The 262,895-nt window shown below is 38.7% G+C and overlaps 7 protein-coding genes, 1 long non-coding RNA gene and 1 pseudogene across 8 annotated transcripts; 5 read left to right on the top strand and 4 right to left on the bottom strand.

The window, feature by feature from the left end:
* Positions 1 to 9,065: 9,065 nt before the first annotated feature.
* Positions 9,066 to 32,509, bottom strand: LOC139736939 (long-chain-fatty-acid--CoA ligase 5-like). The gene is made up of 19 exons (XM_071647613.1): positions 32,438 to 32,509; positions 25,486 to 25,609; positions 24,732 to 24,799; positions 24,064 to 24,165; positions 23,405 to 23,504; positions 22,294 to 22,502; positions 21,718 to 21,769; positions 20,544 to 20,617; positions 18,939 to 19,016; positions 17,511 to 17,645; positions 16,494 to 16,579; positions 15,884 to 15,938; positions 14,874 to 14,969; positions 13,842 to 14,003; positions 13,059 to 13,175; positions 11,471 to 11,614; positions 10,448 to 10,549; positions 9,723 to 9,794; positions 9,066 to 9,200 (listed from the first exon to the last, which is right to left on the bottom strand). Exons 1-19 carry the CDS (start codon positions 32,507 to 32,509, stop codon positions 9,066 to 9,068), a joined length of 1,983 nt encoding a protein of 660 aa, XP_071503714.1.
* A 9,128-nt stretch (positions 32,510 to 41,637) lies between these two features.
* On the top strand, positions 41,638 to 46,698 carry LOC139736940 (protein phosphatase Mn(2+)-dependent 1K-like). Its single transcript, XM_071647614.1, has 4 exons — positions 41,638 to 42,234; positions 42,906 to 43,104; positions 45,167 to 45,284; positions 46,259 to 46,698. The coding sequence occupies exons 1-4, from the start codon at positions 41,658 to 41,660 to the stop codon at positions 46,514 to 46,516; spliced, it is 1,152 nt and encodes a 383-aa protein (XP_071503715.1). The 5' UTR covers positions 41,638 to 41,657; the 3' UTR covers positions 46,517 to 46,698.
* Positions 46,699 to 56,796: 10,098 nt separating this feature from the next.
* Positions 56,797 to 74,231, bottom strand: LOC139736910 (neurotrypsin-like). The gene is made up of 9 exons (XM_071647585.1): positions 74,120 to 74,231; positions 66,180 to 66,277; positions 64,769 to 64,901; positions 63,875 to 63,919; positions 63,152 to 63,280; positions 60,573 to 60,754; positions 60,139 to 60,292; positions 58,305 to 58,664; positions 56,797 to 57,161 (listed from the first exon to the last, which is right to left on the bottom strand). Exons 1-9 carry the CDS (start codon positions 74,229 to 74,231, stop codon positions 56,797 to 56,799), a joined length of 1,578 nt encoding a protein of 525 aa, XP_071503686.1.
* Positions 74,232 to 81,743: 7,512 nt separating this feature from the next.
* On the top strand, positions 81,744 to 82,847 carry LOC139736911 (melatonin receptor type 1B-A-like). Its single transcript, XM_071647586.1, has one exon. The coding sequence runs from the start codon at positions 81,744 to 81,746 to the stop codon at positions 82,845 to 82,847; it is 1,104 nt and encodes a 367-aa protein (XP_071503687.1).
* A 30,850-nt stretch (positions 82,848 to 113,697) lies between these two features.
* On the top strand, positions 113,698 to 161,393 carry LOC139736912 (A disintegrin and metalloproteinase with thrombospondin motifs 3-like). The gene is made up of 20 exons (XM_071647587.1): positions 113,698 to 114,171; positions 132,443 to 132,485; positions 133,035 to 133,310; positions 133,753 to 133,874; positions 135,128 to 135,514; positions 136,266 to 136,349; positions 137,203 to 137,359; positions 138,600 to 138,705; positions 139,623 to 139,766; positions 140,735 to 140,864; positions 141,487 to 141,597; positions 142,785 to 142,918; positions 156,011 to 156,074; positions 156,475 to 156,574; positions 157,128 to 157,261; positions 157,790 to 157,916; positions 158,214 to 158,294; positions 159,126 to 159,289; positions 159,994 to 160,225; positions 161,254 to 161,393. Exons 1-20 carry the CDS (start codon positions 114,100 to 114,102, stop codon positions 161,391 to 161,393), a joined length of 2,808 nt encoding a protein of 935 aa, XP_071503688.1. The 5' UTR covers positions 113,698 to 114,099.
* On the bottom strand, positions 150,072 to 155,312 carry LOC139736941 (uncharacterized). Its single transcript, XM_071647615.1, has 2 exons — positions 155,090 to 155,312; positions 150,072 to 153,027 (listed from the first exon to the last, which is right to left on the bottom strand). Exon 2 carries the CDS (start codon positions 153,012 to 153,014, stop codon positions 151,164 to 151,166), a length of 1,851 nt encoding a protein of 616 aa, XP_071503716.1. The 5' UTR covers positions 153,015 to 153,027; positions 155,090 to 155,312; the 3' UTR covers positions 150,072 to 151,163.
* A 491-nt stretch (positions 161,394 to 161,884) lies between the features above and the next one.
* LOC139736942 (uncharacterized) lies at positions 161,885 to 165,367 on the top strand. Its single transcript, XR_011711355.1, has 4 exons — positions 161,885 to 161,972; positions 162,437 to 162,559; positions 163,277 to 163,415; positions 164,450 to 165,367. It is a non-coding gene; the product is annotated as an uncharacterized lncRNA (long non-coding RNA).
* Positions 165,368 to 173,541: 8,174 nt separating this feature from the next.
* Positions 173,542 to 201,150, top strand: LOC139736913 (A disintegrin and metalloproteinase with thrombospondin motifs 3-like; annotated as a pseudogene).
* Positions 201,151 to 204,068: 2,918 nt separating this feature from the next.
* Positions 204,069 to 234,613, bottom strand: LOC139736914 (protein transport protein Sec31A-like). Its single transcript, XM_071647588.1, has 23 exons — positions 234,457 to 234,613; positions 231,484 to 231,748; positions 230,309 to 230,462; positions 229,133 to 229,270; positions 228,377 to 228,517; positions 226,969 to 227,111; positions 226,032 to 226,311; positions 224,986 to 225,114; positions 224,011 to 224,256; positions 223,345 to 223,471; positions 219,607 to 219,698; positions 218,930 to 219,071; positions 217,894 to 218,072; positions 216,679 to 216,805; positions 215,474 to 215,622; positions 214,589 to 214,759; positions 213,716 to 213,835; positions 211,089 to 211,724; positions 210,649 to 210,828; positions 208,933 to 209,055; positions 208,187 to 208,196; positions 207,591 to 207,661; positions 204,069 to 206,681 (listed from the first exon to the last, which is right to left on the bottom strand). The coding sequence occupies exons 2-23, from the start codon at positions 231,684 to 231,686 to the stop codon at positions 206,502 to 206,504; spliced, it is 3,741 nt and encodes a 1,246-aa protein (XP_071503689.1). The 5' UTR covers positions 231,687 to 231,748; positions 234,457 to 234,613; the 3' UTR covers positions 204,069 to 206,501.
* Between the last annotated feature and the right edge of the window lie 28,282 nt (positions 234,614 to 262,895).

Below are 262,895 nucleotides of genomic sequence, written 5' to 3' on the forward strand. Positions count from 1 at the left end.
GAAATTAAAAAAAAATCCCGAATGATGTGTAATTGTAAAGTTAAATTCATGTTCCCACGAATCACATCTGTCAGGTATAACTGCTGAAGATCACCAAAAAAAAAAAAAAAATGGATGAAGCAGAGATGCTATAGCCTCACGACTTTCTGAATTCAGTGTATCCGGAAAATATTGCGAATGCGTCTTTGTCGATAGTTTGCCATTTTTAGTTAGCACATTTCTACGTAATTTTTATGAAAAAAAACCCCACACAATTAAACCACATAAAATAGAACATGAAAGCGAGATCGGATCCCTTACTTTGCTGGTCAGTGGGAGATTCAAGAGGCCCGACATTATTTCCCCCATTTTACTTCCCACGTGTGCTTGTAACAACTGCCACTGTTTCATGAAACGTAGAACCTACGAAAATTTTAAATTCAGATACTAGCACTTTGATATGTCAAGTGCCACGTCGATGTAGTTTCTACTCTGACATCCATTAGAGTAAACGTGAACAATAGAGCGACACTTGGTTCATCAAAGCCTTATCTCTTGACAAGATTTTTTTTTTTCATCACCCCAGGCCTGGTTTCCAACACCTCTCAATGTCAAGTGTACAGTGCTCCCTCTTGTGTCAGAAACGTGGTAATTCCCCGAGCACCGATGATAAACCAAAATTTGCGTTTAATAGTCGAAGTTGTGTGTGAAAAGCCAACGACCCAGCAGTAATGAGAATATCATCCCTATTGACGGACCAAAAAAGGCATTATTTCTTGAAAATTATTATGAGGACAACTAATGGTCTAATGTCACATTCAGCTGAAGATTAGATATAGTGAGTCAAATTTGGAAGAAAATTAAGACGCATACGCACTCACGCACATTCAAAGTTTAAAGCATAAAATGGCATATAAGTTCAATAGTTACTGTTTGATCTCTTTTCAGGTTATGTGTTTTGGGATAACAACCAAAATACTAAAAAACAGACAGAGATAAATGGTAGTGTCTATTGTGAATTCGTCCTACCCTGTAAACCATCGCCATCTTAGTGTTTACTCTTTCTTGACGTTTTCTTGGCCTTTGTCTTGTGGAGTTAATGTTAGCTTTTATTTTCAAGAGGGGAAGGGAGAATCACAAGTTGTCTTGCACAGGAATAAATAACTAATAACCCTTTAATCACTTGTGATCAGTGATAACAATAATGTCGTAACAAAGGATGTGCCCACAATCACGTTTGTCTGAAATGAAAGCGCCATTATCATGAAGAACGAATGATTTTTTTTTTCTTTTAGTTTGCATTGTGATGTCACAGTACACAATGTGCGCAATAACCATGCGCACTTAGCTCTTCGCAGCAGTCGCTGTGGCAACGTGCGCGCACGCGCTCTCTTCCCAGCGACTGGTGACAACACGAATATAGTGTTGAAACAGCGAACATATAAATTTTCTTATGATTGGGTTTGCTTTATGCATGGTTATACAATCATGTACACTCCTTCAAACTGATAGATATGGAATTTCATGATGCAGACAGAATTTGCTATAAACGGGAATAAATGACGACAATGTCTCCTCAGCACGAAGGTAAGAAATGTTACATTTTTCAATAATGGTTTTCACTGAGGAAGCGCACGAGCACATTCAAAATCAACAATGCGATTCATACAAAATACCAACCCACGTCCATAGTACTTAGAATTTTGTCTTTGATTTTGTCCTTTAAGTTTAATTTCTCTTTGGTTTCCCCTTGAAAGTTTCATTAAAGTTGTCATTTTGTATGCCTTAATTGTATCAGTACTCCATTTGGCAAGCAGTAAACGTGTAATTATGCCAAAACTATTTGACATTACAGGTCGTAGCATACACGCGTAAAATGTTAGTTCTCTGTGCCGACAATTCAAGTAGCAAATGAAGAGAGAATTTCTCGCTTTGATTATTGCTCAAACAAACTAATGAAATAACCTCAGTAAAGTTCACTAAGCCTTCGAGAAACGGTTGAAAAGGCGACTGGTTGATAAACTCCCACTTTCCTTGCTCAGGACACCGTGTTGGGGGTGTTTCATGGCTTTTTACCAGAATGATGATAATTTCATCGTCCTTTGCAAACCACCTACGCTAGATTGTCAACCTATCAATGAATATTCAAAATGATTTAAGTGTTATGTGAGATATTATCGCTTTAAATGTTTTATACAATGATACACACACATACACAACTCACATATTGCTTATCTAAGTATTTGTATATCATACTACTATATCATGCACATTGATGGCATTATGCACTGCAGAACGCTCGTTATCAAAAGTTCAATTTATTTGGTCTCCTTCCAGAAACTCCCATGACCATCGACGAGCAGGTCGCAGACATTTTCATCAGGGCAAAAGCTGGAGAGCCGTTTGGAACCAAGAAAGACATAAATATCCTCATTGACAGGATATGCGACCAGATTTACAGGTATAAAGATATTTCTTGGGCAGCTTGTCATACATACAACCCCCGACGCAAGTTACACACCCCTTATCTACTGGAATAAATTACATCTATTACTAGTTTTTTTTTGTTAACATGTCAATATCAAGCTCTGTAAATTGAAGGTTGGCAGAAGCAAGTCACGAGCTATGTGTTTGATAGAATAGTGTCGAGTTTTCTGACGTGGACACACTATTAAAGTGCAATTCCACACTATTTTCAAGTCTATCTTCATTAGAATTATTATAGAGTAAAATCAGACAAACTTAGATACATACAGTAAAATATGGTCTAATCGAACCCCCCCCCCCCAAAAAAAAAAACACCAAAGTTACGGAATGTTAAAGTTTTACATTTTTCATCTTTGTATACAGATATAATTTGCAACTACACCGCGTAAAGAGTCGTCATTGTCGTTACCTGGTAACTTTTACTTCGGTTTTTACACAAAATATCATAAAAATCATGTTTTCGGCTCATAATATGGCAACTAGGCCTATATCCCTTTTACCATTTACAATCATAGTTGTTAGGATGTTAGAAACAATACAATAATTGACGAATCATAAATGAAGGATACAAATGATAATAATTCTACATGACAAAATGTAGGGCCTACTAATGTCACATCGAAGAAAAAAAATTTAGTGAAGATTTATGTACAGGTTATGGGATATCTGTTAAAGGTGCTCCGCCTCTTCTAACTGACATAATTATTATGCAAATATCACTGTTGATTATCTTCACTATTCAAGGAGAGTGTTTTGGTTTTTAATTTCATTCAAATGTTTTGTATTCATCCAAGAACAAATTTACGTATGCGCACTAAGTGGACACTGTTCTAGAAAAAAACATTATTATGATGACCGTTCTTTTTTTTTTCCATTACTGCAGCAAGCTGATCGAGCTACAATGGTGTCCATGCCCCGAGCACACAAAGAAAAGTGATGACACGAGAGATGTAGCTTACAAGGGCACTCAGGGTATGGTTAAACATGATTCCTCCATGGGGGACTACATGCAACGTGTGCGGGATAAAGTACTGGAGATTCTCTCATGTTACCTGGCGACGTTCAAGGAAAGACTTCTCACAAAATACGAGTCTGCACCGACGGATGGCAAACCTTATGATGATTTGGACACCAGAGCATCTGACGCCAATCAAACGAAAAGAGACCGACCCCAATGTTTGGAGAGCGTTGTTCACGGGGAGACTCATACAAGAGAGAATTGCTCCGCTCGATACGAAGACAGACAGACACTTAAATATAGGCCATCGCCTCCGTCATCGGGCGAAAGTCTAAGCTCCGTCTTTTCCGAGGACGATTGGGTCTTCGTAGGCCGCTGTGTATCCGGCGAAAAGTTCCCGGACTTTGCTTGTTCGCCACCCCTGATCTCGGCGTCGTCAGCCACTTCCGTCTGGAGTTCCGATCCCGAGGCGGAAATCAAAGCTCGAAATTACAGTCCATTTCCAACTTCGCTGAATCAACGTGCCGTCAAGTCCGAAAACTCACTTCAACCACCTCTGGAAGTTGCGAATGATCGGGTTGACTCACACGATGGGGTAAAATGCGGTCAACAGAAGAATTTTAAGAAGACAAACAATCCGAGGCTAATCAAGGGCAGTGCAAAAATACGGCCGAGCACTTCAAGCAAGGACAGTTCGCAACTCTTGCCCGACTCTGAGAACTACAGAGAGCAGCATTTTCGTGCACCATCGCCAATAAGAGAGCCGAAGGCAACAGATTCGGGTCTCACCTCTTCAAAGACCACCTCTTCAAAGGCATCTCCAACACCAGTAGACGATGTTCCAAACACCCACTTGCAAAAGAATCCGCTCTCGCTTTCCACGGGTCAACCTTCTCAAGGTGGTAAATCAAAGGTGAAAGGTCAGACATACATCGGGGAGTTCCGGTTTATAGATTCGTGGACTCCAGCCTACAGAGCGAGAGTGTCAAACAGCAAGAAGGCAACTTCAGCAGGGCCTCAATCAGCGTCCCAAATAGGCAGCGAAGACCATCGCTGAAGTATCGGAGCAATAAGGCGAAGAGGGCTTTCCTGAAGTTATTCAAAACCCCTGCCAAACTAAAGAAAAACTGTACGACTTGTTCGAAGGCGACTCTTGTTGATCTTTTTTTTTCACTTTTTAAAGACACAGATAGATATGAAACGAAAGCAGTATCAACAGTGACATCATTTAGGTGTAAAAGAACTATGAAGGATACAAGCCAAGGCGAAATTTCTCTTCACGTGACAATGACTTGGGTGAAATCAAGAGTGTAGTACTTTGTCGATATATCTATCATCACTTCGACTTATTGATTTGATATTCTGGAACCAGCTCCACTTTATAGTGTGGAAACTGCAAGGTGCCCGGGCAACTTGATCGTTGATTCTTCTCCAAAGAGCGAGAACCTTTTTGAAAGTCGATGTCTTTATTCTTCTGTTGTATACCTAGAGCAGGTAGGTGCGAGAGAGACACACTTCCCTGCCTAGAGTGCGTCCAGTACACCAACAGCTTTAGTTGGGTCACCCATTATATGTCTTGATTGAATCCATGGGAGTACCGAACAGTCTCACTTGTCAAGTTCTGGATCGTGTAACTTTTGAGAGGGAAATATAAAAATGTTGTTTGGTATAAAGTCGAAATAATTGCAGACTAGCACAGATTTGTCATTTCAATAAAAACAGTGAATACTTTATTCTCCACTTTCTCTACATACATGTGTATATACATTACATTACAATGGTTATAAACTGACTATAAAAATATTCATAAAACTTCAAAATAGATCTTGCCAATCTTATTTGCGTATTACATGAAAATTTTCATCTAGAAAAGAAATATACTAACAATTGTTTCCATTCTCACATATACAAAAATAACACACCAAAAAACAAGAAACACCCAAAATTGAGACGGTACACCGTGTTATTGAACAGGAAAAACTCGAACATAGATGAAAACTCCTCTTTGTCGAAAGATTAGATTACTTACATACTATACGTGATGAGTTTTGCCCAACAAAGCCAGATCAATACTGTAAACCAACATCATCCTCTATTTGTAGTAGTTCCGAAAAGTAGCACCTCTATAAATTGCAAAAATCTGCCAAGCATTTAGCGTTACAGATGAAAATTCCTCTTTGTCGAAAGATTACATTACTTAACATACAATGTACTATACCTGGTGAGTTTTGCCCAATAAAAGTCAAATTAATACAGTAACCAACGTTATCCTCTATTTATAGCAGCTCCGAAAAATAGCACCGCTATGAATCGCAAAAATCTACACCAAGTATTTAGTGTTATGGTTTGTATCGTTTTCTAATATGATAATTTCTTGGTACATTGTATTGGACAAATTTGACCGTTGACATGTCTTTCCTAGAGTTTGAAGCCAACGCTACCCTTTAGAAGTTAACCTTAGTAACGCTACATGGACAACATAAACAGCTACAATGACATCCTAATCACCTGGACAAGATATGCCACAGCCAGATATGGGAGATCTCTCCCCCATCCCCCCCCCCCCCCCGCCAGCGACATTGAAAACAAGTATCCCTGCCGTTTGACTTACGTATGAAGTATACGGGATGAGGTATGGGTGTTTTGAGGATCACAAATCCATTTCAATTTCCCCCTTTCTCAGCAGATATAACGTTGATTCTGCCACAGATGGAGACATTTTCTTTGAGATGAATGCCGTTGAGTTCCAACATTTGTTGCGCATGCCTCCCACGTTTAGCAAAATCATGATACAGTATAATATGAGTGGTCAATAACAGTCAATCTGGCAAATTCCACACCGCATTAGAAAAGTTGAATTAATGGTAAACTCCACCCTATAGGTCAAAATATTTACACGCAGATTATAAAGTGTAACCTAATTTTCCCACTTCCAAAATCGGAAAACAACACACCCCATGAATTACATCACGATGACGTGGCTTGAGCTTTATGCATCGCCCGCATACTATTATTCCAAACTCTTACCTCAAAATATGTTTTTGATGTAAGTAAGAGGTCATGTCATATATTCAATAATTCAGCCGAGAAGGGGAAAAAAGGAAATCAATTCGGGTATTTGAATGTTTGTCACAAAAGTTGCCTCAGAGTGCGTATGATCGTGAAAAGCGGAAAGACCGCGAGAGTGAAACGAAGGACAAAATTTCGGCGGACTGTCGTACAGACGTCCGCAAATGGAATTTCCTGCAGGGATTTTGTCCACTGCACGCTGATCGCACTGCTAAGTGATGGTTATCCATGATCTGCAAAAAAAAAAAACAATTAATAAACAAATAAAATGAAATAACCTAGCAACAACTGCAAAACCGGATGAATAAATCACAAAATATTTTATAATTGTTTGTACATATTCTCTTTCAACTCAAGTGAAATCTGTCGCTTTAGAAGGAGAGCAAAAATGGAGAACATTTCTGGACACATTGAATCATGATATAAAATGACTACATGACGAACACTTCATGTCCCAGTACAGGCTTTGAAATTAGTGTACGCTAAAAACCTGTCGAAAATGTCCCTATGACTTTACTCTTTTCAAACTCGACGACTTGCCATTAATCCAGTCCATGGATCATCTTTTTAAGTTCGTAAGTAAAGTGACAGAGACACGCAAATAGATTTGAAAATACACTCACAAAACATCCTAACGGATTTCAGCACATAGTTTTCATAGTGTAACATATCATGACATCAAATTTTTGGTACCAAATATAGTTAAGAATGTATTTCTTGATTATTTTTTTTTTTACGCGCAACTATGAAAGTTCGATTTTCTGAATGTGGGTGTCGATTTGTCCCATTTGTGTGATGTAGGCTGTGTTTTACTCATTGTGGCTATTATCATTATTATTTTTCTTTTGAATGGAGACAAACTTTCTATATCCACGGGCACACAAAGTTCACTTTTGCGAACATGGTTACGACAACAATAAACTGATGTCAATAAAACATGTCTTCAGGCATAATTATGTGCACTGTAAAAATGCGAATAATCACAGCCTTTCGAGACTCAAGTCGGAGAACTCTATTTATAACATACCACCGTGACTTTAATGTGTCATAATTATGAGTACAAAGCCTTTACATGTACTAATTTACGTTGTTATAAAACTGCGAAGGCCTGAAGCTCAGAAAATGTATTGGTACGGTTATTTATAGATTATTCAAGATGAGACTGCCTTAAAATTCACAGAGTTGATTATTCCTGTAGGGTAAATTTCAGTGTCGTATCGACATTAATCGGCAAAGCAGAATTGGAACGAATGTTATGACTTTGCTACATACCGTATGCAAATTAGGATGTGGGACAACACGTCCCGAGTCAGTCCGCATACTGTTAAAAAAATAGTGGCACTATCTGACTTTTATGCAATACATGTACTAATCAAAAACTACATTTTTATTTAGTTATAGTACACAATCTTCCCTGAGACTACCGTGACACGAAAGGAAGACTTTGTGATGGTCGTTATAAATCTATATGACGACTCCCAAAGCGATACATGGGCTTCAAGGTCACATCTTACTGTAATGTATTTTATAAACGGTAACGGTAAAAACAAGCTCTAGGCACACAGTTAGTCATCACACATTTAGACTGAAAGACTTTTTTCCTCCTTCCAGATACAAAATTGGAAGACACAGACACATTAGTAGCGGTGCGGTCGAGATCCTCGTTCTACAGAGATCAGCCATCGTATGTGGAGGCCACGATGTCAATACTGGCTCGTATTAGGTAGCCAAGAGACACCATGGCCCTGTTTTATGAAGAGTTAAAATTGATTATATAGTTGATTTCAACTGTAAGTCTATTGCAGCCTGTGTGGTAGGGAAATTCAAAATCGAATTTATCTTTTGATAAAACGGGGCCTAGATCACCGTAAAAAATCTACAATCATGTTTGATAATAGACCATTACAATAGAGTACCAAAGTGATGAAGTCACAGTCTTTTGTGCTTACAGCTTAGGTTGAAACCAGGTGCGAGCATGGTTGGCAACAATAGTGTTTGCAGATATCCAGGCCAGGTGAGGCTGTTTTGAACCAGTTTCTATGGCGATGAATGGCTATGATACCACACTCTGATACTCTATCAGATCAGGGTAACAAAATGGAGCCCATCTCCAAGTCACTATTTCACACGTGTCAATAAGTTCCCATTGAAATATATTCTCAAAGTGAAAAGAAATCAGAGAATCTACAAAACATTGGGAAGATAGAGTTTTGGAGGTTTTCAGAGGAAGACTATGGTTCAACAGACCACAAAAATACACATGTATGTCGTTTGAAAATACGCCGAAGCACAAGTATTACACTTCCCCTGCAAAATTCAAAGGAATGCATGTGCAATTTCCAAATCCAATGCCTTCTGAAAATGAATTCAATCTAATTAAATACAGCTGATCAGTAGTATACTACATGTGTAATCTGTTGTAGTGTCTTAGTACGACAAAATGATTGGGCTTGGAAAGGTCCATTCTATTCATAAGACCCTGCCTGAATTCTGTTGAGCACAGAGCAAATGAGGGACACGCTGTATACAGGCACCCACAGCCAGCGATCGCCCGGTGATTTCAGTTCGTCTTTTATGACTTGGCGTACATGGCGTCGATGTCAGCCTGGAACATCTCCTTGATGGCGGCGCGCTTGTTCTTGAAGGTGGGCGTCAGGAGGTTGTTTTCGATGGTGAACTGCTCCGGATGAAGGACAAACTCTCGTACCTGAAGGCAAGGAATGACGACTTGTCCACATTATATTCTTTCAATAGCGGTACACGCCATTCGCTCTTTTTTCCTTTTTTTTTAATCCATTAACCATGATACAAATTGCAGCAACAAATATTGAGCGATGAAACAATATAATGTTCATGTTTAAAAAGGGTAAATATTCCTCATTCATTTACTTATTCTACAATAGCTGGAAATTCAAACTATAACCAATATTCATTCAATAACGAACATCGATTTTCTATGCTAGGATCATACTTCAAACGTCAGCGTTCACGAAAAATTGAGGATTCAGCTCACTTTCTTCTGTTTATTTATGCTCATAAAGAGACAGAAGATTCGTATGATGCAAGATGGTCATAAGGAAATGCAATAAATCTGATTTTACTCATCTAGTTTTCTGTTCATTTACTCCATTTAATCCATCTTACGTCATCATGTTTTCATTATCCTCAATGTCTGAATCAAATAAAATCTGAAACTTCGAAAAGTCTTTGATAAGAAGCAATGACTTACCATTTCAAAGCCACAGAGTTTCCCGTCCCGACACATCTTGTCCACCTCAATCCCGATGGCCTTCCGCACAGTCTATGTAATGACAAATATTGAGCGAAAACAATACTACATGCCTCCGGAAGAATTTGACAAGCAAAATGCAGCCAATGCAGTAATCTAAATTGATGAGATTGAAGAGATTAAGGCTTTTTTTACTCGATCACATTGCTCAATTGCTCCAGCTGCAATCCATAGAGTACCACAGTGTGATGTCATAGCTATTCATCACCATAGAAACTGGTTCTAAACAATATCACATTGCCTGGTCTGTGAACACTATTGTTGCTAACCATGATCGCACCTGGTTCCAAGCCATGCTGTAATTAAATACTGTTACATCATCACTTCGGTACTCTATATCCACGTCTAATAAAACATTGATTTATAATCTAATTGGTGATTGAAAACTATTGATTTTGTTAGTTCGGAATTTAGTACCTATGACTGTTTCTCTAACATGGCAACATGTAATGGCGGTGAACAAAACTAATACACAGAGAAAATTGACACAGCCTACGTTTTTCAACTTGATTCTAAACATCGGGGGAAAATTAGTGAGTTAGTAAAAAAAGTAAATACTTTGCTTGCAATGTCTCTTGAGAACGTTTTCTTTAGCATGAAATAAACCGCGTTGAGAAGAAAGAAAAAAGCACATTCCCGGGAAAGTCAGATTTTGGAATACAAACCTCGTTTTTGGAGAGCTCTTCAGTGGTTCCAGACAAGTCATTATTAGCGGCGAATTTCTTCAGCTCGTCCTCGTCCGGCACAATGACTGCCACATTATATGACTATACAGGTTAAAGGGGAACGAAAGAAGGGTGACACCAAGCGCTTGACAACAAATTTTTGGTCATAGATTGTGGTTTTTCAGCATCGATGTCTCTTTATCATTTCTATGCATCTGAACTGAATGACAATGATTTTCCCTTGACAAGGGGAGTCGTTCAAACATGCTCCCAAGGAAGACAATATCAAGTCATTTGTGTTTCTAGAATGATCTGCTAATTGAGGAAATTCACACATACAACCAGTGTCCTGGAAAATGCCTTCACTGTTATTCCATACGATACATATTTTTTGAGATGGTTGGGAGTCAGTTAAAATATCAATAAGTCATATAAACTGTAAATTTCCTATCCATGGTTTCTTCGAAAATATTGCCTATCAGACCTGAATATGGCTATTATCATTCTTGTCACATATCAATTTATCAATCAATACAAATAAGAACGTATTATAGTAACTATGCACATGTACTCAGCAATTCAATTATATCGAAGAGTAAGCATGCCAGTTGCCGGTCAAGAAATATATGAAGTCAGACTACTGCAAAGACGACAAAGTCCTCCAAAAGGAGATATGCACTTGGGCTATGGAAAAACAATATAAGATGGTGCACACGGAGGCATTATCAACAGAGATCTAAAGCATGTCGATGGGCGGCATGGTTACAAAAAGGTGAAAATAATGAACTTTCTCTTCCCATTGTCTCTTGTTGATTGTCCTGTCTACGTCTTTGTTTTTCCCCCTAGCGTCTGTGGGCCTCTGTGTGTGTGTGTGTGTGTGTGTGTGTGTGTGTGTGTGTGTGTGTGTGTGTGTGTGTGTGTGTGTGTGTGTGTGTGTGTGTGTGTTCAGGCTCTTGTAGATAATTAGTATCGACGTCTTCTTCGTCATCGTCCTCGCTATACTTAAAATTACTATCAACTCACCTGTAAGCTTTCACCATAGACAAACGCCTGGGCGATAAGATTGCTCCGGATGATGATGTTTTCGATTTTCTCCGGTGCGACGTATTCGCCCTGTGACAGCTTGTAGATGTGCTTCTTGCGATCAATGATTTTCAGAGTTCCGTTCTGTTAGCAACAATAAGAGTCAAGCAAATTGTAAACAATTCGGCACTTTTAAATTAGTTTGATTGGACTAGCTTGCATGTTCACTACGATTTCAAACACAAAATTATGCTTTTCTTCTCTATTCCAAGCAAGACCAGAACACTATTTACAGAGCAAAAGCGAGCTAAAGGTAAAAATCACGTTTCACTCTAAAGCAATTCTCCACTTTTATCTACAATTTTGAATACTTCTCAACACCCATCGACACATCTCAACACCCCCCGAACCTTTTTTCACCCTTCGACATTTTTTCGTCACCCCTCGACCCTTTTCGTCACCCTCGACCCTTCTGGTCACCCTTCTGTCCTTCTCAACACCTCTCGACAGGTTTCGACACCCCTCGACCCTTCTCGTTACCCTTCGACATTTCTCAATACCTCTCGACCTTTATCAGTGCTCCTCGACCCTTGTTGTTAACCCGTCGACTCTTTTCGACACACCTCGAATCTTCTCGTCACCATCGACTTTTCTCGTCACCCCTCGACCCTTCTCGGTACTCCTCATCCCTTGTCGTCACCCGTCGACAATTATCGACAGACCTCGACATCTCTCGACTTTTCTCGTCACCCGTCTACATTTTTCGCCACCCCTCGACCCTTCTCGTCTCTTCTCGACGTTTATCGTCACCCCTCTACCCTTTTCATTATCCCTCGACTTTTCTCGTCACCCCTCTAACACTTTTCGACACCCCTCGACCCTTCTCATCTCTTCTCGTTGTTTATCGTCGCCCCTTTACCCTTTTCGTCATCCCTCGACTTTTCTCGTCACTCCTCTAACACTTTTCGCAACCCCTCGACCCTTCTCGTCTCTTCTCGACGTTTATCGTCACCCCTCTATCCTTTTCGTCACCCCTCGACTTTTCTCGTCACCCCTCTAACACTTAACACCACCCTCGACCCTTCTCGTCTCTTCCCGACGTTTATCGTCACCCCTCTACCCTTTTCATCATCCCTCGACTTTTCTCGTCACTCCTCTAACACTTTCCGCCACCCCTCGACCCTTCTCGTCTCTTCTCGACGTTAATCATCACCCCTCTACCCTTGTCGTCATCCCTCGACTTTTCTCGTCACCCCTCGACCATTTTCTTCACCCGTCAATACTTTGCGACACACCTCGATCCTTCTCGTCACCCCTCGATCCTTTACAATACCCCTCGACCCTTCTCGTCACCCCTCGACTTTTCTCAACACTCCTTGACCCTTCTCAATACTCCTTGTCCCCTGTCGTCACCCGTCGACTTTTGTCGTCATCTATTGGGCCTTCTTGTCACCCCTCAACCCTTGTCGACACCCCTCGACACTTCTCAAGAGCCCTTGACTCTTCTCGTCGCCCTACTGGCATAAGTCGACACTACTCGCCATTTTGCAATCATGCCCGAGTTTCCTTGCTCCCACCCAAGACTTACCGGAAGCCACTGTCCGACGTCGCCCGAGTGCAGCCAGCCATCAGCGTCCAAGGCCTCGTCAGTCTTCTCCTTGTTTTTGTAGTATCCCGCGAAAATATTAGGACCCTTCATACACACCTGTATTTCACATTCAATCAGACAAAAACATAAGTGATAAGAAGCTGTTAATATTAATAGTTTGTGTGTATTTAGTGTTCTTTTTTATTTTTTAAACAAAGACTTTAGTCCTTTTTTATCTTTTCCCATACGTTGCTGATGCAATGAGGATTACTTTTTGCATTCCCTTTATTTCTCTGTTTCTCTTTCTTTTTCCCTTTTTTGAGGGGGGAGCATTGAGATTTGTATGTGATAAGGCAGGGTCAGAAAAAGAACAAGACAAAAAGACTTTGTGCAGGATTTCTTTTGGAGTCTAAATAGGACAGTATGCTGTGTCCATTTAAGAGAGAGGGTTGATGATAGGAGCGTCAAATATGTAACAATCATATTTAAAAAATTAATTTAAGCAGTAGTGTCATGATCTTTTATCTTTTTACAAAGTCTATTGACATAATAAACATTCAGATACAAATGAATGCCAGACATATCAATAAGTGAATATCTTTTATGTCACCATTTTTGGAATTACATTTACCTGTAATTTTAAACTCACAATGTTCAATTTTTCTTTTCTTTCCTTTTTACCCTTGAATGTAAAGACGATTTTGAGGGATGGTAAATGAGATAAGTACAGTAAATGCTTTGGCTGTTGTTGTTTTCTTTTTTTAATCGATATTGATCACTGACCTCTCCTTTGTCGTCTTTGGCAAAGTATCCCATTTCGGGAATGTCCACTAGCTTCACCATGTTGCACGGGAGCGGGGTTCCAACGTGTCCGCTCTCCGTCTCCCCCGGTGACGTACAGGTACACGCGGCTGCGCTCTCCGTCTGACCGTAGGCCTCTGAAATCTAGAGAATTTGAAATGATAAGCTGTTATACGTATGACCCTCTGCAGAAGACTGTCTGGGCGGTAAGAGCGATCCATCCTCAGCATGATAATACAAAATGACAGGAACAAGCGTCTTCAATTCTTGTTAAAGGGACGTTATAGTTTTGGTTGAGATGGGGGCTTTCAGATATTTTTTTGTGAAATAATGAGAAACTAATTAGGAAGTAGGCCTATGGAAGAGCATTCAATTCTACGAGGAATTCCTAGTTTATTTGATGGGACCCACTTTTTATTAGGACCACTTTATTGTGGGGAGTATCTAAGTAATTCCAAGACCGATTTTCATCAAATAAATTTTGAATTCCTCTTAGATTTTTTCATATCTCATAAATGGTTTCTCATTATCTTGCAAAAACTATATCACGCCTTTATAGATATAAGATGAACGCAATTCCTAGAGCTTTATCGTATTCCTAATGTGCTAAGTAAAGAGCTGCTGTTATGAATGATCAGAAAATAACTTTATACATGAAAGTCGAAATTAAAATAAGAAAAATACGTCAAGATTTGTAATAAACTCTCAATCAATACTTTCTGGTGCGTCCATTACCTCAATTTCTCAGAGCTCTGATTCACAAACAAAGGCATTCTTGTACGATATTGAATCTTATGTAATAGTGACATTATAATTGTCCATGCGGATTTGGTATTGATCTTCACATTCTCACCATCCAACTACATTGTATTACCTAACTCGCTGCCTCCATAGGAAACTATTAAGTTTTTGTCTACTTTATTTCATGACCTAGGTGTTACAATGTCGCAAGTTCAAAGAAACAATGCGCTTTTTCTAGCAGGCGAGGAAACCATTATGGTTTGATTTGCGCACCTTGCATCCAAAAACGACCCGGAAGAACTCGAGAACTTCCGATGAGATGGGTGCACTTCCGGTGATCATCCAGCTGACGTTTCCACCCAGTAAAGCCTTCGATAGGATTCAGAGAAAGACTTGTGGGTAATCGATTATTCAATAACAAAGTAAACATGGTGGAAATGAGGTCGATTTATCTAACGGTCAGAAACTAGAAATCTACAGCAGCATCTTGCGGCATTGTATATCATTCACATTACATAATAGAAGGAAGTAATTTTACAGTGACTTTGATGCACAATAATTCATGATGCTGTTTTGTTTGTGACTACAATTATTCATAGTTTCGTCTCTTTGAGGTAATTTAGTAGTATTACTTGAACATACGTGGTATACATTTACAACTTGTATTTCGAAACAGTAAAGATACAAAGATAAGTTTTCATTCTTTCATTTCATGATTCTTGTAAAAATTGTTTCAGGTCAACCGTGGTAAGCATGAAAGACAGAGACGCAAATCACTTCTCTTAACTTGACGCATATATCATACAAGGCAAACGACACATCTTAATTTTACAATTTCCAGTTTCCTTCGTTATTCGACAACATCTAAAATCACATTACCGAGCGAAAATACTGAGTGAATGCTTTCAAATGTCATGATCTTACTTTCAAATATGATATAATCACTCATAGCGATATAAACTAAGCTGCCACTCTGCACTGATTAATAATTACCATTTCTCGTTTGGATTCTAGTTCAGTGTTTTTGTAACATGATTTTCGAAACCCTTTGTTTGTTTCTCTTTTTCTAAAATAAACATCGAAAATGGTGTAAAATTCATCAGACACCAACAGCAACAAGCAAGAGTTGGTTAAAAGACTACATGCCTCCACCCTCGTCCTCATTCAGGAGAAACACAACGAAAAATGCCGAGAGCAGTGATCATAACTCTACTCAATGATTCCTTCTCATGGCGAGAATGTTTGCGAGAACTTTTACAAGTTCTTTTAGAGGGAATTCCTACCTGGACTTTGGAGAACACTAGGCTATCGAACCAGGAATCTCTCCTTACGATGCCACTGGAGAGGGGATAAGAGAAAGCAAAAATAATTTGCAATAATTTTGCACTTCCGTAAAAACAACATCACGAAGTGACCAGCACTTTCGACCAACGAGAATGAAATGAATGGACAAAAGATGATAAACATGTGCCATCAAAATGTATGATCGCAATAATGGACACGACGTAGACCAACAAGCGACCTTCAAATAATATTAATGAAAATATATTCAAGTAACAAAAAATAATCATGCCTCTACAGATCATTTTACCTCGATATCAATATATCATACTAATAAGAAGGAAGTTTAAATCTTACCTGGACTGAACGACAAATCAATCCTTGCCATTCCCATAACGATTACTACTATGCCACAAAACTCACCGTTTCCACTAAAGTTGCTTCTGTGGCCACTGTAACAATGCCTGTACTGCTAATTCAGTCTATCGACAATGAGTCATTAACCAACAATTGCACGCGTTTCGTGTCATGTTCTATCACAAACTTGAAGTGTTTGACAGTGAGAAACAACGGATGTACATTCTGCATACAAAGACATCAAATACGTCTCACCTGTCGGTCTCGCGACGTTTGAAATAGTAGGCCAAGTTGAAGAGATTTCGCTTGATGAAGGACGCCGAATTGATGCCGTTCATGATCTGAGTCAAAATAAATGGTGGTGAAAATGTGGGTGTTTTTAGATTTCCTTTGGGTAAAACTCTAAACCCCAAACACAGCATCTAGGACTGAAACAGTGAAGAAACATACAAGGAAAATTTCAAATTCGTTCACGTCTGAAATCATGTAAAAATGATATCCAAAATTATCAGAAATATTACAACTGCGTGAAGTGATGTGATATCTGTAGTGAAATATTCCTGCATATGTATTTTCTTTTCACATTATATTTTGTTACAATAGGTGCAACTTTATCTCGTGAAGTGATGTGATGTGCGCCATCTGTAGTCAGTGGCCACGCATGCTTCATGTTATTATTTTCGTCTCCAATGCAATCATTATAATTATGCAGCTTTACGTACATGATTACCTTGTTACTCATTATCAGTTATTGATGTTGTGAAAAGCCAGAAACTGCCAATGACTCCATAGATATGTCAGCATTTCCATTTAATTGTGTGATGTTGTTTTTTTTTTTTTTTCAAAAAAAAAAAAATCTGTTGATATCTGCTCGCCCATCTCTGATATTCGGTATTGGTAGTATACATCGGTTTAACAGCAATTTCCTGTTGCTGAATTCGATACTAAATGAGCTTGCATTGAAAGGGAATTTCTTTTCTCCGATAGAAATTTATTAAACAGAAGAAAAAAAAAACATGCTTATGACGAAAAAATTTTTCCAGGGATCAGAAAGGGGCGAGCAACAATAAACAAACAAAAAGAAATAGAGGACTTTATCTGTCAATATTTCGGTAAGTTTCCATCGATGTGGTATAACTCGAGCACGGCTGTCTTCTATGTTGTATTTGATACGTAATGTCACGACATGAACGAACACAAAAGATGTCCGTTCTCTTGTCGCCCTAAAGTTGACAAGCAATAACTATATGCACATAAGAATCATTGTTATACCTTGTCGTAGAGCTTGTTGGCTAGGCGGGGCACGCCGGGAAAGATGTCCGGCTTGAGGACCTGCATGTCATTTACGAGCGTTTTCACGTCCCCGCGGAAGAATCCCACTTTGCATCCGTGCTGGAATAGCATAGCCTGCAAACAAGTATCAGACGGATCACACTGTTACTCATACATCAACACCTGTTGAGTTGCCATGGCAACAGTCTAACTATAGTACATTCCATATCTCTCATCATGGGGAAATGTCAACCACAGTACAAGCAACAACAAACCAACCAACTGATTATATCGACTCACACTATGAGGAGAAATAGCTATAAATGAAGGATATGGTTTGAATAAATTTTCGAGGCCTCCTTTTCTCTCCTTTGTTTATGTTTATATCGCTTAATCACAGCGACGGTGAACTTACAGAGGGTAAGTACGTGACGTACGTATTCTTGCATTCCTGGCTTGTTTTTCCACATCTTATGATGAAAATAAAACGTTTCAGTCTCTGCTATATACTACCACCGTGTAAACATATAATCAAGTGCTCAAACATTTCCGCCAATTTAAGTCCCAATACATCAGTTGGTTTAGACTGCTTCTGTCTCTCGCACGATTGTTTGTACTATCAGGGTAAACTGATGCGTAGCCGGAATGGCTAATCCAGTTCGGAGTAATGCTTCACTGATAATTACGAAACTTTTCTAATCTCCAATCAAAGAATGGAACTCCAAGAACACGCCACGTTATCTTTACAAGCCAAGTCCAACAGACATCTTACGAGGTCTTCGTAGCATTGACTTAGCTAGCATTTAACTTTGGGAATAAGAACCGGCCTTGCCCTTCTTCTGTCGCTACCTTTAGAATTCAGCGCATTCAATGTGTTTGGTGTTATTTTCTACTCCTTAAACCAAGGTTTTAGTCTTTATTCATTTTCCTAATTCTCATTAAAGCTGATTTGGATGATGGGAGTTTGTTCGTTGTATTGACTGACGTGATATGTGACAAGTATTTGATACTTCCTATCTGGCTAAATATACAGCCCAATGGATTACGGAGTTATAGGGATACTAATACCCTTAGACCAACAAGATAATTCATCAGACCAACAAGATAATTCATCTATTAAGTATAGTTGTCCATTGTCAGCCCGTCACTAACAGTGAATAATATAATTCTCTTCATACTTAGCAAAGTAAATTGTAAATTTGTAACGTGCGAGTGGTACCAAGGAGACTCTAGATTCCATTCCAATTTTCTGGAAAATCAGTGCTAACACTGTCAGAGGGCCATCGTTGACAGATAAGACCACTATCTCTTTCACTGTATACACAGGAAGCACTGGTCTTGTGCAAAACCGGTGCAGTGCAAAAAGCGGACATTAATGCTAGATTATACAGTAAGCAAAACGAACGACACAAAGAAATGGAATCTTACGTCGAGAGTGTGTTCATAGGCGTGGGCCAGAGGCAGATACGAGATGGAAGTCGATCCCGGTGCGCATTCGAAGACGGGCTGCATGATGAAAAGGGATATGATATCACGAAGAGTTTCATCGTAAAACGGATTAGGTGTCATTTCAAAACAATTTGAAGTAAGTCCATCACCAGACATGGCAATATAACACATTTCCACAGATACCCCACTTTATTACATAACGAGGAATATTCTTAAGTTACACTGCAAAAAGTCCGGTGTTAAATAGTGAACACCGAGCTGGTATTAAATTTTCGGTGCTCATTTATGGTGTTAAATTAACACCTCCGGGTGTCATTTCCAAATTTTAAACTGTTTTTTGAAGAGTTTCTTAGTAACTGCACTTCTTGTTGATTTTTAATTTAAACAAGACGATCAAGAATTTTACATTAAAATACTAGATTTTTGAAAAAATGTGAAAATAAATTTACACCAAAGTAACACCAGCTGGTGTGGTCTCTTATTGAAGCTGGACGGGTGTTAAACCATTGATATTAATACCAACAAATATCAAATCAACACCATGTGGTGTCATTTTGAATTAACACCAGTACAGTGTCAAAATAACACCAGGTACAGTGTCAAATTAACTCCACGAAGTGTCAAGTGAACACTTTTCAGCACCATCACAGTGCATTTTTAACACCTGTGGGTGTGGTCCTTTATTGAAGTTTGATCGGTGTTAGATTTAACACCCGTGATGTTAAATCTAACACCGATGTTTTTACAGTGTATGATTATGAATATCCCTTATTGTGTTCTCATTATTTTCTTCGATTTTGAGCAACTTTAATTGCAAATTTTCCAAATTAACGGCAACGGAGTTAACTCACTTTACAATCAAACTCTTGATATAATATGGTTAAATCACCTGTCAGAGAGAGAACTATACGCCATATATTTCGCGAGTCTGTCAATTTTAGCGAATTGGGAATTCCTGACGATTTCGCGAGTGGTTATATTCGCGATCGTGGAGTCCTGTACTGAACGGAGAAGTGTACACGCGTATGTCAAGTTAACATCGGGATCAGAGTCAATATTTTCGCGTGTCTTTAATTTCGCAAATAGCACCTGACTCGCAACATTCGCGAAAATAAGAACCTCACGAAATATTCGGCGTATAGTATAAGTATACCAGTGGAGACGTGTCTTTAAAATACCTCAGGATCAATCATATTGACACTAGACAAAAATGAGCATCGTTTTCATATTGACTGTAAGCACCCACGATTTGCGGCCTAATAGCACAAAACGTATACCGATTATTTGAAGATGCAGGAACAGAGTGTGAAAAAGCAAACAAATCTAATACCAAAAGGCTAACGTTTGTATCCTTTGGTATAATAAAGTGGCAATACTGCGAATAAAAATAGAATCATCAGCGGGCACACACGCACTTGCAAAAGTCTCTGCATATTCAAACACAGACACACTGTCACAAACGATATGGAAAACGTAGATTTAATCTGCGTCTTTGAGAACGAGGGACATCGACGTATATCATGCTGTGTATGAAGCAAATCTAAGCAACCGTTATCATCAAATTACATGTATACCAGTACTCACTTTGATGTGAGGATAAATGCCAGATATATCGGCTACGAGTGTCTTTTGTAGAGTCATGGCACCTTTTGGGACACCTAGAATGGTAAAATATATAAATACAAAATAGTTAAACAAACTGGTAGAACGACAGCATTAGAAATCAATATGTTAGGATTGTATGAACGAGTTCTTCCGATATCTCAGATTTTACTCATCGTTATCATAATAACATGACCAATACATCACCTTTAACAATAGAAACCCATTTTCAGAGCTTAATACAGTTGAAATTTCTTTTCGCAATACGTTAAAATAGCAGAGGGAATCTACAAAAGCTATCACAGCTGTATCCTGTGTGAGATTTGGACGTTGTTTGTGATCAAGAACAAAAAGCGCATGCGCTGCGCACCGGAACCTTTATAGGTCAACACATTGCATTCTTACGAAAATAGAATTTCATCTCCGCCGTTGAAGTATTTACATTAATGTCAGAGACGGATTATTCTACGCTAGACATTGCTCCTCCGTTTGTATGCACGAATGTTCGGCGAAATCTGAGTAGGGGAGGTTGAACTTGTTGATGCGTGAAAGTGCAAGGGTGAGCAGTGAAACGGCCAGCAGCAATGCTAAATAACGTCACTTGTATCCGCTTCAAAATATCCTCATAGTCACTGGTGCAGCGAAATATCATGATGTGTGTGTGTGGGGGGGGGGGGGGGGGGGAGGGAGGGGTTATCTCATGCAGTTTGAAAGATGTTTGATCAATCGCTAAGCATACGTTGGCAATACTGTGTTGAAGGTCGCTCATCTTCTTAGTGAAATAGGCCAACAATTCTACTTTAATGCAGTAATATTTTATCGCAACCATAAAAAATCTGTGATCTTAAGAACAAAATAATAAAGTTTTTGAATGTGTAAAATTCAGTACAGTTCAGGACAAGAAGAATTGTTTTGTTATCATTGTTGCTGATTGATACATTTTGCATAACTCAAAAAGTACAACAATCAAAATTTATTGCAAAATGTATAAAACAACATCGTTTCCGTCGTCATTCAAAGTAGATAAATGTAGTACTTTGGTGAATGTGGAAATAGATATAAGAATGAAAATCATTAACATTGGAGCTGAACTTAGACAGAGAGAGTATTGTAATTGAAGTTTTGATTTTAATTGTCCATAAAATTGACCACCTACCCGTTGTTCCACTCGTGAATCGAATGACAGCCAGATCGTCGGGTTTACAGGGCTGCATGGCGTTAAGAGAAGGTGAAATTAGCAAGAGTATCAGAGCCATGCTTGCTTTACTTTCATTACCAACAGGATAAACTAAAATCTTGAGAATCGCCCTTGTAATATAAATTCGAGATTAATAATTATACGCATATCCATATCTTGCACATTCGATTTTGAATTGATGCATTGGGTATCATGTTTGGCACTCCCTAGATTTCATGGATTTCCAGCCTAATATAACGCTATGTCGAAATGATATATTGGCGTCACGAAATATGATTAGATAAAACATAAAGCGCTATGTTTCCTTGCAAACCGTCTATGAATTCTTTACAGTTATAGCTGACATTGTTTAGGGTGTTTTGATGTGACTTACAGCAGACAGGGAATACATTCGTACCCGAGCATAAAAAAAGGCATCAGTCCTGGAAATATTTTGGGTTGTGCGTACATGCGTGAAATCTATTCAAAATGTCACTGCCGGCAAATGGGCGGCGGAAAAAAAAAATGTCAAGAAAAGAGCAATTATGTTCTCACCGATGGATCCTTTAGGTTCTCTTTACCCTCTTTGAGTAGATCTTCAAAAGCGATCACTTCCACATCGACTGCCTTCGCCTGACCCTTGACCTCGTCTGTGATTGGAGTATCCATGACAACGATTTTTTTAAGGGTAGGCATGCTTTGGCTCTGCTCCAACAAACTGGAGACTTTGTCCATTGAATCGACGACCATGAGGGTGATGTTCGCTGCAGGAGAGAAATGGAATATGATTATCATAAACATCAGCGAAAGGGGGGGGGGGGGGGCTTCGAAAGAGGTGTAACATTGCACACCTTTTTTTAAACATATTTTCCTCTAGCAGAGTTCTGAGCTTTGGAATTCCCAAAGGGGAACTCAACATCACTTAAATATATGTCCATGATTTTAAGATAGCCAATACAATAAATGTTTAGGTAAGAATTCTCCTGGTTTGAATGATCCATAGTAAAAAAAAAAAATGACAAATAAGATACATTACGCATGCCTATTCACTTAGATTTTTATTCATAAAATAAAAACAATTTGCAAGAGAAATGGGCGACATTTTATCCTAGTCTAGAACACACACACACACACACACACACACACACACGCACACATACACACACACACATATATATATATATATATATATATATATATATATACATACATGTATATGATGTATATAAACATGTTCAGAATTCACGTATAGGCTCCATGAAAAGATTTCTGAAGAAGGCCGCTGAAAATTCGAATCGAATAAACTCATTATTTATTGGCCAAAAATGCTTATTTCCTCAAATATATATGTATATACTCATATATATACATGTGTGTGTGTGTGTGTGTGTATTTACTATATATGTTACATCATGCATGCATTTGTGTTTGTGTGTGTGCAAATTAGTATTTTTTTTTTAATGATTCAGGTGTACTCCTTGACAGGAGATATTCTGTTTCCTGTCATTATTCATTTATATCTCAACATTCAAGTGGGATATATAGCAACGAATTAAAACGAAATAAAACAGATTGCTGAGGAAAAAATTGTCTTCATGCATATACAATCAAATAAAAATGAAAGAAGCAAGGTTAATCCCTATAAGAGGATTCCACGGGCACTTACTCAGGTTGACAATGTACTCGTATCCCTCGCGTCCCAAGGTACTGTAAAGTGGGACTGTAACCATGGAGTACGTCATGCATCCCAGGTCGGTGACTATCCACTGGATTATAGAAATGCACGAGTTGGAAGAGAGTAAATTCATGTTATCGATGGTACCTTGCCGCGGGAAATCATTAATCTAGGTCCAAATAAAATCTCCGAAAGACACTGACACATTTCGATAGATGATTAGCGGGAATGCAAATACCCAAATCCAAAATATTCTCAACCTCCTTGCATTGATCATAGTGTAAGGGCATTCACAATGATTATATTATTGAAATGAAAAGAAAAGAATGATTTGTGATATGAGTTCCATCCTCTTCTATTCGATATTCTACTCTCTTTACTCTTATCTCTGATGTAATTTTATCACTATTTGTTTACCTGCACGACTATCACTTTCTACAGGTTGATGTAACAACTCTTATAGACTTTCTTGCATCAATAAAGGAGGGTTCGATTCTGAACCATGTTAATATGTTCAAGGTTGCATATTTACACATATTGGGTGTTGTGCCAAAGGAACGTGTTCTTCTAAATACAGTCAACTATCAATTACTCCCGAAATACATCTCGAATTGACATGGACATAGAAAGCCCTGGTGGAGAAGACAAACCTCTGGTCTGTTCTGACTGAAAATCCCGATTCTGGTGTCGTTGGAAGGCTCAAAGCCTCTTGCCAGCAAACCCGAACCAAAGTACTCAGCTTGTTTCCGAACCTGGAAGGAAAATGAAACACATTATAGTATCTACCGCAATGCGTAAATGTCTATAATATATACGCACGGCAACATCATTTACTCGATATATGATTTGTCATCTCTCAACATTACGTCAGTGTGAATTCCAGTGTCCTGGACACGGTGACTCTTGCCGAACAGAATATTGTCATTGAATCATTGCATTCGGGGAAAACGTGCAATTTCTCTGGCACGGTATGCACCATTTTAAATGACTTATTTTGCAAGCAAATTTGCAATCAATTGACGATTGATGCGACATATAGGATGAATAGAGGATATAACAAAACAAGTTCTGCTTATCATTCCTAAAACAACCTGTTATTATAATCATTATGATCCTTTTTATTAATTATCATCAATAACATCACATTCATTGTCCGTCTTTTTCTGACCGAATGAAACTGTTTGTATCAATATGAATGTCATAATTATAGCAATCACTATATTGTATTCATAATCATTGCTCATTGATCCCTGGATACGTGTGACCATTTTTAAGAGTATAAGGTGATCATAGTAACGTCAATGACTTTTTTTTTTACCTCGCTGTAGGACATCCATGTGTATTCTGACGTAGGACTCGTACGCCATCCAAGACAAGGTCCATCATCTGGTGTGTAAAACGAAATGACGTACTGGCGGTTGAATTTTTCTGATAATCATGTTTCTCATTACTCTCTCAAGAGAAAATGTATACACGTTAGTGACACGTAGAAGGAGTATGACGCAACCAACAAGTTACAACCGCTGTTTAGTATCCTGTCATAGCAGACACGTATATGCTTATCAGAAACTGAACGAAACATGAAAATAACGAAATGTAAGTGAGAACAATGAGCCTACAGAATAGCTAAAGCTCTTCGCGAAGACACTTGGATGAGAACATTCCCTGCATGCAGCAGCTGATAATCATGGTGTGTAATTTGCAATCATGTTTGTGATCAACCATTCTCACATCATGTCCCCTCAATTTAACTACAGGGAATGGAAGACAAAAATGATAAAAGGAATACTAGTTAACAATGGATGGTCACGCTACCAAACCAGAGCTGAACAAGGGACGCATCCCCTTTGTTCAGGTGAATGCTTAATGTTTCTCTCAACGAGTAATGTAGAATTATGCCAACAGCACATGGGTATCGAGAAACCGAATAATCATTATCATACCGTATAATCATGCAAACAGTGATCTTCTATAATTTGAAAGACGTAAACTCTCCGATGAAAGCTCGCATTTTCTTTTGAGTGCTATAAAAGTAAGCTCTTTGGGATTTTATAATCTTTCCTTCCACTTACTTGAAACTCTCTCTCCGCGTAAAAACCCCTCGTAAAGAGTTGTGACGTCATCGTAGAGTTGGGTGATGTAATATTCCCCGTTCTCGTGGTCGCATAATGGCGATATGTGTATGCGCTCGTCACCCTGCGACAAGAAAAGCATAAATAATTATTGTATATTATTTCGTAATTTAAATCTTGAAACATACAGCCATACATATACGCATTCTTACGCACCCAACGACAGTAATCATTTAAACTGAAAATGGAAGAAAAAATAAAAGAATTTCACAGAATCAAACATTCTAATGAAAGAGTATAGCACACGATGATAATGTTATCGCTTCACAAATTTTCTATTGGTTTAGACAGAAACATATTCCAAAAATCATTCAAATATAAAATCATTGTGTCGTCAATGATTTGGCAACCATGGTCCTCCCACTCTTTTATACAAGTCACCATTGTTAAGTTGACACAATTGTCAATCATTTCTCGCAAAGCTATCATGCTTGATGGTCTTTATGTCAAACGAGAAAATGTATATAGGTGCTAATTGTTCAAAAGTTTTCCCAAAATTCAGGGGAAGCTACTCTGAATGTGTAATATAGTGTCCAATATCATCGCGTCCTGAAACCAAGTTTGGAAATATACGATTTCCTTCTTTCTTTCTGCTTTTCATTGAACTGTTGACATTTTATTTGTCCGATTTGACTCCATCGATCAAAGCAAACTTCAACATGGATGAAGTGGCGTTCAAACCGTAAAGGTTGCGGGTACTTAGTGCAGCGCTTTCAAGATGGACAAAGTGAATGCATGGATAAAGATGCATCTCAACGTGTAAATCCTGCTTTACAAGCTTCTATTTTCAACAGACAAAACACACATTAAATGCATTCACAAGGGTAATCTTTTCTCTTTGTTGTGGAGAAGTGTTACTGTAAATCAAGGAAGTGATGTGTAGGTGTGTTTGTGTGCCTGTTCATAGTGAGTGTGTGTGTGTGTGTGTGTGTGTGTGTGTGTGTGTGTGTGTGTGTGTGTGTGTGTGTGTGCGTGTGTGTGTGTGTGTGTGTGTGTGCATGTATGTGTGTCCGTTTGTACGATGTGAAAAGAAACGCAACAGCGACTGTGAGATATCATGTCTGTATGTTGTGGTTTAACATGTTTACACAGCAGAGTACGTGAATAGAACAAGTTCATGCAGTCCCTTTACCGTGTACGCTGTACTGTCGTCTTCACTTCTTTCTTTTTAGAATAATGATAATAGTAACACACATTATTTTCTTATACATAATGTACCAGAATAACCCATACCACTTATGGCAACAGACCATATGCCAATATTGACGTGGAAATGCGGCTGTCACATTGTCATAGTAAAGATGAACACATGATAAAAGATTTTTTTTAATATTTTTAATTCGTCTCCCATCGTATAAGATTCGGGTCATTTGTGAGGGCATCTTGCGTCGTATGAAATGGTAGCATAATAGTGTTGGAGCGATGCTCAGTCGAGGATATGAATATATGCTTCAGCGTTCAGGATTAGGGTTAGAGTTTAATAAGTTTATTACCCTAAGACATCGAGATCAACGTTACCCTAATCCTAAACTGGGCTAATTCTAACCCTGATCCTAAAGCATATTCATATCCTCGACTGAACATCGCTGCAGCATAAGCTACGGTATTATGAAAGCCGATTATAGAGGTTCTACAGCAGCAACTTCGTTAGTGATGTCAGCTGTTCCTGTAGCCACTGTGCTTCCTCTTGCGTCCTTTGGGTAAATTTCGTAATAAACCAAAATTCACATCTTCGTGTAGCCTTTAGCGTGTGTTGCAGATGGGACCTCCTGTACTTGCTTACTCCTGAGATACATGTTATCGTATTCGTATTGTCACCTTGTGTCAACTTGTGTGACGCCACGCTTGCAAATAATCGTGATTACATTATTGTCGTGTTTGTTGATCGTTCTGTAACAAATCTGCTTTTAATCCTTCACATCTTCCATTCCTTAGCACATCTTGTCCTCAAGTATCGCTGTCCGATCATTATTTACAGTTTTGTATATTTCTCTCTTTTACGTCTTTCCTATTGAGTTGATGAACAAACGAACAAAGCATAAATTCGGCTCTCATCGTTGTAAGCTTCCGGTCATTCATGAGCCAATCTTTAGCCATCGTATATGACCGTCGATAGAGTTTCTGAGTCTCCGGTAGCAGCTTCGTGAGTGGCGCCAATTCTGAGCGAATGATTTTTGCAAATTAAATATTCGTAAGGCCACCTTGTATCAATTTCGGGAAAGTGACGACACGCTAATGATTATCAGGGACGGTATACAGCCTGGACTGTCATTCGCATTCCCAATCGTATCATTTACAATCCATTAATGTATTCAATAGCATGCCTACTGTCCACTGATTCAATCTTCTTATCTGCTTGGAAAGCCAAACATTTGATTTGCGATAAACGTGAGAAAGACGTTTGAGACGTTTGACGGATCTCTAGCCAACAAACCTCCCAACACTTCTTCGCCGTAAGAATCCACTGGGTGCAACGAATTTCGATATAAAGGTATGTATCAAAAGAGCGTCAAATCGTGATTAACATTATTACTCTCACCATCAGTGTCTTACTCGGAACTTCGCAAAGATAGGGAATACGTAACAGGAGAAAAAAATACAAAATGGTTAAGAGCGACTATGGACAGCGATATTTGAGGACAAGATGCGCGAAATGGAAAATGAAAACGATTGGAAGCAGATTTGTCACAGAACCACCAACAAACACGACAGACGTAATCACGGTGGTTAGCACATGATGATGATGATCCACAGCATTTGTATAGCCCCATATTTGTCTGTTATAGAAACATTCAAAGGCGTAGACTCCTCCAAGACAGTTAGCAATTTAATTCCCGGTGAAAAATGTGAGTTTTGAGTGAGGCTTTGAAGTGATCCAGTTTGTCAATTTCACGGAGGTATCACATGACGGTATACTTCCACAACTTGTACGAACGTTTCGTCGCCACATTCACATGTGTTCCAGTTCTCAAGATACAATGATGATATAAGGCAGCTCTGGAGATCGACGTTCGTGATTTCTTCTGCACAAAATGAATAATTCTAACCAGAAATGCATGTATAGCATTTCTTTTTAAGTTTCATACACCTTGTATGATTTAGAAATGCAAGAGAAACATAAGGTATCTATCTGGGCCTCAGTGGACTGGTAACGAATATTCTTAATATGATATTATGACCGATTCACAATGATAACGCTGGAATAGACAGAGCACATCTTCGCTGAATTCTACAAGTCACCTTGACCCAAACTATCCCATGAAAAAAGAACAATATCGGTATGAAATTTGAGACTTTGAATTGCTTCATCAGTTTTCTCCGCTCATAATGGCAGACAGAAATTTTGTAGGTTGAGTGACATTGCTTCTCTCCAAGGGTAAACTGAAGTCAATCAAGGGGTGGACGGGACAGTGAGATTGAGAGAGAGAGGGAGAGAGGGGGGGGGGATGTGTATTATTCACCCGTTGATACACAGTGGATTGCAATATTTCGTTATATCCAGCTTGCATGCATTCATTTTGCTATGTCAGCTGAGGCCTTAAGAACGCATTATGTTTGTCATGGAAGAAATCTGAATATAAGATATAAATTACAAGTATAGTATACTGGGCTGTTCATGTGATATACCGCCTTAACGTCATACTAAGCCGCCTTAATTCGGGTAAATAAGCTGATGGTTTAATAAAGCAGATTTTTCCATACATCATTCCAATTTATTTCATATGCAGGTAATAACGATATAAATAATTGTGTGGTCTCCTTTATCCAGGGTAGCCTCTTAAGTGTTGACAGTGCGCTATACCGAGGAGGAACCTGACATGATTACTCGTATTACCCCTCAGTGTTGCCAGAACCCATGTAAATACACCAGGGTTGAAAGGAACATAGTTATGGCGGGCATAGAAGCAATCATCTTTTCCATCAAAGACGTAAGTACTTCACGGGATTTGAACTCATGACCTTCAACTGGAAGTCAAGCTAGGTTACCCACTGTGCCACGGGGCCCCTCACAGTAGGTAGGTCATCTCCTATGAGTATCCTGTTTTGCATTTATTCATTTTTTGTGTATTTTGATGTATATCGCAACAACAAAAGTTGCTCCTGCTGTCAAGAAGGTCCAACTCCTGTGTTTTGATATTCGTTTTAATGCTAGAGTGAGCCACGCGGTGCTCGGGAGGTCTGCGGGCAGTAAAAGATAAGTTTTCATTCCAAACCTCTGATAATTATTATTTCGAAATAAGATTTGACATCCCACTTTAACATGCTCCAAATCGCAACCTTTAGCATTTTTGCTGATTTAGACGATCCCCTGTACACACATGACTGTTATCTGTGCTCGAAGTTTACTTTTACCTCGTGTTAACCTCATTAATTTTACCCCTCCAAGAAAAGAATAAAAAAAGGAGAGGTGCATATTCAAGAACCTTCGGAATTACGAAGCTTATTCGTTTTCATTTTCGGAATGGAATAACGAACCTTCGGAACAACGAATTCTAGCTGTCATGTTAATGGTACTCCCAACCTGAGGGTGTTTCTTTTACATTAGGGAATAATGTTTATACTACTACTATACACAAAATACAGACATACAGGCAGAAACATTTATGGCTTTAAATGCACAAATACTTGCACAGCAGTCCAAGAAGTAATGGCATTATGACTACACTTTTGTTGGTCTGTTTTTTTGTTTTTTTGTTTTTTTTTTGTTTTAAGACCGCATTAAAAAAGTATTCATAGGTACATATAACATCACATCTGTAGATTCTTTAGTGTGTTAAGATAATTATGCCTCTGCAATTTTCCGCTCCACATTCCTGGCTTCACGGTACCTGATAGATTTCTGCATTGATATGCATGCAAGAGAGTGCTAACTATTCCAAACACATACACACACACACACACACACACACACACACACACATACATTCACAGACATAACATGTATACATGCTGAGAGGGGAAAAGGCAACAAAAGATATATAGCGGAAGAGAAAATCAAGATAGGGAACTGAACATAAAAACCACATCGCCGATATCCTATGCAGATAGCAGAGGACCGACACGCTTTGGTTGTTGTTGTTTCTTGGTTTTTTTCTTTTGTGGGGAGGGGGGGCATGTTGTTGTTTCCCGACCAGGTACTCTCTAAAAAAAATCGAGTGGAAATATTCACTCTTAAAGGAGTGAATACAAAAAAAGAGTGAATTTAGAGTGAATTTCGAGTGAATTTTGAGTGAAAATGTTCATTTTCACTCGTTTTAGAGTGACCTCAGGGATCACTCCAAAATCTTCGAGTGATCCCTGAGGTCACTCCAAAATGAGTGAAAATGAACGTTTTCACTCAAATTTCACTCCAATTTCATTCTAAATTCACTCTTTTTTGTATTCACTCCTTTAAGAGTGAATATTTTCACTCGATTTTTTTTAGAGAGTACCGCATAACTTCGCTTTCTCTGTCTTTCAGGGGTATCGATGTGGATAGGATTAGGACATATCTTTCTTCCTGAAGGTACGAACCCTTTTACTTACCCCCCCCCCCCCCCCCGCAGTCCTCATTCAATCCTGTATGGCATACATTACTGAATAACGCATGACGTAATGGAATTTCTATCTCCGTGGTGTATGATCAGATTATCGATATTTCCACAATCGAGACGTTATCAGAAAAGATGTCAACGAGAATTTCTTTCTTGTAATTGATGGATTTTGATCGCATATCATTCCATCGTAATTAACTTCTATGATTAAGTGGACGTACGTATTAGAGTAAAGGAGTATGACTAAGCAGATAGCTAGGGACCAAGGGGGTAAGGGGTAATGAGGTTAGATCTCAGAATTCGGAGAAAGTTTAGGAAATGACTATGAGAGGCTTAGATGGAGTTAAAGCGGAAGTAACTTATTATTGGTCCGGACATCTAGCTTTAGGTGACCCATGCATGTCACTTTCGATGGGACAGTCTGCCGGGTGCATATCATGTCGATAGCACCTCGAGATAAGTGATAATTTTGTTAAACCTACTGATGAGTAATCCTGACTGCTTAGTCAACTGGGAGATGGGCCTTCCTGGTACAGTGGTATCAACATTCATATACAATCATGATGTGATAACATATATTATGAACACAATATAGGGCCCTATTCTATACTATAATGGAGCAAAATGATTACTGAAGTCTCTTGAGTGATATATGATAGTAGGCCTATTATGACGTTTGTGACCATTGTGTGTGCGCGCCACTCGGTAGGAGCTAGTGTTGCTATATATAGTCAGTGTGTATGAGTGATGTATTGTTAAAGTGAGACTGTGTGTATACGTGGTTCCTCAAGACAAGGAGAACGGGAAGGAAACAGAAGACAAAGAAGCAGAATGGTCGACGAATTCCGTTTATAATATTCCACACTATCAGTGCAAGTGCATATTTGTATGTTTGTACGTTGTTTTGTTTTGTCCGTATAAGTGTGCAGAGCATGTTATAGTACACGTGTCAATGGTGGCAGAGATAGATGTAGGCAGCCCATGATAGTTTTATACGCTCGATTTCGTTTCCTTGCAAAAGACTGTCAGAACTTCGTTAATGAATACTATAACGTACAGAGATGATGTACAGAGTTGATGTTGATAGAAGCTATTTACAAATATGTTTCAATTTCAAATTCTCGTAAATATGCAAAATCCTTACTTCCAAATTCAGAGTGTTATTGATAACCGGTGATGGCCACATGACCATTGCTATAAAGGTGGTGATATGCGTTTAAGCGTCATATAGGCTATGACACGCTGATAGAGATTAAAAAAGATAAGAATTAGTCAAGACTATGTTCGTATATTTAGGCAGATGGAAGAGAACACACATAAAAAAAAAGCAAATGAACTGCAAGAAAATTTCCACTTACGTCCAGCACAATGGACTGGTGATCGAGCGGGACGCGCCTGTTGATGCAAGGGTTGACTCCCCGCTCACCCATCGTGACCACACCGCTGCAGTGCGACTCCGAAGCTAGGCAGGTAGGTAATGCTATCCGCTGGATACTAATCAGGCCTTGTGACCCTATGGCACGGATCAGTGGGTGTGTAGAGAGCTGCACCTGTAGCACGAATGCGAGTGTATCAACCCTGGGATGAGCGGAACGAAACCCGAGTTGTAAGGACGATGTGACCACTTCGAACTGACGACGCCAATTCTTTGTCAGTGTGACCTGTAAAATTCGCCGGGGTTCCCACCGAGAGTCTATACAGAGAATAAGGTGTGTGCAATTTTGCTCCGAGTTCTAGAATAGGGTGATGCTGATATCAGCAACTGATGAAAAGAGTCACACATGGTTAACTTCTCTGAATAAACACCGCTTTGGTTGGATATTTATACTTCTCTTTCTGTTAACTGCGCGTAGACTGATGATCCTCCCCGCCCAGTTTTAATGTTGGCTTGTTTACTTGCTTCTTTATACTGCGTGGGACTTGTAGTGCACATAAAAATTATCACAATGTCTAATTTCTGCCTTCGTGTAACCTGCTGTAGTTGTAGAGAAATGTATATTATACTCATCTTTCCCAGGATCAAATAAAATACCTAAGTTGAAAATTATCATTTAGTACAGGTCTTTGTTGCTGACAAACAACAGCACAACGGCGTATGACAGCAGTTTAGAGCTTAGAGTTACAAGGTAACATGGTTTGAGAGGAATGCAATACCATACTCATCATCTTTCCTGGAATAAAAAAAAAAAACAACACAAAAAAAACCCCGCACGTTCATATTGTTCGGTACAGGTCCCTATTTTGTTGTTCTATTTATCGAAACATTGATTAACGTACTTCCTAGCAGCAGATTTACGGCTTAGAGTTACAAGGAAAGCGTGCAGTGCTATAGATCGTATTGATTTGTCAGCATATTTTTGTACAATAGCCGATTACGCGATGTAAAAGTCTATGGAGTCTGATTACGTAACTATAACCAATGAGAACACCTGGACATCATGTAGGCCTACTTTTGTCTGTGTAAATGACTTTGTGCTTGACCTTCAGTTAAAAACCAGCCTCTTTTCAGATGTCAAACGGGTTCGTTTTAGTCTGTTTAAGACAGCTATCTTTCATTAAACAAGCAAAATATTGTTTATAGATCAGTTGATCAATCCATGGGTATACAGTATCGTCAGCTATCAATAACTATGATTTTAACAACAGAAATTGTTGAATGTGTATTTCTATATTATCATATACATTTTTGTGACAAACGTATAGGTCGTTGACATATACAAATAATCGTATTTTGTGTGAGATGTGAGGTGGGGAAGTGGGGTAAAGACGCACGAGTAGAATCAAACAGATAAAAATCCAGCGCTTAAATGCATAATGAGTGGATCTCAACCATAAAAATTCATTACATATTTGAACTTTTTTCAACATATCCAGGTCCAGGGGCGTCGTTGAGTATCGCAAATGGAGGGGGAGGATGAGGAGGATCTTAGGGTGAGCCCTGAGTGAAATCGTGTTGTTGGTAGGTATCTAATTTTTAGCATTAGTGCTTTTAAATCATAGATATCAAATATTTTTGTTGGATGGTTGATTTTTCAATTGGTTGGTTATGTAGCCAAACGTGTTCCATGCATCCATGACAAGGGACTTCATACTCACAGTATATCCATCTTTACCCATCAGCCATACGAAAAATAATGATTTCCTGACAAGGCGATGCTGCCCCAAACAATGTTGACAGGATCCTATACGGAGGACCTGCATGTTCTGACACTGAAGAGACTATATGTGAATAGGACCACTTTCATCTGTCATTCTATCTTAATCCACTGCACGATCCAATAGCTATAGTGAAATGCATAATAAGATACCACTCACTTGCACCAAAACATCTGAACGATCGCTGATCTTGTTTCATCGTCAACATCATTCATCATTAGTGGAGAGATTCCATGTCGTTGGAACTCTGAAACTTATTAAAAAAAAAACTGTCGATGTCTCTTTGAATGCAAAGGGTGTTTTTTTTTTTCTTTTTGAGTAATCGTATCTGACGACAGACACGGAAGAAAAGAGGAAGCGGGCCAATAAAATACACTGTGAACCAACAGTTTACGCTTGAAGAGTCACTCGTATTTACTCAGACACGAGCTGCAAACAAGATTCTGTCTCTCCTTCGCATAGCACTGTCGTTTATGCAGGCACTTTGCTATTCTACTCACACATTCCTACCGAGCATTTACTTGCTCGCAATGGCACATATTATATAGGTAAAGCGGTCCATTGCATTGTGAATATTCTGGTACGGTGAATTGCCTGTAAGCGAGACTGCATTGTGATAAACGGGAATTTGAGGGGAATTTGACGACTGCTAGCTGTTTGCATTGTAAAGTCGTATTTCGTTGCCATTGTTGTAGCTGCCCATAGTCAGTCCAGATTTTGTTGATAAAAACAGCTGACATAAAAAGGCGACAAATATTACACACCCATCGCATGCACCATTCCAAATTCGATCAAAGTTTGTGAAACAGCGAAAAGCCAGTCAAAGCGGGGATGTTACCTATTCCTTTTTTTATATTTATCTCGGTGATCCATCACATCTTTTATTGTGCATCGCGTGTGCTGATATAGACCCTTCAACTCCTCTTCCTTCACGCCTTTTCCTACATTCTTTTCCTGTTCTCATGTCTCTTTCTGTTTCTCCTTCCAAGATAGTTCTTTCTTTTCTTTCACTCTGTTTTTTTTTCTCTCTCTCTTTCTCTTTAACAAGAGGGCGTACTTGTGTTTATCTGTCAGTCTCCTTGTTTGTTTGTTTGTACAAGTATGTATGTGTGTGTACGTTTTCTTTTTTATATAAGCAACATGTTTTTGGTAACTTATCCACGAGCAGACTGCAAAATACAAGCTTGTTTCTTTCAGCACGTCTCCTCCATTTCCTGCAAATTTTGATTTTATTTCATCTGGTGATGTTCACGTGTTTTTCTGCGTTGCTACATTGTATTGATAGTGTGTTATTTTGTGTATGTAAATGTTTTGCATTGTTTAAAATGAAATAAATGAAATGAACAATTGTTATGTGGTTAATTCAGTGTCATAATAAATTCAGTTATATATTCACGTATATAAGCCCGTTTCCGGAAATATTCAGTTATGTCTACGCCCCCCCCCCCCCGACTTATAATTATAGTAACAAACTAATTCCACCCACAGTCATGTACACTGTACATTGTATAGTGCATTTCAATACTTGGAATCCAGTTTGCATTATTCGTTATCTGCTATGTCGGACAAACGGGAACAACTTTTTCATAGGAAAAATGTGCAAAGATTGAGCATTTTAGAAATAGGTCTATTCTAGAGTCCCGCAGTTTCTAGACTATAACCGCTTCAGCTGTCGGTTTTCCTTGTTTTTCTTGAAAACAACGTATGATACATGTAAAGTGACACAACTGCTAAATCATGCATAATGAGGGGAATATATTTCCCATCTCATTGACTCATAGCCAACCGATATCTAATATTTATGTAACACGTGGATGCCGAGGATGAAAAAAAAATAATCTGGCAAAATAATTATTGAACTATGGTTGTTGCGTCCTTCCAGGCATATATTTTTTTTCTAAGAGAGATTAATTTCTTTATTTATTGATTAGTATTGTTTTCACGGTAGCTCGACGCCGTTTCGCAAATTATATGGTTTGATGTCAGCAGCATTTATTGGAATTGTGGGGGCACTGTGGCAGTGGATAAGACTCTCGACTCCTGATCGGAGGACCCGAGTTCGAGTCCCGCCCAGTGCTTGCGTCCTTGGACAAGATGTTTTACCCACCACGTCCCTCTCGACCCAGGTGTATAAATGGGTACCTGGCAACGCTAGGGTAATAATAATGGCAGGGCCCTCTGGTAGAGCAGTGGAACCACTGAAGAGCCTACCCTGGGTAAATAAGACCGTATTATTATTATTATTATTATTATTAATAGTATTGCTGGCTATACTAGTACACGTATCTGATATGACTGACTGACATCGGAATGGCCTTACTTTGACGCTCTCTTTTTTTTGTTTCACTCACATTGCTATTGGTCCTTTGCTTGTGTTTTTGGTCATGGAAAGCGCATTAAAATGGGATTGGCGTTATCTAAAAACTGTGATTACATTATAATTATGAGATAAAGAAGCAGACAGGTAGAACGACGGACTGACTCTGGCTACATGCCAAACTGGAAAAAAAAAACCCGATGAAGACAGACAGATGATAATAACATAACTGTAAAGTTGTAAAAACTCATTCGCATGCTTCTTTCGGAGATTAAAATGAATCAAAGAAATGAATGAATGAGGTGTGCTTCAAAATCGTCTCCCATTAAGACAGATCGAAACCTTTATAACAGATCTTTTGTAAAAACAGACGATGAAAGATAGTAAATACAATTAAGATCATTATGCTAAGAACTGCTAATCTATTATATAAGGCTGAGGAAAAAAGGAGTACAAACACAAACGCATATAACTATATACTGTTGTGTTATATGAAAGAGGCCTATCATCAAAAGGGATGATAGAGTGGGGTATATAGGGTATAGCTTCTAACACACATAAAGGGGGAAAAGAGACGGTGATACTGGTAATTGTCGCGAGCCTCTTCGGAAGCGATCCTCTTCCCATAATTTGGTGTAATTTATCATTCTGGACTTCATCCAATATCTTGTTACGTCACAATTGCGATCTTCATTAGTGTCTGAAGCAGAAAAAAACAAAAACAAAACAAAACAAAAATACAACGAGACGTTAATTCCGGGATCACGTTGCAATTCGAATAACGACATGACGTTAATTCTGGCTAGAGGCAAAGTTCTATGTAACGTCGTGTGGTAATTGGAATTAATTGCTATATACGTCACCCCGGAATCAATGCCATGTTGTGATTTGAATATTACCAAAGGTAGCAAATATTCATGTCATGTGGTGATTCTATCAAAATATAGCAAATAATTACGTCGTGTTGTAATTATATTTGCAACATGTTGCAAGTGGAATTACAATATGTCGGGAAGTGATAATTCAACCGGCGTAGCCAGGATATTTTAGGGGAGGGGGAGGGTGTGTTCGAGGCTGCCCTCCCTCCCAGCGTGAGAACTTATTGCATTTTGATGTTGTAGATGGTGCAATTTGATGCATGGTTTTGCGTGTTTCATCGACTTGAAACTGTCCCACTTGTTTAGGGTAGCAGTATATTTTGATGGAGATTATTATTCAACAATAATTAATTTTGCCTATAAAATAGTATAATTTAGATAAACTTTTTGTATTCATTCTTACAATAGGCAGGGCTCGACACTAACTTTTTTTTTGGTGGCCCGATGGGGCCACCAAAATTATCAATTTCAAAATTTTGGTGGCCCGAGAGAAAAATTTGGTGGCCCGAAAAAAACTCAATAAAAAACATTGAAAGTCCTTTTTTAATGAGTCAAATATTTAAGTTTTATCATAGTAAGAACAGTGGAAGCTGGACATATCTATTCATAAATAAACCTCAACAAACTCGCAACACTCACTCTTAGGCACTCATTCAGTCCTTTTAATCCATCCTTTAAACAAATTTAACTGCTGAATGGTGAAGACTAAGTTATTCATTGACAGGCACATGGGTTGCAACATCTAAACATAAATAAATGACATCAGATTACATGTCAATAATTAAGAAGCTAAAAGAACATATTTCTATTTCTCAAAACACAAAAGACAAAATTAATACTTTTGCACACATTGCATGCATTTATGCATTTCCGGCGCAAAAAGTTACGAACTTATTGACGTACTTTTCAAAAAATTTGGTGGCCCGCCTCGGGCCACCAAATTTGCCCTTTGGGGAAACTTGGTGGCCCGACTTTCATTTTTGGTGGCCCCGGGCCACCGGGCCACCGTTAGTGTCGAGCCCTGCAATAGGTACTGAAATATACCATAAACACTGTCTGTTAAGCAATCAAACAGAAAAAGCATGCACACGAGGGTGTAGATAAGGGTCATTTTTCCTCTCACACGAAGGTGATTTTGGATTTTTAGATCTGAAATTCAGGGATCTGGTACAATACTGGAAATAAATATGTTTTTTTTTTCAGGAAAGTGTTAAAATCACGGAATATAGCTCTTATTCTGAGTGTGCATCATCTATCAAGTGTGTGTACAAAGTCTATAGTGAGGTAGAGCTTAGGGTGAGGGTGTGGGAGGGGGATTCTCCCTCCCGCTCGACGGAGCTTTTGCGGTTTTAGAATGGAAATAAAGCGATCTGAAGCACACTTTTTGTGGAAATTCGGAAATTGTCATTCCCAAAAGTTTACTAAGTCTATAAAAGGGGACCATAATAGCCAGGGAGGGTGGCAAGATACCTCTCCCATATTCAAGGGAGCTTTTTTTTTCAGTTTTAGAACTGAAATTCAACAATCTTGCGCGCACTTTTGTTGGAATATCTGGAAATTTGTCAATCAGTGTAGCAAGTCTGTAGAAGGAGACAAAGCAGGAGGATGTAAGCGGATAAGCCCTATTCCCTACACTCCCTATACTCCTACACTCATGTACACTTTACAAATTTCTTCTCCATTTACAAGGAGACATATACTCCCCATCAAAAGCACTATGGTTATCATTTATAGCAAACATTTTTGATTATGCAGGGCTAGGGAATGTGTGGTTAGCACAAGGGGGTGGATTTAGTGCTGCATGGATTTCACACACTTCAAAAGTTAGACTTTTTGATATGTTTTTAGTCAAGAGTGGAGAGCAGCTACATGGTCAAATAGAATTTGTACAGATTATAGAATTTTTAAGGATAATTTGATGTTTGAGAAGTATATATACAGGTCTTGTGTAAGAAAGATATATTACATTAAGGAAATTCAGATGTCGATCTAATGGATTATCCGTTAATAAGGGCAGATTTGATGCAAGCCTGACAGATGAATTGCATTATACCAAATGTTCATCTGCAGATATATATAGGGGATGAATTTTATTATACTTTTTGTTTGTCCCTTTTCCCACAAAGAGAGACCATTGTATTTACCAAGAAACTTGAAGGCCAGTAGACCAAGTGCATTACATATGGCCAAACTATTCAATTCAGCTAATGCTTGCCATTTAAAAAAAACTAGCCAAATTTGTCAGAATTATAATGTTTCACTTTTCTTCAAATCCAAAGAAGAAAGACAGTAGTTTTGTAGAAAGTAAAATAGACGTGAATGTGTGTACACGTAGTGGCCTTGTTTCGTAAACATGTTTATTTATATCTGTTATTTTCACATGAACATTATCACTTATATTTTTGTATTCATATATTGTAAATATGTTTGTACTCTCATATCCCGAGATGGGGTCGATGGAGTCAGTAAAATCTTATAAATCTTACACGAGCGAGATTCATTATTTTCTGATTGCAGTGAAACGTTTTGATCAGGTGCACACATTTGTGGCATATTTGGAAAACTGTCTATGTTCAAAGTGTAGCAAGCTGTCATGGGAGGCGGGGGGGGGGGGGGGAGGCGAGCAGGGAGAAGGTGTGGGAGAGTGCTATCACCAGCCTTCCCTTACGAGGGAGCTTTTGCCTTTTTAAAGTTGAAATTGATGGAATAGTTGGGAAATTATAAAAAGAAGGCAACTGATCTGGGGGAACTGAGCGAGGAATTAAGGCCGCGAGTGATTAAAGGGGGATATTCCCCTTGTACATGAGGGAACTTCTGAAATATACCAGTAGGTGGTAGGTTCAAGTCTTGTGCACTCATAATTATTCAGATTGGGAGGGGGATACCCCTCCCAAGGACGGGAGATTTTGCATTTTTGAATTGAAATTCAACGATCTCACACACTTTGGTAAAATATTGAAAAATAAGATCTTACTTGATGAAAGGTTAAAGGGAGACCCGCTTCATGTACATGGCAGTATACAGTATACGCGCATCGCCCCCCCCCCCCCCCCCCGCCTTCCAAATCCTCGGTGCTAATTTTGATCTATGAAGGGGGGGGGGGGGGGGGGGGAGGGGAAACCGCCTCCATCGCACCCCCACCCCCCCCCCCCCCCCCCCCCCCCCCCCGCCCTTGTAGCCAAAAACATCACTTCCCCACACGTACCACCCCACCACCGGAAGTGATGTTTTTGATGGGTCCTTCTTCCACAGAAAATCAGCTGTTAGTGGAGAGCTGTGAAGCGCTCTTGGCGGAAATTTCCATAATCTACACGTTCAGATGTTTTTACCATGATGATGAGGTATTTTCACTTGAATAGCTTATCTGAACTTTTATGATTATTGTAGAATGGTCGAATTTGTTACCATTGTCAAACAGAAATTAAGGTAGATAGAAAATACATAAGCTGAATTGTCCGTGTCATGTCGCTAGTCCCAGATATATCATTTTTTGTGGTGCATAAATTTACTGTGTTTGCATTGTATTGCTGCGTAGGCGGGAGGCCTAGACCTATATGTATTGATTGCTATGGCAGCTGCTATTTTTGTGAGCAAGCAAGAGTACCATTGCATTTCGGCAATCCTGGGTTATAGGGGGCTGAAATATAATCATATTATTTTTTTCCTTCAATTTTAGCAGGGGATATGTACATGTGTCATTAACTGCGAGTCTGCGGCCATGCGACCAGCCGGAACGAGATCAGGGCAAAGCGCTTCCACAGCACAGTAAACTGTGTACAAAGGAGCGCCCGGGGCTAGGGATACATATATGGGGATATGGCTGTACTGAAGTTAGAAGCCTAAAATAATTTAGCCCCCTATAACCCTGGATTGCCTTCATTTCTTGCTACACTGCTCCTACTTATTTGTACCCCACAACCACCTGAGCTGTACGAGTGCGTGCATCCCGTGCATAAGCTAACAAGGTCTGGGTACACTTTTGTAGGTCTAGTGCTGTGTAGGTAGAGTGGAATAGCAAAATTATTGGGGGGGGGGGGTTGGAAGGAGGGCACAAATCCTGTTTGCCATCGGAAGTCTTTGACATTTCTACCCCACCCACTACGGATGTGTCTAAGATATCTGGATCTGTTACTCTGAAAAGCTCAATGATGTCAAACTATTCTTGAAATTTCACAGGATTCAATAGCAGTACCCTCCATGTAGCTCCAGTGATGATGAAAGGGGAAGATGTTGCAGAGGAGTCTAGTCTGCTGTAGGAGCCTTCTGCTACAGGGAGCCAGTAAGGAGTCTGTGGTTTCCAGACCTCTACACAGATCAATTCCAGCCCTGTCTGCCTTGTCCTGTTTTGCCACTCCTAAGAGGCCTTCATCATGCAGGGCTCTCCACACCTGCCATGGCCGTTTTGATAAAGACAAACCGGTGAAGCCTGCACATGGTGTGAACTGGGATAACTTTGGCATCTGGAACAATCGAATCGAGGAACCCATACTTCTGCAGCAGAGCATCAAACATGGAATTCCCATACCAAAGATATCCATCGAACGCATCGGTCAGGACTCGCTGACCGGGCGGAGAGCGGTCAATGAGGACCGAATATGCATCAAGGAACTGCGGGCAAACTTGCTGTATGTAGCAGTCTTTGACGGACATGCTGGCTCCATGGCCGTAGACTTTGTACATCAACAACTCGAGCACCACCTAAATTTCTGGCTGGAGCGGGAACACAGTCTACAGGTTGTTCTTCACAATGCCTTCATAGACCTGAACAACAAACTCACAAAATATCTACATCTGCACTATCCAGGTCAGGGAAACTCTTGTGTGTCTTTCTGCCAATACAGTACTACACATTGCTGAAATCAAACTGTGATATGATATCATGATTAATGCTATCTCTCAATTGTCTTTCGGTATAAAGTTTTACAAGTTTATTGTGTATTCATCACTGCCTTCATGGGCTAATACTCATATTTTGACATCTTTTTTTGCTCACATGATAGAAAATTTCACATATATGTTAAGCGAGAAATCGAATAAAGGAACGATACATTGTTATTTCTGCCATTGTATTTACAAACTATTGAAAGAGAAAGAATATCCTGAGCTTTAGATCATGTGCATAACGATGAGTAACCTACACATACACCTACAATACACCAACAATTTGTGGGCTGGTTGATTCCATCTTCACAAAAGAGCATATATGTTTGGTTGTGTTTATGTATATCCATAACAGATAAGGACAGTGAAGTCCATAACTCAATCACTGATGGTCAAAGAATAAGTGTGAATATCATGTCAAAGACTTCATATCTTTCATACCACCACTCAGAATTGACATCCATATATATATTGTATATGTGTGTGACTTAAATTTCTTTGCAATGGTGAAGTCTTATGTGGAATTCTTATTTGGTCAAAGATTCTGAGTGCTGTGACACTGATACAAACATACTTTCTTTATTCCCCAATTAGAGTCAGACTATGAACACACGGGATCCACAGCAACAGTCACGCTTATTCGCAATGGTAATGAACTGGTTGTGGGGAGCGTGGGTGACAGCCGTGCAATTCTGTGTCGCAATGGCAAGGCGATGAGGCTCATCAATGACCATGAGCCGGAGTTCAACTCCAAGGAGAAGGATAGGATCAAAGCGAGTGGAGGACACATCAGGTGAGTTTTTTTCTTCTTTTTGTCCCCGCCGAACGAGTTCGAGCAGGGGACTATGAAACGGGCTCCGTACGTGTGTGTGTCTGTGTGTCCGTCCGTCCGTCCGTGCGTCCGTGTGTGATCAAAATGTTCAATTTGCTACTTCTCTGTCATTTATGAGCCAATTTTGATTCTGTTTGCTTTATATGATAGCACTACATGGGAGCTTTGAAACTTCTGTACAGAATTTCAGTTGTGACCTTTGACCTTGACCTTTGACCTATATTGTACATTTTGCTTCAAAATGCTACTCCTTCGCCATTTCTAACCCGATTTTTATTCTGTTTGCTTTATATGATAGCACTACATGGGAGCTTTGAAACTTCTGCACAGAATTTTAGTTGTGACCTTTGACCTTGACCTTTGACCTATATTGTACATTTTGCTTCAAAATGCTACTCCTTCGCCATTTCTAACCCGATTTTGATTCCGTTTGATTTATGTGATGGCACTAGGTGAGGGCTTCAAAACTTGTACACAGAATTTTGACCATTGACTTCTTTGACCTTTGACCTTGATTTTTGACCTATATTGTACATTGGCTACAAAATGCTACTCCTTCGCCATTTCTAACCCGATTTTGATTCCGTTTGCTTTATGTGATGGCACTAGGTGAGGGCTTCAAAACTTCTACACAGAATTTTGACCTTTGACTTCTTTGACCTTTGATCTTGATTTTTGACCTATATTGTACATTTTGCTACAAAATGTTACTCCTTCGCCATTTGTAACCCAATTTCAATTCCGTTTGCTTTCAGTGATGGCACTAGGTGAGGGCTTCAAAAGTTCTACACAGAATTTTAACTTTTGACTTCTTTGACCTCTGACCTTGATTTTTTACCTGTATTGTACATTTTGCTACCAAATGCTACTCCTTCGCCATTTCTAACCTGATTTCGATTCCGTTTGCTTTATGTGATGGCACTAGGTGAGGGCTTCAAAACTTCTACACCAAATGTTGACCTTTGACTTCTTTGACCTTTGACCTTGATTTTTTACCTATATTGTACATTGGCTACAAAATGCTACTCCTTCGCCATTTCTAACCCGATTTTGATTCCGTTTGCTTTATGTGATGGCACTAGGTGAGGGCTTCAAAACTTTTACACAGAATTTTGACCATTGACTTCTTTGACCTTTGACCTTGATCTTTTTACCTATATTGTACATTTTGCTACTAAATGCTACTTCCGGCGGGGACATATATTACGCACCGCGTAATTTCTACTTTTCCTTGTTAATACTGAAGTGAAAAGGTAATGCAGCACAGGAATCATTCTGCAAAATATATATGGTGAGACCGTCAGGATGATTACATTGAGTGCTGGGAATCATCACGTTAAAGGGGAAAAAACTAAAAAATGTATGGATTGAGGCAAGTCAGATCAGGTCAACCCTTTCCGCCCCCGGGCGTGTAGGGCAGCGACAGAGGCTCTCCACCCATCTCTGTAGCTGCTTATCCTCTGGAGAGAAGCCCAGGACTGTCTGTGGTCTGATATTTTACCCTCTAGGTACTGTTCTTCTCCATGGCTGCTTGGGTCTGCCACGTTTTCTTTTCCCTTCAAATGTCCATCGAAGAGCCACTCTAAGAATAGAATTTGAGTCCATTTGTGAGAATAAAAGTGTGGTTTGACTAGATGCAAAATACATGTATTATAGAATACAATTTTACATCTCTGAACCGGACAACCCATTTCAAAGTTATGAAATTTTAAGTTTGTGGTACCACCATAGTCGGATAAGAAAACTACAACATTTCATGTTCTCACAATGGGAGAGCAATTTGTGATGTCACAGTGGGACAGCAGTGTAAAGAAAGTACAAAGAGAAGTCAACATGTTTTTATTTGTGTAGCATGATAAAAGAGCAGTTGGCATGCATCTTTTGAAGGCAGATGGAATAATATCACCCTCAACATATGTCAGCGTCATGTGCAACAAATGTGTACTTTTCATGAAAATTTTACATTTTTATGGCATTTTCTTTATATACTGTATTTTCTTCACATAATTGTCCTACTCCTCAGCTGGAACAGTCTTGGAAAGCCCCTTGTCAATGGCATCCTGACAATGACCCGCAGCTTTGGGGATGTGACACTGAAGCAGTATGGTGTGATTGCTGTCCCTGAGACAAGATCGCTGGAGGTATGTGCAGGGTCTACTGTATAAGCTGTTATTTTCGCGAGGGTTTAATTTTCGAGAATTTCGCGAATCACTGTTGAACCGCAAATTTAACAACATGCAAAAATGTCGCCATGCGCTAGGGTAATAGTACACATATGATAGCCGCGATTTCACAATTCGCGAATACATCTCGTGAAAATGTCCAAGACCACCTTATTCGCAAAAAATATCTGTACGTGAAAATAAAAGCTGATACAGTATTTGTTCAAGGTCACAAACTCAGTCATCACTAACCTGAACCAGTATGCTGCTACTAGGTAGAATGATTGTAAAATTAGAAACATCTACATCCAGCAAATGATTCGTTTGTGTGTGTGTGTTTTTTTTACCAACATGTTAGATATATGGTTTTCTTTTTCACTATGCTTTGTCCCTGATTGTCAAGCATGCAGTTCTTTCTTTGCTCAGATGCACAGATGTCTGGGAACTTATGGTCAGTGAATAGAGATTACCTAATCCCCCTAATCCTTATTGTGTCACCATGGCCTTCCTGTTGGCCTAAGGTACTTTGCTACACCTGAGCTGGGCTTGCTTAATTTACAACTAGGTCAAATTTGGATGGATTACTGAATGCTATTTGATTGCAAATGAAAAAGCTGGCAAGTTAAGCTACGTGCCTGGGCATACAAAGGGTTTCAGTAAACTTCTTGTCAGAAACAAGGTTTCTTTTTTTGTTGGTCATTTTGCCTCTATTTTAGGGCTAATTCTTTCTAATAACAAGTATCAAACAATCCTCTTATAAATTGTATCTTTGTACATCTTTACAGGAAGGGCAGTGGGAATGGTGGGGGGGGGGGGGGGGACAGTTTACCGTATATCCAAGGTTTCACTTGCACTCTGCATGCTTTGCTACTACACATGGATCCTTGTTTGTTAGTACATCAGTTTGTGTATTTGTTTGGAGTTTGTTTATTTTTTTTCACTTGCTCAAACAGATCAAGCATGGGCGGGATAGCTTCCTGGCGCTCTGCACCGATGGTGTCCACTTTGTCATGAGTGACCAGGAGCTATGCGACTCCATCAACCTCTGCCACAACCCCCAGGAGGCGGCCAGCTTCATCGCCGACCAGGCCCTACAGTTTGGCAGCGATGACAACGCCAGCGTGGTGGTGGTGCCGCTGGCCCAGTGGGGGCGCAATAATGGTCCCAGCCTGGTCCACAGCCTACGCTGGCAGGGTCGGCAAAGGGCATGACATACAAGTATATCCTGCACGACACAGTGTTTGTGAAGTGCCAAGGCAGGACTTTGACTGAGACTATGCATTCTCATGAAAGCTGGCCTCACTGTTACCTTTTCCAGGAAACATCACATCACATGATTCATGCAGACACCGCGGCATGGTAAACTCACTTCACTTGAGAAGGAAGAAATTTTCTAGAAAATAATATATGAAACACACAAATTTTCATTAACTCGTTAGGGATGGTTTGAGTTTGCTACAACATGCATTTCCCATAGACGCTTGCCCGAGTATACTTGGGACTCGTCCTCAATGGGTTAACACGTCTGCTTGCTGAATACAATGCACTCCCATTATAACGAACACAGTTGTAATGAAAATATCATTACAATAAAGTAAAAATTCAGGTCCCAAATCTATGTACTAATACTTTATGATTTGGCCATAATTGAATTTTGATATAATGAAAGAAATTACCAGTTGCAAGGACTATGATACTTATAACCTGAGTTGCCTGAAGCAATGCAATACAATGTATATTCAATCTGAAGTGACTTGGCCTGTGGTGAAACCTTGATGTTTTAATGTGGACTAGTAAACTACAAAAATAGAATGGTGTTGAGAAGCAAATGACGAATTAGAATCTTTTTCTTATGGTGTCGTGGAGATCAACCCCGAACCAGTTGCTTACTACAGCTTCAAATGATAACACTCTGTAAGCTATCCATATGCCATATGCCATCTCCAGATAAGATTTGGCGGAAATAGAGGGAGCATGTAAAATATCGTTTCCACCTTCTAACCCCATGCTTGCCTCAAAGAGACCTTCCCTTTGTGTCCCATGAACATGAAACATGTGGAGCGAACAGGGGAGCTCTTTCATTGTTTCCAATTCTATTTGCGGTAGACCTCACAAGCACTACGAACAGCAGTTCATTGCACATGTTTGAACTTCCTGCTAGCCATTGTTTGACATTAATCATTGTATGCCATCTTGTTTCAAATGAGAACGATGCAAGCATGGCATTCCTCAAATGCATATAGCGTGTAACCCAGGTGCAAACAAAGTAACTGAATGAATACTCTACCCCATGTTCAGGCCAAATGCATTGATAAAGGGTTAACTCACGTAAAAGAACAGTAACAGAAAAATCAGACAAAGAAAATGGAAGTAGTGGAATTGAGAATATTTTGTTTTTTTTAAGTGATGTTGGTCTAAATGAAATAAGCAAATTACATGAGGTGTTTTTCTCTAATCTGTTTGTTTATTTTACTCGTTTTATAGACAGTCTCTTGGAACAGGGTGCAGTGTATTGATCAGTAAAGTAATGCTGCATGAAGTTTTTATTGATACAATTTTTCATAATGTTGTTTTTTGCTTGCCAGCTTTCATAAGAACAATTCAGAATTTAGTCTTGTGGTGTTTTCTGAATGCTTAGAGATTCACAAGGGTAAGTTGCCTTGTAGAATGACACCTTTAGATTATCCTGCCGTGGAGCTCCAGTTTATGTGAATATGCATGATTTTTTTTTGTTTTTTTTTGTGAGTGTGTGCTACACTTCAATTCATATTGAGAGGGATGCACTGAACGATTGATCTTTGTTTCGATTCGGCGAAACGAACTCCACTCTTGCTTCATTTCTCTGTTTTGAGAAATTAAGATTCATTTGTATTTTAGATTTTTCTTAAAGGTGACTACCTCAGACAGTGCAAAATTAGACTGAAATTTGATGTTTACTATATTAGTATAAGTTATGACATCTTGAATATCAGTCAGTAATACGTAATTACCAAATGTGGCATCTCATGAAAACGTCAAAATTGCCCTCCCTCTTGGATTACTCTGGCATGATATAAAATGAACAAGTACTAGGTGTTACAAAAAGCATTTCACACTTTTGAAAACTATACATCAGGTAACACTGTCAGCAATATGAGTACTAGCTGAAAAGTGTACAATTTAGTTGAAGGTGATTTAAATATGAGAGCACCACTTTTTCAGAACTCTGTAGTCTAGGCTTCTGGTCTCTTGCTCCAAGGCACATGAATGCTGTGTTAATAATTCATAACTAATTGCCTTGGGCACTGCTAGTCTGAATTTGTGGGAATGGGTAAAATGCATGCACGTGAAAAAAGTAAGCACTTGTTTTCTGTGCTTGCATACACTTCATTTCAGGATGAATAAAGACTAGCTGTGATAGTGGAAGTTCTCATGAATATGTAATAGAGCATTCAAACCCTGGTCATTGTTCAGGACCATTGTCTGTTGACACCAATTGACCCCTGTGCAAAATTAAAGTTTTGTACAGAGCCTAGAGGGTTGAAGATACATGTATAGCAAAGTCTGAAACCTAACTTAAAAATAAATGTTGAATTTAATGAAACTGATTTATGCTTTCATTTTTAAATTAACTCCATCAAAATTGTGCACTATTCAGCTATTGCTCATATCAATGTCAGTGTTATCTGATACGTGTATGTAGTTTTTGAACTATCAAGGATCAAAAGTGGGAAATGTGTTTTGCAACACCTAGTATGAGCCAGTTCACAGGTCCACTTTGTGCATGATCAGAACAACGGGAGGAAAAAGAAGACAAGGTCATTTGTACAATCAGGCATGTTGGTATTTAAATTCACTGAGATAAGCATCCGTGATTATACCTATTCCTGTAATCCTTATAAATGATGCTTTCTGGCACATCCACCTGGCAGCAATCCTGCTATTTGGCAATATTGATAGAAAGGGGTTTGTAATGCATTCAGTACAAAACAATGAAATGGATGCCTGCTTAAGTGTAAATTGACGGACCATTCTGGTCACCTGGTTTATACACAAGCTTATTCTTTGTTTGAACATGAAATACATGAATTTTTACGTCGGGCAAGCTTATGTAGATATTATGCCACTTTGAAAACGAGCGAAATGCCTAACCAACTGAGAAAAAAAGAAAGGTCATTTGTACCAATGTGCACATGAGCTAATTGTGAACTGGCTTATTGTTGTGTACTAAAGAACAAACTCACACAATGAAAATATGTTTTATGAAAGGGTGTGAGTGATCTGTGCCTCCCTTTTCAGAGGTCATTGGATGATATAGCATCACAGTTTATTTGTAGCAGATTTTGGAATAAGGCAATTACTTTGCGACACTGTTGCATTATGAAATATGTTGTGGGCTCAGTGTTATCATGTCTTTCGAGCTTCATATCAAGTAGGATTTTTCATGTATTGCTGACTATGAAATGACCTTTACTTTTTTATGAGCACCCGATATTGGCCAAATTTTTGCCCACCTGTCTCATTGTCACTGCAGTTCACAAAATTTGAGTCTCTCTGTAGGGTGCACTTTCCTTTGAACGTGAGGAAATTGTGAATGTTGATTCTTTGGAGACACTCTGAACAGAAATATTCATTAGTTTATTTGTTCATTGCATGAATCACAGACGTTTTATCTAACAACTGCCAGTTATGCATATCGAAAGTATCAACGGGTTGGAGACGTGACAAGAAATGTACACAGCGTACTGGTGATTACAACTCACCGAGTACACTGTGTATGCATGTTACTATTATAACGATGTAGCGTTGGCTGTAGCCATCTTTTGTTGCTGTTGTTTCTTTTTTGATATATTGCCTTGCATCAAGGTCTATACAATCTATTCTTTAATGCCACACGGGCTCATGTAGGCTTATCATTGGTTTGTTTGTTTGTTTGTTTTTGGTCTATCTAATATCTGGTGTATATGTATATCATTGATTTGTTTGTTTGTTTGTTTGTTTTTGGTCTATTTAATATCCGGTGCTGGAGAGTGCGTCCATTTGAGCTACGCTCACGAACACAAGTGATTGTGGGTGATAATTAGATATTACCCAGTCACTCACAAATATTTCGATTGTTCCAATGTATAGTTTTAAGGAACCGACATCCTAGATGTTGCAATTTTACCCCTTTACGCGCGAATGATCATTAAGGAGATACCGAGTATATGTGAACCCGAAGTTAGAATCAACAAATGTTATCGTGTGTGCCATGCAAATGCGGTCAGCTTTACCACATTATTGTAATATCTTTTTTTGTGGTATTTTTCTGCAGATTTATGCAGGATGTAAACAAAGTGTGAACTCCCTCTACGTAAAGTTATCCACCTTATTCTGTCTTGACAGATATAATGGAACATGAGATTTGGAAGAACAAAGATGTGTGCGAGGTCTTAATGTCTTTGATGTACTTTACGAAGAATCATAAGACAATTTTTCATTTCAGGAAAAGTCCAGTCCTTGACAAAAGAAGCCCCCAAAAGAACAAAAACTAACATGGATTACTATTGATGACGAGTTTGACTTCGTAATCATGTGACAGCAATAGATTATGACATAATGCTCTCTGACGCTACGTATGACTTTCGAAAAAATTCTTAGTACATACAGTACAACGCAGTGTGCTATGGGTCATAACAGCGCTGCAGCTATCAAGCTGTGTTCTGCTTAAATTCCTAAAGGTCAGATATGTACTGTATGAAGTTCTGATAAAAGTGAAAGCGGAAGTTTGAAAAAACACCACAATACGAGTATATCGTTTGAGTGATTTCGCTCGAGCTGTTCACTTAGCTGTGCGTTTGATATTTTTAATAAAAACTTGAGAATTTGACTTTGGTCTGTAATGGTTTTCCAAAACAGTACTCATCTCACAATGTCACATTATACGCACTTTTTTCTATCTCTCTCTCTTCTTCTCTCTCAATTTCCCCCCTTACCTTCCCTAGTCTTTTGTATCTATCTGCTCTATGTCATTATTTTACAAACACTTGTTAAGTCCATTGTGCTTTTAATAGAGTAAGAGTGTTCGGGACGATTGATTTTTTTTCAATGCCAAGTTTCTTCGATATCAACACAACGTGGTGGAGCCCAAAATAACGATCAAAATGAATGCTAGGTACGTATGTATTTTTGTGCCATTCTTCATGCGAATGTCTCTGAAATAAAATGATCAAAAGTGTTACATTACTTTTACATCAGTTGTAAAGATTGTCAAATCACTTGTGAACAAAACGCATACACTGTACGTTGTACAATGCATACTGTGCGTTCAGAATACATTGTGTGTTCGAATTGTCTAAGCCATTGTAAGCTCAATAATCGTCTTAACGCCTTTGAATTTGGGAAACACAATCAGATCAAATAATCAAATATTCAAAGAAATGAGCCTCATGGGAAAGCCAGAGGTAGGGAATTAAAGAGGAATGGATTGGGGTCTTACACTGACGGAGTCTTCATTACTCCACATCACATACACATACATGACAAAAAGAGAGCAGAGATGTTCTTTGGAGAAAATAGCTTTATTTCAGTTAAATCCATAACTAAATTATTTCATACGACACTCCTCACAAGATAACTTCCGTTTGCTATATTTTCTTGAGTACTTTTATAGTATGAGCTGGAAATTGTTTTACTTGGAAAAGTAAAGCTAAGGAGAAGTTGTTAATACGGGGAAAATACACAAACTACAATGCTGTGCACAACATTAGAGAAAATGATAGAATAGCACATACCAAGCCATAGTTTCGTTCTGCCATCGTGATCATTCTAAGAATATCATTCGAAGTAAAGCTTCATGGACCACACACAAAGAAAAATGCTAAGTAAATAACAGTCATTTACCTGAGAGTTTAGGGTTGTTTTTTTTCTCCTTCTTTTGCGTGGTACTGTTTGCACTCGGCAGCTGTCTTGTTAAAAATAGAATTGTATGCCCACTGTCTTGGACAAAGGAATGGAATGTCTCGATACGGATTGTTTTTTTTTTCCTTCATTAATGCACACACCAGTCCCATAAGGTGTTGTTTTAAATCTGTAGATGTTTGCATCAAAATGCTCGCCATAAGGCCTGGAAAAATGTTTTGTCGCACTTTGATCCTGTGCGGGAGCCGCGAGTTTCTGTCAAATAATAGATATGGCCCTCTCGGCAAGCAACCATTCACGCTGAAATTACAAGGTACTGTATTCCATGTGCACAATAGAGTAACATACAACAGGTGATGTTATAGCATTCATTGCCATGGAAACTGGTTGTAAACAACCTCACCTGACCCGAACATCTGTGACCACTATTGTTGCCAACAATACTCGCACCTGGCTCTAACCCAAGCTATTTGGGTATAACAAAAGACTCATGACATCATCACTTCGATATGCTCTATGTTTGCAACGTATCAACTGGATAGTCAATATATTGATTACTTTTGACTTGCGTCCCAAATTGATGAAAAGCAAAATGAAATGTGATAGTGATGTACATTGTTGATGGGAGTAAAAATCCCAGTGTCCTGATTTGTTATTATCGTTAAAGGGATCATATAATTTTGGTTGAGATGGAGATTCAGGTTTTAACTGTTTGTGAGATAATTAGAAACCACCTATATGAAATATTAAAGAGCATACAATTCTTATTTAAAGAGGACTTCAAAATTTACTTGATGAAAATTGGTTTTGAAATGACTGAAATATCAAAAAACAAAGTAAAGCAAAGTGATCTTAATAAAAGGTGAGTCCCCCCTTTTATAGATCACTTTGTTTTTTGATATCTCTGCTATTTGAAAACCTAATTTTCATAAAATAAAATTGAACTTCCTCTCAGAATGTACGCTCTTCAATATTCCATATAAGTGGTTTCTAATTATCTCACACACAGTTAAAACCTGAATCCCCATCTCAACCAAAACTATACCACCCCTTTAACAATGTCGACAGAACTGGGGGGCATTTCATCAATGAGTTCGTCGGAGTTTTCACCGACAAATTTGCTATCAGCCAATCAGACGCAAGGATTTCATTAGCTTTTAACAGTTGTCAGTGTAAATTACCGACAAAAAGTTTCATGAAACGGTCCCCTGGTCACCACTGATCACATGATCCCAGTGAGGAATGATAATGTATCTTGGTCATTAGACAGTCACCTGCTCTCTTTGCTGTCTTTGCTCCCCCCCCCCCCCCCCCCCCCCCCCCCCCATGATTGTGTCCGTCTTCTCTTTATTTCCCTTTTTTTCTGTAAGAGGGACGGGGTGGAGATGTCCTTCGAAAATGGAGGTTCACAGATACCTTGTGGGTGCGACCACGGAGCTACATGGTGCGACATAAGCGACAGTCATGACAGGCGAGTTGGACAATAAGCGCTACACACCAAAGAGAATAGATGCTACACTAAGAGGGTATACTCTCGCGATTTCGCGTAGTACGCTCATGGGCGAAAAACTGACGCCATTAGCTGAATGACCGATAGAGGGCGTATTTTACGTGATCACAACCCAGATTTTATAGTAGTGATGTTTGTCTGCCTTTCATTTTCCCCCTTTTTAGGGGGTATACAGGGGAAAAGATGTAATTAGGACTTCGTTCTGTCATACGGAAGTATCATTCCTGTCTAACCATAAAATGCAATTGAAGAAATGTCATTCATTTTCCAATATGCAGTCCCACAAAGTTTGAGCTAAAGTAGCCCGAGCGAGAAAGAGATAGGCGGCGTTTGTCAGCTCAAATACAATCTTTGAAGGACTACAGATTGAAAAGCGATGAAATTTCTTCAAATTCTATTTAACGTATCGACAGAAAATATACTTCTGCTGATATTTTGAGGCCTGAAACATATTTCTACCTCTGTGTTTTTCCTTAAAATGAAGAAAATGAAATAAAGGTAGGGTTTTCTCCAAAGGCTCACGTGTTAAGAAACTCGCGGTTTGTTACTAAAATGGCCGCCGTTGGGCTCCATGCGGGGCGCGCGGGGCTCCATGGCGTACTACACCCGTTTGCGTGCGAAATCGCGAGAGTATACCCTCTTAGCGTAGCTTCTATACTCTTTGCTACACACTCCGAAGACCAAACAAGTGTTGTAAGACGACTATATGCACAGACGACATTTCATTCGAACGCGGAAGACTCGGCTTTGGTGAGGATCGGGCGATCACTCCAGACAGAGACCGGTTGGTAAACCACCCTCAGAACTGACTTCCTTCTTATATTCATTCAAGACTACCCACGAAGAACAAAGACTCCTCGCATGACTTCTTTCACATAATCAGATTGTTGGTGAATCGGTGGATTGTCCACAACTTGTTGAAGTATTCACTATACCAGTGGATTTAAAGGAGACCTCCGAATGATTTCAGACTGGGCTGCTGGGTACAGAGTTTCAGTCTTTATAGTGATTTGAATGAGGACTAAGAATGTAAAAAAAAAAATAACAAAGGACAAGGATGATGAAATGGCAGCTTCATCATAAGAATGCATTGGTGGGGGCTCAATGTAGCAGAACAAAAGAAGAAAGCGTAGGCCCTATTTAAATTAACACAGGTGAACTTGTTAAGCAACCGGTACTGTGATAGCTTACAGTGCTACATTTCTGAAAAATAAAGAACTCTTATATGTTATCAATGTTATCATCCTTGTTCAGGGCATTTTTTTTTTTTTTTTTTTGAGGGGGGAGGTTTCAAAGTATTGGTTCCTCTGCTCAAGGACCACATTTAATTTACACAAATCTATAACTGGAGTTGTCGATTTATGTACATGTACTTATGTACTATACTACATGATACGAAACTATGAAAATAGTCTGAACTTCCCCTTTAATGCACGCGCAAAATTGTTGCACAACACAACCCCTTCAACGCAAAATGGTTCAACAAATCAATTTGACGGTTCAACAAATCAATTTGACCTATCAACATAAATACACTTGTACGTGATTAAGATTCTACTGATCATTGCTAAACACAACATGGAAATGATCTTTGGCTATCAGAAATAAATCCATACAAGAAAACGATAGATCAAAAGTGGCTTGAAACTTTTTTCATTATTAATATTTTCTTGCAGATACATCTCCATGCATCGCATGAAGGTGATGAAACCCTACCATGCAAATATTTCACTCAAAACCACCGTAAACTAAATCAGATACTCAGATTGCTATAAATTCCATTCAAGTCTCGTGATACAGGCTACTAATCATGACATTTCTGTATCATGTCAATTATTCCTTCATGAGAAAACAGGCGGTAGCAGCAAGTGAATTACTGTGTATACAGATGCATTCACTAGTATGTAAGAAGAAAACAAAAGTTTGCATTTGGACGATATGCCAATGAAGGACTAGAAAAGTATATACCGGACAATGTTGCAAAGATTTTGTTTTCATTTTCTTTCTTTCTTTCTTTTTTTTTTGTCCCTTCTTTCAGCAATAGCACAGTTAGGAAAAGTACGACGCAGTTCCAGTTTTTAAGTCACTTCGACAACAACAGCAACAATATAAAACAATTGTCGGCAATTGCCTACATAGCAAGCAGGATGCAATTCCACAGTTTTTCAATTAAATTGTCGATAACATCTTGGAAATCTTTCACAGATTGTATCTGATACCTCGCTCCTTTTTTATCATGGCTACCATAATGAGCCACGACGATGAAGATGACGACGATGATGATGATGACAATAATAATAACCATCATCATCATCATCATCATCATAATGATAATTATAATAACAATAACAGTAATAACACAAGAAAAGATAGAAAAGAAAACCCAGAATATTGAAAATGATCAAACATTATAACACCCTAACACCAACACCTGGACAACTATCTGAATACACTGCACATTTGCCTTTTCTGTGATACTTACACCATGGACCCTATCATGTTTACACCGACACCTAAAAACACTTGCATTTACCATGGACCATACTTAGGGTCCATGCATTTACCAAGACATGCGCGCAATAAATTACCTATGCACTTGGAAAACCATTTATATTCGACGACAAAAAGAAAGAAAAACCCCACCAAATTGTCAAACTTTTCATTCCATAGTTACATATAAAACTATATTTCCACAACATTTCACCTCATACTCCCAAAGTTCAGACATAAACATTTGAGGTTAAGCTCCCTCAAAGTTTGCAATAGGTCGCAATCATCAACAAAGACCTTTGTACTATTTAGTACGAAAAAATGACGATGAAATTCAAAAAGACTGATCTGCACGATAAATATTTGACGTTTTGAGAGAATCGACGGCTCCTGCTTCAGCAATAAGACACCGATGAGGATTCACGTACATGGAATGTCGATAAAAGACAGTGAATTTATTTAGTTATTAGTCTATCTAGCTATTTATCTATGTATCATACTCTCTCTTTCCCCTTATTCCGTCTGCATAAAAAAATAATGTATATTTTCTTTCTTTCTTTTTTTTTTGGTCAACGGAGTGGGAAGAAATAGAAATGTGTGCATAGCTGGGTGTTACATCTTCGAGCTGACATCACACGCCTTCTTCATCTCTTTCGTCTCTTCATCCACATTCCTTTCCCTCAAGTCGTCATCGTTCAAGTCAGTCTCAATAATGGTATGGTCTTCGTCCGCCACCGCCACAGCCACAGGATGCTTCCCGTTCTCGAGCTTCGCATCGTCATCGTTATCGTCGTCAGCCTTGGTTTCCGCCACCGCGAGCTCGGGGTCGGGCTCGTCGTCGTCCTCCTTCTCGTTGCGGGCCTGCTGGTACAGGGATTTTGGGATGCAGCACACGTACCAGATGACCACCGCGACCACGATGGTGACCACTACGAAGGCGACGACGCCCGCAATGATAGCCGCGACGTTGGGCTTTCCTGTTATTTAGTGGAAATAAACGCAATAAGAGATAACAGTCGTGTCTTTTGGGATAGAAGGGCAAGTACACGTATACAGTGTATACACACACACACACACACACACAATTAGTCCTTCCCATTTGCTTTTTTCCTTCGAGACAGCGCTACTTTACTTGAATAGAAGACAACCTTTACAATAAAGGGTATTATATTCCACATACTAAGAATCTTGCTATAGGATTGGTCAAGAGCTGATCACGTGATAAAGCGTAGTTTTGCCCATCACATCACCTGAGAAGAACTAGGTCACTTGATAGTACACAGTGCAACGCACTTTCCCTTCAGTGTCGGGCGGTGCGCGCAGCAAATTCATTGTTTTGTCATCTATAAAGACAGCTGTTTGTTTTGCTGATCTCTGGCAGTCCATACAGTCTTAACGCGAGATGAGTACGCGCGAAATAAAAGTGCGTTGCACTGTGGACTATCATTTAACTAGGTCACTTGATAGTACACAGTGCAACGCACTTTCACTTCAGTGCCGAGCGGTGCGCGTAGCAAATTCATTGTTTTGTCATCTACGCGCACACGTAGCCTAAGCCCTAAGGATACCTGAAGACAGCTAAAACAGTTTCAGATGTGGAATAAAATGTTAATTTCTAGGACCCTTTATGTGGAATATAAAGCAAATAATCAACTTTTAGTTTCAGGCAATGAGACAAACTATCACTTCCTCGGCGATCTGAATGTGTACGCTATCTTTCCTCAGCTGCGCTTCGGAAAGATAGCTACATCCAGATCGCCTCGGAAGTGATAGTTTGTCCCATCACCTTCACCAACGTTGATTATTTGCTTATCATTACCAGCTCAAGAGAAATTGAATAATCGTGAAGGTATATCACTGCGTAGTGACGCGTTGAAACAATGCAGCACATATTGATCTAATCAAAACATACACATATATAGATTGACATATCACTGGTTATAAGTGTGTATGTGTGTGTAGAGGGAGAGTTGAAGAAGGGGTACCAAGTTTTTCCATTTTTTAACTGGTCCATTCCTTAAAAAGTAAATGGTCCTGGACCGTCGAACTAGTGCCAGTGTGAAGCGAATTGGTTTAAAGTATATGTACAATAAACGTAAAAGAACTGAAGAACAGCTTACTTGGATGACACCCTTGACAGCGTATTCCCACGTCGTTCGTGTGTCGAATCGTGCTGCATCCCTTGCGCGACCCCGGGGTCGGGTGTGGGCACTCACCGATGCTGAGCTCATCCCCAGTACAGTTGAGCATGCCGAAGAGGTCGGGGACGCCAACCCTCGCACCCGAAAAAGCGTCGCAGCACGGCACGACCTCCGCTCCCTCGGCCTCGAAGCCCAGCTGTCGGCAGATGACCTGCGCGTCCATATCGGTGATGTAGTCCTGGCATACGGTGCCGTACTCGCTGCCGTCGTACACCTCCACTCGGCCCTCGTAGTCGCATTGTCCGCCTTCCAGTTTTACCGACAAGTAAGGCGGCATGCCTGAAAGTACAAGTGTTTTTGACATTTTAATCGCTTGAATCTACAGATATTTTGTCAGATTCGATCAAGTTTCCCATAGACTATAGGCCTAGTCTCATCATTTTTACAATCCATACCGTTCATTCTCACGGATTTTAAACGTTTCTTCATCAGTCGTCAAGTTTCACAAGAATATGTTGTTTCTTCTTACAATTCTGTTCCAACACGAAATCAACAAACCTAGCACAGATTCACAAATACGCATAGAAGAGTAAAAATTATGAAATTCAACACCATGTCTTTTACAAAGGATCATACACAAGTTGGGTAAATTCATTCGACATGCCATTTCTATTGCCATAATCCCTAGAATTTTTATTCTATTTTACATCAAAATAAAATCATACTACAATGGATTGTTCCCGCAGATCTAAAGTGGACAAACGGCAGTACAAGAAGGAGAAAAAGTGTATGAAAAATGACTACAGGAAGCAGAATGAGATCTGACGTTAAACGTGATAATGGACCTCCATCATTGATGTGAAATTGTTTTATGGCAGTAACCAGATGTAATAGTTTCTGTGCCTATTGTCTTCCATCTTCTAATCAAGAAATGCTTCGCCTTATCTCAGCATCTACCCTGAATATTTTTTTTTCTGCACGTCCATCTTCGTCGTTGTTATCATCTTCTCCGTCTTGATCATCGTCCATTACCTGTATGACCTGAATTACCTACGATGTCGCCCAGTGAGTCAAAGACTTGTAGAGGGACATTCAAAGGACCCAATCGTGATCCCGAGTTCAGTGTGATGTATCCATGGGATGATCATTATGCAATCTGGATTACACTTTTTTTATGGTTCTGTTCCCAGTCATCATTGAGCTTAGTTGCCTTGACAGCTTCCGCACAAAGGCCATTCCAATAATTTACTATTCTGTGGCTGAGGGAGTTTAACCTCTTACTAGTTCGACACCTTCCTTAATACAACTTAAACTTATGACCGCGTGTGACTTGAACGGTATAATAACAAAGAGAACAGCTAGATCAAAATATTCTGTATCATGCAAAACACTTACGTCCATACCCTACGGATGGAATATCCAAAGATTTTAATCTCTCAGAATAATTGTGATAATGATTTAACTTCAGGTATACCAACTTAGTCGTTATCTTCTGAACCGATTCACGTTTTTTGCATCACTCTTTGAACGATCATTTCATAAACAAGAGTAATATTCCCAGAGCAATATTCCAAGAGCGTTCTGACTAGGACCTTACACAGCAAGACAAACACCCCCTCTTCCTCCTCTTTCTCACCCTTCTCCTCCCTGTCATCTAATTTCTTGCTATATTGTAACATGGGAACATGATATGCGTGATTCTTGAAATTGATTAATCTCAGTTTAATATTCTTTGAATGGTGGTATATACATAAGCGCAAATATTTTGTTGTGGTTACTCTAACTAGCAGTGTAATACAAAAAGTAGGAGTACCTGGGTCTGACAGTTTATTAGTGCAGATAGCAATGGCGTCAACGAAATCGTCTGGACACGAATCCGACGTCGACATGGTGACATCGCAGTCGACAATCTTCGCCTCTGTTCCCGAGCAGGACACATCTCGGATGGAGTAATTGTCATCAGGATTCTGCAGTGATAAAAATAGATTACCGGTAACACAGACGAGATTTGAATTAACAGCAAGTGATTTTGATTAAACCGTGGAGCTACTCTTGAAGCTCCAGCATGATTAACGCATATAGCATCATACCGTGAATGTAAGAAATCTGTGAATGATTTGTCATTTGTCACTTGATGTATAATTTGTTGTATTTCAACGTGTTTTGAGCAGTTCTGGAGAAGACAATGGGAATAAAAATCAAGAGAGTGATCATATGAACAAGACTAGCTGGATACGTTGGGCTTACTTTAAACTGATTGGCACTGTACGTCCTGTTGCTTCTGTACATATATCCAAGCTCTGCGCAGACGACCCTCTGTTCATTCGCGCCAAAACTCGAGCTGCACACTTTCCCCCACTGCCCATCGGACCACACCTGGACACGCCCGCTGGACTCGTCGCTCCCGCCGTACAACCTCGTGGTCAAACCTGGTCGAAGAAGAGCAGAAATTCTGGGTTTTTTTTACATATCATCACGACGAATTCTCATTGGCGCAGACAGAGATATCTGGTGTTTTTATTATTTCATTTACAAACAGTAAAATATACCCACCCATACAAAAACAAACACACGCATGCATACACACAAACATACACAATTCAATTAAGTTCAGTTCAAACTTGTTTTCCTTTATTTTCAACAGAATATTAGAAAATGAGGAATTTGACATGCATTTAATATATCAAATGATACACAGGCAACAAAAGAACAATAACATGTTCCTTTCCTTGATCAGTCCCGATCAGTAGGCCTACACAAGACATCGACAAGAGCACTGCACACACCGACGAAGATAACGTTAAAAAAACATTAACAAGATCAGTGTTTCGAAAAGAATGTTTTCTTCGTCCTTTTTTTTAAAGTTTCCATGGCAATTAAAGCCGTTTACAGGAATGCACAACTAATTAAGTGTCTTATTTTTTAGGACAAGTCGGGAAACAACTTTGTATTTTACATGTAAGACGCTGACTGCAAGCTTTGGTTCATTTTTTCCATGCATGGATTTCCATCATGTAGCGAAAAGCGCAAAATACTATTATTCCGTCGAAGAGCACACGCTTTATGGAAGGGTCGTGTTCAAACGCCGAAACAGCCCAAGCTCACTTTTTCAGACAGTCGCCAATAAAGGCAAACAGACAAAGAATAGATGTGCCTACCAGAGCATTGCTACGTTTGGGGGCAAATTTACATAAAATTAGCCGCTGAGCTACCGCTCGAATAATTTTCTTATAGATGTTATTCCACAAAGATGAAGTCAATATTTGATCGCGAAAAGTGACAAGGTACAGGAGAATTCTTCTTTCAATTATGAGGATTTCGTTCCTGTATGAGGATACATTGGCAACTTCAAATCAGTCGTTCTTTGCTAATGTAAGTATATTTGACCCTCCCGAAAATAGCCTTTGCTCAGAAGGCCACAACACGGGAGTTTTATATGTGTACTACATGTAAATGAAGAGGATATAGATGCAAAGTCTTAGAAATGCATGATAATGGGTAAAACATCTGCTTAACTCTCTCGATGCTATGAAAAACCTGGTTAGCATACTGTTAATGTCATTTTGGGATGTTGTTTCTGAGAGGGTTAAGGCTGTGTCACCGCCAGTTGATTCCAGTGGAGTTTGTGGACTATAAGGTGCCTCGATCATTTTTGTGCAAATTTCAAGGAATCTGATGAGTAATGATAATTGCTTTGGTAAGACACGTCAATGCATTTTAAACCAAAATTAACACGTGTAAACTTAACCTTGCACATAAGTCTGAATAGGACCTCTTCTTCACGTTTTGATGACTTTCATATACCCAAAAAAATAATAGAAATAAGAAAGTTGCACATATCGAGCGGTGGAAAGTTCAATTCATTTTAGACAGATGAAAAGATCTTTAAATTTCATGTTTCCCGAAACAAGAATATCAGTCGCGATTGAATCCACAAATTGAACGAGGCAAATAATGGTATTGAATAGCAATTCTCCTTTTAGTTTGAACATACAATATTAATGAACCCAAGTCATTTAGCACTGATAAGATTATTGCTCAATTTATCAACAGTGGCGGACCCAGGCGGGGGCGCACTGGGCGCCCCTTTATGTTTTGTTTTGTTTTTTGTTTTTTTAAACAAAAGAAATAAAAAGGAAAAATAGGGGTGCACGTGCCCCCCCCCCCCCCTTGATTTTGTAAAGGCGCCCCTCATTACAGAATTCCTGGATCTGCCCCTGATTAAGACTCTAAGGCCCGAATTCACGAAGGTGGTATAATCTTTGTCAATGGTTTAAACCATGGACAAAGACCGTACAATTGGGCGCCAAGTGTTGCATGGCCTATTTCGTTACGAAATCAGTCATTTCGTCGACGAAATGTTCAATTCGTTACGAAATGTTACTCGACGAAATGACTGATTTCGTAACAAAATATATGTAGGCCATGCGACACTTGGCACCCCATACAAAACTATTATACGGTCTTTGTCCATGGTTTAAATCATGGACAAAGATTGTACCACCTTCGTGAATTCGGGCCTATGAAAATAAGTTAATACCAGGGATACATGATAATTGCATTTTTTTTCACATCATTACAAAAACATAGTGCAGATTACATTAAGGAGGGACTGTTATCATTACCTGTTCTAATTTGAAATGGTTGTTATCATGGTTAATGCGAAGACTATACTGAAACTCAACAATCTCAGATTTTAGGGGGTGAAATTAATGAAACTATCACTGTTCTGTGGTTTGATTTTTACTTCATTGTATCACTGGAGTCAAAGTGAACACGAACTAGAATGTATCTTTAATGGAATGAAAACATAATATTACACGTACATGATATTTTTGGCGCCTTGTTATTGCACTGTGTGCTGTTGACGAGGCCACTCAAGTTGCATTCATCCAATGCTTGGTGGCGCTGCCCGTCGGTTGTGTCGCACCACACGTGTAAAAGAGCATCCCCGCCTGATGAAATGACAGAATAATATGTAGGGACACGACGAAATTTAAACAAATGAGAACGAAATGTGTAACAAAATAATACCCAAATAATACAACAGAGTAAAACGGGCAAAAGAGAATACTCGAAGCAATCAAAACTTTACATAAAGACATACGTGGTGTGTATGTTGGGGGAGTGCTTTAATAGAAGAAAAGCTTGAATAAGGTGGGGGAATTCTTTAATCTCCATATATCATGGAAGCATTAGCCTTCTAACTCATTGTGGTAGCTACCAATTTTGCTGCAGTAACTTTATTCAACTTTCACATCATCAAGGACAGGAGTAGGTACAATTCAAGCATGACAACCCACAATGGTCCATGTACAAACTTTCTATTATTCCCCAAGAGCGGAACATTTCTTGCACTAGGTAGTGACAAAATGCTGTTGTATTACTGCGCAGATAAAATGCGTACCCTTCAATACCTATGCACAGTTCCATCTTACGAGCACATCAACACATTCCCCTCCTCCTCCCCCCCCCCCCCCCCCCCCCCCCAAGTGGTGGGATTGTATGGTTCATCAAGGTCCTGGCACAAATTAACATCCCCACCTCACTCTCGACACTCTTCTTGCTGTAGGTCGATGTCTCGTCTTTAACGCCTGATGTATCAAGTGACAAGGGGATTTCCAATCGATAATACATTCGTGTTGTTATCGTTGCATTCTTTGGTTTGTTTCTTTGTTTGTCTATTTAGTGATGGAGACCGTATATTATACACCCACAAATATTATGAGTGATCGTCGACTCACTGTTTTCAAAGTGGGGACACGATAGAAGGATTAATTTGTGTTTATTCATATCTGGGCATGATCGTGACTCTGAGTAAGGACAAAGGCAGTTGGTGGTAACTTTGTGTTAGTCGGTGATGCTGCGTGGTGTAAAGTCGACAGAGGGTCAATTTTTCTCGCCCCCTCATGAGTGCGTTGACTTGTGGACTGCTGTTGACAAACTCGAGACCTATAATCAGTTTCCATTAAATCCTGGGGGTAACTCGGGGCTTACCCCATTTGTTGTTCTCAAGAAAAAGTCTTTATTAAAACAAAACAAAACAAATATAAAGAAAAACAAAACAAACTGAAGTATCCCTGTAGGTGTGGTGTCAACTGGTGTGACATTAAAGTATCTCAAAAAGTCCACTCCTTGTGGTCCAATTGTCAATCACTTTGACAGACGGATTCATGAAATAATTTCAGTTGGTGTGCAGTGCTATGTAGGCCTATCTTTCTTATACAGGATGGATAGGAGTTCCAAGTGGACTTATTAGTCCTATATGCACATAATTGTGTTTCACTACCATCATGACTTCTTTACCAGAACATGACTGTGATTTCTTTTGTAGATATAGAACATGGCAAAGAGGAAAATTTGAAACTTCACTAGAGGGAATTGGTAAGGATGTAACGTGGCAGGAATTCCTCGAGAATTAGTATTCCTCGGGGCAGACTCACTCATGGACCGGGTCACATTGGTGAGGCTGTCTGCTCCGTGAAAGCCCAGTTCCCAGCAGACAACATCGGCATCTTCCAATTGGATGGCTTCGCCGCATACCGAGACCCAGCCCTGATTCTGCCGGTGGTAAAACTGAGGTAAAACAAACGAACAGAGCCGAAAAGTGTAAGCACTTATTTGAACAGTATGCTAATAATGATGATTTATCAAACAAACTATTAAAGCCCATAAATAACATAGCATGGATTATGTGCTTCATCGTATAGCGTTATGTAATCCTCGACTATTAAAGCCCATGGAACACAACACTACAACCAAGGATTGATTTATTAATATACCATGGGGTGAACATTGGTTTACACCATGTTTCAATAACTTTTCATAAGTAGTACCACCATATGTAATACCTAGTTTCTAGTGACATCAAATTTTGTTTTTACGTGTTAATGTTCGATCTGGCAGCGGAAACTCTGGCAACCTGTATGGGACCATGAAGCTACAACATGGAAATGGATGACAGAAGTTTGCCTCGCTTGATATGACCATCCACTTCTGCTGTGACTAATACCACCATACAAAATATTACAGTATCCAGTCAAACATAATAAAATGACGGCTGAGTAGGGCTTTATGTAAAGGAGGATGTTTAGGGCAATACCAGATTATCACACATGCAGCCATTACGGCATCTTGGCACATGGTTGTGAAATTCCTCACTCGTCTGCCGCTTCGGTTTGTTGGCCATTACAAGCCTTTTCGCCTCCAAAAGTTAAAGTCATTAGATTTCAAATCACTTTGCGCTTCCTCTGTCAAAACAAATCTCGCTGTGATTCACGACAAGCAAACAAGCAACCACATCACAACTATAGACCTACCTACTCACTTTTAAAACACTGTAACTTGTGTCGCATAACTGGGGGCTTCAGAATATATCTAACAATATAGTTTTGTATTTCTGCACAGACACAGCCATGCACTCGACTCATCGCATAACCCATTTGAATCATCTTTTCGTCTTATTTTTGGAAGCCCCAATTATGACCGACATAAGTTACATTTCTCATAGTCGAATATGTCTATAATTTTCTTCGCTTTTATGAAAATGAACATCACGTTACAAAAACGAACATCATGTTATAGACTCGGCGTTATTTGCATCTCGCATTTACGTTTGCACATTTTGTTTGATATTGACTATTGTGTTAATTTTATGGGAAAATGAGCACATAATCAAATCAACTAATCAGATTTTAAAAAAAAACTTATAGACCTAAGTGATGTTCCAGATATAATCATAAGTGACCGAGGTATATTGATCCCATAATAGTAGACCTATTTCAGGTCTTCATGCCAAAGTATTCGCTCATCCTGGAATGATGTAGCATTTAGGTATAATAAAGAGTAACTCACCTCTAAGATTCCCTCATGTGCGTCCATTCCCTCAAGTAAGCGAACCTTGATGTCAGGGATTTGATAGGAGGCATTGCTTGCCGGTGGCTCGGAGACAGCTGTGAGAATGAGATGAGAAGGCAACACAAATGGCCGCTTTACTGATTTGAGGAGACGTTTAAACGCGCTAAACCACTAACCATACAGTAGATGGTGAAGCGGAGGAACCACAGGCCGTTACGTGTTTGAAGCAAGAATTATTCAAAGTGCATGTGCTACACTATCACTTAAAGATTATATTTATAAACAGAGTGAAAACGCTGTAACAAAATACAGGAAGTTTTATAAAAATAAGACTTAACATGATAAAAGTAATTGAATTTCACAGTTGTCTTCTTTCATGTTTTCATCGAATATTAATAAAAGTCGTAAACGCATTATCATGCAAATTACCTTGGTGAAGTGATGGTATCATTAACTCATTTGGTTGCTGCTCAAAGATATCCTACAAGAATTATTTTGGGGTCTATAATGTCTAGCAACAGTAACCTTTCACCCTTAAAAGAGATAAGACAGACAATCAGTGGTGTGAAATCAAAATAGGTTTAAGTCGTCAACATGATTATATTCTCCGCCATCTTAACGCTATACAACGTGCTGATACACTTTGGTTGAACTGGCAACAAATTAACAAAGAGCTGGAAAAAGTTGACCCCTCGTCAACTTGGCTAACCTACGTTTGACTTCTTCCTTTTGTCGTCGACTAACAGTGCGCGTCGCGATGTGACAAATAGTGTCTCTATTTGCGATATATTATTCCCGTCTGAAATAATTTTGAAGGACACGTATTATTCATCGCCCATGAAGACTCCTATACACAAAGGCACTAAACTCTTAACAAATGATCAGCAGTTGAATCTATCTATCTGTCTGTCTATCTATCTACATACATAATATGTATATGTATATGTATATGTATATATATATATATATGCAAATGATCAGTAATTGTACATAATTATATACTGTGTGTATATATGTGAGAGAGAGGGAGTGAGGAAGAGAGTAATACAATATACTCCGGAACGAAGTATATGTCGTTGTGACCTTTTCTCAACGAAACTAAATAAAAATCACCATAGAATGATATGAATATAAACTCGGGTCAAAATTCTAAGCGAATTAAACGAGAATGAGTTTAAAGACTATGGTTCCAATTTCGAAGGGACCATCTCATTATTTAACAACTTCCCGTGTTATGATAATTCACAATCTAGACACAATCATTTTCAAATGCTGCTGTCTCTGGCGCATTTCGGAAAATTTTGGGGTGTCGATATCTGGGAAGATAGCAGGGCAAGACTAAGAAAAGAGTTAGAGAGAAGTACACACGTCGCAAACACTGTTAGGTTTCACAAAATCGATAAAGAACGTCACTATACTTCTACTTTAAAAAAACAACAACTCAGATTCACTTATGTGTTGTTGAAGACTGAACTACGACATATCAGTTGATCTGTTGTAAGATCTTGGAATGTTTTCTGTTAAGGTGTTCCCATTGCTTGTATCACCTTCGAAGCAAGAATGACAGCTACAAAATTAGATACAGATTCTATGGCAACCGACATTACATGTTAAAAGAGAGAGAGAGAGAGAGAGAGAGAAAGCTATTGACTTGTCATGTTCTATCAGGATTATGTATATAATACCTTAAAAATATAACTACTGCACTGCAAAAACATCGGTGTTAGATTTAACATCATGGGTGTCAAATCTAAGACCGATCAAGTGTCAATAGAGGACCACACCCACAGGTGTAGAAAGTACGTTGTGATGGTGTTGAAAAGTGTTCACCTATAGCACTTCGTGGTGTTAATTGGGCACTGTAGCTGGTGACATTTTTGACACTGCGCTGGTGTTAATTCAATGACATCGCATGGTGTTGATTTGATACTGCTGCTGTTAATGTCAATGGTATAATACCCGTCCAGCTTCAATAGGAGACCACACTAACTGGTGTTACTGTGGTGTTATGTTCACACTTTTTTTTTGTAAATCAAGTACTTTATCGGAAAATTCTTGATCGTTTTGTTGAAGTTCAACATCAACAAGAACAGTAAGTAAGAAACTATTCAAAAAAAAAAAAAAACACCACAATTTCATATTTTGAAATGGCACGCGGAGGTGTTAATCTAACACCATAAATGAGCACCGGAAACTTTACACCAGCTCGGTGTTTCATATTTAACACCGGACTTTTTGCAGTGTGGAATGGGCTCTTGGATGGGACAGATTTCTATAGCCAATGTCTCCACCCAAAATGACTCCCAGGCCCAGCTCCTCTATTTCCGTAATGACACGACTTTTTTTTTTTAAAACTTGAACACCCTGTATTGGCGATTGAACGTCGATCATCACTTGCATGATGAAGCACTGAAAGATGCCTACAGATATAGATGTCTTAATACTATTGTAAAATTTCCTCTTTGACATTGGGCAAATATTGTCCTTCAGAGTTTAATGACAGGATATTAATGTTCCATTATTTGCCAATTCCATTCTTCATATTAAACTTACTGCTTTTATTGTACATTTTCACTGATGGCACAACAAAGACGAATCACTAGGTGATGATTTATTACATTTTAATCTAGGTCATCAAACAAAGAAAGAAAACGAAGCAGACGAATGAATGCAATAACTTTAGAATTCTTCATTCATGTCATTGAAGTCATTCCCCCCCCCCTTTTTTTTTTCTTCTCAGTGAAATCGCCTATCTGGCCCGAGGAGAAGTACAGATAAAAGAGAGATCGTGAGTTTCGCACTGCTCGACTGGAATGTATACTCCAGAAGTCATGTACCAGTCTTGTCGAATGGCCATATCATATGAATAGGCCAAAAACGAACAACGAAACACAAACTCTGCGAATTACAGCACATTTGGGTATTTACCAGAGGATTAGAAAATAACGAATATCATTATGATACAGACCATCTCCAGTTACTTGGTATCCGGCCATGTCGAGATCGGCGGCAAAAAAGGATAAGCAGGCCTGTACACGGCCAGATAAGCGAAATATGCTCAAGCACGACACTTTAAAGTGCGTTGTATTTGGGGTATAGTTATTAACCTGTCTGAATTTACAATCATTACTATTTTTGCATATTTACATAATATGCTTCATAAGGCACAAGACAGAGGTTAAACTAAAATTGGAGGAGCAATGTCTCTTCGTGTGTCTTTATTTCTCCAAGTTTGCTGACAAAGATAGATGATCTACCTATCTCAAAATCTCCGTGATCAGAGGCCATCAGATGAGCGACATATTTTCCCTTCCAGCGACAGAAATATTGGATGGTACAAAAATTCATCACTATCATAGTGATGGGAATAAAATGTAGATTTTTTTATGGTCTATATAATCTTCTTTGCAAGACTATGGTTGTTTTGTAGTTTGGAGTGGTAAGATTTCACATTGAAACGCAAGAACAATCGTGTACTATAGTCCGATATATTTATGTAAGAGAATAATTGAGCGATTTGAAAAAAAAAAAGAAGTGCCGTTTGGATAACTGCGGTTGGATGGCATATACATGTATTATCATGTACGAGGTACGGCATATACACGCACAACATTTACACGAGTATCCTCTACAAACCAGATATATCCTGATTTGGTTTGCAGCGCAATCAACTTTATATCCATATGTACGTTTATAGGCATACCTCAACAGCAATCCTCCCGAACATTTCTTCTTTCTTTTTTTTTAAGTTGGGGTATGAGCAAGACAGAACCATACTCGCCAGGAATAACCATTGTTGACAGGTATAGGCATACGATTTTAGGCTTAATAGAAATACCGACAGGAGCGAGGAAGTGAGGATGTTGTATACACGAGCGAGGATGTCATATGCACGAAGAGGAAGCTATATCTGTACTTCGTTCAGTTGACCACATTATTTTAAAGGGACTGTGCAATGCAAATGCATGTTGACTTATATTGATAATACCCTTCATCATCATTTATGTGGCCAAAAGAATAGACCTACCTGGATATGTGCCATATATATAAATAATATATTGTAATCATGATGTCTACTATTTTTCTTTAGATTATCTGATGGCTACGCCCACAGAAAACACATACACACACACACACACACACACACACACAACTTGCAAACCAAGATTCTGTTATGTAGTGATATTAATATAATTTATGTCAAGCATTTTAAGTACTAGTATATGATTAACAAAAGACATTGGAATGTACCTTTAACAAGACGGGACATAACATGCGTGTTTTCCTGCAAAGTCTTTTGTTAATCTTGCATTAGCAGCGTGGAAACATGCGAGCTATTCTCAGTCTATAGGAAAACGTGCATTCCAATGTCTTTTGTTAATCACTATAGTACTTTAGAAATGGTTGACAGATGATGTCATAATGGGATTATATTGGCAGAATCTTGGTTAGGAATGTTCCCTCTTATGGACGTATCCAAGCTAACTGAAGAAAAATAGGAAAATTATTATGAAATATGTGGCACGTATTTGTGTATTCACGCGTCCACATAGATGTTGAGGGAATCAACACATGTCAACATACATTTGCATTGAATGGTTCCTTTAAGATCACATCAAATTGTGTTCTGACTTGTTTTTTAAAAAGACGTCCTTTTAACGGTTCATACATTTTGTGTATAGAGGAATATTCATCCTCCGTCAAGTAATACAATGTATCTGAAAGATAACATTGAAGCTCGTCTTTCTGAAATGCGCTTCTCATGTTAAAAGATATTCTACACTGAGGTCGGCAATTCATGTGCCCTGGCTAAATCAGGCTGCATGGGTATAAGACCATGTTGCCATGCTGGTATACCGATGATAGAAAAAATCCGATTAATGTTAAGATATAGGAGCAAAACAAACAGGAAACGGCATGAAGTAATATCGATTAAGATTTCCTTTTCTTGTTTTCGTCACGGTCAACCACGCAGAACAAACGTGTTTAGTCATTTTGGCAAGTATAATTCTCAGGTTTAGCCACGAACAATAGTATCCATTATTGAAATTCAGTTCCGCATTCCGTATTGATATCGTAAGCGTCCACGCTTGGTACGAGTCAACACAGCTGCTATAAACACGGTGAAAGGTATTAGAATATGAAGTTTAACTTCTGTAAACGTCCAAATCGCAGCGGGCATCCGCATCTTAAGCACAGATAGTAAAACCCATTTATCATGTATAAGGAGCCGAATAATATAAGCCGTGTCCTAAATGTAGCCAGATTAATGGATGATTTTTTTTTTTTTCAGGATGACATAAATATAATTATTATGATAGGCTATTTTTACAGCTACATGTCTCCAAGTCGATGCTATACAAGGCAAGCCGTGTTTCTGGTTGTCAAGAACAACAATTTTTATAACTTATGCGTCATACTTGCATGATGAAGATCATTTAGCAAGTTTATGAATTGAAGTGTAAGTGTAATTACTTCATTATCTGCCTCATAACAGGCACCCCTGAAACGCTACGTTTCGAGAACGGATATAATTATCACCACATTAGACTATGACATGAACCTACTGTTAAATCAATGGGGCAGACTAATGCAGTACATATACCATTTGGCACAGTTCCTAAGGCTGCGTTCACATAGAAGTATTCGCTATTCGCTATTCGCTATTAGCTATTCGGGCACCCAGTACACCATCACCCGCACCGTCAACTCACCATCCCATGCAGTGAGGATTTCTTCCTCCTACATCCCAACAAATCTTATTAACAATTTCTAAACTGCATCAGAATGTCAGTCTACATGCTTATTTTTGCTAAAGGGCAAATTCAGACCAAAATTGTCATTATTTCATAAACGAGAGACGGTATACGCTGCAAGAAAATCGAACAAGCTCGATTCCCACTATACTATACTATTCTATGCTATTCGGTACTTTCGAATAGTGCCCTCTTCTGTGAACCGGTGTTAGGAAATCCTATCGTTCGATTCAAGCTATTCGCTTGCCCTCGAAAACGAGCCCCGAATACCCGAATGGTATACTTCTATGTGAACGCAGCCTAATGAAGCCCTAATTCGCAAACACGAATTTTCACGGAATTCGGCTGCCTCTATATTGTAGTAACAATTTGAAGCATTCGTTCAATCAGCTAATTGACATCAGCATAAATATCATTATCTCGCAAAATCCGCTTACGAAGGAATCTTCTCTGACTTCAAGAAAAAAAAAATGCAAACATGCACGTGCAACGCCATGGATCGCGACAGGTGATTTCCGCATGAGCACCGAGTTCCGTGCGAAATCGAAATTCCATTGTGTTGATGACGGCGTGTGATTTTTTTTCCTGTCCAACAGAGATAAAGAGAGTAATGTAAGTGTGTATGTATGTATGTATGTATGAGAGAGTAAGCGATTGATTAAAAAAAAAGATGTTCAAAAAGTCTTGTGCATTGATATCTATGGCGCGATAGTCCCATGAGATCATCATTCGTATACTCGACGCATGTTATTAATGCATGCACGTACTCTACCCTTTTATTGTCTCCAACTCACATTTGCTAGCACGAGTTCCATTCTTTCTCCACTGTCAGACACCTGCCTGGTATATTATATTCTACTGTTGTCTCAAATAATAAAGAAAGAGCGAGACGCAGAACAATTTTGTTTTTCTCGCTTCAATGGCCTCTTATCTATTTTCGGTTGAGAATGCAACACTTGTGTCTCTCATGCTTTGTGTATCTGTCCTTTGACTGCTGCACAAATCCGAAAGCACCTTTTATTCTACCTCACACACCGGCAGCATAACTAAAGCTGCAGTATGCATCGAAGCTGGTGTAAAAGCAAAATCCACTTTAAAGCAAATCAGTCAAACTGTACAACTCCACCAAAAAAGAAAAAGAAAAAGAAAAAGAAAAACTCGGAAGAATCTTTTTTCCCTTCAAGGCTTGTGGACAATTCAGTGTTTTGGGTTTTCTGAAAACTTAGGCCCTACTGGCAGATTGCCCCTGCTTTCAAAAGAAATACAGTAGAGTATGTTTAAGAATCGATAATCAAGACATCAATCCATTGATTCTTGATACATGTTACACCATGATCTGACAGCAGACTCACATCATGTACTCCAAATTCAATACGCTGGGTTTTTTTTCAAATAAACAGCCATTTTTCAATTCGTTATTCCTTGTCCTTGTTGGTGTCGCTCGCCATCGGGATGCATAACACTACTTTACCTCTGTCATTTCAGAGATGTATTTTGCCTGCCCAATCCCCCATTTTGTTTTTGTTTCTGTTTCATCCATGGCCAATTTCTGTGCACGGCTGGTACAAATCTCACATTCTTACACAGAAGCGGTCCTAAATGTAACAATCTGCTGAAGATAGCAAGGGGAGGGTTAGCGCCCAGTCAGGATGGTTGGTATTGGTATATAACAGGTGTATATACAATAAGGGTGAGTAGAGTAGTGCCTATTGCGTAATATAGGTTTCCTCTTGTCATGGACGTCATTCTTGTTCCCAAATGAAACTCTATTCTCTTACCCCGACTACCAGTTATACATGCTTTGGACACTTTTCTTGTGTGTTCTGTTAGTGTGTGTGGGTGTGTGGGTGTGTTTACACGTAAAACTCAAATCGTTCCACCATGGCCAGTGGCTGCAAGAGCTCTACTAGATGCAAATGCAAACACTGCATTCCAGTGAATAGAAATCAGGTCATCAGGACAAACTGAAGTCGAAGTAATGAATAGGTGGCCAGGATACTTACTCGTACTGTACTCAATGTAGTGTCTAATCCATGCCCCATCGCGGCGGCGGCGCGAACTACGGAGGCGTGGACACCACCAGCCAATCCCTCTGAAGGGTCGCAGCAGACTATAATCACACGCATACAACGTGCGTGCATAGAGATTTGGAAACCGAGAATGGTATGTCATTTTACCTACCTGCTAGTGACAGAGGGCCATGGAATACGATGAACATGTACAAGATCGCAAGGTAGAAACCTCGAGTTGCGTTTTCAAAGCAGCTTTTGCGGGGGTTCCGATGAATCGCCATTATGTTTGTATCCGAGATTGTTCCTCAGTAGTGCCTAGCTGTAGGGCCAGTTGTCTCAATCACTCGCAGCGACGAAACCACCTAAGTACTTGCAGCAAAAATCTCGCGCGAAGGAACCGGGAATTTACCGCAGCAGACGAGACGCACCGTTGAGGTATCGATCACGTACCGATCGCACCCTCGTTTACAGTCGAGTCGCTTATTGACCCTCGTGTATCTTTTACAGCAATTTGGTTCCATCTGACTGGTCCTTCGCATTCAGTCATGAAGAGTCACCAAGGACGGGGTGTATTGCCTTTATTTGTACGACGAATAACAGTTCCTCAAGAAGTCAAACCACTGGTGTCAAGGTTATTGTGCTGGCATTTGCGGTTTTTGTGTTTGCTTTTTGTTGTTAATTGTTGTTGTTGTTGGGGGTGGGGTCGCTGATTTGCCGCATGATACTGATACCATTCAAACAGAGACAAAGCGTATCATTCTATTAGTCATTCCACTGGAAATGAACGCCTCAATGCATAAAACAAATTCTACCAAAAGCAACAAATGGACAAAACAACGGAAAAGGATGTTGCACAAAATGTTAATGTACGGGCTAAAAATAGACGAAACTGAAACATCCGTCTGCATATCTGTTAAAATGATCATGAATCGCAGTACAAACAATACGTTGATAAAGATTTAAGCGGCCACTGAGCTAATACATCCTAAAATTAATAAGTGTACTGTATCTTTCTTCCCGTGCGTCGTGTTCGGTGTGTAGGTAACTTGATTTTGAGGGGGTAATCTAACATTTTAACAAAATAGAAGTTAAATGAAAGCAAAATGATAGCAAATAATGTGTGTCATGTTTGTAATTAACAATGAAGAGAAGTACTCTCACTTCAAAAATTGCATTTGCGAAAGTGAAGATCCGCTCAAAAACCAAACAAACAAACAAATCGGGATTGGTCGAAAATTGTACGAGTTAGGTAAATCCAGGGAGGTGAGTTTCACCTAATCTCACAAATATTTCAAGGTATCTTCATGGAACTTAATATATATGCATGTACTGACTGACAGTGATCATGTAGGGAATTTATGGGTCATGGGTCAAAGGTCAGGGGGTCAAAGGTCGAGGTCAACTCATTAAATTGTCATTATTTCCCTCTCATCTATGCACTGCTTGCAGGATTTTTTCTTGAAACTTAGTGTATGCATGTATTACCCAATACAGATTTTCTTGGAAGTTTCTTGTCAAAAGGTCAAAGGCGAAAAGGTCAAAGGTCAAGTGAAAGTGCTAAATTTTCACTTCTTCTTTAAACTTATAAAAGGGTCAAACGTTTGGTACAAATCCCCAAATACCTGCACTCTTATTAGGCAGTATAGCCATTCATCCAAAAACCTAGTTCAAGGAAAGTGAACATTCAATGCATTTTGTGACAAACCTGTCATTTTTGATATTTTGCCAGTTATGTGAAACTGTCATCACACATTGTCAAGACATTGTGCTATAGACCTATTCGGAGAACCATGCATTATGTTATTATGCATTATTATCATCTAGTTTCAAGATTAGATGATTTGATGAAATAACTGATTTTCTTCAGTTGCAGTTAGAACGTTCTAATACACCTGGTACATCTGATAAAATTTTGTATATATATATACCATAAAATATGTTATATACATACATACACATATATTATTTATTTGTTTATTCATTCATTTGTTTATTCATTTATTTATTTATTCATTTATTTATCTATATGTTTACTTACTTTTTTTTAGGGGGAGGGTGGGGGTGGGGGGGGGGGCGTCTAAATTCATCCAAGTACAGCTGTACCTCTCCTACGGTCGTTTGTAGGGGCCCCAAATAGTGACCATTTATAGTGTTTACATTTCTTCCAACCGCACCGCAGCCACCACGGCAATCACACGAAAATGAACAGCGCCAGCCAGTGGTCAAGTATTCATGATCAAAGTGGGTGCGTCAAGCTGTCGCTAATAATGATATATCCGTGAAATTTACTCCGTATTCGAAATTAATTTACAGAAGAACAATTCATTCAATCAAAATAGACTGCATAAATCCTCTCAATCATCAAGTAGTTATGGGAATGAAATGCCACATGATTTTACCGTTGAGATACTATAAAGTTTACTCGTTACACATTATTCATTAATCAACTGAATCACGATAAATAAGAAAGGGAACTACACAATGCATCTCGAGTTTGCAAAAGGTAGTTCTGCTGAAATCATAGCTCTGAACCAGTAGCTTACTTCTCTGTGTTATGATAATCACACGGTTTTGCCACTGTAGAATCACAAGGCTTGTCCCTTTCTAAGCTGGTTTGAATAGTGATTAGATGTAGGTTCACCAAGAGGTGTGGGCAGTGAAGCAACATGAAGATGTCTCACTTTTATTTCCTCTCACCCCACCCTCCCATTTCCCCGTTGCGGGGGTGGGGGGTGTGTGTGTGTGTGTGTGGGGGGGGGGGGTCTTTGAAAATGAAAGGTCCTGCAAGCAGAATCTTAAGCGATCTTTTCTCCCTTTATAATTTCGTGGTGTCCTTTGATAGCAGAACGGGGGAGGGTATTTTTTCTGTCCACATCATTGTGATTTTATGTGCATATTTCAGTTCTAAATCGGTCATTATTATACACACATACACAAACACACAAACATATTCATACACAAGCATACATGTTACTTGATGTGTGAGATATAATTATACAATCACACATTTCCAGTTACTTAATGAATGAGTGAATGAATGAATGAATTAATTAACAAATATGCAGTCACATCGAAAAAGAAGAATAATACGAGCCAGAAATAACATGAACGCTAGTCGAGTCTGGCCCCTTAGATATACAATTCAGGTTTTTACGAAGTATCTTGACTGTATTGTGTAGGCTACATATGGCATATTAACATATCACAAATTAATGTATTATAAACAACATAGACTTCAAAGGGAGATAGGTGAAATTTTCAAATACAAACGTACCTGCCACCATCCAGTTTACTTTTTGTTTTGACCTTTCTGTGCGAGCGGGTGAATAACGATCGTTTGTGTCGTTATCCCATATTCAGCTTTTGACATTACTGCAGTGGTTTGCTTTTCGTCTCCATTATCTTAAATTGAATATCACCAAAGCTCACGCCATTAATCAGACAGTACCATTTTAAATTTTGTGTGCAAAATGTCTAATACAGAAGATGTAATTAGCATTGACTGCATAGAAACATCCTTGATTAAAATAATGATAACAAAGTGAGGTCTATCTATCAAATTGAATATCCCTCTGTATATCGCTTACATTATTTTCAATGTCATTTAATATCATTAGGGTGTAATGTCATCAAGAGAATTGATGGAGCCGTCAAAAGTTAGGGTGTCGCAAAACAGGGGCGGATCCAGGAATTCCGTAAAAGGGGGACGAAGGTTAAATTCCTGGTGCCACTTTCGGGTTTAATCAGCTGACAAGCAAAATGGAAAAAAGAGGCCTTAACAGGAATTTTCTCGTACCATATCCGCGGTTAATCGGCTGACAAGCAAGCAAAAAGAAAAAAGAAAAAAAAAGAGGAATGAAATAAAAAAAGGTCATCGTGCGATATATGCATACTTTTATTAAAAAAGAAAAAACACACAAACACACAGCACAAAATTAAAGGGGCGCGGTGCCCCCCCCCCCATGCGCCACCGCAAAGGAAGTGTTCCACCCATGATAGCCCACTGAAAAAAACAAAAACAGTGGACCTTTAGAATGTTTGTTTGTTTGTTTGTTTGTTTGATTTGAAAATTGTATGTATATGCAGGCCTTCTTGTTGCTTCCCCAATACACAGTACTTGCTAAAGAGCAGCAGTGATAGCTAAACTACCATGTAGCCTACTTCTGCCACGAATGCGGCAGCTTTTTTTTTTCCTTTCTTTTCTTCTTTTTTTGTTCTTTAGGTGAACAAGGGAGTCAAGGATGATCGACAAACATCTTCTATTCTTGCACAAGTTATTGATCTTACACGTCGTAAGGATTTACGCTTGATTACAACTATATACTCAGTCCATGTTGTAAAATGCACTCCTTTCAAAAGTTGTCACGCTTTCTCATCTCACTATACATTTTCGCTTTGACAACGTTCAACACATTTAGTTATGGTTGAATGTTTCGCAAATGTTGTTGCTGTTAATGCTGTTTTGTTTTGCGTGGATTAGTGATGGACAGCGGGTGTATAGTTCCAGGGCCGGGGTTCTGTCAGTGTATTGCCACTTCGTGAAACTATCGAAAGCTCGAAAGCCAAACCATCTTAAAGCAACAGCGATTACCTGTTGAATACTTCCAGAGCTTTTCACAAGGACAAGGCCTCGGGCTAAAAAAGCTTCTTATCGTCGTTTTAAGCTTTTTACAACGTGAAGAGTAAATACACACACACACACACACACACACACACACACACACACACACACACACACACACACACACACACACACACACACACACAATCATTAAACAGCTTCTTCGCTTGGAGGTCACATCCATTTTTAAGGCCAATTTGCCAAAATTGTAAATGGGCGGCCTCGTGTGAATTCAAGGAGCAAGTTAATCACGAAACTCATCCGCGTGAACATCGTAACCAATTAATCCTAACAGCGCCTACGAGATATATGGAATGGCTGCCTAGGAGGGGATGAAATGGCCGCCTATACACTTCAATGACGTGGATTAGGCCATCGACTTAATTGCAAGCGGACGGAGACGGCAAGCATGTTCCCTGGTAACATCCCGTCACTCGCAGTGATGACTTGAATAGGCCTATATGGTGCGAAAAACATTACGAAAATGACAAAGCGAAAACAAGGCAGTCCGATGGCGACAAGAATGAAACCACATTCTACAATCTGACATAAGAAAGTAATTTTGAGAAGTCATTCCTACTCGAATATTATATTGCAGAAAGAAAAGAACGATAATGCTTTCCGTTGGCCTTTTTTTTTTTTAGCCCTGATTCTTGCCGAGAGTTGATGTGTGAGAAAGTGATTTATAATGAACGTGTTCACAGATTTTCGCTTTAAAATTCCCACGATTAAAGAATGCCATTATTCAGCTTCATCGACGGGAATGGACTGAATTCACTTTCCGAATCAAATACATGACATTGTGTGTAGTCAAATGTTAATGTATCATTTCAAATAGGTGGTTCTGAATTTATTTACCCTTAATGAATCGTTGAAAAGCGGTGTAATCAAGCCCCGAGATGTCACTTATCATCATGCGACAAATGGAACTCAAGGGGGTAGGTCCTGGACTGTGTCATACAGTCCTACCCCCTTGAGGCACCATACAAAGGAATACATAACGTGTTTCCACTTTGGGCCCTCACTTTTTTTTACCTCGCAGTGGCACTAGAAAGAAATAGATAGAGACCTTGAAGTGTGAGTGCGGTAAGGTGATGCTTTTGCGCTGAAGACCTTTTTTTTGTGTGTGTGTGTGTCCTTTTCTTTTTTCTTTTTCTTTTTTTGTCAGCTGAAGAAACCCAGAAGTGGCACCAGAAAGTTGCGCTGAAGGTGTTTTTTTTTCTTTTTTGCTTGTTAGCTAATAAGACCCAGAAGTGCCCCCCACACTTTTGAAAACGCCCCTGCCCTGATGACAAAACATTGTTGGATCTTGTGGCTAGTAGCAATTGGTGCTTATGAAGCAACTTTTATCTCTGAGTAGGTCAAATTAGCGGAAGTTGTCCGATATAATACATTTTACTCATGATATCTCCATTAGTCCTAATTAGTCCATTAGTCGAAATTAGTCTATTTCTTGCGATGAAGCTGAATTATATTCCTAGATGAATAGGCATGGTAAAATAATCATGATTGGTTGTGTGAATTTACTGGTAGAGTAATTGGAGGCCGTGGCTAACCTCCTTGAAGAGAAACTGATATTCTTATGTGATTTGGATGAAAAGAAGTAAACTAGACTCCATGATTTCATGGTTGACTATATGGGAACGTGATGTCGTCGACCTCCGCCAGCTTCCCATTAAAACAACGTGAGCTCATCTTTATTTGTTTGTGGGTTTTTTCCCCGCAAGATTGAAACCATGCCGGACGCGCGCTCAGCATACTCGTAATGCAGGCACTACGCACATTAACGATCAAAAGCACGAATCCGCAGATGTTACCCATACATAGTATTTATACGGCGGGAAATCGCAGCGCACATCTGAAGTAGATGGTAAAGAACTTCTTTCTCAGCAAGTGCGTAAGTTCGTTATCGATTTCTCATCGCCGTTCGGATCTTTTGGAAACTCAAGTCTAGGAAGGCGCAAATGAAAACATGAGGGACCTGGTTAAGCTGTCAGTAGACTAATAGCTTGTTCATTTCCAACATTGGAGGTAGTTTCTATACCTATACGCCGCCCCCCCCCCCCTTTACAGAAAATCCATTTCACGTGCCCTTGGAAACAATTGTCGAATGTGAAGCGTTAGCTTTCGTTGCACAAATTGATGGAAAACATGCTAAGAAAGAGGAGCTGCCAGTCGCTCACTGAATCTGAGCACACTGACTTTAACCAGTAATATGAGGGAAGATGGCTTGATTGTTCTGATCAACCAATTTGCCTGATTCGCGAAATTGCTGCTGTGTTGTGTCAGCGTGGCAATGAATGTCCTACATCTCGTTATTCGGGCTGAATCGTGAATTGCCGCAACATATAGACACGGTGTTCCCGTTTCCTTTTAACGTCTACATTGTCGCCCGACGGGCGGGGTAAGTACATTTTGACATGTGTCAATAGGCATTAAGGTTCACGTTTCCACTCGCAGAGAAATCAATGCGAAGAAAAGCACTTTCCGAATGATAATGCCTTATAGAAAATAATGACATTATGATTAAATTCCCATCATAATCGTGCCATGTGTCTGTGGGGACTAGCACCAAGACGTTGCAATTCAATCCATGTTTGCTGTATTTGAATCGAGCAACATGATAGAAATCAGGCGAATGGAATTCGAAACGAAAAAAAAAAGCCTGAGATTATGTTAGCACTCCTTGACGAACAATGGTAGGCGCTGGTTTCCCGGGATGAGGGTGCGCTTGCACAGATCATTTTTCCACTGATAACAAATTAGGAGAGTTGAATGCAATCTCCGCCTTTTAGCATCGTGTTGTAAGAAAGTGATTCTGCGTTTAGCAGTGAGGCAACGGTGATGGTTAGAACCTACATCACTTCTGCTGATGTCTTATTTACCAGTGAAACCGTACTCTGTCACCTGGCAAACGATTCAAAATTCATTCTAATGAGAGTATGTATATACATATATATTTATATATATATATATATCACTATAGCCTATTGCTCTTCTGCGCGTACAAAAAAAAAATGTTCTCCTGTTTTACTGATCTCTTGGTTTTATCGATTTCTTGTACGCATACCCGACTATTATGTCCGGAATGTGTTTAAGTTCCGTCATTTTTGGTTAGCTTTTTCATTTCCCTCTTCCTGTTTGCTTTCCATCGATAGAGCTTCTGGTGATCATGGCTCTCAGAAATACCAGCTACGCCTCAGTGACTCTTCCCTCACAGACTGGGTCCAGCGATGACTGGAGAGAAATCGCGACAGGTTTTGAGTTCAGCAATTACACCTACCGCACCTTGTCAGCCTGCTTCATTCTTGCAATCACACCAATTGGTGTCATCGGGAACAGCCTGGTTATCATAGCAGTATGTCTGTCCCGAAAATTACAAACGAAGACGAATTTGTTCGTGATTAACCTGGCGTCGCTCGACCTTCTGAATTGCGCCTTCTTCCCCGTCCAAGTGACGATGCTGTTACATCGCGGCAGCAGTCCGCCGAGGCTGGGACCTCTCTGTCCGATAGCAGGGGCGATCGTCATCACCACGAATGTTGGCAGTGTGGTGACTCTGGCGGTAATCGCGGTGACAAGGTGCGTGAAAATCATCAAGCCAGGCTCTGCATACCACCGACTCTTCACCCGAAAAGTCCTCGCCTGCATGATTGCCGTTTGCTGGTGCTATCCGATCCTGACCATGGTTGTGCCCCGGGTAGCGGGCTTGGGCAGCCTTGGGTATTCCAATCGCTACAAACTGTGCGTCTGGAGCGACGAGGAACAATATCAGATTTACATGTCAATGATGCTCTCGCTTTCTTTCATCCTTGCCTTTGGTATTATCACCGTCTGTTACGTGACTATTGTAGTTTTCGTTCGTATCAAATCACGTAAGGTCGCGCCCCGCCGCCGGGAGCAGGTCTTTCAGATCAGCGTCCAGCAGGAGGATACCGGTAACTCCGCGCAATCAGAAAACGCGCAGCAGGGAAAGCAGCAGCGCGGGAAACCAGTCAATGCGCGGGAAATCAAAGTCACACAGAACCTGGCTATAGTCATCTGCACCTTCTTTCTCTGTATCATGCCGTATGGAGTGTGTACTCTGATACCGGGAAGCTACGTGCCTTTTATCTGCTTCTCACACCTTCTTCTCTTCAACTCTATCATCAATCCTTTCATCTATGCCATGAAACACCCAATCTTCAGTCAGGTATTTAGATGTATTTTCACGTGGTCATTACGTAGTATTCCCGAGCCCACGCGCGAATTGCGATCAGTGCTCAATATGACTTGATCAAGGATGAAAGAAGGGGGTGAAAAAAAAGTCGGGAGAATATCCGAATCTGAGTTCATGTGATCCTCTGTGGCTCTCGCAGAGTGTTCAGACACACACACACATACACACACACACACACCTCCACACACACAAAAAAAGTTTACCAAAAAGGTATCACTAGTTTATGCGATGCGTGTATGTGTCAGAACGCTGGCGTCGTATACTCTTAACGAAAACGAGGATCACAATCATCGTTTCGAACTAAACTATAAAACATAACATTTTTCCGTGTTTGTCTGAACAAAAGTCAAATTTTGCGCGCTCCATGGAAGAAGTACGGGCAGAGGCTAGCGGCAACCGTATCAACATGCGTATAGTGGAGGACTGCGCATCTATACGATTTTTTTTTCTTCAAATCGGTTGAGATATTGTGTATTAACGGTCCCTAGGCTATACGATTACAGTATTGTTATTTTCTACGACGTAATTTCTTTATTGAGTTTCTGTAGAAAACGTTTTGTGTCTGTGTCAAAACATACGATGGAGGATCACCTGTAAAGACAAGTATAAATTCCTTTTTAGAGAAAGTAATACCTTTCATATTATAGTTTTCCAATTATCTCCTACGTTTCTTATTCGCGTTGAGATGTGTATGTAGATTTCGACAGATAATAATAAAGGTTCGGGGAAAAATTCATGTCAATTCATTCGGAATGCCATTAAGGAAATTAAACTGTCAGTTACGTACGAGATGCAATGTATGGACTCATCACCTTTCTGCAACAGTGTTTCGTAACAATAGCGCATTATACATCCTGCGATATTCCCGATACCTCAGGATGTGAGACGTCGTGATAGTTTATAATAATATAACAAGTCCTAAATGTTAATCAGAGAGTACATGTATCATGCTTGTTTGGCTTCAGCCAGTGCCCAGAAATCCTCTATGGGGATTCCCCCAGAAATGGTCAAGGTCACTGGGTCAACGGAGGTCAAATAACTGTTTTACGCTACTCCTTGGTCCGATCTTGGCCAAACTTGCTGGAAGCATAAGTAGGCCTACACCTGGGAAATCCCCATTGAGAATATTTCTGGGGGAATCCCAAGGAGTAGCGAAAAACAGTTATTTGACCTTTGACCCCAGTGACCTTGACCTTTGAAAAAAATGAACCCCTCAAGGGCAATTTCGCGGTGAACCTGCATCCACCCACTAAGTTTGATGGAGATCGGACCAAGGACCTGGGAGGAGTAGAGGAACAAACAGACAAACAGACAAATGTTGATCGAATTATAGTATAGTATGATTCTTTGACTGATGTAACAGCAGAATTAAGAAATACTGTATGAAGAATAATGCCCTGCCGTAAGAGAATGTGTAGGCATTTTAAAGTTCGTTATATCTAACTTCTCAAAATAGATAAGGTCATTAAAGACAGACCACTCGATTTCCAATATGACCATAAATAGTAAATATATAGAGGATAAAATCAAAGAAGCAAAATGGCAGGATTTTTTAGGTATTCGACACGAAATTACGAAAAGGATATAGAAATTGCAGAATTTCATGTTTTTACATAATAATGCTTTCAGTCAACGGCGATCGATATCTGATACAGGCGACTTCTCAAAAAGTATGGATGTGGGAATTGTATCAAGATCGGTATAAAAAATACAGAACATCGAAATTATGTTTTTGGTTGATAAGTTATACCAACTGCAACCCCACCAATATAGATAATATCATGGAGGTTTTATGAAAGGAGTATAGAAATTATTTGCAATCCATATGCAAACACATCATGTTCGGTTCTGTAGTATCACAGTGACATGTCTATCATGCATCCTTTATATGCTTTTATCCCTTGCTCGGCGCCTCTCTATATCCCAGACAAACTTGGAGTCGGAAAAAAGAGTTTCACATTTCATTTGATTACAAGCTGCATTTCAACGTCAAAGTTTGAATGAAATACTGTACTAGAATCTATTGAAAATAGTTTAGGAAAGAATTCAGTTATATCTTCATTCCCTCGTTATGTGCCGTCGTAACGAAATAGAAATTTGTTCCTCTTAACAAATGAATATTTGTAATGCTCACATTTTGCGCATATTACTTTTCTCTCATTTAATCTAGTACATTTGATATCTAATGATAAAGTACATTATACTCCAATAAAGCGCGTTAAAGCGCGCTCTTGTACTTTTTGAAGTTAGAAATGTAGCATTTACGAGTACATGTATATTGCATTAAATCTGTTCACTGCTGCTCGAAGTCAGAGCGCACACATTCATTGTTGTCAGGACGAGAGAGTGAAGTGCAACAGGGGAGGTATTTTCTGCTGTGATAGCGCTATACTCCTTATTACTGATGCGCTCTTCAGTTGAAACATCTGGGTACCACTTGTCAAGTGCATAGCGGTGTCGAGCATGCCATCATACAGGAGAGCAATTATTAGTATCTAATCCACCCGTGACACTCCCCCGATGATATTATAGCGGACGTGTCCTTTGTAACCGAGGCAATTTTTCCTCCTTGGTTAGTCCTTCGGGGTTACTTAAAGCCTTCGGTCGCGTGTAAGCTTGCTCGTAAACAGTTAAGTGCTTTCGTAATGGCGTCGCTAAAAAAAAAAAAAAAAAAAAAAAAAAAAAAATGAAACGCAAGCATTGTATTGCTATATTACTGTAAGATGCAGAGGTTATAATGTATGACTTTTTACATTCTATTTCGCCAAAAGAAGTTTAATCATGGATTCGAGTGTAGACTATAAAAGCAGAATTTTGAGGTTTAATGAGATTATTGCCTACGCTATACTGTTTACAGCAAGGAGATGTAAAACTCTAAGATTCCATATCTTCCATATTTGACGTCTGGTTTTAATGAACCTTTTACCGCTCTGTCTTTTTGATTCCATTATTTGTATCAAAACAGCTCGAATTCGACCTGTAATTTCAGTGTACATTTAACAGAGCCCTTAATTTGCAAGTATTTTATGTGTCTTATTTGATTATTAGCTCTGTTCACCGCATCGCAAGTGCCGCAACAAGGACTTTCATGATATTATATATTCCTTGAATAAGTTTTATTTGGTAAGATCACAAATAGACGAAGAAAAAATAGAAATGAATCGAGAAAGAAGAGATAGACGTTTCTTATTTTAATCCATATGTTTAAAACACCATTCAAGTGTAATTTGCCATGTACAGCTAAACATTTCTTCACTTTTATATTTTTCGAAACCACAGGAATTTCATCTCAATTCTACTGTGTTGTGTTAAGTCAAGTGGTATGGTTATGTCAGGTCTATGATTATCTATAGGTGTAATCGTAAGATATTGTTAGTAGAAAGTGAGCAAAGAAGTGTTTGTGCGGCACTGATTACAGCATTAACAATCAGGATATGAAATGTGATGCACATTTCTATTGTATTCTTTTGACGAAGAAAGTGATGAGAATGTTTCATCATTTTATGGATAATTGGCTGTTTTCAGTGACAAAAAAATGTCGATATGAACCTGATTTCATAATCAGGTTGCACTAACCAGCGTCTTGAGGAATATCTTCGCATTGATAAAACACTGCAAAATACTGCTTGTGAAATTTTGAATGCACAGTATTATGCACACACACACAAACGAACAAACACACACACATACACAACATATTGAACTATGCATGTATGTGTTTCTGCTATGTTTTTCTGCTCGGCATCCCCCTCCCCCCCCCCCCCCCCCCCCGGAAAAAAAAAAGATGTCGGGATGGTGTTTTGACTACTAGTACTAACTGAATGCCTATATGTAATGGAGATGAAATCACCAGGTTCTCTAAACACAAATGATTTTGTTGCTGTTGTTGTTGTTGCTGCTTGCCGCAATAAATCACGGTTTAACAGCTCCAAGTGCATGATAACAGAGTCTTGGTGCATTTTTTATTCATGAAGTGTCTGCTCATCTTAAGCTGCATCATTTTTCCTTCTCTCCTTCACATACCGTCGAGCTTCTCTGGCGAGCTATGTGACGTACGTCCGTTTAGTAATAACTCATTAACAGTGATTGCGTATAGAATTCACTTATTATATAAGAACAGCTGATGGACCTATTCCTTGTCGTTTTCACCTTTTATTCTCTAACGGCACATTAAAGACTTTCATTTTCAGGACTTTTTGTATGGCGTTTATATAATTTATATATATATATATAATATATATAATATATATATATATATGTATATATATATTAACATATATACATACATAGATATAGATATATATATGTGTGTGTGTGTGTGTGTGTGTGTGTGTGTGTGTATATATTATAGAAATATTAGATGAAATATGTACATGTACAAGTATCAAACTAAGGTTCCCTGCTTGGAACTTTTGAAGGAGCTCAAAGAGAAAAGGGTGCATTTAACTCAGAGAGAGACAGAGAGAGAGAGAGAGAGAGGGATTGATATTTTTCTCCAGTCACGCTTTGCCACACTGATAATCACAATGTATACCATAATCATATTTATCTCAAGAAGCCCATATGGCGCCGCTCTTTAATCCACGAAATCTACGCACTGTGAAGTATAATCAGTATCCCAATGGATAGTATCTCTTCATTTTGTAACATGCCGATGTTCGTGTTCCAAACAATGACGTTATGCACACTGGGTTGTAGATGAGCACTTCACTTTGCTGAACTGGGTAAACTGCAGACAATCATTAGCGAGGTTTGATGAGCACTCTCTGATAACACAGTGATTGATTAAATTTGACGGAAATAGTATAAAGTCCATATTTCATGTCAAACGAGCAACCGGCTTCTCCCACATTTTCATTATTTATGCGCTGGCCTAATACTATGATTACTGTTTTGAGAAATATCTTTATTGCGGAAGGAACACTCGGGTCATAAATAACGTCATCGTCTAGACATGCATGTCACAAATATTGGTTATCGACCGCAGTCTCATCTCACAGTGTTCTCGCTTGCTATCAATCAGAAAGTGGCATGCCCACCATCGTTGTGTTTGAATGTGATGTGATTACATTAAGCTATCGAGCTATCATGTAATTCTGTATCATATTGACAGTTTTAGCTTACATGTTGCATCTATCAGGACACAAGATGAAACGCGCACACGTAATCGATGGGTACATGTATACCTACTAATTGGGTTCATAAATACTGCCAAAATAAGATATAGGTTAAGTATTGCTTTACTTTGAAAATTTCCACCGTCTGCTTACTTCTACTGCGATCAGTTTAAGAGTTATAATTGAAAGTGAATTGAAAAAAAAAAACATTTTATTTGTATCTTTCTCTTCATCATCAGATCTTGAAATAATGCTCTGAAAGTGTTTATTACTTATACTAACCGTGTGTCGACTGTGCGCTCCCATGTTGTTTAACTCGCTCATGCCTGCAATTCGAACTATGGAGACAACTCTTTCACTCAGCTCATACGAACCCCACGAGTAATTATCAAGCATTGAAGGTATAGGCATGGAGACACGGTATGACCATGCAGGGTCTCAAACACGGACGCATCATTGAGGCGATCATGAGCAGAAACTGTGGTCGTATAAAGTGACGTTGGCTCACGTACCCGGGGCCATAATCAACGTCGCGCGGTCAATGTTTGACCAGCGAAGTGGAAAAGCACAGTGATCTGACTTCAGAGTTCATGGGCAAGGATGCGTTCCCACGTGGTTCACATGCGTCACACGTGCTGGTCAGTCAAGTGCAGGCTTTAGTCAGTGTCTTCACGAGGTACCGATGATAGCATGGCATTTCACGTGTCCCTTAGGGTTTGCAGCATTTGAAACGAAACGAAAAAAAAAATACATTTTGTAAAGTGCATTTCTTCCACTGCAGATGCTTGTCACACTTGCTCGTCAAAAGAGTGCAGTCCTTGATCATAACTGCTGTCTAGCTACAATTTGGGTAGGTCTTTAAGCAAAAAAACAAAAACAAAACAAAAACAACAACAACAACGACAAATACAAATACAACAACAAGCAAAAACAAAAACAAAACAAAAACAAAACAAAAAAGACAAAAAACACTAAACAAACAACAGCAAACGATTAAGCAAAATAAAGCGAATGGAAACAACGTGCAACTTCAGTGATATTTTTTGTTTCTAATTGTATGTACCTACGTTTATATATATATATATATACATATATATATATATATATATATATATATATATATATATATATATATATATATATTTGACATATCTTGTGGGGGGAATGTATGTTAACCTCTGTATAACAATAAGGGAGGGTTTATGGAGAGTTAAGAGGGCATGTATTCATTGCAAATTCTTTAGAACGAGGATGTTCCGCTCATGAGACAGCGCGTGTACTATTTCATAGCACTCGAATCGCGTCTCTTGTTTATTAGTCGCTTATACGCTCGTCACAAAATGGTGCTGTATTATGTTCATGTCAGCTGTTCCCATGGCAACATCCTACGCTGCACGTCGCTCCTGAATGACTATTCATAGCGAAACTGCCCCGCACGTTGCTGCGGACTCCACTTGTGAGAGCGCCGTGACAAACGAGAGTGCATTGAGAAGAGGTATAGGCCTATATACAGTCCTTTCATTATAGCCTTGATCGGCAAAAGTGTTCAATATAATATTTTCTACAAGAATTGCTCTGTCCTCTACTTCACATCCGTATAAAATATTGAATTTCCTGCAAAAGAAAAGAGGGTATTATATCACGCAAAGAGATAAATTCTGAAGAGGTCTCTACGGTATTGTATTTCAAGGAGAGCCTTTGCTCATTATTGTATTCTCTGTACATAAAGGGGAAATTGTTACACTCTTGTCCAAAACACCTCTCAGAATACTTGACTTTGAAGACATTCGTACACCATTACGTCGATTAAAACTCACCTGACCTCGTTTTGTTTTTTTGCTTGCTTTTTTGTTGCTCTTGTTTTTATGCTTTATGTTTCTTTGTTTGTTTGTGGTGTGTTTGTTTGTTGTGTGTGTGTGTGTGTGTGTGTGTGTGCGCGCGCGCGCGCGCAACCCACTTGTGAATGTAACACGTGCTCATTCAGAAGAATTCGTATTTCCACTCCCTACATACATTGCCCTATATGTCTCGTGAAGAGTTTTGTAAGGAATTCAATCAACTCGAGAAGTTTGCCGGAAACTGATTCGTCGTTAGCACATGTTACATGTATGTTACCTTGTTTCTCTCTCCCTCCCCCTCCCCTCCCCCTCCTTCCCCTTTCATTTTAATTGTAAGAAAGGGAGAATTCGGTCAGAGTTCCCATCATGTTTCAAAACACTTTTACGTATACCATCGTTTGTATAAATGGCAATCGAATCACTTCTCCAAACGAACAACTCCTGTCCTTCATATTACAAACATTTAAAATTGCTACACTTTTCCCCCATTCTGCGATCATGTGGTTTGTGAATCACAAAAGGTCGTTCTTTTTTATATTTTTGGAATGACATAAATTCATTACATTCTGGGTAAGGAGTAGTTATTTCCATGTTCTAAAATTATACAAACTTATCAAATTTAGAAGTACAAGACCTACTTCAAACGCATAATTGCGTGCTTTCGAGCGTGTGTATGCAAGTGGAAATGAACCATATTATTATCGAACTGTAACATTTGTGTTAACTTGCATGGCAGGTGTGCTTGTTTCGTTTTAGATATCGGAAATTTCAATTTCAACAATTTGTTGACAAAAAAGTTACAATATCACTGGCCTCATTGATGCACACCGTATTGACGCTTCTATGAATAACTTAGATCTAAGAGCATGAACATGCAAATGGATATGTTTTCCCACTTAAAATATGAAGGAAAAAAATGAATCTTCATTTTGTAGTGTTGGTCCAGCAACGGGACCCACATGTGGATCAGATGCGTCGTTTTGGCATGAACAATCAGGATATGGGCTCAAGAATGATTCCTGCCAAATTTTGCGAACATTCTACTATTTGCTTCACACGAGAAGATGAACATATTCAGATAAATTCAGTTCAGTTTATTTCTGCATTCCTTTCCATTACAATGTGTAACAAAATTTGACGATATGTTATAAATCATGTTATGAATTGTTCCAAAGTATTCATACAAATTGTGGAGTACACCCTCATTGTACCAACAAAAAAAAAAAGGTTAGGGAATAAAACAAAATCAAATTGAATGTATATTGTAAGATAGGGAACAGTTCAAATTTGGTATACAGTTGATATATACAATATCATATGAAATTGGAAATGCAGGGACCATCTTCATAAGCAGAGCTTGAGTAGGAAGATGTTAATTGTGAACCTCCTGTGTGCCAAATCACAACTTGTTGTCGCGTTACACATGACCAATCGGGTCTCCTCTGCCAATATGAGAGACAAATCATCTTAGACCTATCAGTGTGGCACGATGTGGTTGTTATCAGTATTTCTACAGTATTGATACTTAGTCTAAACAGGCGAGCTAAAATGGAAGGATTGTCAGGGTTCCGTGTTAACTGAGGAATGACCAACAATACCATCTTTTGACATGCGTGTGTGAGTATCGAACAAATTATTATTACACATTTACTAGGCCAAGAACATTTTGAAACAAGAGCATTTTGGAAACGAGTTTATTTTTACAGGATTGGTCCAGGAATATGTTTGGAACAACATACTAAAAGTCCTCATAATTCATCTACAGGAATTTTCAGCGATCCAAGATGGCGTCCAAAATGGCTGTCATTTTCCTGTCTTTCTCAAAACTTTGCAAGAAGGCAACCAGAATGCATATTTTAAATGTCTGTATTCAATATATTGAGACACGAGAAACCCAATTATATAATGATTCACAGATTTGGAAGCGCACCAAATAGATACCGCTTGAGGTCTTTAGAAATCCAAATGACTTAGGAAATGGTCCCCATTTCCTGTTTTTCTCATAACTTTGAAAGAAGGTAATCCCAATACACACTTTAAATGTCTCAATGATATATGTTCGGGACACAAGAAGGTAAATAGAATACTTCTCAAGAGATTTTGAATGATACAAGTATGAACAAATTCGCTTGAGTTCTCGAAATCCAAATGGTGTCAAAAATGGCCGCTATTTGTGTACTATCAACACAATTCTATTTACAAATAAGTTAGTTTTGCAAATCCAATTGCAGGCTGTTCAAAGAAAGACATTCAAATATTCAAGATACTCAAAAGTTCTAGCTGTCTCTCAAAACCTGTGAATGTGCATTGTAAGTGTTTACTGAAGATACCTACATACACAATCATGTGAAAAACAGGAAATAGCTGTAATTTTGGGAGCCACTTTGAAATTTTGGAAGAGCTCAAGTTATCAGGGTACTTTGGTCTTTCAAATCTCGAAATAAGAATAATTGTTTTTTTTCGTCTCTAAAAACATATTTTAACAATAACAATGATAATGATAAAAATGATAATAATAATAATAATGATAATAATAGTTATATATATACATATAACATGAAAAGTGTGTAATGGTTATTACTACTTGCAAAGTTATCTCAAAAACATTTAATGGTAGATATTTTGAGTACCGATTTGGATATCTGAAAGCGCTCAAGCCGTTTTATTATTTTGGGAGCCTTTTTGGATTCTGGGAAGAGCAAAGTGCTTATAATTGGTACTTTTGTGTTTCAAAATCTCAGAACATTTTTTTTTTTTTGGGGGGGGGGCGGGAGGGGGTTCTCGTCTTTGAAAATATATACAGACAATGAAGCGTACATAGGTGACGCCAACTTGTAAAGTTATATGAATAACAGAACATGACAACCATTTTGGGCGCAAGTTTGGAAGTCAAAGAAAAAAATGAAGTATTTAATGGTACAGTGCTTATATGTAATCACATGTAATAAGTATATCACTATAATAACTATGATAAGTATAGTCGTCTCTCAAAACATGTATGTAGACATAGAGAATGGATATATTGGTGAAACATAAATTATAGGCCTATACTTGCGAAGCAATATGCCGTGGTTAAAGACAGAAAATGGGGGCTGTTTTGGACCCCATCTGGGATTGCGAAAACGCCCAGGGGGGATTTGTTGAGGACTTTCAGCATGATATTCCAGACAATAATTTCTGGAAATATCTTGAAAAAAAAAGCTACCCAAAATGTCCAGGTTTCAGCCTATTTTGACATCATGCTCTTGGCGTTCAAGCTGCGTAGGCGTAATTTGTGTCGAATAATGAGCTTGCGATGGCACGGTAAATGCAAGGAGATAAAGCCACATGATGGCACAGAAGAGAGAGAGAGAGAGAGAGAGAGAGAGAGAGTGTGTGTGTGTGTGTGTGTGTGTGTGTGTGTATGTGTGTGTGTATGTGTGTGTGTGTGTGTATGTGTGTGTGTACGTGTGTGTGTAAACATTTATTTTGGGATCGTGTGTATGTTAAGAATTTGTGGCAGAAAATGATAGATAGGTTTGAGATGGCAGATCTTCGAAATATAGAGTGGAGAGATGTTCATTTTGGTGTCATGGGAAGGGATCCAAAAGTAAAATTTTATAATACAATAATTTTCAGTTTGAAATATATTATTTTTAGATCTAGGTCGGGGGAAAAATTCCTACTTTTGAGGAAATTTGTAAAAGACTAATAAGTTTTCGGGATGAAGAAAAAGAAATTGCTTTAAAAAGAAGTAAGTTGGGATTACATTTGCTGAAATGGGAAAATGTTTCTGAAACAAGAGATTAAGTATTGTTTTGTTTTTCTTTTCTTTTTTTAGTACAGTGTAGTTATCAGTGGTGAAGGCAATATAATGTGTAATTGGCCGCGTGCGGGGAGGGGTAAGTTTTTGTTGGCATAAAGGTTATAGGATTTTATCAGTAGTTAGGAGTTTGATGAGGTTTGTTTGATGAATTTGAATGTGAATTTGGAGCGGTATTTGGGTGCGGGCGGACGACGCTTTTTTTTTCTGCATATACGGTCCATTATACACGCTTGTATGTTTTACGTATCAATCAACATTTGGAAGTCGTTTTTATTAGGAAGGAAGGTGGTATCGCTTCGGGTGTGTTTGTGTGTGGGGTGTTTGTGTGTGTCTGTGTGTGTGTGTGTGTGTGTGTGTGTGTGTATGTGTTTGGTGTGTATGTGTGTTGGTGTGTGGTGTGTATGTGTGTGGTGGTTGTGGGTGTATGTTTGGTGGTTGTGGGTGTGGTTGTGGGGTAGGTTTTAGTGAATCGGGGTTGGTGGGGATGGGGATTTGATTTTCAATGAAATGATTTCATTCTAGTTTTGTATAACGTATTTTTGTTGCTTTTTTAAGTATATACCCTTGTAAGTGTGAGTATATGATTCAGTATAGTCAAAGATTTTTTTTTTTTGTACATGTCAATACTTTCTCGTGAAGAAATGGTCAGTAGGATTGATTTATAATCGAGTTGTTATGTTGAAGAGAGATGATTGGCAGTATAAGTTGATAAATGGATTTGTGTTTTGAATGACATTTTTACTGTTATATGTTCATGTTACACCGAGAATGGGTTGATTGATTTATGAATGATTTGAATGAAATCAATAAAATATCATTGAAAAACAAAACAAAAAAGTGTGTAGTTTTGTTGATGTAAAGGAAATAACAATGATGAAGGCGGTGTCAGCATATTTTTACGGTCTACTATACATGGCAGATACTATCTAGGCAATTTACATCTCATCAAAGCCTCTACCACGAGATCTGACGCATTTAAAGAAAAAAATAGAAGCCTTATAAACGAAAATTGATAAAGCACAGGTAATCATGACCCTTATGAATATCGTTCTATATACAGAATAAGGCACGTCACAATTCGTTCCAATTTCCCTCGATCTAGAATTAATGTTTATGTTCCCTCCAAGTGTATAAATAGCTCTTTTTGTTGATGTACGTGGCTCGCTCCCCCCCCCCCCCCCCCCCCCCCCGGCCAAATTGTGTAAATCTGTTCAAGCCAATGTTATTTGCCCACTTTTTTCGATTAACTCATACATTTACTGTGATTATGTACAATCCGCCAATTCCTGTTAGCCAGTGTAGAAATCCCGCACGCAGTTAATAGCCTATATTCACAGTTAGTACAGCGTACACGTTTAGACATGCCGTCGCCTTGAATATAGCTTCTGTAAACTTATTGCCGTGGATAAATTCCAATAAGTGCTCTTAAAAGAGCGGATTCACATTCCTGCCGGTTACGATGTTAATGATATAAGGGAGTAATCAACGTAACCATGACGCGCAGGTTGAAGGTAGAGAGGTTGCAGGTGTGTCAGGGCAATTACCCCCGGAGGACAAAATATACCACCGGCTAAATACTGGTTATTGATATTAAAGGTTAGAGTAAAGATTAGGGTTAGGTTTAGGGTTAGAGTTTGGGTTAGGGTTAAGGATTGCGTTCAGGATTAGGATTAGGGTCAGGGTCAGGGAGAGGGTTCGGGGTAATTTTCCAGGGTGTCAAAATAAAGCTAAAATATTAAATTTTAATGCCCTGAAGTAGCATTTAAAAAAAATATCATATAGGGCGTTATCAATGCAAAAATCTTATTGTAATTATTTTGGGGACATATTGCAGTAAGTCGCCCCAAAAATTAAATCAGATTTTCGAATGAATTGATAACACCCAATATAATCAACCTGTCTAAGTGCTACTTCAGGGTCTTAAAATATGACATCTTAGCTCTACTACGTTTTGCAGAAAACCCCATTCAATTTGATTAAGCGGTCACAGAGAAATGTGGATTGTTGTAAAGCATGTCATGAATCGGATTCTTCCGACTTTAGCACTTCGATGATCTTGTGTGTGAATAATAGACAGAACTTGGACAGAAGCGATTCCCGACATCCTCTACAAAATTCCGTATTTCTCTTTGACCACTGAAGCAAATCGAATGGGGTTTTCTGTAAGATGTGGGCAATGAGTTATAGTTTCATACCCTGAATTTGTATTCAGATTGATTCACTACTTTTAAAGATATCATTGCGGAGGGCCCTGTTGTAATTTTTTTTTTTGAACATACTGTATTTCAAAACATCAATAAGAGGGCTGACGAGAGAATATGAGTGATAGCACCTTACTATGTGGCACTGGTTTTTGGTCGAAAGAGCGTGAATAATCCTGACGGACAATTACTCTGTGGACCTCACATCACGAACTGCAACTAAACTATCTGTTCAATAGGTCCGATTGACAGTGCTATAATCCGTATCAGGGCAATTACCCCCCCCCCCCCCCTCCCCCCTCCCCCCCTCCCCCCCCCCCCCCCTCCCTGGCTAATGATACTGGTTAGTGATTAGGCTAGAGTAAAGATAGGGTTATGGTTAGGTTTAGGGTTAGAATTTGGGTTAGGGTTTGGATTAGGTTCAGGATTAGGATTAGGGTTGGGTCAGGGGAAGGGTCTGGGATAATTATTGCCCTAGACCCTTTCAATCAATTAACTACTGAAATAAACTTGATCGCAGCAAGAAAATTACAGAAATCATAAGAATTAGTATTACTGGTTTCAAGGTTAATGGACAGGTGTCGATATGATATGTCAGAAAACCGTGGAACGGAACTGAAACAATAATCACATTTACGACATGGTTACCCAATAAATGCGTTCATGTAGTGAAACATTGTTTTTGTTTTTGTTTTTGAGCGTGTTGTTTTCTATAAACGTGAGATGAGTGAATTAAATGATTTGAATTGCGCCATTAGCTAGGTTTATAGAGTCGCATTGCATTATTTTTCTAGATGTACCAGCTGCTAATTTCTACATGTCTGATTGTGTTCATTACTAATGTGTTTCTCTGTGTTTTAGTGTTCATTAGTCGCTACTTTATGGCGCGAAAATCGCATAGCGGTAATCTGTGGAATGAGATATAACCTTGGATTCGATCAAAGGCTTAACAATGTGAAGAATAAAGTAAAAAAAAAAAACAAGCAATGTTTTTTCATGTAGCAAGCAATCCAGCTTAATAAGTTTGCTAATAATAAAAACAAATGTAAATGACACTGGGGCTCTAATTTGATAACAACGCGGCTGTATGTACCCAGAAGCCCCACTTAACGCACTGGGATGGCACACCCTACACCGACTATTATGGGAGATGTGTAGATTTGCTCTGCGCTTGAAGAGCTTGTCACTATCACTATCGCGGTATTGCCCCTGTAACAATGGGGAATGCGCATTTTGCTTTGCCTTTTCATATTTTGATATGGATTCGAACAAACAGTCTTCTTCATACTCTGTCCCAATTTTCTTAAACGAGAATGAACCCCAAATACATGTGGATTGATTGAGGGAATGCAGCAATAGTGGTAAAGAACGCATCATCAAAGCTTGAGGGAAGTGGGACAATCCGTAGAAAAGTTATGAAGATTTTGATGTCGTCATCGCTGGATGAGGAGACTACTACAGTTTATGACGTCATGCTTGTACAACGATATAAATTAGATACAAAGAAAATTCAACAAATCTTCATTTTCCAGCATAATGAAAGTGCACTTGACTTACCTCTTTCAGAAAGCAGGAGGAATAATATTAGTAACTAGCGGAGGGAATGCAATTTACATTTATTATCAACAAAAGGATTGAAAATTTGGTGATTTTTTTTACGCTTTTACACTCGCGAGGGTTAGAACATGTAGGCTATTTCATCTTCCTTCGTACGGTTACACAGGTGAAAAAAGTCAGGAATTATTTGTACAGTGCTGCTGCTGTTAATTCAACCCGTGTTATTTCAACATGAAGTGCAGACTAACTATCGTGACTTGTTATCGTCTGTGCATAATATGGAGCTGGTATGTATATATACTCTATAGCTCCATGGTTAGTGCAACCTTGTATATAATAAGCCAGTTTCCAGTTCCATTTCATGCATGAGCAAAAAAAAAAAAGCAAGAAGAAAAAAAAGGTAATTCATACCAACCTGGCATGCTGGTTTTTAAAATCACTGGGAGAAGTATCTGTGGTGAAATGATTATTCATGTAATCCTTATCGGTGCTGTTTGCCAGCACATCCACCTGCAAGACAGCAAAAGTAGTATATGGCAATATCAATAGAAAGAGATTATTGATACATTCAATGCTAAATAATAAAATGGATGTATGCTTTCCCAAGTGTTAATTGATGACTGATCATTCTGGTCATCAGGGTCCCATTTCATAATAATTTGAGCTTGCGATGGCACGGTATAGGTGCAAGGAGATAAAGCCACATGATGGCATAGAAGAGAGAGAGTGTGTGTGTACATGTGTGTGTGTATGTGTGTGTGTGTAGTTTTGTTGATGTAAAGGAAATAACAATGATGAAGGCGGTGTCAGAATATTTTTACGGTCTACTATACTTAGCAGATTCTATCCAGGCAATTTACATCTCATCAAAGCCTCTACCACGAGATCTGACGCATTTAAAGAAAACTACCACAAAAAAAAAGAAGAAAAAGAAATAGAAGACTTATAAACGAAAATTGGTAATGCATAGGTAATCATGACCTTTATGAATATCGTTATACAGAACAAGGCACGTCCCGATTCGTTCCAATTTCCTACGATCTAAAATAAATGTTTTTTATTTTCCCTTCAAGTGTATAAGTAGCATTTTTTGTTTGATGTACGTGGCTCCCTTCCCCCCCCCCCCTGCCAAATTGTGTATATCTGTTCAAGCCCATTCTAGTTGCCCACTTTTCCGATTAACTTATACATTCATTGTGATTATGTATAATTCGCCAATTCCTATTAGCCAGCCAACTGGACCCCATGGAAGACCAGCTTAACGTATAGCTGAATATGGGCTATCCAGCCATCTTCTCAGATGGAAATGAACAAACAACTGTTATAGAAATCCCGCACGCAGTTAATAGCCTATATTCACGGTCAGTATATACAGTATCGACATTTAGACATGCCGTCGCCTTGTGTATGGATTCTGTACACTTATTGCCTTGGATAAATTCCAATCAGTGCTCTTAAAAGAGTGGATTCACATTCCTGCCGGTAACGATGTTGATGATGTGAGGGAGGAATCAACAGAATCATGACGCACAGGTTTGAGGTAGAGAGGTTGAAGGTGTATCAGGGCAATTACCCCCGGAGGACAAAATATACCCCCGGCTAAATACTGGTTATTGATAAGGTTAGAGTAAAGTCGCAAAGATTAGGGTTAGGTTTAGGGTTAGAGTTTGGATTAGGGTTATATAGGATTGGGTTCGGGATAAGGATTAAGGTCAGGGCCAGAGAAAGGGTTCGGGGAAATTTTCCAAAGTGTAATTGCCCTAGAACCGGTTGCAGGTATTGAGCTATAGTACGTTAATATTTTATACTATAAACAGTAAAGAGGCTGCATAGGGTGGTTATAATGATATGTGGTAATTACGTTGATCATTGTGCTCCTCTGTGCAATTGAGAGCTCTGTATGAAAACCAACAACAAGAGGCTATCACTTTTTTTTATTAGACTGTCTTGTCGTTCCAGAAGGTGGTAATATACATGATATTTCAGAACATCAGCAAGAGGGCTGACGAAAGAATATGAGTGATAGCAACTATATGTATGTGGCACTGTTGGTTTAAAAAAAAAGAATAGCGAGAATAATTCTGACGGACCATTACTCTGTGGACCTCACATCACGAACTGCAACTAACCTGTCTGTTCAATAGGTCCCATTGTGAGTGCGATAATTCGTATCAAGGCAATCCCCCCCCCCCCCCCAGGAAAATGTGAGTGCGATAATCCGCATCAAGTCAATCCCCCCCCCCCCCAGGAAAATTACCCCCGGTAATACTGGTTAGAGATACGATTAGAGTAGAGATTGGGGTTACGGTTAGGTTTAAGCGGTAGAGTTTGTGTTAGGGTTAAGATTAGGTTCAGGATTAGGATTAGGGTTAGGGTCAGGGAAAAAGTCTGGGGTAATTGCAGAAGACCCGTATAATCAATTAACTACTGAGATAAGCTTGATCGCAGCAAGAGATTTACAGAAACCAAAAGAGTTATTATTATTGGTTTCAAGATTGATGGACATGTGTCGATATGATGTATTGGAGAACTGTGGAAGGGAACTGATACAATAATCACATTCACGATTGGTTACCCAATAAATGCGTTCATTATATACAAGTGAAACATTTTCTTTGAGCGTGTTATTTTCTATAAACGTGAGATGCGTGAATTGAATATGACATGAACTGAGCCATTAGCCAGATTTTGAGATTCCCAGTACATTATTTTTCTGGCTGTACCAGCTCCTGATTTGCTTAATGTCTGATTATGTAAATGACTAATTTGTTTCTCTGTGTTCTGGTGTTAATGACTAATGTGTTTCTCTGTGCGTTAGTTTCCGTGTTAGTTAGATTAGTCGCAACTTTATTGCGCGAAAATCGCATAGCGGTAATCTGTGGACTGTGAATATCATATGTAAGCTTGGATTCAATCAAGGGTTTAACAATGTGAATAATAAAATATTAAAAGAAATAAAACAACAACAAACAATATTCTTTCCCAAAGCAAGAAATCCCGCTAAATGAATTTGCTAATAATGTAAAAAAAGGATGCAAAAGTGCGCCTTACTTAAAGAGGAAATCCAGTCCTAAATGAAAAATATAAGTTAGTCTGATAAAAAGAGTTCAACGGTAAAACTTTGACTGATATCGGATGAAAAATACGGAAGTTATGACATTCTGAAGTTTTGCTAATTTCTGCAAAACAGTTCTTGTACAATGGATATGAATATTCAAATGAGTTAGGTAGCCGTGTCATACCCTCACAATTTTCCATTGATCGTGTACAAAAAAAGTGACGAAAATTCAATTTTTCTGTTATTGAAGTCAGAAGCATGATGTTATATGGTTGAATAACTTGAGAATATTGATCAGTTCGATGTGCGAGGATTAATTGAGGCTCGGACATGATTGCGTACATATTTATACCAACTATAAGAAATAATCTCACATCCGCATCTGGGAATCTACACCCTACAAGCAATGCTTCTATGTAGATTCCTCATATTTCACATGTTTTATTGTCTTATAAGCTGTACTTGACAATTCATCCATGCTGTTGTATTGTGATGTTTATGTTTTATATATTTGTTGAAATGTGGAATATGGAACAATAAAAAACAAACAAACAAAAAACAAAGACTGAAAACCTGAAAACTCAAAATTTTATGTACAAACTTTATGGTAAGTTGTGATTGAATGACATGTTCACTTTCCATTTGCATATTCATATTAACTCTCAAAGAACCGTCCCCCAAAATGTCATAACTTCCTTATTTTTCATCCAAATTCGATCAAAACTATACCGTTGAACTCGTAAAATTTTATTCTTTCTTATAAGACTACCTTATATTTGGACTGGATTTCCCCTTTAACGCACTGCGATGGCACACCCTGCACCGACTATGGGAGATGTGTAGATTTGCTATGTGCTTAACATTCTTAAAGGGGATGGCTAGTAACTGATCAGTGGGAATCAGTGGGAATGCTGGAGGATGATTGTTCCAATCCTTGGGGGATTAATTTAAGAGTATATTATAATATTATATTTATTGTTGTGTGAAAATTATTTGCTTCAGAATGGTCTCATATTCAAGTAATGTGCAGTTTAATGTTTCCAGGTTAGCGTGCCTGGTCAGTGACGGGGCATTAATCTGCACATTACTTGAATATGAGACCGTTCTGAAGCAAATAATGTTCACACAACAGCAGATATATAATGTACTCTTACATGAATCCCACAAGGACTGGAACAATCATCCCTTAGCATTCCCCCTGATTCCCACTGATCGGTTACTAGCCATCCCCTTTAAAGAGTGCTGATATCGTGGTATACTAACGCCCCTGCGACATGGGGAATACGTTTTTTTGCCTCCCAGTAGAAAGAGATTGTTAATACATTCAGTGCATAATGATGAAATGGATGCATGATTTCCCATTATTTTTGTTATCATTGACGGATTATTCTGTTTATCTAGTATACAGAAGTTCATTATTTGTTTAAACAGGATTGATGAATATCATAAAATGTCACGTAAAGCTTATATGCAGTATGTCGCTCTGAAAATGAGTGAAGTATGCCCCTAACCGACTGATAAAAAAAGAAATGTCATTCATAACTATACCATTGTATCCAATAATGAGCTAACGAACTCCGAACTGGCTTATTGGTCGTGTTTGAATTGCAATTAAGCTGCAATCTTTTTTTTCTCCATTGTAGCCTATGATATGCAACTTTTCTTCATAGAGTTTTGTGCTCGAGATACCCATCCGAAAAATGTTCCCTCCTCCCATGCAGAACTAGTGGTGCCCGTTAGAGGCGTTCCTCCGACCACATTTTCCACCTTTACTCATAGTCCGTGTACTACAATGTAGGGATTACGGAGGGAGTATTCCACCCTCCCTCTGATGAACAAGTTTGCAACCATACACTGTGGTGAGATGTGGTTTGGAAAACATCGTTTTCATTATTCCCTTTAACGTGACATTTGGAATAAAAGGAAGAATCTACTATACGTTATTTCACTTGATTGATGAGTTTTCTTTCTTTTTCTTTTCTCTATGGGAGGTGGGGTGGGGGGGGGGCTTAAACAGAATAGCTGATGAATTATGCAGAGTTTATACCATTTCATATATTGGAGCTCTTTAGTTATTTGATAATGTTTGTGGCCTAAGAATATAATGAAACATAGAAATGTTATTATAGTTATAGGGACTAATACATTCATTTTATTTTTCAGTCAAGTGGCTCTTTTGAAAAAATTCGTTTGCTTTGACGAGTGAAAGTAACACTGAAGTGCGTACTATATTATTTTTCTACAATGTTATAGCATGTTCATAAGCTGGATGCTTGAAAATTATTACGTGCAGGCGAGCAAACACTTCACGTTGATAGACACGACATAGTACATAGCATGCCAGAATGTAATGAGGCATGCAACCAACGTAGTCAGGTTCGAGGGCCGTACACGCCGCGGTACACCACGGACGATGTGCCTCAGTATGAGGGACCTTACCGAGCCAAGCTTCGTCTTCGATCGTCAGTCGTAATTTATTTACATTCGTGTCCTTTTATGACTAATAATAATAATAATAATAATAATAATAATAATAATAATAATAATAATAATAATAATAATAATAATAATAATAATAATAATAATGATAATAATAAACACTTCCATCGGGTTGATGCAAGTAACGCTTTAATCCTATGTGTACTTTGTGTGTAGATTGGCATAGAAATCTTATGGCATTTTACGCACTGTCGAAAGTCCCCTGCAGAAGATGGGTTAAAGGGATGCACAGAATATAGCAGGGGTCAGGAACTCAGCCATTGATAGTTATGCATGATTGTAGTCGATGATATGATATGTATTGAGAATACTTATATTCTTGATTGTAATTTGAGGTAAAATGCCCAATCAGTTGATAACAATGATTACGAAAAACACAGCAAAAGAATACGTGTCTACTCTCTAAAAAAAATCGAGTGAAAATACGCACTCTTGAAGGCGTGAAAACAAAAAAGAGTGAATTTTGAGTGAAAATGTTCATTTTCACTCGTTTTATAGTGACGTCAGGGATCACTCCAAAATTTTCGAATGATCCCTGAGGTGTGAAAATGAACATTTTCACTCAAAATTCACTCCAATTTCACTCTGAATTCACTCTTTTTTGTATTCACTCCTACATGAGTGAATATTTTCACTCGATTTTTTTTTTAGAGAATAACAAAGTTCGATTTGACGTTTACCTGAAGAGCGCCACCTGACGTCTGCCTGGACCTGCAATTGTGATGCCGTGCGTAAACCAAATTTGGTGTAGGCCTTCTTGGCTAATCTACACACGGGGATTATACTATCATCAACAGATGACATGACGTGTGATAAAATAGAACTTAACTAAAATCTGTAAAGCATGAATGGTTTTTATGCTCTACATTCAAGTTAAACGACTTGTTTCACTCCTGCTCTGAAAACCACATTCCGAAAGTCGTGATAATAAGATTGGATTCAAAATTTGCACTTATAATATAATGTTTCCTGAATAAAATGTTGATACTTCCTCTTAATTCATAGGAAAGCGTGGTGAGTCTCGTATTTAGGTTCATTTTGCAGAGAAATTCACCATCATTAGCAGAAGTTATGAAGCTGCTCTATTGCTAATATTTCATGAATTCTCCACCCCCGGATTTCTTTTAGTAAATCAAAGGCTTCGAGCTCTCCATCATGGGGTTGTTTTCTTTTGATATTTCCTCGGGCTTTTCCTGTATGTGCCAGCAGATTTTTCTTTTCCATTTTCACTCCAAACCTGAGCTGTGCTCTACTCTCTTCCGAAGTCTAAAGCGGAGTTATTATATCTGCCAATGGTTCCGCCATGTGTGCTAAATTGTTGAAAGTATATAAATGTGAACATATCAAGTTGAAAGTGACAGTTTCAAGTGACAGGTGCATATAGGTGGAAATTTGGAAAGATGGGGAGAGCGGGGGGGGGGGACTTCACAGGGTGGAGTAAACAAGGTCTAAGTTCATCAGTTTTCCACAAAAATGGATGAATCATACTCCATTGCACAATGGAGCTTCCATTTATTCCGCCAATTACCAACGCCTAATACTTCGTACTAGAAAACAAACTACACGTTATAGGTATGGCCATGTCACACGGGTTTTTTTTTAAATCTAAAAAGAAAGGAAAAAAAAAAAGATGTTAAATTCTGAAAGCAGCTGCAGACTATTTCTTCCATTTTGGTAGATGGAAAGCATAGGGTATTCCGAAAATCACGTTAATTTGAAGATAGAAAAGACAATATCAATTCGGCCTATGTCATTCACGACCTTCCATGAAAACATGTGACACACCATTGTTATTCACTCCACTGGATAGAATGACAGGTGTAACATATAGCTTGCGTTTGAGATCTATGTGCTGAAATCTGTGATTCCTATTGACCCCGTTTACAGTACGAGGCTCGACCGCGGCCGAGCCCGCCTTCATTTCAGTGTATATAAACGCGCAAAAGGCCAAATGCGGGGCCAAAATTGGTCGCGCATTTGGCACGCTCTGGAGGTGGTCTCGGCCGCGGCCGAGCCGAGCCCGGCCTTTTCTCAGTGTAAACGCAAACTGGGCCAAATGCGCGGCCAATTTTAGTCTGGCTTCCAACCCTCTGCCCGTACTATTTCGTTATTCAGGATATTAACCCCTTCAACGTCGAAAACTAGTATAGTTTAAGATGGTTTTGTCCTGCAAAGGATTTTTCCTTCGGCAAAGGCCTTTGACTTCGTCGCCACTGAATCCAGTTGGCAAAGGGTCTGAAAACCAGACTATACCAAATTGCGTTTGTGCGCCACTACGACAAAATATTGAAAGGTTTGAATTAAAAGCGCGGCCGAGCCCGGCAGTGTAAACGGACAAAATTGCGGGGCTCGCACCGCAATTGAGGCTTGGCTCGGCCGCGGCTAGACCCCGTTTATAGTGCGGGGCTGGGCCGAGCCGCGGCCGAGCCCAGCCTCAATTGCGGGGCCGAGCCCCGTGGCCCGTTGCATAAAACTTACCATTGAATTTCAGTGGTAACTACCGCCAAAATTAGGCGTCACAGCCAATCAGCATCAAGGATTATAAAATTTACCGCTAGTTTGAAGACTTACCGCTAGAAAGGAGCGGTAAGTCCAGCGGTAAGGGTGTTATGCAACAGGGCCCCGCAGTTTTGTCCGTTTACACTGGCGGGCTCGGCCGCGCTTTTAATTCAAACCTTTTAATTCAAACCTTTTATCCTTGGTTCGACTGGCTGAGAAGCTCTTGGTCACTGACTGTTACCATGGTAATTATCAGAGACTGACAACTTGTCAGGGCTGACAACTTTCATGAAACGGTGGTCTAATGAGCTCTTGGAGAGTATGCATTGCAGGATTATCGCTGTATTCCTTTCCATTAACTCCATGCTGCGTGTGTGTATGTGTGTGTGTGTGGGGGGGGGGGTATCCAAATCCAGATCACGTTAAAGTGAAACACAGTTTAGGAAAAGGGGTTAGAAATGGGGCTCATAAAGGGGAAATAGACAAAGAGAGAGACAAATACTGTGGCGAATAATCATGTAACATGTCCTATTGCTGAAATGGAGGAGTTTTCCTTTCGTCTTGAACACATATGTAAAACTTTCCATTTGAACTCAATTCGTTCCGAGTACAAATTTCAGGCAGTAATTACGTGTATACAACATCAATCAGTTTCCACTCTTTTACAGCAGCAAGAGAGACATAAAGCAACAACAATAACTGTAAAAATGCTATTTGTGTGGTAACGTGGTTGTCACGATATAGTGCTAGATATCTCTCCAAATGATGATAGTACGTGTGCAATGTACTTTTACTTGAAATCCTTTGCCTATATATTGTTTCCGCTTGTCCTTCCTGTATCGATACACGCTTACGAAATTCGCCCTCTCTCATTTTTATTCTATTGTTTCCCAATCAATGATATCATGTGGACAAAAAACAACAACAACAGAGACATGCCTGCCTCTATCTCTCCAAAAAGAGCATGAGTCATTTTTACTTTCTCATTCTCTCACTCTCTGATTATAATATATAAAGCTGTCCCGCGACCTTAGACAGACAGACAGACACAAACAAACAAACACACAGCGGTGTATATAGATAGATGTTAATTGCATAAGTAAAGCTATAGTTACGGGAAAAAATGAAGACGGACCTCATCCAAGTCTTGCTCTGCATACATTATGATTACGGTCTCCTGTATTCCTATATTGTTTTCTCCGAGTCCTTCTATTCTTTTTGTTTTACCTGTATGCTATGTAACTATAGACACTGTTGTTATGTAATTGATAATTCTTATATTGACGTATATGTTTTACTTTTGGCACACTTTGCATCCATTTTTTTTTCTACTGTACCAGGAAAAAAAAAATAGAAACAAAGATGAAACTAACCCGCGCCAAAACCAAAAGAAAGTGTATTCACCCTTCTTGCGATTTTTTAAAAGAGGAATTCACCCTCATCAACCACAACCCAGCTTATTATTTTTATCACTTATATTTTGGTTATCGTTATTGACTTTAACATTTTTATTAGTATGCTCGATAAGACAAAGTGATAAGACTAGTCCATGCTATTTATAAGTGTGAGGCCTCAAACACTGATCAATGGGCCTCAAGCGTCGTGCTCTTAAACATTGGTGGCGCCCTATGACGACCGTCTTGTTTGTCATTGTCAATTGATCTATTCGCTCCAATCGTGACATGATACTTTGTTTGCAGAGGTGATTTGGGGGGAATTCATACTAACGACTTTATGTGACTGTACCACTGTATGTCATCAATCCTGTCAAACGACACGTCCCCTTTTCCATGTTCTCCTCGTTGTGAGTCAAATTTCCTGTGAAATGCTGATAATATCATCAGAGAGATAAAAATACGAAATGAGATAAAGCGAATAACACAACAGCACATTATAAACAAATCGGGATTAAGCGAACCTGTTTGTGAACGTTCGACAATTGCCCTGAAAGATGTTTTCAAGAACATCCCCCTTTTGGAGTCATTTTCGTGATATTCCAAGAGTATGGTTGGTTATTCCAAGGAGGTAAGAGTACCTCTTTGGTTACTGCTACTTTGAATGGTCTTCACCTTGTATTGGTGAAAGCAGAAACCGTCAGGTCTTCACAGTCCGGGCAGACTATTGGTTGGCAAAACACCATAATCAGTCACGTCACTTGTAAAACAGATGATGTTTGTCATGATATCATGACCACCCCCCCTCCACACACACACGCACACACATACACACAACACTCTCATTTTCTTACACACTAATCCCCTCTACCCTTCTTCCTTTTTAACATGAATTCAAGAAGACGAAATCATTTCTTCCGTGTAATATTTTACCATATTTCTGAAGTTCTAACAGTGAAGACTGCTTAAAATGGAAGAGGGTCATAATTACTAAATCATATTAATACTATCATTTTGCCTTCATGATTTGCGTTATGTGCAATTGTGACGAGCAATATTGTGACCGATAATACTGTTTCGATGAAGCAATATAAACGTTAAATCTCATCTAGTTCCTCTTTCTTCTGGTTGAAGCGAAAATCGTTACGTGCTGTTTGTGAGGCAAGAAGAGTTGAAATCTCAGGACCACCTCCTTTATAGCGCAATTGCAGTCGTCATATTGGTGTCAATCTGAACAAACTATAAGTGAATTTTCCTTAGTGGGTAAAACCAGAATGGCACAACAGTATCACGTTACTCCGATTTCGTGGAATCGAACTGGTATCAACCGGAGAAGATTCTCTTTGATTTCCGATAGTGATGTATGAGTCATCGATATCGCTGAGAAATGAGTCAAGGACATTTATATAATACATGTCGTGTAAAAGTCATACAAAGCCCCATCCCCGAGAGAATCTTGGATAAAAAAGAAAGGCGAAAATGGTGCTAGCTCATATATACCTGAAGCAAGTCACTTCAGTCCAGTCAGTTGCGTTCTATATCTAAGTCTATCTGCGTTTTCCATTGAAATCATCATAATATATTGCTTTATTATACATGAAATAACACTACGTTATGTTTGAACAGAAAAAAATCCTGTGTGCGATATTGTGAAGTATGTAAAAGATAAAATAATTTTCGAAATACTTGAACAAATACATTAAGATAAAAAGTAAACAATGAAAAGTTGCAAATGTTAAGATTTGGCAAGTTGTGAGGTGATGATATATATCGGCAACTAACTCTTTTGCATTTCATATTGACTGTTCACTAAGAAGTTTGTGAAAATTTGTGAAACCTTCACAATTCACAACCTCCTTGATTTTTATCCGATATTGATCAAAATTGCAACTGTTGATCTTATCAACTTGTCTTGTCCGGAACTTTTCCGCAACTCCCCTTGAAGTCAAATCAAATCAAAATCAAATCAAATTGCATCGTTCGCCTAAAATCAGTGCCATGCCCTGTACTTACTCAGTAGCGATTCCTTTTTTTTTTTTTTTGGGGGGGGGGGGGGGGGGTAAGTGGTTGCTGTTGATTCATCAAACACCAGAAACCCCACAATTTTATTTCCAGTGATTTCTGTATTTCTAGAGATTTTGACAACATTGGCGCTGTTGTGGTTTGTGATCATTATAATATAACTTTTGTGATAAAACACGAGATAATTTAAAATCGTAGAACATCCCGGTGCTTTGTCCGATTTAGAAGATAATTCTCTGATTTTGTTCATTTGATGTAATTTTTAATATTTATCAGTGTTAACCTGATTGATTGATTGATTGATTGATTGATTTGCATTTATTTCCACTTTGAGTTCACAAAAGTATGAAACAAATATAACTAAGATACAATGATTATATCAGTTATTACATGTAATATACAATAATGTTTTGTCCAATCTTTTATACCCAAACAATGGAAACAATAATACATGTACTAATAACATTACTTGCAATGATTTGGAATGCACTGTCAGTGTTAACACTGCTCTTCCACGCATCATCACGAAAGTTCAGGTGCATTACGCATAGCCGTGACTGCTCTTACTATCAAGGAGGTCCAAATATGGAAACTACGTAGCTCTCTCCTCTCTTTGTTTGCATGCGATTGCAAGATATTCCTGCTGCTGTATTAGACTTTATGCTTTTCCCATGCGTTGAAGAGAGCTTGAAAAAAAAATCTCTGAGGTCCCACATCAGTTCCTTTTTTTTTTTTTACTTTTCTTCGTGCCTTCATAGTTTCTCGCCTTTCCCCTGCAAACAATCATTTTTCTTCCAGCACCAGGGCAGTTCAAGTGCAACTACGCAGTTAATGGGTATTTGTTTTTGTTTTTCCGTGAAAGAGGTAATGTTGTGTATAGGGAACAACCTCACGTCTGAAAAGTAGCAAGTCAGCAAAGTTCTGGATCAAGAGTAGGAAAAAAAAATAATGACATCGAAGAGAAAATCGGAACAGTCGCCCTCTTGGCACGGATCCAGCTCATAGGTTATATACAAGTAACTGTTAAAGGGCTACTCGTTGTGCCATGAGTATTATTGGTTAGATTGTGTTAATATTTGTAGGGGGAAAGGGTGTGTCCACGATGTGGGAAATATTGTCCTGTTTCATGTTTTTCATATCAACGTTTCGACTTATATGGTTGCTTTATATGATTTGTTTTTTCTTCCAAGGCACATAAAACAGCAGCATCGTAGCCGCCGGACTGAATTATAAGATTACAGAAACACACTGTTGTTATTTGCATGGTCTTCTGAATCAAATTCTACATCTCAACTTTTCTGCTTGTCCGTCGATTTCCAGCAAATTGTGTTTTCAATGTCACTGCTGTAAAATGTTGTTTTTCATTTTCATTTTCATTTTCATTTTCATTTTCATTGATATTGTTTCTGCATGGTAGAAGTAATCAACTATGATCACTTACGGAAATATAGACATCATCATTATTCATGGCTGATTTTTGCCCATGAAAGGTAAGCAAATCATTGTGACAGAGAACAGAGATATAGTTTAAAAAGAATTAAAGTATCATACAGGAAGATTCCCAGTAGGCCGAGCTTGATATTGGGGGCTCATTGAATACACACACCGAAAAATAATAAATAAATAGATAAATAAATAAATAAATAAATAAATAAATAAATAAATAAATAAATAAATAAATAAACAGTTTTAACCAAATATGATTATCGACTTACTTAACTTATCTTATTTATTTTTGAAATAGAAATAAAAGTTTTGGGCTTACTAAGTCGAAGAATCTGGTCTGTGACGCATTTGGAAAGCGTCACATGCAAAACTATCTTGTAATAAAAGTAATGGCAGTAGATATTATGTAAAAGAGAAAAACATTCTCACAGTAATAAATATTGTTATTAATATCAGTATCATTAAAGCCCATGATATTATTGACTTAATGCACGTAGCAGTATCCCTTGCATTACATAACATCTTGGTATCAATACAGCATTATCTAGCGATTGCGAGTTTGCGAGTAATTATTATGAGCTCCCTCGTGGAGACGATATGAGCTCCCCTAATAAGACATCATGGTATACTTTGGTGATTATTTTTTGGTTTTGGATAATATTACTTTAACAATAATAATTAATATTTGATAGTTGTATTTTCTTATATGAGCTCCCTTGTGGAGACTGTATTGAGCTCCTTTGTGGAGACGCCCATTATGAGCTCCCTCGTGGAGACGATATGAGCTCCCTTGAGGAGATATCATGGTATACTTAATATTCTTGTTTAATATTGCTAAGATTTATTTGTTTTACATTTGTATTGTCTGGGGCAAATTATTTGATGTATAGGGCCCCAATTTTCCTCTTTCTCTTTCTTCTTTAAAACAATAACAACAACAGTAATTTTGAATTTCTAAGCATCTTTGCTCCTCTGATCTTTTAGTAAGATATGCAATGTAGAGTTTATAGGCACATACAAAGTTGTATCAATAGAAAAATTAACTGCTAGTAGCGTGGGTAGACTTGTGACATCAAGGAATATTGGCAATACAAAGTTCCCGGGCGTAACGAACTCTTCCTGTACCTCCTAGCCAAAGCCGTGTTAAAGAGAATTCTCCAGGTACACGGTTATGTTCAAGGCGATTAAAATACGCCCTCAACGATTGAAGAAAACCAATAGAAGACATTTAAGTAATATTATTTTTTTCATTATGCACTGATACTATCATCATTATGATTACTATTTTCATTACTCCTTCAAGTATAACTATTGTATATACAAGAACTGTCGTATGATGATAAATAACTTGGACGGAATCGATATAGATATTTCAAACACTGATGAAAATTCATATGAGGACAATTATGAGGAAACCCGGGAAAAAACAAATGGCAGGTTTGTTCTAGTGGGCTTGTAAAGATTTTAAACGCGACAACAAAGATGACGATTACATCATTGTCATTCAAGAAAACATTTATGAATATCAGTGTGACATTCACTGTATGATGTAGACTCATGTAGGCCTAATTCATGATACGTTTTAATACGAAAGCAGACCATAAAACAAAACACTCAATAATGCTTCCGTAATTCACTGCCAGAGTGTTTCAGGTATAATTAAAGGGACATTCCAGACGATTTTCATAATTTCACATCATGTAGTGCATAAATCGACAACTCCGTGTATAGATTCGTGGAATTTATTGTGGTTCTTGAGCAGAGTAATAATATTTTGAAAAACCTTAAAACAAATTACACTGAACAAGGATGATGACATAGGAGGTTCACATATTTCAGAAATGTAGCAGTGTAATTCCATTACAATGCCGCTTGCTTGCGAGTTCGCCTGTGTATAATCTATGCATGTCTTCTTCTTTTGTTCTGCTTCCTTGAGCCCCTACTCATGCATTCTTATGGTGACTCTGCCATGTCATCATCCTTGTTCATTGCAATTTGTTCTAAATTTTGAAATATTCTTATTCTTCATCCCAATTATCACAAATTTTGAAACTCTGTCCTTAGTATAACTAAATTAAAGTTTTTCAAATGTAAAAATCTGAAAATCATCCTGAGTTCTCCTTTAAACTCTCTGACACCATACTTTTATTCAAAACAAACATTGCGGAATTCGGGATCTAGAAGTGAAGGTTTAAGAATCTCATTCATTTTAGTTCTTTTATGTACTTTTTTGCGTCATTATTGTACAGTGCCCAAAAAGTGGGTTTCACAGCGACTCTTGGACAAAAGTCAAGAAGGTATCACAGTGTTAGTATCAGCGGAAACGGTGTGTCAGGGTTTAACGTAGTGATTATTATAAGACGTGCCAACATAAACATGATAGAGATGGAAAAAGTCTACCTCCCCAAAATCGAAACAAACAAACAAACAAACAGACAAACTAAAACAAAAAACGCGCTTTCCTGTGTCGGTGCATTCATGTTTGTGCTAGCTGTTCCTCTCTTGTTTAATTCAAGACCAATTTTGATTAAGCATAACTAAACAATGAGCAGATAAATGAGAACTTCATTCAGATTGGATAAAAAAGTGTATGGAAAACTTCATGCTGTTCTCTGGAAATAACAATCATCATTCAGGTTTTTTTTGTGTGTGTGTGTGTGTGCAAAATGTTGTTGAATCACTTTTCATATTTGTAGACAAATTCACGAAGAAGAGTTCAGTGTTTATAAAATGCATCAATCTTGAAGAGTTTCTGCTATCAGCAATGATAAAAAGTTTTACGTTCACGAGGTCATAGTTGCTGTATTATTGACACACACGCACACACACACACACACACACACACACACACACACACACACACACACACGCACGCACACAAACCCGTGCGCGCACACCCCCTCCCCCCCCCCCCACACACACCTTGTTTCAATGGACATCAAACTTTCCAAAACTTTCAGTTCTGTGGCAAAGTTTTCCTTCTCTGTTTGTGTGTCACTTTGCTGTCATTATCCAAGTTAACTTGAAAATGCAGTTGCGTTTCTCTTGGAATAGCCAACCTAATATATATATTTATATACATTAAAAAAAAGAAGAGCAAAGAAAAGAAATGATGTGTCCATTCTTTGAACCGTAAATGAGGCTAGCTAGCGAGCTTCATGAGCCGATAAACTTTTCTTTTACAATATGACAAGTTTGCGAAGGAAATTCGCTGCTACGTCGCTACCCGTGCAGCAGACAAGCTGACAATAACACACCGCTGAGCCCAGCTTGTGCGTGATATAGAGTGAGGAAAACGACCTCATAAAGGCAAAAAAAAAAAAAAGACAAGAAAAGTAAATAAATAACCGGGCAAACAAAATCAAATGCGAGTTGACGAAAAAGAGGTGACTCTTGAATCCGTGCTGTCGGTCTGTCTCCAGAGATTTCATGTCATTTACTCCAAGGACACCGCACTAAACAGATAGACGTATTTCTCTCTTCTGTCTCTCAATCACTTCTCCCTTCGAACTATAGTATACGATTCTCCTCCTCATTCGAACTCTTCAGTCAAAATGATACCGCACCAGACAATAATTGTATCAGCGGAAATGCTGTGATGTGCAGGATTATATAGGGATGTGCGTTTCTGCGAATGGGACTGGTCATAAAGGGCCTACCAGAAGAGCTACACTCACGGACACAGTCGGAACTTCGTGTATTCGTTTACGCAATTGGCTTATACTGTCTATATAAACTTCGTTCTGTCATACTCTGGCATTATTAAAGTCGAAGAGTGGAAGTTTGCATTGATCGTGAGGAAGCAATTCGGAGATACATCGCGTCCAGTTCTTCAATAAGTATTCCGTTTGTTTATTCGAGTAGAAAAACACAATGATTTTGAACGCTCATCTGTTGATTGCCATCTTGTGGACATTTCTAGCGGTGGTGTTAGGCGACGAGCGAGTAAGTGTACCTGATTTTTGATCATGGGAGCTATAGTAGCTCCACGGTTTGATCAGGGAGGTGTGAAGAGACCTCCCTGGTTTGATTGAGGTTGATCTTAATTGTTACACATGTATAATTGCATTCTAATGGAAAAATAGCGTGGAGAGTTCAAACAATACACCTGCCATATATCTAGTTCTCACCCCGGTTCTCGCCTAATCTGTAACTGTTGTTGATACGTAATCAATACATAATATGTATCACATACCACTATGTGAGAATGTTCTTCCAGGTATGAGCAGACACAAGGACACTCCACCTCCCTGATATGATAAGGAAAATACAGTTTACAACGACGTCTTAGGCCTACATCATTCGCGCCGAGTGGATCAAGGAGCAATATCTTCTGATCTGTGCGCAGTGCTTTTACCATGGTATTCAAACCCACAAAGAGTGTAAAATGATCGCTGATCCATTATCTGTCATGGATTGATACGATGACCTTGAATGTTGTCAGTTAATGGCATTCTAGACCTATCTACCATGCCCTTTTTGCCTTCGCTGGGCAGGTGAGAGGAGGTGTTTCAATCGCTCCCGACGCGACCTATGTCTGGCCAGACGTGAGGCAGTAGAAGTGTCGGGGGTGTGACTATAGAAGAGACTGACCATCAATGGCATTGAATGAGCTTATGATTATGTCTTCATATCACAAAGCCCTGACTACTATTCGTATAGCACAAAGGGAAAAGAGTATTGTCGATCTCGTCAAACCTTTTAATGAGCATATTTATTGCTCTGGTCCGTCATCTGTCAACAACACATCGGATTGAAAAAAGTTCACAATTGCTGAGTTATTGGCTTTGGGTATATAGGAGCCTACTACTTTTCCATTGTGTTTAGTTTATTCTATTTTTCATTTATGTTCTCATGGGTGTATGCACTCGGCTGACTTTCATCATGAAGCTACATATAGTTGCTCCGTGCTTTCATCAACCTTGGTTTTTTTTTTCTGATGGCACAACATCTCTGAATGCAAAACATTGGCATGTGTGTGCTTACATCACACTGTGAGGCTCGCGCCTTGAAAGTATACGTGACCGGGAATTCGTTCGATTCAATGTGACATTCATGAATGCAATGTGACATTGGCAGGCCAAGTGGCATAGACTTCCTCTCGAAAGGTTCCAGTCATAACTACTTAGCGCATCCTTCCATACCACATCGCAAGAAAATTCCTTTCAAAGGAGACGGTATAGCAACATTTACTTGTTGTTTTTGTTGCTTTTATTATTATTATTATTATTATTATTATTATTATTATTATTATTATTATTATCATCATCATCATTATTATTGTTATTATTATTATTATTATTACCATCATTAGTATTATTATCATCATCGTTATTATTATTATTATTATTATTATTATTATTATTATTATTATCATTATTATTATCATCATCATCATCATCATCATCACCACCATCATCATTATACCGTCTCAGGTGCAACAATTCTAGAAATGTAGAATATGCCCCTTCAATGGGTTTCGAGACATCTTTAAAGCTCTACCTAGTACAGTGTGTTAAAGGGATTGTATAGTTTTAGTTGAGACCTAATTTCAGGTTTCTAACATTTTTAGATGAGATAATGAGAAACCTCTTTTGAAATATGAAAGAGCGTGTAATTCCATGAGGAATTCAACGTTTATTTGATGAAAATTGGTTTTTGAAATGGCTGATATATCCAAAATAGAGCGATCCCAAAATAGAGCGATCCCAATAAAGTGTGGGACCCACATTTTATTACGATCACTTTGTTTTACTTTGTTTTGGATGTTTCAGTCATTCCAAACCCGGTTTTCATCAAATAAACTTTGAATTCTTCTTAAAATGGTATGCTCTGTACTATTTCATAAGTGTTTTCTTGGTATCTCGCAAAAAGTTAAAAGCCCAATTCTCATCTCCACCGATACTGTACCATCCCTTTAACTTCTGGTAAGATTGCTCTGTATGATGAGATAAGTCACATATCACAAGGGCACTGAGAAAGAATAACCGTATCGTACTGCGTGACTCCATGACTCGTTGATGACCATTGTATGAACTGAAACCATGCTGAACTTGATAACAACTGTATAAAGTACATAATATTATAAAACAAATACATCGGTTATGCCATGAAAGCAATTGTCACACGAAGCAATAAACAGAGTCTGATACCATGATAGGTACTTCGGTGCCAAACCCACGCACTCGAAGACAAGAAGGAGAGACGCTGCCACTGATGATAGCGATGATGATGACGATGATGAGGATGAGGATGAGGATGATAAAGGAAAGTACGGTAGGTGGAGGAGGAGAAACAAGAAGTAGTGTATTGAGGTGATACATATCGATAATGACAATGGCAACAATTGGTTAAGATAACAATGATAACCACAGGAAGGATGGTAGTTGAATATCCCAAGAGAAAACAAAAGAGGCAGAAAGGGGGTGGAGGAAGAGGAGTGAGCAATGGCTAAATATTGACACAATGTCAGTCAGCTCTTTGAAATGTATCATCCGTTTCGGCCAGCCCTCTATATCAGGATGTAATGCGTGACCGCTCTTCTCCTTCACTTTAGATAATATGTAAGAAAGGTGTGATCCTGTTGCTTCATAATTTTGATAAATCTGAAACATGGATGAGATGAAATCAATTAATGAATAAGTGGCACTTGAAAATTATAAATATTTTCTGATAATCTTTTTTTTTTTAAATAATTCCACGGTTTCCCCCTGTGTGGTAGTATACAGGCCTATCGTTGATAATTTCATCGATAATGTAAACCTTTAGTAACAAACAGGATGACAGTTTTCTTTGGTCATTCACATCTGATGCAATCAGATGCTCAATAATAAAATTTTGAATATGGATTACACGAAAAACAGCAGTAGGAAAATAATATGTTGGAAGATATGTTGTGGAATCCATCTCTCCGGTTTTAAAGGTTGACTGTATTACGAAATGAGATATATGGAATATGAGATATATCGTGATTTTGCTTGTCCCTCAATCATTTGCATAAATGTTTTGTGTATGTCTATTCCAAAGAAATTCCTGGAACGTTGGTGCTGCGAGAACGCTTTTCTTTTCTATTCTATTCTATTCTTTCTTTTGTTGGTTTGTAACATTGAACTACCGAGAATTCTTATCAATGTTGACACACGTTCAATAGAAGGTCTTTATATCGAGAATGGATCAGTTTAGTGTCGCCTGATTTGTTCTTTTCACCAAGTAAGTACACACATTTTGGGACATACTGTATAGACTCCCTACTATGATGTCACGAAGATATGACGAATTCTATTCAAGTGGAAAGTAACATGCGAACAGCCCCATATTAAGACATTCCTTAGACTCTTTTTATAATGCGCTAGCTCCCGCGCGGCTGGCACCAAGCCATTTTGTAATCATGGACAATTACAAAGCTAGTCTGTCGTAACGGCTCATTCATCTTGCATTCATCCCATCCAGATATTATTGTCGCATGGTTCATACCAAAAGGTTGCTCTTTGCCAGTTGTGCCATTTTATCTCAGGCGACAGTAATGTTTGACGAGACAGACTTCACTAGGGCGGATGTATCAAAGGTTTTCACGTCCGATTGTTTATTGAAGCAAAATACACACTTCAGGCTTCCCATAAGAAAGGAGAGAGATAGAGAAAAAAACAACAACAGTGTTTGCTCTTTATAAAACGGATCTACAAAACGGTCAACCGTTAAAGGAGAGGAGGTAATAAGAACACAAAGTAAACGAAACTGACTCCCGTCTTGTATGCAATTGTTTTGTTGATCAAGGCATTGCATATCAAGAGACACTAAACATATACGACAGTATAAAACAAGTTCGAAGGTGTAATTCTTTGTATTTAGTTTTTGATGGAGTGTTATGTTTGATAGAAGGATGATTAAAGAATTGGGACGACGCAGACTCTGCTTGCATGATAAAAAGCACTCTTATTTCTCGCTTTAAACTCGATGTTATGACATAAAAAAAAACTTCCTTAACGTAGTTTTTACTTCAAACCAGGCAGATTTAATCGTTCTTAATGGGCGCTTTTATTTTAATGATGGAATGGAACAACAATCCCTTATCATTTGTAGGAAAACGGACTTTCCTCATGCGCGCTGAGTGTTTCAGTTTGTCTTGAGATTTCGAGAGAGGATAACGTTTGGATTCAATACTAGCGGATCACTGCAATTCCGCAACATCTTATCTGTGATATCACTCGGATAGAGTATAATTTCTCTTTTGGTTATCTGGGAAATGGCATAGAAGCACACATTCTTTCAGGATTGATTTGATTTTAAAAAAATGATTTGGTAGAAAATGACATTGTCTCATCTTTTTCGTTGTCAGACTGAGATAAGACGATATCCTAGATGATAAACTGCGACGAAACCGTCTGCATGAAAGTGAGAATAGCTTCAAGTGCATTAGATATGATTTTCATCGTATCTTAAATCCAAGAATTTTTTCATCTCTCTCTCTCTCCCTTTATCTACCCCCCTCTCCCTCTCTCTCTCTCTCTTGCATGGTTAAATTGGAATCCAACTTAGTAGTGAAGGAGAATATAGCACCTTTTTATCTGCAGAAGGAAAGAGCGTATTATCAAAACGCTATAAGTCTCAAAACAAGCTACAAAACCAGCTTTTGAAAAACATTGAAAAAAAAAAGAAATACAAAGAGAAACCGAGGATGATGAATGATATGATGGTGGTCTAACAGGGTTGGATTGAAGGTGAGAACTGGTTTATGTACAAAACAACCGTATAAGCCGTTGAAAAAAAAAAAGAAAAAGAAAAAGCCAAGGAATTCGAACTGTCTGGAGCAAGCAAACAAAATCTTCAGAGTAACTCGGTTTTTTAACACCTTTTGTATCTGTCGTATAATAGTTTCGCACGTCGTTTTAATGTCGCAGAACCTAAATTTCTTCGACGGGTTGTCAGCCATGCAGGCTTATTGAAGGAAATGAATTCACAACCGGCATTCGCGCCATAACACTCACACACCCATCTTTCATTACTTAGACGAAAAACAGCTCAAATCCTTTGCAAACACTGTCCACTGTAAGATAAGAATGGGAACTGATATAATGACTGTGGATTATTGCTACCAACACACGGCAACACAATACCAAGGAGCGTTGCCAGCGTATACAAAAGCAAAACAACTGTATAAAAAAAAAGAAGAAGATAGTTGTGCATTGTGTCAACAAAAGTTCTAAGGTAAATCTTCCCCAATATTGGTTTGATGGATAGGCTAAGCTCCTTCTAGTGTCAGTACCCCCCACGCAGCTCGGTTCGTTTTGGACTGAAAGAAGAGCTGGTCTCACTGCTAACATTATACAAGTTTAGCTTTGGGGTAGGCTACATTGGCTGCAATGTCCTGGGTCTGTCAAGGCTTAGGTCTGTCATGATCATCGACAACCATTTGGTTTACATATTAATGATCCTATTGAGTATGTGGTATTGAAAGGGTTAAATAGATTATACCACCCATACTTCTACTGCGGGATATAGGTTTTTGTTAATGATTGGGTGGCAATGACCTGAGTCCGTACAGTGCGCTGTACAAACTATAGAAAGATGGTATTTATGAGGAAGCGAAGGCCAAACTTTGTATTGCTCTGGAAGAAGAGATGACCTCACAGCTGGAAAAAAAATACCCAGATGATAATGATAATAGTGATAAGAATGATAAAATAAAAATGAAGAAATGAATAAATGCAAATAGTGATGGAATCAGATTTAAAGGGGATGACTAGTATAACTGATCAGTGGGAATCAGTGGAAATGCTGGGGATGATTGTTCCAATCCTTGCGGGATTCATTTAAGAGTACATTATACATCTATTGTTATGTGAAAATTATTTGCTTCAGAATGGTCTCATATTCAAGTAATGTGCAGTTTAATGTTTCCAGGTTAGCATGCCTGTACAATGACGGGGCATTAAACTGCACATTACTTGAATATGAGACCACTCTGAAGCAAGTAATTTTCACACAACAATAGATATGTAATGTACTCGTAAATGAATCCCACAATAATTGGAACAATCATCCCCTAGCATTCCCACTGATTCCCACTGATCAGTTACTAGCCATCCCCTTTAACAATGCGTATAGATACGGAACAAATATTTCGCAAAATTTTTCAGTCATTGCTCATGGCTTCAGAAGAATTGTTATGAGCAAACAAGGAGCTCACAAAACACAAATCAATGCACAAACATTTCTGATTGTCATTGCACGACCCCTGGAGCCTAACAAAGAAGTACTCCAAACCAAGAAGAAGAAGAAGAAAAAAAAAAGGTCTTGCTTGAAATCTCTGGTCTGTGGTATGCCATATACAGCATCGCGCGTGCTTTGTTTTGTGTGTTCGTTAGTTTAATTGACAATCAACATTTTTTTTTTTTGGGGGGGGGGGGGGGGGCACGCAGGAGGATTTTGAATGTTATATTTGGTGCTATATGAGGAAAAAGTTAAAGAGTAAAGTTATTCATCGGCTTTAGAAAGATAACCTCACTCCCTTGTTTACATCACATAGATTTTTATGCCAAGGACCAACAATTATGATAAATGAGAGTTATTATCATGGCAATAAGAACTGCTTTTAATGATTTTATCGTAGTCCCTGTTATCATTTTTGTTTTCATTGTCATTATTATTGACTTATTCACCGATTGTTTAATGTTACCTCTTTGCATGCCAGATATACAATATCACACCATTAATAAAAAGCTCTATAGAGCATCAGCCTTTGTGGCATACGATGAGTTCATGAAGACGTACACTAAATATTATTACACCTGGCTTAACGTGGAAGGTCTTGAGGATATTTTCCCCGTTTCAAATTGAGACGAGAGAGGATGTTAAATGTCCTGTTTACCTTTGGGAGCAGAAAAAAAGAATAAGATATCACATTTGATGCTTATGTGTAGGTCTGTTGTTCCACAAAACACCCTACCATATAAATTTTTGCAATAAAGCCTAAGAATATGAAATAAACTTTGAATTGAATTGAAATGAATTGAATTGAATGGAATTGAATTGAATTGAATTGAATTGAATATAGGGAGATATCAGTATTTTTCTCAATAAACCATAACTGTAGACGGTTAAGTCTGGAAGCATTTTTATTATATCTAGTGTTCACATTTTGTATATTTATCAATACTTAGCATCGATTTTATTGATTCAAATTTTTTACAGTGGTTGTTTCTATCCCTAACTCATGTCTAATTTAGAACTATTTTAAAGCACTAATGCTGAGTTTTTGTTTCATCTGCAATTGGTAAATTATGCCTGTAAGGTACGAGTATAAGGAAATGCATCTATCATAATGGAATTAGAATTCTTCGTGATCCTGTAGGGGAGTGCCGGTTCCCAGTTTTGTCTCACTTTCTCCACATGAATATCACAGATTATTATTATTATTATTATTATTATTATTATCATTATTATTATTATTACTATTATTGTTATTATTGTTATTATTATTATTATTATTATTATTATTATTATTATTATTACTATTATTATTATTATTATTATCATTATTATTATTATTATTATTATTATTTATTCGGCTTTCATTCACAAATATCATAATACATATTTCGAAATCAGAACATACGCTGGAGTGGTAAGAGTGTACCAGGTTGGGCAGCCCGGGTCTGGAATGAGCCAACTGAATGACTTGGTCCCTCAGGCCATCCTCCCCAACCCACTTGGTGCACCCAAAACAGTCATTTTACAATGTAAAAAATACAAATTTCATTAACAGGCATACATTTACAGGATGTCTGTGCTGTAGGTATAGGCTGGCTATAAGCGACTGTATTTACCTGTACCCGCTTGTGTTTCATGTGCTATGAATTCGGGGATTAAAAATCAACAACAACGACAACAACTCCTCTCGATCGTAACATACATGAGCGCCTGCAAGTTCCTTTTGTTGGTAAGCACGGTGGTAAGTAATACGACGAAGAGTTGTTCCGTCGTATTGTCTCCGTCGTAGTGCCATTCTTCACGTCACGTTTTGCAAACTTGTTACACGAGTCTCTTATGTTTGAGCTCACCGCCTCATAGTCCCAACAAAAAGTACTTGCTACATATTCTTTTTTTCTCTCTATAGGGTAATGTAATCAGCTGCTAACACATTGCTTTGCGAGTTACGTTCTTGTATGTCCCAAAGTGGAATTACCGCCTTTCATTCTTTGAGTCGCGTCGAGAATTGAAATTGCATGTTGAATCACTTTGATCAGTCCGATCCCAGTTCGATGAATAATGAATATAATTGTGTGATGAACTTTACTGCACTAATGGTTATTGGAAAGATAATGGCAATAATGATTTTGAAAGTAATTATGGAAATCATGAATAATGCAATGTGTTCATTCTTTCTCAGCCGAATACTTAGGAGTTACACGATAATATACATTTTTACAGGAATTGATCAACTTTTCTAGGATGTTATCAGGTACAAGCCGGTGTGAGAAAAGATAACAGGAAACATTTTGCCACAACAATGCTCAATGGCATTGAAATCAGGCTTCATCACGATAGTGAATCAGCAGCAAAAATTCCCAACGACTGCAAATAAGGATGTACCCACAACATGGCCGATATGAATCAAAATTGATTGGTTTTACAGGTGCAGATTTGAATGTCAAAACATATAATTGCAGTCAGAATGGCGATATAATCATTTTGTCAGTCACGGAGTTCCTGCTGTGTGGTACAAAAACTTTCCACCATACAGCCATAAATGGCATATGTCAATTTTGCGGTCGTTTCTCATTGTGTTAAACTGTTTCCGTTGCATTACATCACATATAGGACAATTTCCGAAGTTCTAGTTGGATAGTGAATCAATTTCCCTTGTTTGTATTCGTCTGTAACTGCGGTGTACAAATTCTCAGCATTTCTCTATAAGACAGTTATACCCCGTTTTTTTTAAAGCAAAACAACAACAACAAACAAACAAAAACAACGATTTGTTTAATTGCAGAAGTTATTGTTTAAGTGACTATAAGTTTAATTGTATAGCTCTTTAGACATAAATATCATGGAATCCTGTATAATGGTTCACAGGGCATATTGATTGATTTCTGTGGAATTAATAAATGTTTGACTCTTGGACGTGGAAATTAGTAAATTTCCTTTTCTCCCCCCCCCCCTCTCTCTCTCTCTCTCTGAGTACAGTCTCTTAACTTGAATTTCAGATGCAGCCTGTTTATAAATCACACCACAATTTACTTGTAGGCACATCAAATATAACACATGTGCATATTTCTCGTTCAAAGAAGTATCAATGCAAACATCACATCCATAATGAAGGCCAAAGGCGAATGCTTTACAAATGATTTTGATTACGATTGCTTTTAACCTTCCCAATCAACGCTAGAGAGGGATGGGGGGGGGGGGGGGGGGGTGAGAGAAAGAAGAGTGAAAGAGAAGGTTTGTGAAGCTGTCTACAGTATATCATATAATATAAGGGCCTATTTTGAACTCAAAGATCTGGAAACTTGAAGTATTTCGCCTGCACTAACATCATGAACATCATCTCTTCGGATTTGATATACAGGCCTACTTGACTGATTTGCGTCACATTCAGAGGGGTTAGAAAAACAAATATTCTCGGGAATATATTCCATACTGGTATGTCCTTTTTTCCAGTCTTCTGACCGTGACATTCAGTTCATTTTTTTTTTCCAGAAGCAAGAGGCAGAAGCAGAAACACACAAGCAGACAAGCAAATGAGCAACATACAAACTTTTGGGGAAAAAAATGGAATACTCTTTTCGTAAACCGAGTTCGTAAACTATTTTGTTTTTCTGTCTTCGTGTCCCCTTTGCTTGATTTCAGCAACTGTGACCTTTTGTACCTTGTGATCTTGACCTCAGTTAGTGTGGTGAGAGCACTTCTTCAGGTTAAACGCATTACTCTGGGCGAAGAGACAATAGGATTCACAGATAGTTTTTGCGACTCCAGAATCAGAATCTCATTTCGCTTCATCGTCTTTCGCGCGTCAAGCAGTCATGCTGCAGACGATTTATTGCCAACCTTTATACCCCGTAGATGTCAAATCTATACTTCTCGTCGGCTGTGATGCTCATAACAGCCATCTTACAAGGTTTCAGTCTGTATGAGAACTCTTCAGAGAACCCGTGCCTCGAAACAAAGAGTGGGGATATACTACTCATCACGATGATCAACAACAACGCTGAAGCTCGTACACCTGAGATAAAGGACGGACTGTTCTACAGTGGAGCGACGCGCCAATTCTTGTGTAAATTCATCGCAGAAATTAGTTAGTCATTTGAAAATTGAGTGATACCATATAAATTTTGATAACGGAATTAATGTACACATTTATTTTCTTTCTTTCTTCTTCTTCTTCTCCTTTTTCTTTTTTTTTTCTTTCATTCTTTCTGTGTTATTACTGAAAACGAATTTGATTTATGTATGAAATTATATTGAAGAAAATAAATCAAGCAAGCAAACAAACAAACAAACAAAAACAGAATATAGGTTTATTAAGTTTAAACATGCATTTACGAAAAGTTATGGAATTTTGAAGTTTTTTTTCCTTTAAACAATGATATATCGGTCGCAAAATTAGACAAAGTGATAATGTCATCAACTTACAATTTTCCCTTGGATTTTACACAAAAATATCATACAAATCATGCTGTGGTCGGTACTTCATCAACGAGTCCTATACATCCTTAAAGGTTATCATAACTAGGTCTTTATAGCACTGCACTAACTTGATACGAAGGATACAGATATTTTTAGCTCTTTACTTTAAAAGAGAAGAAAAATTAGTGAAAATTTGAGCAAATGCTTGTGATAAACTCGAGAATGAGAATGAGATGGGCGAAATTTTCACCTCATTTGATTTACATATTGTGCTGTTACAACAAATATCGCTGCGTTGCGAAAACATATTTTTGGCTTCAAAGTCCTGCAGCTATCTTTATTTCCATGAGATTTTTAATTCTCTTAGATACTGTGCTCGATAAGTTCAACTACCTCATGGACAGACATCGCACTTAAGTCATTCATTTCTCTAAAGATCTCAACCAAAACTAAGGCGAATGATTCAATCTGTGTATTTCCTGTGATCGTGAGAAAAATATACACCTGTTCGTCACTGAAGAATTCTGGAAAAAACTGGATGTTTATCAAGCAATACTATTTTCCTTCCTACTCCACTCACACACACATGTAGGCCTACTTTCAGCTGGATTCTCTAGACGATATTGAAATAATGGCTATGTGTAAAACATTTGTTCATTTCAGGGCAGTGACAAATAACGTAGTGACCTGTGGGACTACCGCTGAGGCAAACAGAGAAATTATGATTGGTCAGACAGCCTACATACGACATAGCAGGCCTGTTTTGGGACAAAGTTCGCTCGTAGATAAACACAGGTGCAGACGGTGTGAAAGATTTGGACATTTGTGTCCTGCACACTCTGCTATCATTTTTCTATCAATATACGTTACATGCCGGTTTTAATCAATCAAATATGTTTTAGTTTGAACTACATGTCAGGCATCTTATTTCTTTTTATCCAGCTCCTCTGTATGTCTGCCTTAAATTGTCGCTCACGAGCAAAGCTTGCATAGTTAATTCATCGCTGTGAAGATTCTGTCACTGTATTCTACGTGTCATCAACTCACCTCCCTGATGTTATGACGTGGGATTTTGAATTGGCGTATCAGAAGGGGGTGCAGATCACCCACTTATTTCCTTTCATTTGATGATAATAGACAAGTGTTCACTATATTTGCCTTTATAGCTTTGGTCATTCCAAGAAAGCGTGATTCCCCATGATATTTCCAAGTTTATCTGTTATTTTGTGGGCGTATGCCTACAGGTGGTTTCAAGTGCTTGATATTCCTGTTTGTTTTCTTGTTTCAGAACTACCTACAATATCCTGTTCATTTAATAGACACGAAGACTTAATTGTTGTATGAGTTTGTCTTGTAGCACCATCGATAGATGTGACAAAGAACCACTTATTTCTTTGTACACGCTTCATATTGATAAATTATGAATTTTGCAGGGTGAATCATTTGGAACAATTGGCTCTTACATCGGCCCTGAAATTGCATTTTTTTTCCTTATGCCCTGATCGACGTAATGAAGCAATCTCAATGAAATCGCACTGACTGTTAAAAATATAGAGGTTTGTAAATTCCATTTTACGCAACCATCAGCAGTAGCTTTCCTAACTACCTGTCTCCAAGTGCACATGTGACTTTAATTCCTTGCTTACTTCAACGATCAAAACAACTTTAATACGACTTGTACCACTGAGAACGTACATGTTTAAAAAGAAGAAGAACCAAACAAAAACAAAGCAAAACAAAATACAACAAAACAAACAAAAAACAAACAAACTATAGCCCATTGTAACGCTGATCTTCGTCAAGAATACGGGGATCTTATCTATCTATCCGCCTTTTGGTTTTCTTATTTCGGTTATATTGTATACGCTGCATGGGATCTTGAGATCCATCATCAGGCATCACGTTGGCAGCCACTTACCAGCTGCATAGCCGAGTGCATGCCCGGGAGGAGAGACGGATGAGGGTGATCCACATCACCGTATTCAAGCGGGCTAAAAATGAATGAATTGACTGTCAAAGTGGAACGAACAGAATAATAGCGGTTTCATCAACTAAATCGGGCCTAAATAAGAAAGTTGTAAGGGTATTAAATTATTTTTGAAAGAAAGAAAATATCAATCAGAGGGATGAAGGTCGAGATGCGAATTTCCTTCAATTTGTCTCCCTCTGCAAATTTCATTTGCAAGATCGCAACTGCTGATCTGTAATTTAACAAACATGACGGGGAAAAAAAGCAGTAGATGACAGGTTCGAGTCCCGTGGTTCCTTTTTTCCTAAGATGTCATCACCTTAAATGTCTCCTGTTGACCTGTACAAACATAACGATTTCCCTCTTGACATGGTATCAGTAAAGGGATTGCATCATTGACGTCATTACTGTGGCCGTTTAATAACCTGATAGCGATGACTTATAGGAGGAAGGGGTCAGCATTTGCTAAAAAAATTTGATGATGATGATGATGATTATATATATATATATATATATATATATATATATATATATATATACTGTATATATATCTTCTTCCCTGTCTACTGTTTTCTTTTTCCCATAGCGCTTAGAGACATTTCATGTAATAACGCGCTATATAAATTTTGTGAATTATTATTATTATTATTATTATTATTATTATTATTATTATTATTATTATTATTATTATTATTATTATTATTATTATTGTATCATTCCTTGTAGCCTCTTTCGTATGAGATTTCGATGTTACTCTTCTTCTATGTTTGTTTGTCTGACTTTAATCTATGTATTACCATTAGAATTCTTACCATTCTTTTTTTTTTGGGGGGGGGAGTTGCTTCTTTACTTTAGGAAGGACTTTATTTCTAAACTTTCAGTCAATAATAACCAAGGTTTTACAACATTTTACAACATAAGGTCCATTAACAGCAGGAGGAGATCAAATGTAAAAAGAAAAGAAATGACAATGACAGTGAGTGCAATATACTCATATATTGTGCAAATTTTTCTCGGTACATGCATAGAGATACAGGATGGGGTTCAGACCAGCAGTAAGCGTCCTAACAATTTAAAGATGGTTTTCAAACCTGGCTTAACGCCACACCCAGTTTCCTGGAAATACACTCTTGTTTGTTTGTGTCTTTTGTTGTTCGGTCATACCCAGATGAACATAGAAAACCGTTAGTAGAGACTCGCAGTGTTCCATAAAAATGTCCCAGGTCAGGAAACGGACATTATCCATCTCCATTTCAGTGTAATTTTTTTTTTATCTCGACTGCACGTGAGGTCAAAGTTTGATGGAAAATATATGGGTCCTTGCCATACCAATATTGTCGTATATCCATCCACCGGGCCGCGAGCAGCTGTTGTGATACCCTTTACATCTCATGGGAGGAAATCATTAGCCGTTATTAAGTTCTCCCAAAAGACAAAGGAAAACGTTTAGTTCAAAGAAAAAAAATTCTAGTGTCAAGTACCGACCACTTAAAGAATGCAAAACCCAAAGAGGTATTTGAGAAGATAATGCCAAATTTGTTGTTGCATTTGTATTCAAACACGATATGATGTACTAATGTATGAGGACGATAGAATACGTGCCTTTACACGTAGAGGGAATGATTTTGCACATTACAGAAAAATTTGGATACAGAGAGAGAAAATATAGAGAAAAAGAAAGGAATTAACTGTAAAAAGAGCAGATGATAACGAAAGAAAAATGAACGTAGAGGATGAAAGAGGCTTGAAAGAGAAAGGTGGAGTAAGGTCCAGTAGTTGTCCCACATCTTTGAGGGAATTCATGAAGAACTTCCCTTTAACCCCTTTACCTCATGTTAAGGGCACGCAAAGGGGTCCTCTTCAGGAATGCGATACCTCGCCCTGTGACGTCGGGATCGTTTGGCCGTGACGACATGGCCTGGATCTTGTGTACGTCACGAACGTGGCAGAATTCGTTGTCAGGATGAAAGACAACATAAAAAAAAAACAAGAGGAAGAAGAAAGAGATGAATCGGAGGAGAAAAAAAAGAGAAAGGGATTTGAATCAAAGTGACGTCAAGGAGCACATGACGGACAGACAGTAAGAGCAAGGAGCTTCAAACAGTTTGAAGCTCCTTGGTAAGAGGGAAAGGGTATAGTGAGAGATGGAGAAGAAGAGTAACGATATAAGGAGGATAACTGAGAACGGGAATGTGATTTTTCAAGCAGGATGAAGTCAATAGAAAGCAACGAAGCAAGGAAATGTAACATTGATGAATAACAAACAAAAGAAGAATCGAATGGAGGAGAAAATGTCGCAAAATGGGAGGAAAATTAAGGAGGAAAGGGGAAAGTGTGTCAGAGATGGCAATTTGTCGTCTTTATTAGGTGGGAGGGATATCTGACTTCGATTCCAACCTCCGAGAAGCCCCTTCACGAGGATAGTCAGCGACCACTATAAAACTGGAGAAATTCGAGGAACGCCATTTTATTGGAATTACATCAAAGAGGTAACAAACAGAGATGCAATCGCCGCCTTGCGCAGAAAAAAAAAACTTCTTCGCAGAACTTTGCTGGCCTCTGAATATGTGAGTGACATTTATGAGGGTCGCGTGGATCCATGAAGCCGTGTAAATCTTACGAATAATATATCATATCTCGAGCCATGTATGAGCATACCTATACATACGCTTGTAGCGTTGTTGACATCTCTCAAGATCTTTCCCTACCAAATCAGCCAGAGAGGCGAATTCAGCTCATGCACTCAGACATGTTGAGTAGGTCCATATGTGAGCCAACTTCAGGGAATGAAAACAAAAAGTTTCTCAGCAGTCATTACGCCTACATGCTGTTGACACATATAGGCCTACTGTAAGGAAATGAAGAATGTGAATACCTCGGTGTAAAATGATAACATTAGCTTTGTAATGGTCTTGTTGCGACTATTCCCGAACACGATAGAATCCCTAAAAAAGTATCGCTCCAAAAAGAATATTCACACCTTACTATGAGTGTGGATTTAGCCATTGTGAGTCATGACACATTTGCATTCATCCATGCATTCGTTATTATATCACTTGGCCTGTATATTCACCTATCAATTCATCCACATGTAGGCCTATACGTCTCCACTGGAATGCTTAAAAAATGCCCTTGTCCTTTTGATCACAGCGTGAGCTCGATGGTTATATGTAAAATCTGTGTCAAGGTTCCATGAGAATGAGGGGGGGGGGAGTGTACTGCAAAATATGCGGAGAAGGATTCAGATCCACTATCATACATGTCTTGTCCGTCACTATGAAGATCTAGATTGAACAGGTCTTGGACATTCACCTCCACCAGTCTGCTAAGTTTGCCATTGATAAGCTGAAGGGTGCAGTCTGGATTAAAGGAGATCAACATGCGCTCTTTGAGTGAGTAATCACGTAAACTTGAAACGTTTGAAGTGAGATGTTATACCCTTTTTACAATTTCACAATCTGTTTTAGGGGGCTGGCTGTCGTCCTTTTGAACATTATCATTATCGGGTTTTTTTCACAAAAAAAATAGAACTAACGTTAACTTTTCTAACCAACCCAGCTGTGACTATCGTCAACGTCCACGCCTCGTCAACCAACAGGCAGAGAGGGAGCGTTGGGCTTAATCTCCATGGCAACTTTCAACAGGACTTTTTTTAAACAGGAATGATGGAGCAATTCCAACGTGCTTCCACGTACACTATGCTCATTTCTAAATATTTTGCTTCAACCAGGGAGGTGGGAGAGAGACCTCCCTGCTTCAGCCCACCAGTTCGTCCACAGCTCTGTTCAAGATAGAGGCCCCCGAGATATGCAAGCTTCATCCATTACCGGGGATTGTCTAACGCTGTCCTTTTTACCAGAGGGAGGTGGAAGAAACCTCCCTGATTATAGTCTGATCTCTGGAATAATGCAGGAAGAAATTGTTATGCAGCGTAAGAAGGAAAGTCATCAACACCTTTTAAAGAATTCGGTATGTTTGGCCGTCAACCAAAAATTAGTACAGTAAATGAAGAATTGTCCTCGTATCACACACACACACACACACACACACACACACACACACACACACACACACACACACACGCACACACACACACACACACACATACACACACTCACACACACACACACACACACACACACACACACATCAATACGATACAAAAAGTAATATGAGCGACAATTTTTGAGATCATTAGCTGACGTTAAGGGAAAAGTGTAGACCAGGAAGGAGAGACGAAACCTTTTTCTGTAGACACTTTTCCATTCCGAATGCATAAATACGAGGGAAGTGGTCCTTTTGCAATACTAAATTTTGTACGCGACAGGTTGTAAATTTGAAGCTCACTGGTCTTTTGAACTGTGTTTTAGGGAATATTTGTCCAAAGGGATGGATCCTATCTGGCTATTATGAAGGTCAAAGAAGAGACAATGTGTTACATCAATTACTTCATTGAACTTGACCGAAAAAGCAGTCTATGCCAATGCGGATATGTTCCTCGGGGACGCTATCTGGCTTCACGGAATTACTCTCCTATGTCATAATTGCATTGGGAGGAAAACCATCAGAGTCAAAAGAAAAAAAAAATATCCTAAACAGACGGAAATTTCTGACTACTGTCATGACCGTATCATCGAAACTGCAGCTATGAGCTATGATTGGGAGAACTGAGGTAAGGTGTGGTAAAACTATACGACCTTGTCCTCTATGGCGCATTCGAGACATATCACAGCTGGAAACACTTAGACCATGAATAGACGGGCCAAAAGTGACATTAACGGGTCACCTGACATTTAGTTAGAAGGGTCACATGTTACTTAGTGGGACGTTGTACCGGCGCGTGGGTGGATTTCTGTCGAGGTGTTAATCACAGGCGGCAGGGTGCAAACATGATGTCGTCGATTTGTATACCGCACCTGAACTCAGACTTACACTTTGCGAATCTGAACCCCACGTTTCAGTACAAAGGACACCCACTTAGTGCCTTATCAACATCGCAGTCAAAACACATATAGGGATTTATTAAAGAATTCCTTTCCCTGTTCCAAGAGCTGGAGATCAGACAAAATGTGGCTGAAAGGGAAGGAGCAGATGTCAGACATAGTTGAGGCTCAGAAAGAGATTATTTATGGGTCAGGTAGCATCTGAGTCAAGTCAAAAAAATTTCTTTCCTCTCTCTGTTACTCACACACACACACACACACACACACACGCACACACACGCACACACACACACACACACACACTCACACCCACACCCACTCCCACACATACACACACACACACTCAAACACAAACACGCACACATACACTCTTACTTATCGTTATGTTATACTCTTTTTTTTTAAGAGGAAGAAATCACGTCCTATTCATATCCTTGAGGTCACATGAAGTGGAAGATTCACGGCGAAAACATGGAGAGACATTCACCCCCTTTGCAACTGGTTGCGGGGGGGGGGGGGGGTAGTACGTGGTAGTCGATTAGAAGTAACAGTTGTAGATGACCGGTGGATAGATTGGTATGGAGTGGATGTTACCCCAGCCGAAATAGAATATGATAAGTTATTTCAAGGTTTACCTCCTTCATGATATTTCTTCTCTTTCTCTCCCTCGTTTCCCAAGGCAAACAGAGACACTGATGGCCTTGTATTCAGTGAAAAACATGGTGAGTTTAAGAAAAAAAAAAGTATTTTTAGAGTGAGTGATTACCCTCTACCACTTTTTCTCAGACCATCAGGTCAACCAACGACAAACGAATTAAGCCAGTTATAACATCTCCGTGTTTTCTTTTTTTTTTGTAGGCCAACATTGTAGATCTTATCCGTAAGACATGTCACATTTCAAGTCAGTTTCTCATAGTGAGATGATCCGATCAGCTATTATGATTCAACAAAAAGGAAGAATTGATAAATGTGCAAGGAAACTAAAGAGGTTGGAATTTGGTCAAATTAATTCAAGTAGACCAGACAATGATAAATCAGAGGATCCCACCTCCCTGGGTCGATGGTATAGACATGAACAGTTACTAAGTATCCTACACCTAGTAAATTCGGTTTCTCTACGATCATAATCACATGACACGCCTAAGTCGATAACGTTTACTATATCATTGTAATTTAGTCAATATTTCCTCTAGATAATGATGTTTTGTTTGAAGTTTTGAATTAACGACCACGATTGCACTTTCCTCAATTTTGTTATCGATCGTACGCAGAACGCCTCATTTCGTCACTCAGAGATTACCATATAGTCCGGCCAAAGCGGTGTTCGCCGGATTGTGACTGGGGGACCTATGACCTCTCGACCCAGTTCGAAGAAGACCAGTTTGAATTCCACCGCGTTCGGAGACGATCACGGCGAGATGTCGGGAACGATGAGGACTACGATGAAGGGGTGCAGAAGGTGTTCCATTTTTCGATGAATGCATTCGGCACGAAGATTACCATTAATGTTACGAGAAGCACAGGCCTTACATCGCCAACGTTCAAAGGTGAGTACTAAAGATGTAACTTGAATTTGAATTTCTGTTATGACTTCTTGATCTACACCTGTTGCAAATATGTTTCTTCAATTTGAACATGTATCATGACTTACTGATCAGAGCACTATAGCAAGTAATATATGACTTCAATTTGTTTTTTATATGTTGCCGGAATCTGCCCCGTACGTACGGGTATAGACTCGTTGGACTATTCTCCCAATATGTTTGAGAAAGAATCCATTGCCAAAGAGTTCCTGCTGCGTCATGCTCGGGATATAATTATAGCAAGAACCATGGTTTCTCGGTGACAAGGGGTTTTAACATGTTTCGTCGTGTGCCTGAGTGAAATACTTCTACTTTGCAAAACACCGTGTACAAAGGTTTCAGCTAGACCTGACAGCTCGATGTATTTAAATGTATGACGCGATCTATTTGGTTTGTCCTCCTGCAGTACATCGCCACTTCTCCGATGGATCGGTGGTTACCGAAAGACCGCGGATGAACTGCTTCTACCGAGGGAACGTACTCGGGGCTAACAACTCAGCGGTGGCGGTCAGCAACTGCAAGGGAATGGTGAGATGATATTTTCCATCATTCAACCCGTCTAATAAGATGACAAGCAGCACATTAGATTTTCCGTCTCAATTTGTTTCCACACCATTGCACATTACCGAGCAGTGGCGAAGGTCCTTGAACTTCAATAGATCGCAGGCTACAGAAGTGTGTTCAAATACTAAAACATAAGTTCACACATTCGGATTGAGATCAGAAAGTTCAAAGAAACGTAAAATTGGCTCGACAACCGCTCGAATTTCTGGCTATGTTTCAATAGAAAGTCTGCAGGCAAAGTGATTCTGACATTCAGTGACACCTCAAACCCCCACCCACCTTTCACGACGCACCCTCTCATGTAAATTACCGGAGAGTGACAGCGCCCCCTCGACAATGATATTAGCATGTTCCGTCTGAGCGCAGGAGCAATTTCCCGCCACTTGTCAATTCAAGTCCCCCTGGATGCTAGCAGCGTGAAGACGAACTATCAACAAGCATCTTCCTGTTTACATGAAAAACAGAGACGTTTACTCCTAGTATGTTGCTAAGGCATTATAGTAGCTGCCAAATGCAACGAAAAGACTGTTGTAAGAAGATACCGGGAAATTAAAAAAGACCAGCCAGAGCCAAAGAACTGTACAGAGATACTCTTTTTTTGTGTGTGCATAAAATGTAATTATCAATCTTGCGTGGATAAGCCGCAGCGAATGTGATAACAAGGATCACATTGGCAAATGAAATCTCAGCAACACGATAAGTTGAATGACATCAATCTACGCCCGATGATACTGTAATCATGAGTAAACATGGTTGTTCTGGTCATATTTCAACCATTTATTTTGATTGTCAATGTCAGATAAAAAAGGTCTTGTTAGATTTTAATTACGTTTTGATAGTTATTGGAATTTCAACACAGTTTTTAAATGTAAAATTTAAGCAGGCCCTATTGGAATTGTCAGGAAAATGCACATTGATAAAATGTCTCTCCTTTCTTTCTGGTAAGATCAGATTCTGCTGATTAGGGAGGCACGTCAAGGTAAACTGGTATAAATATGAATCCTTCATTTTCTCGAACTGGTCATCAGAAGCAAACTATGGTTAATAACATTGGGACCTGATCAGTTGGAGAAGGGGTAATTATACTATACAATGTATATAGTTGCGTTATCCCTAAACCGTAAATCTGATACACATTTGATTCTTTCACGCAATTAACCATTACGCGAGAACGAACATGACGAACATTGACCGATGTCTGCATTCATTTTCGACAGAGTGGCTGGATCAAGACCGACGATGACGAATACTTCATTGAGCCTCTCGAAGTCGACGAGGTGCGGTCAGAGACATACAACTTCAGCGAGGGCTTCGTCCACATCATGTACCGTCGCCGAGATGTGATAGCGCAGGCGAGAAACGACTTCGAAGGCGACACACCACCACCTCTAGGTCTCGTGGACTTCAGTCAGGACATCATGCCACTGCCTGGTCGTCGTCCTCGAGTCGGTCGAGAAGCCAACTACTTCAAACAGCGGGCGAAGAGGCAGTCGACTCGTAGGCGTCATCACTTTGTGGAAACCATGGCAACAGTGGATGACAGCCTGCGCAGTTTCCACGGCGATGAAAACGTTGTCAAATACGTGATCACCATTTTTAATATCGTAAGAACATTGTTTACTATAATATCTCCCCGAATTGATTTTTGGGTCAATATTTTGTATTTATGCATAGATATCCATCACTCTAAGTAATTCACTCACTCCTTGTGCTTAGAGATGTACTGAGGTGATGAAAATAAAGGTATTAACTATCTCAATTTATTATAAGGTGTTATGTAAAGGTAGCTTGAGTCATTCTACCTATAGGATAAATCGCAAAATGAGAAATTAAGTTATCTTAAAATGAGGATATAATTTTAACACCCATCTGAAGTTTGGCAAAAATTAAGTGAAGAATGAAGTTAGTAGCATTACTTCATTACAGAAAGATACGAAACTATAAGCATCTCTTGTGTCCATGATTGTTATCTGCCCGAAATCATAAGCTTTGATATCATGTGTCAGTGAAAGTAAGGTGAAATAGATTAAATTTCATTTAAACATACCTCAGTGCAATCACTCAAAAGAAGAGAAGAGAAAGAGAAGATAATTCTCGATTGAAGTTAAATACAATGAACTTGTTTTAAACGAGATAAGTAAAGTCTTAAGATACATAATATTACGGCTTGATGGAGAAGAACTACAGTTAGTAGTGGCAGCACTAGAAGTAGTAACATTGTAGTCTTTATTTTGTTTTTGCAAGATGTATATAGCTTCATCCGCGTCATCGTTTTCTGAGGGAAATATTGTACTCATTGCATAGAATACCAGATTTCATTATGTGACCGACATATTTTTTTTCTACTTAAACCAGGTAAATATGGTTTACACCCACCCAAGCTTGGAAGCTCATATCGAGTTTGTGCTGACGAGGATGAACATATTGGATGGAGACCAAGTAAGTCCTGTGCAATAGTCCCTATATACCACAGTGTCACGCATGTTTTGGTTTGGTATATCTCTATACCACCAGTGTGGGGAGGCTTTGCTAATTCATGTGACGGCGCCATCATTTCACACTGGCTTGATAATTCTTGATTACTCCGAACAATGCCTCAAATTCTTCATTTCAATCATGATTTGGAGATGATAACGACGGTCACGCTTAGGGCAGAGAGATGGTTTGTCGGGTCATCTGAAGCAGAATTTTATAGATTATTACCGCTAGATATTAGGTGGCCAAACGAGCTGAGTCCGCTAAATTATTTTGCATAAATAATAAATCAGAACATGTACTGTATTTTGTTTTAGAGGAAGGCATATACTATTCAACGACACTGCATTATGTGATGACGTCTTTATGTACCGCAACAGCGAGCGCCGTTCACCCAGTTTGATACTGCATTGTGGTCGGCCCAATGTCGGCCCGAGAATACCATAGAAGGTCCCAAATTGGGATCGGTCTGTGGCCTGTATTAACCTTCTCCTTGAAGACATAAAAGGTTGCGTTTAGTAAAGTTTGGTGTGCACATGACAATGGGCCCAAGATCGACTCCACGGGAAAATGAAATTACTGAGGTAATAAAGGCCAAGAGTCCACAAATGGACAAACGAATAAACAGCCGTAACTGAGAGAAAAACTCACCTTTAAGATGAGATATTTACATTGATTTTGTTCCTACACGTTTTCCTTCTTGTTTCTGTTGTGTATCCTTGAATACAATCATCACGAAAGAAAATATACACGCAAAGGGTTTCTCTTTTGAACCCATCATTAATGAAGAAGAGCTGCATTATTTTTTTTTTCATAGTCTGCAAACCTTGTGCTGGCAAACCAGTCCGTAGACAGCCTCGCCAATACGTGCCGTTTCGCTCGTGTGGAACGCGGGAGACAAATCAAAGATGATGGCAGCGAGGATTACTTCGACCATTCCGTCTTCTTCACTCGGATCAGCTTTGGACCGGCAGGTAACGTGAAGTTAATTTTCATTAAAAAAAGTTGGCGTCATTGCACATGATTGTAGACCATACTAAGGGTCAGATTGAGGACAATCTATTGAGTGCATTCCCCAGGTTGTCATGACAACACTTTCTTGCCTGAATGGCGGTATTGGTAATTAGCCTTCTGCAGTCAAGAAGGAAAGGCTTATTGGCGTATATTTACTGGGTAGGTGCATCTCTTCACATGCATCACTAACTATTTGTATCTCGTGCAAAGAAACAAATTGCGCATGATCGTTTATGAGGTTTATGTAAAACGCGAAAAGCGATAGCTAACGATGGCTATGATTATGAGTACTGACATCAGGATAGGCATACACAGGAAGTCGATCTTAGGCAGCTGTCGTGGGGTGATCGAGTATCACTTTTCGGAATGTTTCTAAAGGTTACAATGAATCTTTTGATTTTGTTTAGTGTTGATTCTTCTTCTAATGTTGAAATTTGATGCTACCAACACTGGGCACATTTTTTAGCACCTTTGCGTTTGAATGGCAATAAGGTTTAACATGACACGTTACAGAAACCGGCATTCCGTCAAAAATTTGCATAGGGGGCCAGTGAAGACTGCATGACTTCGAAAGGTTCTAGTGAGTGCCGATGAACGCTTCCAAGACTTTCGCCAAAGCAAGGAGTTCCAACTAGCTGTAATTATTTCAACAGTTGTCAGTTTTCTAATAACGTGCAAAAGAATTCTACGGTGCATTAACTGTGCCTTCGATAATCGGGGTTCGGTGCCGCCGTTTTGCTGAGCAATCTGAAGATTGATTTTGAACGTTAACATAAATGTTGGCTATTTTTGCTTGTTTGTTTATTAAATGAAATGGAATCTCACCTATGAATGCAGTCACCCCACCCCCATCCCACCCCGACCCCTCAAGAAGGAAAAGAAAAAAAAGGAACATGCTCGAGCTTTGCCTTCAAAGTGAATAGCGTCGAGTTGGAGGAAGAACTGATCAGTGGCCGACACGATATGGGTCTGTTCAAAATATTGCTGGATCTGTGTCCGAGTGACGTCAGGCATTAGCATTCTTATGATTTGCCATTGAATTATGGTAACAACAATTGTATATATTTATAAATGAAAAGGCGAAGTTATGTCCGTCATTGCTAAACGGCCATACTTCGAAATACATCGTATTTTCTTCTCGGAACATTTTCCTGGATCATCACTCTGTCATCTACCCCAACTCATCGCGGCTCCGTGCAGGCTACGCCCCAGTCGGTACCATGTGTGACGTCACCTACAGTTGCTCACTGGTGAAGGAGGATGGGCTACAGATGTCTTTCGTTCTAGCCCACGAGGCGGGCCACGTGTAAGTTGTCCGAGGTCCGGATATATATATATATATATATGTGTGTTGCGAATTCACGTATTGGCTCCAATATAACGAAGAATCAAGAAATAAACCAGTAATGCATTTCTATTTCGCCAATATATAAGAAAGAATGAGTTTATTGAGCAACTCAAATTTTCGGTGGCCTCCACCTTCTTCAGGAGTTTCCCCGTCGAGACTCCTGAAGAAGGTGGAGGCCACCGAAAATTTGAGTTGCTCAATAAACTCATTCTTTCTTATATATTGGCGAAATAATGCATTACTGGTTTATTTCTTGATTCTTCGTTTTTATATATATATATATATATATATATATATATATATATATATATACAATGTATATATATATGTATATATATATATATATTTTTTTTTTTTTGGGGGGGGGGGGGTTATCGTCATATGCTGCATTCAACAGAGATTCCTTAAAGGAGCACTCCACGCTTAATGTACAAAAAGTTAACCTTGATGGGTTGAGTGATATCAAACACATACAACGTACAGTAAAAGTTCTATTGAAATAAGATTATTTTAAGAATAAAATGAGGATGATATGACATCTCAAAGTTTTTCAAAAACATTGATATTCAAACGTTTTGTTTGATATGGGAAGAAAACAATGTCCTCTAAAATGTTCATACACCCTATATGCCTTGACAAACGAATTCTTTTTTTTTTTCAAATCAATATTTTCCTCCAAGCTTTCAACCAGAAAAAAAAAAGGGCTTCGCAAATGACGATTTGATTGCGACGTTATGCAGGAAATGTTGAAACAAAGCATAATTCTAATTTTCTAAAACTTCACCAAGCGACAAATTCGGCAGACGAAATGATGAGGTTAATGGTTGTATATAATGATGCTAAACAGATAATCATTGTGTGACGTCATGATCCAGGTTAGGTATGGAGCACGACGGTGATGGTAACACGTGTTTTGATGACGCCCACGGAATGTCCATCATGGCCACAGTGGTACAGTCCACGCCCAGGGATCACTACTGGTCGGAGTGTAGCCGAAACGAACTCCACGCGACACTAGGGTGAGCTTTTCCCCTTTCTTCGTCATTTCAGAAAAATATAAAACTTCATCGTCAAGCCTTGACTTTATAGCTTAAAAATTGGATCAGTATTCAGTGGTAAAACAATACAACAAAAAATTTGAGAAAGAAACAGCAAAATACAATAATGGATTAACAGGGGTGAAGGTCAAACATCAATATAAAACGTCACTGCACTTCTGCTTAAAATATAATTTCAAGCCAAACCTTCAACTAAGAAAATGCAGTGTTCATATGATTCAGTGAGAAGGATGTGATTAGATAGATGAGTATTTTAGATAAAAAAGCGAGGGTAAAAGATTAACAGTGATCAAGGTCCATGGTTGCTGTGAAAGTCATTTCTAGCTTGGATTTCCAACATGAAAGTCTACTGGGAAAAATTTATATCAACATATATTGTGTTTAAAATTACAGGATCTCACCGGCAACTCGTTGAGCGATATCAATTATTATAGGATCTTTGTCGTTATGTCATACAACTGCAAACAAATCAGAATTAAAGTATGTTGTACACTGGGAGCGAAGAAAGAACGTACAATGACGTACGTGCTCTAATGCTTCATAAAATCATATTTCTTTGCCGCATAAGTGTAGCTGGTGCTAAAATTGGAAACAACATCAGTTACATCAGCTCGTACCAGTCAATAGACAGTCATTTTTTCACTCTACAGTAAAAGAAAACAACAATATCATTGCTTGCAGATGGCACATAATCTATGATTTTACAGGCATTAATGTTATCTGATACAATGCATACCTTTCTTAGATTTGCAAGAAAAGAAGCTTTTCATAGATTGCCCACCTTGCCCACCTGTGACACAATCCATATATTGATTCATTCACTTATCTATGTAGTTATTTGTGTATCATTAATTTACTTAATCGTTTATTCTTTCATTGCTCATAAACTTATCCATTCATTTAACCATCTATATTGACTGTGATATCAGAGACATGACCTGCCTTTGGGACGAGCCCACTGGCGGGACGCGAGCGACTAGTATCGAGCGACCGGGACAAATTTACACTATGGACGAGCAGTGTCGGTTCCAGTTTGGAGAGGGTTACCGGAAATGCCATGTAAGTCCTCTGTTTCTGTTGCCGATATCTTTATGTACAGTCCTCCTACCCTTGCGTCCATTTACATACTTATGTGCAAGTAAGTAAGTAAGTAAGTAAATAAATAAATAAATGAATAAATTGATAAATAAATAAATAAATAAATACATGTTTGTGTATTAATTTGTATAAACAGTTAGATCAACATTTATTTATTTATGCATGCATGCATGCATGCATGCATAATTATGTCTGGCTTGCAATTTTGCGCGCTTGTTATAATTAGATGAATTGATTCTACAATTTAAGTATCCAGTCGAAGATGGACGAGTGGCACAGGCCTATTAAAATGTTTTTACTCCAATCTCCATGAAACCTTCCTCTTGTTTGGAATTCTTCCTCTCCACAGCCATGATATTGATTAAAATTCCATGCTTATCAACCTTTTTTTTTTTTTTTTTTAACCTGAAGCCCACTTTGGCTCTAGTAAACATTTTCGAGGCCCAGTTCTTATCGAATATAGATATTTCTGTCATTTTTGGCTGATCACGGCGCCAATCTCAGAGAGCTTCGCTGCCCACCGGTTGAGAAGCTCGGAATTAAAATCAATCGGTCACTTTTGTACCTTCGTCCCACCTTACAGCACACCGACGTGGATTACTGCGTCGAACTCTACTGCACTGGGCCGGACCTTGACGGCGGGTGTCTCAAGAAAGGGCCGCCGATGGATGGCTCCTCTTGCGGGCCACAAAGGGTTAGTATCGGTGCAGGGGCGGATCCAGGAATTCCTTAAAGGAGGGGGGGGGGGGGGGAGGAGGGGGGCCCAAAGCAGTTTATATTTCTGGTGCCACTTCCGAGTTTAGTCAGCTGACACACACACACACACACACACACACACACACACACACAAACCCACACACACACACACACACACAAACCTCGAAAACGCTGAATCCGCCACTGCGGTGGATACTTCCGGTATATTATGAAACAGATTCTGTATAGGATGTTTCACAAAGTCGATCTTAAATATTTGTTAATTAAAATCAAGGTATAGCTGTGTGTGTCTTCTATGGTATTCTTACTTTTAAATAAAGATGGGACTTTTGAGACCTTTTTGGATGCAGCCATTAATAAACAAAATAAGATAAGTGACAATGAAAATTTTCAGTTACTTTCTGTCAATTTTTCGACCATTAAGTTGTAAAACATGGTATGATTTCTGTGTGAATAACTTCACAATAATGATCAGTCAGGTATATCAGAGTTTGCGAGTGGGGCATAAATGCATTTGGCCAAAAAATATGGAAAATTCAAGATTTTATGTACAAACTATATGGAAAATTGCGTGGAAATAACATCATTAACTCACTCATTACTATTCACATAGTCTGTTCGAAAAAAATGTTTTGTCAAAATCAACCGAATTTCACAATTTCATTACTCCCTTAATTCTTATTCGATTTGATCAAATTTCATTACTCCCTTAATTCTTATTCGATTTGATCAAATTTTTGCTGTTGTGATTATTAGATTTTACCGTTTGTTATCGGACCAACTTTTAACAGACAGGAATTCCCCTTTAACTTTAACATCGACTGAAATTCTCCGTGGATCACCCTAAGGTTCTCGTTTCTGACAGTGATTTCGTATCTGACAGATTAAGAAAGTCAAGGCTAAAAGTGACTGACAATCCAGATTCTGCTAGTTCTCTTCGCTCTTTACTGATTTGATGTATAACTCTCCATACAGACACTTTTTCCCGATAAATGTTTATGATATGCCGGATGTCCTCTTTTGTGGAAGAGTCAAAGATGAAAGAAAGAACGAACTCTGTGTGTATAGACAAATCAAGGTATGAAAAAACAGCAACATTTTAGATACCACCACACAATTTGGTACGACAAGACTAATTAAAATCTTGCTTACATGCTCTTTCAGGAATGCGTGAGGGAACGCTGCGTTCGTGTAACGATCGTGCACGGTGGATGGAGCGAGTGGACCCCGTGGGGTGAGTGCTCCTTCAGTTGTGGCCTTGGAGTACAGCTCAGGACCAGGCGATGCAATAATCCGAAGTGAGTCATTTTAAGCGTAGTGACATTTTACTTTCAGTGCTTTAGGGAGAAGTGTGTATGTCAGGGGGTCTGCATGATATTTTTCAATGAGTTTTGTGGATGGTCAAATAAGTGCTTAAAACTCTTGGCGATTTGTAATTGTAATATCGCATGCCCTTTACTATCATTTCTCTCTTTTTCTACTCATTTTGCCTTTTCCCCTTATTTTCATTATGTATGCATATGTACATATATATATATATATATATATGTATATATACATGTACATGTATATATGATTATGTATATGTGTGTGTGTTTGTGTGTGTGTGTGTTAAACCCTTATTTTGCTGCAATGCTGCCTGAGAGTCACGACCTTTCCGAGTTTCTCTTTCATGTTTGCATATAGAAATTCAAACCTCTACATGTATTTGATAAACCTTTCATGAAGGCAAGTAAACACACACACACACACACACACACACACTAACACAAATACGAGTGCAAGGAAGCAAACGAATGAATGGCCAGGGATTTCAATGGCATTCAAGCTGTTGTTTAATAATACAGAGCAGTGACGGCATGCATGTATTATCAATAAACACAATATTTTCCTTGTACCTCATACAAACAAGTGGTGACATTCCCGTTTGGACTTCATTTGAATCCATGGAAGAACAGCAGGCAGTCATATTTTATCATGTTACATGCTAGAGAAAAGCCAGAGCAGATATGGGATACCATCTGGGCATACTCGCTTGATTGGTTTGTGTTCACATAATAGTAATCCAAACCAACAACTAGGAAGGAAAAAAGAGTTGATGGAGGAGATTAAAGAACTGTGTATGTAGAGTGAATAACAAAACTTCATGTGGTACATGACTATAACATTATTATCTCAATGTTATTATGTTATTAATGTTATTGAATTATCAGATCACATGCCATGCAACAATCATTACAATACAAATACACAGTCAATGACAGTTTATCTCGTAATCATGTAAGCATCGATTTTCCAACTAATGTGAAAACGAAGCAGAACAGTTCTCCTTACTCTCGTATGGCGTTATATCATGTTTAGCAATTCACACGGGACTGTATAGCGGCTCATATTGATATAACATTTTGACAGATGAATAGTTGAATTCATATACATTTGCTCATGACCACTTACAAATGAGTATGTAGGTAACATTATCCTGGCAGTTATACCACTTCGACAATCACAAATAAAACCACGTATTCCTGACTGTATGGTGTATAGACACCAGTTCTTGCGGGAAACACTTCAGGTAACAAAACATCTTTGTTCTGATTATATAATACAGTGTAATTCTCAGCCTAAATCTTACCTCATACCAGAGTATGAAGATAAAACAAGATTTTGTTCAATTGAATATCAAAATCTAGGCAACAACTTCAGTAGTATGGCTCAATACTTCATTATTTTGCATTTAAGCCTACAGAATACAAAAAGATTAATAAGGAATGTCATTCGAAAAGAAATATGTGAAAAAGAAAGAAAAAGAGATGGAAAATAGATTATTTTGTTTCCATCATCTCCATGTGAACACATTACCAAAATACATGTCGATCCTTTTCTGATATTGCTTTCTCTTACCTAATGAGCGGTCTAGATTAATTATACTTACTGCAGAAAGAAAATGTCACCTATAGGTTGAAGAACCTGAATACTTCCTTTCAACAACAGAAATCATACACGCGCTAACTTCTCGGGTACTTTGAAATGATTTAAACTCTGCTTGGTCTTATACAGAGTATCTTAACATAAAAGGCAAAGTCGAAAGTGAAATCACGACTCAGAAACCTACTACATACGTGATTGTGAGCTTTGAATCAGTCACATATCAACTGCCTGTTAAACAGAACAGGAACCTAATAATCTCATGAGTACATCATTACGATGATTAACACAATGAAAGGGGACAGTGCAATGAACGAAAGATAACTGCAACATGAACATTACTGAAATATTTCAACAACTGGGAGTTTTTGTTATGACTGGAATAAAAATAATGTATCATGATACGAACAGTAAATTGCGGGGACAAGAAGTTTAATGAAAATCTACTGAAACTGGTAGGTAGACTTAGCCTTAGACTTAGGTTATGATTTCCCTCGATCTGGCTTGCAATATAAAACCACTATATAACAATTGCCATATTCAATCACTTTATAAAATACTTTTGTGGAACGTATCAATATGTGAATAAAGCATACCATAATTATGTCTACAGCAAACGTGACCATGTTCGTTGACAAAATTTTGTACATGATTTAAATACAAGTAACTTCAACTAGCCTCAAGGATCCGACACCCTTTAATTTATCCCAAGTCGGAGGTCTTTTCAAGTCCTCTTCTTTTTATAGTCTATTGATTCTAATCCCTCATCAATCGAATTTTCGCTAAGTCGAAGCTATTTCTTTAGTCCAAATAGATTCGACTAGGTTGACTATTAGGGTGTACGTCACATCGGTCTCGTGAGCCTCTATTGCATCGTGTCGCTCACGTTAGCCTCTTTTGCGTAGTATCGGTCTCAGGCTGTGTTTGCCACGTGTTTGCGTAGTGTCGGTCTCGTGAGCCTTCTTTGCGTAGTATCGAACTCATGGGTTCTATTTACGTAGTGTCGAACTCATGGGCTGTGTGTGACTCCTGGGTTGTAATAACTCGTGTATGGGCTGTATGACTCATAGACCTATTTTCAATGTCGGTCTCTTGGGATGACCCCAACTATTATACACTGTACATGTAATAACTGGTTGTATTACAGTCACTTAATCTGAAGAACAAACTGTCATCGGCGTGATTTCATAAGACACAGTCGAACAATGCTCGTAATCGACAATAAAATCAACTTTAAGTTGTAAATGTACATGTTGTCTGGCGTTGCCACAATTTAGATTCAGCTAAACGTAACGGGAACCTTAACCTCTCTTGATTTATAAGTGAATAACCCAGTTCGGGGCTCCAGTTTGAGCATGAGCAGAAAAAAAGGTAATTTGTACCGAGAGACAGGTTGGTTTTTAATTTCACTGAGATAAGTATCTGTAACGCTATGATTATTCATGGATCCTTATAAATGGTGCCTGCCAGTACATCCCCCTGACAGCAACCCTGGTAGTCCATGGGCCAAGACCCGAAACATAGGTTATTGGTGCCACCTGAGGTGGCAAAACCTTTTTGGTGTCATTTTGTTTGTCGGGCATAGATATGCTTGCTTATCAAGCTATGATAGAATTTCCAAATGAGTAGCTTAGTCATAATAAATGAATTTTTAACTAATTTTGTCTCGTTTTCATATCCCTATACATTCGTACTTCTGAATCGAAACTAACCGCTATATACAAAGAAGAGCACTGTCTTCTGTATGTCCACAGGTGTTCTGTTGTAAACGCGGTGCGCTTAGTCTTTATTCAAGGCAGCGAAGGGAATATCCAAAGGGTTATGATGTCCACAGCTGTCACGCGGTGCGCTTAGACTTTATTCAAGACGGCGAAGGGAATATCCAAAGCTTATGATACAGTGTATATTTCTTTATCTAAAAACAACAACAAAAAAGGCAATTCCGCGTGAATATTGCCGTATTTTTCAATTATTCATCATTTTCCGGTGAAAACGCTACGGTGAAAACGCTAATACCACGCCAATGTCGCTTTATTTCCATCCAACAATGAAAGATAATGCAAAAACAATGTTCCGTTACACTACAATACATTATAATACATAATATTGTAAATGAACAGAGTGATTTTAGTTTAAAACTGATGTATTTGTTGAGAGGGTAGAATAAAAACAGTATAGATAATCCCTTTTATTAGGAACTTTAGATATGATAACGGTACATTGTTTTGTTTCTTTCTTTTTAGCAGTGTTTACCAGAATATTGTTGTTAATCAGGCAACAACAACAACAACAACAAAACAGACACGGAAACAATTGTCATATAATTAGTCCATAGGCCAAGACCCGAAAAATGGGTTATTGGTACCACCTGAGGTGGCAAGTTCTAGTTGTGCATTTTGAAATGGCATTTATCTAGGGATTATATTTTGCTATAAAGCATTTCCAGAGTAGTAGCTTAGTCACAGATTTCAGCCATTAACCCGACTAAGACCAAATATTTTTGACGCTCTTTGACCAAAGACAGGAAGAGTGTGACCTTTGATAATTTCAAGGTTTTTTAAACCAATTCCTCTGAAATTTGGCACATATATTCAGCATATGATGCTCTAAAAAAAAATGACACCATCAAAATTTCACCGGTTATATCAAAACAGAAGCACAGTGAAATGTAACAACTCACCTTGATCTCCGGGACGACTTCCATTCGTACTTCCAGCTGGTGATGGAGTTGCGTGGCATCAGATCTCTCTTTCTTTCTCTCGCCCCCTTCTTTTGTCTCTTTGACCTTCATTGTCCTGTCAATGTGTTCTTAATTTCTGCTACAATACTGTGTCTTTACATTATGTGACAATTGTTTCCGTGTCTGTGTGTGTGTTGTTGTTTTTTGCCTGATTAACAACGATATTCTGGTAAACACTGCTAAAAAGAAAAACAAACAAAACAATGTATATCATTGTCATATCTAAACTTCCTAATAAAAGGGATTATCTTTACTGTTTTTATACTACCCTCTCAACAAATACATCAGTTCAAAGCAAAAATCACTCTGTTCATTTACAATATTATTTATTATAATGTATTGAAGTGTACCGGTACATTGTTTATGCATTATATTTCATTGTTGGATAGAAATGAAGCGACACTGGCGTGGCATTAGAGTTTTCACCGGAGCGTTTTCACCGGAAAATGATGAATAATTGAAAAATAAGGCAAAATCCACGAGGAATTGCTTTTTTTTTTTAAATAAAGGGATATACACTGTATCATAAGCTTTGGATATTCCCTTCGCCGTCTTGAATAAAGACTAAGCGCTGTGGACATCATAACCTTTGGATATTAGCTTCGCTGCCTTGAATAAAGACTAAGGGCACCGCGTTTAAAACAGAACACATGTGGACATACAGAAGACAGTGCTCTTCTTTGTATAGCGGTTAGTCTCGATTCAGAAGTATAGGGATATAGCAACGAGACCAAATTGGTTAAAAATTCATTTATCATGACTAAGCTACTCATTTGGAAATGCTATCATTGCTTGATAAGCATATCTATGCCCGACAAACAAAATGACACCAAAAAGGATTTGCCACCTCAGGTGGTACCAATATCTGGCCTTGCCCATGGACTATGGTATTTGGCAATGTTAACAGAAAAAGTTTGTTAATGTATTCAAAACAGCACAATGAAATGGATGCTTCCCAAAGTGTTGATTAGGCGCGTTCAGACTGGCAAAAGATCGAGAAGTTTAAGATCGCGAAGTTTGGGCCATTGGTACGCGCGCAAGAAAGAATGCGCCTTCCGATGGTTAGTGATTGTGACGTAACAAAGCACATCTGTACATGACAATGGCCTCGCGCTTCGGAGACACCGCCTGCAAACAGATCGAGAAGTTTCGCGGGAAGTTTCGCGGGAAGTTTGCGGTCACACTGGCAAAACTTCGAGATCTTATAGATCGCGATCTTAAACTTCGCGATCTTTTGTCAATCTGACCGCGCCTATTGACGAACCATTCTGGTCACTCCATCTACACAGGTTCATTCTTTGCTAATACGAGTTCCATAAATTGCTTTGTTGGGCAAGCTGCTGCATTATGTCGCTTTGAATTGAGTGAAGTGCCTAACCAACTGAAAAAAATGAAAGGTCATTTGTACCCATGTGCACATGAGCTATATCCGAACTGGCTTATTGATCGATCAACTGAAAATGTGAAACGCGCGAAGAAAAAAGTGTATCTATGATATAAATCAAAGGTTATCGTTGTGACATGCAAGTATGTAGTGGAAACGTCTTGTAGAATATGTTCAGATTCAGATTCAGATCATTTATTGTCATGCACTACGGCATAAAAGTCTTTACAACAGTCTCCATTAAAAATTTCACATGTAAAGGAAAATAAATACTAGGTGATTCAAAAAACATTTCCCACTTTTGATCATTAATAGTTCAATAACTATTCATCCAATAAAACTGTCATTGATATGAGTAATAGCTGGATAGTATACAATTTGGTTGGAGGTGATTTGGACGTGAAAGCATAAAGCAGTTTCATTAAATCTAAGATTGATTTTGAAGTAAGGTTTCAGATTTTGGTCAAATTTTAACCCTCTGTACAAAAATTGAACTTCGCACAGGAACCAATGATGTGTATGTGAGTGTGTGCTGACAATGGCCCTGAACAGTGGACATGCCTGAACCACCTGTTGAATAGGCGTCAGTCTCCCGCTCCCAGGCACATGAATGCTTAATCAATAATTCATGTGGATTGCCCTGGGCACTGCTAGTCTAAATTCATGCACGGTAAAGTGCTTGCAAACACCACATTTCATTCCAGCTGGCACTCATTTTCAAATTTTGCTTCACATATCACTAAATAAGCATAAATGATCTTCAGTTCCTTATTTTAATACAACTGTCTACTAATTAGATAGTCTGACAAATTTTTCGCTTTTTCGATAAAATGAGATCATTTTTGGTAAAGAGTTCAGCAGCATTTATCATTGGGGCGATTTGTTTCACAGTAGATTTATTTAAGGCTCATACACAAGTGTATATATACTCTAATTGATTTTGTTTGCTTCCTGTCTCCACGTTTACGATAGAACAGAAGGTATTCATTGTAATTTCGCGACTTAAGACAGGCGTTTGACTTTACACAGATACTGCCAGAGGCTGAATAAAAGACTAGTTGTGATAGTGGAATTTCTCATGAATGAATAATGAAGCATTCAAACCCTGGCCATTGTTCAGGACCATTGTCAGGGTGTTAACCACACACTCACATACACACCCATTGACCCCTGTGCAAAGTGAAATTTTGTACAGAGGGTTGAAAATAGAGCAAAGTCTGGAACCTAACCGTGAAATTAATCATGGATTTTATGAAATTGATTTATGCTCTCATATCTAAACCACCTTCAACCAAATTGTACACTATTCAGCTATCACTCATATCAATGACAGTGTTATCTGATACATATTTTTTGAATTATTAAGAATCTAAAGTGGGAAATGTTTTTTGAAACACCTAGTACCAACATCTGGCCTGGCCCATGGACTATTGGTAAGAATGACCGTCTCAACCTATCAGTCTGCAGCCTATAGGTAACCTTGTCCGACCAGACCTATTGAAAACCACCTCCCCATGTACAGCTGTACACGTAAGGGGTGGGATGGATCCTTCACAATGGGTGTATGTGCTCACACGTGTATGTCATGTGTACAGGTGTAATGCAGAGTAATGCATGTCAAAGAGAAACACTTAAAGACTGGGGGTTTTTCTTTGGAACGAAATCGTCTGCATGACTGGAATGCCTAAACGACAATGACATTCTCTCTTTGAAACACAACTCGAACTATTTTGTACAAGTTCCGTTGGTTTTTTGTACAAACACCACTCGTGGGATGGATGGCGCTATTCAGCGTAGATCCAGCGGGTGTTGACTGTACTCCTTGTCTTGTCATACTTCTTTGTTTTGTTTGTTTGGTGTGTTTTATTGGTTTAGTTTCACTTTCTGTATCGTATTTCCAAGTAATACATAATATGCACAAAAATAAGATACAAATCAATATACGAATTGTTAATTTCGTAACAAGACTGTCCCTTATAAAGAACGTAATACACTCCATAAACTACTACAGGAGACAGACATTGTAAGCAGAGCTTGGCAGGGATGGGGCCCCAACATACATTTACATTACTATATATTACATTATCATACCATATTTATATCTATGTATCCAAGATATGATGCTTGAAAATTGTTTATTACATTTTATTTACTTTGTGAAAAAAAAATGAAATAGGGTAAAAATATTAAATCCAAATATGGAGAGTCTATACTCGAAACGGATGCTGAGTGACACGTTGGCCCGAATTCACGAAGGTGGTACAAGGCAACGCCATCTGAAAACACCTAACGTTGATAGATCGTGACGACTGGAATTGTCAAGCCTCGTATCATTGTGAGGTATACTTGTGCCTCCCGACATACTTATAATAGGAACATTATTGTTGTATAACAATATAAACTTCATTTACATTGCATGCATATTACCAAGAATATCCCATTGAGATAATTTTTTTTCCTTAACTTCAAACAGCAGCATATTTACATTTTCATATTATATCGCATCATATAATATGTAGAGTCTATCGGCAGTGCAGAAAGCTATCTCACCACTCTCAAACTCTTGTAGGTAGTACCAACTTCTTTTCTCTGGTTTTTGTATTTTGAAATTAGTGACGATGTTGCACACGTGCTCCAAATTTCTCGTGTATCGATCGATACTGACGAGACCCTCCTTAAGCTTCACCCAGGCTACAATGACCGAATCATCTCGACAAACAGCTGGGTAGGCAGACATACCCTCCTTCTTTAAGACATTCTCCTTCTTCCCCTTACCATCAAGGCAGACGACAACTGATTCGTCTTTCAGTATCAGATTTCCCGTGGTGCGAAAGGAAAATAATTGGGAGGGTGTATACCCATCACACATTATTTCCCTGACTGCCTTACCACCTTGTGGGCTAGATACCTGAATCTCTTTGGGTTTGATATAACTCACGTAGATATTGTTATCTTTATCCACAGTGAGACTACCTTGACCTCCTTCATTAGCACTCATCGTCTCAAACGTGACGTCAAGTTTCTCCCACTGTGGAGTGTAGAGTGACATCTTGTTATTTGTATCACGTACAACACTTCGACCATCGGAGAAGAATCCAATATTCCTGATACTGACATCCTTCAGCAAGGTCTGCTGTAACTCGCCACCAGAGGAGTAGAGATGGATTCCGCCAAAGAACGACCCCACCGCCATCTTACCGTCTGGCGCCCGAGTGATACCTTCCATGCTGTCTTGTCTAGGGAGCTCTACGTCTGCTTTGACTTCCCATGTGTAACATTCCAGCTCTCCAAGACAAGGTTCATTGACCTTTACATCCTTACGAAATGAAATCTTTTTAGCTCGTTCTGTTACACCTCTCGGTGATTGGTCGTCGGGATCGCCTCGTCCCAGAAAGCTCTTTAAGGTCTCGCATAGCTTGTCGTGTGCAAACACGGCGTCTTTCTCTAGCGGTACCTTCATACCATAAGTTACCAGCTCTTCCATTGCGTTTATGTGACGAATTATTTGGTGACTCTCCTCCTCCATGGCTTGTAATTTATTCGTGAATTTTTCAGACCATCGATTAACTTGGCTTTTCAGGGCCTCTCTCCTGGCTGACAATAGCTGCAGGTATTCCTCGTACACCTTGTCGATGTCATTGTTGAGCTTTTTTATCATGTTTGTTATTTCATTTCGTTGTGTCTCTATGCAATCGATATGATTCTCAAAAATTGTTTTCTTTGATTTTGCCCTTTCTTGTAACTCCTTGATATTTTTCATTAATTTTTCTTCATGGATAGCTGCATGCTCCAGCTTGTGACCCTCTTGTAGATGCTCCAGCATCCCACACTTACAACAAATATACTCCCGACACCCGGTACAGAAACACTCTTCATCATCGTTAGGATGTTTCTTACACTTTTGTCGCCTCTTAAGCGGAACTTTTCCCTCGAGCACCTCGTTAATGGGCACCAATTCGTGGTTGGACAACGGTTTCCAGGTAGCATGGCCTTTCTCACACAATTCGCACATATATTTCCCACAGTCCTGACAGTAGGATACAGCTGGCGGTTTTTCGTCAACCTCACAAACCGTGCATGTTGGATTCTTGGTTTTGACTTCATCCACGAGAGAACTCAGTGGGACATATGTTTGTAACTTACTCACATCTCCACTGGGTAGGGGCGTTTCTTTCCTGCATACAGGGCAGGTTAGAATTTGTTCCTTTTGCTGAGTGTGAACGATGCGTTCTACACAGTCAATGCAGAAAGTGTGAGAACATGCCAGTGATTTAGGTTGGTTAAAGAGTGTCAGGCAGATAGGACACTCTAAATTATGGCTGCTGATTTGATGAAATGTTGCCATGGTGATTGTTTGTCTATGAGAAGAGAAACACATAGCATTTTGTTACTGATACAAGCAGATTCAATAGCGTAGTTCTTTACCAGACAGAAACTGGAGGGTCAATGCCAGGCATGCTCTGGCATTCTTTGAATTTTGTAAAATTCATTGAAGCAAAATGAGGCACAAGTTAGCATCGATACGCATGTGACTACCGTTTATCATTAAAAAAAACCCCCCAAGAAATATGTTTTATTTCCCGGCTCAACAATGCTGATTTATCCGGTGAGCCTGTCATAGGATGCGTTTTCTCCATCGGACCCAATCTAGCTTGAAGGATACACTGAATTCGTATCACGTCCATTAAATAAAACAATATATTTTCTAATGCCACAACTCAAAATGAAATTATATTTGTTGTTCAATCATTGAAACCGAAGACTTCAAATAGATAAGATGGATTGATTATGAAGATTCAACAGCATTTTTTTTTTACAATTGCATCTCCTTTCAATATCTAATAACGCCTTTACTGTTTTGGATTTGCCCGAACTTGCAAATGATTTCGAAATTGATACCAGTCTGACTGGCAACAAATTGTGTGTGTGCAAGGTCATATGATTTTTCCATATCAAATATCCAATGTGGAACCCCCAGGGTCCATACTACTCCTTTACTATTTTTGATATAAATGATATGATAAATTCATCGTCGATTCTTCATGTTTGCGGATGATATCACTGCTTCTCATAAGAACCATCTAAGTATTACTTTAGTTTTCGGATAATAAATGCAGAACTGGGAAAAATCATCTATGAATATCGGTAAAACAAGTTTGGTGCATTTTCAAACAACACGCTGCAATGCTAATCCACAGATTGATTCTGGTATAAAGAATGATGGTTTATTATTAGACAAAAGGGATCATATACACAAGTTTTTAGGAGTAACTATACTGATAATCAATTTAAGCTGGAATCATACAATGTATACATTTATAACTAATACACGTATACATCTTCCCAGTTAGGCAAGGAATAGGAATATTGTATAGGGCCTATAGGGTAAAACACTTTTTGTCAAAAACAAACAAACAAACACGGAGTGCTTTAAAAATTCTTCTGTGTAATATCTGCGTATCATACTCGAATCTAACATGAGAAAATTGAGGGCTTTTCCCAATATGAACAGTATTTTCATTTATACAAAACGAGGCTGCAACATTTTTCACTACTGATCCTTTGTTTCACGAATTAAACGTTTTCATATTAGATATCAATGTTTCTCAAACAACAACATCCATGTTCAAATACACAAAAACTCAAGAAGAATAGTCATTCATATCAAACGTGTACCCACAATCACATTTATTTGAATAACCCGAAAGTCCTATCGGTTCACAAATCCTCAAGACATTCTGGACCGGATGTATGGAATGCCCCCTAAGAAATCTAAAAGTAGAATTAAAAAAAGAAAAATCTTTAAAAAATTCTCTTTTATTGTTTATTCTTCATAAAGCTTCTTAAGAAATTAAAGGAAGCGATTATACGTTAATTGTTTTTTTTTTATATGAATAATCAAACCCATGAAACCAATATTGTGATATAGTGCAGTATTGACAACAGAAACGCATAAAATTCGTGAATTTTAAGTAATTCAATATTGATTATTTAATATTTAAGTGGGTAATACAACCAGGCCATTCGCGAATCCTCCCACGACCCTCAGATGACTTGCACCTTCTTCCTTGTTTTGCGTGTGAATACTACAGTATACTAGACTCAGCCTTTTAGTCGATTGTGTTGTCATGAGGAAAGGGCTTTCATCTCACCAATTTGTGATAGAATCCGTAGACGGTGATTTATTTCAAAAAGAATATCTTTATTGAAATAACATTATCATAACAGGCTATGCCATTTTTTCTTGCACATGGAGTTAAATATGTGAAACAAAATCAGCTAAATCATAGTAGAGGTACTCACCAAAGGAACAAGGAAGAATTAATTCTATAGGCATGTAGGGATCATGCATTTGTAAACTACACTCCGTGTCAGGCACAAGTAACATGCGTGTGTGGGTATATTGTTTCGTATGCTTACCAAGTATGCTGTACCTCCGTGGTTAGTTTGGTTGGATTCTGTCTGGTTCCGAAGTAGTGCCTACATTTAGGCATGAGATCACAACGACCGTGTAGTCTGTTCAGCCTGTAGGAAGATGCGAGCATAAAGAGGTTGAATAAGGTCTTACTTTAAAGATCCGAACAGACTACCGAGAGATGACGTAGAACTCACAAAATGGCTATTCGAGCAGCTATCGACGAGATGTCTGTATTGTGACCTTTTCACCGTGACCCATCATATAGAGTTATGGAAGCGGGTTTTCCCCACATTTCGAATACTATACTGTGCGCCTATCTGAAAATCACAGCGCACAATGTAATATCGCCTCTTATGTCAAGGCTCCCCCCCCCCTTCAATTTGGGGAACCTTATAGGAACGATCTGCACGAGAGTTGTTAATCAAAAAGACTTCATGAATAAGAATATGAGCAAAATAAGACATCATTTTTTTATTATTTTTGTTTGACTATTAGCATGTCATGTAGAGTCGCGAAGTTGCACTCTGTTCAAAAAAATAATAGTATAGGATTTTGCCTGTCGCTCGAGAAGTGCTACAATACTAAAACCTGATTCACACATGACCTGTTTTATTCTTTCAATTTCCGTGAAGATTTTTGTATGGGAAGAACTGCTTAAAATTTCATATCCATTTTATTTCATAACCATGACTCAGAGAGAGAAAAATGACTCTTCTGGGAAAGAAAACAATTGGCTCTTCATGGAGTAAACGGAAAGATATTGTCATAAAAACAAAAACAAAAACAAAAACGTTTAGTTCTAATACCTCTCGAGTTTTCGATCATCACAACTAGTGCCAGTAACATGAATATTGTTTGAAAGATGGGTAAGTGTTTTATATTTTGATAAATCAGATTTCGAATGGCTGTGTTTGTTCCCACAGGCCCCAAAATGGCGGGAGAGACTGCGTTGGTGACGCGGAAGAGATTCGGCTTTGTAATACCGAGGTAAGATACACAAATCGCTTTTAAGAACATCCCATGGAATATTTTCTAACGTCTGTCATGGGTTGGATAGATTTGACATGAATCAGAATGTCAGTAAACTTTGGCATTTTTGTACTAGAAAGCAAAAATAAATATCTTCTGTTTTCATGTATATCGTAACAAATTGCTGAAAATTTGTGAAGAATGACTCACTGCACGTCTGTTTAGATTACAATTCTAATAGTAAATTCTTTTTTTATTCTATTCACAAAAGAAACATACTTGAAAGTCAATCTTGATAGTGATTTTGTTACCAGAATACTGATGAATACCTGCAGTGTTTGGACTCACTGTTTTTTTTTATCGCAATAATATTCTTTTAATGATTCCCTGTTCCGTATTCTTTTTCTCCCACTCACAGGTATGTCCCGATGGTCCAACAGACAAGCATTTAGCACAGTGTATTCGTCATTCGAAGAGAACATCTGGCGAGACTTTACTGGCCTATCCAAACACTGACCGTGAGTATTCAAACTCTATCAACTGTCACGCGGGCCCTCGTGTAGGGACTATGGAATAAGAAAAAAAAATCTTTTTTTTTTATACTTTTGGTCTGATTTGTTTCATGTAATTGTATGTTGTATATTTTATGTTTCATGTACGTGTGTATATGTTTTGAAATAAGTTTATGTCATTTTTACGTTATGATACACGGACATGAGGAAGAACAGCCGTCTGGCTGAATCATATGCCGTGCTAAAATAAATAAATTAAATTAAATTAAATGAAAATGAAATAAGAGCGTTTTTTCTTTCATATTTATGCGTGAAGTCATTGTCAAATTCCACGGGAAATTCTCAACTTGCAAAACAAACTCAAGCCACTGTCACACAGGTGAAACTCCCTGAAGTTTAAGCTCTCAAAGTTGATTAAGTTCTGCCGGCGCGGTGTGCTTAAAAGAGAGAGAATTATTGATGCGGAAAAAAAAATACTTTCAGAGTCGCGCTCAATTCCTGATTCCTTATCTGTCCAACGATTTCCTTTTCTTATACTCATACGATATCATTGTAACAGCTCGCGCCACGTGTAAATTATCCTGCATTTCGGAGAGCTCGGGAGAAGTCTACGTGTCCGACAGTTATGTCATCGACGGAACGCCTGTCTCTCACGACTACCCAGAGTACATTTGCGTCAACGGTGAAGTGGTGGTGAGAGTTTTTGATTTTCAGTTGTTTAAATATCAATGGGAACCAATAATATATATTTCATAGTCGAAGGAGGGGGGGGTGGTTCAAAATAAACGTATTGTGATGAAATAAACTAAAAGCTCGGGACAGCGACACGTCATGAAATTATTTGTTGTATCGTAAATTCTTCCATTTGTCACCCTCGCCGAGTACTGTTTAGTGACTATGAATTTGACCTAATGTAAATATGTGAAGATCCTAGTGCGTCACTTCTTTTCTGCCACTCAATTTTGACATTATTCTGATAACGTAGACCAGGCAACAGACATTACTTTTGATATGGTCGTTTCTATTAGTCATATGTTCGACAGACACAATGTTGTTGCTGGTGTAAGATCAAAATATTAATATTCACGTTAATGAATTTAACGGGAATTTTATGCTTCTCTTTATTGTTTATTGCTGGGTTAAGGATAGCTTTCTACCTAGAGATTTTGTTGTTGTTGTTTTCTTTGTTTCTCACACTTCCTGTCCTATTCTTACCTCCAGAATATCGGATGCGATGTGCAGCTTGGTTCCACCAAGATGTGGGACAACTGTGGCGTGTGCGACGGGCGCAACGCCACGTGTTACGACGTCGTCAACAACATCGCCGATAAAAAGCCGAAACAGAAAAGTTAGTGCGTGAGGAAAATGGAATTATAGATCAATCATACTCTCTTCCTATATGAACATATTTTCATTCACCTTAAGCCGATTTTTCAAGTTCTGCCTTCTTGGTTTCTCGTTATTTTGGGAGTACAACAAACTCCCAACTACTATACACATAACGTTTTGCTGGTAGCGTCTGTCGTACTGTTTCCTTTCCTACTGCAACCCCGATTTTTTCATGCCTGTGATACGTGTTTCAATCTGTAATCATCTGTTTGTATTTGTCACTCTCATAAATTTTCAACCATCCATCATTCTGCAGAATACAAGAAACTGATGACCCTGTCTCCGGGGATGTGGAACCTGCAGGTCACCAAGCTTGTGCCTTCATCGCACTTTCTCGGTAAGAAACGAACAAACGAGCGAACAAACAAACAGAAAACAAACTACAAAACCACAAGCAATACAAAACAATCAAACCATGTTGAAAAAAGAAAAAAGATCCCAGAGAATTTTCATCAGCGTCTATCAGCCTACTTTCAGAGTGTGAACTCTCCTATCATAATCTGCAAAGTAAAGTATCCGCATATGAATATACATGTAGTTAGATTATGATAGGCACATAATTCATTTCTACATGGACTCGTATACTATGAGTATATCATAGACTTTGAAAAAGAAGATATGTTTGCCAATAATTATATGTTTGCGGGGCAAAGGAAGGAAAGGGGGTACCTGCACAGTTTGTAGCAAGCACGACCATAAATCTATACGATTCATAACCAAATGGGGGCATGTGAACCAGATCAAATTACAAATGGCAACTAAGTATATGCACGGCTACAGACAGACATGCACAAACAGACAAACAAAAAGACACATACATTGACACACACAAACATGTACTACAGGCAAATTACAACATATCTCTCATTAAAAAAAATGAAAAGAGCGAACAGCGAGGTGCGCTTATATATGTGTGTGTTTGAATGAATGAGAGATTATGACACTCGAGTACTTTTTTTTTACAATACAGAGACATATACAACTATTCAGAAACCAGCATGTGATGATGTTTTGAAATTCGATTTTCTTTGTAATGTTTTCACACTTTTTTTGTCGGTTCTACGAGAGAAAGCATTTTTTGACAATACAAACACGACAAAGACATCTAGAACTTTTCAAAAAACAGCATGTGATAATATTTTTGATTACCCATTTTTCGTCCATGTAGCTCTCAAGATTGAGGAGACGGGCAAGTACATTTTAAACAGGGGCAAGCAACAGTCTCACTCGCACGCATTCATCGAGTCCGGGGTCCGCTTTGTCTACAACACTGACGGCGAATATGAGATGCTTACGGCTAAGGGACCCATTCCTTTCACCCTCTTGTTAATGGTAAGTATATAGTAGGTATAGTGGTAATTGCACAAATTGAAGCGGAGAGATCCATCGATAGCTAGCTAGCTAGCTAGCTAGCTGGATAGATAGATAGATAGATAGATTGATAGATAGATAGATAGAATGATTGATTGATTGACTGATTGATTGATAGATAAATAGATGAATAGATAGATAGATAGATAGATAAATGATGGATAGATAGATGTATAAATAGATAGATAGATAGATTGATAAATGGATAGATAGATATATAGAGAGATAGATAGATAGATAGATAGATAGATAGATAGATAGAGATTATACATAGGTAGAGTGTTTTGAACATATAGAATAGAGGGAAATCATCTCAGTGATTGTTATTGTTTCGCAATGTTTGTGTTTTTAAGGAAAGGAACTCAGCTGTACTAAGACTCCGTCACACTTTCAACTGAAGTAATATTAAAGATAAATTATATTAAAAAAGGTAGCCATGCTTCATTGATATCTATATTAGATATCAAAAAAAAAATAGCTGAATGTATGAATGGCAAGACTACTGAAGAGTTGTGTTAAGCTTCTGAGTGCCACATTAGTTTCTTCTCCATAGGTTTGTGTGTGAAATTTGTGCACATTTGTCTCATTGGGACAGGAAGAGTTGATACAGTGAACACATTACTCATCAGCGTCGACTGTCCCCATCTTTCATTTCCCCCGTATAGGCATTCGCCGCTAGAGACACCCGTCCAATGAATTACAGCGTCGAATACTACGAAGATTTCGGGCCCGTTATTGCGGAGGAGGCGGGGATTCAAACCGATACGCTGATAGCTGGACAGTCGGAAGAAGAACAGACCGAAGTGACACAGGCACCCGCAGCGACGCAGGCACCAGACCCGGAGTACTCGTGGGATGATATGGGTTGGACCGACTGTAACAGGGAATGTGGTGGCGGTAAGTGAGCGCGATGTTTCACAGACTTGAGAAACTACGACCTCTACAAACGTTTGACATAGCCTTGAGGTAAAAAGAAGAATCTCTGTCGCTTCAGATGTATCCCTTAAACCTTCGTCCAAACGTTAACCTTCTATGAAGTTTGGTTAGAATTCCCTTGCAGTCTCGTAATAACCTCTCTAGCAACCAAGAGAGTACAGTTGTACCAAAGAGAAGTATACTTCTGCTCATGCAGGCAGAGTCTCGAAGCCATAACCTGTCAAGCAAGCAAACCACTAAACCACCGGAATGGTACAGTGGATGCAACATTCGACATGAAGCAGGAATGGAAATGACCACACTATCTAATACAATTCGTAGAGGAAAAAAGGTTCAAATAATTTCAGAGCTGATCAGATTAAAGCAAGAAAACAATCTGGAATTGTAAATCATCTCAGAGATTACCTTATGTTTTCGAGTAAAGGCGGCAAGCACATAGAACGGGTTGTTAATTAGCTCATGTTCTTTAGCTCCATGTGACGTTAATTAGAAAATAATAAGTAAAGGCTTGTTGTCCCTGTGGTCTTTCCGATGACGTGAAGGGACGTTTGAGTCTGCGTTCTCAATTATTAGGGAGCTTTAGGTCTGCCACGCGGTTCTGGGCCATTTAGCGTCCGCTCAAATTCACGACGCAGAGAGCTACTTGATGTCATTTGACGAACCACATAAATGAGGGCACTATTTTACTTTGTATAGGCTGCGTCTTTGCGAAATCTAAAGCTACTTTGCAACACAACCCAGGGTCCCAGGAGAGAGGAGAACGGTTAAGGCAACCGTCGTCTTAACGTCCTCATCGCAAATCTAAATTTCGCTAATTACTGGAGGCTGATGGGGTAATTAGGTTCCTGATGTTGTAAGAGGCATTACAGAGGATGTTTAAATCTTCAATATAGACAAGAATAGAATGTAATTAGGTTCCTCCCATTGTTTGTGCGATCATTGATTGTGATATGTCTGGACACGTTATCACTGTCACTCTATCGATACAGGATACTCATTCCATCGCTTTCAGTGCACGCGCATCGAAGACAACCGCCGAGTGAACAACAAACGATGTGGGAAAAAGAACTACGACCGAAAGGTGTGCGAAGAGCATGTAACGAGCATCCGTGCCCTACCCAACCTCTGATAATCACGTGAGTACGGGTCTGCTGAGATACCGAAAACTTTGAACTCGTACTATTTCTAACAGAGTATAAGTCTTGATTCTGAAGAAGACAAGCTAAAGGAGCAGCATAAGACCTTTCTTTTACAGACTCGCGTACCGCAGTTGCGATGATTAGAGGGTTTTTTTTTGTCTAAGGAATATGAGAAGAGAAAACCTTTTTTTTTCGTGAGTGGTAGGATATTTTGCTGCTTTCAGAGAAATTGTTATTTTGATATGATGTCTACGAGTTATACTGAACGCTTCTTCACAATCTTCTAAAGATAGCTCAGGAAGGTGAAAGGCGTTGTCTGTATATTTGTTTTGCTGTATAATGCTGTATTTATATCTAGGGCCTATACATTAAAACATGCATGCATGCATACATTCGTATATACATAATCAAATTGAATATACATACAGTAAGATAACACGAAACCAGTTTTGTTTTCTAATGCATTTGTCGACCTGTGTAGGTACGAGTGGCAAGCTACGGACTGGAGTGAGTGCAGCGCCACCTGCGGGGGTAGTGCTTCCAGGACGCGGCTTGTCGCCTGCTTCCAGGTAACCCACTCTTATTCACCTCCTCCCCATTAGTCTTTTGACAAATTTTGTCGACGCTGTCTTGTATCACTAAGTACACTTATTCTTATCGTATAGTATTCAGCAGAGAAAAAAACAAAACAATTATTATAGAAAACAAGAGGGCATCACGATGTGGGTTTGTCTAACTCAATATTTTGTTCTTTCACGAAGAGTTGACTCTTTTTTGAATGCATTTTTTTTTTTCCGGGGGAAGGGTTATTGGTGACACTTTTCTGTCAACTCTGCCATTTCCGTGGGTTTGAAATTCGCTGTTCCCCAAAATGTTATTGTTCTTTCAACAAACAAAAAAAGAAGGTCATGCTCTTTATCATACTTTGTTCACTCATGTTAACAATGACGCATTGTCTTTCTGTCAGAACTTTCTAATCTTCCTTCAAAGTTGACCTTAAGAGTTTTTAACCCACGTTCTATTGAATCCCCAGTTCATCGGTGAAGAAAAAGAATTCGCAGACCCTGCGAGCTGCACAGAACCCCGCCCGCCCGAGACAGAACAGTGTGGGTTACCGAAATGTCCGTCCACGTGGAAAACAGGGGCGTGGTCTCAGGTATGTGCCCACAATCATTTGTTCATCTGTTACGTCTGTGTCCGTGTGTTTGTATGCCAGTATGTTTTGGATGCTATAAGCAGGAAAGCTTACTTTAAAGCGACCACCGTGATTATGCAGAACCGATTTTATACGCTTCAGAACATGTATATGTAGGCCTAATAACTCTTTGTTACAAAAAAAAAAACCACCTATCCCCCTAGGACCACTCTTACTTCCATCATTCCTCTAGTCATCTTCACAGAAAAAAAAATATGATTACTTCTCAAAACTGTAGAATCAATTCCATACAGCATCACCTGTCTTCGTAGAAAAAGAATGCAAGAAATTGATTTGAATTACGACCTGATGGGAAGTTGATTATGAGAAAAATGCTTCAAGATCTTTATCCATATCATGTTTTAGTGTCTAAGTGAAACGAAAGACTCCTTACACAGAAAAAAAAAACCTCAAAAGGTATATTTAAGAAATATGTAATATACTACCAGTATTTGTTTGTTTGTATGTTTTGCTTTCTTCACTGTCAATGACAGAGGATATTGTATCGCATGATTTAAACTACAACTTATATAGACAACGAACAAGGGCAAACTTTTAATGATTATTTTGAATGCGATTTTTATATTCGTGTTCGTATTATACATGAGGACAGCAAAAATGAGCTTAAACCTGGGTAACTTGCACTTTTCTTTATTCATTCACATTTACAAATGACAGTGTTCCGTAACGTGTGGACCGGGGGTCAAACAACGGGATGTCACGTGTCTTGTCCCCGAGGGCGCCCTCGCAGTAGACTACGAATGTACAGGATTGCAGCCGCCCAGTACAAAGTCGTGTCAGAAGGATGCATGTCCCGGTAAGTAGACATGATTGACAAACGAAATGATTAAAGGACAAGTTCACTTTCATAGACATGTGGTGAATGCACCAATATAAGTAGAACACATTAGTGAGAGTTTGAAGAAAACCGGACAATCCGTTCAAAAATTATGAATTTTTGAAGTTTCTGCTAAGTCACTGCTAGATGAGAAGATTACTACAGCTTGTGATGTCACATGTGTACAAAGATATAAAGAAAATGTAAAGAAAATTCAACATATTTTCACTTTTCTCGCATAGGCCTAATAAAAGAAGACTTGACTTCCTTCTTTCAGAAGGCAGGGGGGGGGAGGTAATATTACCTTTAAAATACGTCAGTGACAAGTCGAGGAAATGTGCTTTTTTTTTCAAAAAGTAAAATTTTATGAAATTCATTTAGGCCTATATATATTTTCCTTATATATCGTTCTACGCATGTGACATCATACGCTGTAGTAGTCTCCTCATCCAGCAGTGACTGTGCAAATATTTAAAAATTCATAACTTTTGAAAGAATTGTCTGATTTTCCTCAAATTTTCACGGATGTGTTCTACTGATATTGCTGCATTCACTCAATCCACACTTGTCCTAGGCGCTCCTTACCTACTTTTTGATGTGTGACATATCACTGGGCGGGGGTCAGTTGTGCTATCTCTGTATGTGTGTGTGTATGTGTGTGTGTGTGTGTGTGTGTGTGTGTGTGTGTGTGTGCCTGTGTATGCGGGAGGGGTGGTTGGTAGGTCTGTATTTCAGAGTGTGTATATATGGATGGGTAGTAATAGCATGAATGGTATCATTGCTTTTTTGTATGGGCAGATTTTTGTAATTTCCAGTTTCAAATGTCTTTTCGGTGTTTTTCTATTTTCAAAATTGCCTTTTTGGCTTGTCAGTTGTCCTCAAGACTTAACTACCCTGTATACCTTTAAAACCATGTAAAAAATAAATATGCTAAATTTTAGATATACAAAAATAAGGTTTGACTAATACCAAAACAATCTAACTCCGTTTTCTATCTCACTGTCCTCTTGCAGTAAATGAGTGCGTACCACAAGACAGTGTACTATGCGAAGAGTCAAGCTTTGAGACGTTCTGCAATTTCCCCGGGTACAGCAAGGTGTGTTGTAGGACGTGTGACGACAAGCGGAAAAGGCGCTGAATAATGGAAGTATACGAGACGTGTCATGTTCATGGACCAGCCACCCGTCTTCCTTTGACCTGTACGAGGAAAATGAACAAGCTCATTGCACCGTGAATTGGTCTCTAAGTGGCTTTACTGGCATTTATACAAAAACCAAGGCTGTAAATGTGTTATTATACTTACCTAATATGATGTGCTATTCGATCTGATAGTTCTGTACAGTGAAAGGAATGGAGTTTCTTCAAATATCCTGTGCGGCTGATCATGGTCAGATAATGGAAATTTGCACCAAGAGGAGACTGTGGTTGTCATAGAATTCGTACATTACGATATGACAACAATAAATAAAGGATTTGAAAGGAGGCGATGACACGGTGATTTGAATGGTGGAAGTATTCGCATTCATTCTCATTGTAATCTAAACCTGGAATATTGACTGTACTCAGGGTCAGCTGTAGGTGAAATAAGACCTCTTTGATGGGAATGTACATAGCAATTCCTCTTTTTGTACAGCTCAATGTTGTTATATAAATTTAAAAGTTTAATATCAACACGATTAGATTTTGTCCATTTCAGTTCTCAGAAATCTTTTAATGATTGAACGAGTCTTTAATGGCGGAAGAAATTCTTCAAACACTTAATAATGAAAGAGGCATGGCCTGTGATACTGAATATTGGATACGGAACCAAGAAATTTATTGTCCCCTGTGAAACTAACATACACAGTAGAATTTTGTCACTGGAGAGCAAATCTAAACGCTGGTAACAGCAACCGTTCTGATCCCCCTCAAATGCTGCAACAGTTAAGAACTGTATAATTGCTGGCGTCTCAGAGACTATAATGTCGTAAATATGTTTATGAGGTGTTAGATTACATTTACAGCAAAGCTAAATGTTATGTTCCCTCAGGAATGTTTACAAGTTCACAATGTTACCCCCCCCCCCCCCCCCCCCCATGGTGGGTACTGTGCATAGTGTAAGCACACACTGAGAGTCCCGTATCGGGAACAGGTTACTCTGTATACGACGAAATTAGCTTATCATATACACTTGAAAATTGATTACATTTTTATCAACATTCATCGTGTTGCGGCCATACATTTTTTTTTTTAATTGTAAATACCGTAGTTGGTGGTTGTATATTATCCTACAATGGACCAATCGCTCAGGTTGAATCATGTGCACACACGAGCATGATCGAGATGATCACAATTTTTATTTATTTATTTTTATTTCATTTATCTATTTATCAATTTTTATTTTATTTTTTTTTTGGGGGGGTGTATGTTACAAGCGAATCTCGTCATGACATAGCAAACACGGATAGGAGATTTCGTTTGCGCTACAGGGTCTGACTGATCTTTTTTTTTTTTTCTTTTCTTTCTTTTTTTTTTACTGTAATTTCATACCGTATTTACTTCATCTATTTTAACGAGATCTTGTTATACATGTAACAAGAAAATCTCACTGTCCCGACTATCCCGTTATAACGTGGTTCACTTTTTCGTTGTGTATTTTGTGTGGAAGAAAGAGCTTGACTGCACAGATGTCGACATTTTACAGTGTTTGATCTCAATCCAAGTTATTACCATTTTCCTGTTCCCATTGAACCTCTGTTCTTTATACAATCTGTGAAGTGTTTTTAAAAATCAGGAATGTGAATGGTGGGGGACTCGCCAAATTGTTCGAGCAAAACACCAATACATGTATGCAAGGTATATCAGATACGCTGTATAAAATCCAATGATTAGGATGATGGTATTTGAAATTGGCTTTAATCTAAAGTGTCAAGTGTTTCGATGTGATGCAAGCATTTGGTAAAACCGATAAGAACATCGATTTACAAGGAGCTGTTAATGAAATTGTTTATCCTGAGTAAGTTAAGAAACAACTGTGTAAGTGAAATATTGTCATGAAATGCTTGTTTGATGTTAAATGCGATTAAACACCTTAGTAAAACATTTTGATAAACATGTGTTTACAAAAATATCGTTCTTCCAGTGAAAGCATCTGCGTGTCTCACATCGAATTTAACTAAAGAGAGGATACACATGCCTATACGACTCTCCCAGTTAACAAATCACTAACCCCGACATTCACAACAGCAGAAACAAACGTTACTCTACTAACTAGCAACATACTTAGTACACAACGCACACACACATCTCTAGCACATTTCCACTTTTTCCGCAACAGTTTCGTTCCATTCGCTGTTCTTAACAGGTACTGGTAGTGATACAACTGTAAACTTCTCAGCTGGTTGGATGGTAGCACATGTGACCCATAATCTTCACGTGCCATACATTCCTAGCCAAACATGTAGTTGTTATGAAACCAATTCATTGTAATGAAAGAGTTCACCAGTACACCAGATTATTCAAGTAGAAGGCAGCACTATTTGCTTTTATCAGTAAGACATATACATGATAATTCATCATGATCTTTTTCTCTCCCTCTCTTTCCTCTCAATTACCGTTCACCTATGACATGCAAACAGACAGACAGACAGACACACACACACACATTTTTTTTAAATAATATTCTTTATTTAAATTTCATTCAATATCAAATCCATATTAACAATGAAATTGATATTACCAATAAAAAAAACAGCTGTGTTCTTCTTTCTTGTGCTGCTGAATCATTTTTCCAACATACAGTACAATATATTTGGATTTTTTCCAAATCATACCATGTTTTTATAAGAAAAATGACATTAAATTCTGCATAACTCTCAGAAAAAGCTATTTTGATGAGCCTTATCAAGCCAATCAAAATGTGCCTTATTACACACACACACACACCCCCCCAAAAAAAATGTGCTACTAAATCACTTTTTTTAACATAACTTCCTTTTTTTTTGTAGAGCACACGCTATATACATAAATATATCAGATTAAGCATACTTACACACACACATACCTACACATACTTACACACACACACACACAGAGCATTGTGATACTGGGACACTTAAATGGAAAAAAAAAAAAACAAGAATACACAGATACAACTGATATACAGTATATCATACACTTTACCAAGAGTTCATGTTTATTTTCGTCACTCTATTCATATTTGTATATAAAGTCACAGTGAATCAGGTGCTCTCCCTGCTCCAATCCACAGAACATGTACATGAGCACAGTTATAAAATATCTGCATGTATTAAAATGATGAATTTTACATAGCGTCCATCTTTCTTCTGCTAGCATGAATTAAACTATTTCTGCCAACCAAACTTCTCATTTAATGATATGTCGCTCTACACATGCGATCGCATTTCAATAATTTTTTACGCGTTTTTTTCCCTCTCACTTTCTTTTTCTCTTTCTCTCTCCCACTCTCCTCTCTTCACCCACACCCACCCACACACACAGACACACACACACACACACACACAGTATTGTTACAGGAACTGTGATACAATAGGCTTCTGACACAAATGTTGATAGTTGATACTATGTGTGTATAGGCTTGATTGACGCAGATAATCTGCCTTTGCTATTCACATTATTTACAACCCCTACCCCATTGCGCGTCAAGTCGTACATCATCACGTAAAATTTGTTGTCGTTGTTCAAACCTCTGCATGTTACTTCTGTAATGCTGCTCGTTGCTGAAATCAAGTTATAATGTTTCAACAATTGAACAAGCCAACAGAAATTTCACTTCCTTCAATTGCCCTCCCTCCCCCCCCCAACTTTGCAGATACAACAAAGAAGAAGCTATTTTGCTGTCGAATGAAAAAAAGAAATAGTGATACACAGAACTCACTTAACATCGTGTCATGTAAACCTCCAACATGAAATGGTGAGTGAACCTCTCCACATTCTGAACTCGCCAATCCTGTCTCACACAGTTTACACTAATCGCCTCCAAATAAATATAACATTTCCACGACCTACTGCACGTCCTACGAACACAAACAGAAGAAAACAGCCTGCCTCTACATTTCAACGTAAAGAAAGATCTATCCAGGAACATCTGATACAGATATTCTACAATAATGTACTCTTTTAATTTCGAACTTTGTTAAGAATTGCCTTTGAATTTCATTATCTTGGACATATCTACGAATGTTGGCAAATAATTAGTTAGTGGCACAGTCTCTGACTGCTTTTTTACTTCTTTATCATAAAGTTTTAATGCAATATGAAGGCGAAAAAAAATCATACGAAAAAAATAAAATATCAAAGATATGCCACATAGTATAAGACAATAGTTCTATGACATGCACAAGTCGACATAAGCTACACAAAACAATGTCTACTCTAAATGCTAACAGACCATAGTCATTGACACACAGTATGTGATGCATGTGTGCATATTATTTGGCAAGTATTCAAAATTCCTCGAACAATCTCACAATTATACATTTGAATTCCATATACATATCATCCTTGTCTTTTGGTTTGTTGCATATTGTTGGAATGAGGCCTCCAGGAAATTGCGGGAAATCCTTTCAAAAACCTCGTAAACCACCGACTCTTGATACGGCAAAGAATCACACCATCCCGCGTTTGGTAAAGAGGTGTTTTGACGGTAAAGCTGCACGTCCCGTAAACCCCTGACCTGCTCCACTGAAACATTATGGGACACACGACTCTGGGAAACATCAACATCACCATCTAAGGAGTGGTTGTTACTGCATCAGAACCGACAGCACTACCAATGTAGATGGGTATTTATCGACACTGCACATTTGAGAAGACAATGGGAGTTAAATAGGGGAGAAATGAAACACAACATGACCGTCTCTCCTCTGCCACCACATGCAACATCAGATTCTCATAACTTCAATACTGCCATTGCTTGTTGTTACTGCAAATTTTTCCAGTAGTTTCATTCATGGTACACGGAATTCTCAAGATGCTGGGCAGCCTGATACTTTGGTTGCTCAAGAAAATCTCAGTGTTTTCACTCACACTACAATTCTTGCTACTGGGAATCCAGGCTTGTTTGCAATGGTGATGTTTGCTAGGGAAAACCGCATTGGCACAGTGTTTCATCTTCCTTGTGGATAAACTGCTGAACTTTGACCTTGTGTGGAACTCCCGAGCCAACCCATCCTTCCACCTATCATCTGAACCTGGCATTACCTCTTTCAATGTTTATGTGCTGGTCCATAATAACCATCACTTCAGCTTGGCATTTTCACCTTCTTCTATCGGTAACTGATAAACATAGCCACTCTGTGTAGCCCCAATGTGTTCTCAAACATAGCCACTGTCAGAAGGCAACTCGGTTTTAGACCTTGGTAAGCCTTCTACATCAAGCAGAACACAGCTTATGGAAAGTTTGGAATGCAAATAAAAACATCTACCGAGGCAGGCCCTCAAATAAAGGGGAAGAAACAGAAACAGCACAAAATGCCACAAACAAAACAAGATCGTACACAGAAATTCTTCTCCCACCCAGACATGAATAATCATCTATCAGCAATGTGATCGACTCATTTCATCCTCGACCTTGGAAGCAATATGAAATCCTCTGTATCTTTGGGGAGAATCACCAGTATCTGGTAGCAAATGAAGGAAAACAAACGGCAGAGGGCACATTGGCTCATCTACACGCCAGAATGAAAATTCCTATGCAAAGACGCTGTGGGTAACTACAAGAACAAAAATGTATAATCGTATCGACACACTCTTTCAGTCAAATGATACACTTTGAAATGAGAAGAATTTCAAAAATCATTCTAGCATTTTTTTCAAAAGCAAAACTGTCTCTCAAAACACTTGGAATTATTCTTCCCTGAAAATGACACAAGAGCAAATATACCACAATGAGAGAGAAAGAAACAAAAAAAAAAGAGATGACACTGATGCCATTGTCCATGCTTTGGAAGCTGGAACTGGGCGATTCCGCTGCCCCCATGTCACACATCAGGTTTTTGCTTTCGTCAAAGCCCAACTGAGTCAAGCTCTCCTTTGGGGATAATGGTTGCAGACTCAACAAAGTAATGTCCAACAAACTACCTCTACACAAATGTCCTTCAGATGGGTCGTTCATCGCAGGGGGTTGGCAGTGGTGGTTCACTTGGGAGGAGACAGGAACCAGGGGAACAAAAAGGGGCCGAAGGGTAGGGGAAGGGAAGGGAAGGAAGGGGTTGTGCCTAGCCGCGATCACACTCGAAGCTGCATGGCCAGCTGCATGAGCACCTTGAGTCCCGGCATGAAAGCACTGATCTCGGAGAAGTTGCCGCTGGTGACGAGGCGGGTGTGGATGGCCAGGCCGTGCTGGTAGTTGTAGGCCGAGATGGCCTGGGCGATTTCATGCAGACCCTGAAGTATCATGGCAGACACCTGGTCCAGCGCAAACACAGAAAAGAAGAAATTAATGATAGCTCAGTGACATTCTGACAGCCTACACAATGCCATCTGCTGGCCATGAGAATGTCTACTAATTCACTCAAGGGGTGAATTTTTTGGTGTGTCTGCACAGAATGTTTACAGGCATTGTACAAGTATCGACATATGTGAGAAAATGGTGGAAATACTATTTTTTTGTATCAACAACCATGCAAATAGACACTGGGATCTGGTGTAGTTTGTGTCAGCATGTCTTATACACTTGTATTGGCATGCCTTACCCATATCATATATTCCAGAATCTTTTCAAAAGATCTCATCCCTTGTGCTCAAGGTAAGATTAATGCTCACGAGAAGCTAAACTGGTGAGAAGAACTACTACTCCCCCTCCTTGTTACAGGAGTTTTTGTAATAATGACATCTGAATGTCAGACAGATCAATAGTGTTCACGGATATGCTCCTCATCTGTCCTGCAATATCAGCCCTATGATCCCCCCAAACAAAAATTGTCTTTCAAAGAAAGACATTGGAAAAAATCGACTCCCTACAAGGTGACTGGGTGTGTACATTATACCGAAAAAGTGTATTTTTCGCATGGGGAACTTTTTGCATGACCAGAAACTAGCACAAAAATAAAAGTATGTGAATATTTTTGTTAGTTGATACTATGCAATGTCTTGATCACGTAGAATTAAAAATACACAAAAATTCATATTACTCAGCAATGCGTGAAAAATTACTCAAACAAAAATATCTTCTTTTACAGTACACTAAGTTCATTGTACAAAAGATATATAAAGATCACACTTGTTTGATATATTATGTCTCCTTGACTCACCTTCCCTTCCCTCAGTTTATCATACAAAACTTCCAGCTTTTTGTGAACATCATCCAGTTTCCTCTTCATTTGCTGTAAAAGAATCAAATAAACACATTGACATAAAATGATTTTACAACAACCAAACTAAAGTCCAATGTGTTGGAAATCAACAGGGGAAAACATAGAAAGCATAGATGCTAGATTCTTCCAATGCCATGCTTTGATTGTTGTTCCTGTTAAGGACAAGACTTTCATGCAATACTCCATTGCTCAATACAACAGGGCAAATATTCCTTTCCTAAACTGAAGAATCCATCAATTTACGAAAACAAACTAGAACGGTCCACTAGTTGAAGGTAAGAGGGGTAGTAGTAGCAAAATTTCAAGTAGATTGTATTTCCCAAGATTTCACAGAAGGATACCGTGGATGAATTTATTGCTGTTCATCACTTCATGAAGTTTCAGCCCAACAAACGCTAAATCAAAATCTAAATTTTGTTGGGGGTGGGGGTCTGTAGAAGGGAAAGAATTGAATCTCATTTTTGACATGCCACTATTGAATGATTTGACTCTTTGACTGAATCACTGAAACAGGGAGCTCTTGATATTCAACAGGCATGGAGAGCATGATATGATGTACACTGCCAAACTTAAAAAGACATCAAGAAGAAAGCCACTACCCAGTGACTTCTTCACATATTATCCTTCTGGAAAACTGAAGTTTATCGAGAAAACACACCCTCTAAATAAACTCTCAATGATAACATGGTCTATAAATCTAATCAGGGTAGCTTCTTCAGTGCTAGCACTGTTCGTCCAGACAGCCCTTCCTATATCATCATCCCAGCATTGCCAGATACTCAAGTTTCTCAACCTGGGTTGAGAGGGACATTGTGGAAAGAAACATCTCGTCCATGAACTTCAGCACTTAACAGGACTCGAATTCAGACCCTCCATTTCAAAGTAGCAAGAGTCTTATCCACTATACCACACTGCCCCTACGATGAATTACCAATTCAAACATGTACACATAATCTGGATATCTCATATCAAGGAGGGGCAGCCGCAGAGGTGTGAGAGTACTTGCAGAAAAAAAAAATCTGACCAAAAAAAAAATCTGAAATGCATTAATCTGGGAACATTTCAATGCATTTGAATTGCCAAAAAGTCTGAAAAGTGGGTTGTGGGCAGAGTAATAAAATCTGAAATCAGATTAAACTCTGAACTCTCAAATTCCAAGAGGGGGCGTGACTCCGCGCATTGACAGAGGGCGAGGCGCTGCACCTCTGTGCCAGGGAGTTGAAGGTGTCACAAAGGACCTGGGGGTGTTTCACAAAGCCGTTCTTAAAGTTAAGAAGGACTTAAGTGCGACTGGTGATCAGTTCTTGCGTGCTATACTTATCAGAATCTCAGTAATTCAGCGATTTTGAAGTCTCGAATTTCGTGACCACAGGACGCGAATTTTGCGTCCCCGGTCGCCAAATTCGTGTCCCCGGTCGCCAAGTTCGTGTCCCCGGTCGCCAAGTTTGTGTCCCAGACCCTGGTCACGAACTTGGCGTCCCAAATCGCGAATTTCGCGACCTGGTCGCAAAATTCACGGCACACAATCATGACCTGTCATCGAGCGTACTTCAGGGCCACCATATGATTGCGACGGTCACTCCTAGGCCAGAGAGATGGTTTGTCGGGTCATCACGGGACAGATATGCTTTTAGAGTATTACTGCAAGATATTAGGTGGCCAAACGAGCTCCACTGAAACATACTACATCATTAATAAATCAATACATGTATTTTGTTTCAGAGGAAGGCATACTAATCAACGACACCGCGTTATGTAACGACGTCTTTATGTATACCGCCAACATAGAGCGCCGTTCACCCAATTTGGTACTGCATTGTGGTCGGCCCAATGTCGGCCCGAGAATACCAAAGAAGGTCCCAAAATTGGGATCGGTCTAATGACCCGTATTAACCTTCTCCTTGAAGACATAAATGGTTGCTTTTAATAAAGTTTGGTGTGCACATGACAATGGGCCCAAGATCGACTCTACGGGAAAATGAAATTACTGGAGTAATAAAGGACAAGAGTCCACAAATGGACAAACGAATAAACAAGCGTATAACTGAGAGAAAACTCACCTTTAAGAAGAGATATTTATATTGATTTTGTTCCTACACGTTTTCCTCCTTCTTGTTTCTGTTGTGTATCCTTGAATACAATCATCATGAAAGAAAATATACACGCAAAGTGTTCCTCTCACAAACCCACCATTAATGAAGGAGAGCTGGATTTCTTTTTCATAGTCTGCAAACCTTGTGCTGGCAAACCAGTCCGTAGACAGCCTCGCCAATACCTGCCGTTTCGCTCGTGTCCAGCGCGGGAGACAAATCAAAGATGATGGTAGCGAGGACTACTTCGACCATTCCGTCTTCTTCACTCGGATCAGCTTTGGACCGGCAGGTAACGTGAAGTTAATTTTCATTTTAAATAGTTGGCGTCATTGCACATTATTGTAGGCCCTACTAAGGGTCAGATTGAGGACAATCTATTGAGTGCATTCCCCAGGTTGTCATGACAACACTTTCTTGCCTGAATGGCGGTATTGGTAATTAGCCTTCTGCAGTCAAGAAGGGAAGACTTATTGGCGTATATTTACTGGGTAGGTGCATCTCTCCACATGCATCACTAACTATTTGTATCTCATGCAAAGAAACAAAATCGCGCATGATCGTTTATGAGGTTTATGTAAAACTTGACGCTTTGGTCATAGCGATAGCTAACGATGGCTATAATTATGAGTACTGACATAAATGACAATGACAATGAATCTTTTGATTTTGTTTAATGTATAATTTTTTTTTAATGTTGAAATTTGATGCTACCAACACTGGGCACATTTTTTAGCATCTTTGCGTATGAATGGCAATAAGGTTTAACATGACACGTTACAGAAACCGGCATTCCGTCAAAAATTTGCATAGGGGGCCAGTGAAGACTGCATGACTTCGAAAGGTTCTAGTGAGTGCCGATGAACGCTTCCAAGACTTTCGCCAAAGCAAGGAGGTTTAAGAGATGGAGTTCCAACTAGCTGTAATTATTTATACAGTTGTCAGTTTTCTCATACAAATAACGTGCAAAAGAATTCTACGGTGCATTAACTGTGCGTTAGATAATCGGGGTTCGGTGCCGCCGTTTTGCTGAGCAATCTGAAGATTGATTTGAACGTTCAACATGCTTTTTTGTTTATTAAATGAAATGGAATCTCACTTATGAATGCAGTCATCCCCTACCCCCACCCATACCCCTCAAGAAGGAAAAAAAAAGTGAACAGGCTCGAGCTTTGCCTTCAAAGTAAGTAGGGTCGAGTTGGAAGAAGAACTGATCAGTGGCCGACACGATATGAGTCTGTTCAAAATATTGCTGGGTCTGTGTCCGAGTGACGTCAGGCATTAGCATTCTTATAACAATAAGCATTCTTAACAAAAATTGTATGTATAAATGAAAAGGCGAAGTCATTTCATCATTGTTAAACGGCCATGCTTTGAAATACATTGTATTTTCTTCTCGGAACATTTTCCTGGATCATCACTCTGTCATCCACCCCAACTCATCGCGGCTCCGTGCAGGCTACGCCCCAGTCGGTATCATGTGTGACGTCACCTACAGCTGCTCACTGGTGAAGGAGGATGGGCTACAGATGTCTTTCGTTCTAGCCCACGAGGCGGGCCACGTGTAAGTTGTCCGAGGTCCGGATATATATATATATATATATATATATATATATATATAATTTTTTTTTTATTATTTATTTATTTATTTTATTTTTTTTTTGGGGGGGGGGGTTATCGTCATATGCTGCATTCAGCAGAGATTCCTTAAAGGAGCACTCCACACTTAATGTACAAAAAGTTAACCTTGATGGGTTGAGTGATATCAAACACATACAACTTACAGTAAAAGTTCTATTGAAATAAGATTATTTTAAGAATAAAATGAGGATGATATGACATCTCGAAGTTTTTCAAAAACATTGATAGTCAAACGTTTTGTTTGATATGGGAAGAATGAAATGTTCATACCGGCTATATGTCTTGACAAACGAAATTATTTTTTTTTTTTCAAATCAGTATTTTCTTACAAGTTTTCAACCCCCCCCCCCCCCCCCCCCTCCCAAAAAAAAAGGCTCAATTGATCTTCGTCACTCACATCTCTCTTTTGGTTACATAAAAATGACTGTTCGCAATTGTCCATTCGCAAATGTCGCTTTCATTGCGACGTTATGCAGGAAATGTTGAAACAAAGCATAATTCTAATTTTCTAAAAGTTCACCAAGCCACAAATTCGGCAGACGAAATGATGAGGTTAATGGTTGTATATAATGATGCTAAACAGATAATCATTGTGTGACGTCATGATCCAGGTTAGGTATGGAGCATGACGGTGATGGTAACACGTGTTTCGATGACGCCCACGGAATGTCCATCATGGCCACAGTGGTACAGTCCACGCCCAGGGATCACTACTGGTCGGAGTGTAGCCGAAACGAGCTCCACGCGACACTAGGGTGAGCTTTTCCCCTTTCTTCGTCATTTCAGAAAAATGCAAAACTTCATCGTCAAGCCTTGACTTTATAGCTTAAAAATTGAATCAGTATTCAGTGGTAAAACAATACGACAAAAATTTGAGAAAGAAACAGCAAAATACAACAACGGATTAACAGGGATGAAGGTCAAACATCAATGTAAACTTGGTCACTGCACTTCTGCTTAAAATATGATTTCAAGCCAAACCTTCAACTAAGAAAACGCAGTGTTGATATGATTCAGTGAGAAGGATGTGATTAGATAGATGAGCATTTTAGATGAAAAAGCGAGGGTAAAAGATTAAGAGTGATAAAGGTCCATGGTTGCTGTGAAAATCATTTCTAGCTTGGATTTCCAACATGAAAGTCTAGATTTATATCAATATAATGTGTTTAAAATTAAGGGATCTCACCGGCAACTCGTTGAGTGATACTTTGGCTCGGTAGATATCAATTATTATAGGATCTTTGTCGTTATGTCAGCAACTGCAAACAAATCGGAATTAAAGTATGTTGTACACTGGGAGCGAAGAAAGAACGTACAATGACGTACGTGCTCTAATGCTTCATAAAATTACATTTCTTTGCCGTGTAAGTGTAGCTGGTGCTAAAATTGGAAACAACATCAGTTACATCGGCTCGTACCAGTCACTTAATTATAGACAGTCATCTTTTAACTCTACAATAAAAGAAAACAACAATATCGCTTGGAGATGGCATACAATCTAAGATTTTACAGGCAGTAATGTTATTTGATACAATGCATACCTTTCTTAGATTTGCACAAAAAAAAAGAAGCTTCAATTTTCATAAATTGCCCACCTTGCCCACTATGGGACACAATCTATGTATTGATTCATTCACTTATCTACCTAGTTATTTGTGTATTCATTAATATACTAAATCGTTTATTGTCGAGCCCACCGGAGGTGAGGGGAGACTAAGGGATCGCCTGCGGCGTCTGTCCGTCCATCGTCCGTCCGTCGTCCGTCCGTCCGTCGTCTGTCCGTAACGCTACAAAAGCTTCAATAACTCTTTACTCTGGGCTTCAATTGCAATCAAACTTTGAGGGAAGAGGGGTCAGACAAAGTTTCACATTCTACCATATATGAAGGTCACCTCAAGGTCAAAGCTCACAGGCAGGGGTCAATGAACTTTAGGGCCCAATGTTAAGTTTTTATGGCGCGTTTGTATGAATATGGGTCATAACTTTTGATCCATACCTCCATTTGTGACCAAACTTGGATGGTAGATATCCCTTCGGGAGTGGATGGTCACCATAAGGTCAATGGTCACAAGCATGGGTCAACGAACTTTTAGAGCCCAATGTTAAGTTTTTATGGTGTGTTTCTATTATGGGTCATAACTTTTGATCCATAGGTCCGTTTGCGACTAAACTTGGATGACAGATGTCTCTTTGGGAGTGGATGATCACCACAAGGTCAAAGGTCACAAGCAGGGGTCAACGAACTTTTAGAGCCCAATGTTAAGGTTTTATGGCGCGTTTCTAATATGGGTTATAACTTTTGATCCATAACAATAGGTCTGTTTGTGACCAAACTTATATGGTAGATGTCCAATGGGGAGTGGATGGTCACCACAAGGTCAAAGGTCACAGGCAGGGGTAAACGAACTTTAAGGGCCCAATGTTAAGTTTTTATGGCACGTTTCTTTTTTGCCATAAATTTTTACCCTTTTATATCTCTTTTTATCTGTTATATCCCATTCGCGTACAATTTCTCGTACGCGAATGGGCGAGACACATTATGGCACTTGCCCTGTTCTTTCAATGTTCATACCTATACTTATCCGTTCATTAAACATCTATATTGACTGTGATATCAGAGACATGACCTGCCTATGGGACGAGCCCACTGGGGGAACGCGAGCGACCAGCATCGAGCGACCTGGACAAATTAACACCATATGGACGAGCAGTGTCGGTTCCAGTTCGGAGAGGGTTACCGGAAATGCCACGTAAGTCCTCTGTTTCTGTTGCTGATACATGCATCTTCAGGTACAGTCCTCCTCTCCTTGCGTTGATATGTAAGTAATGAATAAATGAATAGATAGATAGATAGATAGATAGATAAATAAACAAATAAATAAATGAATAAATAAATAAATAAATAATATGTGTTTGTTCATTAATTTCTAGAAACAATTGCATGAACATTTATTTATTTATCTATTTATTTATTTTTGCATGCATGCGTGCATGCATGCATAATTATGTCTGGCTTGCAATTTTGTGCGCTTGTTAGGATTTGATGAATTAATTCTACAATTTAAGTGTCCAGTCAAAAATGGAAGAGTGGCACTGGCCTATTAAAGTGTTCTTACTCCAATCTCCATGAAACCTTCCTCTTGTTTGGAATTCTTCCTCTCCACAACCATGATATCGACTAAAATTCCAGGCTTCTCAACTTTTTTTGTTTTAAACCTGAGGCCAACTTTGGCTATAGTAAATATTTTCGAGGCCCAGTTTTGATCGAATATAGATATTTTTATGTCATTTTTGGCTGATATCACGGCGGCCCATCTGAGAGAGCTTCGCTGCCCACTGGTTGAGAAGCTCGGAATTAAAATTAATCGTTCACTTGTACCTTCGTCCCAACAGCACACCGACGTGGATTACTGCGTCGAACTCTACTGCACTGGGCCGGACCTTGACGGCGGGTGTCTCAAGAAAGGGCCGCCGATGGATGGCTCCTCTTGCGGGCCACAAAGGGTTAGTATCGGTGCAGGGGCAGATCCAGGAATTTCTTAAAGGAGGGGGGGGGGGGGGGGCGAAAAGCAATTTATATTTCTGGTGCCACTTCCGGGTTTAGTCAGCCAACAAACGCACACATACACACACACATACACACACACACACAAACAACAACAACAACAACAACAACAACAACAACAACAACAACGCTGAATCCGCCACTGCGGGGAATACATGTACTTCCGGTATATTATGAAACACATTCTAAAGGGCGTTTCACAAAGTCGATCTTAAAGGTTTAGTAACTTAAAATCAAGGTATATGTTATGTGTGTCTTCCATGGTATTCTAACTTCTGAATGAAAATGAGAATTTTGGAGACTTTTTTTAATGCAGCCATTAATAAACAGAATAAGATGAGTGACAATGAAAATTTTTAGTTACTTCCTGTCAATTTTTCGACCATTAAGTTGTAGAACATGGTATATTTTTGTGTGAATAACTTCACAATGATGCTCATGAAAGGTATATCAGAGTTTGCGAGTGGGGCATAAATGTATTGGGCCAAAAAATATGGAAAATTCATTAACTCACTCATTACTATTCACATCATCTGTTCGGAAAATATTTTGTCAAAATCAACCGAATTTCACAATTTCATTACACCCTTAATTCTTATTCGATTTGATCAAATTTTCGCTGTTGTGATTATTAGATTTTACCGTTTGTTATCGGACTAACTTTTAACAAGACAGGAATTCCCCTTTAACTTTTACCATCGACTAAAATTCTTCGTGGATCACCCCATGGTTCTCATTTCTGACGGTGAAAAAAGTCGAGACTTAGTAGAAGTGACTGACAATCCAGATTCTGCTAGTTCTCTTCGCTCTTTACTGATTTGATGTATAACTCTCCATACAAACATTTTCCCCCTATAAATGTTTATTACATTTGAAGGATTTCCTCTTTTGTGTAAGAGTCAAAAATAGAAGAACAAACTGTGTGTATATAGACAAATCAAGGTACAAAAAAACAGCAACATTTTAGATACCACCACATCTATCAGAAACAGCAACAGCATAACCAAATTGGTATGACTAGACTATAAATAAAATGCTTTCTCGCTCTTCCAGGAGTGCGTGAGGGAACGCTGCGTTCGTGTAACGATCGTGCACGGTGGCTGGAGCGAGTGGACCCCGTGGGGTGAGTGCTCCTTCAGCTGCGGCCTCGGAGTGCAGATCAGGACCAGGCGATGCAATAACCCAAAGTGAGTCATTTTAAGCGTAGTTACATTTTACTTTCAGTGCTTTCTAAGGGAGAAGCGTGTATGTCAGGGAGTTATGCAGTGAGCTTATGGGTGGTCAAAATTAGTGCTTAATACTAACATTAGCACTAAAATACTAATAAGTTAAGCACTTATTGATAAATTGATAAGTGCTTAATATTTTGCGATTTGTAACTGTAATATCATCATGCCCATCAATATGATTTCTCTTTTTCTACTCATTTTACTTTTTCTCCTTATTTTCATTATTTACGCATATACTGTACATATTTTATATGTGTACATGTATATATATACATAGTATATATATATATATATATATATATATATATATAAACAAGAAAGGGAAAACTAGCCAGAAACAAATGATAAATAGTGAAAACTTTGAGCAGAGAAAATGGGTTTTCATCGGGTTTATATCAGGTTAATGTGTGTGTGTGTGTGTGTGTGTGTGTGTGGCACACATACACACACTATAGCTTCTGACCACACGAGCAAAGAGAGTTGAGGGTTTGGGACGAACACCGATCTAGGGCTTTCAATAGCTCAGTCGGTAGAGCACCGGTCTGGTAATCCGGAGGTCGAATCCCGATGAAAAGCCATTTCTTTGCTCAAAGTTTTCACTATATATATATATATATATATATATATATATATATATGTGTGTGTGTGTGTGTGTGTGTGTGTATGTATATGTATATATATATATATATATATATGTGTGTGTGTGTGTGTGTATGTATATGTATATGTATAATCCAAACCAACAACTACATAGGAAGGAAATAGAGTTGATGAAGGGGACGAAGGAACTGTGTCTGTACAGTATGAATAACGAAATCTCTGCGGTACATGACTATAACATTATTTTCTCAATGTTATAATGTTATGAAATTACATGACAAAGTATCAGATCACATGCCATACAACAATCATTACAATACAAATACACAGTCAATGACAATTTACATCGTAATCATGTAAGCATCGATTTCCCAACGAATGTGAACACGAAGAAAAATAGTTCTCATTACGGCGTTGTATCATGTATAGCAATTCACACGAGACTGTATAAAGGCTCATGTTATTATAACATTTGACAGATGAATAATTGAATTCATATACATTTGCTCATGAGTACTTACAAATGGTATGTAGGTAACATACTGTCAGTTATACCACTTCTGTCAGTTATATACCACTTCAATAATAACAAATAAATCCACGTATTCCTGACTGTCTAGTACCAGTTCTTACGGGAAACACTTCAGGTAACAAAATATCTTTGTTCTGATTATAATTATAATACAATGTAATTCTCAGCCTAAATCATACCCTATCCTATACCGGAGTATGAAGATAAAACAATATTTTGTTCAACTGAGTATCAAAATCTAGGCAACGACTTCAGTAGTATGCCTCAATACTTCATTTTTGCATTGACGCTTATACGACAGGACTACTAAAGGAATGACATTCGAAAAGAAATATGTGAAAAAGAAAGAAAAAGAACTGGAAAATAGATTGTTTTGTTTCTATCATCTCCAGTGTGAAAACATTACCAAAATACATGTCGATTCTTTTCTGATTTTGCTTTCTCTTACCTCATGAGCGGCCTAGATCTTACTGTAGATTTCACCTCGGTTGAAGAACCTGAATACTTCCTTTCAATAACGGAAATCATACACGCGCTAACTTCTCGGGTACTTTGAAATCATTTAAACTCTGCTTGAGTTTATACAGTGTATCTTAACATAAAAGGCAAAGTCGAAAGCGAAATCACGGTTCATAAACCTACTACTCTATACACGTGATCGTGAGCTTTGAATCAGTCACGTATCAGCTGCCTGTCAAATAGGACAGGAACCTAGAAATCTCGTAAGTAGTACATCATTACAATGATGAACACAATGAAAGAGAATAGTGCAATGAACGAAAGATAACTACAAAACGAAAATTACTCAAATATTTCAACAACTGGGAGTTTTTGTTATGACTGGCAGTGTGTACATGACTGGAAAAAAAAGTATCATGATAAGAACAGTAAAATGCGGGGACAAGAAGCTTAATGAAACTCTACTAAATCTGGTAGGTAAAAATCGCCTTAGACTTAGTTTATAATTCCCTTCTGGCTTGCAATATGAAACCATTACAGCTGTATATAACAATTGCCATATTCAATCAATCTATGAAATATTTTTGTGGAACTTACCAATGTGTGAATAAAGCATATCATATATATGTCTACAGTAAACGTTTAACAAGTACGTTGAAAACTCTTTTTACATACAAGTAACTTTGAATTATCATCACCCAAGTCGGAGGTCTTTTCAAGTCCATTTCTTTTTATATTCTATTGATTCTAATCCCTCCTAAATCGAATTTTCTCTAATTCGCAGCTATTTCTTTAGTCCAAATAGATTCGAGTTATAGGCAAGGTTGACTATTAGGGTACACGCCACGTCGGTCTCGTGAGCCTCTTTTGAATCGTGTCGGTCTCATGGGCTTTGTTTGCGTAGTGTCGGTCTCGTGAGCCTAATATTAGGGTGCGCTTATAAGATTTTGCGGGCCTAGAATCACTGTTTTGAAACACTGTTTTGAAACACTGTTTCAAATCACACTTTCGTCAGGAGAGCGTTTATAAGATTTTTTCTCCGAGCGTGTTGGGGCGCTCGCTCAGACTGTGCCATTGCGCAACTCACTCTGCGCAGTTTTTCCTCGGCAAAAGGTCAAACAGGGCGCGCGCAAGGCATTGTGACGTCACATAAACAGTGTTTGCGATCGCAGTTGCGTTTATAAGATTTTTGAAGCACTGATTCTACAGAAATACTGTTTGTAAACGCACTATTTTGTGCGTTTACAAACAGTGTTTCAAAACACTGTTTCAAATCACGGCGAGCGTTTATAAGAATTTTTTTCGAGCTAGAATCACTGTTTGGCCAGAAACAGTGTTTCAAAACACTGTTTCTGGCTAGAAGAAAAATCTTATAAACGTACCTTTGGTAGTATCGAACTCATGGGCTCTATTTGCGTAGTGTCGAACTCATGGCTGTATGTGACTGATGGGCTTTATAACTCGTGGGCTGTATGACTCATGGACCTATTTTCAGTGTCGGTCTCTTGGGATGACCCCGACTATTATACATGTAATGACTAGTTGCTTTACAGTCCCTTCATCGGAAGAACAAACTGTCATCGGTGTGATTTTATAAGACACAGTCGAACACTGCTCATAATCGACAATGATATCCCCATGAAATTGTAAACTAAAATGTTCTCTGTTTTGGCCACAAGTTAGATCCAGCTAAACGGAACGGGAACCTTAATCTTTCTTGAATTATTATTGATTTGATCGATTAACTGAAAGTGAACCGCTTGAAGAAAATAGTATATCTCTGATATTATTCAGAGGTTATCTTTGCAACATACAAGTACTAGGTGTTATAAAAAACATTTCCCACTTTTGATTATTAATAGTTCAAAAATTATATGTCAGATAAAACTGTCATTGATAAGAGTAATAGCTGAAAAGTGTACAATTTAGTTGGAAGTGATTTGAATATGAAAGCCTATATTAATTTCATAAAATCAATTATTTATTTCAATGTAAGGTTCCATATTTTGAGAAAATTTTAACCCTCTGTACAAAAATTGAACTTTACACAGGAACCAATGATGTGTATGTGAGTGTGTGCTTACAATGACCCTGAACAATGGACATGGCTGCCACCTGTTCAGAGCTCTGCTGCAAGGCACATGAATGCTTTATCAATTATTCATGTGGATTGCCCTGAGCACTGCTGGTCTGAATTCATGACACAGGGTGAAATGCACGCAAATGAAAAAAGTGAGCACATGTTTCCACGTGCTTGCATACACCGCATTTCAGAATGAATAAAGACTAATTGTGACAGTGGAATTCCTCATGAATATGTAATAGAGCATTCTAACCCTGGTCATTGTTCAGGACCATTGTCAGGGTATCAACAACACACTCCTATACACACCAATAACCCCCTGTGCAAAGTTGAAGTTTTGTACAGAGGGTTGAAAATAGAGCAAAATCTGAAACCTAACTGAAAAATTAATGTTGAATTTAACGAAACTGAATGATGCTTTCATTTTCAAATTACCTCCAACGAAATTGCACACTATTTAGCTATTGTTAATATCAATGTTATATCTATGATATATAATTTTTGAACTAGAAAGGATCAAAAGTGGGATTTTTTTTTGTAACACCTAGTACATGTATTTTCACTCGTAGTGGATACGTCCTGTAGAAAAAGTTTTACTGCAGAGTGGTGCATATCAAAGAGAAACACTTTTAAACGACTGGGGTTTTTTCCTTGGTACGGAATCATCTGACTGAAATGCCCATGCAGTAAAATGCACTGACATTCTCTCTGTGAAACACAACTCGAACTATTTTGTACAAGTTCCGTTGGCTTTTTGTACAAACACCACTCGTGGGATGGAGGGCGCTGTTCAGCGTAGTTTCTGCGGGTGTTGACTGTACTCCTTGTCTTGTCATACTTCTTTGTTTTGTTTGTTTGGTGTCTTTTATTGGTTTAGTTTCACTTTCTGTATCTTATTTCCAAATACATGTAATACATAATATGCACAAAAATAAGATACAAATCAATATACGAATTGTTAATTTCGGAACAAGACTGTCCCTTATAAAGAACATAATACACCCCAGAAACTACTACAAGAGACCAACATTGTCAGCAAACCTTGGGAAGGATGAGGTCCCAACATGTTTTTGCATTACTGTATATTACATTATCATACCGTACCTATATCTGTGTATCCAAGGTGTGATTTTTGGAAAATTATTTATTACATTCTATTTACTTTGTGAAAAAAGAAGAAGAAATGAAATAGGGCAGAAAGTCAAATCCAAATATGGAGAGTCCGTACTCGAAACGGATGCTGAATGATAAGTTGGCCCGAATTCACGAAGGTGGTACAAGTCAACGCCATCTTATTGTCAAGCGTCGTATCATAATGAGGTATTTGTGCCTCCCGACATGCCTATAATAGGAACATTACTGTTGTATGCATATTAATGTAAGTAGACTTGGCAGACATTAATCTGTAACAATATTGACTTCTTTTAAATTGCATGAAAATTACCAAGAATATCCCATAGAGATGATTTTTTTTTTCTTTTTCCAAACTTCAAACATCAGCACAAAATATATCGCATCAAGTAATGATGTAGAGTCTATCGGGAGTGCAGAAAGCTATCTCACCACCCTCAAACTCTTCTAGGAAGTACCAATTTTTTTTCTCTCGTCTTTGTATTTTGAAATTAGTGACGATGTTGCACACGTACTCCAAATCTCTCGTGTATCGATCGATACTGACGATACCCACCTTGTGCTTCACCCAGGCTACGATGACCGAATCATCTCGACAAACAGCTGGGTAGACAGACATACCCTCCTTCTTCAAGACATTCTTCTTCTTCCCCTTATCATCAAAGCACACGGCAGTTAAGGAATCTGTCAGTATCAGTTTCTCGATGGTGTGAAAAGAGAGTAATTGGTAAGGTGTATATCCATCACACATTATTTCCCTGACTGCCCTACCACCCTGTGGGCTAGATACCTGAATCTTTTTGGGTTTGATATAACTCACGTAGATATTGTTATCCTTATCCACAGTGAGACCACCATACCCTCCTTCATCGTCGCTCATCGTCTCGAACGTGACGTCAAGCTTCTCCCACTGTGGAGTGTAGAGTGACATCTTGTTGTTTATTTCACGTACAACGCTTCGACCATCAGATAGGAATCCAAACTGACGGATGCGGACATCCTTCAGCACGGTCTGCAGTAACTCGACATCAGGGGAGTAGAGATGGATTCCGCCAAAGAACGCCCCCACAGCCATCTTACCGTCTGGCGCCCGAGTGATACCTCCCATGCTGTCTTGTCTAGGGACCTCTACGTCTGCTTTGACTTCCCATGTGTAACCTTCCAGCTCTCCAAGACAAGGTTCATTGACCTTTACATCCTTACGAAATGAAATCTTCTGAGCTCGTTCTGTCACACCTCTCGGTGATTGGTCGTCAGGATCATCTCGTCCCAGAAAGCTCTTTAAGTTCTCGCATAGCTTGTCATGTGCAAACACGGCGTCTTTCTCTAGCGGTACCTTCATACCATAAGCTACCAGCTCTTCCATAGCGTTTATGTGACGAATTGTTTGGTGACTCTCCTCCTTCATAACTTGTAATTTATTCGTGAATTTTTCAGACCATCGTTTCACTTGGCTTTTCAGGGTCTCTCTTCTGGCTGACAGTAGCTGCATGCATTCCTCGTACGTCTTGTCGATGTCATTGTTGAGCTTTCTCATCATGTTTGTTATTTCATTTCGTTGTGTCTCTATGCAATCGATATGATTCTCAAAAATTGTTTTCTTTGATTTTGCCCTTTCTTGTAACACCTTGATATTTGTCATTAGTTTTTCCTCGTGGATGGCTGCCTGTTCCAGCTTGTGACCCTCTTGCAGATGCTCCAGCATCCCACACTTACAACAAATGTACTCCCGACACCCGGTACAGAAACACTCTTCATCATCGTTAGGATGTTTCTTACACTTTTGTCGTCTCTTGAGAGGAACTTTTCCCTCGAGCACCTCGTTAATGGGCACCAATTCGTGGTTGGACAACGGTTTCCAGGTAGCATGGCCTTTCTCACACAATTCGCACATATATTTCCCACAGTTCTGACAGTAGGATACAGCTGGCGGTTTTTCGTCAACCTCACAAACCGTGCATGTTGGATTCTTGGTTTTGACTTCATCCACGAGAGAACTCAGCGGTACGTTTGTTTGTAACTTACTCACATCTCCACTTGGTAGGGGCGTTTCTTTCCTGCATACAGGGCAGGTTAGAATTTGTTCCTTTTGCTGAGTTTGAACGATGCGTTCTACACAGTCAATGCAGAAAGTGTGAGAACATACCAGTGATTTAGGTTGGTTAAAGAGTGTCAGGCAGATAGGACACTCTAAATTCTGGCTGCTGATTTGATGAAATGTTGCCATGGTGATTGTTTGTCTATGAGAAGAGAAACACATAGCATTTTGTTACTGATACAAGCAGATTCAATAGCGTAGTTCTTTACCAGACAGAAACTGGAGGGTCAATGCCAGGCATGCTCTGGCATTCTTTGAATTTTGTAAAATTCATTGAAGCAAAATGAGGCACAAGTTAGCATCGATACGCATGTGACTACCGTTTATCATTAAAAAAAAACCCCAAGAAATATGTTTTATTTCCCGGCTCAACAATGCTGATTTATCTGGTGAGCCTGTCATAGGATGAGTTTTCTCCATCGGACCCAATCTAGCTTGAAGGATACACTGAATTCGTATCACGTCCATTAAATAAAACAATATATTTTCTAATGCCACAACTCAAAATGAAATTATATTTGTTGTTCAATCATTGAAACCGAAGACTTCAAATAGATAAGATGGATTAATTATGAAGATTCAACAGCATTTTTTTTTACAATTGCATCTCCTTTCAATATCTAATAACGCCTTTACTGTTTTGGATTTGCCCGAACTTGCAAATGATTTCGAAATTGATACCAGTCTGACTGGCAACAAATTGTGTGTGTGCAAGGTCATATGATTTTTCCATATCAAATATCCAATGTGGAACCCCCAGGCCCGTATTCTGCTAAAAACTTAGACCCGAGTTTAAACCCACGCCTGGGTCTAAAGTGGGTTTTTGGGGTTTAAACCTGAGTTTAAACCACCAGTTTAGACCCAGGTTTAAACCCAGGTTTAATTTGTATTCTACTAAGTCCAGCTGTGGTCTAAATTGGGTTTAAATTAAACCTACCATGGAGGAGGTTTATTTCGAGTTTAAATCGAGTCTAACGATGACTGGTGCAAAGGGTACCAGCACACGGATCAATGCCAATGGCACAAAACGAGTGGCTGGCTGACACGTACGCGAGTACACACCTACTACTCGTGTACTAGTATAGTATATACTTGTAGCAAATTGTACACTTAGAAGAGACTCGAGATCTAAATGGTAGCAATACTACTACCTAGTACTACCTGTACTAATACGTTAGTCTAGATAAGCTTTAATACGATGAAAATAACCTGAAGACTAGACCAAGAACTCAATGTAGGACTAGAGGGTAGAGCCTGAGGTCGATTTGGCATAGAATCTAGTTTCTGTTAGATCGAGAACCTTGATCGATCGTAGGACTAACGTTCGGACTAGTTAGTAGGAGTAGGGTCCTACTAACGTTTATAGTAGAACCTATTCGAATAGCTAGAGTACATTATTGTAACGTTAGGACTAACGTTAGATCTATTAAAAGTTAGGTTAGTGTGGTACGGTAGGTAAAATCTAACGTTAGGCCTAACAGTTACTTCTAATATCGAGACAGGGTTGATAGTAGATCTAGGTCTAGATTTATTTCTAAATTTTAGAATGGTTTCCATTTTTATTAACTGACAATCTTAAGAGAAAAGCTTTTATTCAATTTCCTACCTCAAAGTCCTGGTTTGATCAATTGCCTGTCCATTCCGAATTCACGATTCAATCAACATAAAAAGCCATGTCCCATCCAGCGCACACAGCAACCGTGCCGCCGGCCGGCGCGGCGCGATGGATCTGCTGGTACTGAGCATTCAAAGCTAGCTAGCCAAAAATATGATAGCGATACGCTATTAGACGCTTACCATGTATCCTGAGATGTGCGTCGCACACGTACACAAACTGTACAGTATAATCACAGTGCTTCACGAGTCGTCGCAAGCAAAAATACAGCATGCCCTTATTCGACATAAATACCCGTAAAAACTATTCAAAATCCAAGAAAGTCACGCTCATGTGGCTGATACACTGCCAATAATAAATTTAAGTGGATTTGCGGAGAGAAAAGTACTCAGAGAGGGAGAATTTCTTCTTCCATAGAGGGCACCATGGTGGCTTGACCCAAGACTATTTCGGGTTTAATTTAAACCCGAAATAGACTTGGGTTTAACTAAACCTCGCTAGCAGAATACAAAATTAAACCTCGGGTCTAGCTAAACCATAGGTGAGTCTAAAATGGGTTTAAACCTTGGTCTACAGTAGAATACGGGCCCCAGGGTCCATACTACTCCTTTACTATTTTTGATATAAATGATATGATAAATTATTCGTCGATTCTTCATGTTTGCGGATGATATCACTGCTTCTCATAAGAACCATCTAAGTATTACTTTAGTTTTCGGATAATAAATGCAGAACTGGGAAAAATCATCTATGAATATCGGTAAAACAAGTTTGGTGCATTTTCAAACAACACGCTGCAATGCTAATCCACAGATTGATTCTGGTATAAAGAATGATGGTTTATTATTAGACAAAAGGGATCATATACACAAGTTTTTAGGAGTAACTATACTGATAATCAATTTAAGCTGGAATCATACAATGTATACATTTATAACTAATACACGTATACATCTTCCCAGTTAGGCAAGGAATAGGAATATTGTATAGGGCCTATAGGGTAAAACACTTTTTGTCAAAAACAAACAAACAAACACGGAGTGCTTTAAAAATTCTTCTGTGTAATATCTGCGTATCATACTCGAATCTAACATGAGAAAATTGAGGGCTTTTCCCAATATGAACAGTATTTTCATTTATACAAAACGAGGCTGCAACATTTTTCACTACTGATCCTTTGTTTCACGAATTAAACGTTTTCATATTAGATATCAATGTTTCTCAAACAACAACATCCATGTTCAAATACACAAAAACTCAAGAAGAATAGTCATTCATATCAAACGTGTACCCACAATCACATTTATTTGAATAACCCGAAAGTCCTATCGGTTCACAAATCCTCAAGACATTCTGGACCGGATGTATGGAATGCCCCCTAAGAAATCTAAAAGTAGAATTAAAAAAAGAAAAATCTTTAAAAAATTCTCTTTTATTGTTTATTCTTCATAAAGCTTCTTAAAAGATTAAAGGAAGCGATTATACGTTAATTGTTTTTTTTATATGAATAATCAAACCCATGAAACCAATATTGTGATATAGTGCAGTATTGACAACTAAAACAGAAACGCATAAAATTCGTGAATTTTAAGTAATTCAATATTGATTATTTAATATTTAAGTGGGTAATACAACCAGGCCATTCGCGAATCCTCCCACGACCCTCAGATGACTTGCACCTTCTTCCTTGTTTTGCGTGTGAATACTACAGTATACTAGACTCAGCCTTTTAGTCGATTGTGTTGTCATGAGGAAAGGGCTTTCATCTCACCAATGTGTGATAGAATCCGTAGACGGTGATTTATTTCCAAAAGAATATCTTTATTGAAATAACATTATTATAACAGGCTATGCCATTTTTTCTTGCACATAGAGTTAAACATGTGAAACAAAATCAGCTAAATCATAGTAGAGGTACTCACCAAAGGAACAAGGAAGAATTAATTCTATAGGCATGTAGGGATCATGCATTTGTAAACTACACTCCGTGTCAGGCACAAGTAACATGCGTGTGTGGGTATATTGTTTCGTATGCTTACCAAGTATGCTGTACCTCCGTGGTTAGTTTGGTTGGATTCTGTCTGGTTCCGAAGTAGTGCCTACATTTAGGCATGAGATCACAACGACCGTGTAGTCTGTTCAGCCTGTAGGAAGATGCGAGCATAAAGAGGTTGAATAAGGTCTTACTTTAAAGATCCGAACAGACTACCGAGAGATGACGTAGAACTCACAAAATGGCTATTCGAGCAGCTATCGACGAGATGTCTGTATTGTGACCTTTTCACCGTGACCCATCATAGAGTTATGGAAGCGGGTTTTCCCCACATTTCGAATACTATACTGTGCGCCTATCTGAAAATCACAGCGCACAATGTAATATCGCCTCTTATGTCAAGGCTCCCCCCCCCCCCCCTTCAATTTGGGGAACCTTACAGGAACGATCTGCACGAGAGTTGTTAATCAAAAAGACTTCATGAATAAGAATCTGAGCAAAATAAGACATCATTTTTTATTATTTTTGTTTGACTATTAGCATGTCATGTAGAGTCGCGAAGTTGCACTCTGTTCAAAAAAATAATAGTATAGGATTTTGCCTGTCGCTCGAGAAGTGCTACAATACTAAAACCTGATTCACACATGACCTGTTTTATTCTTTCAATTTCCGTGAAGATTTTTGTATGGGAAGAACTGCTTAAAATTTCATATCCATTTTATTTCATAACCATGACTCAGAGAGAGAAAAATGACTCTTCTGGGAAAGAAAACAATTGGCTCTTCATGGAGTAAACGGAAAGATATTGTCATAAAAACAAAAACAAAAACAAAAACGTTTAGTTCTAATACCTCTCGAGTTTTCGATCATCACAACTAGTGCCAGTAACATGAATATTGTTTGAAAGATGGGTAAGTGTTTTATATTTTGATAAATCAGATTTCGAATGGCTGTGTTTGTTCCCACAGGCCCCAAAACGGCGGGAGAGACTGCGTTGGTGACGCGGAAGAGATTCGGCTTTGTAATACCGAGGTATTAAGATACACAAATCGCTTTTAAGAACATCCCATGGAATATTTTCTAACGTCTGTCATGGGTTGGATAGATTTGACATGAATCAGAATGTCAGTAAACTTTGGCATTTTTGTACTAGAAAGCAAAAATAAATATCTTCTGTTTTCATGTATATCGTAACAAATTGCTGAAAATTTGTGAAGAATGACTCACTGCACGTCTGTTTAGATTACAATTCTAATAGTAAATTCTTTTTTTATTCTATTCACAAAAGAAACATACTTGAAAGTCAATCTTGATAGTGATTTTGTTACCAGAATACTGATGAATACCTGCAGTGTTTGGACTCACTGTTTTTTTTTTTATCGCAATAATATTCTTTTAATGATTCCCTGTTCCGTATTCTTTTTCTCCCACTCACAGGTATGTCCCGATGGTCCAACAGACAAGCATTTAGCACAGTGTATTCGTCATTCGAAGAGAACATCTGGCGAGACTTTACTGGCCTATCCAAACACTGACCGTGAGTATTCAAACTCTATCAACTGTCACGCGGGCCCTCGTGTAGGGACTATGGAATAAGAAAAAAAAAATCTTTTTTTTTGATACTTTTGGTCTGATTTGTTTCATGTAATTGTATGTTGTATATTTTATGTTTCATGTACGTGTGTATATGTTTTGAAATAAGTTTATGTCATTTTTACGTTATGATACACGGACATGAGGAAGAACAGCCGTCTGGCTGAATCATATGCCGTGCTAAAATAAATAAATTAAATGAAATTAAATGAAAATGAAATAAGAGCGTTTTTTCTTTCATATTTATGCGTGAAGTCATTGTCAAATTCCACGGGAAATTCTCAACTTGCAAAACAAACTCAAGCCACTGTCACACAGGTGAAACTCCCTGAAGTTTAAGCTCTCAAAGTTGATTAAGTTCTGCCGGCGCGGTGTGCTTAAAAGAGAGAGAATTATTGATGCGGAAAAAAAAATACTTTCAGAGTCGCGCTCAATTCCTGATTCCTTATCTGTCCAACGATTTCCTTTTCTTATACTCATACGATATCATTGTAACAGCTCGCGCCACGTGTAAATTATCCTGCATTTCGGAGAGCTCGGGAGAAGTCTACGTGTCCGACAGTTATGTCATCGACGGAACGCCTGTCTCTCACGACTACCCAGAGTACATTTGCGTCAACGGTGAAGTGGTGGTGAGAGTTTTTGATTTTCAGTTGTTTAAATATCAATGGGAACCAATAATATATATTTCATAGTCGAAGGGGGGGGGGGTGGTTCAAAATAAACGTATTGTGATGAAATAAACTAAAAGCTCGGGACAGCGACACGTCATGAAATTATTTGTTGTATCGTAAATTCTTCCATTTGTCACCCTCGCCGAGTACTGTTTAGTGACTATGAATTTGACCTAATGTAAATATGTGAAGATCCTAGTGCGTCACTTCTTTTCTGCCACTCAATTTTGACATTATTCTGATAACGTAGACCAGGCAACAGACATTACTTTTGATATGGTCGTTTCTATTAGTCATATGTTCGACAGACACAATGTTGTTGCTGGTGTAAGATCAAAATATTAATATTCACGTTAATGAATTTAACGGGAATTTTATGCTTCTCTTTATTGTTTATTGCTGGGTTAAGGATAGCTTTCTACCTAGAGATTTTGTTGTTGTTGTTTTCTTTGTTTCTCACACTTCCTGTCCTATTCTTACCTCCAGAATATCGGATGCGATGTGCAGCTTGGTTCCACCAAGATGTGGGACAACTGTGGCGTGTGCGACGGGCGCAACGCCACGTGTTACGACGTCGTCAACAACATCGCCGATAAAAAGCCGAAACAGAAAAGTTAGTGCGTGAGGAAAATGGAATTATAGATCAATCATACTCTCTTCCTATATGAACATATTTTCATTCACCTTAAGCCGATTTTTCAAGTTCTGCCTTCTTGGTTTCTCGTTATTTTGGGAGTACAACAAACTCCCAACTACTATACACATAACGTTTTGCTGGTAGCGTCTGTCGTACTGTTTCCTTTCCTACTGCAACCCCGATTTTTTCATGCCTGTGATACGTGTTTCAATCTGTAATCATCTGTTTGTATTTGTCACTCTCATAAATTTTCAACCATCCATCATTCTGCAGAATACAAGAAACTGATGACCCTGTCTCCGGGGATGTGGAACCTGCAGGTCACCAAGCTTGTGCCTTCATCGCACTTTCTCGGTAAGAAACGAACAAACGAGCGAACAAACAAACAGAAAACAAACTACAAAACCACAAGCAATACAAAACAATCAAACCATGTTGAAAAAAGAAAAAAAGATCCCAGAGAATTTTCATCAGCGTCTATCAGCCTACTTTCAGAGTGTGAACTCTCCTATCATAATCTGCAAAGTAAAGTATCCGCATATGAATATACATGTAGTTAGATTATGATAGGCACATAATTCATTTCTACATGGACTCGTATACTATGAGTATATCATAGACTTTGAAAAAGAAGATATGTTTGCCAATAATTATATGTTTGCGGGGCAAAGGAAGGAAAGGGGGTACCTGCACAGTTTGTAGCAAGCACGACCATAAATCTATACGATTCATAACCAAATGGGGGCATGTGAACCAGATCAAATTACAAATGGCAACTAAGTATATGCACGGCTACAGACAGACATGCACAAACAGACAAACAAAAAGACACATACATTGACACACACAAACATGTACTACAGGCAAATTACAACATATCTCTCATTAAAAAAAATGAAAAGAGCGAACAGCGAGGTGCGCTTATATTATGTGTGTGTTTGAATGAATGAGAGATTATGACACTCGAGTACTTTTTTTTTACAATACAGAGACATATACAACTATTCAGAAACCAGCATGTGATGATGTTTTGAAATTCGATTTTCTTTGTAATGTTTTCACACTTTTTTTGTCGGTTCTACGAGAGAAAGCATTTTTTGACAATACAAACACGACAAAGACATCTAGAACTTTTCAAAAAACAGCATGTGATAATATTTTTGATTACCCATTTTTCGTCCATGTAGCTCTCAAGATTGAGGAGACGGGCAAGTACATTTTAAACAGGGGCAAGCAACAGTCTCACTCGCACGCATTCATCGAGTCCGGGGTCCGCTTTGTCTACAACACTGACGGCGAATATGAGATGCTTACGGCTAAGGGACCCATTCCTTTCACCCTCTTGTTAATGGTAAGTATATAGTAGGTATAGTGGTAATTGCACAAATTGAAGCGGAGAGATCCATCGATAGCTAGCTAGCTAGCTAGCTAGCTGGATAGATAGATAGATAGATAGATTGATAGATAGATAGATAGAATGATTGATTGATTGACTGATTGATTGATAGATAAATAGATGAATAGATAGATAGATAGATAGATAAATGATGGATAGATAGATGTATAAATAGATAGATAGATAGATTGATAAATGGATAGATAGATATATAGAGAGATAGATAGATAGATAGATAGATAGATAGATAGATAGAGATTATACATAGGTAGAGTGTTTTGAACATATAGAATAGAGGGAAATCATCTCAGTGATTGTTATTGTTTCGCAATGTTTGTGTTTTTAAGGAAAGGAACTCAGCTGTACTAAGACTCCGTCACACTTTCAACTGAAGTAATATTAAAGATAAATTATATTAAAAAAGGTAGCCATGCTTCATTGATATCTATATTAGATATCAAAAAAAAAATAGCTGAATGTATGAATGGCAAGACTACTGAAGAGTTGTGTTAAGCTTCTGAGTGCCACATTAGTTTCTTCTCCATAGGTTTGTGTGTGAAATTTGTGCACATTTGTCTCATTGGGACAGGAAGAGTTGATACAGTGAACACATTACTCATCAGCGTCGACTGTCCCCATCTTTCATTTCCCCCGTATAGGCATTCGCCGCTAGAGACACCCGTCCAATGAATTACAGCGTCGAATACTACGAAGATTTCGGGCCCGTTATTGCGGAGGAGGCGGGGATTCAAACCGATACGCTGATAGCTGGACAGTCGGAAGAAGAACAGACCGAAGTGACACAGGCACCCGCAGCGACGCAGGCACCAGACCCGGAGTACTCGTGGGATGATATGGGTTGGACCGACTGTAACAGGGAATGTGGTGGCGGTAAGTGAGCGCGATGTTTCACAGACTTGAGAAACTACGACCTCTACAAACGTTTGACATAGCCTTGAGGTAAAAAGAAGAATCTCTGTCGCTTCAGATGTATCCCTTAAACCTTCGTCCAAACGTTAACCTTCTATGAAGTTTGGTTAGAATTCCCTTGCAGTCTCGTAATAACCTCTCTAGCAACCAAGAGAAGTACAGTTGTACCAAAGAGAAGTATACTTCTGCTCATGCAGGCAGAGTCTCGAAGCCATAACCTGTCAAGCAAGCAAACCACTAAACCACCGGAATGGTACAGTGGATGCAACATTCGACATGAAGCAGGAATGGAAATGACCACACTATCTAATACAATTCGTAGAGGAAAAAAGGTTCAAATAATTTCAGAGCTGATCAGATTAAAGCAAGAAAACAATCTGGAATTGTAAATCATCTCAGAGATTACCTTATGTTTTCGAGTAAAGGCGGCAAGCACATAGAACGGGTTGTTAATTAGCTCATGTTCTTTAGCTCCATGTGACGTTAATTAGAAAATAATAAGTAAAGGCTTGTTGTCCCTGTGGTCTTTCCGATGACGTGAAGGGACGTTTGAGTCTGCGTTCTCAATTATTAGGGAGCTTTAGGTCTGCCACGCGGTTCTGGGCCATTTTAGCGTCCGCTCAAATTCACGACGCAGAGAGCTACTTGATGTCATTTTGACGAACCACATAAATGAGGGCACTATTTTACTTTGTATAGGCTGCGTCTTTGCGAAATCTAAAGCTACTTTGCAACACAACCCAGGGTCCCAGGGAGAGAGGAGAACGGTTAAGGCAACCGTCGTCTTAACGTCCTCATCGCAAATCTAAATTTCGCTAATTACTGGAGGCTGATGGGGGTAATTAGGTTCCTGATGTTGTAAGAGGCATTACAGAGGATGTTTAAATCTTCAATATAGACAAGAATAGAATGTAATTAGGTTCCTCCCATTGTTTGTGCGATCATTGATTGTGATATGTCTGGACACGTTATCACTGTCACTCTATCGATACAGGATACTCATTCCATCGCTTTCAGTGCACGCGCATCGAAGACAACCGCCGAGTGAACAACAAACGATGTGGGAAAAAGAACTACGACCCGAAAGGTGTGCGAAGAGCATGTAACGAGCATCCGTGCCCTACCCAACCTCTGATAATCACGTGAGTACGGGTCTGCTGAGATACCGAAAACTTTGAACTCGTACTATTTCTAACAGAGTATAAGTCTTGATTCTGAAGAAGACAAGCTAAAGGAGCAGCATAAGACCTTTCTTTTACAGACTCGCGTACCGCAGTTGCGATGATTAGAGGGTTTTTTTTTGTCTAAGGAATATGAGAAGAGAAAACCTTTTTTTTTCGTGAGTGGTAGGATATTTTGCTGCTTTCAGAGAAATTGTTATTTTGATATGATGTCTACGAGTTATACTGAACGCTTCTTCACAATCTTCTAAAGATAGCTCAGGAAGGTGAAAGGCGTTGTCTGTATATTTGTTTTGCTGTATAATGCTGTATTTATATCTAGGGCCTATACATTAAAACATGCATGCATGCATACATTCGTATATACATAATCAAATTGAATATACATACAGTAAGATAACACGAAACCAGTTTTGTTTTCTAATGCATTTGTCGACCTGTGTAGGTACGAGTGGCAAGCTACGGACTGGAGTGAGTGCAGCGCCACCTGCGGGGGTAGTGCTTCCAGGACGCGGCTTGTCGCCTGCTTCCAGGTAACCCACTCTTATTCACCTCCTCCCCATTAGTCTTTTGACAAATTTTGTCGACGCTGTCTTGTATCACTAAGTACACTTATTCTTATCGTATAGTATTCAGCAGAGAAAAAAACAAAACAATTATTATAGAAAACAAGAGGGCATCACGATGTGGGTTTGTCTAACTCAATATTTTGTTCTTTCACGAAGAGTTGACTCTTTTTTGAATGCATTTTTTTTTTCCGGGGGAAGGGGTTATTGGTGACACTTTTCTGTCAACTCTGCCATTTCCGTGGGTTTGAAATTCGCTGTTTCCCCAAAATGTTATTGTTCTTTCAACAAACAAAAAAAGAAGGTCATGCTCTTTATCATACTTTGTTCACTCATGTTAACAATGACGCATTGTCTTTCTGTCAGAACTTTCTAATCTTCCTTCAAAGTTGACCTTAAGAGTTTTTAACCCACGTTCTATTGAATCCCCAGTTCATCGGTGAAGAAAAAGAATTCGCAGACCCTGCGAGCTGCACAGAACCCCGCCCGCCCGAGACAGAACAGTGTGGGTTACCGAAATGTCCGTCCACGTGGAAAACAGGGGCGTGGTCTCAGGTATGTGCCCACAATCATTTGTTCATCTGTTACGTCTGTGTCCGTGTGTTTGTATGCCAGTATGTTTTTGGATGCTATAAGCAGGAAAGCTTACTTTAAAGCGACCACCGTGATTATGCAGAACCGATTTTATACGCTTCAGAACATGTATATGTAGGCCTAATAACTCTTTGTTACAAAAAAAAAAAACCACCTATCCCCCTAGGACCACTCTTACTTCCATCATTCCTCTAGTCATCTTCACAGAAAAAAAAATATGATTACTTCTCAAAACTGTAGAATCAATTCCATACAGCATCACCTGTCTTCGTAGAAAAAGAATGCAAGAAATTGATTTGAATTACGACCTGATGGGAAGTTGATTATGAGAAAAATGCTTCAAGATCTTTATCCATATCATGTTTTAGTGTCTAAGTGAAACGAAAGACTCCTTACACAGAAAAAAAAAACCTCAAAAGGTATATTTAAGAAATATGTAATATACTACCAGTATTTGTTTGTTTGTATGTTTTGCTTTCTTCACTGTCAATGACAGAGGATATTGTATCGCATGATTTAAACTACAACTTATATAGACAACGAACAAGGGCAAACTTTTAATGATTATTTTGAATGCGATTTTTATATTCGTGTTCGTATTATACATGAGGACAGCAAAAATGAGCTTAAACCTGGGTAACTTGCACTTTTCTTTATTCATTCACATTTACAAATGACAGTGTTCCGTAACGTGTGGACCGGGGGTCAAACAACGGGATGTCACGTGTCTTGTCCCCGAGGGCGCCCTCGCAGTAGACTACGAATGTACAGGATTGCAGCCGCCCAGTACAAAGTCGTGTCAGAAGGATGCATGTCCCGGTAAGTAGACATGATTGACAAACGAAATGATTAAAGGACAAGTTCACTTTCATAGACATGTGGTGAATGCACCAATATAAGTAGAACACATTAGTGAGAGTTTGAAGAAAACCGGACAATCCGTTCAAAAATTATGAATTTTTGAAGTTTCTGCTAAGTCACTGCTAGATGAGAAGATTACTACAGCTTGTGATGTCACATGTGTACAAAGATATAAAGAAAATGTAAAGAAAATTCAACATATTTTCACTTTTCTCGCATAGGCCTAATAAAAGAAGACTTGACTTCCTTCTTTCAGAAGGCAGGGGGGGGGAGGTAATATTACCTTTAAAATACGTCAGTGACAAGTCGAGGAAATGTGCTTTTTTTTTCAAAAAGTAAAATTTTATGAAATTCATTTAGGCCTATATATATTTTCCTTATATATCGTTCTACGCATGTGACATCATACGCTGTAGTAGTCTCCTCATCCAGCAGTGACTGTGCAAATATTTAAAAATTCATAACTTTTGAAAGAATTGTCTGATTTTCCTCAAATTTTCACGGATGTGTTCTACTGATATTGCTGCATTCACTCAATCCACACTTGTCCTAGGCGCTCCTTACCTACTTTTTGATGTGTGACATATCACTGGGCGGGGGTCAGTTGTGCTATCTCTGTATGTGTGTGTGTATGTGTGTGTGTGTGTGTGTGTGTGTGTGTGTGTGTGTGTGCCTGTGTATGCGGGAGGGGTGGTTGGTAGGTCTGTATTTCAGAGTGTGTATATATGGATGGGTAGTAATAGCATGAATGGTATCATTGCTTTTTTGTATGGGCAGATTTTTGTAATTTCCAGTTTCAAATGTCTTTTCGGTGTTTTTCTATTTTCAAAATTGCCTTTTTGGCTTGTCAGTTGTCCTCAAGACTTAACTACCCTGTATACCTTTAAAACCATGTAAAAAATAAATATGCTAAATTTTAGATATACAAAAATAAGGTTTGACTAATACCAAAACAATCTAACTCCGTTTTCTATCTCACTGTCCTCTTGCAGTAAATGAGTGCGTACCACAAGACAGTGTACTATGCGAAGAGTCAAGCTTTGAGACGTTCTGCAATTTCCCCGGGTACAGCAAGGTGTGTTGTAGGACGTGTGACGACAAGCGGAAAAGGCGCTGAATAATGGAAGTATACGAGACGTGTCATGTTCATGGACCAGCCACCCGTCTTCCTTTGACCTGTACGAGGAAAATGAACAAGCTCATTGCACCGTGAATTGGTCTCTAAGTGGCTTTACTGGCATTTATACAAAAACCAAGGCTGTAAATGTGTTATTATACTTACCTAATATGATGTGCTATTCGATCTGATAGTTCTGTACAGTGAAAGGAATGGAGTTTCTTCAAATATCCTGTGCGGCTGATCATGGTCAGATAATGGAAATTTGCACCAAGAGGAGACTGTGGTTGTCATAGAATTCGTACATTACGATATGACAACAATAAATAAAGGATTTGAAAGGAGGCGATGACACGGTGATTTGAATGGTGGAAGTATTCGCATTCATTCTCATTGTAATCTAAACCTGGAATATTGACTGTACTCAGGGTCAGCTGTAGGTGAAATAAGACCTCTTTGATGGGAATGTACATAGCAATTCCTCTTTTTGTACAGCTCAATGTTGTTATATAAATTTAAAAGTTTAATATCAACACGATTAGATTTTGTCCATTTCAGTTCTCAGAAATCTTTTAATGATTGAACGAGTCTTTAATGGCGGAAGAAATTCTTCAAACACTTAATAATGAAAGAGGCATGGCCTGTGATACTGAATATTGGATACGGAACCAAGAAATTTATTGTCCCCTGTGAAACTAACATACACAGTAGAATTTTGTCACTGGAGAGCAAATCTAAACGCTGGTAACAGCAACCGTTCTGATCCCCCTCAAATGCTGCAACAGTTAAGAACTGTATAATTGCTGGCGTCTCAGAGACTATAATGTCGTAAATATGTTTATGAGGTGTTAGATTACATTTACAGCAAAGCTAAATGTTATGTTCCCTCAGGAATGTTTACAAGTTCACAATGTTACCCCCCCCCCCCCCCCCCCCCATGGTGGGTACTGTGCATAGTGTAAGCACACACTGAGAGTCCCGTATCGGGAACAGGTTACTCTGTATACGACGAAATTAGCTTATCATATACACTTGAAAATTGATTACATTTTTATCAACATTCATCGTGTTGCGGCCATACATTTTTTTTTTTAATTGTAAATACCGTAGTTGGTGGTTGTATATTATCCTACAATGGACCAATCGCTCAGGTTGAATCATGTGCACACACGAGCATGATCGAGATGATCACAATTTTTATTTATTTATTTTTATTTCATTTATCTATTTATCAATTTTTATTTTATTTTTTTTTGGGGGGGGGGTGTATGTTACAAGCGAATCTCGTCATGACATAGCAAACACGGATAGGAGATTTCGTTTGCGCTACAGGGTCTGACTGATCTTTTTTTTTTTTTCTTTTCTTTCTTTTTTTTTTACTGTAATTTCATACCGTATTTACTTCATCTATTTTAACGAGATCTTGTTATACATGTAACAAGAAAATCTCACTGTCCCGACTATCCCGTTATAACGTGGTTCACTTTTTCGTTGTGTATTTTGTGTGGAAGAAAGAGCTTGACTGCACAGATGTCGACATTTTACAGTGTTTGATCTCAATCCAAGTTATTACCATTTTCCTGTTCCCATTGAACCTCTGTTCTTTATACAATCTGTGAAGTGTTTTTAAATATCAGGAATGTGAATGGTGGGGGACTCGCCAAATTGTTCGAGCAAAACACCAATACATGTATGCAAGGTATATCAGATACGCTGTATAAAATCCAATGATTAGGATGATGGTATTTGAAATTGGCTTTAATCTAAAGTGTCAAGTGTTTCGATGTGATGCAAGCATTTGGTAAAACCGATAAGAACATCGATTTACAAGGAGCTGTTAATGAAATTGTTTATCCTGAGTAAGTTAAGAAACAACTGTGTAAGTGAAATATTGTCATGAAATGCTTGTTTGATGTTAAATGCGATTAAACACCTTAGTAAAACATTTTGATAAACATGTGTTTACAAAAATATCGTTCTTCCAGTGAAAGCATCTGCGTGTCTCACATCGAATTTAACTAAAGAGAGGATACACATGCCTATACGACTCTCCCAGTTAACAAATCACTAACCCCGACATTCACAACAGCAGAAACAAACGTTACTCTACTAACTAGCAACATACTTAGTACACAACGCACACACACATCTCTAGCACATTTCCACTTTTTCCGCAACAGTTTCGTTCCATTCGCTGTTCTTAACAGGTACTGGTAGTGATACAACTGTAAACTTCTCAGCTGGTTGGATGGTAGCACATGTGACCCATAATCTTCACGTGCCATACATTCCTAGCCAAACATGTAGTTGTTATGAAACCAATTCATTGTAATGAAAGAGTTCACCAGTACACCAGATTATTCAAGTAGAAGGCAGCACTATTTGCTTTTATCAGTAAGACATATACATGATAATTCATCATGATCTTTTTCTCTCCCTCTCTTTTCTCTCAATTACCGTTCACCTATGACATGCAGACAGACAGACAGACAGACACACACACACACATTTTTTTTAAATAATATTCTTTATTTGAATTTCATTCAATATCAAATCCATATTAACAATGAAATTGATATTACCAATAAAAAAAAAACAGCTGTATTCTTCTTTCTTGTGCTGCTGAATCATTTTTCCAACATGCAGTACGATATATTTGGATTTTTTTCCAAATCATACCATGTTTTTATAAGAAAAATGACATTAAATTCTGCATAACTCTCAGAAAAAGCTATTTTGATGAGCCTTTTCAAGCCAATCAAAATGTGCCTTATTACACACAAACACCTCCCCCCCCCCAAAAAAAAAAAAATGTGCTACTAAGTCACTTTTTTTAACATAACTTCCTTTTTTTTTTTGCAGAGCACACGCTATATACATAAATATATCAGATTAAGCATACTTACACACACACATACCTACACATACTTACACACACACACACACACAGAGCATTGTGATACTGGGACACTTAAATGGAAAAAAAAAAAAACAAGAATACACAGATACAACTGATATACAGTATATCATACACTTTACCAAGAGTTCATGTTTATTTTCGTCACTCTATTCATATTTGTATATAAAGTCACAGTGAATCAGGTGCTCTCCCTGCTCCAATCCACAGAACATGTACATGAGCACAGTTATAAAATATCTGCATGTATTAAAATGATGAATTTTACATAGCGTCCATCTTTCTTCTGCTAGCATGAATTAAACTATTTCTGCCAACCAAACTTCTCATTTAATGATATGTCGCTCTACACATGCGATCGCATTTCAATAATTTTTTACGCGTTTTTTTCCCTCTCACTTTCTTTTTCTCTTTCTCTCTCCCACTCTCCTCTCTTCACCCACACCCACCCACACACACAGACACACACACACACACACACAGTATTGTTACAGGAACTGTGATACAATAGGCTTCTGACACACATGTTGATAGTCGATACTATGTGTGTATAGGCTTGATTGACGCAGATAATCTGCCTCTGCTATTCACATTATTTACAACCCCTGCCCAATTGCGCGTCAAGTCGTACATCATCATGCAAAATTTGTTGTCGTTGGTCAAACCTCTGCATGTTACGTCCGTCATGCTGCTCGTTGCTGGAATCAAGTTCATCGCACCTGAACCCAACAGAAATTTCACTTCCCCCCCCCCCCCCCCCCGCCAACTTTGCAGATACAACAAAGAAGAAGCTATTTTGCTGTTGAATGAAAAAAAGAAATAAGTGATACACAGAACTCACTTAACGTCACGTCATATAAACCTCACACACCGTGAAATGGTGAGTGAACCTCTCCACATTCTGAACTCACCAATCCTGTCTCACACAGTTTACACTAATCGCCTCCAAATAAATATAACATTTCCATGACCTACTGCACGTCCTACGAACACAAAAAGAACAAAACAGCCTGCCTCTACATTTCAACGTAAAGAAATATCTATCAAGGAACATCTGATATAGATATTCTACAATAATGTACTCTTTAATTTCAAACTTTGTTAAGAATTGCCTTTAAATTTCATTATCTTGGACATATCTACGAATGTTGGCAAATAATTAGTTAGTGGCACAGTCTCTGACTGCTTTTAACTTCTTCATCACAAAGTTTTCATGCAATATGAAGGCAAAAAAAAAATCATACAAAAAATAAAACATCCAAGATATGCCACATAGTATAAGACAATAGTTCTATGACATGCACAAGTCGACATAAGCTACACAAAACAATGTCTACTCTAAATGCTAACAGACCATAGTCATTGACACACAGTATGTGATGCATGTGCGCATACTATTTGGCAAGTATTCAAAATTCCTTGAACAATGTCACAATCATACATTTGAATTCCATATACATATCATCCTTGTCTTTTGGTTTGTTGCATATTGTTGGAATGAGGCCTCCAGGAAATTGCGGGAAATCCTTTCAAAAACCTCGTAAACCACCGACTCTTGATACGGCAAAGAATCACACCATCCCGCGTTTGGTAAAGAGGTGTTTTGACGGTAGAGCTGCACATCCCGTAAACCCCTGACCTGTTCCATTGAGACATTATGGGACACAAGACTCTGGGAAACATCAACATCACCATCTCAGGAATGGCTGTTACTGCATCAGAACCAACAGCACTACCAATGTAGATGGGTATTTATCGACACTGCACATTTGAGAAGACAATGGGGGCTAAACAGGGGAGAAAAGGAACACAAAATGACCATCTCTCCTCTGCCACCACATGCAACATCAGATTCTCATAACTTCCATACTGTCAAGTTGCTTGTTACTGCAAAATTGTCCAGTAGCTTCATTTGTGACACAAGGAATTCCAAAGATGCTGTGAAGCCTGATTCTTTGGCTGCTCTAGAAAAATCTAGATGTTTTCACTCACATTACAATTTCTGCTACTGGGAATCCCGACCAGCTTGCGATAGCGATGTTTGCTGGGGAAAACTCAATTTTGCCATGGATAATATCTCATCTGACTTGTGAAAAGCTGCTGAACTTTTGACCTTGTCCTCTCCATTCTGTGGAACCCCCAAGCCAACACTTCCTTCCACCCATGCACCCATCACCTGAACCCAGCATTACCTCTGCCAATGTTCATGTGCCGGTCCATAATAACCATCACTTCAACTTGGCATCTTCACATTCTACTAACGGTAACTAATAAACATAGCCACTCTGTGTAGCCGCAATGTGTCCTCAAACATAGCCACTGTCAGATGGCAACTCCGTTTTAGACCTTGGTAAGCCTTCTACATCAAAGCAGAACACAGCTTATGGAAAGTTTGGAATGCAAATAAAAACATCTACTGAGGCAGGCCCACAAAAAAAAAAGAGGGGAAAGAAATGGATACAGCACAAACTACCACATTAAAAAAAAAAGATCATGCACAGAGATTCTACTCCCATCCAGACATAAATAACAATCTATCAGCAATGTGACCGACTCTTTTCATCCTCGACCTGGGAAGCAGTATCAAATCCTCTGTATCTTTGGGGAGAATCACCAGTATCTGGTAGCAAATGAAGGAAAATTAATGGCAGACGGCATATTGGCTCATCTACACTCCAGAATGAGAAATTCCTACGAAAAGACGCTATGGGTAACTACAAGAACAAAAATGTATAATCCTATCGACACACTCTTTCAGTCAAATAATACACTTTGAAATGATAAGAATTTCAAAAATCATTCTAGCATTTTCCTGAAAAGCAAAACTGTCTCTTGAAACAATTGGAATTACTCTTCCCTGAAAATGGCACAAGAGCAAATATGCCACAATGAGAGAGAGAGAGAGAAAAAAAAAGGATGACACTGATGCCATTGTCTATGCTCTGCGAGCTGAAACTGACTGAATCCGTCACTCCCATGTCACACATTTGGCTTTCTGCTTCCGTCAAAGCCCATCTGAGTCGAGCTCTCCTTTGGGGATAATGGTTGCAGACTCAACAAAGTAATGTCCAACAAACTACCTCTACACAAATGTCCTTCAGATGGTTCATTCATCACAGATAGCTGGCAGTGGTGGTTCACACGGAAGGAGAACGGAACCAGGGGGAGAAAGGGGGCCGAAGGGGAGGGGAGGGGAGGGGAAGGGAAGGGGTTGTGCCTAGCCACGATCACACTCGAAGCTGCGTGGCCAGCTGCATGAGCACCTTGAGTCCCGGCATGAAGGCACTGATCTCGGAGAAGTTGCCGCTGGTGACGAGGCGGGTGTGGACGGCCAGGCCGTGCTGGTAGTTGTAGGCCGAGATGGCCTGGGCGATCTCATGCAGGCCATTGAGTATCATGGGAGACACCTAGTCCGGTGCAAACACAGACAAGACAAAATAAATGGTAGCTCAGTGACATTCTGACAATCTATGAATAATGCCATCTACTGGCCACAAGAACATCTACCAGTTCATTAAAAGGGTGAATTTTTTTGGTGTGTCTGCACATTGTAGGAGTGTTTACATTTGTGAGACTGGTGAAAATACTATTTTTTGTATCAACAACCATGCAAATAGACACTTGGAACAGGTGTACTTTGTGTCAGCATGTCCTATACGTTTGTGTTGGCAAGCCTCAGCCATAACAATATACTCCAGAGTTTTTCAAAAGATTTTGTCCCTTGTGCTCAAGGTAAAATTAAAATCTCTGTGAGAAGCTAAACTTGTAAGAAAAACTACTGCTCCTCCTCCTGTTGCAGAAGTTTATAGTTCAATTGATGGGTTTATGACATCACCTCCGGACATCTGAATGTCGGACAGATCAATAGTGTCCACAGATATGCTCCTCATCTGCCCTTAAATATCAACCCCATCATTCCCCCCCCCCCCCCCACAAAAAAAAAGAAGAAAGAGAATTGGCTCCCAATGAAAGACAATGTTGGAAAAAAAATCAAATCCCCATGTGGTGACAGTGTCTATACATTATACTGTAACATTGGAAATGTTAGCGGTGTGGAACTTTTCATGCATTTTGCATGACCAGAAACTAGCACAAAAATAAAAGCACGCAAACATTTTTGTTTTGAAGTTATGTGTGCCACAATGCAATGTCTAGATCATGCGGAATGAAAAACACACAAAAATTCATACTACTCGGTAATGTGCGAAAAAAATTACTCATGCAAAACTGTCTTCTTTAACAGTACATGATGTTCATTGTACAGAATAGATTTTTCAAAAGTTCAGATTTGTTTGACATATGTTGCCAAGACTCACCTTCCCTTCCCTCAGTTTATCATACAGAACTTCCAGCTTTTTGTGAACGTCATCAGTTTCCTCTTCATTTGCTGTAAAAGAATTAAATAAACACACAGATACAAAATGATCTTACAACAAGCAAATTTAAGTCCTGGGTGTTGGAAGTCAACAGGGGAAAACATAGAAAGTACAGATGCTAGATTCTTCAAATGCAATGCTTTGATTTTCATTCCTGTTTTAAGGCAAGACTTGCATGCAATACTCCATTGCTCAATACAACAGTGCAAATATTCCTTTCATAAACTGAAGAATCCATCAGTTCACAAAAACAAACTAGAAAGTTCCACTTGTGAAGGTAAGAGGGGGTAGTGGTAGCAAAATTTCAAGTAAACTGTATATTTCCCAAGATTTCACCGTGGACGAATTTATTGCTTTTCATCACTTCATGAAGCTTAAGCCCAATGAGGAAAATAATGTATAGCTAACGCAAAATCTGAATTTTGATGGGGTGGGTGGGTTGGGGGGCGGGTCTGCAGAATACAAAGATCGCCCATTGAATCTCATTTTTGACATACCATTATTGAATGATTTGACTCTTTGACTAATTCACTCACTCTGGGAGCTCTGAGACATCAAAAGGAAACCCAATGACTTCTTCGATTTTTATCCGCCTGGAAAACTGAAGTTTATTGAGAAAACACACCCAGGTGCCACTAAATAAATTATCAATAATGATCTGGGGCCCGTTGCATAAAACTTACCATTGAATTTCAATGGTAACTACCATCAAAATTAGGCGTCACAGCCAATCAGCATCAAGGATTACAAAATTTACCGCTAATTTGAAGACTTACCTCTAGAAAGGAGCGGTAAGTCCAGCGGTAAGGGTTCTATGCAACAGGGCACTGGTCTTTACATCTAATCATGGCAACTCCTTCAGTGCTAGCTAGCACTGTTCAAAAGTTCTTTCAGAGGGCCCTGCCTATATCATTACCCCCATCACTGCCAGATACAGGACTCAAATTCAGGCCTTCCATTTCAAAGTAACAAGAGTCTCATCCACTATACCACACTGCCCCCATGATGAACTATCGATTCAAACATGTGCACATATCTGAATATCACACACCAAGGAGGGGCAGGGGTGTGAGAGTACTTGCAGGGAAAAAAAAATCTGAAAAAAAAATCTGAAAACAAATCTGAAAATCATGAAAAAAAATGTCTGAAGTGCATTAAACTGGAAACATTTCAATGCATTTTAATTGCCAAAAGTCTGAGAAGTGGATTTTGGGCAGAGTAATTAAATCTGAAATCAGATTAAACTCTGAACTCTCAAATTCCGAGAAGGGGAGTGACTCACCGCATTGACAGAGGGCGAGGCGCTGCACCTCTGTGCCAGGGAGTTAAAGGTGTCGCAGAGGACCTGATGCTCCCCAGGGATTGGGGCTTTGGGCTTCTCCTTCGCAGGCTGGGCTGGGGCAGTCTGTGGTGGGGACAGTGTAAAGTATCAGGCATATGATGAGAGATGCATGGAAGAATTAGAAGCAATGAAGGACTGTCATGTGGTGCACTGTACACCCATTCATTAGTCACTGTCATTGAGGGACAATGTCTCATATCTAATCTTCAGTATTTAAATGAGTCACTGCTATGCTGTCCTATATGTGATCGCCCGGCTCAAAACCCACAAACAGTAAAATGAATGTTCACTTTTTTATATAGTTTCAAAGAGTAAGGTCTAATCTTTAAAATGATATATAACTTGATACAATTGGACCATCCTAACCCATTCAAAAATGATTGAAAAAGAGAGAGTTAGGAGGTGCAGTTTCATAGAAAAGGGAGAAAGGAGGATTTAAAGTTTCAGGTCACTCAGGCGTTCTGTGCAGAAGTATCAATGAAAATCACAGTGAACACAGCATCTGTCCAAAAAAAAATATGATCAAGAAAAACTGCTAATACCTTGATTTTGGTTTTGTTTTACACCGCCAAATTTTGACAGTTGGTAGAGAAGGGATTACTCTCCAAAGTAAGACAAACTTTAAAGATTTGGATGAGTCAACCAAAATTACTATTTTGGTCCATTACATTGTTTGTGGGCACATATGGTTTATATACAAGTTTGTTACAGCATGTCAAATATTTTTTTGGCACAGCACAGACAGTATCGCATAAAGATGTTAGCATACCACTCCCACACACTTGCATCACTTTTTGTGGATCACTCTGCCTTGAGTGTGAAATAATGTACAAACAAACCAATCTCGTATCTCTTCTCAACCACAATACGGAAAGTAATACGGGTGTATGACTTCCTTCCATTCAACAAATGCTACAAAATATCAATGATTACTTGGACTAAGTTTTTCTACACCGAAACGAAAAAAAGTTGCAAATACCTCTCGAGGGCAGACATGTAAGCGTAAGTGTCAATGCAATGACTGCATAACAACAGCAAGCTGTGCTCATTTACACTCCAAACATTTTCATTACTGTCATAACAATAGTGTACAAGTGAATTTCAGCAGTGTACATGAAGCAGTAGTCAAACTAAATTTTGGCTAACAGAGAAGAAACATCATCAAAGGGACAATTTGAAAGTTTTGTGGACTTCACGTGATTTGAAACAAACTAAGGAAAATCAGGGAAATTCCTGAAATCTTGCAGGAGATACTTGTATGCCATGTGCATCTCGACAGGTAAAATTAATTGTTAAATCAGGAGGGCTTTGGTATTCTATTGTCAGGATGTGGGGTGTATTTCAGTTTGCAAGGAGATTTCTGCAGAATCAGGGAGACTTGGTCACTCTTGAGTGTATTTGCCGAAAGCAGGCACAATATTTTGTTGTAACCATTACCAATCCCTTTTAGTTAGCATACAGCATTACTTGCTGCTTTCAATACAGATACAGATATGTAACGGATAGCAAGGAAACACCAAAGATGTCAAAGCTGCAACCAAATGACTGACGCGATAATTTGCTACAAGATGTTAAGCTCTGAGCCAAGGGTTAGCATGCACATAATTCCAAAGCATTCAACTCATGAAGAGGTTAGTATGACACGCCACCACTCACTTCTTGCTGTACCTTGGGCTGCGGTGGCGCATACTGCGGCTGCTGCTGCGGTGGACGCTGCTGGTAGCCTACTGGCTGTGGTCCTCCCCCGTATGGCTGGGCTGCGGGTTGCTGCTCTTCTGCTGGCACGCCTGCTATGGGTGCTGTGATGGGCTGGGGTGGCACGTACGCCGTTGGTTGCTAATGAGGAAAGAATCAACAAGATGTCTGAGGCCATGTCACATAAAAACTGTATGCAATGCTTACAAAACTAGTAAAGACAGGAAGGACAAATTCATAATGGTTTATCATACTGTGATATAAAGTTTTGAGGTTTACATGATTCACACTGCACACGCAGCAAACTTGTGATGAACAGATGATCATCCTCAGGCAATGTTTAGTCTGAACTGTAAATCCCTTAGAGAGAGAGAGTAACATCTGTAAACACAGTTACTTACTGCTTTGGGTTTAAGGGCCGGAGGATCATTCCATGCCCTGGAGGGGTCATTGACTTCAACTCCCTGGCCACCTGAGGGCTGCGGTGCACTGTACATTGAAGAGGGAGTGGACACTGGCTGGGTGGGCTGCGGGGCAGAGTAGCCACTCAGTCCCGGAGTTGGTGCTGCCTGGGAGATGGCTGGGTTCTGCGCGCTGTAGTCCAAGGGGTTATAGAAGTTGCTCGTCGGCTGGCCCGTGGTGGGGACATTGGATTGACCGTAGAACGGTTGTGGCTGGCCATACGACGACGAGGTCTGGTCTGGTTGCTGACTCCCGTACTGGCCCGCAGTCCCAGCGTTGGCACTGGTGCCTGCATAATACTGCTGCATGCCGGTCTGGGGGTACGACGGGTAGTGCCTCGGGCCTCCCATGCTGGCCCTCATAGGGGACTGTGCAGAGGATGCACCTCCTGCTGCTGAGGTCTGGGTCGCCGTGTAGCCAGCCTGGCTCTGCTGCCCCTGCCCTGGCTGCTGCGGCTGCTGCTGTCCGCGGGCATAGGCCTGGCTGCCATAGGCTGTCTTCTGGGCTCTGGAACTGACCTGTGAATTGTAGAAGGAACTGCTCGATACTGTGGTCGTTTGGAAGGAATTTGTTCCCTGGAGAGTTGGGAGATACAGGCATGGTAGGAGGACCATTGGATGCATGTGTGTATGAGTCAGTCAATGTTGGGTTAGGCATCACATGGTTGGACACATGCAAAGTCCACAAAATATTACAAATTGTCACCATTAGGTTGCGATAACACCGTCAGGGAAAAAAGTTCAAGATCACACACTCTTCTGACTACAAGAGAAAATTTCTCTTGTAAGCTTCACTCTATGAAACATCTGCAATGCATCTTTTTACAATCATCTTTTATTTCCTAGCTTGTACATGAAATGGCAAACAAATCTTGAATAGACAATGAACACATGAAAGTATACTTGCAGCGAAGAATTTTTGAACAAGTTCTACACTTTAATTTGTCACAAAGGTTGCTGACTACAGTTAGTACCTGCTATTTATGTGAAGAAATGTTTACACATTCAAGAGCTCTTCAAGCAACTCTTTAAAGGGAAGGTTGAAGATTGATAGAAGTGATTGTGTAGCTTCACTGGAGGATATAATGAAGGCCTATCTTTTAAAGGGATTGTACAGTTATGGTTGAGACCTAATTTCAGGTTTCTAACATTTTTTGGTGAGATAATGAGAAACCTCTTATAAAATGTGAAAGAGCATGTAATTCTATGAGGGATTCAACGTTTATTTGATGAAAATTGGTTTTGAAATGGCCGAGATATCAAAAAAGAGCGATTCTAATAAAGTGTGGGACCCACACTTTATTACCATCGCTTTGTTTTACTTTGTTTTTTGATGTTTCAGTCATTCCAAACCCGATTTTCGTCAAATAAACTTTGAATTCCTCTTAAAATGGTATGTTCTGTACTATATCATAAGTGTTTTCTTTGTATCTCACAAAAAGTTAAAAACCCAATTCTCATCTCCACCAAAACTGTACTATCCCTTTAAGCTTTTCTTTCATTATGTTCTGATTCAATTTCATCAAGCAAAGTCATAACACTAACACACACACAGGGATGCCAGTGGCAAATTGCTCTTGGGCCGGAAATTTTTTTTGTGAACGAAATTGTTTCGTGCACATCACGAGCGCGAAGCGCGAAGTCCCTTCGGCCGGGGTCCAGGGCCCGCTCAAGGGCCCTGGAAGCTCTGGGGTTCTTAGATGCTCTCTGGTGCAATCTGAGCATTTCTGAGGGCTCTTCTTCCCTCAAATCTAATCCAGAGAAACGAATTTGTAGCAAAAATAAAGAAGTCCTAGCGCCGTAAACTCCGTAGTTTTGCTTCGTTCAGCTGACTCGATCGACTCACCATACTCTCTCAGCGCTGTAGCTATAGCGAGAGCACAGCATGATCCATGCACCGCACATATAGTACATCGCCTAGAAACACCACACGTTGTTCGATCGCGATCGCACGTGCTGGTATAACGCTTTCCAGACAATAATGTGGTCGTATTCTAGAAAAAAAAAAGGAATTTGTAGCAAAAATAAAGAAGTCCTAGTGCCGTAAAATCCGTAGTTTTGCTTTATTCAGCTGACTCAATCGACTCACCACACCGTCTCAGCGCTGTAGCTATAGCGAGCGCAGTATGATTCATGCACCGCGACCGCACATAGTACATCGCATAGAAACACCACACACTGTTCGATCGCTATCATCGCACGTGTTGCATGTCCCAGCTATCAGCAGCAATATTGCGCTAGTTTTGCATGACAGTCGTTTTGTGATATTCTCATGCCCAAGTATATGCGAAACATACTACGGAAATCGTGAAAGTGAATGTCCCGTAAGTTTAGATGATCATATTTTTTCGTTTTTCTTTTTTCTTTCTTTGTTTCTTTCTCGTGTTTTCCGGCTTTCCCACACAGACGGAAATAATATCACGAAGCCGGAAATTGGACACCAAAATATGAAAAAGCCGGAATTCCGGCTATTGTCGGAAAACTGGCATCCCTGCACACACACACACACACACACACACACACACACACGCACACACAATAGACAAATGAAGAACAAAAAAATGTACCAGCGTAGATGCTGGTTGAGCAGGCTGAGCTGCAACATCCATTTGTTTCCATGGTGACTGTGTTGTCGCATCACTTCCCTGTGCCTTATACAGTCTGTCCCTCAGCTCAAGAATCTTTGACTGCATGGAACAGAAGTGGTGTTAAATTACAACAAAGGGTATATTGCCAAGATATAAAAGTGTAAGACTCCCAGTCTGATGATATCTGAGAAACAATGGTCATGAAGTCAAAGTGTTTAACTCCGTTCCCAGTTATCTTTGTGCTTTTATCTGATCCTTGCATTGGCTACGCAAATAGAATTCTCTAAAGATTCCATTGCTAATATGCATACATGGCTTACCTCTGTATTTATTCAAACCATTTACTTTAAAGACTACTCATCTAGAATGTTCTAGAAATTATTGCCTTGTACAATAGCAGTAATACTTTGGTGATCAAATTTTGCAAAAATGTTTAATCATTAAAATAATATCAATTTTGAAGGGTAAACATGTAGCACAGTAAATTTGTTATAAATTTCTACATATCAATATAATGTAATGTTCCAGAACAATCATTGGGAGTGTGGTCCTGAAAAGGACCTACTCAATCTCGTTGCTTTGGTGAGCACTATCTTACCGTCCTCAGGAGAATGTAAGAACATGCTTTTCCTAAACATCAAGAATGCGTAGGTCCTTTTCAGGAACACACTCGCATCCATGAAAGAATACATATGGTGTACCGTGAAACCATCCACCACTAACTGTTCTACCATCATGGAAACTTTTAAAGATATATATTATATCCGTCACAATTTACCTACGGACTATTCTGTTACACCGCAACAAGACAGCATTTCTCTGAAATAGATATGATCATACGCTAACATTCACCTCTTGAGACTGCCCAAGGTAATTCATCGCTATGGCCAGGTTACCCTGCGACGCTAATAGGTGGGCGTACTCTGTCAGCCGCGTCGCCAGAATCGGCGACTGAATTTCAGGGGTGTATCCGAGCTTGAGCTCGATGGCTTTCCTCAGGATTACAACTTTCTCAACCAGGTCCTGTGAAAGGAAGAAGAGGGTGAATATGAAGTGTGTCTCTAAGAGTATCAATAAGACAAGACAAGCAATATGGATGTCATATTGCCAAACAAAATAACTCAATTTCTGGTATGAGCTTGAGACCGTGACTCAGATATTGCAGAACTGCAGTTTGAGAAACACTGGAAACTTCATTGCTGCTTCCTCATAAAAAGTTTTGATGATATCGATGTTTGTTCATTTGAGCAGATTCTGGAGGGGACATCATAATTTTTCACTTCTACGCATGCAGAAAAATTATGCAACACACAAGTTTGGCCCGGGAGAGGACCATTCTATTTTTATGGAATAGGATTTCAGTAGTTAAACAAGACACACACACACACACACACACACACACACACACAAATCAGGTACCCAAACAAAGAATCTCAAATTGACATCTACAGACACCAGATAAATCTTTAAATACTTTTTGCTTGTCACACTTTACCCTAGCTTTCTTGGATGTCAAGCAGCCAACTTGAAAATGTGCAGATTTGTTTCTTTTACACCAGCATTCAATGAAGAAAACTTAACAAAAATGACAATTAAATAAAGATGCTTGAATTTGTGTGTGTGTGTGTGTGTGTGTGTGTGTGGTTTTTTGTTTTTGTTTTTTGTTTTTTGTTACTAAATCTTGCTCACTCATTGTCAGCGCTAGAACTCATAGATTTACATCCAGGTATTTCTTACCTGTAGTGACAGGGGTGAGTTAGGTGAATGAATGACTTGAGCCCAGCAGGACACCAGTTTATCTACATTGCCAGAACAGATGTAGCATAGACATGCCTGGGGTGCCATCTTTCCATTTCCCTCTGTCTCTAACCTTTGACCCAGGGCATCTAAGAAAAAAAAATAACAAAGCAATATTCACCAGATAAGCATAAAAGTTCAAGAAAAGATACATAAAATGGAGGGCTAAAAAAAAAACGTAAAAAAACTTTGTATCTTTAAATGAGATGAGTGGGGGAAATAGTATTCATTTCATCATTTAATCTTTATTCTTTGCAATCAAATACAGACCTGGGCTTTACTACATGTAAGATTTGCTACATAGATAATATACAGTGACATGAACTATTGTAGCAAAGAACATAGAATCTCAAAATTAACAACAACAACAAAATTGTGGCTTTAATTTCAGTAGCTGCTATTCTTGGGAATAATTGTTTTCTGCAACAAAGCCCCAAAATGGCAATCAGCATAGAGAAACAATTCTAGACATCCCAAAATGTATCTCCACAGAAGTAAAGAATAAAGATAAAGCAATGCTGTACTACGGCTGCCCAACCAACAGTGCAGAGGAGGCGAGTGTTTAAAGGACAAGTTCACCTTCATAAACATAAGGATTGAGAGAATGTGGCAATATTAGTAGAACACATCATTGAAAGTTTGAGGAAGATCAGACAATCCGTTCAAAAGTTATGAATTTTTGAAGTTTTTGTGCAGTAACCGCTGGATGAGAAGACTACTGCAGTGTATGAATAACTTAGATGTCACATGCGTACAACAATATAAGGAAAATATAAAGAGAATTTCACAAAATTCCATCTTTTGAAAAAAGTACACATTTCCCCTGACTCGTTACCAACAGATGTTATGGGTAATATTATTCCCCCTGCCTTTAGAAAGAGGCAAGTCAAGTGCTCTTTTATTATGCGAAAAAAGTGAAAATATGTTGAATTTTCTTTTACATTTTCTTTATACTGTTGTACGCATATGACTCACAAGCTGTAGTAGTCTCCTCATCCAGTGGTTCCAACACAAGAATTTTAAAAATTCATAACTTTTGCATCGATTGTCCAATTTTCCTCAAACTTTCACTGATGTGTTCTACTAATATTGTTGCATTTTCTCAATCCTTATGTTTATGAAGGTGAACTTGTCCTTTAACCTACCACACAAGGAAGAGAATTCTTTTGGTGAACTGTACGTGAGCAGAGCTGTGAGGGCCTCCTTCCAGTTTTCTAATTCTGTATTCTGGATGATGTCTGTCACGTCTTTCGTCACCACTGATGATATTAACTGGAAATAAAACACAAGATTGGGGCAATGAATCTTTGTGAGATGGCACACAACTTCATAATCCACATGTACAAACATAATGTGTATGCATGCACATACATGTTTATTACATGTGTGAGCAATATTGTCATAGATAAGGACACAAAAATGTAGGTCTCGGTGAGTTTCAATCATCTTGCATTGCAAATTCTATTTCATATTAATGCTGACTTTAAAGGGGAAGGCTAGTAACTGATCAGTGGGAATCAGTGGAAATGCTGGGAGATGATTGTTCCAATCCTTATGGGATTCATTCAAGAGTTCATTGTATATCTATTGTTGTGTGAAAATGATTTGCTTCAGAATGGTCTCATATTCAAGTAATGTGCAGTTTAATGCTTCCTGGTTAGCGTCCCTGGTCAGTGACGGAGCATTAATCTGCACATTACTTGAATATGAGACCGTTCTGAAGCAAATTATTTTCACACAACAATAGATATACAATGAACTCTTGAATGAATCCCATAAGGATTGGAACAATCATATCCCAGCATTTCCACTAATTCCCACTGATCAGTTACTAGCCTTCCCCTTTAATGGAGTATGACATATGTCAATTAGAGGAGATCATGACATCACTTCACAACTCCTTCAGTGACCTGTATGTATAAAGTCTTCACATCCTGCTCTAAGTTTTTGGTCGTTGTTGTTGTTTTTTTTTTTCGGGGGGGGGGGGGGGGGGATGATATAATACCAAAAAAAAAAAAAATCTTTTTCATTGAAATAACCTGAAATAACTGTGGTTTTGCATTGATCTGGAAATGATAACTGTTGCGATAAAAGGGTTTGAAGTTACTATGCTACTACAGTTACTATGAAATAATGACATTCATAACATGCAAACCAATGGGAGATCTGTGAGGTGACAATATTATCATCTCTTCTATGTTCAGACGTGGTTACTAATATATATTACTGTTTTGTAAAAACATAAGAAATGCGGAAGTCTGCTATATGATACTGGTTTAAACATGATTAAAAAATGAAGAAGGAGCTATTCTACCTTTTTTTTTCTTGTCAATAATCAGAATTCATCCTGCTAGACTCACCCTCGATACATCACTCTTGCTCTTCTGGAAGTATTTCCTCTGCGTCTTCGCCAGCAGCTCGGGACCACCAGCAATGGCCAGGAGGATGGCATCGGCCATCCGGTTGTCATGGAGACACAGCTCCACGGCGATGTCAAACTTGCCCGTCAGGATGGCTTGGCTTACTAGACCATTCGTATCTGAGAGTAGAATATATAAAGTGATGAAAAAAATAGATGTCATCATTACAGGCATAGACAATGTTTTGACTTGAAAACAACCGATCCTGGCTAATGAAATGTTTGACTTGCCACCAAAGTTTAATATGACAAGATAAAACAAAAGACAACAAAATCTAAAATATGTCCACGTGCTGTGCATCCCAAAAGAGCTAAACACTGTACACACAAACCAATCTGCTTGACATCTACTAGCTTCAATAAAATTGGGTTTGGCTGCAAATTCTGGTAAAAATCCCAGTGCTCCTGACCTTCAAAGACTCAGCTTTATGCACTGTAATTTTTCTTGGTTGCAAGCTGCAGCTTGCTTAACATTGTGGCCTTTTCAAACTTTCTTAGAGCTGTTGTAACATAAGTAGATAGTTCCTGATTGCCAAAACTTCAGGACTCTGCATTCCATTCAAGAAGAAACCATATGACGCTTTGCCAAATATCCTAGGACAATGCGCATCTTGTGGTTACATGTGTAACTCTGATCAGTGTGCCAAATTGATTATCGGTGGGCATAAAATCAATAGCACATAATACTTTGCAATGGCTGTTCACATGTACGATTTACCTTTGCATGTGATACACTCTTCAAAACCGGCATAGCAACATATATTATACAACTCTATCACCTAACAAGTCTCATTGATACACATATTTCATGAAATAACCAATAACCAAATTGTATACAGGCAGAAGCTATTCCTAAACACGACAAAGGTGGCCAACATACCAAGCTTAGGAGGGGGGAACATTACTCCAACAGCTATGACCGTTAATCATCACATATTTGGAAGGGGTGTGTTACATAACATGGGTGCCCCACTCACCGTCTTCTTGTGATATTGTGAAAGGGGAGGCTGCCCGGCTGTCCTCTGACTGTGTCCTGTTCTCTACCTCCACTGGACCGGCGGCCGAGATGGCATCAAATGCTGCCGCCCCATCACCGTCTCCCAGCATGTCATTTGGTGTCTGCATCAATCACGGCACACAAATATGGACATCACAGGGTCGTTTTTACACACTTTAAATCCCCTCCAATATACCTGAAATCTTCTAGCAGGTTTCTGGGCCAACTGTTTTTGCATCTTGATATGACCAATCAGATGAGAACATCTTTAAGTCACATAGCTATGGTGACTGCAATCATTGCAACTTCCAGTAATTGTAATCCTTTTGATACGAAATGTGCCCGTAAATCTTTCTGCACAGGGTTGGTCAAGACTTTCTCCTGTTTCCTTTCTTTCAAAAAAAGAAAAGATGAACAAAAAGGAAAAGCATATTCCAGTCCATAAAACCCTACTTCAAATCATTATCAACTAAATTGTAACTCACATGTGCACTGCTGAAATTGCAGGATATATGTTTGATATGCATTCCATTCCAGTGTAGTATACACGACACACCTTTCCCATTACATTGAAATTGCGCAAAAAAACTAATGCATCCATCAATCTCCCTTAAAATCATCTGAACTAGAACATGGCCTCAGTGAAGCAATGCTGACCTTTGACCCACTGCCAAGCTTAGCCTCCTTTTCCAGGCCTCCCGATGATAATCTCTGCATTCTCTCGGCAAGCTCCTCCGCATCTACACCACCTTCACCTGGTGACAGTATCAAACATTTTTGTACTTTTTTTGTTAGTTTTCTCAAGACATGCAGTAGTTAAATTAAGATCCACACGAATCAACTACATATGAATCAACTACATATCACTGTATTATGCATACTCATAATTTATTCCCTGCTTGTTGAAGTATTTCCAAGCCAATTAAAGACATGCCTTAGTGCCAACAATTACATGTGATAAGATGACCTACATATAAGCTAATCTGCTCTGATTTAAACTACAAATGTACATATCCACAGCTGGGCAATGAAGCCCTGTTTTAACAGAGCCTTTTGAACTAGATTTACTGTAGCATCATCCAGGTAATCTATTTTCACCCTGCCTGTCAAAATGGTTGTTGCTTGGAAATTGTCGCACTGTCGCAGTGTTCTATTGTCCGAGGCGAGAAATTCTGTTCTCCAGACGTTATCCGACATTGACACGGTAAGGTCTGCTAAAACTGGGCTTGAGATATTTTAGTCTTTTCCTTCACTCACATTTCTTTACACAAATTCTATAAAGGGTCAGTCATTATTGTGCACAGCAAACATTGCCGCGGTTCAAATGTATCATAGTAATTAAGTATGCCTGTATACATTTAGCCTACATACATTTAGTCAGTGCTGTTTGAATCATGTGATATATTTGAACACAACACATGACCACCTGTGTGACACAGTGACAGTTGAGGACCGGAAGGTCTTCAAATTCTGTAAAACAGCTCACTGTAATAAAGGCCACCAAATGGCTGCTACTGAGGCCACAAGATTACATACACGTGTGATTTGACTTCCTGGATGTTTGTTGCTTTTCATTTTTTCCTATAATGGTTTGGAATGTGACTGAAAGAGGAGCCTCGGTTTGAAAATTGGCAAGCAATGCCTTTTGCTACATACAAAATGCATGTGGCAATGAAATGTGAAGGCAACAAGCATACATGTAGCTACATTAACATAGGTAAACAGTGGCAGTTACCAGCGCTAGAAAAGGAAGAGCTGAAACGAAAGCTTGATATGGGATAGTTTGCAGAAATACAGTACTATTAGCATGTATGAAAGAAAATATAATTCCAGTAACATCTTGATTGCATAGAACTCTCTTCAATTTTTTTTTTTTTTTTTTTTAATAGATAGATGGTAACTGAGCTATAAGATGCAGAATCAGACACAATCCTTATACAGCACATATAACTCAAGAATTCCCTTGGCTCTTGTGACACACACACCTCCAGAAATAGACAAGAGCTAGGAGAAGAAGTAAAAGTAACATCAAGGCATGATTGCACGTACAATGGAGTGAACAAATGACTTTAAAGAATACAAATCTTTTGACTGCATCAACGAATACGACACTCTGAGGAAGATTGTTTGCCCTCCTCAAATGATGGTCCTTCAATACAGCAAAAATCGTAAAGGGAAAGCAAAATATTTTTAAAAATTTTCACTGATAGGGCATTTTCAAATATGGACATCAGCAACTAGAATCTTTCTCTTTTTTTTTTTTTTACATAACTCTTCATTTAGATACCATCAAAAAGGATTTCAAGAATTTGTTTGTCTGTTTTATCTAAATGCCTTCTGCATTTCACGTGTAACGAAAAACTTCTTAAGCATCATATCTACATTTCATGTTAATTGAATTGGCACCAAAGACTCCGTACACTGTTGAATCTATTTTTGAATGCGAATTGGCAACTCAAAAGTTTAAAGGGGTTGTCTGTTCTCATCATTATTATTTTTATTATTTTTTAGCTATTCACAACAATATCTACTAAGCATCGTAGGCTGGATTTATGAACAATTCTAAAAGAAAAAAGCAAGCTGAGTGTCATTTCAGAAGCAAACTGGCTCCTACAATTCATTCCACACACACACAGATGTGATTGAACGTTTGACTATACATCATCCACCTACATGGCATACTCAGAGGTCTACAGAAATTGCTACCGGCACAGACCATGAGACAATGAAAATTACACCAAATGCTTTTCATCTAATAAAAGTCTGCATTCCAGAAGAGTTCTTAGGATCACAGACACTTTCATACTGCTTCAGGAGGAAGTGGTTACTGACATCTACGCACAGGCTGAATCAGCTAAACATTTATACGCTCTACACATGGGCAGTAACTTACAGCTGGCCCTTTTGTGTGAAGAATAGGCATATGGGCGGACGTTATGTTGATTCAATGGAGATCCCGAGGCTTTATGTATTAATGCAACAACAAAACAAAAACCATAGACAACAGATATGAAATGTATTTCGCAGGAGCTTCATACTAAAATAACGCTCAGATTTATGGCAATTCTTCAAACCAATGTTGATAAAGCAGTGACATATTTTGGGATACTGCTAGCAATTAGAGATAATACATTTGGCGAGTTGTTGAAACCATTCACTAAAGGACACTGCCTTGACCACAGTAAATGACTCAGATAGTGGTATACTACAGTTAATACTTTCACTTTCGGTAGCCCACCCATTAAAATCACACTTTTAATGGCAGTCCCGCACCATTTCAGTACCATGTGCCTTTCAATGTGAAATATGAAATGATATTCAAACATTTCTTAAAGGTAATAAACCACAATAAAGTGTCTTGTCAGAGGAAAGCCTAGCTGCTACAATTCTATCTAGACTAAAATTTTCAGTGAACATTTTACTACATTGTCTGAATTTACAACTAACTGTGACCAACTCTACACCTCGATTGAACTCAAAGATTATCATCCAGCAAAGATTAAGATGTGTAATTATGTCAGTTATTTAATAAAAGTCTGCTTACACTTTCAACATTCTGCAGCAAGGGCAATTCAGGTAATTTTTGTGTTCACACTGACAAAGTGTTTTTCTAATTCAAAATGAATTATCATGGGGGTTTCTGCCCATAGAGACTACAGATTGAAACATTCTGTATGAATAGATCTCAAACAAAAAAAGAGCACAATGAGAGTATCTTTTCAGAGGAAAACCTTCAGATACAGATTTTTCAATGAACATTTGACTACATTATCTAAATTTCTGACCAAAATATATATCTAACTCTCTCTAACAGGTTTGCAGAGTACAGATAATGACAAGTATGCTTCACCATGTCAGTACTCTTGTGACAAACTGGTAAGAAACATGGTCAACATTTTGCTACAGGGGAAGTTCAGTTAAGTTTCGTGTTCAAACTTACAAAGTGCTGCTCTAATTCAAAATGCATTTAAGGGGAGGGGGGGGGGGGTCTGTCCTGTTAAAGAGAAATTTTAATTCATCATTGTCTACAAGTCGGTCTAGAAGTTACATGCTAGGTCGAGGGACAAGAATGAGAACATTCCACCTCCCTGTGTCATTTTGATGGGTTTTCAAAAGAAATATGAACATGCATATGGTTAATGATGAGATATGTATTTCTAGGAATATGAAATGTTCTGTGTATTGTGCGCAAATAATCTTCAGCATGATGTTGGCTTCCACCTGTATGTACTGAAAAAAAGTAATGACGATAATGTGGCAGAGACCACATCCAGCCAAGGGAAGGTGATATTTTCATTTGCATGCACACGTGGAAGACGCTATTGCATGCTCATAAATCATTTCAATTTCATTTCGATATTGCCAAGATTAAGATGGAACAGTGCTTGGACCCACCTTCCAGGGTTCCATTGGTCAATCCCAATGTGGCTCCCGTGGCAACCGCTGCCTTCCGCGCCAGCTCGTGGGCGTCGTGTCCGAGCAGACTGACAAAGTGACTGCGGGGCTCTTTCTCAAAGTTGACCTTTAGCCCCCCAAATGGTGGAGAGGGAAAAAAACGAATCAAGTAGAAATCGAGTAGAAAAATGTATTCTTTCATCACAAAGAACACTTTCCTTGTGAATTCAACATGAGTTTTAATCTTCACGACAGAGACTTTAATGATTGTTTTCTTATTTTTTTTCACACTTTCTTCTACTCTCCAACAAAAGTCTATAGGGTTTAGGTAGATCATGTCATTGCATATCATTCAACTCTCTATGGTCTGACTAATTAATTAGTGTGCATATGATTTAAAGCCACAGTAATGCTTTTCCATTCACATACTAGCACATGAATGCCACCAGCCAAGTGCAAATTTCAAATTTCACTTTATTTCACAGTACGGCTTTAACATGTGTGCATGCTACATTCAGCTTGAAATATGATCCCCAATATATATGGTCATGAATATTTTTTCAAATAATATCCTGCAACCCTACTGAGACCTATAGAAGTGTCTTTCATTCTGCATCCATAGGCAATTCCACACAGGAGATTTCTTGCTAAAAGGTCAGCCCATACCTTCAAAAATTTCCATATCTGCGTGTCGAGCTCGCTGTGCGACTGCTTGATCTTGCCATTACAGAACTCAGTGAAGGACCCGCGTGAGAGGGCGTCCTCTAGCGAGTTGGACCGGTTGATGAGGTCGGTCTCTGTGACGACCTGGCTGATGTGGACAGGCCGCGAGACGGGCGCCATCTGCTGCTGCTGCTGCTGCTGCTGGGATGGCATCTTGGGGCTTGTGAATGAGATCAGCTTGCCACCAAACTGCACATGAAACAGCAAAAGAATCACAAATATAGCATCTGACCTTTCCGATGCTCATATGGGGCAGTGTGCTCGGAGTACACCATTCCAAGATTAATAGGTGATATATTGCATTGTGCATACTGTAAAACATGATATTTATGCAGCACGAAATATTCACAAATTGGAGCCCACAGCCTTCTTCGCAGCATGAATGAAATTTTCGCAAGTTGCCTCTAACATTCAATACATATAATGTAGACAAGAACTCTCGCATGCATTTAATGATGCAAATTCATGAAATTAAGATGCATGTGAATATGCCTCTATTTATAGTATATCATTTTGTGTGTTATAATAAACACTGCCCTGTTTTTGAAACATGCAAATAATGAACACATGATGTACATGATTAATTTCTGATGGAGTGGAAGTTCTTGCTGTTATCTTAAAGTGATGTAAAAATTTGATCCAAACAATCATATAATTATGACTATGAGTACCATATTCCTTCTGCATGAATATTTGTTATGAGTCTTAAACTTGTGTACAGCCAGCCCTACAACATTTTTTGAAGGCACTTGCAAATTACCTGCCTTATCTTTGCAACACACTTGGAAGTCTTCCTGCATTTGTAATCAGTGTATCTGTGCGTGTGCCTGTATGTGTGGATGCACCCGCGTGTATATCTGTGTATGGATGTGCCTGTGCACTTGTCGGTGAGTATGTCCGTCTGTGTGTTATACTGACCCCAAAGGTAGCGCCGACTGGAGTTCTGAGCCACTTGGGTGGCTTCTTGAGGATGACTGGTTCTGCTGGGGCCTGAGTCTGAGGGGCAGGCTGGTTGAAACCATCTGTGCCAGGAAATGAAGATGCAATCTGAAAGAAAAAAAAATGTAGAAAAATTTAATGATGCTGCTAAATAGTTTTTCATCATCTTTATTTTTTTCCAGGTTTTCACTGCTCTTTTGCACAATTCACATTACAATGACACATGATTCACAACCTTTGGAGCTGTGAGTGTCGTCACAATTCTAAACAGTTTTATACATTACATACAAGAGTGATGAAAGCAGATTGCAGTGTGTTCTGAAGTAGCTAAATTGAATTTTCTACACTCTATCAAAAAACATTTCTTTTTGGAAGGAGCTCTTTTTCATACAAAATAACTTTCATCATCAAACCAGATTTATTAAATCTATCTCTCTATCACTTCCAAATAACACGACAATGAATATTTCTTGGACCTGTTGGACACAAGATTTTCAAGTGACTGAAACTGCAAATGTCAACAAACATTCTAGATCCTTTAAACGTCAGGAATGTTTCTATAGTAGATGTTGTTATAATTTACAACGAAATGATGTCTATTGGAATGTAATGGGGAACAAAATCAAATTTTTAGCTTCAAGGAACAAGCAAGCTCTCACTTGCAAAGCATCATGAGAAGTCTCAAACAGTGAAGAGGCTCACTGAAACTACACGCTGGCAAAATGCAAGTCAATACGTCATAGGCGGCAGTTCATGATCTCAGCTTAGCACTTGCAGGGTAATACACACTGTTTTCTATGTGCAACAGCAAGACAGCACAGCAAAATTCATACAAAAGCAAACTTTAATGTGTTATTTTGCCCCTTATTGCAAATGTTGCAAACTCTTTTGAGCTCATGCTTCCTCAGTGCTAACCTTTGATTCCACTTGGCATCCCCAAGTTTTGTGAAACCTTGCATACTCTACCAATGGGATACTTTTTTTTTCACCTTTACATCTTATCAACTCAAAGTATGCACACTTACCTTGTCAACCTGCTGTTGCCGAGGACCGTTTTGCATGCCGCCTCCTCCTAGCAACGAGTATACACTGATGTGGCCATCAAAAGAGGAGGAGGAGATGAGACCGGGGTTGCGTGGGCACCACTGGACGTCGAAACTCCACTGGGACGAGGTGGGCAGCTCGTAGACCACCTCCCCGCCCGGCAGGGGGCTGTTGGGGTTCCAGCAGAGGATCCGGTTGTCTTTGCCACAGGAGAGGAGGAGGTCTGGATCTTGCGGACACCATGCGATGGATAGTACACCCCTGAACACATCAAAAGGATTCACATTACTCACTTACCAGCTGGTATATTGACAGTGAAACAATATCCTTTCATCAGATCACAAACAATATACTGTACTTAAAAACACCTTGGTCATGCACTTCTGATAAGACATTGTAATGAAGGTAGTGCACTGCGCTGCACTGTATAAATTCAAATTTGCAAAATTAGCCCTTTGGCATTTCTGTTTCACTAAGACCGTCACCCTCGGAGGAAAGTAAATATTGCTCATTCCACATCAAACTGTTGTTCACACACTGCATGGCTGCCAGCATTTCCCTATCAAAATCATGCAGACTCCAAAGAGCACTCAGGGAGATACTGCAATGTCACATGCATCTCAGTGGGCAAAAAAAATAATGCCAAAGTAAAGGAGATTTTTTACAATCTCTCATCCAGACGTGACGAGATACTGAAGTTTTCATACAGACTCCTGCACAACCACAGAGATGTGGCAGCTCTAAAGCAGAAACATTTATTTACCGAGGTGTTCTTGTTGTTGCTTTTTTTCTTAATTTCATCATCTTGCATTATCTGACGTCAATGAATTGCAAAAGTGCCATGCATAGTCAGTCTAAAATATGAGCCCACATTGATTACAGCCAGCAAACAGAACACTGCTACAGTCTTTAGCTCACCTCTGGTGGTTTTCCAGCACTTTCAGTGGAGAGGTAGCAAACCGAAGATCCCACATCTGAATGACGGGCGAGTGGTCGTCTTCGGACGCCAGTACCATTTGTGTGGCAACCTCGGGATGCCATGCAACTGCTTTACATCGTATCTACGCACAAACACAGACGAATAACAAACAAGGAAAAGAAGAAATTACGCGGTGCGTAAAATATGTCCCCGCCGGAAGTAGCATTTAGTAGCAAAATGTACAATATAGGTCAAAAGATCAAGGTCAAAGGTCAAAGAAGTCAAAGGTCAACATTCTGTGTAGAAGTTTTGAAGCCCTCACCTAGTGCCATCACATAAAGCAAACGGAATCGAAATCCGGTTAGAAATGGCGGAGTAGCATTTTGTAGCCAATGTACAATATAGGTAAAAAATCAAGGTCAAAGGTCAAAATTCTGTGTAGAAGTTTTGAAGCCCTCACCTAGTGCCATCACATAAAGCAAACGGAATCAAAATCGGGTTAGAAATGGCGAAGGAGTAGCATTTTGAAGCAAAATGTACAATATAGGTCAAAGGTCAAGGTCAAAGGTCACAACTGAAATTCTGTGTAGAAGTTTCAAAGCTCCCATGTAGTGCTATCATATAAAGCAAACAGAATCAAAATCGGGTTAGAAATGGCGAAGGAGTAGCATTTTGAAGCAAAATGTACAATATAGGTCAAAGGTCAAGGTCAAAGGTCACAACTGAAATTCTGTGTAGAAGTTTCAAAGCTCCCATGTAGTGCTATCATATAAAGCAAACAGAATCAAAATTGGCTCATAAATGACAGAGAAGTAGCAAATTGAACATTTTGATCACACACGGACGCACAGACGGACGGACGGACGGACGGACACACGGACGGACACACGGACACACGTACGGAGCCCGTTTCATAGTCCCCTGCTCGAACTCGTTCGGCGGGGACAACAAGCACCTTTAGCGGTGAGGACAGAAGACCAGGTGAAGGTAGGAACAACTTTCTAAAGAAGATCTGGATCAATTTGTAAGATCTAACCCTATGGCTGAAAGGTTGAAGATGAAATCAATGCTAACACTATACAGCATACAATTTTGGTTTTGTTTTTTTGTTATTTTATTGATGCTTGGATATTACAAACGAGAACTAAACTCCCCTCAAGGCTATAACATTCAATTTAAACATCTTATGAGCTATTACGAATGTCCTCTTCCAGTTCTTTCCATGGAACTGGCTATTATGAGGTAACACAGTCAAACTAACAGACATTGGCTTTCTTGTCCCTAAATGTCAAACTTAGTCCAGTGAGCTCATCTATATCTATTGTGCAGAAAAAAAAAGACAAAGATACATTCATAATTCATTTTACAAACACAGATATTGTGGGATAAAAGACTCTTGATGCTCACCCTTGAGCTATGATCTGTGACTTTGATGATTGGTTCGTTTTTCCTCAGATCCCAGACGACGCAGCGCCCTCCAGGGCAGGTGGAGGCCAGGATGTGCTGCACTTGACGATTCCACGCCACACAGCTGATCTCGTCTGGAGGCTATCAGTGAAGAAGAGCATTCAAGCAGTGTCAGATATTCTTTTTCTTATGTGTAGATTGTAACACTGCACATTTTTCTAAACTGAATGATTTAAGATAAGGATAATGGAGAACTAAATTCCTTCTTATACCCTGCAACAATTTGTTTTATTCTTTAGCTGATGCAAGTTTTTCATATTCACATCTATGTACTGCAACATTACTTGGACTCACAGCCCAAAGGTGTGAAAGGAATACAGAGATGGTACAACATCAGTACTTTTTTTTTTTAATATAGAACAAAACCATTTACTGTAATATTAGAGCTAATGTTGAGACACTGTAATAATCAGCATATCTATCAAATAAATAGTGTTGTTGTTTTTTTTCTCTATATGAGCCAATTTGCTGTGAGGAATGTTGTAAAAGGAAAGAGTTGGTATTTGTATTTCACAAGCTCTTGTTGTTGCAGTGAGATCTTACCAGGGGGCAAGTTACCTGCTACGTTTCCTTTGTGTCACAGACCCAAGGGTTGCAGTGGCACCCTCATCGGACTGAGCCATACTTCACCAAAAATAACAAATGACATTCCCTCAGATTGAGATAGGGCCCTACCTCAGGCTAGGCAGGACTCACCTGTGACTTTGCTCCCGGCGTCATGGGAGTGCCCGAATTGTTGAGATCCCAGATGAATATTTCAGAGTCACTGGCTCCGGAGGACAGGAGGTTGGACTGGAATGGGTTGATGTCCAAGGCTCTCACTGCACCTGAATGCTGTGAACGTACACACGACAATTTCATGTTTTATTGTCCCATTCTCACCGCACTAGAATACATTATCTCTGAATGCTCTAAACAGACAACTTGAAATCTGCCGTTCTTCCTGTAGGTTTGATATCAAAAAAATAATAATAAAAATAAGAACTTGCCCAGAAGTGCCTGTTGCAAACATACACTTTCATACATTAACCCGGTGAGGACAGATTGATTTTGCCACAACACACATTTCTCATAGACACTTGCCCGAGTATACTCGGGACTCGTCCTCAATGAGTTCATGATACTCTTCATGGGATACTATTTCAAGTTGTATACAAACATTGGCCCTGTTATGTATTCTCGTTAATTCCACTATATATCCAAAAACCTGTACTGCCACAATAACAAAGGCCCTCTGCAAAATGTGACAGGTCTGAAATACACACAACAAACAGGTACAGAGCAGCTCGGGGTTAGTTCACTGTCTTATATGGTATAAATGGGTTGGTCTGTCTCACTACAGGTACAGTTAGGGTTGGGTACAGGATAATACCCATTCAGTTTAGCATATCTTGTATTCTACATTCTGAATGCAATGTATGATTTATATTGTTTGATTTCGTGAAGTCAAAGACCTCCTCAGTCATTTGTCATAGGTACTTTTAATGATTTATAACCATATATTGTACACATCACATATTTTGCAAGTATAATATCTTATTTCACAGATTGGGATTTGCAAAGATAATCTCACAATCAAGACCTACAGCCACTCAATGAAAAATAAATAATATCCCTTTACAGGAGAAAAGTTAGTGATTTTCCTTCTCAGAGATGATACATACAGCGCATTTGTGTTGCAACAGGTTAGAGGTAGTATCTTTGCAGGTTGTTTATTTTGCGAATATCAGTCAAATCATAAAATTAGCGAAATTAAAGACACTGTGAAATATAACCAACGTGTATACAATATGCGAAATACCTGGATTCCTGTATTTCATTTTTCTACAGAAGATATAAGAGACACAGACCCCACATCCAGGTTGAACTTACATCTTCCATTTTGGTGATCAGACCATCTTCGCCTGCAAGTAGCTTCTCACCACTGTAGACGTAGATACCACCATTGTCAGTACCTCCGATTACTGTCCCGTTAGCCAGAGTGCCGTTGGCCATGCCATGTTTGCCCCATACCAAGGTGTGAAATCTAAGTAGACAAATGCAGGGGGGGGGGGGGGGGAGAGGATCTGTCACCTTTACCCTTTAACAACATCATTTCTTCAACCGACTGTTGTGATCTCCAGGGCTACCAAAATTTGTACACAAATCTAATCTAAATTCCTAAGGGATATCCGGGAGATGCTTGTGTCTTCCATACATTGCAATACATACATGTACATGATGTACATGTAATTCCCATATTAGGGTAGACTTTGTATTCTCTCATTAGGATATGAAGAGATGTTTATTCAGCCAGCCTGCTTTTAGTAATTTCTTTCATTTCAATCTCAAAAAATAAAAGCCCACAGGAAAAAAAAATGATAGGATCTGTTAATTTAGTTAGTCTGTTAATACATTTTACATTCTATACCCGTTTTGAAAAGCTGATTTAGGCATGAAATAATATTTTATGCCTCATGGTGCACAGTTGTGTTGCACAGATGCCATATGTCATTACTTGAGGATGAGAAGCAATTATAAATTACTGTCACATAAGGGCAAGAAGGTAGCACTTGTGTGAGAACACACACTACCAAAGTACTCTCCTATAGTTTGGAATATTTATCAAAGCTCGTTTTGCTTTGGTTCTTTACAATAATTTGTCATGAGCCATATGCGCCAATGCATCAAGTAGTTGATCTTTTCATCCTATGATTCAAAGCTCATGCCAGTAAGATCTCTTCAAATGTGCACAAGCTGCAAAACCAGAAACAATAGCAGCATGAACGTTTCGCAAAATGAGGCTTACACATTTTTTTTTTGTGTGTGTGTGTGTCAATCTGAGTAGACTACATGTAATGGATTGTATAGACAAAATCTTTTGTGTGCATTTTACTTTTGCGAATCGTGGCTCCTTGTGAAATTCACAACAGTTTCACGCACGCAAAAAAATATCTGGTTTAACAGGATGTGCCAAGGCCACCATCACAGTTTCACTATGCACAATGATGCATGTACAGTAAACAAGCCTACCAGGTACAGCAGTATTACATGTTAAAACAATTTACCTGTGTTGGGTATTGAGGCTTGCTACCCGCTCCATCTCCACTCCATCCTTTGCGAGATCCAGGGAGAAGATCTCCAGAGCAGCTGAGGTGCTGAACGTCGCGTCCAGCTGCTGGGCTGCCGTTCCCGTGGCAACGTATATGGGATACTGCTCGGCCGGGCTCCACGCCATATTGGCGGTGCGGTTGATCTCCTTGACCTTCATGGCTCACGCCTCTCCCGGTCACCAGCAGAAAGAAAGGCTCTGGCCAACCCCTGTGCAGACACCTGTATTTGACAAACAAGCAATGCAGCAATCAGAGCATAAATCATCTCAATGAGTGATGTCAGATTCAAACATCTGTAAGAATAACTTTGAATCACATGTATGTCAACTCTGTTATTACCACCTGACCAGTAACTGCACTTTTTATGACTTCTGTGTCATTTCACAGTGTGTTATTACAGTCTTGGCAGGATTAACTACTGGTAGTGTTTACCCTTATCTTGAAGAGAAACAGCCATCTGGAATATCACTCCAAGAAGACAGAAATCTTACATACGTTAACATACTACCAACATAAAACATTCAATACAGCATGGATGATACCTCAACTTCAATATGATCATTTTCTCAAGGGGCCAGACTTTTGGTCAAGTGATGTGTGAACTGCAGAATACTGTAAAACATGATATATTCGTGGCACGAAATTTTCGCGAATTGGAGCCGACGGTCTTTTTCGTGGCAAGAAATTTTCACGAATTGCCTCTTGCGTTCATTGCATATAGTGTAGATAAGAAATTTCGCGTGCATTTTAATTTCGCGAATCTTGGCACTAGCGAAATTCGCGAAATTAAATTGCACGCGAACATTTCTCGTTTTACAGTAAGTTCCTTCAGACAAGTGGCATGGTAATCATATGGACAACGCAACATGAATAGATACAGTACATTGTACATTGCATTTGCCTTTGACCCACGGTTACAAACCAGCAATAGGCCTATGCCTTTTCTGCTTTCTGTTGTATTAGTCAAAACCATCAGAGAACTGAAGTTCTGCAGGAAGATAAATTATGCCCAAAAATGCATAGTTGCATACCTTATGTAGACATTCACAATTTTTTTTTCTTTATGAAATCTGTTATATTTGTGCAAAACAGAGCATTTTGATCCCCTGATTTGTTCTGATTTTCCTCATTCATCTAGTGGCATACAAATGTAGTCTGGCATGCTCCACACTGCTTGCATGTATAGATATGCAGTCAAGTGCACGCACATTTGTGCTGACCCGGTGCACCAGTAAAACATTGCTGTCATGGACCAGTGCTGCAGGGAATTTAGCCAAAATCTCGTCAGACAGCTCTCGTTTGTGTGCAGAATTTGAATTGTGTGCCTGCCTGTGGTAGAAGTTGTTGGTAATTTCACAAAATTGACAGAAAAAAGTAGCATAAATTGGCCTGACAATGGTTAAAACTGATCAAATTTTATGAATTTTCCCTGCTTACAGAACCACTGCCAGTAATGGTAAATTCAGGTAGATATCTACATACACATTGTAGAGTTCTATATATTATGGAAAAATCCACTGTTAAAGTGATTTGACCTGATTACTGTATACGCCGAATATTTCGTGAGGTTTTTATTTTCGCGAATTTTGTGAGTCAGGTGCTATTTGCAAAATTAAAGACGCGCAAAAATATTGACTCTGATCCTGATGTAAATGTGACGTACTCGTGTACACTTCTTCGTTCAGTACAGGACTCCATGATCGCGAATTTTACCACTCGCGAAATCGTCGGGAATTCCCGATTCGCGAAAATTTAGACTCGCGAAATATATTATATGGCGTATACAGCAGTGGCGGATCCAGAGGGGGGCGCAACCAGCGCACGCCCCCCTTTATTTCTCGTTAAAAACAAAAGAAATAAAAAGAAAAAAATGAAATGAAACCCGGTAGTGGCACCACAAATATTAGTCATGCCCCCCCCCCCCCCTACAGAATTCCTGGATCCGCCCCTGTACAGTATATTATGGCAAAAAGGATTTCTATCAATCCACCCATAGAAGTCATAGCTTGCTTTGCAATACAGACCCAAATTTTATGCAAGCCATACATGCAAAATAATGGACATGCACGCAAGAACCAGATAGCGCCATGCCAGCTGTGGTATGTTTCATGAAGACTGCATCTGGCTTCAGCTTCATATAGTATATGTTATGTAATTATCCCCTCCCTATGTCTACGGGGAGCAGTAAAAATGATAAAACACTCCTCTCGACAGACAGATTTTTCTGTCTACGACTACACTGCTAGCTGCATGCACTGCCACTGCACTGGTACAGGCCTGCCTTTCCTGGTTAAGACACTTCAGTGGCAGTAATTTAGCAGCACTTGACCGACTGGCGAAAGGATCGATCGGTCTGTATCTGGTCGTCGAGGATACAAAAAGTGTATGTTCCGCGGAGACTGCGTCTGCGGTCTGGCTTCACGGATCAGAGGAGAGTGATAATGTCAATAAAAATAGAAGACTTCTCCGGATAGACGGATCTTTCTGTCTATATAGTTGCACGCACTGACTGCACTGTAAACGATTTAACCAAGTTAGGTGTGTTTACAGTTAGAATTCGATGTAGATCTATACAAAAATAAAACAGAACCTCAACGCAAGTCAAAGTAGCAAAACTGCACTAAACAGGCAAGTAAATAAGTTTGAAATTCAAGTTGTAAGTAGATTGTATCATATGACATTAAGGCTCTAGATTGATTCATTTAACGTCAATTGTGAATACTTTCAACATCGTGTTTGTGAAATTATCCTGTGTGGGAGTTACATGGCAGCTGTCACGGTACCACCACACACACACTGGCTTTTTGTACACATCAGCACTACGGGCAAGACCAGACAGAAGTAGCCACAGGAAATTACAGCAGCTCAACGCCAACATAAACGACACACAGATAACATACAAGGTTAATAAAATACACATAACCTCACCTTTAGCACAATCCTAGACGAAATAAATGGCGATTTTATCTTTCAATACTAGTACTCGTTGATGTTCATGGAGTCAAAATGTATTTCAGTTCTGCGAATTCTGTGAAAAACGTGACGATTTCAGCAACTTTCAGACCGGTCGGCCCTTCCTGGACAATTCAACGTGGCAAACACCGGCTACTCGTGGCTAAATTTGAACACAAGAGGGCGCAATGAGTGAAAAGGGTCAGGCTCTGAAAAGGGTGCAAATTGAAGAGCGTGCAGTCTGGAGCGAAGGGGTGCCGGTATAAACTACGACACGTATTTATAAATGATGTGGCGACATCATAATACTAAGTAGTATGTTGTTACGTGTCAGTAAATCGTACTCGTAAAATCAACATTTACATATCGAATCAGATATGTATATTCTAGTCTTTACCATTTTTGCCCAGATTGATATCATGTGCATTATTTGAAATGATATATATAGGATAATATATATAATTATATATATATATATAATATTATATGATTGTATACAATTCAATTCAATTCAATTTATTTTCATATTTCTCAATGAAGGAATGTACATCAAATATAATAAAATGAAGTGAATTATAATATCCGGCTAGGATGCACAGTTAATTAATGTAAACATATAAAACATGGCGGTCAATCTTCGTAAGTTTTGGCTCTATGTATAGATGCCAAAAAAACCCCCAATATATATATATATATATATATATATATATATATATATATATATATATATATATATATATGATGGAACCTACTTAAAAACAAGTTTGTTAAGCATAGGTTCCAAATTCTGAACAGAGTGTAAAAAACAGATGAGGAGCACGGGTGCAACATATAGGACCAAAAAAAAAAAAAAAAAAAATGAAAGGCAAGGATACCCGGGGATATAAAAGATTCTTCTCAATTACAGACAGTGAAAACAAACAACCACATTCTGCAGACGTATGAACAGTTGTTTTAGCGATGTTAACAATATGGTGTAATAATACGATTTGAACAATATTGGACAATAAAACTCGACATGTGGGTCCTCAGAAGCCTTAATAGGGGAGAACATACTAACAATTCTAAAACGATTTCAGTTAATGACAAAAAAAAAATCATTCGTATTTTCATCGCAAATAATTTTGCCATTAGCATGCCTCACTTTGTTTGGGTAGTAGAGATGCTGAGGAAAGCTGAGAACACATTATGTGCTCTGTTTCACGCATATTCATCAGAGGGCACTGTGGCATAGTGGATAAAGACTCCCGACTCCCTATTGGAAGACCCGAGTTCGAATCTCGCCCAGTGTTTACGTCCTTGGACAAGATGTTTTACCCACCATGTCCCTCTCGACTCAGGTGTATCATTATCATTATTATTGTTATTATTATTGTTATTATTATTATTATTATTATTATTATTATTACTATTATTATTATTGTTGTTGTTGTTGTTATTATTATTATTATTGTTATTATTGTTATTGTTATTATCATTATTATTATTATTATTATCGGTCGGATATGGATGTCAGAAGACAAAACCATCAATACTAACCAAACTGTATGTCGGCTACTTATTTTGCTATAGTACCTATAATGATCTAAATCAAGGTGTGAAAATTGCTAAGAATATAATTGATATAAACAAATTAAATAGATAAAATCGAACCAAATATGCTGGACCTGTCACTTCGGAATGTATTCAGAAATCATCTATAAACAAGATATACCAGTAGTCCACGTACGTGGTATAAAGGTGAAAGAGAGACAAACACGGCCCCACGAGTGTTCATGGAATAGCGCCCTCTATGTGACAGTGTTTACATGAATAGTCGCTAGACACGATTGTGAGGGGAAGAATGATTTGTGCGTTTCAAGCTTTGATAAACAAACATATCGTTTAAGCTGTTAAGATTGTGTATTCAGCCCCCTGCGTATGCGAATACGTCATACAGGGTCATAAAAAGCAAGCGGATAACTGTCTCCCCTCCCTCTTGAGCATGTGAGCTTTATTACTCAATATACTACACGTGCATTAAAATGAAATAACATGTGTCGAATGATGTGGCAAAGTACTATACTCAAAACTTTTGATGAAAAGAAGTTGAATCTAGGGCATTCGGAGAATAATGTAATACTCCTCATCTCTTACATAACTAAATTCGATTACTTTATTTCCATCCAACAGAAGGTAATAAATGGTTATACGAAGTATACATTTGACAATGTAAATCAGTTTTAACATTTCGTAGGGCTCTATAAAAAGTACAAGACACAAAGTATGATGCAAAATGTAATTATGTACGAATGAATATAATATAATGAGAAAAATACACACTTGCAAAGAAAACAAAAACAAATACGTGTAATAGTATAGCGATGGAAAAGAGCAACCTTCTGAAAAGCGGAGCTTGTAAGATGGATCACTCCATAAACTAATATGCAAATAACATATCCATCCCAAATTTATCTTGACAGCTGCAGATACAGTTTACTGATGCACTCACAACATATTGCAGACAGTAGTTATTTGAAGGTACAAACTTGCTCTTTCCTACTTACTTGGCCTGTGATGTCTATGTGAATGGATATTGGGTAATAGTATATATTTTGTATATACTTGAGTATTCAATTTAGCTACATACAATCAATGTACTCCCATAATGTGTTCGTGGAAGTGAAAATACATGTATAATACAAAGTAATATGTGTATACCCATTTTCTCTTTCTGTACGGTTTTAGTAAGAAGAAACTTGAATGAGCAGAATAAATGCCTTTTTCAACTTGCATTGATGGTAATATTCTTGTTTATTAATGGAGACTCACGTCTTGCCATATCAGCCTTGCACGTCCCCGTTTGTCATTTATATACTGGTGGTTTTTTTTTCCATTCAACTCAATAGCTCGATCACCAAAGTTTGTCCGTTCGTTTGTTGCAAGAAGTGTTCTTCTTTTCTTAATTGCAGTAGAATTGATTAAAAATGGTACAACGGCAGAAAACTTTTTAACAAGCAGATATTTTCTGAGCCACTCTCAATAACTAATAAGGAATCGCCCTCCCAGTACGATTAACATGGATTCAGCGAATGCACAAAGATTTCTTAAATATTCACACATTTAAATTTTGCGGAAAATTACACTCAATGGTTATTCGAGTCTTATTCGTTTTATGATAAATAGGCGCCACCAACGTTAGAGTGGAATCTCTATACAGCGATTGAAATGTCACTGCAGTGAAACAAGGCAAAGGAATGGGACTTTCACAAATCTTCATTTATATGGTAAATGCATAATTATATAATCCCTAAACTTTTTACTGCCATATTTTTAAAGGTATATTTCATATACTCCATAACCGGAGGAACTGGGTCAAGTGCACGTTCTCTTTTCCAGAAAAATTATGTGATTCATTTCATATCTTATTCTATTATATATAGTTCTACACAGTGATGTCTTTGCACTGTCATGGACAGTGGTGTGGTTAATCGGCTTCGTGGGCTTTGACCATTGATTTAGGTTTCGATCAAGTTTTTTTTTTTTTCATTTTAACGACAATGAAATTCTCACCTTCCCCCACCCTTCTATTTTCTCTCTCCTCTTTTTTTTTAAACACTTTTCCTTTTCTTTCTAATTTTGTTCCGTCTTTCCTCATTTTTCTGCGCTTTTTGTAGCTGTAAGCTTGCCACCCTCCTATTTCCTCTTTTTCCCACGAGGTACCCACATTTGTTATATCACAGGTCTATTTTTTTAAGGGGGCACCCCCCATTTTTTGTTTTCGCAGAATAGAAATGTATGTACGTGTGTTAATGTCTCTTTGTTTGAATTTAATTGAATATCTATTTCAATGATTTCCAGCTGGAGAGGGCGGTATCAACCAAACTTTTAAGAATATTAGTAATGAATTATGGTCTCATTCAAACTTGTAAATAATCCTCCATAGAAACACACGCGTTGAAAATAAAAAATAATAAGTGTACAATGTAGAAGAAAGATTCAGTGTCTTTCGTGTTTAATTTCTAAAAGCAGACCAACTTATTTCACTCAAGTCCAGAAATTTGCAAGGGGGTGACGCCTCAGAGATACTAAGGCTGCGTTCACATAAGTATACTATTCAGGTATTCGGTGCTCGTTTTCGAGGGCACGCGAATAGCTTGAATAGAACGATAGGATTTCCTAACACCGGTTCACATAAGAGGGCACTATTCGAAAGTACCGCATAGCTGCGAATAGTATAGCATAGTGGGAATCGAGCTTGTTCGATTTTTTTTGCAGCGTATACCGTCTCTCGTTTATGAAATAATGACAAGTTTGGTCTGGATTTGCCCTTTAGCAAAAATAATCATGTAGACTGACATTCTGATGCAGTTTGCAAATTGTTGATGAGATTGCTGGGATGTAGGAGGAAGAAATCCTCACTGCATGGGATGGGGAGTTGATGGTGCGGGTGATGGTATACTGGGTGCCCGAATAGTGAATAGTGAATAGCGAATAGCGAATAGCGAATAGCGAATAGCGAATAGCGAAAAGCGAATAGCGAATACCGTATACTTTATGTGAACGCAACCTTAGAAAAGATTATCGATACGGTTTCTTCACTCATACCTTATCACTCGACCAGATTTTGCCTTTAACCCTTTCTGTGCCAACAAGTCAAATGAGCACAAATTTTGAATGCAAACCTATGAAGAGGTAATCAAGTTGGCACGCAGAAGATTAATCATGCACAGGGCGTATGCCTCAACTGTACTTCTTAGTATGCGAAGTATATACTATATTTATACTCCCGCTTTGCAGGATTATTGTTCTGATGTGAATAACTAACTGATTAAGACTATGTAATTAAGGGGAAATATACGATCATGGGAATGACGCGTCTCAAGACGACGACGACGACAATAACAACAACAACAACAATAACTACATCATCATCATCATCATCAAAACAAACAAAAAGTACATCATTATCAACAATAACAATAACACGTGTTTTCTGAATATATATGCCGAGACAATATAATGTAATTAAAAGAAAGCCTGTCCAGATTCCAAAATAATGTAATTAAAAGAAAGCCTGGCCAGATTCCAAAATGAGGTGTATTTTGTAAAGAGATTTACCCACATTACCACATTTAATTACTCCCGAACAGGCTGATATTGCGCACTTTTTTTCCCTCCATATGAACCTTTTCCTCAGATTTATTTCAGTATATAAAATTTGGTACGGAAAGGTGATGATGCTGGGACTGGTCACTTTACAAGACAGGTTAGTGTGAGATCTCATGAACGGAGATTACTCAGTATCCTATTTTTCTTAAACATTCATAGAGTTTCCCAGATTTCAAGCATTCGCTATATTTGATAGCCAGCCATATCGGTAGAAAACGGGGGGGGGGGTGGCTATTTTCTCTCACATTATTCTTATTTGTCGACGTGCAGGGGCGGATCCAGGGAGGACCTCAACCGGCGCACGCCCCCCCCCCTTTATTTTTTGTTGAAACAAAAGAAATAAAAAGAAAAAAAAATGGGGGAGGGGTGCGTGCGCCCCCCTTTAATTTTGCAAACACGCCCCCTCTTTACGGAATTCCTGGATCCGCCCCTGACGTGTAGGCCTCACTGTAAATTCATCGACACTTATAATGTACCGTGAGAAATGCGTGATTATAATGACTGACGTTCACCACATCGTCAAAAATAATGTCAATCCCGTTGAAACCGAATCTATAATGAAATCAAATTACTGGTAGCGACTTCGTCATCGTCATGACCACACCAGCATATTATCATGATTGTCATCATGTCATCATAGTGTCGTCGTCGTCATCATCAGCATTATAAACACCATCATCGTCACTATCGTCCGAAATTATAATCGTCATCATCCCAAATTCATAGTTAATTTATTTCCATCAAAAAAACAAACAAAAACAAACAAACAAACAAACAAACAAACAAAAAACAAAAAACAAATACATGATACAAAGCGGTACGTCATTTCGACTTTTATCCACTTGGGAAGGACAGATCATTGAACACAATACAAAATATATGCACAGATGGTATTACAACCCCCCCCCCCCCCAAAAAAAAAAAAAAAAAAAAAAAAAAGAAGAAAAAGAACAATGCACATCGTGCACTTTGCCATTGTAACAAAAAAAAAGTATAATCATAATCATAACGTCATCAACATTACTATCAAATTGAGCGTCAACGAAAAAGCGTCAAAAACAACAACAATAACAAAAATCAAGAACATAAAAGAAAATATATGAATATGTAAGTATTATGACAATATATGTAAATATTGGTCCCTCCTTGTAATTAATTTTATCAGTTGTGACCAGGGCCCCATTTCATAAAGAGTTTATTTGATGACAACTCTTTGCTGGAATGACTATTGTCATGTAACGACAAGAATACAGCTTCCAGATTGGCTGTTTGCTGATGTGGAAAATGGTCATTCCAGCAAGAGTTGTCATCCTAACATCTTTTATGAAATGGGGCCCAGGTCGGCCTCCGTGATATCGATTTATTGGTAGAAATTGTATTGTGTATGTCATTTATATATATAATATATTTGTTAAAATGTATCAATTTGAGAAAGAAAATGCAGAAATAAAATCGAATAAAAAAATTATAACTATACATCAGGGCAATCCAGCCCTTGGTGGGCAGGTGGGAAGACTTCCCATTGATTTAGGGTATAATACTGCAGACGTGAGAAGTGAGATATATACCTTAAAGGGATCGTACAGTTCTGGTTGAGACCTAATTTCAGGTTTCTAACATTTTTAGGTGAGATAATGAGAAATCTCATATGAAATATGAAAGAGCATGCAATTTTATGAGGAATTCAATGTTTATTTGATAAAAATTGGTTTTGAAATGGCTGAGATATCCAAAAAAGAACGATTCTAATAAAGTGTGGGACCCACACTTTGTAACGATCGCTTTGTTTTACTTTGTTTTTGGATGTTTCAGTTATTCCAAACCCGATTTTCATCAAATAAACTTTGAATTCCTCTTGAAATGGTGTGCTCTGTGCTATATCATAAGTGTTTTCTTGGTATCTTGCAAAAATTCGAAAGCCTATTTCTCATCTTAATCAAAACTGTACTATCCCTTTAAAGGGATGTACAGTTTCCGTTGAGATGGGTTTTAAGGTTTCCTAGGGTTGTTTTTTTTTTTGATGATTTTTTTCTTAGATAATGAGAAACCTTTTATGAACTATTAAAAAGGATATAGATAATTCTAAGAGGAAGTCGAAGGTTGATGAAAATTGATTTTGAAATGGCTGAGATATCCAAAACAAAGTGATCCCTAATGAAAGGTGGGATCCACCTTTTATTATAGGGATCCCTTTGTTTTACTTGGTTTTTGGATATCTCATCCATTTTAAAACCGATTTTCTTCAACTGATAAACTTTCAATTCCTCTCAGAATTGTATTCTTCTTAACAATACATATAAAGTGGTTTCTAAGTACGTCACAAAAGTTAAAATCTTAATACTCACCTCAACCAATACTAAAACCAACCATCCCATTAAGTCTGAACTCATCCTTGCGGAAGGTATTCCATTTTTTACCTTCTACAGGTCCCCGGCGCGACATAGTCGGGGACAAATGAAGTCACGTTTCGGGTACATTCAGGGGTCACACACTTGACTGTTAGGTACAGTACCCCTTCGCGGGAGAGACTGGTTGGAACACACAACGAACTCACAAACAATGTTTTGTTGCCCCCTGTGTTATCCTCATAATATTTGGAAGACTTGAATGCTTCTATGTGGCAATCATCGGTTTTTTTCTTTTTTGAATGGTTGCAGAGGGGTATACTATAGAGCAGGAAAGCTCACTCGGGTTGGTGGCGACATTCTTCCATACTTGGCTTTATTATCAAATCGAATTAGCTTTAATGGATAAATTGACACCTTCAAAAGTTCGACAGGCAATGTTTACGTAAACACAGCCGAAATACGCTGACTTGCAAATACTATACACGTCCTCGTGCTGTGACAAGTTTCAGGTCTATTTCATCTTATATTTTCCATAAAAGACAGACAGGAAATAAAAAGAATAATGCCGCTTAACAATAATTGTTACTATTTTCCAACAATACAGATTGTGTTTTTAAGGCCTACCCCCGTTTTTTAGGTAAACAGGAAAAAAGTTTTGTAGTGACTATTAGTATAGTGGCGTTCATATTACTTCATAATATCATAGGACCTCCTTAAAGTTCTTCATTTTAGAACTGTAGCCGTTTGTCTTCAATATCTAATCCTTCCATAGACAAAATGATGCATTACATTAATTTACACAAATAAATGAAGGGCTTGATCACAAAAAAAAAAAAAGTTAAGCGCCATTTTCAAACATTTTAAAGTAAATTCAGCGAAATAAAACCTTTCCAATGATTAAGAACGCGTCGAACACACTTTTGACCCTTGAATAGGGATATCAACACATTTATTAACTGCTTCAATTCCACAATTCGTAGTGTTATATTAGCAGGTGCAGTGCAGATCGAGGTACCATAAAATCTCGACCTATCAAAACTCTGTGTACTCACCACGCACAAGTAGACTACCAGTCGCCTAGTCAACGAGTACCGCTCGACGGTGCATTATGGGATCGATCTGGCAGGCTAACCTCTCGGCCATTTTGCCTTCGCAAAGAAACACCGGATTCGAGTGATGGGCCGCGAAAGTCGACGTAGTCGAAGCCCGACAAACTTAAGCTGTTGTCAGACATTTTGATACCAGTATAGATATTGCAGTATCTTTTAAAGGATAGATTTTACACCATATAAATGAGCGAGGACTGTTCGAGGAATTTTACGACCGCTTTTCCGTCCGTCGCCATGGAAGCTAGGTACGCTTTCCCATAGCCGCGGAAGAGCAGCTGCGTTCAACGAGATAGTGCGTGCATAGTTGCCCGAACGTAGCCGGTCGCAGTACAGTGCAGTGCCCGCTGCATGGCACGACCTGACATTTCCGTCAACGTATCTGTTTACATCTTCAATATGTAGGCATCCAAAGGACCATACCTCAGCGTTTTGCGTACGACGAGACAATGAGCCAGACAGAAGCGGAACACTTCTCAAGTATGACTCGGGAGTTACGCTTTTATCGTCTGATGAACACATGAACCCTTTCTCAGTTCTTCATGTTGAGAATTCATTCGCAGAACAGCCATCATAATCACCAGCCGCCGGGACAAGGGCCGTCAGCTCGCGACCCATTACCCAGGATGGCGGCAGGGAAGAAAGGCAGGAACCGGAATATTTTGGCATTGCCCATGGAAACTATGGAAGTGTAAGTATATTATGATGTAGACCTAAATGAGGTATTGTGTGTGTTTTTGTGTGTTTGTGTGTTTGATGCATACAGTTAGTACAAGTTGTATACTTGGGTGACCCGCACCTTGTCATAGTTAATGTTTGCCCATATTTGAATCACATTTCGCCACTGAAATTCTTTGAAATCCAACTCACATACAGGAAAAATGCTGAAAATTCCAATGGAATCACAAGTTCACTGATCGATATTGAAAATTTGCAGCTATCGTCGTCAACGCGAACGATGCGAAAAAGTTGCGCGCTAAGGAAGGGGCCCACAACTCGTCACCCGCTCTCCCATAGACTTAGCACGTAAAAGACGTGTGCGGGTGACCGTGATGTTCCCATAGACATACACGTAAAAGATGCGTGCCGGTGACTTTAACACGTATTCCTATAATTTATAGCCCTATTAAAATTTCAGATTTTTGCGAAAAACTGTTCGGTTTTCACCACAATTTGCTTGGTTGTGGTAGCCCTGGCAAGTTTCAAGTGTACTGAACACAGTCCCGGGCATACATTTTTGCTTAGTGCGCTCAAAACAATTTTAAGCGGGGTGACGGTATTCGGGCCCCTGACGAGGTGCGGGCACCTCACTATACATCCACCCTCGCCCTCCGATGATTGTAGCTACCGGCAGACAACTTGCCTGCGGGGCTTACATTAAAGGGATCGTATACAATGTAGTTTCGGTTGAGACCTAATTTCAGGTTTCTAACATTTTTTGGTGAGATAATGAGAAACCTCTTATGAAATATGAAAGAGCATGTTATTCTATGAGGAATTCAATGTTTATTTGATGAAAATTGTTTTTGAAATGGCTGAGATATCCAAAAAAGAGCAATTCCAATAAAGTGTGGGACCCACACTTTATTACGATCGCTTTGTTTTACTTTGTTTTTGGATGTTTCAGTCATTTCAAACCCGATTTTCATCAAATAAACTTTGAATTCCTCTTAAAATGGTATGTTCTGTACTATATCATAAGTGTTTTCTTGGTGTCTCGCAAAAAGTTAAAAGCCCAATTCTCATCTCCACCAATACTGTACTATCCCTTTAAGAATTGTAGCTACAGTTTGCTCTAACTTAAGCCGACCGACCAGTATTGGACAACCTGCCAGAATCTGTCCAGTTATCAACTCAAGCCAGCAAATTCTATCGTCACATCACACACATGTTGGCCTATACATAAATAACTATACACAGCCCAGTCGCTGTAAGTAGCGACAGGTATTCGCACAGCGTACTAACAGCGTCTGGTCAGGCTAATACATAAAGTGACATATCACATAATTTTACACACTGGCATTCAATAGCAACAAAGTTGAGTGTAACTCCGTCAAATCTAATTTAGAAAGGTATTGCGTTCTAGAGTGTTAGTGTTATGACCCAGACACTAAATTCCCATGATGATGCTCTTGCCCTACCCATGTGAATAATACTAATAGATAAAAGTGCAAAACAATATTTGCAGCAAGACTCAAGAGGATGCTGAGGGGCAAATAAGTTCTGAATACTTTATGCCCAACGTCGAGGTAAAATCAAAGTGAATCAATTACTGAATCATGAATGTGCAGGGGTTGAATGCAAGTGCCAACTTGCCAGAACTCAGAGCTCTATCAACGGGTGGCACAACATCCCTGTTGCAACCTTGCTCCAACAAAGTATACTGCAGCGCATTTTCAGCAGCCTCGCACACGCAGATACAGTACATTGAACGCGCTCGCTGTAGCACCTGTCCAAATTCTGGTCTCACTCTATGTGTCTGAATGCAAAACAGAAAATAGACGGTGATTGGAAGGCAGAATGTACTTTACATTTGTAAAAAGGGTCTTTCTTAGACTACATGTTATGACTGAAAGTGAGTGAGATTTTTTGCTCAGTTATAGTACTGTAAAACATGATAAATTCACGGCATGAAATTTTCACGAATTGGAGCCGACTGCTTTTTTTGTGGCATGAAATTTTCGCAAATTGCCACTGGCGTTCAATGCATATAGTGTAGACAAGAACTTTTGTGGGCATTTTAATTTTGCAAATCTTGGTGCTCATGAAATTCGTGAAATTAAAATGCATGCGAACATTCCTCATTTTACAGTATTTAGAAAGATCAATGTTTTCTAAACCAACGTCAATACTATTTTGTAGAACCCCGGTAGAATAATTACACTGTAATACTTAGTGAGTAAAACTTGTTCTATCAATGTCAGTCCAGATGTTGTGACAGGAATGAAAAAAAAAATCTTGCAAAAACATGAAAGTAGCATTGAAAATACAGCTTAGAATGTAAATGTTTTTGTTGCTTTTCCTGTAGTATTATTGTTACAAGGGTGTCTCAATGAAAGTGCATGGGTCCTGCCTCATCATCAGAAACTGTGAGCACTGTGTTTGGTATCTGGTCAGGCTTAATTTTAAAATGAAATGTGGATTAACAAAGAGAAAAGCTAAATATGTTTAATTGGACTTACTTGTGAAAATCATGGAGAGAACATTTTCGTTACTCATCTGAGTCACTTTTTCAGCTCTGTCTGGCTGGCGAGCATTCACCCATGATGGGTGAATGGGCGATGTTACTGCCTTTATTGTCTGTTCATCAAGGAATTTTCCAGATCACCGACTTGTGTTGGTGAAAGGTTGTGTCGGAGTCCCCCTCCCTTGTTTAATGAGGGATTCTTCGCATCCACATGCACAAAATCTACATCAATATAATTGCCAAAGTGATCATACATGTAAGTCTCTTCTTAGCTGAGTTGTTTGCAGTCAATAATAAATGATTGGCATTTTCATACACCTCTCTTCCACAAAAGTTTGTATTACTGGTAGCCTCTATGCTAATCCTGTTTACTGTTCATGCTTGTGAACTAAAGTGTACAATTTGTATGCCTCAACATTTTCATCATTTTGTACGTAAGTCTTGTAGAATTGGCTGGGACAAAGAGCAAATGAACTTCATCTTAGCCTGTTTCTAGAATCTTGTGATCAAAGCAGCTGCTTGGTGATGTGGAACATTTAATACATAATGTACAGAGTTCTTATGCCTATGTATGTTATATTGTGTGACAAACCTACAAGCACTTGTATTACATTCTGTATGTGGGTGCTTGCTTGCCATGGCCAGCCTAACAGTTTGCAGATTGTAACATCAGACAGGTAAAAAACCTTGTGCATTGATTAGGGGAATGTCTTCTCTTGTTTGTTTGCTTGTTTGTTTCTTTTTTCTCAGAGAGAATCCCATGGATTTCCTGCGATGTTTCTGCAGACTTCACTTTTGTGCACTTTTTGTTTATTTTTTTAAAATCATATTTTCTTTTCTGCTTTTCTTGAGAAAAAATCCCCACATGGTATTAAAAATGGTAGGGTAAACTTGCTGATTCTAGTCACAAGTTTGTCCAGTATCATAGATGTCACCGTCTTGTCTACTTTTACAGCTGTAGCTGGCCATTCTAGTCTGTCACAGTAAGTTACTAGTACAAGAAGTGTATCCAATGATTGGCACTTTAGAGGATTTTTGTTAATTCCTAAAGGACATATTTTGGTCAAGAATCTTAGTTTACAGGTTTGTGTGTTGCCTACTGTCTGCATGTCTAGCGAATTTGTCAGTGACACCACATCATTAAATAGTTTACTAAGTACAAAAATTGTAGCATGATTTACATGGATACATAATGTACAAGTGTAATGTATGTAGAAATTTACATCTCTAGGGAGCCCACTGAACTTTGAACTGTAATATACATGAAGCATATCATGCCAATACTGTGCCATACTGTAGATTTAACCCATGCTCTGTATGCCGGTAGTCCTTTTCAAAATGAAGAAAAGAAAACAGCCCTAATTACAGCATTTGCACTCACAGCCATGTCAATAGTTTTCCAAATAGTGCAATCACATCATCACCACAGTATTGCTTCACAAAGTGACAATGCATCTTGCTTTTGTGCATGTCCAATCAGCAATTTCCTGCAAGTTGCAGTTGTCAGTTTTCTGACCTTTTATGGCTGTGGATGAGAGTATTTGGTAATCCCATCTTAACGCCTCAACTTTTTGTAAGGATATACCAGTATAGTCAATTTTTTTAACTTTATACCAAATAAGAGTTCCTCATTCTCCGTTGCGGCACGTTAAAGAAGTTCAAAGGAATGTGTGCCCTTGTACAATGCTCTGTTAGCAATGCATATGTTTGTACTGTACACTTTATTTAGAATTTGAGTGTATTGAATACATATCATAATCTCAACAATATTAAAGAAAATTGCATTTAGTAGCATGGTGAATGCATCTTGAAATGAAAGAGTCCCACTAATAAATATTTCAGCTCTGGAACTGAAATACAACCGTACCTCAAAAGTGGCCTGTCTGTGAAACATTTAGTCACAATCAGCAAAAAGAAGTGCAACCTTGTACCATGAAGAATATTTAAACATACAATGTATTTAAGTTTTATCTCAGTTTTCCACATTGTTTAAGTTTAAGTGTACAGTGTACAATACACACGAATGTAGCTTTCATACATTATATAAACATTTATCTGCAGTACTGCAGAATTACATGGAATGGAGACTTACCTCAATGAGGAAAGTTGTTTCTAGCATTCAAACATGTAGACGTTCAACTAGGTCACAGCTACCTGTGCAGGTCAGTTAGAATTAGACCCAAAAATCAATCAAGTTCCAAGAAAAAAATATTTATGAATGTATATTTAGTTGAGCTCTCATATGGGACATTACACGTGTATGTGTGAACTTTGAAATTGCCATATTGGTCACTTTGTACTTTGTAACTGACATTGTATTTTCAAAATATGTACCTCCAAAAACACCTCTACACACAATAGAGGTAAATTAGATGAAAAACGTTATGTAAAAATTGTGTTGGTATCATAAAAGAAAATAGATTATAAATTTTGGAAATAACTGTGATATCATTTTGTATGTCACTACATCAGGTAGAATGGAATTGATGGTTATTGTTCAATTATCAGTTGTAGTGTACACTGTAATTAAGCACTATGAGACAAGGTCTCTTGCCTCAAACTTAAATTGCTTTGCTTTGCCTGTTGTTCACTTTAATTTCTAAAGACATTTGTCTGTTTATTGTATGGTTGCATATCATGTATTACAAATTAACTTCATACTATGCTGTCCAAGAACCATGCAATCTGAGCACAAAAAAGAAAGAAAGTCAGAAACAGTGGTTGATTATATTAAAATCATGTTAAATGTGGTTATAATAAATTGTAGATGATGATGTCCAGACCCCATTGTTGTTCGGCATCCTCAAAGCAGGCCAAGCAGTGTACAGCTGTACTTTGTGGCCTACAAACAATTTTGCAGTAATATCAAAGTTTGATATTTGATCTGATTGACGTAGAGCGCTTTGGCCTATTTGTTCCTCCTGAACTGCCGGATAGCAACAGGACAACTGTTGGCTAGTAACACTTTCACACGAGAGGTTGGGCAGGCCAGAAAATTGACAGCTCATTGTGGCGAGATACTTGCTGCGCACCTGCCAACCTCCCCAATGTGTCAAAGAGACAATTCAATTCATCATCCCCACTTATTTGTCAGCTTTGACTCCCGATCATGCTCTGAAACTTGACGTGAGCGGAAGGAAGACCGTCGCTCTCCTCCTGGCCTACCTGTTCACAAAATATATATCAAGGTACTTGAGGGCGGCAGCTGTTCCGAGAGTAGGGCAGTTTTCATTTCGAGGGTGATCTTCTCAACCAAGCTGACAGTGGGGCGCTGTATCATTTGTCATAACCTTGGAGTGACTCTGTAATGGATAACTTCGATGATATGATTATCAACCAAGCTATTACGATCAGCATTAACCCCCTTTTTAGTGAATAGTATGCCTTTTTTTGAGGGGGGGGGGGAATGCATTGTTATTGTAGGATGTTTTGCACTTTATTTTTACTTCTAGTTTGGTATACTCACCTGCCTACTCTTTGAAAATGAGCAAGTGAGGAAAAAAAGAAAGAAAGCATAATCAAACATGCCATTGATGGAATGCGTCATATCTTACATGGTGCTACGCTCCATGTGTTCTTTTTAGCTGTTTTTGTTTGTACACAAGGAAACCGGCTTTCCTCCTGCTGTCCAACTTGTGTCGTGAAATTCATGGAAGAGTAATCAGTCAATATTTCCAATGTAATTCATTGCTTCGGAGAGCTTGTTTGTGCCTCGAAGCACCAACCCGTGTTGCACAGGTTACGGCTCCGTGAAACCGCAGAGAACATCACAGAGCACAACAAGGTTAGTTTGTGTATCTAATGCAATCCATCAAGGACAGCAGGCATGTGCTACTGTACTTTTCCCCAATTTTCACTGAGTTTCATATCAACCTCTGTGAGTACACAGATTTTGACTCATCAAAATGATATCGGGATAGCACTGGAATTGACATGAATAGCATGCACCTCAAGAGAGAGCAGTAACATTTCGCTTTTCAGAAAATAGATGTTTAGTGAGTTGGTGACGATCACTCACTATGCATACAGTAGTCCTCAGCAGAATGAAATTGAGATTTATACTAGCAACTACACTGAACTCATCGATAGCTCTATTCTGGAAGAAAGAAGTTAATCAATCATCATTCCAAAGACAAAATATTTAAGTCAAATGATAAAATAAACATTTTTCTACATTACGGTGGATCATGCACATCATAATGGCACAAACGCAAAGAGTACCAAAGGCATTCATTTGATGTAAGGTTGAAAAAAGCGACCTTAGTACTCAATGAAGTTCACCAAAACAAACTAGTTTAGAGGTCTCCCAATGGGCAATAATCTGCAGTGACCACCAAAACCAATGTATTGATTCGCCCTCCCCTCTTGGAAGCTGCCATCTACTCCGGAGGCGTCGCCTGTGGCCGATGACTGTGACAAGGATTATTGTTTGCGGTAAAATCAATTGCCTAGATTTTCATGGACAAGTCCGCTGCATGCAACAAAGCTTGACGTAGGATTCTTTTCTTGCAGTTTAGATCAAGTTATATCAGACAAAGGGTTTCTTGAGAACATAAAGTATTGATCAGAAAAAGAGATATGGTGCTATTCAAACAAAGCAGTTGTATTTATAAGTTGTTTCATATCAAAATGTCATGTTGGCAAACATATAAACTTAGAAGTTAGGCAACTGCAGAGAAGTTTTCTGGAATTGCACAATATGTGGCATTGCAAATATATGAAAATGTGCAAGTACAGTCTCCTTTTACTTTTTCCATTTACCACATTGCAATTGATGCATACATAATGTAGACCTCTATGGGGAAGCCTGTTGACATTTTTTTGAAAAATTACTGGCATTAAAACGGATGATGAAGAGAATGGTCATTTCACTCTTTTGCTGTAATCAAGGTGGAAAAATGCAATACGTACTACATGAGAAAGTTCTTAGACAAGCAAAAAGTAGACAGTTTAACTTTTTTCCATGTACATCAAAAGACAAAAATCATATTGCTACATCGCCCACACCCTTTTTCTTTGATTGACGATTTTCCGATCAGCAAGCCACAGTAGTCAAAACAAAGTCATCCACTCACTGTTATGGTAACTTTTTTTCACCAACATCAAACATTGAAGCAGTTGTATGCAAAACTACTGGATCAGTTGATAGTTCTTAGCTACAGTATGGAACTGTAGTTCTTTTGTGATGGAGTTGATAAGAGGTTCTGCTAGTTTCATGTGATGCATAGGGTACATTGTACACATAACTATGTCTTGTATGCATGAGTGGTATTACAGGTGAATGAACACAGTAGATTTCTCTTTTACAGCATGCTTTCTTTTGTCCTCTGGTATGAATTAGTCCATTGTCTTACAAACAATGTGCTGTAGATACCATACAGAAGGTGTATATTGTAGCCAGCTAGCTGATCTGAGGCAAAGTTCCCAATCAATTGTTTGCTCTGTAATGTCCAATCAATTCTTTGATGTAAACAAGGCAAGTGCACTGTATGTTATCTACACATGCCAATCTCCCACCTGATCAATATTGTTATCACAAGTTATCATCTTCAACCTTTTAACAATGGTGATAGCTAACAAGAGGCCAGCTGGTGATCTTTCAATGAAAAAAAGAAAAGAGTAAAAATTGAGGTGGTCTTACAATCTGTGTGAAACTTGGAAAGCCTGAGATAAACTTGAATATTTAAGATAATCTATACATTGCACTAAAACCCATACTACAAATGATATATTAAATGGGAAATTCAACTTATTTTGTCTAGTTTGTGGGAATCCAACTTCTCTTTAACGATGTATGAATGACTAAATTAAGTTCTAAATTTGGTAGTATGCAAGTGAATGAATTTTTAGTGGCCATGAGTCAAAGATCAAGTATAATGCATATTCTTGATGAATAAAAGAAAAGGACAGATGTTTTGATTATGATTGATTGCAGTTGATATTACTGCTGTATTCCCAGGAAATCAGTGCCATCCCTTTCCCACAACTGATTGTACACTGAGGCAGCGATGGATTTTGGCAGGGAGATTAATGTGGAAAAGAGTGTTTGGATGGATTGTGTCAAATTCTTTCTATAAGCGTACTTGGACAAGACATATTAATTGTTAGATCAATCAAATTTGTATTCTCTATCAAATACAAGTACCATAGTCCAGTTTATAAACCCTTTGCTTTTTTTCTAAACTTATTATTATTATTATGTGTTATATAGATGTAACTTAAAAAAAATAAAGTTATATCCCCTGTATCTGTGTAAGTGTACATGTACAAAATGTACATGATGTCAACTTCTGTTTGTGAGTTCTCTTTTCATTCATACATTCATTATTCTCTTGTTTTCAAGTAAATATCTTGTTTACTTGATAAAAATCAATTCATCCTGGAAATTGCTCTACAGCAGAACATTTCTCTTTGAATTTGTACTATTTTGGTGCATTACTGAAGGTTTTTGAAGCAGTATTTTGTGTAGTTTAGAATTTTAAAATTTTGAGATCTACTGTGTAGGCCTGTTTATAACCATAATTTTGACTTTGTGGAATTTTGTCTAGTCAGTTACCATTCTTGGTATGCAAAATGTGGGAGAGCAAGACAAATTGAAGAATTATGACACTGTAGGGCTGTCAGAGTTTGACTTCCTGAAACCTAAAATAGATTCACAACGTCTTTAGTACCTACTTTTAGGCAGTTAGCCTGTAAAGCAGATAATCCATTTGTTCCCGTTCCATTTTCCCAGCCTATCCCCATACACACTCTGACATGTGAGCATCATAATCCTCACACTGAACTGAAGCAAATTACAAGAATATATTTTGTTACAATTTTCCCCCTTTTTTGTGTTTGTGAAGGAAAGAACAGCCCCTGTCATTTATGAGGTGACCTGTTAATAGCCAAAGAAAAGAGTGGTGGCTACTCTGGTCAGTCATCTTCTTGTCCAGCTAACTGTCGTTTGAAGAGCCCCCTTTTGTTATTGATTTACAATCCCCCTAAAGTGGGACCAAGAGCAGTGAGAGCCCAAGATCCCAAGAAACCATTGATTTTGCCCCAATCCTGACTCTTTTATGGGTCACATTGCTCCAATAACAGAGGCTATCTCCCAGGAGGATTTGAGACTCTCCTTCCCCCAGTGTTAAAGCCATTGTCAAGTGCTATGCTTGAGCTGTAAACAGGAGCACTGGCAGGAGTAGAAAAAAGCATCAAAACATGGCGCTTGGTTACCCAACACAACAAGCTACTTTTAGTGGAAGCCCAAGACAATATGTACACTTCTGTGTTTGCAGCATCGTTTGACAGGAGTTGAGGGATACTAGTGTAATGATGAACTCCTTTAGGATGCTGCTAATGAACTCTATGGTTTCATTTAGTAAAAAGGAAAGCTGTATCAAGGGTACAGATGTGCCATATTATCAGTTCAATATCTTGATTACTCTGTAACCAGAAATTTTCACATGCATTTTGATATTGCGAGAGCTAAGATACAGGAAATTAAAATGCATGTGAAAGTTATTTTCTGCATTTGTGAACGTGAAAATTCCTGCATTGACAAAAGCCATCAGCTCCTATTCAGAAAAATTTCTTGTTTTACAGCATTGCAGAATAGGTCACCCTGCTTTTGAAGTGTCTCTTTTTCATTCCAGCTGCAGCTAGCGGCACTTATATTTCATATCACTCAGAGGCAACTGTTCGAGGTGTAAATTTTGTACGCTCTAGGCTTTAATTTAAATTTTAGTATAATCAACGACTGCATATGAAAGAATTCCTGACCAGGCTAACTGTGTCATTTTACACTGCATGTCTCTTATACCATAAGTTATTAGGTCAGCAGTCTGGCTTGTAGATATTAGTCATCTTATTTTGTTTACAGGCTACATGCTGTCACTACAAAACAGTGAATGAAAAAGCTGATGTATGGAATTTTTTGTTTTAAATCACATCCGTTTCCAAGTTCACTTGAGATATACAATGTAGATGTGCAGTAAGGCAATATTTGTAGTTTGTATCTCTTTTTATCATGATGAGGAGTTTAATCAGATAACAGGTTTATCATAAATATGACCTTAAACCCTCTAGAGTCTATCAAACATCTAATTTGTGGCCCAAAGTTCATGCAGTTCCAAATATGGAGTGTGTGCTCTAGTTTACAAATCTGCTCGCATTCCTTTCTGTCACGAATGGATGTTGCAGTAGTCACCTGCTCTCCCCAGAATTGCTTGCAATGGAGCTAGTTTTAGCTGGACCAAAAACCAGATTCCTTCGTTTACTCCTGGGATCAGAAAGTTTACTCAAGACTTTTGTTTGAAGTTCAACTCAAGACTACTCTTTACAAGTGTATTCTGCAGCTAGGGATTCTCAACCCAGTGTTAAGTGGTTTTAAAGTCTCCAAAAAACAGACCCATTTTCTTAGCTCAGCACAGTCTCATTTATAGTGACTTCAATATATCTGTGTTGGGTTGCATCAGTAATCTTAGTACTGACACATAACTCATAGATATGATGAAGTTATTCTTATAGAATTTTTTTAATGCATGTCTCCTGATTACTTTTGGATCAGGAGCATAACATATTGCTACATGTAGCCTACATGTAATCGGTCACCTGCAGTTGAAAATGTAATAGAGCAGGTGCATATTGAGCTCCCCTCCCCCACCCCCACCCAAAGAGAAACGATTCACAGCGCTCATATGTTACAAATATAACATTTACTGTAGCAAAAAAAAATTGAATTTGAAACCTCACAGGTAATTGGTTACTGGCTGCTCCCATGACAACTGCAGCCAGTATAAATTACAGTCTATGTAACACTCCAAAATTCAGATGAATTGAGGCCCAGACCCAAGTTTGTTGTTGTTGGTGTTGTTTTTTTCAATGCCATCAAGAAATTGGATTGAAAGGAGAGGACATAGCAGGACATGACAGCTACCATGAATACCATTGCATACATTGAATTATATGGGAACTTCTTCAATCATCATTACTTCCATTGAATCAGTTGCATCAGTGTACAAAAAAAAAGAAAAGAAAAAGAAATGTAGTCATTTAAAGAAGGAGCAGGGTGAAAATGCTTGCTGAGAATATAGACTAGGTCCATGCCCTCCTGATTGAAAGAGGCTAATGCACTCCAAGTAGTTTCAAAGTTTATGGTCGTTGTCATGGTGACCCTTGACACTGGGAATTGTTGGTGGTCGTATGCAATTACTGTTCTCCTGTTGCATCTGACAAAAAAAAAAGTGAAGGGAAAAAAGTGCAATTCTGAACAAGGAACTATTTATATCAGACAATAGATTCAAGGTCAATGGTTATTATTTGTGCAAGTACACGTACATAATTCATTTTGGATGCTTAATGTTGAGAAACATTTCACTCACTCTCCCCTTTGAAAAAACAGAGTGTGATTGCGTTTGGGTTCAAAGTCAGCAGTTTCCTATAACACAAATTGCGTTTTAGGTTTTTCGTAAGGGACACTTAACTCCATGTTCAGATTGACTCGACTGAAGATAGTAAAATGGAACAAAGGGAACCCATGCAAGTGTCGGTACCGTTTGACCAGAACTGAGCTGGCGAAGGAGTTCATACAATTTTGTATATTTTCCTATGAAAACAATTCTAGTATGCTGCTCACAATCACTGTACATGCAAATTAGATATCATGATAATGTAATCACATCACAGTTCTCCTATTGATGGATGTATATAATACAATCAACATATGAGAGAAATCATTGTTTTCTGTAATAAACCCATCAAATTTACATCCCATAAGTCTTAATTGTTGACTTTTGTCTAGTATTTCATAATTAAATGTTAAGGAAGACTGCTTCCCTTGAATGCAAAAAAAAAAAGAAAAAAAGAAAAACAACAGAAAATGTAGTACAGATTTGAGTGTAGGTCAATGGCAAACTTGTAGAAGAGGACATTGTATGTAATCAATATGTACAGACTGTATATCTTATTTACCTGTAAGACATTGTGTACTCATTCTTTTTTAACATTGAAGCTTCTAGATTGTATGAAATGTTAATTAAATGTGTATAACTGAAAAGGGGGATGTTTTGCCAGCTGCATGCTGAGATGCAATCAACATGACATACACACACTTGTATTGTGTTTTTATTTGGAGGCCTTGCATTCCTGGGATGATAGTCTCGTCAGTCTTTGTTTTCATGTTATCAGAGGGTATTTGTGGTTTTTCAGGCAAATTGATTAGCTGTGCCAAGGAAAGTAGGAGTGAAGTATGGTAGCAAAGGAAGATAATTGTTGATACATGGGTAGCTTTGTTCACAAAGGGGCCAAACCTTCCTAAACCTGTCAGCAATAATTGTTGTGCTGAATGTGAAAATGGAAGACCCCGTTGTTTACACATTGTTCACACCTCGTTTCCATCTCGCACCTGCAAATTCCTTTTGCCGCCCATCGATGGCAGCAGTCGGCTCCCAAATGCGTCCACACGCAGCGGGACGGTGGACTCGGGGAGGGCTCAACCACACACACACACAAACCATCACCTAGCACCCCGTGCTAAATATCCATTGAATCGGTCCCCTCTTCACCATGCATTTTTAATGAAGCCATTGATTTCTGGCCCCCTTGTGAGCGCCATTGTTCTCTGCAGTTGTTCCACCCCCCATTTTTCTTCGTGCTGAGGTCCAGGTTCTATCAGATTGACAAGACCATCTCATCATTTTCTCTTTTTTCTTTTCCTTTTTCAGTAGTTACACGCACCTTTTGTTGTCGACTAAATTAGCAGTAAGGAGGCATTGACACCTTGGAGGGGGAATATTGACAAAAGTCCTGCCGCTCCAAAATAGAGTCCACAAAATGATGTTTGTCTAGTCCTTACCTGGGACCCACCCCAAAATATATGGTCTTATACACCTTGACACCAAACACACACACCCACCCACCCACACACACACACACACACACGTGCATATACCCATACACATGTGTGCAATCACTATTTGCAGGTTGTCCTACCAGATAACGTGGGAATCGTATCATTTTGGGTGGTAACCAGGGAGGATAAATGTTTGTTCAAAGAACAAACAGCTTTGGACTGTAAACTGCCCAGTGTGTTTGCAAATCATCATGCAATTCATCATCCCTAGAGTGCCCACAGATCATCTTAACTTGTAGCTTCTAGCAAAGGATGAGCCTGCAGGGGGAAAAAAATCAGTTTATCTAGTTTAACCCAATCATACTCCGATGGCAAGTCTTATCATCTTCAATAATAACAGGGTTCTGAAAGGTTTTGAATAGCCATCTATTCATGGCCCATTGTAGAGTTCTAACAGATTGGTATTTCTACAGGTAGTCAATAAACATACCCAAGCCATTTTTGATCAAGACTTGATGACATGAATGAAGATACTTTTTTTTTTTTTTTGGACTAACTTATGTATCAGCAGTATGGGAGTTGTTATTGCTACATGTAGACCTGAGAAAATGTAGAATCAAATTTTGCTTATGTAATGAAATTTGGCTTAAGTTTGCAAATGAAACATTGGTTTCAAAAGTGAGATCTCCATCATGAGCAACAGATGGTATATTTTTCAATTTAAATGAACCATGTCTTCTCACTCATCAAGAGCTCTGGGGATCATGTAACATTAATAGAGAGAGTATTGATAATACCCTTGGAAGCGGATAGAAAATGCACCAGACTTTTTCGCAACATTGTTATTTTGTACATGATGATAGTGGTACATGACCTACTAGCTTTCACTGCGGGAATCGGAAAGTTTGGGGTTGTTATTAAAATCATAATTCATTTAATAGCAAAGTCAAATGTCTACACATATGTTTACTTCTTCACATAACTTTTTTTTTTGATGATCTTTAGCTGAAAGGTATCCCTTAGAAGTAAGGGAATGTCATTATATTTCTAATCCAGCCACTAGCAAAATACTCTGGACTTCCTTATTGTATGGTTACTCTATAGAATCGTACACCTTTCAGACTGACTGTACACTTTATACCTGTTGGTTTTATTAAATCGCAGTGATTGAACCCCCCCCCCCCAAAAAAAAAAAAAAAAAAAAAATGCCTGCTATCAGTTATTAATTACCGGTATGCAAAATTACTCCACCCACTTGTCAAACAGTAAGTGCTTAGACCCTAATATAGTGTTATAGTGCCAAAAAAAAAAAAGTATTAAGTCCCTTTGTGAATCAACTGTGTGTGAAATTTCACAGCCATGAAAAAACAGAAAAAAGGGGAATAAAATCAAAAGTTCTTGTTTCAACATGAGGGCATTTCAGACCAGGGTCTCACAGTGAACCACAGTTGAACTATTATGAAACTCCCAAAAGAATGAGTAGGAGGTGAGGAGGGTGACTTTTTTACTTTTTTTTTTGTCCCCTCCATGTTTGATCAATCTTTTAGCAGGAGTTCATGGGAGAGAGGTTTCAGGATGAAGATCATAATCGCATACACCAGGCGAACCAGACCAGGGAGGTGCAACCTCCCTGACCAGACAAACTATGAAAATGTGGGCAGTCACAAGGGTGCTAATGCAATGGGGGGTTGGCTTGAGCTAGCATATGCAAAATTCATTTTCCCCGTACATGGTGGTCAAAATTCTGTGTTACTTTCTAAAATACAGACCCAGAAAAGCTACAGAATATTCTGTTTCAGTTTTTGCACGGCACGAACCACACACAACTTTCCCATTTCGCGTACTGAGATATTTTTTTTTTAAACACCAAGTTTAGTTTTTAGTTTTTTGCTTTGCTGTAGCATCCTGTTACTATTTTTTTTTTTTTGCAGCCAAATGTGATGATCTCACAGTATATGTTACTTGACAATCAGATAAAAAGATTAAATTTTTGGGTGCCCCTGTTGTCCTTGAAATCTCAACAAAAAATCACACATGTACATGCTAGAAGCAATCATCGCAGCTTGCTAAGTGCTCATATAACTTGTTCTCACGATAATGGTGCACAGTGTATCAGAGCGCTTTTAGATAAAGTTTACTCTGGCTAACAACATTAGTGGTCCAGCATGTGGTAAAGTCAACATCTTACACTTGCTGCAGTGTTTGGGGAGGATCAACATGTGATATGCACACACGGTAGCGGTTAGTAGAATTGGTTACATTTTATTCCCGATGCAGACCCAGATCAACTGTGATTTAAATGTGCTTGCACTTTTCTGGCACTTATAGGTGTTATTTTTTTTTTTCATCTGTATCAAATGCATACCATACTGACATATTTTCTTTTCTGATGGTACATATACCAGCAATGTAGTCTTTATTTGTGAAAAGATCAAATTTGTAGTGTACATTGCCAGAAGAGGCTGTAATGCCATACGACTCAGTATCTGGAAGTTATGTCTTTGTAGGTCCATTGAGCCTGAGGTAAAAAAAAAAAGGATCAAGAGGTCTTTACATCTGTTGCTTGCACAGTAGTGTAGACAATAACATTCTTAAGTGTTTGTTACATCAAAATGAACTCTTCATGAAAGAATTTTTTATTCGATTTTTAGCCATGAAATTCCAAACTCAACATGAAGTATTAAGCATTCCTTGAAAAGAATGTTTTTAGATTCATCAGTCACTCAAGCAAAGTTCAAATACTAGTAGACAGGAATATTTTGCGAGAGGCCTACATCGTACGTGAAAAAAAGAGTGGTTGGAAACAAAGTGATCGCATAGCGACAAAGTGACTTTACCACGAGGCAATTCTCTTTCCTGTGTCTTCATATGGATTGGGAATTTGACACATGACATTGATTCAGATTCAATATTTATGTACATGGATACAGTTTCAACCAGTGAAAAGCACATTTAGACAGTACTGATGAGAGATATAGTGCCCAAACAAGTTCGATGTAATGGACCTGTACGACAAGGCAAAATCTTGAGGGGCAAAGAGATACATGCAAACAAAAACTTGAGTTATCAGCTGTGTTATCAGACAAATGGGAGGAGAAACATACCTATATTTGACTTTTTTTTTTTTATTTGATTGTGCAATAATGTGTGCAAAATCGCAAGCATTTATTGATGGCTGTTTATAGGGTGCTTCAAATGGTCCTAAGTTTCACATAAGGGGGTGTTGTGCAAAGCTCATGAATATGCCGGTTTGTAATCATGTGCACATATGGCACCATTTCCTACACCTCCAAAATACCAATGAATGCACAGAATGTCCTTTGATCTCACCGCTGCCCCCGCCCAGCACCATTGAGCCTGAATAGAAAGAATGAATTGGCTTATTTCGGTCCTTGTGTGCCACCTCGCCAAAAGATCTATAAGATTATAGATGTTGCTCATCATGGCTATTGTCATCCTTCTCATGTATCCTTCCCCCCTCTGAAATTCTCATCAAGATTCCTGCGATGATATTTGTGTCAGCCCGTCGCCCCATCTTGTCTTCAGTGTTAGGGCCCTGGCATTTGTCTTCTTTGTTGTCCATATACAATTGTACTATAGGTACACTAGCCCCGTTAGGGATGTGGGTGCTTTATGTGGTACAGATTATTTAATGTTCCCTTTGTATCACATGCATTCATTAAAGGGATGGTACAGTTGTGGTTGAGGTGAGTGGGCCCTACCTTTTATTAGGACCACTTTGTTTTTGGATATCTCAGCCATTTCAAAACCAATTTTCATCAAAGAAACTTTCAATTTCATGTAGAATTGTATGCTCTTTTATACATCTTTAGTAGTTTTTTATTATCTCACAGAAAAAATTAAATAAAAAATCTGAAGCCCCATCTCAACTAAAACTGTAACATCCCTTAAAAGGCTAATCTGACTTTGTTAACTGAAACAGAACACATGACTAATATGTCTGTTAATTATGTAGGTATAGAAAGGACAGTATGATATCATATGGAAAAAAGAAAAAAACTTGAAAAAATAATGACTGATTCAGTTTTGCTGGAGCCCTCAAAAAGAGTGGTTACATAGACAAAGATGGTACACATATTTAAACAATTCTGTAAATTTCCAGGATGAGACCCGAGAAATGTTCAATGTAGCGAAAATAAAAGATATAAAATAATCAGTGAATATATTGTGGTCTTAAGAATGATTCACTTGAAGGTAGCAGTTCTCACGGTCATTTCAGGTATGTCTGCACATAAATGAAGAATTTGTCCTCCAGCATTTTAAGTGATGGCATCCACTAATTTCTGTTGTGATCGGTGGATGGAAAATGAAACCACTGTATGTGCAGGTCATTCCACATATTATGGTAGACTTGAATGCAAATGTTTTCCAGTAACAGTTTGTACCAAGGGTACAGTGCATGATAAATGCTGCACTTGAAATATAGTTGCAAAAGCCTGAGTCATTCCTGCCATCAAACAAATGTGGCTTTTATGAAGTGCCCTTTCCAGTAGATAGACAAAGCCTTGTGTGTTGAATAGAATTTGAAAGCTTCGTAGTTTAGTCAGAATGACATTTGAATGTAGCTGCTTTTAATGCGACATGAATGCCTTTTAAGAGATTGATGACTTAAAAGTAGTAGTATTGATTTTCATGTGCACAGACAGACACATAATGTTGCCGCCAAACATTTCATGAATCGACCTTTAACACTGTAGAAGGACTTAAAGGACATTAGCTCTCTTTTTTAGCACCCTTCTAGTATCTACAATATATCATATACACCTATGTGTGCGAGCATGTAATATAGCACCGTTGTGAAAGGGTTTTAGTACAATTGTAAGTAGCAAATACATGTATGTATACAGTGTATTATGAAAAATGGTTAGGGCTAGCCAATTGCTGAGGACCATGTATGCCCAAATGTGCCAAACAGATAAGTGGGTAGGTGGGACTGGAAAGATTAATGTATAAACTAGGGAAGCACTCTGAGAGCACAGACCTCGGCCAAACAGCTCATTTCTACCACTGATCTTGTTTTTCCATAGAGATCAGTGATTTCCACCCATACGTACGCATGCTGATAATCGCCCGATTTCCCAATATAGAAGCCTTTTGTTACGTCTTCATCTTCCAGCTGTGCAGTGCCTTGCCCCAGCAGAAACTAGAGCACACACTTAAGTGCGCGTATACAAAGCTCAACAAATGCGCAGCTTGAACCCCCAAGTTCATTGACCCTACCTGCCAAGATATCGAAAATCCTTCATAAAATCCATAGAAATTCGTGGATCACTACCAAAATATAATCACCTGTTGTTCCTTGTGTTCCTTAGTTGAATTGCTGAAATATTGTCCATAGAATCTTCTTTTGTACTGCACAATGTGCCATAAAGTGACTTTATTATGTAGATCATACAATGTATTCTTCCATGATGTGTATCTTATCATTCCCTTTAACTAAGACTTTCTTTTAATATCTGTTAAATGTCTGAAAGTCCTGTGAGTGACACTACATTTCTTTCCTTGTCCTCTTCTTCTTCTTTTTTTAAATTGCCAGATAATCGACTGATTAGTACCAAGAACATGATGTTGAGATTATTCTAATCCTCAACTTGCATTTTGAGGTTTTAGTAAGATTCTGGCTTCTCCCTATTCTCCCTGAAGGGAAGTCCCAAAGATGCACCATTTGCAAGGCTGATGCTAAGTCTACCGTGGAATGATTTTTGTGCCTCTTGACCGTTATTTCTTAGTTTTGTCTGTAATACAGTCTCTTTGCAGTTTACGTACCTTCA

This window comes from Diadema antillarum, unplaced genomic scaffold, assembly GCF_040938485.1.
Source record: "Diadema antillarum isolate AM-2024a unplaced genomic scaffold, OU_Dant_1.0 seq00000674_RagTag, whole genome shotgun sequence".
Classification (NCBI taxonomy): domain Eukaryota; kingdom Metazoa; phylum Echinodermata; class Echinoidea; order Diadematoida; family Diadematidae; genus Diadema; species Diadema antillarum.

What these genes read in the sequence shown, in the direction of transcription:
- LOC139736939 (XM_071647613.1), bottom strand. Translation starts at nt 32,509, where the DNA reads ATGGGTGAGCGGGGAGTCAACCCTTGCATCAACAGGCGCGTCCCGCTC. An exon ending in CCAAAGACGACAAAGGAGAG is followed by an intron (nt 13,176 to 13,841) that starts GTCAGTGATCAA and finishes TGTGAAATACAG; the next exon opens with GTGTGTATGAAGGGTCCTAA. An exon ending in ACGTCGGACAGTGGCTTCCG is followed by an intron (nt 11,615 to 13,058) that starts GTAAGTCTTGGG and finishes TGTTGCTAACAG; the next exon opens with AACGGAACTCTGAAAATCAT.
- LOC139736940 (XM_071647614.1), top strand. Translation starts at nt 41,658, where the DNA reads ATGTTGCAGAGGAGTCTAGTCTGCTGTAGGAGCCTTCTGCTACAGGGA. An exon ending in TCTACATCTGCACTATCCAG is followed by an intron (nt 42,235 to 42,905) that starts GTCAGGGAAACT and finishes TTCCCCAATTAG; the next exon opens with AGTCAGACTATGAACACACG. An exon ending in CTGAGACAAGATCGCTGGAG is followed by an intron (nt 45,285 to 46,258) that starts GTATGTGCAGGG and finishes TTGCTCAAACAG; the next exon opens with ATCAAGCATGGGCGGGATAG.
- LOC139736910 (XM_071647585.1), bottom strand. Translation starts at nt 74,231, where the DNA reads ATGGCGATTCATCGGAACCCCCGCAAAAGCTGCTTTGAAAACGCAACT. An exon ending in TGGCCCTCTGTCACTAGCAG is followed by an intron (nt 66,278 to 74,119) that starts GTAGGTAAAATG and finishes TCATTCTCACAG; the next exon opens with CTGTCTCCGAGCCACCGGCA. An exon ending in CTGTCAAGGGTGTCATCCAA is followed by an intron (nt 57,162 to 58,304) that starts GTAAGCTGTTCT and finishes ACTAAATAACAG; the next exon opens with GAAAGCCCAACGTCGCGGCT.
- LOC139736911 (XM_071647586.1), top strand. Translation starts at nt 81,744, where the DNA reads ATGGCTCTCAGAAATACCAGCTACGCCTCAGTGACTCTTCCCTCACAG.
- LOC139736912 (XM_071647587.1), top strand. Translation starts at nt 114,100, where the DNA reads ATGATTTTGAACGCTCATCTGTTGATTGCCATCTTGTGGACATTTCTA. An exon ending in GATCAGCTTTGGACCGGCAG is followed by an intron (nt 137,360 to 138,599) that starts GTAACGTGAAGT and finishes GGCTCCGTGCAG; the next exon opens with GCTACGCCCCAGTCGGTACC. An exon ending in GAACTCCACGCGACACTAGG is followed by an intron (nt 139,767 to 140,734) that starts GTGAGCTTTTCC and finishes CTGTGATATCAG; the next exon opens with AGACATGACCTGCCTTTGGG.
- LOC139736941 (XM_071647615.1), bottom strand. Translation starts at nt 153,014, where the DNA reads ATGGCAACATTTCATCAAATCAGCAGCCATAATTTAGAGTGTCCTATC.
- LOC139736914 (XM_071647588.1), bottom strand. Translation starts at nt 231,686, where the DNA reads ATGAAGGTCAAGGAGATCAACCGCACCGCCAATATGGCGTGGAGCCCG. An exon ending in TCACAGATCATAGCTCAAGG is followed by an intron (nt 227,112 to 228,376) that starts GTGAGCATCAAG and finishes GTTTGTGCGTAG; the next exon opens with ATACGATGTAAAGCAGTTGC. An exon ending in ACCTTGGGCAGTCTCAAGAG is followed by an intron (nt 213,836 to 214,588) that starts GTGAATGTTAGC and finishes TGTTCCATGCAG; the next exon opens with TCAAAGATTCTTGAGCTGAG.